This window comes from Heptranchias perlo, chromosome 26 (assembly GCF_035084215.1).
Source record: "Heptranchias perlo isolate sHepPer1 chromosome 26, sHepPer1.hap1, whole genome shotgun sequence".
NCBI lineage: Eukaryota > Metazoa > Chordata > Chondrichthyes > Hexanchiformes > Hexanchidae > Heptranchias > Heptranchias perlo.
The window spans coordinates 3323034-3562754 of record NC_090350.1 but is presented as its reverse complement, the minus strand read 5'-3'; the positions used below and the strand labels follow the sequence as shown (position 1 = coordinate 3562754).

The window sequence follows — 239721 nt, the reverse complement described above, 5'->3', positions numbered from 1 at the left end:
CTTGGGTTTCTAATTTTCAGGAACTTGCTGTGCAAAAGTTCAAAGAAAGTCAATGGGCAAGCGGCAAATCTAACGAATGGCAAACACTGTTCATTCGCTGCTCACTGCAAAATCCGACCCGTTCTCCATGTGAAAATGACATCGGGCGCTAAATTGGGCCGTGTAGCACCCGTTGTTTCGGCGCTACACGGCCCCTCCGACATCCAAGATGGCATCTTGGATGCACACGCCAGACGCCATCTTGGTATAGGAGTTAGCATCCCAAACGCTGGAAACATGTAAAGTAGGGAGAAAATGGATTAAATCAGTGTGCAATGCTGATTTAAAGTGATGGACACCATTTTCAACCTTAACACTCAACTCAACACACAGTCTTATCCCCGACCATCGAAACATTTCATACAGTGCCTGAAGGACCCTCCATCGGTGCTATTTAAAGGGACCATGTGGGTGTTGCAGGTTAGTTGCTGGATTATTGCTTCTGGCTGCTGGAGGAGTAGGAAGTGTTTTTTGAAGCTCCCTATTCTTATTGAGAGTTCCTGCACTACTTTTGAGAGTGCTTTGGCAGGTATTGCCTTACGGGTCAGGAAACTACAACCCTGGTGGAACATTCCTGGCAACCATGGGCGGTCTGCTCGGGCTCCCACAGGGCATTGATCACGACTGGGATCATGCAGAGAGGCCACGCCCAGCAGGTCAAGCTGCGAGGAGAGGGAGGGTGAGGAGGCGCAGGGCACTGAGCAGGAGGCCGTATCCAATGAGGGTCTTCAGGGATCAATTGTCTTACCTCAACATGATCGAGGAGGATTGCATCTGATGCCTGAGGTTCACCAAGGAAGCCGTGACCGAGATCTGTCAACTGGTGCGGCCACAACTGCAGCCTCAGAGCAGGGCGAGGACAACATTGCCTGTGGCTGTGAAGGTCACCGTGGTGCTGAATTTCTACGGCTCAGGAGCATTTCAGGCCTCTGCTGGCGACATGTGCAACATCTCACAGTCTGCAGTGCGCTGCTGCATAAGAGAGGTCACAGACGCACTGTACCACATGAGGAACAGGTTCATCACCTTCCCTCTCCACAGAGACAAGCAGAACGAGCGAGCACGGGGGTTCGCCCGCATTGCTGGCTTCCCCATGATGCAGGGTGCCATGGACTGCCCACATATTGCCCTGCGTGCCCCGCACATCAACTCGGCCGTCTTCATCAACCGAAAGGGCTTCCACTCCTTCAATGTGCAGCTGGTGTGTGACCACATGCATCGAATCATGGAGGTCGATACCCGCTACCCTGGGAGCAGTCATGACACCTTCGTCATGTGGCAGTCCAACGTGCCAGTTATCTTTCACCCGACTCGGCAAGTCAAAGGCTGGCTAGTGAGCGACAAGGGCTATCCCCTCATGACGTGGCTCATGACACCGGTCAGGAACCCACACACACGTGCACAACAGGCCTATAATGAGAGCCATGCTGCCACACGCAACATTGTAGAGCACACCATAGGCCTCCTCAAACAACACTTCCGCTGCCTGGACTGGTCTGGAGGAGCCCTGCAGGACTCCCCTGAGTGGGTGGGCAGATTTGTGGTGGTCTGCTGCATGCTGCACAACCTCGCCATCATGAGGGATCAGCCTTTGCCACCAATGACTGCAGAAGATCCTGAGCCAGAGGTGGAGGAGGAGGGTGAGGAAGAAAAGGCAGAGGAGGTGGAGGAGGAAGAGGCTGAGGAGGAGCAGGAGGAGGGGATGGAGCCGGAAGAGGAGGTGGAAGAGGACGCAAGGGTGCAGCAGGAACCACACGCCTTGTCTGCAAGCGCTCTGTGTGCTCGCCTGATCCATGCCCGGTATCAATAATTGGAACTACATCCCCCAACTCACCAATAGTCCGACATTCCCCACCTTTCCCCTCCCACAAGACAATCAAATCGCCCTCCATCATATTACACATTAGTTTCCCTCTCAGCTCATTGCATGAATAAAAACCACCACCAAATACAAAATCAAAGTCTCATTTATGGATTAATAAATGAAAATATGCAAACATATTCCCCCTTGTGCATTCCCTTAGTGCCTGTTGTCCGTGTGCCTTTACCTATCCTAGTGCTCCGACGAGGTGCTTCCCCAGTGGATGGAGCGTGGGTGGTGGGAGGCTGCTGGCTTTCAATGGAGGAACATCCAGATGGCCTTGGTGGATGACCTCGAGCAGCTCTGGGCCGGGAGGGCCCGGCTTCAGACTGCACCATCTCAGCATGGGCTGCAGCAGTCTGGCCTGGCTGGCCGACAGGCAACAACAGGGGCACTGGCGGAGTGGCAGGGGTGGGAGCTGGATTGCTGTTGTCCTGAGAGAGGACAGCAGGTCCGACTGTCATGGCGCTACTGTCACTCTCCCAGGGCGGGGCCTCAGCAATCCTGGTGATCGGCTGGAGAACGGATTGCTGGAGTGCTGTGACACCCTGGAAGCCCCGTTATGGTCCCCAGAGCCATGATAGCAGCAGTCTGAGCTTCCAAGGCAGCAGTCTGAGCTGCAAATGCAGCAGTCAGACCTTAAGAACATAAGAAATAGGAGCAGGAGTAGGCCAATCGGCCCCTCGAGCCTGCTCACCATTCAATCAGATCATGGCTGATCTGATCCTAACCTCAAATCTAAATTCACGTCCAATTTCCTGCCTGCTCCCCGTAACCCCTAATTCCCTTTACTTCTAGGAAACTGTCTATTTCTGTTTTAAATTTATTTAATGATGTAGCTTCCACAGCTTCCTGGGGCAGCAAATTCCACAGACCTACTACCCTCTGAGTGAAGAAGTTTCTCCTCATCTCAGTTTTGAAAGAGCAGCCCCTTATTCTAAGATTATGCCCCCTAGTTCTAGTTTCACCCATCCTTGGGAACATCCTTACTGCATCCACCCGATCAAGCCCCTTCATAATCTTATATGTTTCAATAAGATCGCCTCTCATTCTTCTGAACTCCAATGAGTGGAGTCCCAATCCACTCAACCTCTCCTCATATGTCCACCCCCTCATCCCCGGGATTAACCGAGTGAACCTTCTTTGTACTGCCTCGAGAGCAAGTATGTCTTTTCTTAAGTACGGACACCAAAACTGTATGCAGTATTCCAGGTGCGGTCTCACCAATACCTTATATAACTGCAGCAATACCTCCCTGTTTTTATATTCTATCCCCCTAGCAATAGATGGCGGATGTTTGTGCTGCAATGGATGTTGTGACATCGGCCATCAGATGCTGCATCATGGTGGGTTCCACAGGTGTGCTGATGGAGGTGACCACCGTTCCATGTTGGAAACGATGGGCTCCAAGCTCTGCGCAAAGCCCTGTGCCAAGTTGGAGCTGGCCTCCTCCATGCCCCTTCTCATTGTGCACAGGCTTTCTGGCAGGTTTTCCAGTGCCCCAAGCATTTGTTGGTGTACGCCCATCAGCCATCTTCTGTAGCCTGGCCCATCGAAGTCCTCATCTGACTCCTCTGCAGCAGAACTAGTGAGCGACCTCGCCCTCCGGCGAATGGCTCCTGTGGTATCCGTTCCCTCCGCCCCGGCTCCTGCTCACTTGTGCTCGGTGTCTCACCACGTGCAGATCCCTCCTCGAAGCTAACCTCTAAAGGACGCGCAGTGTCAGTCTCTGAGCTGGTGGAAGCAAGTGTCAGATCGAGTGACGGTGTGGCTTCAGTGTCCTCCTCCTCCTCCCCCTCCTCCTCCTTCTCCTCCTCGGACGGTGCCGCCACGTGTTCTTGGGTATCTGCAATGACAAAGGGAAACAGGTTGAGATGTGGAGTGGGGAGAGGAGCAAGTAAGAGGTGCGTGCTGGCAGCATGTGCAGCACATGAGTCAGAGAAGATTATGGGAGGAGGGAGATGTGGAAAAGGAGAAGGATCATTAGATATGCAGAGACCCCTTTGACCGGACCTCCAGCACGGCATGTTGTAACGGCTGCAGCGACGGCCCGCCCAATGATCCGCAGCACAGTCTCCTCGAGGGAGGGTGAGGACGTGTAGACGTGCCCGTCCAGCCTCAGGTCCCTCCTGCTGGTGGGTGTAATACGCCACCTTCTCCTGCAAGACAGAGGACAGTGTGTCAGTGAGTGTCCTGCAAGGTGTTTTTTTTTTTATTCGTTCACGGGATGTGGGCGTCGCTGGCGAGGCCAGCATTTATTGCCCATCCCTAATTGCCCTCGAGAAGGTGGTGGTGAGCCGCCTTCTTGAACCGCTGCAGTCCGTGTGGTGACGGTTCTCCCACAGTGCTGTGGGTGATGTGCCAGTCATGGTCGTATAGCTGCCAGTTTGTGTGACTTGAGCGGTGGTTGTGTGGCCTGCTAGTGTGGTACTATGTGCGGATGAGATGCAGCATTGTGTATGGATGGGCAGTGTTTGTTGGTGGGTGGGTGGGTGACGGGAGGTGTCGTGCGTGGAGTATTGGTGCAGTTGGTAGGATGTGCCACTTGACACTTGCATTCACTCACCTTGACCACTCGTGTCAAGTCATTAAAATGCTTGTGGCATTGCACCCACGTGCATGGTGCAATGCTCCTGGCATTCACCTCCTGTGCCACGGCCTGCCAATGCCTACCCAGCAGGTTCCACAGGTGCGCTGATGGAGGTGACCACCCGTTCCATGTTGGAAAGGATGGGCTCCAAGCTCTGCGCAAAGCCCTGTGCCAAGTTGGAGCTGGACTCCTCCACCCTGCGGGTACAATGCTGCCCTCCTCTGGTCCACACCTTCCACCAGGGCCTCCAGAGCATCATCCGAGAATCTTGGTGCCCGCTCTCTTGCTGGTGCAGCTACTTGCAATGCCATTCTCCCTTCTCCTTGGCTGTGTATCCGCCATTAGAAATGTGCCTGCACATTTCCAACTCCCTCATTCTCCATGCAGCCTCTCAGCAGCGAGGGCTGCACTTGCTGTACGGAGATTTCAGGGTAAGTAGCACGAATTTCATGTGCTGCCTGCGGAGGGTCCGTTCGGCGCGGGATGGTAGCGCATTGCTCAGAAGGGACCCTTATCCAATTCCTCCCCCATCATCTTTGTTTATACCCCGATTCCCCTTCCTCATCTGCTGCTACCCACTAAGTCCCACCTGAGGCCCAGGCTGGCAGGAGGTGGGTGGCTGAAGGGCCCTGGTTCCGAGGTGGCCCAGAGCTCATGGCAGTGAGCCGCTGCTGGCTGCGTCTCTAGAGGGAGATCCTGGACAGCCTGGTCTCGCCCGTCCCCTCCTGGGCATTATGGTCCCGCTCCCCACCCTCCCGGGCAGTCTTGTCTCACTCTCCTCCCCCTTCGACAGCCTGGTCTCACCCATCCCTCCTGGGCAGTCATGTCTCACTCTCCACCCTCCCGGGCAGCCTGGTCTCGCCTGACACTCTCCTGGGCAGCCTGGTCTCGCCTGACACCCTCCCGGGCAGCCTGGTCTCGCCTGACACCCTCCCGGGCAGCCTGGTCTCGCCTGACACCCTCCCGGGCAGCCTGGTCTCGCCTGACACCCTCCCGGGCAGCCTGGTCTCGCCTGACACTCTCCCATGCAGCCTGGTCTCGCCTGACACCCTCCCGGGCAGCCTGGTCTCGCCTGACACTCTCCCATGCAGCCTGGTCTCGCCTGACACTCTCCCGGGCAGCCTGGTCTCGCCTGACACTCTCCTGGGCAGCCTGGTCTCGCCTGACACTCTCCCATGCAGCCTGGTCTCGCCTGACACTCTCCCGGGCAGCCTGGTCTTGCCTGACACTCTCCCATGCAGCCTGGTCTCGCCTGACACTCTCCCATGCAGCCTGGTCTCGCCTGACACTCTCCCGGGCAGCCTGGTCTCGCCTGACACTCTCCCGGGCAGCCTGGTCTTGCCTGACACTCTCCCATGCAGCCTGGTCTCGCCTGACACCCTCCCGGGCAGCCTGGTCTCGCCTGACACTCTCCCATGCAGCCTGGTCTCGCCTGACACTCTCCCGGGCAGCCTGGTCTCGCCTGACACTCTCCTGGGCAGCCTGGTCTTGCCTGACACTCTCCTGGGCAGCCTGGTCCCACTCTCCGCTCTCCTGGGAAGCCTTGTCTCGCCGGCCTCCTCCACTGGCAGTGTACTGTGAGGGTGAAGGCCGGAGCCCTGGCACGTGCTGCAGTCCTGAGAGACGGTGGGATCAGGCACAAGGACTTCTGCCGCCGCCATTCCACTGGGCCCTGGACCTGCAGCCCCACTGATCAGTGGGATTGCTGGTCCAATGGCAGCGATTAGATCTGTCCAGCCCTGAGACATGCCAGGAGCCATGGTCTGGAAGCTGCGATCAATGCTGCATTCTAACCCGGCCTCAGAGCTGCATCTGTGCTTCCACACAGGTGGAGTCCCTGACTTGTCCCTGGCTGTCTCTTACCCAGGGCACTGTTCAGATGCCTCTTACCCAGGGCACTGTTCAGATGCCTCTTACCCAGGGCACTGTTCAGATGACTCTTACCCAGGGCTCTGTTCAGATGTCTCTTACCCAGGGCACTGTTCAGATGTCTCTTACCCAGGGCACTGTTCAGATGTCTCTTACCCAGGGCTCTGTTCAGATGACTCTTACCCAGGGCACTGTTCAGATGCCTCTTACCCAGGGCACTGTTCAGATGCCTCTTACCCAGGGCACTGTTCAAATGCCTCTTACCCAGGGCACTGTTCAGATGACTCTTACCCAGGGCACTGTTCAGATGCCTCTTACCCAGGGCACTGTTCAAATGCCTCTTACCCAGGGCACTGTTCAGATGACTCTTACCCAGGGCACTGTTCAGATGCCTCTTACCCAGGGCACTGTTCAGATGCCTCTTACCCAGGGCACTGTTCAGATGACTCTTACCCAGGGCACTGTTCAGATGCCTCTTACCCAGGGCACTGTTCAGATGCCTCTTACCCAGGGCACTGTTCAGATGTCTCTTACCCAGGGCACTGTTCAGATGCCTCTTACCCAGGACTCTGTTCAGATGACTCTTACCCAGGGCTCTGTTCAGATGCCTCTTACCCAGGGCTCTGTTCAGATGCCTCTTACCCAGGGCACTGTTCAGATGTCTCTTACCGAGGGCACTAATGCAGCTGCCACTTGCTGCACTGCTGCCTGCGAGGAAGGCAAGTCTACCTGGATGCAAAGGAGAGCTGCAGACTCGACAGTCACGCCTGCCCATTGCCACTGATCTTAGGAGGTTGTCCTCGGAGCCTGCACCGTACCAACAGCATTCCTCAAACATCCTTTTCCTCAGGCAAGAACTCTGAGTCGCACGACTGATTCAATCAGTAACCTCCGCCGGGCAGAGGGCGTCTCCTCGGCCACCTCTGTGCTGGACAATTCTGTCGCTGAACCTTCCTTAACCTCATTGTGGACCTTTCCCGGGGTGGAGTTCCCTGGGCTGGTGCTTGCAGAAGTCCTTGGACACCCTGGGCATGTGTGGCCCCATCACTGTGGGTGATGCTGAGAATGGTGGGATATTGCTGGTGACAGGTGGGTACATCAACACCCACAGTCTAGCCCCAGACACTCGACCTTCCACCCCCTTGACCATCTCTTCTTCATCCTGACAGAAGCATGTTCATTCCTTCCTTCTGCCATCCTTCCCTGCTGACACATGGGGGCCTGCGATGGCAGAGAGGGTCTCTGAGGAGGGGGAGGTGAACTGGAGCAATGGAGCAGCAAGTGGAAGTTCTGGAGGAGGAGAGGAGACAGGGAGCCATGGCACAGCTGGCAGACTGTTTCCAGAGCGTTAAACTACGTAAACTCCACAACAATGTGTACATCATCTAACATAGTGGTTAAAGTGTAGACCTAATTAAAAACAATAGACATGTAATGTAAAGCAGTATAGGTATACAGCACAGAAATCATTTAAAGCACTATATATATATATATATATATATATATATATATTTAGTTATCACATGTTAGGATTTTGAATATTTTTTCTCATGGACAGGATTTGGGTTTGAGTTATGTTTGTGTTGTGTTTTTAAACAGAGTAAACTCACTGGTTTTTCTTTTAAAAGCCACAGGCTGCAGTCATTGAAGGTGTGTATTAGAGCCAGACAAGCCAGTTTGTGGAATGTCACAGCTCATACTGACACGACGATGGTCGATTCTCTCATCCCAGCCCCAGTAGAGTCAGGAGGGCTCCTATTCATTTTGAGAACAGCAGGAGATCTTTTCTTTTGACCTGCATCCCATGGGGGAGGAGAGGCAGCCGATTTAATGGATAGTCTGCTGGAAAATCACTGCTCCCGGTATTTCTGTGTGTCCAGCCCGTGGGAGGACTATCCCGCTGATTCCTTGCTCAATCAGAGAGACATGGGGCAGTCTGCGGTCAGGTAGGCCTGGGGGGGTGAGGTGGGCCATTGAAAAGAAACTCACTCATCCCAGGTATTTGGAACCCAGCAGCATAAACAGTTTTGCAGCTAATCTGACTTGTTTCTGGAACAATTAAACAGTTGTCCATTATACGTGTTCGACATGTGCCAGTCGGAACCAGATAGGGGAATCACTATAATCAGTGTATCTCAGACATTGGTTGAATAATATTGAAGGAGTTTGCTTTGTGAATCCAGTATATAAAAGATAGTATCCCGATTGTAACTGGGGCCTGATGAGGCCTGTAGGGAATGGGGCAAGCAGCAAGCTCACAGGATGGAGTTGCCTGAGGCCCCGGGGGATTTGAACTCCTTGACCTCGTTTCCACGTTGGAAGTCCGACCATGAACAAAGAATAAATTTTAAAGATCAGAGACGTTTAAGAGCTCCATTAAGCAGAGATAGTTGGATGATTCACGTGTGTGTAGGGATTAAGATCCTGAGAATGAGAGTCAGGCCCATTATACTGAAAGAACTGATGTTGGAGAGAGAGAGGAAAACGCAACAGCCTGAGAGTCGTGGCAATGACATCCCAGAATAAGCCCAAGTATCCCAGAGGGAGGTGAGAGAAGCAACTCTACTGCATTGACTCAGACGGACATGGTCATATAAGCTCCTGAAATCTTTGCCAAAGCTCCAAGTTTATCAACAATAAACTGAATGAACTGGACTTCAATATATCCCATAGACTTGTTATTCAAGGCTGTTAACTTGTTAGCTATACACAGAGTCTAAATTTAACAAACTCTGCTGACTTTATGTCAATCTTGACCATTGAGCATAACTTATAATCAGTAGAGCCCAACGATGCTGCGTTATTGTGATACACCTGAATCTCCTCTGTAACCTCAGATATTGATTTCATCAGCTAATATGTACCTCAGTGCCTTGCCTACATTAACATGCGACTAATTGTATTAATAAAGCTGATTTCATGGTCTAACTTCCTGTTTAATGACTTTAGTCAGAAACGGTGAACTTACTCAGTAGCTCGTTTACACCCTGATAGGGGTTTGGTAGTAAATGTTAACATCATTGAACCAATTGATGTAAGATGGTTTAAGCAAACCATATTCAAGCATCTAGTAATTCCCGAGACAGGGACGGGGAATTTCCAGATGATTCTTGATGAGGAGGTATGGTGAAGGGGTTGGAGATTCATCTGATATCCTCTGATAAAGTTTATTCGAGAACCCATCTCAATGTTCTTACAATGGGCACTTTCTCCTCTTTGCATTGTCACTATGTTGAAACTAATCTTCTTCCAACAGACTTTTGAAACTCAAGGTTGACATCAGCCAATCACTAACGAAAAACAAAAAACACAACTGCCAGGAATCTGAGCCAAAAAGAGAAAATAATGGAAATAGAAGGAAACATAATCTGTAGAGAGAACAGGACAGTTACCCATGATGCAGATTGTCCAATATCATGGTTTGGGCCATTTCAGGGTGTCTCTGCACTGTGGGATCAGGGACCATGTTAGAAGATTATAATCGGCTGTGTGGGACTTGCCTTCACCCCACTAGCCTGCTCTTTGGACAGTTTCCAAACCCAATTAACGCACCCTCGGGCCTCACCTACATATTGGGGGCGGGCGGCTGGCAGTGGACACACCTCCCAGACAGCTTGCTCAATGAGAAAAATTAATTTTGGGCCATTGGCAGCGGTGCTCAGGAGGGGGGGTCGGATTGGGCTACATGTGGGTTCCTGTCACAAGGACTGGAGTCAGGCGAAGCACTCCTGCTCCTCCTGGCTCCACAGAACATTTAATTTTAAAAAACACCCAACACTTACCTTCTGTTGGGGGGCCCTGAAGAATCCTGAGCAGACAGGCCCAACTATCGATACCTCATTTTGTAAAGGGGTCTTTCAACAGGCGTTAGGCCTCTCATTAACATATCTAAGGGGCGTAACGACTGTTTCAGGTGTCTGTCTGGGACGTCTAAAGATGGTCCCCATCAATTTAGCAGTGCGACAGATTGGGTGCAGGCCATCCCACTGCTAAATTGGTGGTGATTGCACATGTTTTACACTGGAAAAATGGGCACAATGCATACCAACTCCTACCCCATTGAGCCTCAGAAGCACCTCAGTAACCCCGGGGTAAAGCAACAGGACCCCTTGTGATCTGAACTGGACATTGTGTCTTTCACACATGCCCTCGTGTATACTTCACCAATCTTTCCAAAGGCGACTGAAACACCAGATGAGGCTGGATGCAAATAATTAAGCTGCTTTATTGCACAGACAGCAAGTGAAGATGCTCAGTAACAGTTATAAATGAACTGAAAGAATCATAGAAAGGTTACGGCACGGAAGGAGGCCATTCGGCCCATCGAGACGTGCCGGCTTTATGCATGAGCAATCCAGCCAGTCCCACTCCCCCACTCTATCCCCGTAGCCCCGCAAATTGTTCCTTTCAAGTACTTATCCAGTTCCCTTTTGAAGGTCATGATTGAATCTGCCTCCACCACCCCCTCGGGCAGTGCATTCCAGATCCTAACCACATGCTGTGTAAAAAAGTTTTTCCTCATGTCACCTTTGATTCTTTTGCCAATCACCTTAAATCTATGTCCTCTGGGTTTTGACCCTTCCGCCAATGGGAGCAGTTTCTCTCTATCTACTTTGTCTCGACCCTTCATGATTTTGAATACCTCGATCAAATCTCCTCGCAACTGTCTCTTTTCCAAGGAGAACAACCCCAGCTTCTCCAGTCTATTCACGTAACTAAATTCCCTCATCCCTGGAATCATTCAAGTAAATCTCTTCTGCACCCTCTCTGAGGCCTTCACATCTTTCCTTAAGTGCGGTGCCCAGAACTGGACACAATACTCCAGTTGTGGCCGAACCAGTGTTTTATAAAGGTTCATCATAACTTCCTTGTTTTTGTACTCTATGCTTCTATTTATAAAGCCCAAGAAGCCGTATGCTTTTTTAACCACTTTCTCAACCTGCCCTGCCACCTTCAATGATTTGTGCACATATACCCCCAGATCTCTCTGTTCCCGTATCCCTTTTAGAATTGTGCCCTTTAGTTCCTATTGCCTCTCCTTGTTCTTTCTACCGAAATGTATCACTTCACATTTTTCTGCATTAAATTTCATCTACCATTCTAAACCCATGTTGTTACTGCCCCCTTTATTCCATGGGCCGCAATCTTGACGATAAACCTACATGTGGCACTTCACCCAACGCCTTTTGAAAGTCCATATACACCACACCAACCGCATTGCCCTCATCTACCCTCTCTGTTACCTCATCAAAGAACTCTATCAGGTTAGTTAAACACCATTTGCCTTTAACAAATCCGTGCTGGCTTTCCCTAATCAATCCACACTCGTCCAAGTGACCGTTAATTCTATCCCGGATTATCGTTTCTAAAAGTTTCCCCACCACTGAGGTTAAACTGATTGGCCTATAGTTGCTGGGTTTATCCTTACATCCTTTTTTGAACAAGGGTGTAACATCTGCAATTTTCCAGTCCTCTGGCACCACCCCCGTATCTACGGATGTTTGGAAGATTATGGCCCAGTACCTCTGCAATTTCCATCCTTACTTCCCTTAGCAACCTAGGATGCATCCCATCCGGACCGAGTGACTTATCTACTTTAAGTACAGCTAGCCTTTCAAGTACCTCCTTTATCAATTTTTAGCCCATCCAGTATCTGAACTATATCTTCCTTTACTGAACAGCGTCCACGACACCACACAACCCTGCCGCGGTAACCTCTGCAAGACATGCCAGATCATCGACACAGATACCACCATAACACGAGAGGACACCACCCACCAGGTGCATGGTTCATACTCCTGTGACTCGGCCAACGTTGTCTACCTCATACGTTGCAGGAAAGGATGCCCCAGAGCATGGTACATTGGCGAGACCATGCAGACACTGCGACAACGGATGAACGGACACCGCGCAACAATCGCCAAACAGGAGGGTTCCCTCCCAGTCGGGGAACACTTCAGCAGTCAAGGACATTCAGCCACCGACCTTCGGGTAAGCATTCTCCAAGGCGGCCTTCGAGACACACGACAACGCAAAATCGTCGAGCAGAAATTGATAGCCAAGTTCCGCACCCATGAGGACGGCCTCAACCGGGATCTTGGGTTCATGTCACGCTACACGTTACCCCACCAGCGAACAAATGTTATCTGTTTTTAATATAACGGGTCAGTTGCTGTCTTTTCTATGTTTCTACCTCTCTATCTCTGTTTTTTCTTTGTTTGTTGTTTTTTTTGGTGATTTGTATATTCTGAGACCTGGCAGGTAACACCTGTCTGTCTGCACACTGATTGCCTTGGCAACGGGCAGTTGAAAAAACTGTCTGTTATCACCAAGCATTGTTCTGTGAATTATAAATGCGACTTCATTTCGAGGACTTCATTTCCACATCGTTCACCTGAGGAAGGAGGTAGCCTCCGAAAGCTTGTGAATTTAAAATAAAATTGCTGGACTATAACTTGGTGTTGTAAAATTGTTTACTACTGAGACTCTGGCAGCATCTTCTTCCTTGGTAAAGACAGATGCAAAGTACTCATTTAATACCTCGGCCATCCCCTCTGCCACCGTGAGTAGACCTCCTTTATGGTCCCTGGCTTCATTCGTTCTGACTTTTCTCCTTGAGGAATTAGAAAAAGCAATAAGCCCTCTGTCCCTTTCAAGGTTCTGGTGTTCCCTTTCTTCCGAGACAACTTCCAACTGCAAGACCTTGAGCACAGAGGTTGTTAAGGACAGAGCGTGAACTTCTAATGTGCAGTGACTCGCTAACAGAGTGAGGACTTTCAACTGGGAATTTGGTGAGTGTGGGAATTAGGTGTGGAGGGGGAAGGAGGTGCTGAGTGTTTTAAACCAAGTGACAATAAACTAATCTATGAACTTTTAAAATTTAAATCAAAAAAATACATAAAATAAAAAAAAGATTAAGTAGTTACTAATTATTTTGAAATCAAACCAAATCCATTTACTAAATATAATCTAGATCTCAAGTTTTTAAAAATTCATTCATGGGATGTGGGCGTCGCTGGCAAGGGCAGTATTTATTGCCCATCCCTAATTGCCCTCGAGAAGGTGGTGTTGAGCCGCCTTCTTGAACCGCTGCAGTCCGTGTGGTGAAGGTTCTCCCACAGTGCTGTGAGGAAGGGAGTTCCAGAATTTTGACCCAGCGATGATGAAGGAACGGCGATATATTTCCAAGTCGGGATGGTGTGTGACTTGGAGGGGAATGTGCAGGTGGTATTGTTCCCATGTACCTGCTGCCCTTGTCCTTCTCGGTGGTAGAGGTCGTGGGTTTGGGAGGTGCTGTTGAAGAAGCCTTGGCGAGTTGCTGCAGTTCATCTTGTAGATGGTACACACTGCAGCCACAGTGCGCCGGGTGCGGGGGAGGTTCTGAGTAGAAAGGTTGTAGTCATAGAGGATTCTATAATTAGGGTGACAGATAGCGTCCTCTGCACTCACGACCGAGAGTCCAGGAAGATGTGCTGCCTACCTGGTGCACAAGTAAAGGACATCTCGGAGCAACTGGAGAGGAACTTGGAAAGGGAGGGGGAGGATCCAGTTGCCATGGTCCATGTCGACATTCTTGACATTGAAGTTGTTGTTAAGCTAGCTTAAGGGTTAAGTTATGGCAGGAGATCCCAGACCCGTGTCATGTTCCTCTTGTGGGATGTGGGAATTCAGGGATCCTTCCTGTGTCCCTGGTTCCTTCACCTGCGGGAAGTGTGTCCAGCTGCAGCTACTGTTTGACCGCTTGACGGCTCTGGAGCTGCGGATGGACTCACTTTGGGGCATCCGCGATGCTGAGGAAGTCGTGGATAGCACGTTCAGTGAGTTGGTCACACCACAGATAAAAATTACTGAGGGAGATAGTGAATGGGTGACCAACAGACAGAGGAAGAGTAGGAAGACAGTGCAGGGGTCCCCTGCGGTCATCTCCCTCCAAAACAGGTATACCGTTTTGGATACTGTTGGGGGAGATGGCTCACCAGGGGAAGGTGACAGCGGCCAGATTCATGGCACCGTGTCTGGCTCTGCTGCACAGGAGGGCAGGAAAAAGAGTGGCAGAGCTATAGTGATAGGGGACTCGATTGTAAGGGGAATAGACAGGCGTTCCTGCGGACGCCACCGAGACTCCAGGATGGTATGTTGCCTCCCTGGTGCAAGGGTCAGGGATGTCTCGGAGCGGCTGCAGGACATTCTGGAGGGGGAGGGTGAACAGCCAGTTGTCGTGGTGCATATAGGTACCAACGATATAGGTAAACAACGGGATGAGGTCCTTCAAGCTGAATTTAGGGAGTTAGGAGTTAAACTAAAAAGTAGGACCTCAAAGGTAGTAATCTCAGGATTGCTACCAGTGCCACGGGCTAGTCAGAGTAGGAATGACAGGATAGCTAGGATGAATACGTGGCTTGAGAGATCGTGCAAGAGGGAGGGATTCAAATTCCTGGGCCATTGGAACCGGTTCTGGGGGAGGTGGGACCAGTACAAATTGGACGGTCTGCATCTGGGCAGGACTGGAACCAATGTCCTAGGGGGAGTGTTTGCTAGTGCTGTTGGGGAGGGTTTAAACTAATGTGGCAGGGGGATGGGAACCGATGCAGGAAGTCAGTGGGAAGTAAAGTGGTGACAGAAACAAAAGGCAGTAAGGGAGAGTGTACAGAACATGACCGGACAGATGGTCTGAGAAAGCAGGGCAAAGACCAAGGGAAGTCTAGATTAAACTGCATTTATTTCAATGCAAGAAGTCTGATGGGCAAGGCAGATGAACTCAGGGCATGGATGGGTACATGGGACTGGGATGTTATAGCTATTACTGAAACATGGATAAGGGAGGGGCAGGACTGGCAGCTCAATGTTCCAGGGTACAGATGCTATAGGAAAGATAGAGCAGGAGGTAAGAGAGGAGGGGGAGTTGCGTTCTTGATTAGGGAGAACATCACGGCAGTAGTGAGAGGGGATATATCCGAGGGTTCGCCCACTGAGTCTATATGGGTAGAACTGAAAAATAAGAAGGGAGAGATCACTTTGATAGGATTGTACAACAGACCCCCAAATAGTCAACGGGAAATTGAGGAGCAAATATGTAAGGAGATTACAGACAGCTGCAAGAAAAATAGGGTGGTAATAGTAGGGGACTTTAACTTTCCCAACATTGACTGGGACAGCCATAGCATTAGGGGCTTGGATGGAGAGAAATTTGTTGAGTGTATTCAGGAGGAATTTCTCATTCAGTATGTGGATGGCCCAACTAGAGAGGGGGCAAAACTTGACCTCCTCTTGGGAAATAAGGAAGGGCAGGTGACAGAAGTGTTAGTGAGGGATCACTTTGGGACCAGTGATCATAATTCCATTAGTTTTAAGATAGCTATGGAGAAGGATAGGTCTGGCCCAAAAGTTAAAATTCTAAATTGGGGAAAGGCCAATTTTGATGGTATTAGACAGGAACTTTCAGAAGTTGATTGGGAGAGTCTGTTGGCAGGCAAAGGGACGTCTGGTAAGTGAGAGGCTTTCAAAAGTGTGTTAACCAGGGTTCAGGGTAAGCACATTCCTTATAAAGTGAAGGGCAAGGCTGGAAGAAGTAGGGAACCTTGGATGACTCGGGAGATTGAGGCCCTAGTCAAAAAGAAGAAGGAGGCATATGACATGCATAGACAGCTGGGATCAAGTGGATCCCTTGAAGAGTATAGAGATTGCCGGAGCAGAGTTAAGAGAGAAATCAGGAGGGCAAAAAGGGGACATGAGATTGCTTTGGCAGATAAGGCAAAAGAGAATCCAAAGAGCTTCTACAAATACATAAAGGGCAAAAGAGTAACTAGGGAGAGAGTAGGGCCTCTTAAGGATCAACAAGGTCATCTATGTGCGGAACCACAAGAGATGGGTGAGATCTTGAATGAATATTTCACATCGGTATTTACGGTTGAGAAAGGCATGGATGTTAGGGAACTTGGGGAAATAAATAGTGATGTCTTGAGGAGTGTACATATTACAGAGAGGGAGGTGCTGGAAGTCTTAACGCGCATCAAGGTAGATAAATCTCCGGGACCTGATGAAATGTATCCCAGGACGTTATGGGAGGTTAGGGAGGAAATTGCGGGTCCCCTAGCAGAGATATTTGAATCATCGACAGCTACGGGTGAGGTGCCTGAGGATTGGAGGGTAGCAAATGTTGTGCCTTTGTTTAAGAAGGGCGGCAGGGAAAAGCCTGGGAACTACAGACCGGTGAGCCTAACATCTGTAGTGGGTAAGTTGTTAGAGGGTATTCTGAGAGACAGGATCTACAGGCATTTGGAGAGGCAGGGACTGATTAGGAACAGTTAGCATGGTTTTGTGAGAGGAAAATCATGTCTCACGAATTTGATTGAGTTTTTTGAAGGGGTAACCAAGAAGATAGATGAGGGCTGTGCAGTAGACGTGGTCTATATGGACTTTAGCAAAGCCTTTGACAAGGTACCACATGGTAGGTTGTTACATAAGGTTAAATCTCACGGGATCCAAGGTGAGGTAGCCAATTGGATACAAAATTGGCTTGACGACAGAAGACAGAGGGTGGTTGTCGAGGGTTGTTTTTCAAACTGGAGGCCTGTGACCAGAGGTGTGCCTCAGGGATCGGTGCTGGGTCCGCTGTTATTTGTTATTTATATTAATGATTTGGATGAGAATTTAGGAGGCATGGTTAGCAAGTTTGCAGATGACACCAAGATTGGTGGCATTGTGGACAGTGAAGAAGGTTATCTAGGATTGCAACGGGATCTTGATAAATTGTGCCAGTGGGCCGATGAATGGCAGATGGAGTTTAATTTAGATAAATATGAGGTGATGCATTTTGGTAGATCGAATCGGGCCAGGACCTACTCCGTTAATGGTAGGGCGTTGGGGAGAGTTATAGAACAAAGAGATCTAGGAGTACAGGTTCATAGCTCCTTGAAAGTGAAGTCACAGGTGGATAGGGTGGTGAAGAAGGCATTCAGCATGCTTGGTTTCATTGGTCAGAACATTGAATACAGGAGTTGGGATGTCTTATTGAAGTTGTATAAGACATTAGTAAGGCCACACTTGGAATACTGTGTACAGTTCTGGTCACCCTATTATAGAAAGGATATTATTAAACTAGAAAGAGTGCAGAAAAGATTTACTAGGATGCTACCGGGACTTGATGGTTTGACTTATAGGGAGAGGTTAGACAGACTGGGACTTTTTTCCCTGGAGAGTAGGAGGTTAAGGGGTGATCTTATAGAAGTCTATAAAATAATGAGGGGCATAGATAAGGTAGATAGTCAAAATCTTTTCCCAAAGGTAGGGGAGTCTATAACGAGGGGGCATAGATTTCAGGTGAGAGGGGAGAGATACAAAAGGGTCCAGAGGGGCAATTTTTTCACTCAAAGGGTGGTGAGTGTCTGGAACGAGCTGCCAGAGGCAGTAGTAGAGGCGGGTACAATTTTGTCTTTTAAAAAGCATTTGGACAGTTACATGGGTAAGATGGGTATAGAGGGATATGGGCCAAGTGCAGGCAATTGGGACTAGCTTAGTGGTATAAACTGGGCGACATGGACATGTTGGGCCGAAGGGCCTGTTTCCATGTTGTAAACATCTATGATTCTATGATTCTATGACACCAATGACATAAGGAAGAACAAGGAGGAAGTCCTGCTAAAGGAATATCAAAAGCTAGGAACTAAATTAAAAAGCAGGACCTCACGGGTGATAATCTCAGGATTACTACCCAAGCCTCGTGCTAATTGGCACTGGGATAGGCAGATCAGGAAGGTGAATGTGTGGCTGAGAGACTGGTGTGGGAAGGAGGGTTCCATTTCATGGTATACTGGCACCAGTACAGGGACAGGAAGGAGCTGTACCACTGGGACAGGATCCACCTGAACCGGAATGGGACATTGTCCGAGTGGAAAGGATAAATAGGGCCGTAGAGAAGGCTTCAAACTAGCAAGATGGGGGGAGGGATCTGGTAGCAACCACAAAAGCCTAAAGATAAAAGAAACAGGAGATGAGTGTAAAGGTCAGACCAGAGTAAAGAATAAAGATAACATAATCGGTCAAGGAACAAATACAGTTATAAAACAGAAATATAAAAGGACTGTTAAAAATAAAGTAATAGGAATAACTATTGAAGAATGAATTAAACTGCCTGGACAGCAATTTACACAGTCCAAAATAAAAGGGGGGAACTAGAGGCAATAATCTGTAGCAAGGAACCAGGTGTAGAAGGAATAACTGAAACATGGCAACATGAAGAACAGGACTGGAAATTAAATATTGCAGGTTATAAAATAATCAGAAAGGACAGGGAAGGAAGAAGGGATGGGGTTTGAGTAGCTGTACTAATCAGAGATAACATAATGGCAGTAGAAAAATGTAAGGAATCTTACAACACCAGGTTATAGTCCAACAATTTTATTTTAAAATCACAAGCTTTTGGAGATTATCCCCTTCATCAGGTGAGTGAGTGAAAAATGGACATTAGTAGAAAAATGGACATTAGTAACAGAAGGAGAGAAACAGAATCTATATGGATTGAGATAAAGGATAAGAAGGGATCGATCATGCTAATAGGGGTTTACTACAGACCACCTAATAGTGCAAAGGAGGTGGAGGAAGAAATATGTAAACAAATATGTGAAATGAGTAAAGGACATAGAATAATAATCATGGGAGATTTTAACTATCCCCCAAATAAACTGGCAAGAAGAGGGAGGTAAAGGGGTAGAGGGAATGGAGTTTTTACAGTGTGTGCAGGAGTCCTTTCTCACCCAGTATGTAAAAAGCCCAACAAGAGAGGAAGCACTGCTGGATCTAGTGATGGGAAATGAACCAGAACAGATAAGAGAAGGAAGCGTAGGGGAACATCCAGGCAATAGCAATCACAACATAGTAAGGTTTAAGATAAAGATTGAGAAGGATATAAGTAAGACAAAGACCAAAGTAATAAATTGAAGGGGATGAGAATGGATCTAGGGAAAATAAACTGGAAAACTTTACTGACAAGGAGACAGAACAGGAGTGGGAAACATTTAAAATGGTGATCAATAGAGTCCAGGAGAAGTTTTTCCCAATAAAATGCAAGAACAAACTAGCCAGTAATGACACACCATGGATGAATAAAGAAATAAGAGCAAAATTGGAACTGAAGAAAAAGGCCTACACGAAGTGCATAGACAATAAAGGAGATGATGACAAAAGGGAATATGAAAAGGTTAGGAAAGAAGTCAAAAAGCAATTAGGAAGGCAAAGAGAAATGATATTAAATTATAAAGGAATAAAAAAATAAACAGTAAAGTCTTCTACAGACATAAATAACAAAAGAAAAATCAGGATAGGGAGAGGGTCACTAAGGGATGCACAAGATAAACTCACAGGTTACGACAGTGAAATGGCAGAAATATTAAATAATTACTTTGTCTCAGTATTTACCAGGGAGACGAACAAGGTGGGCAGAACATTAGGAGCAGAGATCAAAAAGATATAAAGAGATTTCAGATAGAAAGAGGGGAGATAATTGATAAACTAATCAAACTGAGAGAGGATAAAACCCAATCAATCAATCCGGATTGATTGCATCTGTGAATATTAAAAGAAGTTAAGGAGGAGATAGCAGAGGCACTATTACATATATATAAAAATTCATCAGAAAAGGGAATAGTGCCAGAGGACAGTCAGACAGCTAATGTGATTCCTATATTTAAAAAGGGAGATGGAACAAATGCAGAGAACTATAGTCCAATTAGCTTAACATTAGCTAAAGAGTGAAAAATCCCCAGGACCAGATCGTTTCCATCCCAGGGTTTTAAAGGAAGTAGGTGAGCACATTGCAAATGTCCTAACGATAATCTTTCAAAGTTCTCTAGATTCAGGAACTGTCCCTCTGGATTGGAAAATTGCACATGTCACTCCGCTTTTTAAGAAAGGAGAGAGAGGGAAGCCAGGGAATTATAGACCAGTTAGCCTAACATCTGTTGTGGGGGAAATGCTGGAGTCTATAATTAAGGATAGGGTGACTGAACACCTCAAGAATTTTCAGTTAATCAGAGAGAGCCAGCATGGATTTGTGAAAGGTAGGTCGTGCCTGACAAACCTGATTGAATTTTTTGAAGAGGTGACTAAAGTAGTGGACAGGGGAATGTCAATGGATGTTATTTATATGGACTTCCAGAAGGCATTTGATAAGGTCCCACATAAGAGACTGTTAGCTAAGATAGAAGCCCATGGAATTGAGGGAAAAGTACGGACTTGGTTAGGAAGTTGGCTGAGCGAAAGGCGACAGAGAGTAGGGATAATGGGAAGGTATTCACATTGGCAGGATGTGACTAGTGGAGTCCCGCAGGGATCTGTCTTGGGGCCTCAATTATTCACAATATTTATTAACGACGTAGATGAAGGCATAGAAAGTCTCATATCTAAGTTTGCCGATGACACAAAGATTGGTGGCATTGTAAGCAGTGTGGATGAAAACATAAAATTACAAAGCGATATTGATAGATTAGGTGAATGGGCAAAACTGTGGCAAATGGAATTCAATGTAGACAAATGTGAGGTCATCCACTTTGGATCAAAAAAGGATAGAACAGGATACTTTCTAAATGGTAAAAAGTTAAAAACAGTGGATGTCCAAAGGGACTTCGGGCTTCAGGTACATAGATCATTGAAGTGTCATGAACAGGTGCAGAAAATAATCAAGAAGGCTAATGGAATGCTGGCCTTTATATCTAGAGGACAAGAGTACAAGGGGGCAGAAGTTATGCTGCAGCTATACAAAACCCTGGTTAGACCGCACCTGGAGTACTGTGAGCAGTTCTGGGCACCGCACCTTCGGAAGGACATATTGGACTTGGAGGGAGTGCAGCGTAAGTTTACTAGAATGATACCCGGACTTCAAGGGTTAAGTTACGAGGAGAGATTACACAAATTGGGGTTGTATTCTCTGGAGTTTAGACGGTTAAGGGGTGATCTGATCAAAGTTTATAAGATATTAAGGGGAACAGGTAGGGTGGATAGAGAGAAACTATTTCTGCTGGTTGGGGATTTTAGGAGTAGGGGGCACAGTCTAAAAATTAGAGCCAGACCTTTCAGGAGCGAGATTAGAAAACATTTCTACACACAAAGGGTGGTAGAAGTTTGGAACTCTCTTCCGCAAACGGCAATTGATACTAGCTCAATTGCTAAATTTAAATCTGAGATAGATATCTTTTTGGCAACCAAAGGTATTAAGGGATATGAGCCAAAGGCAGGTATATGGAGTTAGATCACAGATCAGCCATGATCTTATCAAATGGCAGAGCAGGCACGAGGGGCTGAATGGCCTACTCCTGTTCTATGTTCCTATGGTAGGGAAGATAATGGAATCTCTACTCAAACATGTGATAGAAAAGCATCTAGAAACCGAAAATATAATAAAGAATAGTCTGCACAGTTTGCAGAAGGGAAAGTCATGATTGACTAACCTTACTGAATTCTTTGAAGAGTTAACAGAAAGAGTAGACAAGGGTAATGTAGTAGATGTAATATATTTGGATTTTCAAAAGGCCTTTGATAAGATACCGCATTGTAGACTCATGACTAAGGTCAGAGCATGTGGAGTCAGGGGACAAGTAGCAGAATGGATAGCAAGCTGGCTACAAAACAGAAAACAGAGTGTAGGGGTTAAAGGTCGTTACTTAGACCGGCAAAAGGTGGGAAGTGATGTTCCACGGGGATCGGTGCTGGGACCACTGTTGTCCACCATTTACATAAACAATTTGGACTCGGGAATCGGAAGTACAATTTCAAAATTTGCAGACGACACCAAATTGAGGGTTATAGTTAATACTGAGGAGGACTGCAATAAAATACAGGAAGACATTAAACTTGCAGAAGGGGCATGTAAATGGCAAATTAATTTTAATATAGATAAGTGTGAGGTGGCACATTTTGGTAGGAAGAATAAGGAGGCCACTTACTCATTGGAAAATAAGAGTCTAAATGGGATGCAGGAGCAGAGGGATCGGGGGGTGCAGATACACAAATCACTAAAAGTAGTGACGCAGGTTAATAATGCCATAAAAAATGCAAATCATGGACTAGGGTTCATTTCTGGAGGGATAGAATTGAAAAGCAGGGAAGTTATATAGAACCTTGGTTGGACCACACTTGGAGTACTGTGAATAGTTCCGGTCTCCATATTATAAAAAGGAGACAGAGGCATTGGAGAAGGTGCAAGAAAGATTTACTAGAACTGAGAGGTTATACTTATCAGAAAGATCGAACAGGCTGGGGCTCGTTTCTCTCGAAAAGAGAAGACTGAGGGGTGACCTGATAGAGGTCTTTAAGATAATGAAAGGGTTTGATAGGTAGACGTAGAGAAAATGTTTCCACTTGTGGGGGAGACCAGAACTCGAGGTCAAAAGTATAATATAGTGACTAATAAATCCAATGGGGAATTCAGGAGAAACTTCTTTACCCAGAGAGTGGCTGGAATGTGGAACTCACTACCACAAGGAGTAGTTGAGGCATTGAAGTGGAAGCTGGATAAACACATGAGGGTGAAAGGAATAGAAGGATGTGTTGATGGGGTTAGATAAAGTACGAATGGAAGAGGCGCGTGTGGAGCATTAACACTGGCATGGACCTGTTGGGCCGAATGGCCTGTTTCTATGCTGTACGTTGTATGCAAGAATGGACCTCCTATGTCCTGGCATCAAGCCTGAGGATAAGACCTGCCCTTCCCTCTCTCCTGTTTCAAACTGCCTGACCGCACATGTGTCTCTTTTCAGCTTTTGTCTCTTTGCAGTTGCAGGAAGCCGACGAATCTGGATACTGATATCAGTGCGTAAGGTGATTTACCCAGAGGACCGAGGGTTCAGGGGAATGGATATCTCGCTACAGAAAGGGACTCATCATCCAGACATCCCAGAAATCAACACCATCATCCCAGGGGAAGGCAAGCAACCAGCTCAAACACGCAGCTCATAAGGACCCGGTCGTATCAATTCTGGAAACATTGCTAACCACCAGCTCACAGACTCAAATCCATACAATAGACCAGCTATCGAATGCTGTAACTTGTCAGCAATCTAAGGAGTCTAATTCTAAATTAATGTCACCAGTTTATATCAATCTCGGACACTGATCTCAACTATAATTTGATAATCGGTGATCCCGTTAATGCGAGTTACTGTGGTACAATTGAACTGCCTCTACAACCTGTTATTCATTTTGTTCGTTAACCCTATCTACTAATTATTTGCATAGTCAGTGATTAAGTTTAGGTATTGCTAATCATAGTGTTGATGTTAAGAAACAATTCTTAGTGCGTGACTTGTCTGATTCTTTGATGATTTTGCAAGTTAATTCCTTCACTCAGAAGCTGGTTAGTTTCTCATTGAGGGTTAGTGAGGTAAATGTGAATTCAGTCCAGATGGGGGTGATGTAAGACAGTTTGATGAGCTATAAGTAGGAATCATTCTGTCCTAGGGGTAGGCTGGCTGGTAACACCCAGACCATTCATTGACAAGGTGTTAAGGTGAGGTGATTAAGAATTATCAGGTTCTTTGATAAATGTTTGTCAGGATACTGATCCCAGTGTTCTTATAGATACTTTTCCATCAACTCCAGACAAAAGGTATCACTGTGGGAATCCGCATGGCTCCCAGCTGCCTCCTCCAGCCCAGTACACTGGATTCGCTGCTCACAGGGCCTTCTCCTCTACATCGGAGAGAACAAATGCAGATTGGGTGATTGCTTTGTTGAACAGCTCCATTCTGTCCACAAGTTTGAACCTGAGCCCTGTTTATTGTCTCTTCAGTTCTTCGTCCCACTCCTGCTGCTACCTCCCCATCTTTGACCTATACTGAGCCAGTGAAGATCAACACAAGATCAACAGCACCTCATCTTTTGGCGAGGCAGTTTGCGCTCCAGCCTTAATATTGACATTAACAACTTCAGACTTTAACTATAGCTCCCACTTTCTCTCTGCCAGGAAGTACTGGCAACGTGGGATGGCTGCCATGGTTTTGGAGGATAGAGCAAGGTCTTCTGTGACCAGAGCACTGCGTCGTTTGATATGGATCTCATCTGACTCCACTGTGTTAACTATAGGTCAGCATTGTATTTTGACTTTGTAGTTCAGTGTTATAATTTGACTATAGTTCTGCATGATATTTTGACTCTATGGGCATGATTTTTACTTCGAAAAACGGGTGGGTTGGGGGCGGGGGGCAGTTAAACTTTTTAAAATCTAACACCCGCTTGCAACCCGCCCATTTCCGGTTTTAACAGGCGGGTCACGGGGCTCTCAGAAGTCGGTCACTATAAGCTTTCAAGGAGGCTGAGGCTATCCATTTTTACAGATGTTTTATTTTTAACCCCTGAGGGCTGGGATTGCCTGGTCTTCTGCTTCACACCACGTGAGAGGAGGCGAGAAGGCCCGAAACTGCAGGTAAGTGCCTTTATAGCACAGCTTGTGGGTCCAGAGGAGCAGGATTGCTTCCCCCAGGCCCAACAAGGCTACCTGCAGCGATGCCCCTCTCATGATTTCTGACCCCCCCCCCAAAATCTCCGACCCCCCCTCACCATCTCCGACCCCCCCTCACCATCTCCGACCCCCCCTCACCATCTCCGACCCCCCCTCACCATCTCCGACCCCCCCTCACCATCTCCGACCCCCCCTCACCATCTCCGACCCCCCCTCACCATCTCCGACCCCCCCTCACCATCTCCGACCCCCCCTCACCATCTCCGACCCCCCCTCACCATCTCCAACCCCCCCCCTCACCATCTCCGACCCCCCCTCACCATCTCCGACCCCCCCTCACCATCTCCGACCCCCCCTCACCATCTCCAACCCCCCCTCACCATCTCCGACCTTTCCTCACGATCTCCGACCTTCCCTCACCATCTCCGACCCCCCCTCACCATCTCCGACCCCCCCTCACCATCTCCGACCTTCCCTCACCATCTCCGACCCCCCCTCACCATCTCCGACCCCCCCTCACCATCTCCAACCCCCCCTCACCATCTCCAACCCCCCCCCTCACCATCTCCGACCCCCCCTCACCATCTCCGACCCCCCCTCACCATCTCCGACCCCCCCTCACCATCTCCGACCCCCCCTCACCATCTCCGACCCCCCCTCACCATCTCCGACCCCCCCTCACCATCTCCAACCCCCCCCCTCACCATCTCCGACCCCCCCTCACCATCTCCGACCCCCCCTCACCATCTCCGAACCTCCCTCACCATCTCCGACCCCCCCCCACCATCTCCGACCTTTCCTCACGATCTCCGACCTTCCCTCACCATCTCCGACCCCCCCTCACCATCTCCGACCCCCCCTCACCATCTCCGACCTTCCCTCACCATCTCCGACCCCCCCTCACCATCTCCGACCCCCCCTCACCATCTCCGACCCCCCCTCACCATCTCCAACCCCCCCCCCTCACCATCTCCGACCCCCCCTCACCATCTCCGACCCCCCCTCACCATCTCCGACCCCCCCTCACCATCTCCGACCCCCCCTCACCATCTCCGACCCCCCCTCACCATCTCCGACCTTTCCTCACGATCTCCGACCTTCCCTCACCATCTCCGACCCCCCCTCACCGTCTCCGACCCCCCCTCACCATCTCCGACCCCCCCTCACCATCTCCGACCCCCCCTCACCATCTCCGACCCCCCCCTCACCATCTCCAACCCCCCCTCACCATCTCCGACCTTCCCTCATGATCTCCGACCTTCCCTCACCATCTCCGACCCCCCCTCACCATCTCCGACCCCCCCTCACCATCTCCGACCCCCCCTCACCATCTCCGACCTTCCCTCACCATCTCCGACCCCCCCTCACCATCTCCGACCCCCCCTCACCATCTCCGACCCCCCATCACCATCTCCGACCCCCCCTCACCATCTCCGACCCCCCCTCACCATCTCCGACCCCCCCTCACCATCTCCGACCCCCCCTCACCATCTCCGACCCCCCCTCACCATCTCCGACCCCCCCTCACCATCTCCGACCCCCCCTCACCATCTCCGACCCCCCCTCACCATCTCCAACCCCCCCTCACCATCTCCAACCCCCCCTCACCATCTCCAACCTTCCCTCATGATCTCTGACCTTCCCTCACCATCTCTGACCTTCCCTCATGATCTCCGACCTCCCTTCACGATCTCTGACACTCCTCATGATCTCTGACCCTGAGTGCAGCAGGCACAGAGTGCAACAGCTTGAGAGTTAGTAAGTGTGGGAGTTTAAGGGTTAATCTCTTTTAAAATCTAGTGTAAATTGCTATCAACTGTTTAAGTTCAATTTTAAATTTTTAAGTTTCTGTCAGGCTTAAGTAGAGACAAACAAGCAAGCTCTCCCACTCCAATCTGCATTTGTTCTCTCCGATGTAGAGGAGAAGGCCCTGTGAGCAGCGAATCCAGTGTACTGGGCTGGAGGAGGCAGCTGGGAGCCATGCGGATTCCCACAGTGATACCTTTTGTCTGGAGTTGATGGAAAAGTATCTATAAGAACACTGGGATCAGTATCCTGACAAACATTTATCAAAGAACCTGATAATTCTTAATCACCTCACCTTAACACCTTGTCAATGAATGGTCTGGGTGTTACCAGCCAGCCTACCCCGAGGACAGAATGATTCCTACTTATAGCTCCAGCTGTAGTTAGTTAATTGGTTATCTAGATTAAACTGGTTCCTGAAACAGTAGTAGAGCAGGGCTGACTCATCTGAGTCACAAACAGTAGAAATACAGGGGCCTGTGAGTGCAACCGGCACTGAGTGCAGTGAGCACAGAGTGATCAACTTGAGAGTTTGGTAAGAGTGGGAGTTCAGTGAAGCGGGGGATGGAGGTGCTGCTTTGCCTTGCTTTTCCTAACTTTTTCCGTAGAGCGGCAGCGGACGTGAGCAGCAGCAGACCGAGAGCGGGGATAAAAGCAGCAGCAGACCGAGAGCGGGGATAAAAGCAGCAGCAGACCGAGAGCGGGGATAAAAGCAGCAGCAGACCGAGAGCGGGGATAAAAGCAGCAGCAGACCGAGAGCGGGGATAAAAGCAGCAGCAGACCGAGAGCGGGGATAAAAGCAGCAGCAGACCGAGAGCGGGGATAAAAGCAGCAGCAGACCGAGAGCGGGGATAAAAGCAGCAGCAGACCGAGAGCGGGGATAAAAGCAGCAGACCGAGAGTGGGGATAAAAGCAGCAGACCGAGAGTGGGGATAAAAGCAGCAGCAGACCGAGAGCGGGGATAAAAGCAGCAGCAGACCGAGAGCGGGGATAAAAGCAGCAGCAGACCGAGAGCGGGGATAAAAGCAGCAGCAGACCGAGAGCGGGGATAAAAGCAGCAGCAGACCGAGAGCGGGGATAAAAGCAGCAGCAGACCGAGAGCGGGGATAAAAGCAGCAGACCGAGAGTGGGGATAAAAGCAGCAGCAGACCGAGAGCGGGGATAAAAGCAGCAGCAGACCGAGAGCGGGGATAAAAGCAGCAGCAGACCGAGAGCGGGGATAAAAGCAGCAGCAGACCGAGAGCGGGGATAAAAGCAGCAGCAGACCGAGAGTGGGGATAAAAGCAGCAGACCGAGAGCGGGGATAAAAGCAGCAGCAGACCGAGAGCGGGGATAAAAGCAGCAGACCGAGAGTGGGGATAAAAGCAGCAGCAGACCTGTAACGAGAAAACTGCAGTGTGACGTCACAGGTGAGGCAGGTAAGTGATTGGTAGTGACTACGGGCTAAGTTTTAGGTTAACAAATAGCATATAACTAAATTTTAAAAACTAAACTTAATTTAATTAATCTAATTAAACGAGGTAAATAATTTGATTTACACTAAATTGATTAATTAAATAAATATAATAATGGGAGAACAGGATGTGTTGCTGCTGCAATATGTGGGAGCTTGTGGACATTTTTGTCTAGGGCGACGACATCTGCAGTAAGTGTCTGCGGCTCGAGGAACTTCGGCTCCAAGTTGAGGAGCTGGAGTCCGAGCTGCGGACATTGTGAGACATCAGGGAGGGAGAAAGTGACCTGGATATTTTGCTCCAGGAGGCAGCCACACCCCTTAGATTAAATACTTTAGAATTGACACGTGGTCAGGGACAGGAGGGTGTGACTGCGAGAGAGGCAGGTTCGGGGATCCAGGAGGGAGAATTGCAGGAGTCTCAGTCCTTACACTTATCCAATAGATTTGAAGTTCTTGCAACCCTTGTGGACAAGTGCGGGGTCTGTGAGAAGGACGAGCAAACTGACCACTGCACCGTGGTACAGGAAGCCGTTCAAGTGGGGGGAGTAAGAAGGAAGGTGGTTGTAGTAGGCGACAATATAATTAGAGGGATAGACACTGTTCTCTGCAGCCAGGAGCATAAGTCCCGAAGGCTGTGTTGCCTACCCGGTGCCAGGGTTAAGGACATCTCCTCCGGGCTGGAGAAGAATTTGGAGTGGGAGGGGGAGGATCCAGTTGTCGTCGTCCACGTAGGTACCAACGACATAGGTAGGACTAAGAAAGAGGTTCTGCTGAGAGAGTTTTAGCAGCTAGGGACTAAATTAAAAAGCAGAACCACAAAGGTGATATTCTCCAGATTATTACCTGAGCCACGAGCAAATTGGCACAGAGTAAATCAGATCAGAGAGATGAATGCGTGGCTCAAAGATTGGTGTGGGAGAAGTGGGTTTCGATTCATGGGGCACTGACACCAGTACTGGGGAAAGAGAGAGCTGTCCTGTTGGGACAGACTACACCTGAACCACGCTGGGACCAGAGTTCCAGCGAATCGAATGACTAGGGAGGTAGAAAGGGCTTTAAACTAAATAAGTGGGGGGTGGGGGGTGGGGGTAAGGTCCCAGTGTAGAGAAATCTAGAATGTTAAAGAGAAAAGACAAGGAAGCTGTGCAGGAAAGTGATTGGGGTCAGGATAACCAGATTGTGTCAGGAAGGGACAGAGCGTACAAACAAAAAACAACAAATAGGGTCTGGGTAAGAAAAAATGGTAATAAAACAAATAGGGCCAAAGTACAAAAAATGTTAAGATGTCTAAAAATGTTAAAAAGACAAATCTAAAGGCACTGTATCTGAATGCACGAAGCATTTGTAATAAGGTAGAGGAATTAACAGCGCAAATAGATGTAAACAGATATAACATAATAGCAATTACAGAGACATGGCTGCAGGTTGACCAAGGCTGGGAGCTGAATATCCAAGGGCATTCGATATTTAGGAAGGACAGGCAAAAAGGAAAAGGAGGTGGGGTGGCGTTGTTAGTAAAGGATGAAATCAGAGCAATAGTGAGAAAGGATATTGGCTCAGAAAATCAAGATGTAGAATCAGTCTGGGTGGAGTTAAGAAGCACCAAGGGGCAGAAAACACTGGCGGGAGTTGCCTATAGGCCTCCAACCAGAAGTGGTAATGTAGGGGATGGGATCAAACAGGAAATTAGAGATGCATGTAACAAGGGTACTGCAGTAATCATGGGTGACTTTAATCTACATAGAGACTGGCCAAACCAAATTAGCAATAATACTGTGGAGCATGAATTCCTGGAGTGTGTATGAGATGGTTTTTTAGACCAGTATGTTGACGAGTCAACCAGGGAACAGGCTATCCTAGATTGGGTATTGTGCAATGAGAAGGGGTTAATTAATAATCTTGTTGTGTGGGGTCCTTTAGGGAAGAGTGACCATAACATGATAGAATTCTTCATTAAGATGGAAAGTGAAGGAGTCCAATTCGAAACTAGGGTCCTAAATCTGAACAGAGGAAACTATGAAGGTATGAGGAGAGAGTTGGCTATGATAGATTGGGAAGCTTCATTAAAAGGCATGAGGGTGGATAGGCAATGGCGAACATTTAAAGAACGAATGCATGAATTGCAACAATTATACATTCCTTTCTGGTGCAAAAACACAAAAGGAAGTGCTGCCCAACCATGGCTAACAAAAGAAATTAAGGATCGTATTAGATCCAAAGAGGAGTCATAAAAAGTTGCCAGAAAAAGCAGCAAGCCTGAGGATTGGGAACATTTTAGATTTCAGCAAAAAAGGACCAAGAGATTGATTAAGAGGGGAAAAATAAAGTATGAGAGTAAACTTGCAAGGAACATAAAAGTGGATTGTAAAAGCTTCTACAATATGTAAAAAGAAAAAGATTAGTGAAGACAAATGTAGGTCCCTTACAGTCAGAAATGGGAGAATTTATAATGGGGAACAGGGAAATGGCAGAGCAATTAAACAAATACTTTGGTTCTGTCTTCACGGAAGAGGACACAAATAACTTCCCAGAAATACTAGGGAACCAAGGGACTAGTGAGAAGGAGGAATTAAAGGAAATTAGTATGAGTAAAAAAATAGTGCTGGAGAAATTAATGGGACTGATAGCTGATAAATCCCCAGGGCCTGATAATCTGCATCCCAGAGTAATAAAAGAGGTAGCCATGGAAATAGTGGATGCATTAGTTGTTATATTTCAAAATTCTATAAATTATGGAACAGTTCCTGCAGATTGGAAGGTGGCAAATGTAACCCCACTATTTCAAAAAGGAGAGAGAGAGAAAACAGGGAACGACAGACCGGTTAGTAGTAGGGAAAATGCTAGAGTCTATTATAAAGGATGTGATAACAGGACATTTAGAAAATATCAATGGGATTAGACAAAGTCAACATGGATTTATGAAAGGGAAATCATGTTTGACAAACCTACTGGAGTTTTTTGAGGATGTAACTGGTAGAATAGATAAGGGAGAACCAGTGGATGTGGTTTATTTGGATTTTCAGAAGGCCTTTGATAAAGTCCCACATAAGAGGTTAGTGTGCAAAATTAAAGCACATGGGATTGGGGGTAATATACTGACATGGATTGAAAATTGGTTAACAGACAGGAAACAGAGAGTAGGAATAAATGAGGTTTTTTTTGGGGTGGCAGGCGGTGACTAATGGGGTACCGCAGGGATCAGTGCTTGGGCCCCAGCTATTCACAATATATATCAATGATTTGGATGAGGGAACCAAATGTAATATTTCCAAGTTTGCTGATGACGCAAAACTAGGTGGGATCCTGAGTTATGAGGAGGATGCAAAGAGACTTCAAGGTGATTTAGACAAGTTGAGTGAGTGGGCAAATACATGGCAGATGCAGTATAATGTGGATAAATGTGAAGTTATCCAGTTCGGAAGGAAAAACGGAAAGGCAGAGTATTATTTAAATGGTGATAGATTGGGGAATGTTGATGTACAAAGGGACCTGGGTGTCCTTGTACACCAGTCACTGAAAGTAAACATGCAGGTGCAGCAAGCAGTTAGGAAGGCAAATGATCCGTTGGCCTTCATTGCAAGAGGATTTGAGTACAGGAGCAAGGATGTCTTACTGCAGTTATACAGGGCTTTGGTGAGTCCACACCTGGAGTATTGTGTGCAGTTTTGGTCTCCTTACCTAAGAAAGGATATACTTGCCATAGAGGGAGTGCAGCGAAGGTTCACCAGACTGATCCCTGGGATGGCAGGACTGTCGTATGAGGAGAGATTGGGTCGACTCGGCCTGTATTCACTTGAGTTTAGAAGAATGAGAGGGGATCTCATTGAAACATATAAAATTCTGACAGGACGAGACAGACTGGATGCAGGGAGGATGTTTCCCCTGGCTGGGGGGTCCAGAACGAGGGGTCACAGTCTCAGGATACGGGGTAGGACATTTCGGACTGAGATGAGGAGAAATTTCTTCACTCAGAGGGTGGTGAACCTGTGGAATTCTCTACCACAGAAGGCTGTGGAGGTCAAGTCACTGAATATATTTAAGAAGGAGCTGGATAGATTTCTAGACACAAAAGGCATCAAGGGGTATGGGGAGAGAGCAGGAATATGGTATTGAGATAGATGTTCAGCCATGATCATATTGAATGGCGGAGCAGGCTCGAAGGGCCGAATGGCCTACTCCTGCTCCTATTTTCTATGTTTCCTCCACGTGATCTCCGACCCCCCTCGCGATCTCCGACCATCTCGCGATCTCTGACACCCCTCGCGATCTGTGACCCCTCCCCACCTCGAAGACCCCCATTGGCTGACCTGACCCCCCGATGACTGGACCTCCCCCCCCCACCCTGCATCTAACCTGTTCACGTCCTCTTCCTTCCTCTTCTCCCGTCCGACTGAGGCCAGCCTGTCAATTTGACTCTCTGGGCATGATTTTAACCCCGAAGAAAGGGTGTGTTGGGGGCGAGGGGCAGTAAGAATTTTTAAAGTTTGGAGCAGGAACGAGTCCCGGCTTCAACACATTGAAAAATGAGTTTCACCCAAAAACACCTGGGTGCACGTGCGCTTCAGAAACCCGGAAGTCCCGCCAGCAATTAAACCCAGCGGGATGACATTTAAAGGGGAATTAAGATAGTTGAAGTACTTAAACTAATTAAATTTTGGGGATTGAGGCAGACAAATGACTTTTACTCTGCCTAAACGCGTCTCCCGTGGCCTCTGAAACACGCCATGGAAACGGAGGTGAGTTGCAGCTGGCAGCAGATTAGACTTTAAACCAGTGTTTGACAGATGGTGATTAAAGGTGAGTTTTTGCAGCAGGGCAATCAGTTCTCTCAGACAAACCTTTGGCTGGGAGTTAGAACCATAGAACCATAGAAAAGATACAACACAGAGGGGGCCATTCGGCCCATCGTGTCCACGCTGGCTTGAAGAACAACCAGGTACCCATTCTAATCCCACCTTCCAGCACCCGGTCCGTAGCCCTGCAGCTTACAGCACCTTAGGTGCAGGTCCAGGTACTTTTTAAAAGAGTTGAGGGTCTCTGCCTCTACCACCAATTTGGGCAGCGAATTCCATACACCCACCACCCTCTGTGTAAAAAGGTTTTTCCTCATGTCCCCTCAAATCCTTCCGCCAATCAGCTTAAATCTGTGTCCTCTAGTTCTTGAACTCTCCGCTAGGGGAAACAGGTACTTCCTGTCTACTCTATCTGGGCCCCTCATAATTTTGTACACCTCAATCAAGTCTCCCCTCAGCCTCCTCTGCTTCAAGGAAAACAATCCCAGCCTATCCAATCTCTCCTCGTAGCTGCAATTTTCAAACCCTGGCAACATTCTTGTAAATCTTCTCTGCACTCTCTCCAGAGCAATTACGTCCTTCCTGTAATGTGGTGACCAGAACTACGCACAATACTCCAACTGTGGCCTTAGCAGCGTTTTATACAGTTCCATCATTACATCCCTGCTTTTGTATTCTATACCTCGGCTAATAACGGAGAGCATTCCGTATGCCTTCTTCGCAACCTTATCTACCGGTACTGCCACCTTCAGGGACTTGTGCACATGCACTCCAAGGTCTCTCACTTCCTCTACCCCTCTCAATATATTCCCGTTTACTGCGTATTCCCTTTTACTGTTTGCCCTCCCTAAGTGCATTACCTCACACTTCTCCGGGTTGAACTCCATTTGCCACTTTTCCACCCACTCCACCAACCCATTGATATCTTCTTGGAGTCTACAGCTATCCTCTTCACTATCAACTACACGGCCAATTTTTGTGACATCTAAAAATTTGCCAATCATGCCCCTTACATTCAAGTCCAAATCATTAATATATACCACAAACAGCAAGGGACCCAACACTGAGCCCTGTGGCACACCACTGGAAACAGATTTCCATTCGCAAAGACATCCATCGACTTTTACCCTTTGTTTCCTGTTACTGAGCCAATTTTGGATCCAATTCGCCACATTTCCCTGTATCCCATGGGCTTTTACCTTTCTGACCAGTCTGCCATTTGGGACCTTGTCAAATGCCTTACTAAAATCCATGTAGACAACATCCACTGAACTACCCTCATCAATCCTCCTTGTCACTTCCTCAAAGAATTCAATCAGATTTGTAAGGCATGACCTTCCCTGAACAAATCCATGCTGACTATCCCTGATTAAACCATGCCTTTCCAAGTGACAGTTTATCCTATCTCTCAGTATTGATTCTAATAGTTTGCCCACCACCGAGGTAAGACTGACTGGCCAATAATTTGGCCTTTCCCTCATACCCTTTTTAAACAATGGTACTACGTTTGCAGTCTTCCAGTCCTCCGGTACCTCCCCTGTATCTAGTGAGGATTGGAAAATGATCCTCAGAGCATCTGCTATTTCCTCCCTGGCTTCCTTCAATAGTCTTGGAAACAATTCATCCGGCCCTGATGACTTATCAACTTTGAAGGATTCCAGTCCCTCTAGTACTTCCTCTCTTGGTATCCAATATTTCACACCTCTCCTCTTTAACTACTATGTCCGGATCATCCCTTTCCTTTGTGAATACGGAGACAAAATATTCATTTAAAACCCTACCCACATCCTCTGCTTCTACACACAAGTTACCCTCATCATCCCTGATAGGTCCCACCTTTACCTTAGCTATCCTCTTGTTCTTAATGTACTGATAAAACATCTTTGGGTTTTTTTTAATCTTACTAGCTAATATTTTTTCATGCCCTCTCTTTGCTTTCCTTATTTCCTTTTTTACGTCATCCCTGTACTTTCTATACTCCTCTAGGCTTTCTGCAGTATTTAGTTTTCTGTGACAGTCATAAGCTTTCTTTTTCCGCTTTATCTTGCCCTGTATACTTTGAGACAACCAGGGGGCTCTAAATTTGGCAGTGCCACCCTTTCTCTTTGAGGGGACGTGTCTGCATTGTACCCGTAGAATTTCACTTTTTAGTGCCTCCCATTGGCTTGCCACTGATTTCTCCTCAAGTTGTTGTGTCCAGTCCACTTCTGCCAAATCACCTCTTAGTTCTGTAAAATTTGCCTTCCCTCAATTTAAAACATTTACTTCTGATTTAACTCTGTCCTTTTCCATAATAATGCTAAAACTAACTGAATTGTGCTCACTATCCCCAATATGGTCACCCACTGTCACTTCACCCACTTGCCCATCTTCATTTCCCAGGACTAAATCTAGAATTGCATCCCCTCTAGTTAAGCTTGTCACATACTGGCTAAAAAGTTCTCCTGGACACCAATCAAGAATTTTGTGCCCTCTGTGCCCCTCACACTGTTTGAACCCCAGCTGATGTTAGGGTAGTTGAAGTCCCCTACTATTCTTGCCCTCTTATTTTTGCACTCAGAAATTTGCCTACATATTTGTTCTTCTATCTCCCTTTTGCCATTCGAGGGTCTATAGTACACTCCTAGTAGTGTGACTGCATCTTTTTTATTTCTTAGCTCAACCCATATGGCCTCGATTGAAGATCCATTTAGCATATCATCGCTTCTCACAACTGTAATTGATTCTTTAACCAATAATGCTACCCCCCTCATTTTTTATCACCCACTCTATCCTGCCTGAAAACTCTATATCCAGGGATATTTAGCTGCCAATTATCTCCCTCTTTAAGCCAGGTTTGCATTATAGCAATGATGTCATGCTGCCATGTGTCTATCTGTGCCCTTAGCTCATCTGCTTTGTTTGTAATATTCCTTGCACTGAAGTATCTACCCTTTAACCCCGTCAAATTCCTGTGCTGAACATTATTTAACCTTTGCTTCTTTTGCCTTTCTGAGTTGCTAACTACGTCACTAACTGCTTTTCTACTTCCTGTTTCCTGGTCTGAATTTGTCCAATCTGTGCCTGCCCTTGGTTCCCATCCCCCTGCCATACTAGTTTAAACCCTCCCCAACAGAACAAGCAAATGCCTCCGCGAGGTTATTGGTCCCGGTTCTGCTTGGGTGCAACCCGTCCGGCGAGTACAGGTCCCGCCTTTCCCAGAATCAGTCCCAATGCCTCAGGAATTTAAACCCCTCCCCACTACACCATCTCTCAAGCCACGCATTCATCTGGTCTATTCTCCTATTTCTGCTCTCGCTAGCACGTAGCACTGGGAGTAATCCTGAGATTACTACCTTAGAGGTCCTGCTTTTTAATTTATTTCCTAACTCCCTATATTCTGCTTGCAGGACCTCATCCCTTTTTTTATCGATGTCGTTGGTACCGATATAGATCACGACCTCTGGCTGTTCACCCTCCCCCTTCAGAATGTCCTGCAGCCGCTCCGTGACATCCTTGACCCTAGCACCAGGGAGGCAACATACCATCCTGTTCTTTGTGTTTAGACTCAGATTTCTTTGTTCACACTCAGAATTCTTGTTTTCAGACGTATTTGCCTGCATCAGGATGGGGTGCAATGGATTTATTCAGCACTACATCTGAGTAGGAGGCACATCAGCACCCGTGCCAGGTACGGCATGCAGTTATGGGAGTTGCAGCTCCACAAGACAGAGGTGTGCCACAGGTACCTGCAGAAGAGCAGAGAGGGGACCAATGGAGTGGCCGAGGTCACAGGAGGCACTACTCTTGTGAGAGGTTCCATGGACCGAGGCTGAGCTTCCTGGACCTCTCTGAGGAGCAGTGCCTACGCAGGCTCAGATTGAGTCGCCAGGTGGTCGCAGACATATGCAGCCTCCTTCATGCAGAGCTGCTCCCAACTGGGCCTGGTGGCCACGCATTTAAAGTTACCACTGCCCTCAACTTCTTCACCTCTTGATCCTTCCAGTGTGCCATCGGTGACAACACCAGGATCTCTCAGTCGTCTGCACATAAGCGTTTACAACAGGTCACAGATGGATTGTTTTGCGGAACATCCCACTACATCAAGTTCCCCATCGACAACATCAGCCAGACTGAGAGAGCAGTCGGTTTCCACTCTCTGCCTGGCTTCCCACGGGTGCAGGGCACAATTGATTGCGCACATGTAGCAATCCGAGGACCTCCACATGATTCAGTACTGTTCATCAACTAAAAGGGATATCATTCCATCAGTGCGCAGCTGGTTTACGACCACCGGATGAGGTTTCTGCAGGTCTGTGCCAGATTCCCTGGCAGCTGCCATGACTCCTTCATTTTTCGTGAATCCAACATCCCGGCCCTCTTCCACTCACAAAACAGACGTAAAGGCTGGTGCAGACGTGGCTCCATGACACCTCTGAGAAACCCCACCAACGAGGCACAGCCACGGTACAATGGGAGTCACATCACCATCAGGTCTGTCATTGAACAAGCCATTGGAATGCTCACAATGCGCTCCAGGTGCCTGGATCGATATGGGGGAACCCTTCAGTACTTACTGGCGAGGTTGTACAGAATAATAGTCGTGTGTTGCGTGCTGCACAGCATCACTCAACAGAGAGGGTTACCAGTGGATGAGGTCCCATGCGTTCATGAAGCATCTTCACCTGCCATCAACACAGAAGAAGACAACGAGGAGGAGGACAATGTGCAAAGCATCAGCAGAGCTGCATCTCACCTGTCTGCTCGTCATGCCAGGGAGTCACTCAAATTTGATAGTTTCTCATAGGGAGATCTACAAAGTGACTACAGCCAAGTACTCAGAACACCTGAAATGACCGCCAAAACCAGCATTCCCCCCACCCCACAGGTTGCGCAAAACATTCCTACAACAGCACATTGGAAATGTACCAAATGGGTGGCATCAAGTCTCACCTTTCATGAACAACTATATGAAAGGACGCTTTCACAAAAGGGACTCAGGAATGGGCATGACGTGGCAGTGGTGGTGATAATCATAACATTTAATGTGATGTTAACATAAACCAAATGTAAATGAAAAACATGACAGTCAGACACCGCTTGGTGATTACAAAACCTTAGCCTTCTTCTTCCTACAGCTTCTGTGTGGTGCATACCCTGTGGCAGAAGTTGTGGCAGGTTGCTCAGATTCATGCCCGGGCTGAAGGGTATTGGATCCCTTGAGGGGCCTCTCCAAAGACTGCTCCCACCTGCACCTGTGCAGGGACAAACTCGATCACCTGGAGAGGAGGCGGCATTGCGGGTACCGGTTGAAGGGGGAGCAACAGGTGAGACGTGGGAGCGCGATGAGTGGAGTTCCCTATTCCATGTTCCCTTTTCCCATCATCCCTCTCCTGGGCCAGGCCTACAACACTCCCACCACTTTGCTGGTCAAGGATAGAATATTAGAGCCTGGTCTACAGTTGCTTCCAAGCCTTTATTGAAAGAGATCTCCCGTACATACACACCACACCCTAGATAAGCTCTCATATAAAAAGGATGGGCGGAGATGTGGCAGATGAAATTTAATGCAAAAAATGTGACGTGGTACATTTCAGTAGGAAGAATGAGGTGAGGTTTGATAAACTAGAGGGCACAACTCTAAAAGGGATACAGGAACAGAGAGATCTGGGGGTATAAGTGCACAAATCGTTAAAAGCGGCAGGGCAGGTTGAGAATGCGGTTAAAAAAGCATATGGGATCCTGGCTTTATAAATAGAGGCTTAGAGTACAAAAGTATGGAAGTTATGGTGAACCTTTATAAAATACTGGTTCGGCTACAACTGGAGCATTGTGTCCAGTTCTGGGCACCACACTCAAGGAAAGATGTGAAGGCCTTAGAGAGGGTGCAGAAGAGACTTACCAGAATGATTCCAGGGATGAGGGACTGCAGTTACGTGGGTAGACTGGAGAAGCTGGGGTTGTTTTCCTCAGAGCAGAGAAGACTGAAAGGAGATTTGATAGAAGTGTTCAAAATCATGAAGGGTCTAGACAGAATAGATAGACAGAAACTGTTCCCATTGGCGGAAGGGTCAAGAGCCAGATGACATAGATTGAAGGTAATTGGCAAAAGAACCAAAGGTGACATGAGGAGAAACTTTTTTACACAGTGAGTGATTAGGATCTGATTAGTTCAGCAGTGTATTTTGACTATAATTCAGCGTTGCAAATTGACGAGAATTCGGCATTGAATTTCCACTATAGTTCAGCATTGTATTTTCATTATAGTTCAGTATGGTATTTTCATTATAATTCTGCATTGTATTTTGACTATAATTCAGCATTGTATTTTGATCATAGTTCAGCATTGTATTTTGACTCTCGTTCAGCATTGTATTTTAACTATAATTCAGCATTGTATTTTGATTATAGTTCAGCATTGTATTTTGATTATAGTTCAGCATTGTATTTTGATTATAGTTCAGCATTGTATTTTGATTATTTTTCAGCATTGTATTTTGATTATAGTTCAGCATTGTATTTTGATTATAGTTCAGCATTGTATTTTGATTATAGTTCAGCATTGTATTTTGATTATTGTTCAGCATTGTATTTTGATTATAGTTCAGCATTGTATTTTGATTATAGTTCAGCATTGTATTTTGATTATATTTCAGCATTATATTTTGATTATATTTCAGCATTGTATTTTGATTATAGTTCAGCATTGTATTTTGATTATAGTTCAGCATTGTATTTTGATTATTGTTCAGCATTGTATTTTGATTATAGTTCAGCATTGTATTTTGATTATAGTTCAGCATTGTATTTTGATTATAGTTCAGCATTGTATTTTGATTATAGTTCAGCATTGTATTTTGATGAGAATTCAGCATTGTATTTTTTCTCTAGTTCAGCATTGTATTTTGATTATAGTTCAGCATTGTATTTTGATTATATTTCAGCATTGTATTTTGATTATAGTTCAGCATTGTATTTTGATGAGAATTCAGCATTGTATTTTTTCTCTAGTTCAGCATTGTATTTTGATTATAGTTCAGCATTGTATTTTGATTATAGTTCAGCATTGTATTTTGATTATATTTCAGCATTATATTTTGATTATATTTCAGCATTGTATTTTGATTATAGTTCAGCATTGTATTTTGATTATATTTCAGCATTATATTTTGATTATATTTCAGCATTGTATTTTGATTATATTTCAGCATTGTATTTTGATTATTGTTCAGCATTGTATTTTGATTATAGTTCAGCATTGTATTTTGATTATTGTTCAGCATTGTATTTTGATTATAGTTCAGCATTGTATTTTGATTATAGTTCAGCATTGTATTTTGATGAGAATTCAGCATTGTATTTTTTCTCTAGTTCAGCATTGTATTTTGATTATATTTCAGCATTGTATTTTGATTATAGTTCAGCATTGTATTTTGATGAGAATTCAGCATTGTATTTTTTCTCTAGTTCAGCATTGTATTTTGATTATAGTTCAGCATTGTATTTTGATTATATTTCAGCATTATATTTTGATTATATTTCAGCATTGTATTTTGATTATAGTTCAGCATTGTATTTTGATTATAGTTCAGCATTGTATTTTGATTATTGTTCAGCATTGTATTTTGATTATAGTTCAGCATTGTATTTTGATTATAGTTCAGCATTGTATTTTGATTATAGTTCAGCATTGTATTTTGATTATAGTTCAGCATTGTATTTTGATGAGAATTCAGCATTGTATTTTTTCTCTAGTTCAGCATTGTATTTTGATTATAGTTCAGCATTGTATTTTGATTATATTTCAGCATTGTATTTTGATGAGAATTCAGCATTGTATTTTTTCTCTAGTTCAGCATTGTATTTTGATTATAGTTCAGCATTGTATTTTGATTATAGTTCAGCATTGTATTTTGATTATATTTCAGCATTGTATTTTGATTATAGTTCAGCATTGTATTTTGATGAGAATTCAGCATTGTATTTTTTCTCTAGTTCAGCATTGTATTTTGATTATAGTTCAGCATTGTATTTTGATTATAGTTCAGCATTGTATTTTGATTATATTTCAGCATTATATTTTGATTATATTTCAGCATTGTATTTTGATTATAGTTCAGCATTGTATTTTGATTATATTTCAGCATTATATTTTGATTATATTTCAGCATTGTATTTTGATTATATTTCAGCATTGTATTTTGATTATTGTTCAGCATTGTATTTTGATTATAGTTCAGCATTGTATTTTGATTATTGTTCAGCATTGTATTTTGATTATAGTTCAGCATTGTATTTTGATTATAGTTCAGCATTGTATTTTGATGAGAATTCAGCATTGTATTTTTTCTCTAGTTCAGCATTGTATTTTGATTATATTTCAGCATTGTATTTTGATTATAGTTCAGCATTGTATTTTGATGAGAATTCAGCATTGTATTTTTTCTCTAGTTCAGCATTGTATTTTGATTATAGTTCAGCATTGTATTTTGATTATAGTTCAGCATTGTATTTTGATTATATTTCAGCATTATATTTTGATTATATTTCAGCATTGTATTTTGATTATAGTTCAGCATTGTATTTTGATTATTGTTCAGCATTGTATTTTGATTATAGTTCAGCATTGTATTTTGATTATTGTTCAGCATTGTATTTTGATTATAGTTCAGCATTGTATTTTGATGAGAATTCAGCATTGTATTTTTTCTCTAGTTCAGCAATGTATTTAGATTATTTTTCAGCATTGAATTTCGATTATTTTTCAGCAATGTATTTAGATTATTTTTCAGCATTGTATTTTGATTATTTTTCAGTATTGTATTTAGATTATTTTTCAGCAATGTATTTAGATTATTTTTCAGCATTGTGTTTTGATTATAGTTCAGCATTGTATTTTGATTATTTTTCAGCAATGTATTTAGATTATTTTTCAGCATTGTGTTTTGATTTTTGTTCAGCATTGTATTTAGATTATTTTTCAGCATTCTATTTTGATTATTGTTCAGCATTGTATTTAGATTATTTTTCAGCATTGTATTTAGATTATTTTTCAGCAATGTATTTAGATTATTTTTCAGCATTCTATTTTGATTGTAGTTGAGCATTGTATTTAGATTATAGTTCTGATGTGGAGATGCCGGTGATGGACTGGGGTGGACAAATGTAAGGAATCTTACAACACCAGGTTATAGTCCAACAATTTTATTTTAAAATCACAAGCTTTCGGAGATTATCTCCTTCGTCAGGTGAGTGAGTGAATGACAGGTTCTCAAATCGCATATCTCATATTAGGCTGGGACACCATCACACCAATCAAAGGTGTGTTTGGTGTTCAGACAGGTTAGCCACGGAAAACAGTAGCTCCCAGTGTGCTGAATACACATTGGGCCCGATTTTAGCAGGCCTGCGGGTTCCCAGCGGGTGGTCCTTCGGGAGTGTGGAAAACGCGAACCGCTAAATGAGTGCGCCCCCCGCGCGATCGCGGGATAATTGATTCCATTAAGCCGTGGTTACGGGTTCTCCGCTCCCCAGCTGCGCGCCGGCGGGCTGCGCATGCGCATTAACGTTATCGCGATGGTGGAGCTCTATTTAAAGGGGCAGTCCCCCAAAGCCCCTCCTGCTGCAAGCAAGAGGCATCACAGCATGGCGCACCCCAGGGGCAAGGCTGCGCCACGGTTCTCCGACTTCGCGCTGCAGCTGCATCTGGAGGGTGTGAGGAGGAGGAGGGACACGCTGTTCCCGACAGACGGACGCAAGTGCCCTGGCTCCGTCACCAGGAAGGCATGGGCAGAGGTGGCGGCGGAGGTCAGCAGCAGGGCCAACACCACCAGGACATGGGAGCAGTGCCGCAAGCGGTTCAATGACCTCACTAGGTCCGGCAAAGTGAGTACACCAACGCACCCTCCCACAACCCGTCCCCACCATCACACCAAACAGATCACAACCCCTCCTGCAGAGCCACCACAGCGCTCCCGCAGCAATCCTCACAGCCACTCACTCACCATCCTCGCCGTGCCCGCAAGTACCCACCGTCCCTGTCCCCACTCGAACACTACCACACACCCCAATCCCCATGCAATGGGATGGGCATGTGGCACACGCATCCTCCCATCCATCTGCCCCACGCTCAACCCACCCACACCGATGCTTGAGGCGTCTCACTATGCAATCTGCACTCACTCACGCATCTGTGTTTTGCCTTGACAGGAGAAGAGATGCAAGAACGCGCGAGAAAGGGCCCGCACCAGAGGGGGCCCGCCGCACGTGCTGGTACTTACGGATGCAGAGGTGGAGGCGCTCGACATCAGCGGAACGCAACATTGCCTCTCCATGGCGGATGGCGAGTCTGGCGCTGCAGAAACGGCCGGTAAGGGAAAGCTGACACTCACCACTCATGATCGCGAATGACCTTAGCATCACCTGGCATCTGCCGCACCGCAACATTTGTGCACATGCCTGATATTGTCCTCTGTTCTCTTGCAGGGCCGTCTGCGAGCGCTGTGTGTGAGGAGGGCGATTCCTCAGAGGACATGCCGGTCTCTGAGGGTGCATCGTCACATATAAGCCAACCATCCACCAGCGCAGAGACACGCACCTCGGTGGATCCCCCTCGCCAACTAGTTGGGGTTGCACATGGTGATTCACCGCGCACGTGTGAGCACGAGCAGACCCTGGTGGCAGGGGCAGCCGCGGAGGGTCCGCGTCGGTGGGAGCACTCATCTCCAGGCTCTGCTCAGCCGGACCCAGATGCTGAACCCAGGGGGCAACCAGTCAAAAGGAGAGTCGTCGAGGGGCACCAGCACATTGCCGAGGTACTGGCAGAGGTGCCACGCGCATTGTCCACGATCGCGCAGGTGATGGAGGAGTCCAACTCCTGCATGTGGGCATTGGTGGCACAGGTACAGGAGGGTATCGGCGACATAGTGTCGCGGGTAGGTGCGGGAACGCCTGCGGTGGAGGACAGGCTGGCCTCCCTCGAGCGTCACGCACAGCTCCACATCGAGTCCATGCAGGCCCTGACAACGGCTGTACGGATTCAGGGTGAGCAACATTCCGCCGCCATAAACAGACTGACGGATACATTGGAGGTGGCCTTGCAAGGCCTCACACATGCCATCCAAACTGTCGTCCAGCAGGGTGGAAGGGGTGATGTGGGCCGAGGCCACGAGAGGGATGATGGTGAACGGGGACATGGAAGCGGGGACGCTACTCAAGGTAACCCCCTCTCAACCAGTACCCGCAATGGTGCCTCCTCTCCAGGTGGCCGAGTCTGCCCCTGCACAGGTGCAGGAGGAGCAGTCTGTGGAGGTGCCCTCCCGGGCACCGAAACCCAGGGGGCGTCGGCTGAAAGCATCTACCAGGTCAGGGCACCAAGACGAGCAACCTGCCACTACCTCTGCTGGAGCCACAGGGGTAGCACTACGTAGGGGTACCCGTAAACGTAACCCAAGGGCGTTATAAGCACAAAGGGAATGCACCAGGGTGTCTGTTAATTTGTAATCTTTTTGTTTATAGTCGTTCACTATGTACATATTAAACGCAATCGTTCTCACCACTCCTGCCACCTCTCGTCCATTCTTCTGCGGCCTGTGCAATAGGTGGATGAACTGAAGGTGTTGATAAACACATGGGAGTATGATATTGTTGCTGTCACAGAGACATGGTTGAGGGAGGGGCAAGACTGGCAGCTCAATATTCCAGGGTACAGAATCTTCAGGCGAGACAGAGGGGGAGGTATAAGAGGAGGGGGGGTCGCAATATTAATTAAAGAATCAATTACTGCCATAAGGAGGGATGATATATTAGCAGGTTCCTCTAATGAGGCCATATGGGTGGAGCTTAAAAACAAAAAGGGGGCAAGCACTTTGATGGGAGTGTACTATAGACCCCCAAACAGTCAGGGGGAGATAGAGGAACAGATATGTAGGCAAATCTCAGAAAATTGTGCAAATAATAGGGTAATAATAGTGGGGGATTTCAACTTCCCCAATATTAACTGGGATACTCAGAGTGTAAAAGGCTTAGAGGGTACAAAATTCTTAACGTGCATCCAGGAGAGCTTTTTGAGCCAGCATGTAGAAAGTCCTACAAGAGAGGGGGCGGTACTGGACCTAATTCTAGGGAATGTGGCCGGCCAAGTGGAAGAAGCGCTAGTAGGTGAGCACTTTGGTGACAGTGACCATAATTCAGTGAGATTTAAGGTTGTCATGGAAAAGGACAGGGAGGGGCCGGAAATAAAGGTTCTAAATATTGGGGGAAGGCCGATTTTAATAGGATAAGGCAGGATCTGGCCAAAATGGACTGGGATCAGCTGCTTGTAGGAAAATCCGCATCGGAGCAATGGGAGTCTTTCAGAAGGGAGACTGAGACCATACAATGGCAACATGTTCCCGTAAAGGTCAAGGGTGGTTCCAAGAACTCCAGGGAACCTTGGATGTCAGGGGATATACGAGAATGGATTAGGAAAAAAAGGAGGGCTTTTGGCAGATACAAAAGGCTAAAGACGGAGGAAGCCCTAGAGGAGTACAAAAAGTGCAGGGGGATACTTAAAAAAGAAATTAGGAGATCAAGGAGGGGCCATGAAATAACACTGGCGAGCAAAATAAAGGAAAATCCTAAGATGTTTTATAAGTATATTAAGGGTAAGAGGATGACTAGGGAAAAAATAGGGCCCATTAGGGACAAAAATGGCAATCTGTGTGTGGAGCCGGCAGATGTAGGAGGGGTTCTAAATGAATTTTTTGCATCTGTTTTCACTATGGAGAAGGACGATGTAGACATAGAAATACGGCAGGGGGACTGTGATATACTCGAACATATTAACATCGAGCGGGAGGAGGTATTGGCGGTTTTAGCAGGCCTAAAAATGGATAAATCCCAAGGCCCGGACGAAATGTATCCCAGGCTACTGTGTGAGGCAAAGGAGGAGATTGCGGGGGTTCTGACACATATATTCAGAACCTCTCTGGCCACAGGGGGTGTGCCAGAGGACTGGAGAACCGCTAATGTAATACCATTATTAAAGAAGGGGAGTAGGGAAAAACCGGGGAACTACAGGCCAGTGAGCCTAACATCAGTGGTAGGAAAATTATTGGAAAAAATTCTGAAGGACAAAATTAGTCTCCACTTGGAGAAGCAAGGATTAATCAGGGATAGTCAACATGGCTTTGTCAAGGGAAGATCATGTCCGACTAATTTGATTGAATTTTTTGAGGGGGTGACTAGGCGTGTGGATGAGGGTAACGCAGTGGATGTGGTATACATGGATTTCAGTAAGGCCTTCGATAAAGTCCCCCACAGGAGACTGGTCAAGAAGGTACGAGCCCATGGAATCCAGGGTGCCTTGGCACTTTGGATACAAAACTGGCTTAGTGGCAGAAGGCAGAGGGTGATGGTCGAAGGTTGTTTTTGTGACTGGAAGCCTGTGGCCAGTGGGGTACCACAGGGATCGGTGCTGGGTCCCTTGCTGTTTGTGGTCTACATTAACGACTTGGATATGAATGTAAAAGGTATGATCAGTAAGTTCGCTGATGATACAAAAATTGGTAGGGTGGTAAATAGCGAGGAGGATAGCCTCAGTCTGCAGGACGATATAGATGGGTTGGTCAGATGGGCGGAACAGTGGCAAATGGAATTTAACCCGGAAAAGTGCAAGGTGATGCACTTTGGAGGGACTAACAAGGCAAGGGAATACACAATGAATGGGAGGACCCTAGGCAAGACAGAGGGTCAGAGGGATCTTGGTGTGCAAGTTCACAGATCCCTGAAGGCGGCGGAACAGGTAGATAAGGTGGTAAAGAAGGCATATGGGATACTTGCCTTTATTAGCCGAGGCATAGAATATAAGAGCAAGGAGGTTATGATGGAGCTGTATAAAACACTGGTTTGGCCACAGCTGGAGTACTGTGTGCAGTTCTGGTCGCCACACTACAGGAAGGATGTGATCGCTTTGGAGAGGGTGAGAAGTGTTCCTGGTTCAACTGGTCCGTGGGTGGCACTCTACACCAGTATCCCCCACAATGATGGCATCGCTGTATTTTGATTATAGTTCAGCATTGTATTTTGATTATAATTCAGCATTGTATTTTGATTATAGTTCAGCATTGTATTTTGATTATAATTCAGCATTATAATTTGACTGTAATTCAGCATTGTATTTTGACTATAATTCAGCATTGTATTTTGATCAAAGTTCAGTGTGGTACTTTGACAAAAGTTTAGCATTGTATTTTGACGAGAGACCGATATTGTATTTTGACTGTTGTTCAACATTGTAATTTGTTCAGCTTTGTCTTTTGACCTCAGTTCAAGGTACCCATCGTTCCTTCCTTATGAGCAGTAATCCCCACTGTCTCATCCTCCTCTCTCTCTGGCCTTGCTGCTCAGAGTGCACTCCATGGGCTAATCTCACCAACCTCCTTCCCGTCTCACTCAGCCCTACCATCGCTGCCCCCTTGGACTCTTCTCATCTCTGCATTTCCCTCCAGAATATCCATTCACTCATAAACAAGGCCCTTGCCATCCATGGCCTTATTGTGGATGATTGCATTGACATCATGGCTTTGACTGAACTTGGCTTATGGGTGGCGACACCTTGCCCCTTACATAGGAACATAGGAACAGGAGTAGGCCATTCAGCCGACTGAAGCCTCTCCGCCTGGCTATACCTTCCACCACCTGCCCTGCCCAAATAGTCGAGGTGGAGGTGTGGCCCTTATCACCAAATCGCCTAGGTCTGTCCCCCAACTCCTCTGGTACCTTCTCCTCCTTCGAGTACCTCACCTTGTTCCACCCCTCTCACCTCTCCTTTAAGGTCCTTGTTCTTTACCGGCCCCCAAGCCCCACCCCATGGTTCTCACTGAGATATCCTCACTGAGCGACTCATCCGTGGTATGATTTCAACCTCCATCTCAGCTCCCCTTCCTCTCCTCTTAATTCACTGCCTTCCTGTCCTCCCTAAACATCTTCCTTCATATAAACTCTCCTACCCATATTCACAGCCACCCCCTCAACCTTGCCATCTCTCGGAGCCTCTCTATTGCCATCGTCTCAATCACAGACAAGGCCACCTCTGATTACTTCCTTGTATCCCTCACCACCCGCATCCCCCTTCCAACCCCACTTCCTTCTGTGTCCGCCCCTGAAAAAAACTCTCCCCAAGTCATTTACGATGGCACTTTCAAACTCCCAACTATCTAGCCTTTGGTCCTGCATTTTCCACTGGATTTCTGCACTGTCGATCTGCTCAATCAGTCCCTTTGATGCCTTTGTCCTCAGTAAATCCCATACTTTCTTCCATTCTGGTCGTTCCTCTTGGTATGACCCCGATCTTTGCTCCCTCAAGTCCAAGGGGTGCCAACATGAGCGTATCTGGTGCACAAATGGTTTAGCCACCCATCACCGTCAATAGATAAGTGGAGCGAGGGAGTGTACTGTTCCGTGAATAAAGGGAAACAGGAAGAGTCCGGCTACACTGTTTGTATTTAGATCACCGCCTGACACATCAATATGAAAAGTGCTACCATCCAACTGAGCTTACAAAGCATCTGATTGATAAGCATTTTTACAACTTATTTCTGAATGGCAAAACCTCTCAGACTTACGAATGCTCTTACTATCTTTTTTGTCTTCCTTTGCTGATCTTAATATCTCTCCCAGTCCCCTGGATCTGCACTATTCTTTGCACTTTTGTATGCTGTTTCCTTTAGTTTTATGTTACTGCTTATGTCTTCTGTTGACTGTGGATGTTTTATTTGGTAAGTAGAGTTCTTGCCCCTCGGGGGTATATATCCATTGTTTCCTGCCCATCAGCCAATTTCTAATCTTTACCCAAGATTTACCCTGAATCCCCAAATCTTTGAGCTTAACTTTTGCCCTTTCGTGACAAACTTTGTCAAAGGCCTTCTATAAGTCCAAGTACAACATGTCATAGGTCAACATTACCACAGTCCACTTGGAATGTCATTTCCTCAAAGAATTTAAGGAGGTTGGTTATGCAGAATCTTCCCCTTCTGAAACCAGTTATTATTGTACAGATAATTTTCAAGTTTACACTGATAATCGTTCCATTGCTTAACATGGGATTGAAGTATAACTAATGGGTCTGCAGTTGTTTGTGTCCGTTTTGTCCCCTTTTTGAACATGGGCACCACATCAGCCTGTTTCCAATGTACGGGTACCTCCCCAGCGACCAGTGACTCCGGCATAATGATTGTCAGTGCCTCACAAATCTCCACCCTAGTCTCTCAGCACTCTGGGATAAGTACTGCCTGTTTGTGAGGGTTTATTGTTTTTGAGTCCTTGTCAGACACGTGGCTGACCAAAAACAAAAAATAACCTGACCTGGGAGTGCCTGATGGTGACATTGTGCAGGGAAATGTTATCCTCTATCAAACCAGTTATATGTCTGACCTGGGAGTGCCTGATGGTGACATTAGGAGCCAATATATAATCAGGTAGTTCCGTTCTGAGCAGTGACATCCCTCACCCCATTGAACAGAAAGTAAAATCACCAAAATAATAACTAATAATATTAGTCGGAAGTGCTTTGAAACTCAAATGGTTCCAAAAATGATGATCTTACATAGAATTACATAGAATGTACAAAACAGAAACAGGCCATTTGGCCCAACAGGCCCATATTGGTGTTTATGCTCCACACGAGCCTCCTCCCACCCTTCTTCATCTAACCCCATCAAAATATCCTTTTCCTTTCTCCCTTGTGTTTATCGAACTTCTCCTTAAATGCATCACCTTGGTAGCAACCCCATTCCAGGAATCCAACCTGAATGAAAATCCCAGCCAGACGATGACATGAGGTCCACACCTCAACTTTGGTTCAATTTTCTCCCCCTCGCCCTCCTGAAACCTCATCCTTCATCAGTAAGTGCATTTGGTCCAGTGGTACAAAGTACACGGGAGCTTCCAGACACAAATGCAATACATTTTCCACAAATTAACAATATGATTAATGATCTGAACTCTTTCTCGACAATTCAAAGGATGTTATTTTTAAAATTCGTAACAAAATATTATAATTCATTTAAATTAGGTACACTGCACATGCTCAGACTGCACGGTCCAAATTCAGCTCCCACCATTGGCCAAAATATCAAGGCCAAGTCCTGGATTTTGGGAAAAGCTGAAGCCTTCAAGTAAAAACTTTATTGAACGCATTAAGAGACAATTCAATGGACAAATGTATCCATTGAACCTTCCTAACCCGAATGTTATTGTGAATTACAGAATTTTAATTTACATTTGTTTAAATCCTTGTTTGGCTCATTAGAAAAAAATGGCAGATGGAAAAATGATCAAAGCATTTGGGAATTGAGCGACCAGATGCCCATTCAGAGTTAGGAGTTTACACGGGGAAATGCCATTATAAATGTGGACATAGGAATTTATAAAGGGAAAAAGTTCACACAAAAATGTGACAAAACGTAAATCCATGGGAAGAGTTTTTAATGATTATGGATATGTCGCTCCAAATAATTCATTCCATTCTCTTCAAACTCCATTAATTTATTTCATGCTCTTCTTCCAACTCCATCATTTATCGAATTCTCCCCGAAGCCTCAGTGATTGATCTTATTGAAGATCTTTCCTCCTTTTCATCGCAAAACTCAAAAGTCTTTTCCCCATCAACCGACCCCACGCTCCGATTAACCTGGAGCACGGCACGGGGCTGGGAGCAGTGCCGGTGCAACACAGCGGGAGCTGGCGGGACCGGGAGTCCCCGAGTCCGGATCGAGCCGGCGGGACCGGGAGTCCCCGAGTCCGGATCGAGCCGGCGGGACCGGGAGTCCCCGAGTCCGGATCGAGCCGGCGGGACCGGGAGTCCCCGAGTCCGGATCGAGCCGGCGGGACCGGGAGTCCCCGAGTCCGGATCGAGCCGGCGGGACCGGGAGTCCCCGAGTCCGGATCGAGCCGGCGGGACCGGGAGTCCCCGAGTCCGGATCGAGCCGGCGGGACCGGGAGTCCCCGAGTCCGGATCGAGCCGGCGGGACCGGGAGTCCCCGAGTCCGGATCGAGCCGGCGGGACCGGGAGTCCCCGAGTCCGGATCGAGCCGGCGGGACCGGGAGTCCCCGAGTCCGGATCGAGCCGGCGGGACCGGGAGTCCCCGAGTCCGGATCGAGCCGGCGGGACCGGGAGTCCCCGAGTCCGGATCGAGCCGGCTGATGTGCCCGTTCACTGTGTCCCGGAGCCGGAGTTACTGAGCAAGACTGAGCCCGGAAACATTTGTAATTCTCAGCGAGCGATTGGCCGCGGTTTTGATCGACTTGTGACACATCATTGGGAAACGAAAGTGGAACCTCGGGCGGGAGAGATCAGAAAGCCCAGCAACAGGAGCTCGAACCTCCATCCCGGTAAGTGTGAGAATTAGTGTAACTGTACAATCAGTGAGTGAGAATTAGTGTAACTGTACAATCAGTGAGTGAGAATTAGTGTAACTGTACAATCAGTGAGTGAGAATTAGTGTAACTGCACAATTAGTGAGTGAGAATTAGTGTAACTGTACAATCAGTGAGTGAGAATTAGTGTAACTGTACAATCAGTGAGTGAGAATTAGTGTAACTGCACAATTAGTGAGTGAGAATTAGTGTAACTGTACAATCAGTGAGTGAGAATTAGTGTAACTGTACAATCAGTGAGTGAGAATTAGTGTAACTGTACAATCAGTGAGTGAGAATTAGTGTAACTGTACAATCAGTGAGTGAGAATTAGTGTAACTGTACACTTAGTGAGTGAGAATTAGTGTAACTGTACAATCAGTGAGTGTGAGAATTAGTGTAACTGTACAATCAGTGAGTGAGAATTAGTGTAACTGCACAATTAGTGAGTGAGAATTAGTGTAACTGTACACTTAGTGAGTGAGAATTAGTGTAACTGTACAATTAGTGAGTGAGAATTAGTGTAACTGTACAATCAGTGAGTGAGAATTAGTGTAACTGTACAATCAGTGAGTGAGAATTAGTGTAACTGTACAATCAGTGAGTGAGAATTAGTGTAACTGTACACTTAGTGAGTGAGAATTAGTGTAACTGTACAATCAGTGAGTGAGAATTAGTGTAACTGTACAATCAGTGAGTGAGAATTAGTGTAACTGCACAATTAGTGAGTGAGAATTAGTGTAACTGTACACTTAGTGAGTGAGAATTAGTGTAACTGTACAATCAGTGAGTGAGAATTAGTGTAACTGTACAATCAGTGAGTGAGAATTAGTGTAACTGCACAATTAGTGAGTGAGAATTAGTGTAACTGTACAATCAGTGAGTGAGAATTAGTGTAACTGCACAATTAGTGAGTGAGAATTAGTGTAACTGTACAATTAGTGAGTGAGAATTAGTGTAACTGTACAATCAGTGAGTGAGAATTAGTGTAACTGTACAATTAGTGAGTGAGAATTAGTGTAACTGTACAATTAGTGAGTGAGAATTAGTGTAACTGTACAATCAGTGAGTGAGAATTAGTGTAACTGTACAATCAGTGAGTGAGAATTAGTGTAACTGCACAATTAGTGAGTGAGAATTAGTGTAACTGTACAATTAGTGAGTGAGAATTAGTGTAACTGTACAATTAGTGAGTGTGAGAATTAGTGTAACTGTACAATCAGTGAGTGAGAATTAGTGTAACTGTACAATTAGTGAGTGTGAGAATTAGTGTAACTGTACAATTAGTGAGTGAGAATTAGTGTGACTACAATTAGCGAGTGTGAGAATTGGTGTAACTACAATTGGTGAGTGTGAGAATTGGTGTAAACTACAATGAGCGAGTGTGAGAATTGGTGTAACTGTGTCAGTGCTCACTTGTTTGCTCACAGCTCCCCTCTCTATCTCTATGGTTTCACCCCCAGTCTCTGGTATGAAAGTGTGTCCCGGGAGTAACCAGGGCCATTCATTCTGTGCCAGTCCCCGATGTGCTGCTTGGGGCCAGTTTTTAAGAACGTGCTTTGTATTAAGATCGATACATGAGCCTGTGCTCGGTTTAAATGCACGAAGTGCACTCCTCGCAGACTGAGGAAGCGGTGGATGCTTCTTAGAGCAGCAGAGAGGGTTTGGGCGTGAAATGTGCAGATCTCCCTCCATCTCTCACACACCAGACGTGGGAGGAACTAACCGCCAGAGCAGGGGCTGAGAATCGCAGAAATCAAATCAAAACGGCAACTGCAAGAATTTACAGCAGATCTACTGCACTTGAAAGAACCATAGTCGCAGGCAATTCGGCCCATCATATCTGTGCCAACCCTTTGCCAGAGGAATCCAGAACTAATCTCACCGCTCCGCTCTCCCCATAGCCCTGGATCAATCCCAAACTAATCCCACTGCCCCACTCTCTCCCCATAGCCCTGGATCAATCCCAAACTAATCCCACTGCCCCACTCTCTCCCCATAGCCCTGGATCAATCCCAAACTAATCCCACTGCCCCACACTCTCCCCATAGCCCTGCATCACCCTAAACTAATCCCACTGCCCCACTCTCTCCCCATAGCCCTGGATCAATCCCAAACTAATCCCACTGCCCCACTCTCTCCCCATAGCCCTGGATCAATCCCAAACTAATCCCACTGCCCCACACTCTCCCCATAGCCCTGCATCACCCTAAACTAATCCCACTGCCCCACTCTCTCCCCATAGCCCTGGATCAATCCCAAACTAATCACACTGCCCCACTCTCTCCCCATAGCCCTGGATCAATCCCAAACTAATCCCACTGCCCCACTCTCTCCCCATAGCCCTGGATCAATCCCAAACTAATCCCACTGCCCCACTCTCTCCCCATAGCCCTGGATCAATCCCAAACTAATCCCACTCCCTCCCCATAGCCCTGGATCAATCCCAAACTAATCCCACTGCCCCACTCTCTCCCCATAGCCCTGTATCACCCTAAACTAATCCCACTGCCCCACTCTCTCCCCATAGCCCTGTATCAATCCCAAACTAATCCCACTCCCTCCCCATAGCCCTGGATCAATCCTAAACTAATCCCACTGCCCCACTCTCTCCCCATAGCCCTGCATCAATCCCAAACTAATCCCACTGCCCCACTCTCTCCCCATAGTCCTGGAACAATCCCAAACTAATCCCACTGCCCCACTCCCTCCCCATAGCCCTGGATCAATCCCAAACTAACCCCACTGCCCCACTCCCTCCCCATAGCCCTGGATCAATCCCAAACTAATCCCACTGCCCCACTCTCTCCCCATAGCCCTGTATCAATCCCAAACTAATCCCACTGCCCCACTCTCTCCCCATAGTCCTGGATCAATCCCAAACTAATCCCACTGCCCCACTCCCTCCCCATAGCCCTGAATCAATCCCAAACTAACCCCACTGCCCCACTCCCTCCCCATAGCCCTGGATCAATCCCAAACTAATCCCACTGCCCCACTCTCTCCCCATAGCCCTGTATCAATCCCAAACTAATCCCACTGCCCCACTCTCTCCCCATAGTCCTGGATCAATCCCAAACTAATCCCACTGCCCCACTCCCTCCCCATAGCCCTGGATCAATCCCAAACTAACCCCACTGCCCCACTCCCTCCCCATAGCCCTGGATCAATCCCAAACTAATCCCACTGCCCCACTCTCTCCCCATAGCCCTGTATCAATCCCAAACTAATCCCACTGCCCCACTCTCTCCCCATAGTCCTGGATCAATCCCAAACTAATCCCACTGCCCCACTCCCTCCCCATAGCCCTGGATCAATCCCAAACTAACCCCACTGCCCCACTCCCTCCCCATAGCCCTGGATCAATCCCAAACTAATCCCACTGCCCCACTCTCTCCCCATAGCCCTGGATCAATCCCAAACTAATCCCACTGCCCCACTCTCTCCCCATAGTCCTGGATTAATCCCACTGCCCCACTCCCTCACCATAGCCCTGGATCAATCCCAAACTAATCCCACTGCCCCACACTCTCCCCATAGTCCTATATTAATCCCAATCTAATCCCACTGCCCCACTCTCTCCCCACAACCCTGGATCAAGCCCAAACTAATCCCACTGCCTTGCTCTGGCTCTATCCCTGTATCATCCACGGTTCTGTTAGTTGCAGTTGGTAGAGACTCTTTTTAAGCAGACTGTAAATAGACCTTGTTTGCTTTGCTGTTTGCTGAGTAAATAAACTTTGCTTTGTTTGCTGTAAAACACACTGGCCGCAAATCCTGCCTGTCTTAAGTCCCGATCCGCCTCCAACTGATTGGCTGACACAGTGGTGTCAATAGACTCTCCGATCTTCCTCTGCTTCAAGCATTTATCCAATTTTCCCTTAAACATGTGATGGTCTCTGCACATCCTCTCCCAGTGTCCTGACCAATATTTATCCCTCAACCAACACGAAAAAACAGATTGGGGCAGAAATTGCGTGGAGCGGTGAAGTCATGGTTACCACCGCTCTATAGTTTTAAATTAACGAGCTTGCTTACTGCAGTCTTTATTTTGGGCACTTCCTCAGATAGGAAGTGGAGAAGAGCTCAGCGTCAGTTCAAGTGAAGAGGAACATGCTTTCCCCTCGAACAATCAGATTGCAGCTCCCAAACTGTTTCTGCAGGAACTGAATTAAAACCAATTTAAAAACAGTTATAGACCGCAAATAAAAAGTCCAGGCCAGAAATAATTGAAGTAAAGACCGCAGTAAGCAAGCTTGTTAATTTAAATAAGAGACAGAAGGGAAAAGTTTAAAACAAAAAGTAAAATTTTTTAATTTAAATTTTTTTTAATGACCAAAAACTACTAAAATAAGGAGTAATGAGATCCACATTTTTAAAAGTTAATTTTCAGTTGTTTGGCAGTCATTAAGACTTACCGCGCTGTTAAAACTTAGATTAGACCTGGTATTTTTAAGCATACCTCTTTTATGGCGATATTACTTACTTTCCAACTGGGCAGATGAGCATGTTGGCCTTTTCAATGATTTCACAGATTGCAGCGTGCAAGATCCCTTTAATTAGAAGCTGTCGTATCGCTGGCGAACCAGGAGGAGCAAGTTCCGGATTTCCACGTTTCACTGCGCATGTGCGAATGCCGGAAACTTGCTCCTCCATTTCGCCACGATCAAAGGTGAACGCTGTTGAGCTCAGCATTCTTTTCCAAGCAATTTCTGGCCCATTATCTCACCATTTCTTATTGCTGTTTGTGGGACCTTGCTGTGCACAATTTGTCCATGTTGCCCTATATTACACCAGTGACTACACTTCAAAAACACTTCATTGGCTGTGCAGCAATTTGGAATGTCCTGAGGTTGTGAAGGATGCTATACACATGCAAGTTCTTTTTTAAACCCTTCCACCTGTCCACTTCCCTCTCCTCTTTTAAGATCCTCCTCAGAACACATCTCTTTGACCAAGCTTGGTGAACCTCAACTTCTAAAGGGCACTTTACAAAGTCCCTCATGAAAGGCTATTAATTAAACTTAAAAGTTAGGGGATACAAGGTAAAGTCTAGGAATAGACAAAGAACTGGTTGAAGGGTAGAAAGCAATGAGTATTTGGCAGAGGAGTTTGGTTTTGTGGGGTGAAGTACTGACGGGAGTGCCCCAGGGCTCGGTGTTCTCATTTACGTAAATGACTTGGACTCAGAAACCCAATACAACGTGGTCAAACTTACTGATACAAAACTGGCTTAGTGGCAGAAGGCAGAGGGTGATGGTCGAAGGTTGTTTTTGTGACTGGAAGCCTGTGGCCAGTGGGGTACCACAGGGATCGGTGCTGGGTCCCTTGCTGTTTGTGGTCTACATTAATGACTTGGATATGAATGTAAAAGGTATGATCAGTAAGTTCGCTGATGATACAAAAATTGGTAGGGTGGTAAATAGCGAGGAGGATAGCCTTAGTCTGCAGGACGATATAGATGGGTTGGTCAGATGGGCGGAACAGTGGCAGATGGAATTTAACCCGGAAAAGTGCGAGGTGATGCACTTTGGAGGGACTAACAAGGCAAGGGAATACACAATGAATGGGAGGACCCTAGGCAAGACAGAGGGTCAGAGGGATCTTGGTGTGCAAGTTCACAGATCCCTGAAGGCGGCGGAACAGGTAGATAAGGTGGTAAAGAAGGCATATGGGATACTTGCCTTTATTAGCCGAGGCATAGAATATAAGAGCAAGGAGGTTATGATGGAGCTGTATAAAACACTGGTTAGGCCACAGCTGGAGTACTGTGTGCAGTTCTGGTCGCCACACTACAGGAAGGATGTGATCGCTTTGGAGAGGGTGCAGAGGAGATTCACCAGGATGTTACCAGGGCTGGAGCGCTTCAGCTATGAAGAGAGACTGGGAAGATTGGGTTTGTTTTCCTTGGAGCAGAGGAGGCTGAAGGGGGACATGATTGAGGTGTACAAAATTATGAGGGGCACAGATAGGATGGATACTAAGGAGCTTTTTCCCTTCGTTGAGGGTACTATAACAAGGGGACATAGATTCAAGGTAAAAGGCGGGAGGTTTAGAGGGGATTTGAGAAAGAACTTTTTCACCCAGAGGGTGGTTGGAGTCTGGAACTCACTGCCTGAGAGGGTTGTGGAGGCAGGAACCCTCACAACATTCAAGAAGCATTTGGATGAGCACTTGAAATGCCATAGCATACAAGGCTACGGACCAAATGCTGGAATATGGGATTAGAGTAGACAGGGCTGATGGCCGGCGCGGACACGATGGACCGAAGGGCCTCTATCCGTGCTGTATGACTCTATGACTCTATGATGATTCAAAACACGGAAGGGCAGTGGGATTGGAGGAAACAGCTCAAAAATTACAGAGTGAGTTCAACAAAATAAACATGTGAACAGAGTGATGGCAAATAAAACTTAAAGCAGACAAGTGTAAAGTACTGCATGTAGGACGGAAAAGTAAACCATACACGTACTCCACGAATGGTGCGGAAATAGCTAAGGATGAAGTGGAAAGAGACCTAGGAGTCACAGTAAATTCAACACTGTAGAGCAGCAGTCAACAAAACCAATAGAATGTTGAATTACAGAGCCAAAACAGTGAATACAAGTCCGAGAAAGTCATGATCGTACTGTACAGGGTTCTTGCCAGACTCCACCTTGACTATTGAGTCCAGTATTGGTCACAGAGACACAAGAGAGACATTCAAGTGCTGTAGGCAATGTAGAGAAGAGCCACAAGGCTGATCTCCAGTCCCCAGGGTCGGGTCTGGGATGTGAGGAAAGACTGGAGAAACTTGGAATTTTCAGCCTGAAAAGAAGGCATCTGAGAGGTGATCTTATCGAGGGATATAAGATTGGGAGTAAGACAAGGAAACAAAGGTTCAACTCGTGAAAGGCAACTTCAAGACTAATATCAAGGAGTTCTTCTCAAAGAGTAATTAAACATGGGATGGACTTTAGTTACATTTCCCCTTCACCCCTGAGTGATTGTACTCCCTCTGATTCTTTTACTGTTAGAACTGGTTAGAATGTGTAACTTAGAAGGAGGAGTTGAGGTGACGAGCATAGATGCTGGTAAGGAGGGGGGAGCAGGGGGAGGCTCGTGTGGAGCATAAGCACCGACATAGACCTGTTCAGCCGAATGGCCAGTTTCTGTGCTGTACGTTCTTTTGAATTCTATGTAAGCCTGAAGCTGTGATGTTGTATCGTTCATCGAAGAATGGAAGGAGCTGCAATGGAGACTTTCGGTTAATTCCAACAGCTAACGCAATGCTCATTCATTGGACCTGTCATTGAAAGCTTACCAAGATACCAAGTCTGATAGAGACGTTTGTGAAAGATTCACCAGAATGTTACCAGGGCTCCAAAGATTTAATTATGAGGAGAGATTACATAAACTAAGCTTTTATTCCCTGGAATTTAGAAGGATAAGGGGTGATTTGATTGAGGTTTTTAGGATTTTGAAAGGGTAGATAGAGAGAAACTTTTTCTGCTGGTGGGGGAGTCCAGGACAAGGGGATATAACCTTAAAAATCAGAGCCAGGCCATTCAGGAGAGAAGTTAGGAAACACTTCTTCACACAAAGGGTGGGAGAAGTGTGGAACTCTCTCCCACAAAAAGCAGTAGATGCTAGCTCAATTCATAATTTTAAATCTGAGATCGATAGGTTTTTTGCTAGCCGAGGGTATTAAGAGTGACGGAGCCAAGGCGGGGACTCACAAATGAAACTAACCTAAGAGGCAAAAAATCTAGAGTAAGAAGGAAAGAAAAGGCCAAAAATATATCACCATCCATTGTTTCTGATCAAACTTTTCTCCAGTTTAGTGCTTGGACTTTCTGTCTGTACTTAACAACAGCACTGGTCAAATCAAAAATTGGAAAACCGTTTCAAAGCAAGATTACGTCCATGCTCGTAACAATGCGAGCCCATGCTTGTAATGATACCAGGCCAAGTTTGTAATAATGCAGGCCACACATAGGAGTGGGAGTAGGCCATTCAGCCCCTCGAGCCTGTTCCACCATCCAATGAGATCATGGCTGATCTGAATCTTAATCCATTTACCCGCCTTGGCTCCGTCACTCTTAATACCCTCGGCTAGCAAAAAACCTATCGATCTCAGATTTAAAATTATGAATTGAGCTAGCATCTACTGCTCTCTGTGGGAGAGAGTTCCACACTTCTCCCACCCTTTGTGTGAAGAAGTGTTTCCTAACTTCTCTCCTGAATGGCCTGGCTCTGATTTTTAAGGTTATATCCCCTTGTCCTAGACTCCCCCACCAGCAGAAAAAGTTTCTCTCTATCTACCCTTTCAAAATCCTAAAAACCTCAATCAAATCACCCCTTATCCTTCTATATTCCAGGGAATAAAAGCTTAGTTTATGTAATCTCTCCTCATAATTAAATCTTTGGAGCCCTGGTAACATTCTGGTGAATCTGCGCTGCTCTCCTTCCAAGACCAATATATCCTTTCTGAGGTGCGGTGCCCAGAACTGTACCCAGTATTCCAGATGTGGTCTAACCAGGTCATTGTATAGATGTAGCAAAACTTCCCTTTATATTCTAGTCCTTTAAATATAAAGGCTAACATTCCATTAGCCTCTTTGATTATTTTTTGTACCTGACCACTACATTTTAGTGATCTGTGTACATGGACTCCTCAATCTCTTTGGACCGCCACTGTTCCGAGCTTTTCACCATTTAAACAATACTCGGATCGATCCTTCCCTGGTCCAAAATGGATGACCTCACACTTACCTGCGTTGAAATCCATCTGCCACAGTTTTGGCCACTCTGTCAATGTCTCTTTGAATTTTATGCTCCCGTCTACACTACTTACCATGTCACCAATCTTTCTGTTGTTGGCAAACTTGGATATATGGCTCTCTATTGTGTGATCAAAATCAATAATAAATATAGTGAATAGTTGAGGCCCCAGCACAGATCCTTGTGGGACACCTCTAGTCACTTCCTTCCATTTCGAGTATATACCCATTGTCCCTACTCTATCTTTTACTGCTTAGGCAATCTCCTAACCAGGTCAATAATTTGCCTTCAATTCCATGAGCTTTAATCTCAGCTAACAGTCTCTTATGTGGAAACTTATCAAATGTCCTGTGGAAGTCCATAGAAACGACATCCTTTTTTTAAATATTCGTTCATGGGACGTGGGCATCGCTGGCAAGGCCAGTATTTATTGCCCATCCCTAATTGCCCTTGAGAAGGTGGTGGTCAGCCACTTTCTTGAACCGCAGTCCATGTGGTGAAGGTTCTCCCACAGTGCTGTTAGGTAGGCTGTTTCAGGATTTTGACCCAGTGATGATGAAGGAATGGTGATATATTTCCAAGTTGGGATGGTGTGTGACTTGGAGGGGAACGTGCAGGTGGTGGTGTTCCCATGTACCTGCTGCTCTTGTCCTTCGAGGTGTTAGAGGTCGCGGGTTTGGGAGGTGCTGTTGAAGAAGCCTTGGCGAGTTGCTGCAGTGCATCCTGTGGATGGTACACACTGCAGCCACAGTGCGCCGGTGGTGAAGGGAGTGAATGTTTAGGGTGGTGGATGAGGTGCCAATCAAGCAGGCTGCTTTTTCCTGGATGGTGTCAAGCTTCTTGAGTGTTATTGGAGTTGCACTCATCCAGGCAAGTGGAGAGTATTCCATCACACTCCTGACTTGTGCCTTGAAGATGGTGGAAAGGCTTTGGGGAGTCAGGAGGTGAGTCACTCGCCGCAGAATACCCAGCCTCTGACCTGTAGCCACTGTATTTATGTGGCTGGTCCAGTTAAGTTTCTGGCCAATGGTGACCCCCAGGATGTTGATGGTGGGGGATTCGGCGATGGTAACGTCGTTGAATGTCAAGGGGAGGTGGTTGGACTCTCTCTTGTTGGAGATGGTCATTGCCTGGCACTTGTCTGGTGCAAATGTTACTTGCCACTTATCAGCCCAAGCCTGGATGTTATCCAGGTCTTGCTGCCTGCATCCATAGACATTCCCCTGTCTATTTGTAATGATGCCAGCCCACAGCATGAAAGTTTATTGAAAAGTATGCACTCTCTCTTTTCTAGAGGATTGGATTGAGGAACTGAGAAAGGTTCACATCTTAGAAAGTAGATGAGTTGCACCGAGAGTCAACGATCAGGATCACTCTGTAAACTGTTAAAACTACGGTCATCTTCATGTTGGACTATACTATTGACAATTAATAGAAATGGTTTTCTTTCAGATCAGTTCAGCACAATGGAGCCGGCTGATTCAGAGGGAGCCCCCAACACTTCCTTTCCCTACACTTCCGCAGGTACAGCTCATTGTGTAACAATGTGGAGCCTTTTATTATTCAATTGAGAAAATGATTGAGTCTCAGGTTCACTCCTGAAATGCCACCTTCCTCAATACACTGGGGCGCTGAGTGGGAAAGCTCGCTGGAGAGGCTGGTGGAAGGGTAGATATCATGTTGGTGGTGTGGCCCCAATTATCACAGCTTCAGACTTGTACAGAACCAAGATCTGTCCAGTATAGAAAACTGCTCCGTCATCTTACTCCTGGGCTCAGTATAGTCCAAGCCAGGGGTGCCAAACTCATGTTGTATGTTGGGCCTGATCCGATATCCTGCCACATTCAGCAAAAATATTAAAATAAGATAAACTATATTGGTACTTACATTTAGATTTTATTTTCTGCTACTGTTGCTCCCAATACCTGGCACTTCTTAGCTTGAACCTTTGCATCAACATTTGGAGCAACTGACTGGGCTGAAGCCTGTCTTGGATAAAAACATGAGAACCACTTATCACTACAGAACTTTCTGCCCCAAACACCAACCCAGGAAGTGAATTCCACAGCCTCAATTCTTCTGTGTAAAGAAGTTTCTCCTGCCCTTTGTTCTAAATCTCATACATTTAATCTTATATCTATGACTCCTTGTCTTGACCCCTCAATAACTGAAAACAGTTGGTTTCTATCTCCCCATCCCATCTTTCATCAGTTTAAACATTTCAATCACATCGCCCAGGATATGTGTTGAATATGAGAAGGAGGAATCCTAACACAAAGGGCACAAAGTCAGAATGGGCCAGAGCCGGAGACACCTACCTTTCTTGTCAGGAATGCTCCTGTCTTGTTTGACTTCCTGTACTCCTAATCTGTTCTCCAACTGTAACTGGCTGCCTCAGTGATTATTAGCTATAAAGCACAAGCCCCTAACACTCTGCTGCACACACCTTATAAGCATCATTCACGATGCAGGCTGTTCCAGTTTCTGAGATATTTATGGACCTATTCTGTTTGATTCTGAGAGTCAATTTGAATATTTCTGAGAAAAGGAAGTTTGAAACTCCTGACAGAGAAAACAAAGCGTTTGAAGCTTCCGAGAGATTATTTAAATGAGTAAAGGTTCCTGCAGACATGAAAATACAAGAAAAGAAACACTCTAATGTAAAAGTTATTTACAAAGTGTTAGCTTATACTTTGAGATAAAATCCAATTATTATTTTCCTGCTGAGGAATTCAGTGGTAAATAGATAACTATATATTACAACTGTTAGTTTATTCACTTCTTGTAAAAATAAACTTGCTCAATAATTTTAAAGATTAAAAGGAAGTGGTTAGAATGAGTAACACACTACCACAAGGAGTAGTCGAGGCGACGAGCAAAGGTGCAGTTAAGGGGGGAGGAGGCTCGTGTGGAGCATAAACACCAGCCAAATGGCCTGTTTCTGTTCTGTACATTCTATGTAAGCCTGAAGCTTACAAAAGGGTGGTGGGTGTATGGAATTCGCTGCCTGAATTGGTGGTAGAGGCAGGGACCTTCAACTCTTTTAAAAAGTACCTGGACCTGCACCTAAAGTGCTGTAAGCTGCAGGGCTACGGACCGGGTGCTGGAAGGTGGGATTAGAATGGGCACCTGGTTGTTCTTCGAGCCAGCGCGGACACAATGGGCCGAATGGCCCCCTTCTGTGCTGCATCTATGGTTTCTATGGTATCGTTCATCGAAAATTGGAGGGAGCTGCAATGGAGACTTGAGATTAATTCCAACAGCTAAAGCAATGCTCATTCATTGGCCCTGTCATTGAAAGCTAACCAAGCTCCTTCTGTACTGTAACCATTCTATGATTCTATAAAAAATTTGTCGGGCTATGGGGAAAGGGCAGGGGAGTAGGACTAGCTGGATTGCTCTTGCAGAGAGGTGGCATGGACTCGATGGGCCGAATAGCCTCCTTCTGTAACCAGTCTATGATTCCATCTCTGGGTCCTTCACAATGGGGAGGAAAACTGCAAGAAGAGTGAAAAGAGGAGCCCTTCCTTCCCATGGCAACCTACGTACTTTACTCTGTAACCTTTACTCTTTAAATGAAGTATCTCCCGACCAGCTTTTTTGGATGCCTTTTCCCCCATTCTGAGTAACACAACACCGCCCCACATCGTGCTATTGACACTGCACGATTTAGGGATAGCGGCTAGGGGCTGGGCTTAAAGTGTCGGGGGCTCGGATTGGGGTCGGTGTCGGGGGCTCGGATTGGGGTCGGTGTCGGGGGCTCGGATTAGGGTCGGTGTCGGGGGCTCGGATTAGGGTCGGTGTCGGGGGCTCGGATTAGGGTCGGTGTCGGGGGCTCGGATTAGGGTCGGTGTCGGGGGCTCGGATTAGGGTCGGTGTCGGGGGCTCGGATTAGGGTCGGTGTCGGGGGCTCGGATTAGGGTCGGTGTCGGGGGCTCGGATTAGGGTCGGTGTCGGGGGCTCGGATTAGGGTCGGTGTCGGGGGCTCGGATTGGGGTCGGTGTCGGGGGCTCGGATTAGGGTCGGTGTCGGGGGCTCGGATTAGGGTCGGTGTCGGGGGCTCGGATTGGGGTCGGTGTCGGGGGCTCGGATTAGGGTCGGTGTCGGGGGCTCGGATTAGGGTCAGTGTCAGGAGCTCGGATTGGGGTCGGTGTCGGGGGCTCGGATTGGGGTCGGTGTCAGGGGGCTCGGATTGGGGTCGGTGTCGGGGGCTCGGATTAGGGTCGGTGTCGGGGGCTCGGATTGGGGTCGGTGTCGGGGGCTCGGATTAGGGTCGGTGTCGGGGGCTCGGATTGGGGTCGGTGTCGGGGGCTCGGATTAGGGTCGGTGTCGGGGGCTCGGATTGGGGTCGGTGTCGGGGGCTCGGATTAGGGTCGGTGTCGGGGGCTCGGATTGGGGTCGGGGGCTCGGATTGGGGTCGGTGTCGGGAGCTCGGATTAGGGTCGGTGTCGGGGGCTCGGATTAGGGTCGGTGTCGGGGGCTCGGATTAGGGTCGGTGTCGGGGGCTCGGATTAGGGTCGGTGTCGGGGGCTCGGATTAGGGTCGGTGTCGGGGGCTCGGATTAGGGTCGGTGTCGGGGGCTCGGATTGGGGTCGGTGTCGGGGGCTCGGATTGGGGTCGGTGTCGGGGGCTCGGATTGGGGTCGGTGTCGGAGGCTCGGATTGGGGTCGGTGTCGGGGGCTCGGATTAGGGTCGGTGTCGGGGGCTCGGATTAGGGTCGGTGTCGGAGGCTCGGATTAGGGTCGGTGTCGGGGGCTCGGATTAGGGTCGGTGTCGGGGGCTCGGATTAGGGTCGGTGTCGGGGGCTCGGATTAGGGTCGGTGTCGGGGGCTCGGATTAGGGTCGGTGTCGGGGGCTCGGATTAGGGTCGGTGTCGGGGGCTCGGATTAGGGTCGGTGTCGGCTCGGATTGGGGTCGGTGTCGGGGGCTCGGATTGGGGTCGGTGTCGGGGGCTCGGATTGGGGTCGGTGTCGGGGGCTCGGATTGGGGTCGGGGGCTCGGATTGGGGTCGGTGTCGGGGGCTCGGATTAGGGTCGGTGTCGGGAGCTCGGATTAGGGTCGGTGTCGGGGGCTCGGATTGGGGTCGGTGTCGGGGGCTCGGATTAGGGTCGGTGTCGGGGGCTCGGATTAGGGTCGGTGTCGGGGGCTCGGATTAGGGTCGGTGTCGGGGGCTCGGATTGGGGTCGGTGTCGGGGGCTCGGATTGGGGTCGGTGTCGGGAGCTCGGATTGGGGTCGGTGTCGGGGGCTCGGATTAGGGTCGGTGTCGGGGGCTCGGATTAGGGTCGGTGTCGGAGGCTCGGATTAGGGTCGGTGTCGGGGGCTCGGATTAGGGTCGGTGTCGGGGGCTCGGATTAGGGTCGGTGTCGGGGGCTCGGATTGGGGTCGGTGTCGGGGGCTCGGATTGGGGTCGGTGTCGGGGGCTCGGATTGGGGTCGGTGTCGGGGGCTCGGATTAGGGTCGGTGTCGGGGGCTCGGATTAGGGTCGGTGTCGGGGGCTCGGATTAGGGTCGGTGTCGGGGGCTCGGATTAGGGTCGGTGTCGGGGGCTCGGATTGGGGTCGGTGTCGGGGGCTCGGATTGGGGTCGGTGTCGGGGGCTCGGATTGGGGTCGGTGTCGGGGGCTCGGATTAGGGTCGGTGTCGGGGGCTCGGATTGGGGTCGGTGTCAGGAGCTCGGATTAGGGTCGGTGTTGGAAAATGCTATTGTCAATGCCATTGTCACGAGACACGTCGATTTTCATTTTATGTTTTTTTTATACCTCAAACTTACGAGTCACAGTACAGGCTCATGAATTGTTCATTCAAGGAACCTTCTTCCTGTCCTGAGCCCGATTTCCTCCCTTCTTTCACTTCTATACATTTCTCACAGAAAAAGACATCAGGGTCATGTGACTTTGGGATTTTGACACAAGAGCAGGTGATCCAGGCGTTGCGCTGGTTACATCCAATCATTGGACTGCCTGCAAAGGGCTTCTGACAGTAACATGTCACCAGGCTCCAGCAGCCGCCATCTGATTCCACCGTCAGTTCTTCATCCATTACCCGCCTTTGGCCCTCACTAAAGCTGGTTTCACCCCCATGTCTATTCCCCTCACTGAGGCTCTCTGATTCCTATTTTATAGTCTCAGTATAATGGTCACTGGATTTAGTCTCCTCTTTAAATAAACCAGTAAGTGAGAAACTGTTGCCCCAGTGTCATCAACTATAATCAAATAAAAGTGCCCCTTAACGGTCACAGAAGGCCTCATGCGTACCAGCGGACACCGCTTGGTCCTTTTCCAGGGCCAACCGGGCACCCCCCCCTACAATGGGCTGCATCCAGTCTGGACCAGTGGATGGCCACCTTGGCCAGGTCCAGGAGGAGACCCACCAGGAGATTTGGTGTCTCGGTGTAAGGGGTCTCTAGCTTTGGTCTCACTACCTCTCCTCCCACTCCACTTCACTCACCAACTTTTGACCTTTTTCTCAGCTCTTTTTTCCCTCAGCCTTTCAGCCTTCGCATTTTGCTCCTCTTTCTAATGTGGGTGAAACGAGACCTCTCCCCTTCGAGCCCCCTCTGCTGTTCCATTTCCTTGCTCAACTGATTGCTCTATTATATAACTTAAAGCGGTGTTTAACTGCAGGACAGAGGAGCACGAGGCCCCGCTGCAGGGTGAGTGAAGGTGACTGAAGGATGGGCATGAGCTGAGCATCAAACCAAGCCACCGAGAGTGGTGGCACTCAGTGCCAGTCATGTTGGTGAGAGTGGGCAAAGTGCCAGTACTGGGGTTTAGCACGATCATAGATCGATCGACTTTTGTTAGTTATGGGTATGAAGGAATATAGATCAAAGGCGAATAAATGGAGTCAAGGTGCAGATCAGCATAATTTAATGAAATGGCGGAACAGGCTCGAGGAGCTGAATGGCCTCCTCCAGTTCCTATGTTACATGGGATTATCGCTCAGCCAATGTCAAGCGATTACTGTGAGTTATGGCAGAGCAGCGTTGGAAAGGATCTTTGTGTCGCCTCCAGGGCACAGTATCTGGAAACGGTCCCCTGGATTTTTGTCAACAGTTATGTTTTCTCAAGCAGTTGAACAAACAAGATGTTTTTCCTACCAGTCACTGCATTTCTAGCTGCAGAAGGGGCAGGAACGTCATTCATAACATGTAAAGTTAACAGAGCCGCAGAAATTCCATAAAGCCCACTCGACTGCCACAAATGGAAATTAAGTGGTGTGCAACTGACGAAAGAAAGCAGAACAAGCCTGAGCGTGTGCTGTCATCATCGACCTATTGAGTGAGACCGCTCCTCTCTCAGGGAGAACAATGCAACACATGTATTTCCAACAACTCTAAACTGGAGTTTGCAATTGGGAAATTTACCCTCTTTGCTATAATAGCTCTGCTCATAAGTGTTTAACCTGTTTCCTGAAAGTATTTAGTGATAACAGACACAGAATGTCCGATGTACATTTGAATAGCATTAATTACATTGTGTCAGCCAGCAACCCAATTGGGAAAAGTAATTGATCCCCTCTAGTGACGGTTTGTGGCCTTCCTGAGGACCTGAGTAGAACTCACTCTAGTTTCCACATCGTTCACCTGAGGAAGGAGGTAGCCTCCGAAAGCTTGTGAATTTAAAATAAAATTGCTGGACTATAACTTGGTGTTGTAAAATTGTTTACAATTAGTTTCCCTGAGGCCTTGTAAGGGCAGAATGGGCAGACACAGCTCTTGGTGTAAAAGCTCCACACATGTCCTGACACCCCGCCAACATTTATAGAGACACTTTGGTGAATCCTGCCAAGACTGGATTCGGCCCCAAACTCCTGCCCCCCCCGCCCCCCCCACCCCATCTCAGAAACCTTCTTTTCCACCTCCCCTGAACCTGGGAGTGTTGAGGCCTTTTTGTGTTTTGGGTCCTTCGCTCCATTTACTGTGACTGGAACTTTTGTCTACTCTTCCTTTCTGAAAGCTGGTGAAAAATCTGATCACCTGCTACAGTTTTACCCTGAGAACAGAATGTACAGAGCAAAGTGCTCCTAGATCTATCTGATAAGGAAGGACAGGCTGGGCAGGCACCACAGGAGACTGATAGCCCCCACACACCATTCCCAAACATACAGACCAAGGTGCTCCGAGCTCAACCTGACCCCGAACCAGTGCTTGAAGAGGTCGCATTTCACAAGGGAAGCCATCACTGAGTTGTGCCACAAGCTGGAAGCTGACCTCAAGCCTCCAGTGCAGGCCCTGCACTGCCAGTAACCCGCAATCCTGTTTCTTCCAACAATCTCAGAGTGGGTACAGGAAAGATTTACGAGAATGATTCCAGGGATGAGGGACTTTAGTTATGTGAACAGACTGGAGAAGCTGGGGTTGTTCCCCTTGGAACAGAGAAGGTTGCGAGGAGATTTGATAGAGGTGTTCAAAATCATGAGGGATGTAAATTGTAAACAATTTTACAACACCAAGTTATAGTCCAACAATTTTATTTGAAATTCACAAGCTTTCGGAGGCTTCCTCCTTCCTCAGGTGAATGTTGTGGAAATGAAATCCTCAAACCCTTCGCATTTATAAATCACAGAACAATACCTGTGATTACAGACAGTCTTTCCAACTGCCCGTTGCCACGGCAATCACAGTGTGCAGACAGAGAGGTGTTACCTAAAAGGCCACCGAATATACAAACCACCAAAAAAAAACAGAGAGAGAGGCAGAAACATAGAAAAGACAGCAAATGACCCGTTATATTAAAAACAGATAACATTTGTTCGCTGGTGGGGTTACGTGTAGCGTGACATGAACCCAAGATCCCGGTTGAGGCCGTCCTCATGGGTGCGGAACTTGGCTATCAATTTCTGCTCGACGATTTTGCGTTGTCGTGTGTCTCGAAGGCCGCCTTGGAGTACGCTTACCCGAAGGTCGGTGGCTGAATGTCCATGACTGCTGAAGTGTTCCCCAACTGGGAGGGAACCCTCCTGTCTGGCGATTGTTGCGCGGTGTCCGTTCATCCGTTGTCGCAGCGTCTGCATGGTCTCGCCAATGTACCATGCTCTGGTGCATCCTTTCCTGCAACGTATGAGGTAGACAACGTTGGCCGAGTCACAGGAGTATGAACCATGTACCTGGTGGGTGGTGTCCTGTCGTGTGATGGTGGTATCTGTGTCGATGATCTGGCATGTCTTGCAGAGGTTACCGTGGCAGGGTTGTGTGGTGTCGTGGACGCTGTTCTCCTGAAAGCTGGGTAATTTGCTGCGAACGATGGTCTGTTTGAGGTTGGGTGGCTGTTTGAAGGCGAGTAGTGGAGGTGTGGGGATGGCCATAGCGAGGTGTTCGTCGTCATTGATGACATGTTGAAGGCTGCGGAGAACATGGCGTAGTTTCTCCGCTCCGGGGAAGTGCTGGACGACGAAGGGTACTCTGTTGGTTGCGTCCCGTGTTAGTCTTCTGAGGAGGTCTATGCGATTTTTCGCTGTGGCCCGTCGGAACTGTCGATCGATGAGTCGAGCGTCATATCCCGTTCTTACTAGGGCGTCTTTCAGCGTCTGTAGGTGTCCATCATGTTCCTCCTCGTCTGAGCAGACCCTGTGTATTCGCAGGGCCTGTCCATAGGGGATGGCCTCTTTGACGTGGTTAGGGTGGAAGCTGGAAAAGTGGAGCATCGTGAGGTTGTCCGTGGGCTTGCGGTAGAGTGAGGTGCTGAGGTGCCCGTCTTTGATGGAGATTTGTGTGTCCAAGAAAGAAACTGATTCTGAGGAGTAGTCCATGGTGAGCTTGATGGTGGGATGGAACTTGTTGATGTTATCGTGTAGTCTCTTTAGTGATTCCTCGCCGTGGGTCCATAGAAAGAAAATGTCGTCGATGTATCTGGTGTATAGTGTTGGTTGGAGGTCCTGTGCAGTGAAGAAGTCCTGCTCGAACTTGTGCATGAAAATGTTGGCGTATTGGGGTGCGAATTTTGTCCCCATAGCTGTTCCGTGTGTTTGGGTAAAGAACTGGTTATCGAAGGTGAAGACATTGTGATCCAGGATGAAGCGGATGAGTTGTCGGATGGCGTCTGGAGATTGGCTGTTGTTGGTGTTGAGTATTGATGCTGTCGCAGCGATGCCGTCATCGTGGGGGATACTGGTGTAGAGTGCCGAGACGTCCATCGTGGTGAGAAGTGTTCCTGGTTCAACTGGTCCGTGGGTACTGAGTTTTTGTAGGAAGTCTGTAGTGTCGCGACAGAAGCTGGGTGTTCCCTGTACGATGGGCTTCAGGATGCCCTCGATGTATCCAGAGAGGTTCTCACACAGGGTTCCGTTGCCTGATACGATGGGACGTCCGGGTGTGTTGGCTTTGTGTATCTTTGGGAGGCAGTAGAAGTCTCCCACGCGGGGAGTACGTGGGATGAGAGCGCGTAGGATGCTTTGAAGGTCTGGATCGAAGGTCTTGATCAGTTTGTTGAGCTGGTGGGTGTGTTCTTTGGTCGGATCTGCGGGTAACCGTCTGTAGTGTTCCTGGTTGTCCAGTTGTCGGTATGCTTCTTTGCAATAGTCCGTTCTGTTCTGTATGACTATGGCTCCTCCTTTGTCCGCTGGTTTGATGACGATGTTGCGGTTGGTCTTGAGAGCGTTGATGGCGTTGCGTTGTGCTCGGGTGACATTCTGGACTGTCTTCTGAGTGCGGCTGATGAATCTGGCATTGACACATTTCCTGACAGCTTGAGCATACATGTCAAGCTGAGGGCAGCGACCCTCCGGAGGAGTCCAGTGTGACTCTTTCCTCTTCGGTTGCTGTACTGCGGATCCCTCTGTCTGCTGTTCCAGATCGTTGATTGTCTCATTGGGTTCGCTGCTGAAATCTTGGGGTTTGTGGAGGTATTCCCGGAGCCTCATTTGGACACAGAGGAATTAATCAGGAGAATGAGGCTCCGGGAATACTTCCACAAACCCCAAGATTTCAGCAGCGAACCCAATGAGACAATCGACGATCTGGAACAGCAGACAGAGGGATCCGCAGTACAGCAACCGAAGAGGAAAGAGTCACACTGGACTCCTCCGGAGGGTCGCTGCCCTCAGCTGGACATGTATGCTCAAGCTGTCAGGAAATGTGTCAATGCCAGATTCATCAGCCGCACTCGGAAGACAGTCCAGAATGTCACCCGAGCACAACGCAACGCCATCAACGCTCTCAAGACCAACCGCAACATCGTCATCAAACCAGCGGACAAAGGAGGAGCCATCGTCATGCAGAACAGAACGGACTATTGCAAAGAAGCATACCGACAACTGGACAACCAGGAACACTACAGACGGTTACCTGCAGATCCGACCAAAGAACACACCCACCAGCTCAACAAACTGATCAAGACCTTCGATCCAGACCTTCAAAGCATCCTACGCACTCTCATCCCACGTACTCCCCGCGTGGGAGACTTCTACTGCCTCCCAAAGATACACAAAGCCAACACACCCGGACGTCCTATCGTATCAGGCAACGGAACCCTGTGTGAGAACCTCTCTGGATACATCGAGGGCATCCTGAAGCCCATCGTACAGGGAACACCCAGCTTCTGTCGCGACACTACAGACTTCCTACAAAAACTCAGTACCCACGAACCAGTTGAACCAGGAACACTTCTCACCACGATGGACGTCTCGGCACTCTACACCAGTATCCCCCACGATGACGGCATCGCTGCGACAGCATCAATACTCAACACCAACAACAGCCAATCTCCAGACGCCATCCTACAACTCATCCGCTTCATCCTGGATCACAATGTCTTCACCTTCGATAAGCAGTTCTTTACCCAAACACACGGAACAGCCATGGGGACAAAATTCGCACCCCAATACGCCAACATTTTCATGCACAAGTTCGAGCAGGACTTCTTCACTGCACAAGACCTCCAACCAACACTATACACCAGATACATCGACGACATTTTCTTTCTATGGACCCACGGCGAGGAATCACTAAAGAGACTACACGATAACATCAACAAGTTCCATCCCACCATCAAGCTCACCATGGACTACTCCTCAGAATCAGTTTCTTTCTTGGACACACGAATCTCCATCAAAGACGGGCACCTCAGCACCTCACTCTACCGCAAGCCCACGGACAACCTCACGATGCTCCACTTTTCCAGCTTCCACCCTAACCACGTCAAAGAGGCCATCCCCTATGGACAGGCCCTGCGAATACACAGGGTCTGCTCAGATGAGGAGGAACGCAATGGACACCTACAGACGCTGAAAGACGCCCTAGTAAGAACGGGATATGACGCTCGACTCATCGATCGACAGTTCCGACGGGCCACAGCGAAAAATCGCATAGACCTCCTCAGAAAACTAACACGGGACACAACCAACAGAGTACCCTTCGTCGTCCAGCACTTCCCCGGAGCGGAGAAACTACGCCATGTTCTCCGCAGCCTTCAGCATGTCATCAATGACGACGAACACCTCGTTATGGCCATCCCCACACCTCCACTACTCGCCTTTAAACAGCCACCCAACCTCAAACAGACCATCGTTCACAGCAAATTACCCAGCCTTCAGGAGAACAGCGTCCACGACACCACACAACCCTGCCACGGTAACCTCTGCAAGACATGCCAGATCATCGACACAGACACCACCATCACACGAGAGGACACCACCCACCAGGTGCATGGTTCATACTCCTGTGACTCGGCCAACGTTGTCTACCTCATACGTTGCAGGAAAGGATGCCCCAGAGCATGGTACATTGGCGAGACCATGCAGACGCAGCGACAACGGATGAACGGACACCGCGCAACAATCGCCAAACAGGAGGGTTCCCTCCCAGTCGGGGAACACTTCAGCAGTCAAGGACGTTCAGCCACCGACCTTCGGGTAAGCATACTCCAAGGCGGCCTTCGAGACACACGACAACGCAAAATCGTCGAGCAGAAATTGATAGCCAAGTTCCGCACCCATGAGGACGGCCTCAAGCGGGATCTTGGGTTCATGTCACGCTACACGTAACCCCACCAGCGAACAAATGTTATCTGTTTTTAATATAACGGGTCATTTGCTGTCTTTTCTATGTTCCTGCCTCTCTCTCTCTGTTTTTTTTTGGTGGTTTGTATATTCGGTGGCCCTGTCGGTAACACCTCTCTGTCTGCACACTGTGATTGCCGTGGCAACGGGCAGTTGGAAAGACTATCTGTAATCACCAGGTATTGTTCTGTGATTTATAAATGCGAAGGGTTCGAGGATTTCATTTCCACAACATTCACCTGAGGAAGGAGGAAGCCTCCGAAAGCTTGTGAATTTCAAATAAAATTGTTGGACTATAACTTGGTGTTGTAAAATTGTTTACAATTGTCAACCCCAGTCCATCACCGGCATCTCCACATCATGAGGGATGTAGACAGAGTAGATAGAGAGAAACTGTTCCCATTGGCAGATGGGTCGAGAACCAGAGGGCATAGATTTAAGATGATTGGCAAAACAACCAAAGGCGACATGAGGAAAAACTTTTAGGATCTGGAATGCACTGCCCGAGGGGATGGAGGAGGCAGCTTCAATCATGGCCTTCAAAAGAGAACTGTATCAGTACTTGAAGGGAAAAAATTTGCAGGGTTACAGGGAAAGGGCAGGGGAGTGGGACTAGTTGGATTGCTCTTGCAGAGAGCCGGCACGGGCTCGACGGACCGAATGGTCTCCTTCAGTGCTGTAACCATTCTATGATTCTATGATTCTATCAGATTTCTAAGGCCCTTTTTTTAAATTACGGAATTTATGAGCCGCACAAAAAGAATCTTCATTACTATTGATTCAGTGAACGTTTGTGTTTATCGAAGTGAAGGTTGTTCGTGCTGGGCAATGAAAACAATTTACAATTGGTACCTAGTCTTGGCATCAAGTGTCCCCTGGTCAGGGACAGCACGGGTTAGATAGAGGGTGAAACTGCCCTCATATTCTCAGTGTCCCCTGGTCAGGTACAGCACGGGTTAGATAGAGGGTGAAACTGCCCTCATATTCTCAGTGTCCCCTGGTCAGGTACAGCACGGGTTAGACAGAGGGTGAAACTGCCCTCATACTCTCAGTGTCCCCTGGTCAGGTCACATGGAGTTTGGATGTTGTTGGAGCAGGGTTGTTGGGAGCTCTGGGGATGTTTCTTTCACCTCCTGGCTGTACTCTCGTGTTTATCCAACACTCTGGGGACGTTTCTTGTCTCCTTATCACCTGTAAGATGCTGAAATCAGGGCGGTAGTGAGATGAAAATGTAAAAAGAAACTTATTGCTCACTTGCCACTCGAAGCCCACCCAAAGGGATTTTCGAGCGGGCCTCGATTTCGGCGGCCAAAGCAGGCAGGAGCCTCATCACAATATTTAAATCAGGACCCCCGAGGCGATTCTGGTGGGAGAGCGAGTGGCGTGCGCTGTACCTGCTCCTTAAAGGGACTACAGGAGGCCACTCCGCAAACAGCATGGGAAAGGATTTGAAATGATTTCTGTGAATGCTCCTCCTGGCCTCACAAAAATCGTCCCACCCTCTGCCGGTCCCTCTGCAGCCCCCTCACCCTACAGGATTGCATGATCCCATCCCCCTTTGAAGAGATCCCCCCCCTGTCATTGCTCGCTCAGCGCTGGCAACTTGCTGATTTTATTTTAATGAGGCTCGACCGCAAGAATGGATCGGGCCTCCTGCACGTGACATTGGGCGGGCGGTGTGATTTCTCTGCCCAACCTCTGACCCGTCTCTGACCTTCGCCCGACCTCTGCCCTTTTCTACCCGATTCTCGAAATACTTTTGATTTATTGTTTTAGCCGATCAAACCTCAGGCCTGTGGAGGGTGTAGTGGAATCCTCCGTAAATTGCAATATGCAGTTTGCTGCGGATGGGATTGTTCTCAATGCTGATCCACACACTCAGCAGGGGCAGAAACAAGACGATGTAGAGTTTGGACTGTGAGGGGCGGCTACACTTCGAATAACTCTCAGGCTGCTGAACATGAAAATGATGTGGAACAGCTGAAGGCGGAACATATACACGGTCAACACTTGGGAGGGGACACTTTGGACCTATGGTTCCCAAAGCTCTCCTCCACTGCGGTTTTCCTCGTGTTATTTCTGGGTCTGTAGACTAACCGATTTAACATGACCGGACAGATGGTCTGAGAAAGCAGGGCAAAGACCAAGGGAAGTCTAGATTAAACTGCATTTATTTCAATACAAGAAGTCTGATGGGCAAGGCAGATGAACTCAGGGCATGGATGGGTACATGGGACTGGGATGTTATAGCTATTACTGAAACATGGCTAAGGGAGGGGCAGGACTGGCAGCTCAATGTTCCAGGGTACAGATGCTTTTGGAAAGATAGAGCAGGAGGTAAGAGAGGAGGGGGAGTTGCGTTCTTAATTAGGGAGAACATCACGGCAGTAGTGAGAGGGGATATATCCGAGGGTTCACCCACTGAGTCTATATGGGTAGAACTGAAAAATAAGAAGGAAGAGATCACTTTGATAGGATTGTACTACAGACCCCCAAATAGTCAACGGGAAATTGAGGAGCAAATATGTAAGGAGATTACAGACAGCTGCAAGAAAAATAGGGTGGTAATGGTAGGGGACTTTAACTTTCCCAACATTGACTGGGACAGCCATAGCATTAGGGGCTTGGATGGAGAGAAATTTGTTGAGTGTATTCAGGAGGAATTTCTCATTCAGTATGTGGATGGCCCGACTAGAGAGGGGGCAAAACTTGACCTCCTCTTGGGAAATAAGGAAGGGCAGGTGACAGAAGTGTTAGTGAGGGATCACTTTGGGACCAGTGATCATAATTCCATTAGTTTTAAGATAGCTATGGAGAAGGATAGGTCTGGCCCAAAAGTTAAAATTCTAAATTGGGGAAAGGCCAATTTTGATGGTATTAGACAGGAACTTTCAGAAGTTGATTGGGAGAGTCTGTTGGCAGGCAAAGGGACATCTGGTAAGTGGGAGGCTTTCAAAAGTGTGTTAACCAGGGTTCAGGGTAAGCACATTCCCTATAAAGTGAAGGGCAAGGCTGGTAGAAGTAGGGAACCTTGGATGACTCGGGAGATTGAGGCCCGAGTCAAAAAGAAGAAGGAGGCATATGACATGCATAGGCAGCTGGGATCAAGTGGATCCCTTGAAGAGTATAGAGATTGCCGGAGTCGAGTTAAGAGAGAAATCAGGAGGGCATAAAGGGGACATGAGATTGCTTTGGCAGATAAGGCAAAGGAGAATCCAAAGAGCTTCTACAAATACATAAAGGGCAAAAGAGTAACTAGGGAGAGAGTAGGGCCTCTTAAGGATCAACAAGGTCATCTATGTGCGGAACCACAAGAGATGGGTGAGATCCTGAATGAATATTTCACATCGGTATTTACGGTTGGGAAAGGCATGGATGTTAGGGAACTTGGTGAAATAAATAGTGATGTCTTGAGGAGTGTACATATTACAGAGAGGGAGGTGCTGGAAGTCTTAACGCGCATCAAGGTAGATAAATCTCCAGGACCTGATGGAATGTATCCCAGGACGTTATGGGAGGTTAGGGAGGAAATTGCGGGTCCCCTAGCAGAGATATTTGAATCATCCACCGCTACAGGTGAGGTGCCTGAAGATTGGAGGGTAGCAAATGTTGTGCCTTTGTTTAAGAAGGGTGGCAGGGAAAAGCCTGGGAACCAGAGACCGGTGAGCCTGACATCTGTGGTGGGTAAGTTGTTAGAGGGTATTCTGAGAGACAGGATCTACAGGCATTTGGAGAGGCAGGGACTGATTAGGAACAGTCAGCATGGTTTTGTGAGAGGAAAATCATGTCTCACGAATTTGATTGAGTTTTTTGAAGGGGTAACCAAGAAGATAGATGAGGGCTGTGCAGTAGACGTGGTCTATATGGACTTTAGCAAAGCCTTTGACAAGGTACCGCATGATAGGTTGTTACATAAGGTTAAATCTCATGGGATCCAAGGTGAGGTAGCCAATTACGACAGAAGACAGAGGGTGGTTGTAGAGGGTTGTTTTTCAAACTGGAGGCCTGTGACCAGCGGTGTGCCTCAGGGATCGGTGCTGGGTCCGCTGTTATTTATTATTTATATTAATGATTTGGATGAGAAGTTAGTAAGTTTGCAGATGACACCAAGATTGGTGGCATTGTGGACAGTGAAGAAGGTTATCGAGGATTGCAACGGGATCTTGATAAATTGTGCCAGTGGGCCGATGAATGGCAGATGGAGTTTAATTTAGATAAATGTGAGGTGATGCATTTTGTTAGATCGAATCGGGCCAGGACCTACTCCGTTAATGGTAGGGCTTTGGGGAGAGTTATAGAACAAAGAGATCTGGGAGTACAGGTTCATAGCTCCTTGAAAGTGGAGTCACAGGTGGATAGGGTGGTGAAGAAGGCATTCAGCATGCTTGGTTTCATTGGTCAGAACATTGAATACAGGAGTTGGGATGTCTTGTTGAAGTTGTACAAGACATTAGTAAGGCCACACTTGGAATACTGTGTACAGTTCTGGTCACCCTATTATAGAAAGGATATTATTAAACTAGAAAGAGTGCAGAAAAGATTTACTAGGATGCTACCGGGACTTGATGGTTTGACTTACAGGGAGAGGTTAGACAGACTGGGACTTTTTTCCCTGGAGAGTAGGAGGTTTCGGGGTGATCTTATAGAAGTCTATAAAATAATGAGGGGCATAGATAAGGTAGATAGTCAAAATCTTTTCCCAAAGTAGGGGAGTCTGTAACGAGGGGGCATAGATTTAAGGTGAGAGGGGAGAGATACAAAAGGGTCCAGAGGGGCAATTTTTTCACTCAAAGGGTGGTGAGTGTCTGGAACGAGCTGCCAGAGGCAGTAGTAGAGGCGGGTACAATTTTGTCTTTTAAAAAGCATTTGGACAGTTACATGGGTAAGATGGGTATAGAGGGATATGGGCCAAGTGCAGGCAATTGGGACTAGCTTAGTGGTATAAACTGGGCGACATGGACATGTTGGGCCGAAGGGCCTGTTTCCATGTTGTAAACTTCTATGATTCTAACTCACTCGTCTGGTGGAAACCGGGTCGGGGAGCAGTTAAAATGAGTGGAACAACTTGCCCTCTCCGATCACACTGCCTTCCTGCTGTGTCCCGATCTTAACCTACTCTTTTGAGCAGACGAGGAGGACACCCGTCCCAAGCTGTGGGGTCCTTTGCAGATTGGGGCCTGACCTGATATTTTAGTCGGATGCCTGAGCGGTGGAGCAGTGACGGCTTCCCCCCCACCCCGGCCAGACCTGTCGGGAGAGGGATTGTAGACCAGGAGTGTTCCTCCGGGTCAAACAAGGAAACCTTGGGCCTCCCTTGTCCCGGGCTTACTCCCCACTCCCCCAATCGCTTTTGTCACCCGACCCCCCCATCTTACCACTTACCTAACTGCCGGAGACCAATCCCGTGGGTCCCCGTCTGTGACCTCCTGCTTCAGGGCTCGTGCAAACCGTACCTGCCCCCATTTAAAATCGGGGCTAATGATTGCTATCATTGGTCAACAGCTCCATCATTGTTGTATCATGTGACTATCAGCATGGTAGAAGGAGAACTAGAGGAACATTGGTCTTTTATCGTCTCGCAGTTCCGACTTGAAGAAATTCTGCAGGGAAAGCTGTCACAACGGGCCCTTCTTTGAGTACTCGGGCAAAAAATACATTTCTTGCATTTTTGAAAACTTGAGATAGACATTCAGCTAATTTCTTGTTTAAATTCAGCCTGTGGATTCTGTCCTGCCAGGGGCCGCCATCTTTGGCGTGTTTTTGACATTAGACTTGGTTTTACGACAGGCCTCGGCTCCCAGCAGCCTCTCTGTTGTTTGCCGGAGATGTTTATGAAAGAAATGGTCTTGTCCTCTCCATTTATGAATTCAAACTGTTGTCTTTCAGCTTCGGCCTGCAGAGGGGAGTCCGATAACTGTGGGGCAACCAGCCGCAGTGGTACACCCAAAGGTCGGTCTCAAACACTTTTATCAACGTTTCTGTTTCATTTTTTGTATGAACAATATGCAAACATGATAATGAAATGAGACGGTCTACAGACAGGCCAGGAAAGTACGCAGTCATGTGATGCTCATTAAAGGGGAGGAGCAGAACTGGTAACAGCAGATTGGGGGAGTGATGAGCCAGTGTCCCAGAATGCTGGAGCCGTCCTCTGCCCCTGTCCTGTGTACTCACAGCAGCAGTAAGCTCGAATCCACAGTTTTCACCAAGGTTCCCTCAAATTTTTTTCGGCCATGTGTGGAGTGAATTTGGGTTTGTGAACAGATATAAAGGGTGTGTGCCACCGTAAAAAATCACAACTTTAAACAGACATCTTAGAAAACATTATTCAGGGTAAATAACAAACAGAAGAAATGTACAAAATAATGGATAATTGTAACAATTTAATGTTATATTGGCTGATAAATTAATATAGTTTATGAAATGGGTTTCTTAAATTGCACCAGGATTGAGCAGACCAGTCTCGTTATATTTTATTAAAAATTACCTGATGGGAACGATTCCAGTCAGCTTTTGGCTGAATCAGCTTAATGATTCAAACAGAAATAAACCGTGTGCAATCAGAATTTTTAAATTGAGTCAGAAATACAAAACAGCTGTCAAATCAGTCCGTGTGAATTTGGGAATCGGGAACAGTTTAATTAAAACTCTCCCCTTCCCACGCCCTCCATTGACTCCTCAGCGAGGTTTAACAAATTATTGCATTCCAATTGTACAGGTTACAGGTCTCATTAGTTCTGGCTGCTTCCATGTATGGGCTGCTGGTCTCTGATTGGGCGGAGGTGCCTGGTCTCTGATTGGGCGGAGGTGCCTGGTCTCTGATTGGCCGCTGACAAACACATCTGTTTCATTTCACTTCCTGGTCTGGTTTCCACACAGCCAATCAGCTGCTCGCTGACTGCATTTCCTAACAACGCGATAAACTATTCGGCGGCTGGGGCCCGAGCCGCGGGATTGGACACTCAGACACTCCTGAGCACCAGAGGCAGAGCAGCCTACCTGGGGCTGGAGCACTGGGGACAAGGGAGGCAGAGCTGGAGGAGGGCCTGTGGCCTGGGGTCCGGCTGGCGCGTGGGAGAGGGGCCTGGGGTCCAGCCAGCGTGTGGGAGAGGGGCCCGGGGTCCGGCCAGTGTGTGGGAGAGGGGCCCGGGGTCCGGCCAGTGTGTGGGAGAGGGGCCCGGGGTCCGGCCAGTGTGTGGGAGAGGGGCCCGGGGTCCAGCCAGTGTGTGGGAAGGGGGCCCGGGGAAAAGCCAGCAGGTGGGAGAGGGGCCCGGGGTCCGGCCAGTGTGTGGGAGAGGAGCCCGGGGTCCGGCCAGCGTGTGGGAGAGGGGCCCGGGGTCCGGCCAGCGCGTGGGAGAGTGGCCCGGGGTCCAGCCAGCGTGTGGGAGAGGAGCCCGGGGTCCGACCAGTGTGTGGGAAGGGGGCCCGGGGTCCGGCCAGTGTGTGGGAGGGGGGCCCGGCGTCCGGCCAGTGTGTGGGAAGGGGGCCCGGGGTCCGGCCAGTGTGTGGGAGAGGGGCCCGGGGTCCGGCCAGTATGTGGGAGAGGGGCCCGGGGTCCGGCCAGTGTGTGGGAAGGGGGCCCGGGGTCCGGCCAGTGTGTGGGAGGGGGGCCCGGCGTCCGGCCAGTGTGTGGGAAGGGGGCCCGGGGTCCGGCCAGTGTGTGGGAGGGGGGCCCGGGGTCCAGCCAGCGTGAGGGAGAGGGGCCCGGGGTCCGGCCCGCGCGTGGGAGAGGGGCCCGGGGTCCAGCCAGTGTGTGGGAGGGGGGCCCGGGGTCCAGCCAGCGTGAGGGAGGGGGGCCCGGGGTCCAGCCAGTGTGTGGGAGGGGGGCCCGGGGTCCAGCCAGCGTGAGGGAGAGGGGCCCGGGGTCCAGCCAGCGTGAGGGAGAGGGGCCGGGGTCCGGCCAGTGTGTGGGAGGGGGGCCGGGGTCCGGCCAGTGTGCGGGAGGGGGGCTGAAAGCACTTTCTTGGTGCACGGACGGAATGTTTAAGTGCGTGGCCCACAACAGACTGCTGCGCAGTCACGCATGCTTGCAGCTTAGAGGGAACAATGGTTTCCATCCACACGTTCTGTACAATATTCATTAACCAGCAATAAAGGATTGCACAGGTCACCGGGTAAAGTACATACTTATTACCGCAATACTGAACAAACTCTTTACTGCCCTATATCTAGTCAGACGATAGCATGACCCAGGGCCGTAATCATAAAGCCCCATGTTAAAGGAACTGGACGCTGTCATTTCACATGTTCCCTCGTGTCTGCTTCTCATGACTTCCAAAAGGCAGACTGATTAATACTTTCGTGAGATCGGACCAATGAATAATCAAGAGGCTGCTTAATTTTACAGATTACTCGTGACTGAACAGAGTAGCAAATCCTCAATTTTGACTTATTTCGTAACACTTCCAGCAACATATGAAAGAACAATGCACTCCACACTGTCCCTGTTAGTGGACTAACACACACACTTTGAACTCGATTGGCCCTATCCTTTATCCCTGGTGCTCCCTGCCTGCACAGGAAACCAGCTGCCTGACCTCTGACCCTCCCCCTGTCTGGGAATGGACCAGTCGCTACTGCCCACCCCCCCACCGCACACACCATTTAGGGGCCCCTGAGAAACTATCTCCTGCTGTTCACAAATGAATGGGACCATCTCAACACAGTGGCCTAGAAATTGCTCCGTCTGAATGGAGAGGCCCGAGGAGCACCTAATATTGGGCCTGGAGCCTCATGTTCACCGAGCCAGCGAGCTACGGCCATCAGTCAGATCACTGGGCGTGAGGCCTCGAAGATCATGCTGCTACATCGCCAGCAGTGACACTGGGGCAAGTCCTTAAAGGGGGCGACCGGGAAGGGGTGGGTCAATTGTACAGGATGGGCAATCAGCTAGAGGGGATCGATTGGCTAGAGGGGGTGATCGGGAAGGAGAGCAAAGAAGGAACACAGGAACAGCAGGAGGCCATTTAGCCCCTCGAGCCTGTTCCGCCATTCAATTAGATCATGGCTGATCTGTATCTTAACTCCATTTACCCACCTTGATTCCATAACCCTTAATACCTTTACCCTACAAAAATCTACCAATCTCAATTTTGAAATTTTCAATTGACCCCCGGCCTCAACGGCTTTTTGGGGGAGAGCGTTCCAGATTTCCACTCCCCTTGATGTAAAGAAATGCTTCTTGACATCACCCCTAAATGGTCGAGCTCTAATATTAAGGTTATGCCCCCTTGTTCTGGACTCTCCCACCAGGGGAAATAATTTCTCTCTATCTACACTATCAAATTGTTTAATCATCTTAAACACCTCAATTAGATCACCCCATGATCTTCTATATTTAAAGGAATACAAGCCAAGTCGATGCAACCTATCCTCATAATTTAATCCCAGTATCATCAGTCCCAGTGAATCTGCGCTGCACCCCTCCAAGGCGAATATATCCTTCCTGAGGTGCGGTGCCCAGAACTGAACGCAGCATCTCCAGATGGGGTTTAAATAGAGCTTTGCACATTCCATAGCCTTTTTAATGATTTTCTGTACCTGTCCACAAGTTTTGAGTGATTTCTGTACTTGGACCCCTAAATTTCTCTGCTCCTCCACAGTTCCGAGCTTCTCCCCATTTAGAAAATACCCTGATTTATCTTTCTTCGGTCCAAAGTGGATGACCTCACACTTCCCCATGTTGAACTCCATCTGCTGCAGTTTTGCCCACTCACTGAATCTATCAATGTCCCTTTGCAACTTTCTGCTCCCATCTACACTATTTACTTTGCCTCCTAACTCAGAGTCGGCTGCAAATTTGGTTATACGTCTCTTGATTCCTTCATCCAAGTTATTTATAAATATAGTGAAACGGTGAGGCCCCAGGACAGATCCCTGGGGGTCACCACTAGTCACATCCTGCCTATTTGAATACATACCCGTTATCCCCACTCTCTGTCTCCTGCCTCCTAACCAATTCCCTACCCAAGCCAATAGGTTGCCTCCAATTCAATGTGTTCCCATTTTTGTTAACAGTTTCTTATGTGGAACCTTATTGAATGCCTTCTGGAAGTCCATATAACTAACATCCATAGACACTCCCTTATCTACCATGTTGCATCCTTTAAAAATTCAACTAGGTTCGTTAGACATGATTTACCCTTTACAATCGGGTGGATGTTGGCGGTGGGCGGAGGGAGGGAGGGTGGAGGTAGGAGGGAGGGAGTGTGATGGAGGGAGGGTGGCAGTGGACGGTGGGAGGGAGGAATGGGGTGGGGGAGGGATTGTGGGTGGCGGTGGGAGGAGTGGGGAGGGTGGGAAGGTGGCAGTGGGCGGAGGGAGGAAGGGTGGAGGGAGGGAGTGTGATGGAGGGAGGGAGTGTGATGGAGGGAGGGAGGAATGGGGTGGGGGATGGATTGTGGGTGGCGGTGGGTGGAGTGGGGAGGGTGGGAAGGTGGCAGTGGGTGGAGGGAGGAAGGGTGGAGGGAGGGAGTGTGATGGAGGGAGGGTGGCGGTGGATGGTGGGAGGGAGGAATGGGGTGGGGGAGGGATTGTGGGTGGCGGTGGGTGGAGTGGGGAGGGTGGGAAGGTGGCAGTGGGCGGAGGGAGGAAGGGTGGGGGTAGGAGGGAGGGAGTGTGATGGAGGGAGGGTGGCAGTGGACGGTGGGAGGGAGGAATGGGGTGGGGGAGGGATTGTGGGTGGCGGTGGGTGGAGTGGGGAGGGTGGGAAGGTGGCAGTGGGCGGAGGGAGGAAGGGTGGGGGTAGGAGGGAGGGAGTGTGATGGAGGGAGGGTGGCAGTGGACGGTGGGAGGGAGGAATGGGGTGGGGGAGGGATTGTGGGTGGCGGTGGGTGGAGTGGGGAGGGTGGGAAGGTGGCAGTGGGCGGAGGGAGGAAGGGTGGGGGTAGGAGGGAGGGAGTGTGATGGAGGGAGGGTGGCAGTGGACGGTGGGAGGGAGGAATGGGGTGGGGGAGGGATTGTGGGTGGCGGTGGGTGGAGTGGGGAGGGTGGGAAGGTGGCAGTGGGCGGAGGGAGGAAGGGTGGAGGTCGGAGGGAGGGAGTGTGATGGAGGGAGGGTGGCAGTGGACGGTGGGAGGGAGGAATGGGGTGGGGGAGGGATTGTGGGTGGCGGTGGGTGGAGTGGGGAGGGTGGGAAGGTGGCAGTGGGCGGAGGGAGGAAGGGTGGAGGTCGGAGGGAGGGAGTGTGATGGAGGGAGGGTGGCGGTGGACGGTGGGAGGGAGGAATGGGGTGGGGGAGGGATTGTGGGTGGCGGTGGGTGGAGTGGGGAGGGTGGGAAGGTGGCAGTGGGCGGAGGGAGGAAGGGTGGAGGGAGGGAGTGTGATGGAGGGAGGGTGGCGGTGGACGGTGGGAGGGAGGAATGGGGTGGGGGAGGGATTGTGGGTGGCGGTGGGTGGAGTGGGGAGGGTGGGAAGGTGGCAGTGGGCGGAGGGAGGAAGGGTGGCAGTGGGCGGCACCGATCGTAAAGGGTGTTGAGGTCCTGATTGGAGTGGGGAGGAGAGAGCAATGGCCTGCAGCGGCCTGTGGTTTTAACGTGGGGTCAGGAGGAGTACTCCTGCACATCTCGATTTCACAGTCAGTTATGTTTATTTGAAACACTTACCTTGTTGATGGCGGCCTGCAGCTTGTTAGGCCACATGTCGACCTGGTTTTCCTGAGTGCAGCCGTGCTGGCTTCTTCAGGGCAAACCAAACCTGGAGTGGGGGCCTCAAACTGGCGTTAGGCCCCTTATTTGCATATGCAAAGGGCCTAACACCTGTTTCAGGCACAGGCCCTGGACGACGATATTTTTGCCCTCACCAATTTGACGGGCAGTGCATTTCCGGCTCGTAATGAGCGTGCGTTTCCTGCCTGCCATATTGGAGACTTAGGCACCAATTTAGTGCCTGAAAAACGGGTGTGGCACCATTGAGTTTCGAGGCCAGTTTGTCCAGTTGGCTCATTGGGAGGAAGCCACATCAGTATAATCACCCAATCTCCTGTTCAGGCTGAATTAATGAATCTGATTGTATCAAGTTGGAATCGTATGTGGGAAGCAACATGGCATAAAATGGCCCATCCAGCTTTGATACACAATCTCCCCCATGACTGTGGGCTGCTGTGGAACATTTTACTCCCCTGTGAGCTAAATTTAACTTAATAGTAAGGTTTTAATAAAAATCAAACCAAGATCCTTGCATAGTGAAACAGTGAGAAACCCATTTTTTTGGCCCTCAAGAAAGGAGTCCCAGAAAAGGCAGCGAGAAGCATCTCCAGCCGTCCCTGCACAGCTTCTCTGCGCATCGTCGGTCTGCGTCTCATCAGTCTGTTTTATAACTTCTCGTGTATTCTCTGTCTGTATTATGAGTTATGCATATTATTGTTTGATAAATTTGATACCATTTGATGATATAGGATAATGATAATGGATGATGATAATATTGGATGATGAAGACAATGGATGACAATGAAATCGTAAATTTTGTCAACATTAACTTTCCAAGGAACCAAGAGAAACTTGTCAGCTGAATTTACAGGGCGGAAGAAGCGCAAAGAACCAGCCTTTAGCCCTGATATGCCAGAAGAAGATTATAAATTGTGGCAAAACTGTGAGTATAATATTTTGGGCACTTTAACTACCACAAGCGGGGGAGGAGGCTGGGATAGTGGACTTCTCATCGTTATGAAACGGGGAGTTCCAGTTAGTCGTAAAACTATCCAATCACAATGATTAATACACTTCTTCATCAGTGGTTGGTGTGTTACCGAGATACTGATTGGTGTGTTACGGAGATATTGATTGGAGTGTTACTGGGATATTGATTGGAGTGTTACTGGGATATTGATTGGTGTGTTACTGGGATATTGATTGGAGTGTTACTGGGATATTGATTGGAGTGTTACTGGGATATTGATTGGAGTGTTACTGGGATACTGATTGGTGTGTTACGGAGATATTGATTGGAGTGTTACTGGGATATTGATTGGAGTGTTACTGGGATATTGATTGGAGTGTTACTGGGATATTGATTGGTGTGTTACTGGGATATTGATTGGAGTGTTACTGGGATATTGATTGGAGTGTTACTGGGATATTGATTGGTGTGTTACTGGGATATTGATTGGTGTGTTACTGGGATATTGATTGGAGTGTTACTGGGATATTGATTGGAGTGTTACTGGGATATTGATTGGAGTGTTACTGGGATATTGATTGGAGTGTTACTGGGATATTGATTTGTGTGTTACTGGGATATTGATTGGTGTGTTACTGGGATATTGATTGGAGTGTTACTGGGATATTGATTGGAGTGTTACTGGGATATTGATTGGAGTGTTACTGGGATATTGATTGGTGTGTTACTGGGATAGTGATTGGTGTGTTACTGGGATAGTGATTGGTGTGTAACTGGGATAGTGATTGGAGTGTTACTGGGATATTGATTGGAGTGTTACTGGGATATTGATTGGTGTGTTATGGAGATATTGATTGGTGTGTTACGGAGATACAGATTGATGCGATGCTGGGATACAGATTGGTGTGTTACTGGGGTATTGATTGGTGTAAAATTTCATGATCGATTGGTGTGTTATTGGGATCTTGATTGATGTGTTGGTGGATCTTGATTGATGTGTTTCTTGGCATTGTAAGCAGTGTAGATGAAAACATAAAATTACAAAGGGATATTGATAGATTAAGTGAATGGGCAAAACTGTGGCAAATGGAATTCAATGTAAACAAATGTGAGGTCATCCACTTTGGATCAAAAAAGGATAGAACTTTCTAAATGGTAAAAAGTTAAAAAACAGTGGATGTCCAAAGGGACTTCGGGGTTCAGGTACATCGATCATTGAAGTGTCATGAACAGGTGCAGAAAATAATCAATAAGGCTAATGGAATGCTGGCCTTTATATCCAGAGGACTGGAGTACAAGGGGGCAGAAGTTATGCTGCAGCTGTACAAAACCCTGGTTAGACCGCACCTGGAGTACTGTGAGCAGTTCTGGGCACCGCACCTTCGGAAGGACATATTGGCCTTGGAGGGAGTGCAGCGTAGGTTTACTAGAATGATACCTGGACTTCAAGGGTTATGTTAGGAGGAGAGATTACACAAATTGGGGTTGTATTCTCTGGAGTTTCGAAGGTTAAGGGGTGATCTGATCGAAGTTTATAAGATATTAAGGGGAACGGATAGGGTGGATAGAGAGAAACTATTTCCGCTGGTTGGGGATTTTAGGAGTAGGGGGCACAGTCTAAAAATTAGAGCCAGACCTTTCAGGAGTGAGATTAGAAAACATTTCTACACACAAAGGGTGGTAGAAGTTTGGAACTCTCTTCCACAAACGGCAATTGATACTAGCTCAATTGCTAAATTTAAATCTGAGATAGATAGCTTTTTGGCAACCAAAGGTATTAAGGGATATGGGCCAAAGGCAGGTATATGGAGTTAGATCACAGATCAGCCATGATCTTATCAAATGGCGGAGCAGGCACGAGGGGCTGAATGGCCTACTCCTGTTCCTATGTTCCTATGTTCCCATATTGATTGATGTGTTTCTTGGATATTGATTGGTGTGTTACCGGGACATTGATTGGTGTGTTACTGGGATATTGATTGGTGTGTTGCTGGGATATTGATTGGTGTGTTTCTGGGTCATTGATTGGTGTGTTTCTGGGTCATTGATTGGTGTGTTACTGGGACATTGATTGGTGTGTTAGTGGGTCATTGATTGGTGTGTTAGTGGGATATTGATTGGTGTGTTAGTGGGACATTGATTGGTGTGTTACTGGGACATTGATTGGTGTGTTACTGGGATATTGATTGGTGTGTTGCTGGGATATTGATTGGTGCGTTACTGGGACATTGATTGGTGTGTTGCTGGGATATTGATTGGTGTGTTTCTGGGTCATTGATTGGTGTGTTTCTGGGTCATTGATTGGTGTGTTTCTGGGTCATTAATTGGTGTGTTACTGGGACATTGATTCGTGTGTTACCGAGATATTGATTGGTGTGTACGGAGATATTGATTGGTGCGTTGTTGGCGTATTGATTGGTGTGCTACTGGGGTAGTGATTGGTGTGTTACTGGGGTATTGATTCGTGTGTTACTGGGACATTGTTGTTTTACGGAGATATTCATTGTTGTGTTATTGGCATATTGATTAGTGTGTTACTGGAATATTGATTGGTGTGTTTCTGGGTCATTGATTGGTGTGTTACTGGGCTATTGTTTGGTGTGTTATCCGGGTATTGGTTGGCGTGTTACTGGGATATTGATTGGTGTGTACGGAGATATTGATTGGTGTGTACGGAGATATTGATTGGTGCGTTGTTGGCGTATTGATTGGTGTGTTACTGGGGTATTGATTGGTGTGTTACTGGGATAGTGATTGGTGTGTTACTGGGGTATTGATTCGTGTGTTACTGGGACGTTGATTGTTGTTATACGGAGATATTCATTGTTGTGTTATTGGCATGTTGATTAGTGTGTTACTGGGATATTGATTGGTGTATTTCCGGGTCATTGATTGGTGTGTTTCTGGGTCATTGATTGGTGTGTTTCTGGGTCATTGATTGGTGTGTTTCTGGGATATTGATTGGTGTGTTACCGGGACATTGATCGGTGTGTTTCTGGGTCATTGATTGGTGTGTTTCTGGGTCATTGATTGGTGTGTTTCTGGGATATTGATTGGTGTGTTACCGGGACATTGATCGGTGTGTTTCTGGGTCATTGATTGGTGTGTTGCTGGGTCATTGATTGGTGTGTTGCTGGGATATTGATTGGTGTGTTTCTGGGTCATTGATTGGTGTGTTGCTGGGTCATTGATTGGTGTGTTGCTGGGATATTGATTGGTGTGTTGCTGGGTCATTGGTGTGTTTCTGGGTCATTGATTGGTGTGTTTCTGGGTCATTGATTGGTGTGTTTCTGGGTCATTGATTGGTGTGTTTCTGGGTCATTGATTGGTGTGTTACTGGGATATTGATTGGTGTGTTTCTGGGTCATTGATTGGTGTGTTACTGGGATATTGATTGGTGTGTTTCTGGGTCATTGATTGGTGTGTTTCTGGGTCATTGATTGGTGTGTTACTGGGATATTGATTGGTGTGTTACCGGGACATTGATTGGTGTGTTACCGGGACATTGATTGGTGTGATACCGGGACATTGATCGGTGTGTTACCGGGACATTGATCGGTGTGTTACCGGGATATTGATCGGTGTGTTACGGAGATATTGACAGGTGTGTTACTGGGATATTGATTGGTGTGTTACTGGGATATTGATTGGTGTGTTACGGAGAATATAGATTGGTGTGTTACGGAGATATTGATTGGTGTGTTACCGAGATATTGATTGGTGTGTTACGGAGAATATAGATTGGTGTGTTACGGAGATATTGATTGGTGTGTTACCGAGATATTGATTGGTGTGTTACCGGGACATTGATTGGTGTGTTACCGGGACATTGATTGGTGTGTTACGGAGATATTGACTGGTGTGTTCCTGGGATATTGATTGGTGTGTTACTGGGATATTGACTGGTGTGTTACTGGGATATTGATTGGTGTGTTACTGGGATATTGATTGGTGTGTTACTGGGATATTGATTTGTGTGTTACTGGGATATTGATTGGTGTGTTACTGGGATATTGACTGGTGTGTTACTGGGATATTGACTGGTGTGTTACTGGGATATTGATTGGTGTGTTACTGGGATATTGATTTGTGTGTTACTGGGATATTGATTGGTGTGTTACTGGGATATTGACTGGTGTGTTACTGGGATATTGATTGGTGTGTTACTGGGATATTGATTGGTGTGTTACTGGATATTGATTGGAGCGTTACTGAGATATTGATTGATGCATTACCGGGACATTGATTGGTGCGTTACCGGGACACTGATTGGTGCGTTACCGGGACACTGATTGGTGCGTTACAGGGACACTGATTGGTGCGTTACAGGGACACTGATTGGTGCGTTACCGGGACACTGATTGGTGCCATACTGGGGTATTCGTTGGTATGTTACTGGGGTATTACTGATGTGTTACTGGGGTATTGGTTGGAGTGTGGCAGTGATATTGATTGGTGTGTTACTGGAATAATGATTGGTGTGTCACGGAGATATTGATTGGTGCTTTACGGAGATATTGATTGGTTTGTAACTGGGATATTGATTGGTGTGTTACTGGTATATTGATTGGTGTGTTTCTGGGTCATTAATTGGTGTGTTACTGGGACATTGATTGGTGTATTACTTAGATATTGATTGGTGTGTACGGAGATATTGATTGGTGCGTTGTTGGCGTATTGATTGGTGTGTTACTGGGATAGTGATTGGTGTGTTACTGGGGTATTGATTCGTGTGTTACTGGGACATTGATTGCTGTTATACGGAGATATTCATTGGTGTGTTATTGGCATATTGATTAGTGTGTTACTGGAATATTGATTGGTGTGTTTCTGGGTCATTGATTGGTGTGTTACTGGGCTATTGTTTGGTGTGTTATCGGGATTGTGGTTGGCGTGTTACTGGGATATTGATTGGTGTGTACGGAGATATTGATTGGTGCGTTATTGGCGTATTGATTGTTGTGCTACTGGGGTATTGATTAGTGTGTTACTGGGATATTGATTGCTGTGTTTCTGGGTCATTGATTGGTTTGTTTCTGGGTCATTGATTGGTGTGTTTCTGGGTCATTGATTGGTGTGTTTCTGGGATATTGATTGGTGTGTTTCTGGGTCATTGATTGGTGTGTTTCTGGGTCATTGATTGGTGTGTTTCTGGGTCATTGATTGGTGTGTTTCTGGGTCATTGATTGGTGTGTTTCTGGGTCATTGATTGGTGTGTTTCTGGGTCATTGATTGGTGTGTTTCTGGGTCATTGATTGCTGTGTTTCTGGGTCATTGATTGGTTTGTTTCTGGGTCATTGATTGGTGTGTTTCTGGGTCATTGATTGGTGTGTTTCTGGGTCATTGATTGGTGTGTTTCTGGGTCATTGATTGCTGTGTTTCTGGGTCATTGATTGGTTTGTTTCTGGGTCATTGATTGGTGTGTTTCTGGGTCATTGATTGGTGTGTTTCTGGGTCATTGATTGGTGTGTTTCTGGGTCATTGATTGGTGTGATTCTGGGTCATTGATTGGTGTGTTTCTGGGTCATTGATTGGTGTGTTTCTGGGTCATTGATTGGTGTGTTACTGGGATATTGATTGGTGTGTTTCTGGGTCATTGATTGGTGTGTTACTGGGATATTGACTGGTGCATTACCGGGACACTGATTGGTGCGTTACCGGGACACTGATTGGTGCGTTACCGGGACACTGATTGGTGCGTTACCGGGACACTGATTGGTGCGTTACAGGGACACTGATTGGTGCGTTACCGGGACACTGATTGGTGCCATACTTGGGTATTCGTTTGTATGTTACTGGGGTATTACTGATGTGTTACTGGGGTATTGGTTGGGGTGTGGCAGCGATATTGATTGGTGTGTTACTGGGATATTGATTGGTGTGTCACGGAGATATTGATTGGTGCTTTACGGAGATATTGATTGGTTTGTAACTGGGATATTGATTGGTGTGTTTCTGGGTCATTGATTGGTGTGTTTCTGGGTCATTGATTGGTGTGTTTCTGGGATATTGATTGGTGTGTTTCTGGGTCATTGATTGGTGTGTTTCTGGGTCATTGATTGGTGTGTTTCTGGGTCATTGATTGGTGTGTTTCTGGGTCATTGATTGGTTTGTTTCTGGGTCATTGATTGGTGTGTTTCTGGGTCATTGATTGGTGTGTTTCTGGGTCATTGATTGGTGTGTTTCTGGGTCATTGACTGGTGTGTTTCTGGGTCATTGATTGGTGTGTTTCTGGGTCATTGATTGGTGTGTTTCTGGGATATTGATTGGTGTGCGACTGGGATATTGATTGGTGTGCGACTGGGATATTGATTGGTGTGTTACTGGGATATTGATTGGTGTGTTACTGGATATTGATTGGTGTGTTTCTGGGTCATTGATTGGTGTGTTTCTGGGATATTGTTTGGTGTGTACGGAGATATTGATTGGTGCGTTATTGGCGTATTGATTGGTGTGTTACTGGGATATTGATTGGTGTGCGACTCGGATATTGATTGGTGTGCGACTGGGATATTGATTGTTGTTATACGGAGATATTCATTGGTGTGTTACTGGGATATTGATTGGTGTGTTACTGGGATATTGATTGGTGTGTTACTGGGATATTGATTGGTGTGTTACTGGATATTGATTGGTGTGTTTCTGGGTCATTGATTGGTGTGTTTCTGGGATATTGTTTGGTGTGTACGGAGATATTGATTGGTGCGTTATTGGCGTATTGATTGGTGTGTTACTGGGATATTGATTGGTGTGCGACTCGGATATTGATTGGTGTGCGACTGGGATATTGATTGTTGTTATACGGAGATATTGATTGGTGTGTTACTGGGATATTGATTGGTGTGTTACTGGGATATTGATTGGTGTGTTACTGGGATATTGATTGGTGTGTTACTGGATATTGATTGGTGTGTTTCTGGGTCATTGATTGGTGTGTTTCTGGGTCATTGATTGGTTTGTTTCTGGGTCAGTGATTGGTGTGTTTCTGGATCATTGATTGTTGTGTTACCGGGATATTGATTGGCGTGTTACTGGGGTATTGGTTGGCGTGTTCCCGGGATATTTATTGGCGTGTTACGGAGATATTGATTGGTGTATTACCGGGATATTAAGAGGCGCATTACGGGGATATTGCTTGGTGTGTTTCTGGGTCATTGATTGGTGTGTTTCTGGGTCATTGATTGGTGTGTTTCTGGGTCATTGATTGGTGTGTTTCTGGGTCATTGATTGGTGTGTTTCTGGAATATTGTTTCGTGTGTTATCGGGATAGTGGTTGGTGTGTTACTGGGGTATTAATTGGTGTATTACTGGGGTATTGGTTGATGCGTTATTTTGGTATTGATTGGTGTGTTACTGGGATATTGATTGGTGTGTTTCTGGGTCATTGATTGGTGTGTTACTGGGTCATTGATTGGTGTGTTTCTGGGACATTGATTGGTGTGTTACTGGGTCATTGATTGGTGTGTTACTGGGTCATTGATTGGTGTGTTTCTGGGTCATTGATTGGTGTGTTTCTGGGACATTGATTGGTGTGTTATGGGGACATTGATTGGTGTGTTTCTGGGTCATTGATTGGTGTGTTTCTGGGACATTGATTGGTGTGTTACGGGGACATTGATTGGTGTGTTACTGGGTCATTGATTGGTGTGTTTCTGGGTCATTGATTGGTGTGTTTCTGGGACATTGATTGGTCTGTTACTGGGACATTGATTGGTGTGTTTCTGGGTCATTGATTGGTGTGTTTCTGGGTCATTGATTGGTGTGTTACTGGGATATTGATTGGTGTGTTTCTGGGTCATTGATTGGTGTGTTACTGGGTCATTGATTGGTGTGTTTCTGGGACATTGATTGGTGTGTTTCTGGGTCATTGATTGGTGTGTTTCTGGGACATTGATTGGTGTGTTACTGGGACATTGATTGGTGTGTTTCTGGGACATTGATTGGTGTGTTTCTGGGACATTGATTGGTGTGTTACTGGGACATTGATTGGTGTCTTTCTGGGTCATTGATTGGTGTGTTTCTGGGTCATTGACTGGTGTGTTTCTGGGTCATTGATTGGTGTGTTTCTGGGTCATTGGTGTGTTTCTGGGTCGTTGATTGGTCTGTTTCTGGGTCGTTGATTGGTGAGTTTCTGGGATATTGATTGGGGTGTTACCGGGGTATTGGTTGGCGTGTTACGGAGATATTGATTGTTGTGTTACCGGGTTATTGATTGGCGCGTTACAGGGGTATTGCTTGGTGCGTTTCTGGGTCATTGATTGGTGTGTTTCTGGGTCATTGATTGTTGTGTTTCTGGGTCATTGATTGGTGTGTTTCTGGGTCATTGATTGGTGTGTTTCTGGGTCATTGATTGGTGTGTTTCTGGGTCATTGATTGGTGTGTTTCTGGGTCATTGATTGGTGTGTTTCTGGGTCATTGATTGGTGTGTTTCTGGGTCATTGATTGGTGTGTTTCTGGGTCATTGATTGGTGTGTTTCTGGGTCATTGATTGGTTTGTTTCTGGAATATTGTTTGGTGAGTTATCGGGATAGTGGTTGGCGTGTTACCGGGATATTGATTGGTGTGTACGGAGATATTGATTGGTGCCTTATTGGCGTATTGATTGGCGTGTTACTGGGATAGTGATTGGTGTGTTACTGAGATAGTGATTGGTCTGTTACTGGGGTATTGATTGGTGTGTTACTGGGACGTTGATTGGTGTGTTTCTGGTTCATTGATTGGTGTGTTACTGGGTCATTGATTGGTGTGTTTCTGGGTCATTGATTGGTGTGTCTCTGGGTCGTTGATTGGTGTGTTACTGGGTCATTGATTGGTGTGTTTCTGGGTCATTGATTGGTGTGTTACTGGGTCGTTGATTGGTGTGTTTCTGGGTCATTGATTGGTGTGTTTCTGGGATATTGTTTGGTCTGTTTCTGGGTCATTGATTGGTGTGTTTCTGGGTCATTGATTGGTGTGTTTCTGGGTCATTGATTGGTGTGTTTCTGGGTCATTGATTGGTGTGTTACTGGGTCGTTGATTGGTGTGTTTCTGGGTCATTGATTGGTGTGTTACTGGGTCGTTGATTGGTGTGTTTCTGGGTCATTGATTGGTGTGTTTCTGGGATATTGTTTGGTGTGTTTCTGGGATATTGTTTGGTCTGTTTCTGGGTCATTGATTGGTGTGTTTCTGGGTCATTGATTGGTGCGTTTCTGGGTCATTGATTGGTGTGTTTCTGGGTCATTGATTGGTGTGTTTCTGGGATATTGATTGGTGTGTTTCTGGGTCATTGATTGGTGTGTTTCTGGGTCATTGATTGGTGTGTTTCTGGGTCATTGATTGGTGTGTTTCTGGGATATTGATTGGTGTGTTTCTGGGATATTGATTGGTGTGTTTCTGGGTCATTGATTGGTGTGTTTCTGGGTCATTGATTGGTGTGTTTCTGGGTCATTGATTGGTGTGTTTCTGGGATATTGATTGGTGTGTTTCTGGGATATTGATTGGTGTGTTTCTGGGTCATTGATTGGTGTGTTTCTGGGATATTGATTGGTGTGTTTCTGGGATATTGTTTGGTCTGTTTCTGGGTCATTGATTGGTGTGTTTCTGGGTCATTGGTTGGTGTGTTTCTGGGTCATTGATTGGTTTGTTTCTGGGTCATTGATTGGTGTGTTATCGGGATTGTGGTTGGCGTGTTACCGGGATATTGATTGGTGTGTACGGAGATATTGATTGGTGCCTTATTGGCGTATTGATTGGTGTGTTACTGGGATAGTGATTGGTGTGTTACTGGGGTATTAATTGGTGTGTTACTGGGGTATTCGTTGATGCGTTATTTTGGTATTGATTGGTGTGTTTCTGGGTCATTGATTGGTGTGTTACTGGGATATTGATTGGTGTGTTTCTGGGTCATTGAATGGTGTGTTTCTGGATCATTGATTGGTGTGTTTCTGGGTCATTGATTGGTGTGTTTCTGGGTCATTGATTGGTGTGTTTCTGGGTCATTGATTGGTGTGTTTCTGGGTCATTGATTGGTGTGTTTCTGGGTCATTGATTGGTTTGTTTCTGGGTCATTGATTGGTGTGTTTCTGGGTCATTGATTGGTGTGTTTCTGGGTCATTGATTGGTGTTTTTCTGGGTCATTGATTGGTGTGTTTCTGGGTCATTGATTGGTGTGTTTCTGGGTCATTGATTGGTGTGTTTCTGGGTCATTGGTGTTTTTCTGGGTCATTGATTGGTGTTTTTCTGGGTCATTGATTGGTGTGTTTCTGGGTCATTGATTGGTGTGTTTCTGGGTCATTGATTGGTGTGTTTCTGGGTCATTGGTGTTTTTCTGGGTCATTGATTGGTGTTTTTCTGGGTCATTGATTGGTGTGTTTCTGGGTCATTGATTGGTGTGTTTCTGGGTCATTGATTGGTGTGTTTCTGGGTCATTGATTGGTGTGTTTCTGGGTCATTGATTGGTGTGTTTCTGGGATATTGTTTGGTGTGTTATTGGGATATTTGTTGGTATGTACAGAGATATTGATGTGATTGCCGTGTTACTTGGGTATTGATTGATGTGTTCCTGGGACATTGATTGTTGTTATACGGAGATATTCATTGGTGTGTTATTGGCATATTGATTAGTGTGTTTCTGGTTCATTGATTGGTGTGTTTCTGGGTCATTGGTTGGCGTGTTACCGGGATATTGATTGGTGTGTACGGAGATATTGATTGGTGCGTTATTGGCGTATTGATGGGTGTGTTACTGGGCTAGTGATTGGTGTGTTACTGGGGTATTAATTGGTGTGTTACTGGAGTATTGGTTGGTGCGTTATTTTGGTATTGATTGGTGTGTTATTGGGGTATTGATTGGTCTGTTACTGGGATATTGATTGTTGTTATCGGGACATATTCATTGGTGTGTTATTGGCATATTGATTCGTGTGTTTCTGGGTCATTGATTGGCGTGTTTCTGGGTCATTGATTGGCGTGTTTCTGGGTCATTGATTCGTGTGTTTCTGGGTCATTGATTGGTGTGTTTCTGGGTCATTGATTCGTGTGTTTCTGGGTCATTGATTGGTGTGTTTCTGTGTCATTGATTGGCGTGTTTCTGGGTCATTGATTGGTGTGTTTCTGGGTCATTGATTGGCGTGTTTCTGGGTCATTGATTGGTGTGTTTCTGGGTCATTGATTGGCGTGTTTCTGGGTCATTGATTGGTGTGTTTCTGTGTCATTGATTGGCGTGTTTCTGGGTCATTGATTGGTGTGTTTCTGGGTCATTGATTGTTGTGTTTCTGGGTCATTGATTGGTGTGTTTCTGGGTCATTGATTGGTGTGTTTCGGGGTCATTGATTGGTGTGTTTCTGGGTCATTGGTGTGTTTCTGGGTCGTTGATTGGTGTGTTTCTGGGTCGTTGATTGGTGTGTTTCTGGGTCGTTGATTGGTGTGTTTCTGGGTCGTTGATTGGTGTGTTTCTGGGTCGTTGATTGGTGTTATACGGAGATATTCATTGGTGTGTTATTGGCATATTGATTAGTGTGTTCCTGGGATATTGATTGGTGTGTTACTGGGATATTGATTGCTGTCTTTCTGGGTGATTGATTGGTGTGTTTCTGGGTCATTGATTGGTGTGTTTCTGGGTCATTGATTGGTGTGTTTCTGGGTCATTGATTGGTGTGTTTCTGGGTCATTGATTGGTGTGTTTCTGGGACATGGATTGGTGTGTTTCTGGGTCATTGATTGGTGTTTTTCTGGGTCATTGATTGGTGTGTTTCTGGGTCATTGGTGTGTTTCTGGGTCATTGATTGGTGTTTTTCTGGGTCATTGATTGGTGTGTTTCTGGGTCATTGATTGGTGTGTTTCTGGGTCATTGATTGGTGTGTTTCTGGGTCATTGATTGGTGTGTTTCTGGGTCATTGATTGGTGTGTTTCTGGGATATTGTTTGGTGTGTTATTGGGATAGTGATTGCTGTGTTACTTGGGTATTGATTGATGTGTTCCTGGGACATTGATTGTTGTTATACGGAGATATTCATTGGTGTGTTATTGGCATATTGATTAGTGTGTTTCTGGTTCATTGATTGGTGTGTTTCTGGGTCATTGGTTGGCGTGTTACCGGGATATTGATTGGTGTGTACGGAGATATTGATTGGTGCGTTATTGGCGTATTGATGGGTGTGTTACTGGGCTAGTGATTGGTGTGTTACTGGGGTATTAATTGGTGTGTTACTGGGGTATTGGTTGGTGCGTTATTTTGGTATTGATTGGTGTGTTATTGGGGTATTGATTGGTGTGTTACTGGGACATTGATTGTTGTTATCGGGACATATTCATTGGTGTGTTATTGGCATATTGATTCGTGTGTTTCTGGGTCATTGATTGGTGTGTTTCTGGGTCATTGATTGGTGTGTTTCTGGGTCATTGATTGGTGTGTTTCTGGGTCATTGGTGTGTTTCTGGGTCGTTGATTGGTGTGTTTCTGGGTCGTTGATTGGTGTGTTTCTGGGTCGTTGATTGGTGTTTTTCGGAGATATTCATTGGTGTGTTATTGGCATATTGATTAGTGTGTTCCTGGGATATTGATTGCTGTCTTTCTGGGTGATTGATTGGTGTGTTTCTGGGTCATTGATTGGTGAGTTTCTGGGTCATTTATTTTTGTGTTACCGGGATATTGATTGGCTTGTTACCGGGATATTGATTGGCGTGTTCAGATATTGATTGGCGTGTTACCGGGATATTGATTGGCGCGTTACGGGGATATTGTTTGGCGCGTTACGGGGATATTGTTTGGCGCGTTACGGGGATATTGATTGGTCTGTTACGTGGATATTGCTTGGAGCGTTTCTGGGTCATTGGTGTGTTTCTGGGTCATTGATTGGTGTGTTTCTGGGTCATTGATTGGTGTGTTTCTGGGATATTGTTTGGTGTGTTATTGGGATTGTGGTTGGCGTGTGCAGAGATATTGATTGGTGCGTCATTGGCGTATTGATTGGTGTGTTACTGGGGTATTGATTGTTGTTATACGGAGATATTCATTGGTGTGTTATTGGCATATTGATTAGTTTTTTATTGGGATATTGATTGGTGTGTTTCTGGTCATTGATTGGTGTGTTTCTGGTCATTGATTGGTGTGTTTCTGGGTCATTGATTCGTGTGTTACTGGGATAGTGATAGGTGTAATACAGAGATATTGATTGATGTGTTATTGGGACATTGATTGGTGTGTTACTGGGATATTGATTGGTGCCATACTGGGGTATTACTCATGTGTTACTGGGGTCATGGTTGGAGTGTGGCTCCGATATTGATTGATGTGTTGTTGGGATATTGATTGGTGTGTAACTGGAATATTGATTTGCGTGTTGCTGTGATATTGATTCCTATGTTAATGGTTAATGATTGGTGTGGTAGTGGATATCTGTTGCTGTTTTACTAAGATATTGATTGGTGTGTTGCTGGGATATTAATTGTTGTGATACTGGGATATTGATTGGTGTGTTACGGAGATATTGATTGGTGCGTTTCAGAGATATTGATTGGTGCTTTACGGAGATATTGATTGGTGTGTTTTTGCGTCATTGATTGGTGTGTTTCTGGGTCATTGATTGGTGTGTTTCTGGGTCATTGATTGGTGTGTTTCTGGGTCATTGATTGGTGTGTTTCTGGGTCATTGATTGGTGTGTTTCTGGGTCATTGATTGGTGTGTTTCTGGGTCATTGATTGGTGTGTTTCTGTGTTGGTGATTGGTGTGTTTCTGGGTCATTGATTGGTGTGTTTCTGGGTCATTGATTGGTGTGTTTCTGGGTCATTGATTGGTGTGTTTCTGGGATATTGATTGGTGTGTTACTGGGGTATTGGTTGATGTGTTACTGGGTCATTGATTGGTGCGTTATGGAGCTATTGATTGGTGCGTTACGGAGATATTGAATTGGTGCGTTACGGAGACATTGATTGGTGTGTTACGGAGACATTGATTGGTGTGTTTTTGGGATATTGATTGGTGACTTACGCAGATATTGATTGGTATGTTATGGAGATATTGATTGGTGTGTTATGGAGATATTGATTGGTGTGTTATGGAGATATTGATTGGTGTGTTATTGGGATATTGATTGGTGTGTTACTAGGATATTGATTGGTGTGTTGCTGGGATTGTGATTGGTGTGCTATGGAGATATTGATTGGTGTGCTATGGAGATATTGATTGGTGTGCTATGGAGATATTGATTGGTGTGTTACGGAGATATTGATTGGTGCTTTACGGAGATATTGATTGGTGTGTCATGGAAATATTGATTGGTGTGTCACGGAAATATTGATTGGTGTGTTCCTGGGACATTGATTGGTGTGTTACTGGGATATTGATTGGTGCAATACTGGGATATTGATTGGTGTGTTACTGGAATATTGATCGGTATGTTACTGGAATATTGATCGGTGTGTTGCTGGGATATTGATCGTGTGTTGCTGGGATATTGATCGGTGTGTTACGGGGATATTGACTGGTGTGTTACGGGGATATTGATTGGTGTGTTACGGGGATATTGATTGGTGTGTTACTGGCATATTGATTGGTGTGTTACTGGGATATTTATTGGTGTGTAACTGGGATATTGATCGTGTTGTCAAATTCATTACTTTATCAGTAAACGAATGGGAAGAAAGAACAAAGAAAGTTGTAGAAGAGATTTGCGAGAATCTGGAGAATGTGAACTACGTTGACTCCGATGAAAAGGAACTGCTCGACTCTCTGAAGTATGTACGGTACAAAATGAGGTGTCAACAGAAAACACCAGAGTATTGAGAACTCCCCAATCCGTTTTCATGTGTCCAACTCAATTAATTTCATATTTTTATATCATTTTTCTTTGTTTTTATTTGGTCAGGTTCCAGTTGTGTGATCCAGTTAGGTGCAATATTGGATAACCTTGGTGCCTGCTCGCTGCCTCCTTCAGTCACTTGTTCAGCCAGTTGTTCCTGAGTGTCTGCAGCCAGAACGCACCTCCCCTTTAAAAAGGTGCTGGCTGCCTTTAAGTAGTGCCATGGACCACCGATATTGTATCCCTCCCCCCCCCCCCATATAGGCGTACAACCAGCACGAATATTACTTGCTGCCTGCATTGACTATGTGGGGGGCAGTACGCTGCCCGCCCTCTGCACACCTATTTGAGCTCGATCGAATTTCTCGGCCTCTTTCTCTGAATATATTTACATCCTGTGAAAGGTTTTTTTTCACATTTCCTTTATTACTTTCTTTAGATCCCTTTATGGTTTTTTAAAGCTCTCCTCGTCTGCGTGATTTCCACTTTTCCTTGCATTTGTGTAAACCTTTTCTTTTAGCTTAATTCTGTCTCTTACCTCGTTTGTCGACCATGGTTCATGATCTGCACAAGTGGAGCCTTTGCCTTTTCGGGGTAAGTACTGGTTTTGTATCACACTAAATACTTCCCACTGTTTGTCTGTACATTTACCCGTTAACAGCTCAGCCCAGTTTACTGCGGTCAGTTTATTTCTCATCCCTTTGAAGTTTGCCTCACTTAAATTTAATACCAAGGTTTGTGAATCTCTTCTCCCTCTCAAACCTGATCTCAAATTCAATCACATTGTGGTCAATATTCGCAACATGTTCCCTTTCCATCAGATTGTTCACTAAATCTGGTTCGTTACTCATCACTAAATCCAGTATCGCCTGTTCCCTTGTCAGTTCTAAATCATATTGTTCTAGAAAACTGTCCTGAATTCATTCTAGAAATGTATTGCCTTTACTACTTGAGCTGTTCTGCTTCTCCCAGTCCAAATGAAAATTAAAATCTCCCATTATACCCACTTTGTTTCTCCAACATGCCTCCCTGATCTCTGTATTTATAAATCCCCCCACTACATCACTACTTTCAGAAGGTCTGTAGACAACTCCCACCAGAGTCTTGCATCCTTTGCTGTTCCTTAGTTCTACCCACTGTCTGATCACCCTCACTAATGTCCTTTCTTTCTACTGCTGTATCAATATTGCTCCTCCTCCTTTCCCAACTTCCCAGTCCTTTCCATAGTTCCCATAGCCTGGAATATTTAGCTTCCAGTCTTGCCCATAAGAACATAAGAAATAGGAGCAGGAGTGCCTGCTCCGCTGTCCAATAAGATCATGGCTGACCTTCGACCTCAACTCAACTTTCCCGCCCAATCCCCAGATCCCTTGATTTCCCCGAGAGACCAAAAATCTATCGATCTCAGCCTTGAATATACTCAATGACTGAGCATCCACAGCCCTCTGGGGTAGAGAATTCCAAACATTCACCACCCTCTGAGTGAAGAAATTCCTCCTCATCTCAGTCCTAAATGGCCGACCCCTTATCCTGAGACTATGCCCCCTATTTCTAGACTCTCCAGCCAGGGGAAACAGCTTCTCAGCATCTACCCTATCAAGCCCTCTAAGAATTTTATACGTTTCAGTGAGATCATCTCTCATTCTTCTAAACTCCAGAGAGTATAGGCCCATTCTACTCAATCTCTCCTCATCCCGGGAAACAATCCAGTGAGCCTTTGTTACACTGCCTCTAAGACAAAGCCCTGTACAATTGTAGCAAGACTTCCTTACTCTTGTACTCCAACCCCCTTGCAACAAAGGCCAACATACCATTTGCCTTCCTATTTGCTTGCTGTACCTGCATGTTAACTTCCTGTGCTTTGTGTACAAGGAAACCTGAAACTCTCTGAACACCAACATTTAATAGTTTCTCACCATTTAAAGAATATTCTGTTTTTCTATTCTTCCTACCAAAGTGGTACCTACCTACGTCATATTTCCCCACATTATGATCCATCTGCCACCTTCTCGCCCACTCACTTAACCTGTCTATATCCCTTTGCAGACTCTTTGTGTCCTCCTCACAGCTTACTTTCCCACCTAGCTTTGTATCATCAGCAAACTTGGATACATGACACTCGGTCCCTTCATCTAAGTCATTCATGTAGATTGTAAATAGCTGAGGCCCGAGCACTGATCTTTGCGGCACCCCACTAGTTACAGCCTGCCAACCTGAAAATGACCCTTTTATTCCTACTCTCTGTTTTCTGTCCATTAACCAATCCTCTATCCATGCTAATATATTATACCATGAGCCCTTATCATGTGTAATAACCTTTTGTGTTGCACCTTATCGAATACCTTTTGAAAATCCAACTTTATTACATCTACTGGCTCCCCTTTATCTACCCTGCCAGTTACATCCTCATAAAACTCTAATAAATTTGTCAAACACGATTTCACTTTCATAAAACCATGTTGACTCTGCCTCATCATATTATGATTTTCTAAGTGCCCTGTTCCTTAATAATGGATTCCAGCATTTTCCTGACAACTGATGTTAGGCTAACTGGGCTGTACTTCCCTGTTTTCTCTCTCCCTCCTTTCATAGAATCATAGAAAACTTACGGCACAGAAGGAGGCCATTTGGCCCATCGTGTCCGTGCCGGCCGAAATGAGCCACCCAGCCGAATCCCACTTTCCAGCCCTTGGTCCGTAGCCCTGTAGGTCACGGCACTTCAGGTGCACATCCAGGTACATTTTAAATGAGTTGAGGGTTTCTGCCTCCTCCACCCTTTCAGGCAGTGAGTTCCAGACCCCCACCACCCTCTGGGTGAAAACATTCTCCTCAGCTCCTCCCTTATCCTTCCACCAATCACATTAAATCTATGCCCCCTGGTTATTGACCTCTCTGCTAAAGGAAATAGGTCCTCCCTATCCACTCTATCTCGTCCCCTCATAATTTTATACACCTCAATTAAATCTCCCCTCAGCCTCCTCTGTTCCAAAGAGATCAAACCCAGCCAATCCAATCTTTCCTCATTGCAAAAAATTTCCAGTCCTGACAACATCCTTGTAAATCTCCTCTGCACCCCCTCTAGTGCAATCACATCTTTCCTGTAATGTGGTGACCAGAACTGTACACAGTACTCAAGCTGTGGCCTAACCAGTGTTTTATACAGTTCCAGTATAACCTCCCTGCTCTTATATTCTATGCCTCGGCTAATAAAGGAAAGTATTCCATCTGCCTTCTTAACCACCTTATCTACCTGTCCTGCTACCTTTTAGGGTCTGTGGACCTGAACTTCAAGGTCCTTCACTTCCTCTGCACCTCTCAGTATCCTCCCATTTATTGTGTATTCCCTTGCCTTGTTTGCCCTCCCCAAATGCATTACCTCACACTTCTCTGGATTAAATTCCATTTGCCACTTTTCTGCCCACCTGACTAGTTCATTGATATCTTCCTGAAGTCTACAGCTTTCCTCCTCACTATCAACCACACAGCCAATTTTTGTATCATCTACAAACTTCTTAATCATGCTCCCTACATTTAAGTCCAAATCATTAATATATATCACAAAAAGCAAAGGACCTCGTACTGAGCCCTGCGGAACCCTTCTGGAAACATCCGTCGACCATTACCCTTTGCTTCCTGCCACTGGGCCAATTTTGGATCCAACTTGCCACATTCCCTTAGATCCCATGAGCTTGTACCCACATCATGGGTACTTTTTTGACCAGTCTGCCATGTGGGACCTTGTCAAAAGCCTTGCTAAAATCCATGTAGACTACATCAAATGCACTACTCCCATCGACCCTCCTTGTTACCTCCTCAAAAAATTCAATCAAGTTAGTCAGATACGACCTTTCCTTAACAAATCCATGCTGACTGTCCTTGATTAATCAGTGCCTTTCTACGTGACGGTTTATCCTGACTCTCAGAATTGATTCCAATAATTTGCCCACCACCGAGGTTAGACTGACTGGCCTGTAATTACTCGGTCTATCCCTTGCTTCCTTTTTAAACAACGGCACAATGTTAGCAGTCCTCCAATCCTCCGGCACAACGCCTGTATCAAGTGAGGATTGGAACCCTAAGATGTAGGCCAACGGGTCCATGGGATTTATCGGCCTTTAGTCCTGTTAATTTCTCCGGTACTTTTTCTTTACGGATATTAATTACTAATATTAAGTTCCTCACTCTCATTAGCCCTTTGGTTCCCCACTATTTCTGGTATTGTAGCTTGTAGCCGGGTCTCTGTAATGGCCACTACATTATATCCTGTAAGTTGAGTTTGTGCTTCTAACTCACTTGTTTTATTTCTTATGCTATGTACATTCATGTACAGAATTTTTCTCTGGGTAACTGTCCCCACCCTGCCCTTATGTCCTGATGGTCTTTTTTTCATTCTTTTTGACTTAACAGTGTGGATTTTCCCCTCCCAGCCCCATTAACTCGTTTAAATCTTTCCCCACTGCCCTATTTACCCTGGCCCTAAAGACACGGGTGCCATCCCTGGCCCCAAAAGTGGGACAAGGAAGGAGAGCCAGCATGACCTGGTTGTGTGGGAGATGGAGAGAATGTGTCGATGCACAGGGGTTGGAGAGGGGTGCAGTGAGCCCAGAGGGGCAGTGTGCCACTGTGAGCTGGGTCTGGTGTGAGGGGGTGGAACAGTGACTATTGAGGTAACGTCACCGTGGGCCATAATTTGCTGTCAAAATAACAGTGAGGTTAATGGCGCTCATCGTTAATTGTGCGCAAATACCACAGCGATTTCAGGCGAGGGACAGATGCGCGGTTAATCACGGAAATCCAAAAGTTTCTGCCAACAGCTGTGGGAAAACGGTATCTCGCTGTCTGCCTCACCATTGAAATACATTGAACGGCGAGAAGTTCCTGTATTTTCACGGTAGATACGAAGCAAACTCACCACAGAAAGTTAAGTCTTGTCCATTTCAGTCTAAGGACCCTTTTGATGACATAATAAATGTTAATTACTGCCAGTCAACCTCTCTGGCACTGAAAATTAACTATTACACGTGTGGAGTCTCATTCCTTCAACTTTTAATTGTTGTTGGAGATTTAAAAAATAAAATTTAAAAGTTTTAAATTTGTTTTCACTTTTTCCATCTCTTTTTTTTTCTCTCCCTTAATCCAATCTTTCTTTCCCTCTCTTTATTTCTCTTTCTGTACCTGATTTGACATTGAATTCACCCACTCTGACTTACACTTCCTTCTCAGTCCTTGTGCTGTTAATTTCACAATCCTTCAATCTGATTGGTTAAGGAGATACCCAGTTGCTTGCCCTGTTCACTCAGGTCCCAGATGCCCTGTTTCCCTCACTGTCCCATTATCACCACACACTTCCAGCAATTTGCTGCGCAAAATATCATGGAGATTAAATGTGTAAAGGCAAGTCTAACTAACGGCAGGCACTGTTAGATGTCCTGCTACAGCAAATTATGGCCCAATATTTTTCTGTTAATTGTGAAGTAGGAAAGTGTTTAAAATTAATGCCTTTCCAGGTGAGCCCCCGACCCACTCACCCTGAATGCAGCCCTAATTGGCAAACACACGGGGCAGGAACATCTGGACCGAGTATGAATTATTCTACAATGGAACCAACGGTCAGCAACTGAGTTCAATTAGGGATTAGGCATTTTTTTAAAACAAAGAAAATGGATATAAATGTTTGTCTCCCAATTATGGATTGTTGGCTGATCAATTTTAAAATACAAATGGAAATAATAATTCCGAAATGGCAAGTGGAGCTTTCCAAAAATTGCAACGGGCCATGTTAATTTCAGATTCCAAATTACTGGAAAATGCACCAACGTGAAGTGTCAAGATGTAAAATGGCCTCCCATTAACCTGACAGATAAACTGTATGAATTCAACATTTGCATTTCACCCTCAGCCTTTCACGTACCGTTCGCCAGGAATTTCCTCAGCACTGCTCCTCCTCCACCGCTGTGTTTCTGCTGCGCGTCCGGCAGTTAAGGCAGGGAGAACGCGGCTCTGAGGGAATTTCGGCTGTGTGTCCTTTTCTCGAGTGAAGGGACATCGAGAGTACTCAGTTTAAGTTACAGACCCCTACAACGACTTGTTTTAATATGTCGGAGGCTGATAATCAGGGGTGTTCTTGAGTTGTCAGCTTCATTTTACTTGTTTCCCGGAAACATTGATTTTACTGGTAGCTAATGGGAGTATCTGCATGTTAGATGGGAACCCCCCCACCCCACAAAAACACTTTGAAACCCAAATCACCAACTCACCAATGAGTGAATCCAGTCCTGTTCTTCACAGGTTCTCTTAGATTCCACAATATTACCAGTTGGAACACAAAACCTCTGTCACAGCGAGAACCCAGCTGTGGTGACGATAAGAAGCCAGCAAGTTCCTCCTACCTGGGATGGCTCCCCCCCTCCCTCCCCCACCCACAGTTCTTCATCAGTTGATGCTCTTGACCTCACTGAGGTAGATCGTGACTTTGTGCGACGGTGTGAAACGGGCGACAGTGAGTCAGCAGCCCGTTTCCTTTACATCGCTCACCATTTTGATTTCCATTGACTTCAAACGGAGCTCCCGGATCCCAGATCCCAGATCTATCTCCTTCATTGCTGAACCTGCCTCCAAGAAGCTCAATTTCTTTTCATTCCAGCCAGCTCTTCTCCATTGAACAACTCTATAAAACCCAAGCCCATCCTTCTCTTCTAATGCCTCACTCACACTCCTCAACAGGATACAAAAAGCTTGTTGTCTGTAAGTAGCCTCATTTTCTCCTCTGTTGCAACTTTTCTTCTCTATTTAGCAATATAACACTCATCGTTGCTCCTCTGAATTTTCCTCTTGTTTCTGTCACAGGCCCATCCTCCTCTCTGTGATGAACATAAGAAATAGGAGCAGGAGTAGGCCATACAGACCCTCGAGCCTGCTCCGCCATTCAATCAGATCATGGCTGATCTTCGACCTCAACTCCATTTTCCCACCCGATCCCCATATCCCTTGATTCCCCTAGAGTCCAAAAACCTATCGATCCCAGCCTTGAATATACTCAACGACTGAGCATCTACAGCCCTCTGGGGTAGAGAATTCCAAAGATTCACAACCCTCTGAGTGAAGAAATTCCTCCTCATCTCAGTCCTAAATGTCTGACCCCTTATCCTGAGACTAGTTCTCGACTCTCGAGCCAGGGGAAACAGCCTCTCAGCATTGACCCTGTCAAGCCCACTCAGAATTTTATACGTTTCAATGAGATCACCTCTCATTCTTATGTTCATCCCCCACTCAACACAAAAATGCGGAACTACTCACCTGTCTCAGACATCCTTTCCTCCTAAACTCTTCTTCAAAACCCAATCTCGGTTTTAAATCATCACCAAGCCTGGATTCTCGCTGTGACAGAGGCTCCCTGATTATGTGGACTTCTCATTTTCTCTCATTTTCAGCCTTTTCAGCTTTCTAGTGTCCGTCGGCCACGGCTTCACAATTAAAAATATTTTTTTAGCAGCCCGAGCAGGCAGACTGTTTGGACAAATGTGAGTCCCTTATTCAGAGCACAGTTGGGACGTATGAGGTGGGCCGGGGTTTCGTTAAATAACTGCTTTGTACAGATTCTAGCAAATCCACCAATCACTGCTCCTTTGTGTTTTCTTTGTCTCAGAAGAAAGACCCTGAAATTAAAGGACAAATGTCTCCGGGAGAACATGTACATCGGGGCGTTTGGACAGACGGGCGCTGGAAAAAGTTCACTAGTGAACGCAGTTTTACACGAGAGGGGTTTGCTGCCCACGTCATCGTCAGGAGCCTGCACATCAGCCGTGGTAAAAGTGCAGTCTGCCGGAGGACGCAAGTTTAAAGCAGAGATTGAATTCCTCACTGAGGAGGTAACGATCGTCACACGGCCTCATCCTGCTGCTCTCTGTTCACCATCTCTTCCTTTTCAGACTCGTGTAATAATCTCCAGTCACCGTCCAGTGACTCCCCTCCCCCCTCACACCGTCCAGTGACTCCCCTCCCCCTCACACCGTCCAGTGACTCCCCTCCCCCCTCACACCGTCCAGTGACTCCCCTCCCCCACCCCACGCACTGTCCAGTGACTCCCCTCCCCCACCCCATGCACTGTCCAGTGACTCCCCTCCCCCACCCCACGCACCGTCCAGTGACTCCCCTCCCCCCTCACACCGTCCAGTGACTCCCCTCCCCCTCACACCGTCCAGTGACTCCCCTCCCCCCTCACACCGTCCAGTGACTCCCCTCCCCCTCACACCGTCCAGTGACTCCCCTCCCCCCTCACACCGTCCAGTGACTCCCCTCCCCCTCACACCGTCCAGTGACTCCCCTCCCCCCTCACACCGTCCAGTGACTCCCCTCCCCCTCACACCGTCCAGTGACTCCCCTCCCCCCTCACACCGTCCAGTGACTCCCCTCCCCCTCACACCGTCCAGTGACTCCCCTCCCCCCTCACACCGTCCAGTGACTCCCCTCCCCCCTCACACCGTCCAGTGACTCCCCTCCCCCACCCCACGCACTGTCCAGTGACTCCCCTCCCCCCCACGCACTGTCCAGTGACTCCCCTCCCCCCCCCACGCACCGTCCAGTGACTCCCCTCCCCCACCACGCACTGTCCAGTGACTCCCCTCCCCCCCCCACGCACTGTCCAGTGACTCCCCTCCCCCCCCCACGCACCGCCCAGTGACTCCCCTCCCCCCCCCACGCACTGTCCAGTGACTCCCCTCCCCCCCCACGCACTGTCCAGTGACTCCCCTCCCCCCCCCACGCACCGCCCAGTGACTCCCCTCCCCCCCCCACGCACTGTCCAGTGACTCCCCTCCCCCCCCACGCACTGTCCAGTGACTCCCCTCCCCCCCCACGCACCATCCAGTGACTCCCCTCCCCCCACCACGCACCATCCACTGACTCCCCTCCCCTCCCCCACCACGCACCGTCCAGTGACTCCCCTCCCCCCACCACGCACCGTCCAGTGACTCCCCTCCCCCCCCACGCACCGTCCAGTGACTCCCCTCCCCCCCCACGCACCGTCCAGTGACTCCCCTCCCCCCCCCCCCCCAAGCACCGTCCAGTGACTCCCCTCCCCCCCCCACGCACCGTCCAGTGACTCCCCTCCCCCCCCACGCACTGTCCAGTGACTCCCCCCCCCTCCCCCCCCCAAGCACCGTCCAGTGACTCCCCTCCCCCCCCACGCACCGTCCAGTGACTCCCCTCCCCCCCCCACGCACCGTCCAGTGACTCCCCCCCCCTCCCCCCCAAGCACCGTCCAGTGACTCCCCTCCCCCCCCACGCACCGTCCAGTGACTCCCCTCCCCCCCCCACGCACCGTCCACTGACTCCCCTCCCCCCACCACACGCCGTCCACTGACTCCCCTCCCCTCCCCCCCCCCACGCACCGTCCAGTGACTCCCCCCCCCTCCCCCCCCCAAGCACCGTCCAGTGACTCCCCTCCCCCCCCCACGCACCGTCCAGTGACTCCCCTCCCCCCCCCACGCACCGTCCAGTGACTCCCCTCCCCCCCCCACGCACCGTCCACTGACTCCCCTCCCCCCCCCACGCACCGTCCACTGACTCCCCTCCCCTCCCCCACCACACGCCGTCCAGTGACTCCCCTCCCCCCCCACGCACCGTCCAGTGACTCCCCTCCCCCCCCACGCACCGTCCAGTGACTCCCCTCCCCCCCCACGCACCGTCCAGTGACTCCCCTCCCCCCCCACGCACCGTCCAGTGACTCCCCTCCCCCCCCACGCACCGTCCACTGACTCCCCTCCCCCCCCACCACACGCCGTCCAGTGACTCCCCTCCCCCCCCACGCACCGTCCAGTGACTCCCCTCCCCCCCCACGCACCGTCCAGTGACTCCCCTCCCCCCCCCCACGCACCGTCCAGTGACTCCCCTCCCCCCCCCACGCACTGTCCAGTGACTCCCCTCCCCCCCCCACGCACCGTCCAGTGACTCCCCTCCCCCCCCCACGCACCGTCCAGTGACTCCCCTCCCCCACCACACGCCGTCCAGTGACTCCCCTCCCCCCCCACGCACCGTCCAGTGACTCCCCTCCCCCCCCCACACACCGTCCACTGACTCCCCTCCCCCCCCCCACACGCCGTCCAGTGACTCCCCTCCCCCCCCACGCACCGTCCGGTGACTCCCCTCCCCCCCCACGCACCGTCCAGCGATTCCCCTCCTCCCTCACACCGTCCAGCGATTCCCCTCCCCCACCACGCACCGTCCAGCGATTCCCCTCCCCCCTCACACCGTCCAGTGACTCCCCTCCTCCCTCACACCGTCCAGTGATTCCCCTCCTCCCTCACACCGTCCAATGATTCCCCTCCTCCCTCACACCGTCCAGCGATTCCCCTCCCCCACCACGCACCGTCCAGTGGCTCCCCTCCCCCACCACGCGCCGTGCAGCGATTTTCCCCCTCCCACGCTATCCAGGGTGGGGTTAGGCAGTGTTTGGAATGTGAATTTTGAATTATAGACAGAAGTGACAGTTCTGTCTGTGTGCCAAGAATACAGTCAAACACTTAGAGGTTTACTCAGTGTTAAATGAACAGACATACTCACAATCAACATTGAGATTACATGAACTGCGGTTGCAGTGGAACAGGTTACAGCCTGCTGAGCTCAACTCTCTCTCTCTACTTCTGTCTCTATCTCTCCCTCTCTTTCTGTGTCTCCTTCCAATTTCAAGGTGCATCGAGGACTTGGATAGACAAATATCATTAGAGTAAAGAATGGTTCAGAAATAGGGGAGATCGGACAGTGGGTAAATGCGAGGCAATCTAAGATGGGTTTGGAATGCAGGTGCGCAAATGCAGGTAGCGTGGAAAATAAGATTGGTGAGCTGCAGTCACAAGTGGGCACATGGGAATATGATATAGTGGCAACATCAGAGACCCGGCTCAAAGAAGGGGAGGATTGGGTACTTAATATTCCCGGCTACAAAGTGTTCAGGAAAGCTCGGGAAGGATAGAAAGTTGGGGGTTGTGGCGGGGGCGCTGGTGGGGTCGGGTGCCAGTATTGATCAAAGAAACTATTTTGCGCTGGAAAGGGATGATATAGTTGAGGGTCAAAGACAGAATCTATTTGGTTAGAATTAACGAACATTGATAAAGTGCCACAGAATAGGCTTGTTAGCAAAATTAAAGCCCATGGGATTAAAGGGACAGTGGCAGCATGGATACAAAATTGAATAAGGGACAGAAAGCAGAGAGTAAGTGGTGAACGGTTATTTTTCAGACTGGAGGGAAGTATACAGTGGTGTTCCCCAGGGGTCAGTATTGGGATCACTGCTCTTTTTGAGATATGATGTGGAGATGCCGGTGATGGACTGGGGTTGACAATTGTAAACAATTTTACAACACCAAGTTATAGTCCAGCAATTTTATTTTAAATTCACTTTTTGAGATATATTAATACTTTTTGAGATATATTAATGATCTGGACTTGGGTATAAATTCATACTTTTTGAGATATATTAATGACCTGGACTTGGGTATAAAGTGTATAATTTGAAAGTTTGCAGATGACATGAAACTCGGGAATGTAGTGAACAATGTGGAGGATAGTAACAGACTTCAGGAGGACAGAGACAGACTGGTGAAATGGGCAGACACATGGCAGATGAAATTTAACGCAGAGAAGTGTGAAGTGATGTATTTTGGGATGATGAATGAGGAGAGGCAATATAAACTAAATGGTGTAATTTTAAAGGAGGTGCAGGAACAGAGACCTGGGGGTGAATGTACACAAATCTTTGAAGGTCGCAGGACAAGTTGAGAAGGCTGTTTAAAAAAATAGCATATGGGATGCTGGGCTTTATTAATAGAGGCATAGAGTACAAAAACAAGGCAGTTATGCTAAACCTTTATAAACACTGATTAGGCCTCAGCTGGAGTATTGTGTCCAGTTCTGGGCATCGCACTTTTGGAAGGATGTGAAGGCCTTAGAGAGGGTGCAGAGGAGATTTACTAGAATGGTTCCAGGGATGAGGGACTTCAGTTATGTGGAGAGACTGGAGAAACTGGGGTTGTTCTCTTTAGAACAGAGAAGGTTGAGGGGAGATTTGATAGAGGTGTTTAAAATCATGAATGGTTTTGACAGAGTAAATGAGGAGAAACTGTTTCCAATGGCAGAAAGGTCGGTAACCAGAGGCTCTATTTAAAGTGATTGGCAAAAGAACCAGAGGCGACATAAGAAAGAAAATTTTTATGCAGCGAGTTGTTATGATCTGGAATGCGCTGCCTGAAAGGGTGGTGGAAGCAGATTCAATAATAACTTTCAAAAGGGAATTGGATAAATACTTGAAGGGGAAAAAATTGCAGGGCTGTGGGGAAAGAGCAGGGAATGGGACTAACTGGATTGCTCTTTCAAAGAGCCGGCATGGGCTTGATGGGCCGAATGGTCTCCTTCGTGCTGATTCTATGACTTTTCCCCTTTGAGTTCTTCCCACCCGTGCTCATGATCTCACCTCATTTCTGCTGTTTCTAGGCTGCACCAATCTATAGGCCTTTGGAGCCATAACCCATCACCCATATTTCCTGCACTGAGTCTCTATCAAAGTGATCCAGGCCTGCTGAATATTATGTTCCCAAAGTCACACAGCCAGAAAGCATCAATGCTTGGGCTAGCAAGGCATAAAAAGAGAACTGAATCTCCAGTTGGGGTTGATAAAGTGAATCTAAGTGTAAACATGTGCCAGCTGGTCTTGGAGAATGCTGTGGTTAATCTGTGTACAGACACTGTCAGCCTTTTTTGCAGTCTATCAATTAGTATAATAGTAGGTACAGCACAGGTTTAGGCCATTCGGCCCATTGTGGCTGTGCTGGCTCTTTGACGATTTTCCTTTCACAAATCCGTGCTGACTTTCATTTATTGGCCCAGACTTTTCCAAGTGCCAATTAATTTTGTCCCGGATTATTGTCTAAAACTTTCCCCACCACTGACGATAGGCTGACTGGTCTGTAATTACCAGGTTTATCCCTCTCCCCTTTTTTGAACAGGGATGTAATATTTGCAATCCTCCAGTCCTCTGGCACCGCTCCCATATCTAAGGAGGATTGGAAGGCCAGAGCCTCAACAATTTCCCCCCCTTACTTCCCTCAGTAACCCAGGATGCATCCCATCCGGACCGGGTGACTTTTCTACTTTGAGCACTGCCAATCTTTTAAGTACCTCCTCTTTATCTATTTTTATCCTATCCAATATCGCTACCTCCTCCTCCTTTACTATTCCAATGGCAGCATCCTCTTCTCTAGTGAAGACCGATATGAAGTATTCATTTAGTGTCTCTAAGATTTAATTACAGAACATAATATAAATTAATTAAATAAATTATTTTCATACAAGATAGATTCCTTTACCAATTCTTGATCTTGATCTCTAACAGTAGAGTGATTTAGATAGGATGGGGTTGGGTAGAGTTTGGTTCGATAGTCCTGTTTGATGTTCTGAGTGGGCTGTGAAGGTGAGGCATGTTTTGGCGCTGATTACTGTGTTTATGGTCCTGTCTCGAAGGACATTGATTTTGATATGATGTAATTGGGAAACTTTCTGTACATGAAGATTAAGTAAAAGTAAACACAGAAATCTGAAATGGAAATGACTCTTATTGCAGGAGTGGAATGAAGAACTGAAAGTTCTGGTCAAGTTGTGTGAGAAGGAGGAGAATAGTGACACTGATGATGATGAAGATGGAGATACAAAAGAATTTGAAATGGCAGAGAAAAAACTGAAAACTGTTTATGGAGATTGCGGTCTGGGGAAGAGCCATGAGGAACTGTTAAAAATGAAGATTTATCGAGAAATCCCCAAAAACAACAAGAAATCTTTATCTGAAGACACTGTGAGTACTTAATTGAGCAATGACGTTCAAAAGGGAACTGGAAGAGTTTCAGAATTTACTTTCACTGCTGTCCTGTTGGTATTTTTTGAACAAGACTGAAGAATCAGAGTTAGTGTGTTGTATCCCTGTCTTCTACTGGTTGTGAGCACAGTAAACAGTAGTAAAAAGAGGGGTGGGGCCGATTAGGGACCATCAAGGAGATCTACTCATGGAGGCAGAGGGGATGGCTGAGGTATTAAATGAGTACTTTACCAAGGAAGAAGATGGTGCAAGAGTCTCGGTAAAAGAAGATGTAGTTGGGATACTGGATGGGCTAAAAATTGATAAAGAAGAGGTACTTGAAAGGCTGGCTATACTTAAAGTAGATAAATCACCCAGTCCAGATGGGATGCATCTTAGGTTGCTGAGGGAAGTAAGGGTGGAAATTGCGGAGATACTGGCCATAATCTTCCAAACATCCGTAGATACGGGGGTGGTGCCAGAGGACTAGAGAATTGCAGATGTTACACCCTTGTTCAAAAAAGGGTGTAAGGATAAACCCAGCAACTATAGGCCAGTCAGTTTAACCTCAGTGGTGGGGAAACTTTTAGAAATGATAATCTGGGACAGAATTAACAGTCACTTGGACGAGTGTGGATTGATCAGGGAAAGCCAGCATGGATTTGTTGAAGGCAAATTGTGTTTAACTAACCTGATATAGTTTTTTGATGAGGTAATAGAGAGGGTAGATGGGGGCAGTGCAGTTGATGTGATGTATATGGACTTTCATAAAGTGCTCCATGGTAGGCTTATCATCAAGATTGCGGCCCATGGAATAACGGGGGCAGTAGCAACATGGATACAGAATTGGCTAAGGGACAGGAAACAGAGAGTAGTGGTGAATGGTTGTTTTTCGAACTAGAGGGAGGTGTACAGTGGTGTTCCCCAGGGGTTAGTGCTGGGACCACTGCTTTTCTTGATATATATTAACGACTTGGACTTGGGTGGACAGGGCACAATTTCAAAATTTGCAGATGACACAAAACTTGGAAGTGTAGTGAACAGTGAGGAGGATAGTGATAGACTTCAAGAGGATATAGACAGGCTGGTGGAATGGGCGGACACGTGGCAGATGAAATTTAACGCAGAACGAGGAGAGGCAATATAAACTAGAGGGCACAATTCTAAAAGGGATACAGGAACAGAGAGATCTGGGGGTGTATGTGCACAAATCATTGAAAGTGGCAGGGCAGGTTGAGAAAGCGGTTAAAAAAGCATTCGGGATTCTGGGCTTTATAAATAGAGGCATAGAGTACAAAAGTATGGAAGTCATGATGAACCTTTTTTAAAACACTGGTTCGGCCACAACTGGAGTATTGTGTCCAGTTCTGGGCACCGCACTTTAGGAAAGATGTGAAGGCCTTAGAGAGGGTGCAGAAGAGATTTACTAGAATGATTCCAGGGATAAGGGACTTCAGTTACGTGGATAGACTGGAGAAGCTGGGATTGTTCTCCTTGGAACAGAGAAGGTTGAGTGGAGATTTGATCGAGGTATTCAAAATCATGAAGAGTCGAGACAGAGTAGATAGAGAGAAACTGCTCCCATTGGTGGAAGGGTCAAGGACCAGAGGACATAGATTTAAGGTGATTGGTAAAAGAACCAAAGGTGACATGAGGAAAAACTTTTTTACACAGCGAGTGGTTGGGATCTGGAATGCACTGCCCGAGGGAGTGGTGGAGGCAGATTCAATCATGGCCTTCAAAGGGAACTTGAAAGGAAAAAAATTGCAGGGCTATGGGGATAGGTCGAGGGAGTGGGACTAGCTGGATTGTTCGTGCATGGAGCCGGCGTGGACTCAATGGGCCGAATGGCCTCCTTCCGTGCTGCATCCTTTCTACGATCACAGAAATTACCCCAAACTTGAGGTTACCCGTGGAACTGTCTGCTTTTGTCTGTTCTTGTCTGTAAGTTTGACTGTCTGTCAGCCTCTGTCATCTCTTTGTCCGCCTTTGTTGATCAAATGTCAGCTTCTGTAATTAATCTCTCTTTCTTCGATCGTTCTATATCTCTCTCCAATCTTTCTTTACTCTCTCCCTGTTTCTCTCTAACCCCTCTCCAGTCTGTCTTGCTAGTCTCTGTCTCTCTCTCACTTATCTCTGCCCCTTCCTCTCCAATCTATTTTTCTGTGACCCTGTGACTGTGTCTTGTTTTTCTGTCTGTGGTTCTCTAAGCTCTCTTTCCCTCTGGATATATTATGGTAAACCTTTATAAATCAGGTTTTATAAAGGAGGCAACAAGGAGGGTCGATGAGGGTAGCGCATTTGATGTAGTCTACATGGATTTTAGCAAGGCTTTTGACAAGGTCCCACATGGCAGACTGGTCAGAAAAGTAAAATCCCATGGGATCCAAGGGAAAGTGGCAAGTTGGAACCAAAATTTGCTCAGTGCCAGGAAGAAAAGGTAATGGTCGACGAGTGTTTTTGTGACTGGAAGGCTGTTTCCAGTGGGGTTCCGCACGGCTCAGTACGAGATCCCTTGCTTTTTGTGGTATGTATCAATGATTTAGATCTAAATGTGGGGGCATGATTAAGAAGTTTGCAGATGATACAAAAATTGGCCGTGTGGTTGATAGTGAGGAGGAAAGCTGTAGGCTGCAGGAAGATATCAATGGACTGGTCAGGTGGGCAGAAAAGTGGCAAATGGAATTTAATCCACAGAAGTGTGAGGTAATGCATTTGGGGAGGGCAAACAAGGCAAGGAAATACACAATAAATGAGAAGTGTAGAGGAAGGGAGGGACCTTGGAGTGCATGTCCACAGATCCCTGATGGTAGCAGGACAGTTAGATAAGGTGGTTAAGAAGGCATATGGGATACTTTCCTTTATTAGCCAAGGCATAGAATATAAGAGCAGGGAGGTTTTGCTGGAACTGTATAAAACACTAGTTAGGCCACAGCTAGAGTACTGTGTACAGTTCTGGTCACCACATTACAGGAAAGATGTGATTGCACTAGAGAGGGTGCAGAGGATGTTGCTAGGGCTGGAGAATTTTAGCTATGAGGAAAGATTGGATTGGCTGGGGTTGTTTTCCTTGAATCAGAGGAGGCTGAGGGGAGATTTAATTGAGGTGTATAAAATTATGAGGGGCCTATTTCCCTTAGCAGAGAGGTCAATAACCAGAGGGCATAGATTTAAAGTAATTGGTAGAAAGATTAGAGGGGAGTTGAGGAGAAATTTTTTTACTCAGAGGGTGGTGGGGGTCTGGAACTCACTGCCTGAGAGGGTGGGAGAGGCAGAAACCCTCAACTCATTTAAAAAGAGCTGGAAAGTGGGATTAGGCTGGGTAGCTCTTTTTTGGCTGGCGCAGACACGATGGGCCGAATGGCCTCCTTCGATGCTGTAAAATTCTCTGATCCTATGATCACTGGTTAGGCCTCAGCTGCAGTATTGTGTCCAATTCTGGGCACCACACGTTAGGAAGGATGTCAAGGCCTTAGAGAGGGTGCAGAGGAGATTTACCAGATTGGTACCATGGATGAGGGACTTCAGTTATGTGCAGAGACTTGACAAGCTGGGATTGTTCTCCTTGGAACAGAGAAGGTTATGGGGAGATTTAATAGAAGTGTTCAAAATTATGAGGGCTTTTGAGAGTGTAGATCGGGAGAAACTGTTTCCACCGGCAGGAGGGTCAGTAACCAGAGGACACAGATTTAAGGTGATTGGCAAAAGAACCAAGTGGGAGATGAGGAGAATTTTCTTATGCAGCGAGTTGTTATGATCTGGAATGCGCTGCATGAAAGGGCGGTGGAAGCAGATTCAATAATATATTTCAAAAAGAAATTGGATGAATACTTGAAGGGGAAAAATTTGTAGGGCTGTGAGGAAAGAGCAGGGGACTGGGACTAATTGGATAGCTCTTTCAAAGAGCCAGCACAGGCACGATGGGCTGAATGGCCTCCTGTGCTTTGAGATTCTATGATTCTGTCCTTGTGGCTACATGTTTCTGTGTCCGTATAGTCTCACTAATGGTTAGGCTTTCTCTTGGTGTCAGCTGTGGCTCAGTGGGTCAGAAGGTCATGGGTTCAAGTCCCACTCCAGACACTTGAGCACAAAATCTAGGCTGATACTCCAGTGCAGTACTGAAGAAGAGTTGTGTTGTTGGAGGTGCTGTCTTTTGGATGAGACGTTAAACCACGTCTGCCCTCTCAGGTGGACGTAAAAGATCCCACGGCATTATTCCCCGGTGTCCTGGCCAATATTTATCCCTCAACCAACATCACTAAAACAGATTATTTGCTCATTATCACATTGTTGTTTGTGGGATCTTGCTGTGCCCAAATTGGCTGCCGCGTTTCCTACATTACAACAGTGACGACACTTCAAAAATACTTCATTGGCTGTGAAGCGCTTGGGACATCCTGAGGTCATGAAAAGCGCTGTATAAATGCAAGTCTTTCTTCTCTTTCTCTCTCTCTGTCACTGCAGCTATGTATTTCTGTGCCTGTGTTATAGGCCAAGGTCGGAGCTGAAAGGATAAATAGGGCTGTAGAAAGTGGAGGAGGGAGGTGGGGGGTGAGGGCTCAGGCAGAAATAATATGAAAATAGCCTAAAGATAAGAGAAAAGGATGAGAGCGAAGTCCAGATCATAAATCGTGTTAGAGATAAAATAAATACTTCAGGTTCAGAAAAAAATATCGGAAATGATAGCAAAATAACTGCTAAAAATACATCAGGAGTGATGAAAAACAGTGACCCCAATATTTGCGGGGAAGGAGCGTGTTTGCGGGGGAAACCCCGGGAACATGAAAGTCCTGCCGAATTTAACAGCAGGAACTCCTGATAATTTTTTAATTTGGTTTCCCGCCCGGCAGCCAGAGAGATTGAGAGGCGAACCGGCTGCTGTGCAGGAAAGTCTGCGTTAGAAGGTCGCATCCGGGAACCCTTGGGGACGGCCCCCGGCAATCGGGAAAGATCGCGGGGCGGAGGGGGAGGGGTCGGCAGATCGCGGGGCGGAGGGGGAGGGGTCGGCAGATCGCGGGGCGGAGGGGGAGGGGTCGGCAGATCGCGGGGCGGAGGGGGAGGGGTCGGCGGATCGCGGGGCGGAGGGGGAGGGGTCAGCAGATCGCGGGGCGGAGGGGGAGGGGTCAGCAGATCGCGGGGCGGAGGGGGAGGGGTCGGCGGATCGCGGGGCGGAGGGGGAGGGGTCGGCAGATCGCAGGGCGGAGGGGGAGGGGTCGGCAGATCGCGGGGCGGAGGGAGAGGGGTCGGCAGATCGCGGGGCGGAGGGGGAGGGGTCGGCAGATCGCGGGGCGGAGGGGGAGGGGTCGGTAGATCGCGGGGCGGAGGGGGAGGGGTCGGCAGATCGCGGGGCGGAGGGGGAGGGGTCGGTAGATCGCGGGGCGGAGGGGGAGGGGTCGGCGGATCGCGGGGCGGAGGGGGAGGGGTCGGCGGATCGTGGGGCGGAGGGGGAGGGGTCGGCAGATCGCGGGGCGGAGGGGGAGGGGTCGGCAGATCGCGGGGCGGAGGGGGAGGGGTCAGCAGATCGCGGGGCGGAGGGGGAGGGGTCGGCGGATCGCGGGGCGGAGGGGGAGGGGTCAGCAGATCGCGGGGCGGAGTGGGAGGGGTCGGCAGATCGCGGGGCGGAGGGAGAGGGGTCGGCAGATCGCGGGGCGGAGGGGGAGGGGTCAGCAGATCGCGGGGCGGAGGGGGAGGGGTCAGCAGATCGCGGGGCGGAGGGGGAGGGGTCGGCGGATCGCGGGGCGGAGGGGGAGGGGTCGGCGGATCGCGGGGCGGAGGGGGAGGGGTCAGCAGATCGCGGGGCGGAGGGGGAGGGGTCGGCAGATCGCGGGGCGGAGGGGGAGGGGTCAGCAGATCGCGGGGCGGAGGGGGAGGGGTCGGCAGATCGCGGGGCGGAGGGGGAGGGGTCGGCGAATCGCGGGGCGGAGGGGGAGGGGTCGGCGGATCGCGGGGCGGAGTGGGAGGGGTCGGCGGATCGCGGGGCGGAGGGGGAGGGGTCGGCGGATCGCGGGGCGGAGGGGGAGGGGTCGGCAGATCGCGGGGCAGAGTGGGAGGGGTCAGCAGATCGCGGGGCGGAGGGGGAGGGGTCGGCAGATCGCGGGGCGGAGTGGGAGGGGTCAGCAGATCGCGGGGCGGAGGGGGAGGGGTCGGCAGATCGCGGGGCGGAGGGGGAGGGGTCGGCAGATCGCGGCAGCGAGGAGAGGCCACGATCACGGCAGAAGATTTGCTTGAGGGGCCGGGCGATGAGGCCCTGCTCCTCCTGGCAGTGCTATAAAAAGCATTTACGTTCTTGATCTGGCTGCTCCCATCTCCGTTTCACTGCCGGGTTTTCCGAGCTCTGGGAAACCCGGCCAGCCAGCGTTAAATTTAAATCAGGCACCCAACTGCACTGTGGGAGCCTGATTTAAATATTATAATGAACCGTCCCACCTCTCGAGCGCGGGTCACAGGCACATCTCAGAACCCACCGCCATAAAAATGGCAGCAGTTGGAGTCAGCTTACGCGATTTTATATTTTTAACCTTCTCCCTCGACCCTTTCCCACCCTTCAGGGGGAGGTTAATATCGACCTCAAGAAGTGTGATAAATTAAAAATGTGAGAAAAACAGCATCAGGGCAAAAGGGCAGGGCAGGGTCTGCTGCCCAATTAAGAGTTCTATACACAAATGCACGTAGCATAAGGAATAAAACAAGTGAATTAGAAACACACATTCAGCTTAAAGGGTATGATGTCGTGACCATCACTGAAACCTGGCTACAAGCTGGGCATGACTGGGAGATAAATATTCCAGGTTATAAGGTCTTTAGAAAGGACTACGGGGAGGTTCACGAGTGCTGTGGAGGAGGGATTAAACTAATTTGGCAGGGGGATGGGCACCAGGATGTAGCATTAGAGAGAAGAGACAAGTTGCACAAAGGATTGGGAGAGATAGATAGCACTAGAGTCAGAAATAGTACAGTATTAGGTGGGATCAGACTATGAGAGAATACAAGGTCTAAGATAGGTTTACAGTGCATGTGTGTCAACGCACAAAGTGTGATAAACAAGGTTGGTGAGCTGCAGGTGCAAATAGCCACATGGGAATATGATGTAGTGGCGATAACAGAGACCTGATTCAAAAAAGGGCAGGATTGGGTACTAAATATTCCTGGATACAAGGTGTTCAGGAAAGACAGGGAAGGAAAGAAAGGAGTGGGAGGGGGGGTTGGAAGTATTGATTAAGGAGAATATTGCAGTGCTGGAGAGAGAGGATGTCCTGGAGGGGTCAAAGACAGAATCTATTTGGTTAGAATTAAGAAACAATAGAGGTGCCATTACATTACTGGGTATATTCTATAGGCCACCAACTAGTGGGAAGGAGATAGAGGAGCAAATTTTCAGGGAAATTACAAAGAGGTGCAAGAACTGCAGAGTAATGATAATGGGGGACTTCAACTATCCTAATTTAGACTGGGATAGTTGAAGTCCCCCATTATCATTATTGAAGTGTGTTCAGGAGAACTTTCTTGATCAATATGTTTCCGGCCCAATGAGGAAGGAGGCATTGCTGGATCTCGTTCTGGGGAATAAGGTGGGTTAAGTGGAGCAAGTGTCAGTGGGGGAACATTTAGAGAACAGTGATCATAGTATCATTAGGTTTAGATTAGTTATGGAAAAGGATAAGGAGCAATCTGGAGTAAAAATACTTAATTGGAGGAGGGCTAATTTCAGTGGGTTGAGAATGGATCTGGCCCGGGTAAATTGGAATCCAAGATTGGCAGGCAAAACTTTAAAGAGGAGACAGTTAGGGTACAGTCTAGGTATATTCCCATTGGAGGAGGGCCAATTTGAATCAAAGATTGAGAATAGACTGGCGGCTAACATTAAAGGGAATCCAAAAGTCTTCTATAGGTGTATAAATATGATGGTATGAGAGCGGAATTGATTAAAGGGGACTGGGAAAATAGATTTAAGGGTAAGACAGTCCATGAGCAGTGGTGTTCATAAGAACATAAGAACATAAGAAATTGGAGCAGGAGTAGGCCAATCGGCCCCTCGAGCCTGCTCCGCCATTCAATAAGATTATGGCTGATCTGATCCCAACCACAAATCTAAAGAACACAAGAAGTCGGAGCAGGACCCGGCCACATAGCCCCTGGGCCCTCTCCGCCACCCACAGGGCATTGACCGATCCGAACTCAGCTTCATGTCCAATTTCCTGCCCGCTCCCCATAACCCCTAATTCCCTTTACTTCTAGGAAACTGTCTATTTCTGTTTTAAATTTATCTAATGATGTAGCTTCCACAGCTTCCTGGGGCAGCAAATTCCACAGACCTACCACCCTCTGAGTGAAGAAGTTTCTCCTCATCTCAGTTTTGAAAGAGCAGCCCCTTATTCTAAGATTATGCCCCCTAGTTCTAGTTTCACCCATCTTTGGGAACATCCTTACTGCATCCACCCGATCAAGACCCTTCACAATCTTATATGTTTCAATAAGATCGCCTCTCATTCTTCTGAACTCCAATGAGTAGAGTCCCAATCTACTCAACCTCTCCTCATATGTCCGCCCCCTCATCCCCGGGATTAACCGAGTGAACCTTCTTTGTACTGCCTCGAGAGCAAGTATGTCTTTTCTTAAGTATGGAGACCAAAACTGTATGCAGTATTCCAGGTGCGGTCTCACCAATACCTTATATAACTGCAGCAATACCTCCTTGTTTTTATATTCTATCCCCCTAGCAATAAAAGCCAACATTCCGTTGGCTTTCTTGATCACCTGCTGCACCTGCATACCAACTTTTTGATTTTCTTGCACTAGGACCCCCAGATCCCTTTGTACTGCAGTACTTTCCAGTCTCTCGCCATTAAGAAAATAACTTGCTCTCTGATTTTTCCTGCCAAAGTGCATAACCTCAAATTTTCCAATATTATATTGCATCTGCCAAATCTCCGCCCACTCACCCAGCCTGTCTATATCCCCTTGCAGGTTTTTTATGTCCTCCTCACTCTCTACTTTCCCTCCCATCTTTGTATCATCTGCAAATTTTGATATGTTGCACTCGGTCCCCTCCTCCAAATCGTTAATATAGATTGTAAAGAGTTGGGGACCCAGCACCGACCCCTGTGGAACACCACTGGTTACTGGTTGCCAGTCTGAAAATGAACCATTTATCCCAACTCTCTGCTTCCTGTTCGATAACCAATCCTCCACCCATGCCAGAATATTACCCCCAATCCCGTGATTTTTTATCTTAAGTAATAATCTTTTATGTGGCACCTTGTCGAATGCCTTCTGGAAGTCTAAATACACTATGTCCACTGGTTCCCCTTTATCCACCCTATACGTTATATCCTCGAAGAACTCAAGCAAATTTGTCAGACATGACTTCCCCTTCATAAAGCCATGCTGACTTTGTCCTATTAAATTATGCTTATCTAAATGTTCCGTTACTGTCTCCTTAATAATAGACTCCAAAATTTTACCCACCACAGATGTTAAGCTAACTGGCCTATAATTTCCAGCCTTCTGCCTACTACCCTTTTTAAATAACGGTGTTACATTAGCAGTTTTCCAATCTGCCGGGACCTCTCCTGAGTCCAGGGAATTTTGGAAAACTATCACCAAAGCATCCACAATCCCTACTGCCACTTCCCTCAAGACCCTAGGATGGAAGCCATCAGGTCCAGGGGATTTATCCGCCTTGAGTCCCATTATTTTACTGAGTACCATCTCCTGAGTGATTTTAATCGTATTTAGCTCCTCCCCCCCGAGAGTCCCCTGTTTGTCCAGTGTTGGGATATTCTTAGTGTCCTCTACTGTAAAGACTGAAACAAAATATTTGTTCAGCATTTTTGCCATCTCCATGTTTCCCACCATTAATTTCCCGGTCTCATCCTCTAAGGGACCTATGTTTGCCTTAGCCACCCTTTTTCTTTTTATATAACTATAGAAACTCTTGCTATCTGTTTTTATATTTTTTGCTAATTTCTTTTCATAATCTAACTTCCCTTTCTTAATCAATCCTTTAGTTACTTTTTGCTGTCTTTTGAAGACTTCCCAATCTTCTATCCTCCCACTAAGTTTGGCTACCTTATATGTCCTTGTTTTTAGTCGGATACTATCCTTGATTTCTTTACTTAGCCACGGATGGCTGTCATTTCTTTTACACCCTTTTTTCCTCAGTGGAATATATTTATTTTGAAAGTTGTAAAATAACTCCCTAAATGAACACCACTGCTCATGTACCGTCTTACCCTTTAATCTATTTTCCCAGTCCACTTTAATCAATTCCGCTCTCATACCATCATAGTCTCCTTTATTCAAGCTCAGTACGCTTGTTTGAGAATCAACCTTCTCACCCTCTAATTGGATATGGAATTCAACCATGTTGTGGTCGCTCGTTCCAAGGGGATCCTTAACTAGGACATTATTAATTAATCCTGACTCATTACACAGGACCAGGTCCAAGGTTGCCTGCCCCCTTGTAGGATCAGTTACATACTGCTCAAGAAATCCATCCCTGATGCACTCAATGAACTCGTCCTCAAGGCTGCTCTGCCCAATTTGATTTGTCCAGTTAATATGATAATTAAAATCCCCCATAATTATGGCTGTTCCCTTATTACATGCCCCGACTATCTCCTGATTAATACTTCTTCCAGCAGAGTTGCAACTATTAGGAGGCCTATATACTACGCCCACTAATGTTTTTTTTCCCTTATTATTCCTTATCTCCACCCAAACTGTTTCATTATCTTGATGCTTTGTCCCAATATCATTTCTCTGTATTACAGTGATTCCTTCCTTTATTAACATAGCCACCCCACCTCCCCTTCCTTCCTGCCTGTCCTTCCTGATTGTTAAATACCCTGGCATATTTAATTCCCAGTCGTTGTCACCCTGCAGCCATGTTTCTGTAATGGCCACAAGATCATACCCATACGTAGTTATTTGTGCCGTTAACTCGTCCATTTTATTATGAATGCTACGTGCATTCAGATAAAGAACTTTCAAATCTGTTTTGTGACGCTTAGTTCCTGCTTTTTCCTTTTTTAACACTTTACCTATTACTCCATACCTTCTGTCCCTTCCTGTTACGCTTTCCTCTCTCTCCCTGCTCAGGTTCCCAACCCCCTGCCACTTTAGTTTAAACCCTCCCCAACAGCACTAGCAAACACTCCTCCTAGGACAGCGGTCCCGGCCCTGCCCAGGTGCAGACCGTCCGGTTTGTACTGGTCCCACCTCCCCCAGAACCGTTTCCAGTGTCCCAGGAATTTGAATCCCTCCCCCTTGCACCATTCCTCTAGCCACGTATTCATTTGAAATATCCTCCTATTTCTACTCTGACTAGCACGTGGCACTGGCAGCAATCCTGAGATTACTACCTTTGAGGTCCTATTTTTTAATTTACCTCCTAACTCCCTATATTCTGCTTTTAGGACCTCATCCCCTTTTTTACCTATATCGTTGGTGCCTATGTGCACCACGACAGCTGGCTGTTCGCCCTCCCCCTCCAAAATGTTCTGTAGCCGCTCCGAGACATCCTTGATCCTTGCACCAGGGAGGCAACACACCATCCTGGAGTCTCGGTTGCGGCCGCAGAAACACCTGTCTATTCCCCTTACAATTGAGTCCCCTATCACTATAGCTCTGCCACTCTTTTTCCTCCCAGCCTGTGCAGCAGAGCTACCCGTGGTGCCAGGAAGTTGGCTGCTGCTGCCTTCCCCTGATAAGTCATCCCCCCCAACAGCATCCAAAGTGGCATATCTGTTTGAGAGGGGGATGGCCACAGGGGACCCCTGCACTACCTGCCTGCATCTCTTACTCTTCCTGGTGGTCACCCATTCACTTCCTGCCTGTATACCCTTTACCTGCGGTGTGACCAACTCGCTAAACGTGCTATCCACGAGTTTCTCTGCATCGCGGATGCTCCACAGTGAGTCCACCCGCAGCTCCAGCTCCGAGATACGATCGGTCAGTAGCTGCAGGTGGACACACTTCCCGCACACATGGTCGGCAGGGACACTGGTAGTGTCCATGACTTCCCACATCTTGCAGGAGGAGCATATCACGGGTGCGAGGTCTGCTGCCATGACTTGCCTTAGCTTAGTTACCCCTTTTAAATTACGTTGAAATTAGAAAATGTTAACTATACTCGGGACCTAGGTTCACTAAAAAAAAAACACTATCTGCTATAAAACCTGCAGATCTTCCCTTTCTTATTACTTTACTTACAGTAAAATGGTAGAAATACTCACCTGAACCTACTCACCAATCAGCTGCCTCCCCTGTGCCGCGTCACTTTCTGACTGGTGACGTCACCCCGAACTCTGCCGCTGGTCTCAGAGTCTCGCTCTCAGAGTAAGCTCTGGTCTCGCTCTCTCCGCGCTGTTTATATCCCCGCTCTGGTCTCGCTCTCTCCGCGCTGTTTATATCCCCGCTCTGGTCTCGCTCTCTCCCGCCGCTCACCGACTGGACTCTCGCTCTCTCCACGCTGTTTATATCTCCGCTCTGGTCTCGCTCTTTACCGCCGCTCACCGACTGGACTCTCGCTCTCTCCGCGCTGTTTTTATCCCCGCTCTGGTCTCGCTCTCTCCCGCCGCTCACCGACTGGACTCTCGCTCTCTCCGCGCTGTTTATATCTCCGCTCTGGTCTCGCTCTTTACCGCCGCTCAAAAAAAATATATTCCACTGAGGAAAAAAGGGTGTAAAAGAAATGACAGCCATCCGTGGCTAAGTAAAGAAATTAAGGATAGTATCCGACTAAAAACAAGGACATATAAGGTAGCCAAACTTAGTGGGAGGATAGAAGATTGGGAAGTCTTCAAAAGACAGCAAAAAGTAACTAAAGGATTGATTAAGAAAGGGAAGATAGATTATGAAAATAAATTAGCAAAAAATATCAAAACAGATAGCAAGAGTTTCGATAGTAATATAAAACGAAAAAGGGTGGCTAAGGCAAACGTAGGTCCCTCAGAGGATGAGACCGGGAAATTAATGGTGGGAAACATGGAAATGGCAAAAATGCTGAACAAATATTTTGTTTCAGTCTTTACGGTAGAGGACACTAAGAATATCCCAACACTGGACAAACAGGGGGCTCTAGGGGGGGAGGAACTAAATACGATTAAAATCACTGAGGAATTGGTACTCAGTAAATTAATGGGACTCAAGGCGGATAAATCCCCTGGACCTGATGGCTTACGTCCTAGAGTCTTGAGGGAAGTGGCAGTAGGGATTGTGGATGCTTTGGTCATAGTTTTCCAAACTTCTCTGGACTCGGCAAAGGTCCCGGCAGATTGGAAAACTGCTAACGTAACACCCTTATTTAAAAAGGGTAGTAGGCAGAAGGCTGGAAATTATAGACGAGTTAGCCTAACATCTGTGGTGGGTAAAATTTTGGAGTCTATTATTAAGGAGACAGTAGCGGAACATTTGGATAAACATAATTTAATAGGACAAAGTCAGCATGGCTTTAGGAAGGGGAAGTCATGTCTGACAAATTTGCTTGAGTTCTTTGAGGACATAACATACAGGGTGGATAAAGGGGAACCAGTGGACGTAGTGTATTTGGACTTCCAGAAGGCATTCGACAAGGTGCCACATAAAAGATTATTGCTCAAGATAAAGAATCACTGGATTGGGGGTAATATTCTGGCATGGGTGGAGGATTGGTTATCGAACAGGAAGCAGAGAGTTGGGATAAATGGTTCATTCTCGGACTGGCAACCAGTAGCCAGTGATGTTCCGCAGGGGTCGGTGCTGGGTCCCCAACTCTTTACAATCTAAATTAATGATTTGGAGGAGGGGACCGAGTGTAACATATCAAAGTTTGCAGATGATACAAAGATGGGAGGGAAAGTAGAGAGTGAGGAGGACATAAAAAACCTACAAGGGGATATAGACAGGCTGGGTGAGTGGGCGGAGATTTGGCAGATGCAATACAATATTGGAAAATGTGAGGTTATGCACTTTGGCAGGAAAAATCGGAGAGCAAGTTATTATCTTAATGGCGAGAAACTGGAAAGTACTGCAGTACAAAGGGATCTGGGGGTCCCAGTGCAAGAAAATCAAAAAGTTAGTATGCAGGTGCAGCAGGTGATCAAGAAGGCCAACGGAATGTTGGCTTTTATTGCTAGGGGGATAGAATATAAAAACAGGGAGGTATTGCTGCAGTTATATAAGGTATTGGTGAGACCGCACCTGGAATACTGCATACAGTTTTGGTGTCCAAACTTAAGAAAAGACATACTTGCTCTCGAGGCAGTACAAAGAAGGTTCACTTGGTTAATCTCGGGGATGAGGGGGTGGACATATGAGGAGAGGTTGAATAGATTGGGGCTCTACTCATTGGAGTTCAGAAGAATGAGAGGCGATCTTATTGAAACATATAAGATTGTGAAGGGGCTTGATTGGGTGGATGCGGTAAGGATGTTCCCAAGGATGGGTGAAACTAGAACTGGGGGGCATAATCTTAGAACAAGGGGCTGCTCTTTCAAAACTGAGATGAGGAGAAACTTCTTCACTCAGAGGGTGGTAGGTCTGTGGAATTTGCTGCCCCAGGAAGCTGTGGAAGCTACATCATTAAATAAATTTAAAACAGAAATAGACAGTTTCCTAGAAGTAAAGGGAATTAGGGGTTACGGGGAGCGGGCAGGAAATTGGACATGAATTTAAATTTGAGGTTAGGATCAGATCAGCCATGATCTTATTGAATGGCGGAGCAGGCTCGAGGGGCCGATTGGCCTCCTCCTGCTCCTATTTCTTATGTTCTTATGTAAACGGGTGGTAAGAGGGGGGGTGGGGCCGATTAGGGACCAAAAAGGAGATCAACTCATGGAGGCAGAGGGCATAGCTGAGGTACTAAATGAGTACTTTGCATCTGTCTTTACCAAGGAAGAAGATGCTGCCAAAATCACAGTAGAAGAGGAGGTAGTTGAGCTACTGGATGGGCTAAAAATTGATATGAAAGAGGTACTAGAAAGGCTGGCTGTGCTTAAAGTAGATAAGTCACCCAGTCCGGATGGGTTGCTGAGGGAAGTAAGGGTGGAAATTGCAGAGGTGTTGGCCATAATCTTCCAAACATCCGTAGATACAGGGGTGGGGCCAGAGGACTGGAGAATTGCAAATGTTCCACCCTTGTTCAACAAAGGGTGTAAGGATAAACCCAGCAACTACAGGCCAATCAGTTTAACCTCCGTGGTGGGGAAGCTTTTAGAAACGATAATCCGGGACAAAATCAATACTCACTTGGACAAGTGTGGATTGATTTGGGAAAGCCAGCACGGATTTGTTAAATTCAAATCGTGTTTAACTAACTTGAGATTTTTTGATGAAGTAACAGAGAGTGTTGATGAGGGCAATGCAGTTGATGTGGTGTATATGGACTTTCAAAAGGCGTTTGATGAAGTGCCACGTAATGGGCTTGTCAGCAAAGTTCAAGCCCATGGAATAAAAGGGACAGTGACAGCATGGATATGAAATGAGCCAAGTGACAGGAAACAGAGAGTAGTGGTGAACGGTTGTTTTTCGGACTGGAGGGAGGTGTACAGTGGTGTTCCCCAGGGGTCGGTGCTGGGACCACTGCTTTTTTTGATATATATTAATGACTTGGACTTGGGTGTACAGGGCAGATTTTCAAAATTTGCAGATGAAATAAAACTTGGAAGTGTAATAAACAGTGAGGAGGATAGTGATAGACTTCAAGAGGAGAAAGACAGGCTGGTGGAATGGGCGGATGAAATTTAATGCAGAGAAGTGTGAAGTGATATATTTTGGCAGAAAGAATAAGGCTGGGGGTCAATTGAAAATTTCAAAATTGAGATTGATGTATTTTTGTTGGGTATTAAGGGTTACGGAACCAAGGCGGGTAAATGGAGTTAAGATACAGATCAGCCAGGATCTAATTGAATGGCAGAACAGGCTCGAGGTGCTGAATGGCCTCTTCCTGTTCCTGTGTTTATATTATGTCTTTCACTCTGTGTCTCTTTGTCTCTTTTCCTGTGCCTGGCCTGTTTCCATATGTGTCTGTCTTTCTATCTTACACTCTCTCGCACTGTTCCTTTCTGTCCACCTGCCTCTCTTTCTCTCTCAGCCGCTCCCTATCCTTCTGTCTCTCTCTCTTTCTGTCCTTCTCTCTGCCTCTCATTTCTCTCCCTCTCTCTGTCTATCTCTGTCTGTCTCTTTGGTCCTGATATTTAAGGGGAGACGGGGAGGGTGGAGGTCCTGCCTAATTTAACGCCAGGACCCCATTTGAATTTTTTTACTCAGTTTCCCACCCAGGAGCCAGTTTGAGAGGCTGACCACTGCCGGGCGAGAAAGCCTGCTGTACAAGGCCGCAGCTGGGGGACGGAGAGTAGGGGGGAGGGAGGGAGGGATCGTGGGAGGGGGAGAGATCGTGGGAGGGAGAGAGATCGCGGTGGGGAGGGGGGAAGGAAATCGCGTTGGGGGAGATCGCGGCGGGGGTAGAGAGATCGCGGGAGGGAGAGATATCGCGGTGGGGAGGGGGGAAGGAAATCGCGTGGGGGGAAATCGCGGCGGGGGGGAGAGAGATCGTGGGAGGGAGAGAGATCGCGGTGGGGAGGGGGGAAGGAAATCGCGTGGGGGGAAATCGCGGCGGGGGGGAGAGAGATCGTGGGAGGGAGAGAGATCGCGGTGGGGAGGGGGGAAGGAAATCGTTTGGGGGGCGGAGATCGCGGCGGGTGGGGGAGAGAGTTCGTTTTGAGGGAGAGAGATCGCAGGACGGAGAAGATTGCCAGGGGAAGATCGTGGGCTCCTCCTGGCCCATAAGCAGTGTTATAAAAAGCATTTACCTGCTGGATCTGGCCGTTCTCACCTCCCTTCAGCTGCCGGGTTTCCCGAGCCCTGGGAAGCGCAGCTGTTAAATCTAAATGCCTGCTAAAATCTGAGGCTCGCAGCTTCATTAACATATTATAATTACTGACCCGCCTCTCGAGAGCAGGTTACTCACCCGCCCCGGCTAAAGCAGAAGTAGGCATGTTCTCGCGGGTTGGAGTCAGGTTTCAGATTTTTTACAATTTAACCTCCCCTGACCCTCTCCCGTCTATCCTGGCTGTTTAAAATTCCCCCCCTCTCTCGCTATGTCTCTCTCCCTCTCTCGTTTTTTCTATCTGTCTCTGATCGGGCGTGGGGAGAGAGAGAGGGAGAGACTGTGATCAGGTGGGGGAGAGAGAGAGAGACTGTGATACAGAGGGGGAGAGAGAGAGAGACTGTGGATCGGGTTGGGGGAGAGAGAGAGAGAGACTGTGGATCGGGCGGGGGAGAGAGAGAGAGACTGTGATCAGGTGGGGGGAGAGAGAGAGACTGTGATACAGAGGGGGAGAGAGAGACTGGATCAGGCAGGGGGAGAGAGAGATAGAGAGAGAGAGACTGTGATCAGGCAGGGGGAGAGAGAGACTGTGATCAGGTGGGGGGAGAGAGAGAGACTGTGATACAGAGGGGGAGAGAGAGAGACTGTGGATCGGGTTGGGGGAGAGAGACTGTGGATCGGGCGGGGGAGAGAGAGAGAGACTGTGGATCGGGCTGGGGGGAGAGAGAGAGAGACTGTGATACAGAGGGGGAGAGAGCGACTGGATCAGGCAGGGGGAGAGAGAGATAGAGAGAGAGAGACTGTGATCAGGCGGGGGGAGAGAGAGAGACTGTGGATCAGGTGGGGGGAGAGAGAGAGAGACTGTGATACAGAGGTGGAGAGAGAGACTGCGGATCGGGCGGAGGGAGAGAGAGATAGAGAGAGAGACTATGATACGGGGAGGAGAGAGAGACTGTGGATCGGGCGGGGGGAGAGAGAGAGACTGTGATCAGGCGGGGGAAGAGAGAGAGAGACTGTGATACAGAGGGGGAGAGAGAGAGAGAGACTGTGATCAGGCGGGGGGAGAGAGAGAGACTGTGATCGGGAGGGGGAGAGAGAGAGACTGTGATCGGGAGGGGGGAGAGAGACTCTGATACGGAGGGGGGAGAGAGAGAGACTGTGATCGGGAGGGGGAGAGAGAGAGACTGTGATTGGGAGGGGGAGAGAGACTGTGATTGGGAGGGGGGAGAGAGAGAGACTGTGATCGGGAGGGGGAGAGAGAGAGACTGTGATCGGGAGGAGGGAGAGACTGTGATCGGGAGGGGGAGAGAGACTGTGATCGGGAGGGGGAGAGAGAGACTGTGATCGGGAGGGGGAGAGAGAGAGAGACTGTGATTGGGAGGGGGAGAGAGAGAGACTGTGATCGGGAGGGGGGAGAGAGAGACTGTGATCGGGAGGGGGAGAGAGAGACTGTGATTGGGAGGGGGAGAGAGAGACTGTGATTGGGAGGGGGGAGAGAGACTGTGATCGGGAGGGGGAGAGAGAGACTGTGATTGGGAGGGGGGAGAGAGACTGTGATTGGGAGGGGGGAGAGAGACTGTGATTGGGAGGGGGAGAGAGAGAGAGACTGTGATTGGGAGGGGGAGAGAGAGAGACTGTGATTGGGAGGGGGAGAGAGAGAGAGACTGTGATTGGGAGGGGGAGAGAGAGAGGCTGTGATTGGGAGGGGGAGAGAGAGACTGTGATTGGGAGGGGGGAGAGAGAGAGACTGTGATTGGGAGGGGGAGAGAGAGACTGTGATTGGGAGGGGGGAGAGAGAGAGACTGTGATTGGGAGGGGGAGAGAGAGAGACTGTGATTGGGAGGGGGAGAGAGAGAGACTGTGATTGGGAGGGGGGAGAGAGAGAGGCTGTGATTGGGAGGGGGAGAGAGAGACTGTGATTGGGAGGGGGGAGAGAGACTGTGATACGGAGGGGGAGAGGGAGACTGTGATTGGGAGGGGGGAGAGTGTCTGTGATCGGGAGGGCTGTGGGGGGTGGGGAGCAGGTTGGAGATCAGGGCTTGGGGGGGGCGGAGGATGGAGATCGGGTCTGGGGGAAGTACTCCTGCTCCTCCTGGCCCACAAGGAGTGCTGGAAAGGGCACTTCCCTTCTGGAGCCGGCAGCTCCCGTCTCCCTTTCACTGCCGGGTTCCCGACCCCTGGGAAATCGGTGCATCAACAGTCAATTTTAAACCAGGCTCCCAATTGCACCGTGGGAGCCTTATTTTAATATGTTAATGAGGTGTCCTGTCTCCACAGCGGGACACTCGGACGCCACAATATCCGCTCCTGTAAAAAAGGCTGTTGGGCACGTGCCCGATTGGGGTCAGGTTCCCTGTGTTTAACACTTTAGCCCGAGCCTCTCCCGCCCATCGCGGGCCGGCGGGGGGGTTCACATCAAGGCCAATGTTTCAGATTGATGACCTTTCATCAGAACTGGGAGATGTTAGAGATATTATTTAACGTCATTGTAGACCACAATGAGGATAGTTTGCTCATCACTACATCAAACCCTCCACTGCCTCATTGGCTGTTTAAACCTGTGCAAATTCACTTTGTTTAAAGGCACAAATCTTCAACATAACTCAATCCCAAATCCTTTCCGTGAAGAAAAAAAAAGGATCAAAAATCCCAAAACGTGACACAGTCCTTACAACTCCTTTTATTTTCACATTTAATGTACCTCTCGCCCTTCAGGAATTTACTTTTGGTTTGAACGGCAAAATTACAGCAGTGCCGAAATGTTGAAAAATACACAAAATAAAGTAATGCAATTTTTTAGGGAGCCATAGCCTCATTCCTGCTGGAAGATAAATCTCAGGCCTCCAGCACTCACATCCCCTCCACCACATCTTAAATCCATCACTGCTCTAAACTGTACTTTCGGTTTTACCCCTACAACAAAAGTGATAAACTTTTGGGTATGCCTGCAACATAAATGACCACAGACCCTGTCCTGCTGCACTTTCAGGCTAACTCCTTGTCTTCATGTGTCATCAGGTTTATATTCACAATTGTTTTTGAGCTGTCACCTTTTGTTAGTTGGGAGGATTACTGTGCCATTCTCTGTCTGACAGGTTCCTTTCAGTTTTTTTTGTGAGCCAAGTGTCTGACGTGTTCGGAGATCTATCACATGTTTAAGAGTCTCCAAACTTTCTCCAAAATCTCCAAAACTCACCTCCTGACTCCCAAAAGCCTTCCCACCATCTACAAGGCCCAAGTTAGGAGTGTAATGCAATACTCTCCACTTGCCTGGATGAGTGCAGCTCCAACAACACTCAAGAAGCTCGACACCATCCAGAACCACAAAGGTTGATATTCTCCAGACTATTACCTGAGCCACGAGCAAATTGGCACAGAGTAAATCAGATCAGAGAGATGAATGCGTGGCTCAAAGATTGGTGTGGGAGAAGTGGGTTTCGATTCATGGGGCACTGACACCAGTACTGGGGAAAGAGGGAGCTGTTCCGTTGGGACGGGCTTCACCTGAACCATGCTGGGACCTCGAGAGCGGTAGAGAAGGCTTTAAACTAAATAGAGGGGTGGAGGGCTCAGGTGGGGCGAAGTTTAGATTGATAAAGAGAAAAGACAAGGAAGTAGTACAGGAAAGTGATGGGGGTAATGATAAACAGAGTGTGTCAGGAAGGGACAGAGCGTACAAACATAAGAGTGCACGAGCAAATGGGGCCGGGGTCGGAAAGAATGGTAAAAAGACAAAATTAAAGGTTCTTTATCTGAATGAGCGCAGCATTCGTAATAAGATAGATGAATTGACGGCACAAATAGAAACAAATGGGTCTGATCTCGTGGCCATTACAGAGATGTGGTTGCAAGGTGACCAAGGTTGGGAGCTAAATATTCAGGGTTATTGAACATTTCGGAAGGATAGGAAAAAAGGTAAAGGTGGTGGGGGAGCTCTGTTAATAAAGGATGAAATTGGTATAATAGTGAGAAATGATCTTGGCTCAGAAGATCAAGATGTTGAATCAATTTGGGTGGAGGTAAGAAATAGCAAGGGAAAGAAATCACTGGTGGGAGTAGTATATAGGACCCCTAACAGTAGCTACACTGTAGGGCAAAATATTAATCAGGAAATAAGGAGGGCTTGTAAAAAAGGAAATGCAATAATCATGGGCGATTTTAACTTTCACACAGACTGGACAAATCAAATTGGCAAAAATAGCCCTGAGTAGGAGTTCATAGAGTGTATCAGGGACTGTTTCTTAGACCAATACGTCGGGGAACCAACCAGGGAACAGGCCATTTTGGATCTGGTAATGGGTAACGAAACAGGATTAATTAATGATCTCAAAGTAAAGGATCCCTTGGGAAGCAGTGATCATAACATGATAGAATTTCACATCCAGTTTGAGAGCGAGGATCTTGGGTCTGAAACTACTGTATTAAACTTAAATAAGGGCAATTATAAAGGAATGAGGGCGGAATTGTCTAAAGTGGACTGGGTAAACAGATTAGATGGTATGATGGTGGATAAGCAGTGGCAAACATTTAAAAAGATATTTTATGACTCGCAACAAAAATATATCCCTGTGAGGAGGAAAGACTCCACAAAAAGGGTGAACCAACCATGGCTAACGAAGGAAGTCAAGGATGGTATCAGGTTAAAAGAAAAAGCAAACAACATGGCAAAGATTACTGGTAAGCCCGAAGATTGGGAAAACTTTAAAAACCAGCAAAGGATGACAAAAAGAATAATAAAGAGGGAGAAAATAAATGATGAGAGTAAACTAGCAAGAAATATAAAAACTGACAGTAAAAGCTTCTACAAGTATATAAAAAGGAAGAGGGTAGCTAAAGTAAACATTGGTCCCTCAGAGGATGAGATTGGGGAAATAATAATGGAAAACAAGGAAATGGCAGAGGAATTGAACAGATATTTTGTATCTGTCTTCACAGTAGAAGACACTAATAACATACCAATAATAGTAGAAAATCAAGGGGCAAAGGGAGGGAGGAACTAAAAACAATCACTATCACTAGAGAAAAAGTACGAGGTAAACTAATGGGTCTAAAGGCTGACAAGTCCCCTGGACCTGATGGCTTGCATCCGAGAGTCTTAAAGGAAGTAGCCACAGAGATAGTGGATGCATTGGTTGTAATCTTCCAGAATTCACTAGATTCTGGAAAGGTCCCAGCGGATTGGAAAACCGCAAACATAATACCCCTATTCAAGAAGGGAGTGAGACAGAAAGCAGGTAACTGTAGACCAGTGAGACTAACATCCGTCTTTGGGAAAATGCTGGAATCCATTATTAAGGAAGTCGCAGCAAGACATTTGGAGACTCATAATACAATCAAGGAGGGTCAACATGGTTTTATGAAGGGGAAATCGTGTCTGACAAATTTATTAGAGTTCTTTGAGGAAGTAACGGGCAGGGTGGATAAAGGGGAACCAATGGATGCAGTATATTTGGATTTCCAAAAGGCATTCGATAAGGTGCCACATAAAAGATTACTGCACAAGATAAGAGCTCATGGTGTTGGGGGTAATATACTGGCATGGATAGAGGATTGGCTAACTAACAGAAAACAAAGAGTCGGGATAAAAGGGTCATTTTCAAAATGGCAATCTGTAACTAGTGGGGTGCCGCAGGGCTCAGTGCTGGGGCCTGAACTAATTACAATATATATCAATGACTTGGATGAAGGAACAGAGTGTCCTGTGGCCAAATTTGCTGATGATACAAAGATAGGTGGAAAAGCAAATTGTGATGAGGACACAAAGTGTCTGCAAAGGGATATTGACAGGTTGAGCGAATGGGCAAAAATTTGGCCGATGGAATATAATGTGGGAAAATGTGAAGTTATCCACTTTGGGAGGAAAAATAAAAAAGCAAAATATTATTTGAATGGAGAAATACTACAAAATGCTGCGGTACAGAGGGATCTGGGTGTCCTCGTACATGAAACATAAAAAGTCAACATACAGATGCAGCAGGTAATCCGAAGGCAAACGGAATATTGGCCTTTATTTCTAGGGGGATGGAGTGTAAAAGCAGGGAAGTCATGCTACAACTGTACAGGGTGCTGGTGAGACCACACCTGGAGTACTGCATACAGTTCTGGTGCCCTTATTTAAGGAAGGACATACTTGCATTGGAGGCAGTTCAAAGAAGGTTCACTAGGTTGATTTCGGGTATGGAAGGGTTACCCTATGAGGAAAGATTGAACAGGTTGGGTCTATACTCATTGGAGTTTAGAAGAATGAGAGGAGATCTTATTGAAACATACAAGATTCTGAGGGGACTCGATAGGGTAGATGCTGAGAGGATGTTACTCCTCATGGGGGAATCTAAAACTGGGGGGCATAGTCTCAGAATAAGGGGTCGCCCGTTTAAGACGGAAATGAGGAGGAATTTCTTCTCCCATAGGGTCGTGAATCTTTGGAATTCTTTACCCCAAAAAGCTGTGGAGGCTGAGTCATTGAATACACTCAAGGCTGAGTTGGACACATTTTTGATCAGCAAAGGAGTCAAAAGATATGGGTAAAAGGCGGGAAAGTGGAGTTGAGGTAAAAATCAGATCAGCCATGATCTCATTGAATGGCGGAGCAGGCTCGAGGGGCCAAATGGCCTACTCCTGCTCCGATCTCTTATGGTCTTATGGACAAAGCACCCCCCTGGATTGGCACCCCATCCACCACTTTAATCATTCACTCCCTCCACCACCGGCGCACCGTGGCTGCAGTGTGTACCATCCACAGGATGCCTTGCAGCAACTCGCCAAGGCTTCTTCAACAGCACCTCCCAATCCGTGACCTCTACCACCTAGAAGGACAAGGGCAGCAGGCGCATGGGAACAACACCACCTGCACGTTCCCCTCCAAGTCACACACCATCCCGACTTGGAAATATATCGCCGTTCCTTCATCGTTGCTGGGTCAAAATCCTGGAACTCCCTTCCTAACTGCACTGTGGGAGAACCTTCACCACACGGACTGCAGCGGTTCAAGAAGGCAGCTCACTACCACCTTCTCAAGGGCAATAAGGGATGGGCAATAAATGCCGGCCTTGCCAGCGATGCCCACACCCCAAGATTGAATAAAGAAAAATTATTGAGCAGTCCATGTAGGAGTATCTCTGTGCCTGATATGGATTGCACATTCTCTGCTCCATAGAGCTTTGGTACAGTTGGTAGGAGCCAAGGCTAAGGGACCCCTGAGTGTGTGCGGGGTACCACTGAGGATGAACTATCTATATCTGCATAGCTTACCCGCACAGAATGCCGGTATACCTCTCTACCCAATAGGGCACTGACTGGCAGGGATACCTGCAGCCATGTGGGGAGAATCCCCTCCCCAGTTCCATTCTCTCAGGTCCCATCAATGAGTCAGGCTGGCTGGTCAGTTATGAGCAGTGCCCTGCCTGGCTCAATTATTGAAATAACTCACTTCTGACCTTCCACTGTCAGACATTGTCAACGACATCCAAAGAAACCCCACTTCCACCTCCCCTTCCCCAGGAGGGAGTCAGTATTTGGTCATTTGGTCGCTGACAGGCATGGATTTGAGACCTCACTGGGCAGATGTAAACACCAAGCTGCCCTCTCTGTGAAATGTGTGAGTGCAGTGTCCCCATTCACCGATCACAGTGTGGACTTACACCATATCCCAGGGACCGATATCCCAGTACGGAGTGCAGGGCTTCCGCAGCAACTACTTGCCTTTCTGCAGCCTAATCATGAGAAGATCGAAACTTGGATATATGAGCCTGTGTTCACATGTCCAGCCTCCAGGGAACGCGTTCCTGCACCTGTCGTCTCGTGCCTCAAAGCTGCGTTGTCTGTTTCTCTTGCTATCCTTTGTTAGGAAAGGTTCAAAATGGTTATATTGCCTTAAATAATCCATGCAATACATCCAGGACACTGGCTGGTTACACTACATGTAAAGGATACCTGTGTTCCGGAATCACAGTGTCGAAAACTTAATTACCTATTATACACAATGCATTAACTCCAAACACTTATTTTCAGACAAGTAAGAATTTTAATTAAAAGAAACTTGAGCTCAAGGGAAGGGTGTCTAAACAATGGTTAGAACAACCTCTTCACTGTACATAGGAAGACAGTGAATATTTATACAGTTTAATTAGTAATGTCTGTCTATCATAGAATATGGGCGTACATGTACATTCTTTAATGGTTCAAGTGGTTAGTCAATCAAAATAGGGAACCCACCCTCTGGTTCCTCATGACTGCCTCGTGATTCTTTAAACAAAGTCTGGGAAAGCACGTTTCCTTAGTAACAGTTTTTCTTATCAGTGGGTCTGTACCTAGTCTCAAGGCTATATGGTCATTCATTTCTGTTAGTCAGACAGTTATCTCATAAGCAGACAATAGCTCTTCTGTGTGTCTTTGGTGGGAACTAAGACATAAGCTTTCTATTATATTCAGCTGATCAGCTGATGGCCAACTTATCCATCATGCTTTTCAGCTTTATGGTTTAGGTGTATTAGAAAGTTAATTTGGTCAGGCATTTCTTTATGGTCTTCCACATTCCCCCCCTTTGTCCTATATATATATATATAAAAGGACAATACTCTAATAGAGCATTATTCCACCCAGACGTTCAAACTCCTCCTGCACCTCATCCTGTGTCACCCCTACTTGCACCATCAAATTTGTGGGCGCTATATGTGTACCCAGATTGGACATCATAACACAGCAGCATTTGACAAAGCAATAGGCTATAAGAATTATAACAACAAATATGACTAGTCCCTTAACTAGAGAAGTCCCAATAGAACCCAGCCATCCTGTTGCCCAGCCCCAAAGAGTGAATGAAGGGGGCTGCTTGAATTTCTCAACTTCCCTTTGAATGTGATCGGCCAAATCAGTAATATTCTCTGAACTATCAGGTATGTAGGTACAATATTCAGATCCAATTAGTGCGCATGTTCCTCCTTTCTCTGCCAACAGGTAATCAAGGGCCATACGGTTTTGTAAGGTGACCGTACGAATGGATATCATTTCTGCGCTTATTTCCTTTAAGGCTTCTGCCGTATCATTAGCAACTATTTCCCAGATTTTGGCTAATTTAATAATTTCTCTGGTGGCCATGCTCACTAGGGAAAGCAATGGCCCAGAATCGGTCGGCCTCAGTAATTACCCTCTTTACTCGTTGCCCAGCAGGATATTGAGGCAGGGATGATGAGTGTCGGACATATGGGATCACATATCCCAAGTAACATGATCCGGTCCATTTTCTAGGCAACCATGGGTCTGCCTTGTGGCCACAAATAAAGTAGGTTTCATTATACGCAGTAACTGCAGGGGAATTCTTTACGTTTATTCCATCTATGTAAATTTGGCTACCTGTGCAAGGCTTCCATCTGATGGCACTACTGATGCTGGTTTCTGTCATATTTATATACTGAGTGCAATTACTCCATCCCATTACATCACCCCCTACTGAATTCTTATTCACACATACTGCTCCATTAGTTCTTGGTGTATTTGTAAGGATTAGAAAAGGAGGTTTATGGGTCCAATCGTAATTAGGTTGGTACCACCCCCGAAATTTGGTTTCACATTTTGTTGTGATTGTGTACTCCTTCCATTGCTTTCTCACAAACATTGTCTTATTTGTCCTCGCACTCATCCAGCCACTATCTCGCATTCTGTTCCCATTAATTTCAATTTGATTTATTACCCACTCTGCTATTTCTTGGGAAGTTAGGGGGAATGGTCTGAGTGGAATGCCTCCCTTGGATTGAATTGGGATATGTGAGCACACCCAGCAACTAGAGATACCTTGACGCTTTGCATACATATATGACATGTATAAAAAATATTGACATGCAGTTCCCTTGAAACACGATTGAGTCTACTTGCAGCAGGGATTGTAGCAGGTTTTATGCCAGTTCCCACCCACACGATCAGGCATGCCGAGCCAATTATTCTCATATGATTTAAAAGTTTAGGACATGCCATGCTGCAACAGTCTCTTATAACAGTTTAATTAATCAGTCAGTTTTTTTTCTGGTACGCCACGGCCGGGGTCCTTGTATGGGGATTTATGGGTTAATTAATCAACTACTACGCCTGACCTTTGAACTCGAGATTGGGACCCACCCCTTTTTTTCCCTTAATCCAAATTTTTATCCCTATAATATCCTGTTAGATGCTGTACCTCATCTTAACCAGGTTCCCTTCGTGTTGGCCACCAGTCCGGGTGGAAGAGAGGCAGAGCATCTGATAATCTTATCAAACTATGATTGTCTTCCCTTTTACATGCACCTTACCCCAGCGGGTGCTGCTTCCGGTACCATTAAGATGTGTTCTTAGTTGAAATCACAGAGACAATGGGGACATTCTCACCCAGGCTCTGTTTTACTATCTTTGCCAAACCCTTCATCCTCTGCTTACATTTATTACATGCCATGAAAACCAAGAATCATATTGCAACAAACTGCACTACGACTAATACATATGAAATTAATCTAATCTGAGGATGGATCTGTATATTCAGTCCCAAATTCATCTCACCAAGTGGTGACTTTAATTTGGTCAATGTCATGCTTAATATTTTTATTGTCCTGTTGTAGGTTATAATAAACCTTCTGGGAGAGGCGTATCTCCATTCGCAATGCTTTCAAGTATTCAGGCAACAGGGGTGTCAGATACCCAAATGAGTAGTGATATTCTTTTAAGTCCTTTTTGACATCCTCAGAAACTTGTACGGTGGTGAGGTTATGCCGGTGTATCTCTACCAGTTCCTCAGGTCCAATCCGAACCGGGACTTCAGGAATGAAGCAGAGCTCTGGACTTAAAATATCACAAGTTAGATTGGCATATTTAAACGTTTTCAAATTAGTTGTAACACAGTATTCGCCCTCTCCGGCATATGCCACTTGAGTGGGTTTTAGATCCGCCCCTAGGGCCTCCATGGTACAGTTAATATCCTGATTGGTACCGGTATTGTTAAACCCACACTGTGCTTCTGGGCTGTGTCCAACACTATGTGGACATACAGTGACAGCATGTCAGGTAACACATCCCTTTAATTTTGTTCCAGCCAAATTCCCTTTAATTTTTTTTCAGCATATGGTAACATATTGTGATGGGATTTGTGCATTCCGTCCTTCACTACCCCAATATTCTGTACTTGGTACACCTCTCGTCCCTGGGTTTCGGGCGCCATCACCAGTATTACTAGTACCAATCCTAGGAGCCCTCCTCCGTCAGGTTTACACTCCACTTGAGTGGGGTACACCCGCACCATTGCCCTGAATTGGCAAGGGGTGATGTTCTTGTTTGCTAACAGCCGCTTGGAGGTACCACCTCCATCATGCCCACAGGTCAGCTTCACCCTCGGTTTGTTGATTCATTATTCATAAGGGCACTTCCCCTGCCTGTATCTGGGCTAGGTTCTCTTGTGTCTGTTCCACAATCCAGTTACCATATGTACTGCAGATGTCATTAGCAGCCGCCTGCTAAGATACGTTATATTCCTCTTTTATTAATTTATTAATGGTTTGGGCATGTGTTTCTAGCACTGTAGCTATCCTTTGCAAATGTATGGTCAGCATTTGATCCTCAGACAATTCCTTATCTGTATTTTCATTTATTTTTAAATATATCCTTAATGCGAGACCCTAAATCTCTGACCCTCTGATCTAATGTTGCCAAATCAATGGTGTTAACAACTGAGGCACCCGTATTAAAGGCAGTTGCTATATCACTTATCACAGATCTTTACGTTTCCATATTTGTCTATCTCTTTTACGATGTCCACCTCCATTCCATGTCGCGCTTTGTTTTAACACTTGAGTTAGGAGGTGTTGATATAATTGTTGAGTTTTCTTAGCATTCTCAATGCGAGTTATATAATTTGTCAGGGCAGGTCTTCCCCTCTTTGGTCAGATCATGTATTGGAACTAGTTTCGTGAATAGTTTCAAATAAAATTGAATAGCCCCAGAACTTGTCGAACTTCCTTATCATACTGTGGCGGGGTAAAACTGATAGGCGTTTAGTACCCTGTGTCAGTACATAGCTCAAGTAATGGACTTCCAATTGTCCAACCTATGCTTTCTCTTCATACGATTTGTTTTACATTCCTTTCTTATCAATTTTTTTTTTCACTGTAGCATTGTCTGTGTGGAAACTTATATCTCAGTCAATTGTAGCCTTTGGCATTTCCGAGTAATTGGGTCAATTTTAATAATATAACCTATACCAATTGTTACCTCACGTTCACCTGTGTTCTGGGCAAGCCTCAGACAGTTCTCAACCGACTGGATCATTTCTATCTGTTTGAACTGCTCTTGGCATGACAGTCTGGCTTCTTGGGATGGAAGGGGTTAACATTAACTGGCTCTCGTGGTAGCAGTAATTTGATACTTCTCCCTCTGAGATTAAGTTTCCACATTCCACCTTCAAAATTTCTCTTCACACAGGTTTGACTGATTTTTTGTTCTCACATTTGTGGATTGCTTTACACTTTATAATTTGCACACTATTTTTGAGATTTATTTTAATCATAGTGTTTTCTCCAATGTTTCTTATTAACCAACTTGTTTGCTTGCAGCTTCTTTACTTTCTTTTCAGACTCTGCTTTAGCTTTGCAAACAGCCTTTTCCCTAATCTTATCCTTCAGACGACAATTAAAATCCAATATGATCATTATCGCCGTCCTTTTTTTAAAAAACCTTAAGGGGTAGAGGAAGAATCAATCACAATAGCTCAAAAATGCTTTGAAGATCAAATTAATTTATAACCAGAGATCATCCTGCAACTGTAACTTGTAATTCTTTAAATCTGCACTTTATCTTTTCATTTACAATTAAACCTCATTTTGTCTCGGTGAATTGAAATCAGATGTCGGTATCCTTGGAAGGGGTTAACTTTTTTTGTTCAGTAACAAAACGACGGAGCCAGATATCAGATTCACGCAGCGTTCTCAGCATACGTCAACGTAATTTTCACATAAATTCTTTTTTTAAAAAAAATTCATACCGGGAAACAACATCTCAGCCACTTCAGCCCACAGCCAGTCCAGCACCTCCAGACTGCTGTGGCCAACTCCTGTCCAGGCTCCCCCAACCCTCACACCGCTCCGCAAGCTCCACAACTTGCTGTCCAATTCACTCTTTTTTTCACATACTTTTAGGGGGTATGATTTTAACCAACTCTCCGAGCTGTTCCAGCTTTCCGACTTTTCCTATCACGGCGATACCAGATCGCTTTTTTTTATATCTGTCCCGTTATTTTTTAACCCTTTTTTTTTAACCACAGCCAATCATAAGATAAAAATTCAAAATGCCAATTCTTTTTTTGTGTGAAGATCCCATGTCTGGAATTTGACATGCTCACATTTTATAAGAACCAGAATTTAATAGGTCACTTAACCTCAATAACTCCAATTTTAATTCAGCAATATCAGAATTAATCACAATACAAAACAGATACATTACACAAAAGAAGAAAACACGTAAGACGCAGTAAGAAGGGGGCATGGCCCACAACACCGATAGAAAACACTCACAATAAGGACAGGCTTTTTAAAGAGACAGTACACTGAAACAAAAGAACCTTTCTTTTTCGGGTCTCTGTCTTTCAAACATTTTTCTAATCACTTAGCTCTATCCATATTAAATGTACCGTCTTCAGGAAAGGGATATTTCTTAGTCCTGGTCCATTTGGACCAAACTATCAACTCGTCAGTTGTTTCTTTCCCAAAGTTTCTGTACATGTAAGCAGCAGGTGTTCCCTTTGGAGGGATTCTATTTACAATCGCTACAATGTACTACACAACGATATAACGGTCTCCCATCCGCACTTGATAATTCAGCTGATCAGACAAGACGTCATGTGTTCTCTACACCTACTTTAGGGTCCTGGCCTTAATAACCAGCTCAGGCTAGGTGCGTGAGAGAAACGTCTGCACTTAGTTGAATCAGCTGACTTACGCAAGATGTTTTTTTTCAAAAGTGCTTCTCCCCTTGAGCAGGGTGAACACTGTTTCCTATCAGTGCTTCTCCTTTTGAGAAGGGGGAACACTGCTTCTTTTAAGTGCTTCTCCTTTTGAGAAGGGGGAACACTACTTTTTTTTTAAGTGCTTCTCCTTTTGAGAAGGGGAACACTATTAGTGTTTCTATCTAAACACTTAATTTAGGTAAACCAGAATTTCACACTTTTCCGAATCCGCGACATCCACACCAGTCTGCGTTTGTCGCCACTACAGACTTGTAATTTCACACTTTTCCGAATTACGCAACATCTAGTCTGCGCTTGTCCAAATTACAACTTCACACTAAGAATTTTTTAAACAAGTCTGTAACCTGGTTACCTTTTTTTTTCTCTTTTCCTGGCACCTCTTTGTCTTTTTTTTCACTAGCAGCTGACTGTCTGTTGGTCCTTACAGCAACCTCAACGTCACTCTAGTATCACCGGTATCACAGATCTACTCCGTTATTGCTCTCTCTCAGCCCGTTACTACAACACCGCAGCTGACAATATCGAGTAATCTGTCGCGCGTCTCTCTCTTTTTCTTTTCTTTCCCCTTTTTTTTCTCCTTGTCTACACGAAACACATTTCCTATGATCGCCTTCCAATTCCAAAAGGCAAACAGAAGAATTAGTCACGTCAGTTAATGCATATACTTATCAATCGCTGTGTGTCTGGGTTCGTACAGACAACTTGTGTCCGTACTTACCGGGGATCATAAGCGATCTCGGTGGGACCTCCAAGAAACTGTCGAAGACTTAATTACCTATTATACACAATGCACTAACTCCAAACACTTATTTTCAGACAAGTAAGAATTTTAATTAAAAGAAACTTGAGCTCAAGGGAAGGGTGTCTAAACAATGGTTAGAACAACCTCTTCACTGTACATAGGAAGACAGTGAATATTTATACAGTTTAATTAGTAATGTCTGTCTATCATAGAATATGGGCGTACATGTACATTCTTTATTGGTTCAAGTGGTTAGTCAATCAAAATAGGGAACCCACCCTCTGGTTCCTCATGACTGCCTCGTGATTCTTTAAACAAAGTCTGGGAAAGCACGTTTCCTTAGTAACAGTTTTTCTTATCAGTGGGTCTGTACCTAGTCTCAAGGCTATATGGTCATTCATTTCTGTTAGTCAGACAGTTATCTCATAAGCAGACAATAGCTCTTCTGTGTGTCTTTGGTGGGAACTAAGACATAAGCTTTCCATTATATTCAGCTGGTCAGCTAACATGGCCAACTTATCCATCATGCTTTTCAGCTTTATGGTTTAGGTGTATTAGAAAGTTAATTTGGTCAGGCATTTCTTTATGGTCTTCCACAACAGGTACCAGTACAGGAGGCTCCTCTTCTGCTCTCTTCTTTCCCAGAATGTTCACAAAATGCCCATCCGTCATTAAAATGTATCTCTGGGATGCTGAAAGGTCAATCAAGGACCCGACATTTGCTCAATGCTGGAGGGCTGTATGATTTTCCTGTAATTGAGAAATGCTGTTTCGGTGTGTGACTCTTTGTATGGTTCTTCGATAGGCACAAGCACTGACAGAGAAATTGGAACCCTACATTCGGAGCAAGTCCTCTCAATCAAAGAACATTTTCTGGCCATTGGTGAAATCAGTTACAGTTTACGTCCCCAATTCTAAAATACTACCAGAAGGAGTAGTACTTATCGACTTTCCAGGATCAGGAGACTCCAACAAAGCAAGGGATCAAATGTGGAAAGAGGTATGATGGATTTGCATTTAGTATCACCGACAGTGTTCCTGACACTGTGAGCACAGTACGACAAAATTCACTTGCAGCACAGTGATACAGATATCACGAGACCCATCACAGTGATACAGATATCACGAGACCCATCACAGTGATACAGGGACCGCGAGACCCATCACAGTGATACTGGGACCGCGAGACCCATCTCAGTGATACGGGGACTGCGAGACCCATCACAGTGATACGGGGACCGCGAGACCCATCACAGTGATACGGGGACCGCGAGACCCATCACAGTGATACAGGGACCGTGAGACCCATCACAGTGATACAGGGACCGCGAGACCCATCACAGTGATACAGAGACCGTGAGACCCATCACAGTGATACAGGGACCGTGAGACCCATCACAGTGATACAGGGACCGCGAGACCCATCACAGTGATACAGGGACCGCGAGACCCATCACAGTGATACGGGGACCATGAGACCCATCACAGTGATACAGATTGGAATTGGAATCAAAAATTGGTGGGAAAACAGTAATTGAACAATGGGAGGCCTTCAAGGAGGAGATGGTTCGGGTACAGAGTAGACACATCCCTACAAGGGGGAAAGGAGGGGCATCCAAAGCTAGAGCTCCCTGGATGACTAAAGATAGAGAGATTAAAATGAAACAGAAAAAGGAGACTTATGACAAGTGTAAGGTTCATCATTCAGTAGAGAATCAGGCTGAATACAGAAAATACAGAGGAGATCTGAAAAAGGGAATAAGAGGGGCAAAGAGAGAGTCTGAGAATAGATTAGCGGTTAACATAAAAGGGAACCCAGAAGTCTTATATAAACATATAAATAGTAAAAGGATAGTCAAAGGAAGGGTGGGACCGATTAGGGACAAAAAGTGAGATCTTCTTGTGGAGGCACAGGGCCTGACTGAGATACTAAATGAACACTTCACATCGGTCTTCACTGGAAAAGAGGATGCTGCCATTGGAGCAGTAAAGGAGGAGCTAGGAGTGATATTGGATAGAATAAAAATAGATAAAGAGGAGGTCCTTAAAAGATTGGCAGTAGAAAAGTCACCTGGTCCAGATGGGACGCATCCTGGGTTACTGAGGGAAGTGAGGGGGGAGGTTTACAGTAGTGTCCCCCAGGGGTCAGTATTAGGACCACTGCTCTTTTTGATGTATATTAATGACCTGGACTTGGGTACAGAGGGCATAATTTCTAAGTTTGCAGATGACACGAAACTCGGAAATGTAGTAAACAATGTGGAGGATAGTAACAGACTGCAGGAGGACAGAGACAGACTGGTGAAATGGGCAGACACATGGCAGATGAAATTTAACACAGCGAAGTGTAAATTGATGCATTTTGGGATGAAGAATGAGGAGGGGCAATATAAACTAAATTGTACAATTTTAAAGGGGGTTCCGGAAGGGACAGTCCTGGGGGTGCACATACACAAATCTTTGAAGGTGGCAGGACAAGTTGAGAAGACTGTTAAAAAAGCATACGGGATCCTGGGCTTCATTAATATAAAAGCAAGGAAGTTATGTTAAACCTTTATAAAACACTGGTTAGGCCTCAGTTGGAGTATTGTGTTCAATTCTGGGCACTGCATTTTAAGAAAGATGTCAAGGCCTTAGAGAGGGTGCAGAAAAGATTTACTAGAATGGTACCAGGGATGAGGTACTTCAGTTAGGTGGAGAGACTAGAGAATCTGGGGTTGTTCTCCTTAGAACAGAGAAGGTTAAGGGGAGATTTGATAGAGGTGTTCAAAATCATGAAGGGTTTTGATAGAGTAAATAAGGAGAAACTGTTTCCAGTGGCAGAAGGGTCGGTAACCAGAGGACACAGATTTAAGGTGATCGGCAAAAGAACCAGAGGCGACATGAGGAAATATTTTTTACACAGCGAGTTGTTCTGATCTGGAATTCACTGCCTGAAAGGGCGGTGGAAGCAGATTCAATAATAACTTTCAAAAGCGAATTGGATAAATACTTGAAGGGAAAAAATTTGCAGGGCTGTGGGGAAAGAGCTGGGGAATGGGACTAATTGGATTGCTCTTTCAAAGAGCCGGCACAGGCACGATGGGCCGAATGGCCTCCTCCTGCACTATGATACTATGATAGATGCTGTGCGACCCATCACGTTGATAGATGCTGTGGTGATTCTGTATCCCTCTGATCCAATGCTGTACCATTGACACCATTTATTTTGACAGTTGATCTTGTTTCACCCGTTCTTGTTTTTGTTTTGCAGCATCTGGGAAATTGCAAATCTGTCTGGATTGTGTCGAAGATTTCAAGGGCTATTGATGAAAAAATTGCAGATGAGATTTTTGGTGAAACTATAAAGGCTGCCACTAATGGAGGAAGATGCCAGGACATTGCTTTTATCTGCACACAGACAGATGATCTGCAGCCGGGTGAATACATAAGGTCTGTTTGATTTAGTGACTGTGGACTGAAATTCCTGTTACATTTATCGTCTAACTTGGAGCCCCCGCCTCCCCCCCTGTGGTGCTGCTCATAGTAGGTCAGAGGATACCCCGTTTAATAAGGTCAGAAACTGTGGCCTCGATTTTAACCCCCCACCACCCCCCATGGCCGGGAGAGGGTCGGGGGGGGGGGTTAAAATATCAGGATCGAGCAACCCAACCCCATTCCTGCCCCTTTAAATGTTAACATACAGAAATCAGGCCAATGACGAGGCTCCCACGAAAGGCAGGCGGGGATCTCATTAACATTCCAAAGTCACGGCCCGATGACATCGTTGCCGTCGTGATTTAAATTTAACGGGATGTGTCGGGGAGGCGGGAGCTGCCGGCTCCTGTAGGTAACAGCTGAAGATCTGCTCTTTCAGCAGGAGCGCTCCCCACAGGCCTCACCAGGAAGCCTGCGGCCTCCCTCAGCCCGATCTCTGTCCAGAGCCCCCCACCCCCCACCCTGCCCAGTCTGACCTCTCCCCCCGCCCCCCCCCCCCCCGGCCCTGAACACTCCCCCCGCCCCCCCCCCGCAGCTCCCGGATCTCCCGCCTCCCTCTCACTGCTGGGTTTCCCCACCCCGGGAATCCAGGCCAGCATCTGTTACATTTAAATCCAGCTCCCAATTGCACGGTGGGAGCTTGAATCAAATATTTTAATGAAGTATCTGACTCTCCAGGGCGGGACACTCACACGACATGAGACCTGCCGCTGTGAAAATAGCAACGGGTGTGAACACAGCGGTCGTGGACGCGTTCGCTGTTCTTTAATTTTTAACCCTCCCAGTGACCCTCTCCCGCCTGTTGTGGGGGGGGGGTTAATGTCGAGGCCATTGTATCAGTACACATTTTCTCTTTAAAGGCAAAAACTGGAGGGAATTTTAACACTTTCCCCCCCTCCCCCCAATGACTAACTGGAGAGGGTCAGGGGGCGGGGGTTAGTTAAATGGGTAAATATGTGAAACGTCACCCCAACCCGCCACGATCGCGTCTCCCTCCGGTTTAACCACAGCGTCCGAGCAACTCGCTCTGGAGAGGTGGGTCAGTGATTGTAATATGTAAATGAGGCTCCGTTCCTCAGATTTTGGGAGCCATTTAAATTTAACAGCTGTGGGCCGGGTTTCCCAGCCACTAAAGGGAGGTGGGAGATGCCGGATCCAGAAGGTCAGTGTTTCTCCAGCACTGCTTGTGGGCCAGGAGAAGCAGGAGAGCTTCCCCCCGACCCCTCAAGCTAACCTGCCGCGATCGGCCTTTCCTCCCCCGATCTCTCCCTCCCCACGATCTACCCCACCCTCACAATCTCTCCCTCCCCACGATCTACCCCACCCTCACAATCTCTCCCTCCCTCCCCGTGATCTCTCCCTCCCTCCCCGTGATCTCTCCCTCCCTCCCCGTGATCCCTCCCTCCCTCCCCGTGATCTCTCCCTCCCTCCCCGTGATCTCTCCCTCCCTCTCCGTGATCTCTCCCTCCCTCCCCGTGATCCCTCCCTCCCTCCCCGTGATCTCTCCCTCCCTCCCCGTGATCCCTCCCTCCCTCCCCGTGATCTCTCCCTCCCTCCCCGTGATCCCTCCCTCCCTCCCCGTGATCTCTCCCTCCCTCCCCGTGATCTCTCCCTCCCTCCCCGTGATCCCTCCCTCCCTCCCCGTGATCCCTCCCTCCCTCCCCGTGATCTCTCCCTCCCTCCCCGTGATCTCTCCCTCCCTCCCCGTGATCTCTCCCTCCCTCCCCGTGATCTCTCCCTCCCTCCCCGTGATCTCTCCCTCCCTCCCCGTGATCTCTCCCTCCCTCCCCGTGATCTCTCTCTCCCTCCCCGTGATCTCTCCCTCCCTCCCCGTGATCTCTCTCTCCCTCCCCGTGATCTCTCTCTCCCTCCCCGTGATCCCTCCCTCCCTCCCCGTGATCTCTCCCTCCCTCCCCGTGATCCCTCCCTCCCTCCCCGTGATCCCTCCCTCCCTCCCCGTGATCCCTCCCTCCCTCCCTCCCCGTGATCTCTCCCTCCCTCCCCGTGATCTCTCCCTCCCTCCCCGTGATCTCTCCCTCCCTCCCCGTGATCTCTCTCTCCCTCCCCGTGATCTCTCCCTCCCTCCCCGTGATCTCTCTCTCCCTCTCCGTGATCTCTCCCTCCCTCCCCGTGATCGCTCCCTCCCTCCCCGTGATCGCTCCCTCCCTCCCCGTGATCTCTCCCTCCCTCTCTGTGATCTCTCTTCCCCCCCCCCCCACCATCGGGGGACATGGACAATATCAGAGGGTCCAGGTGACAACAGAGATTGGAAGGGGCGGTCCAGCATCCGGGGTAGTCCACCATCGGCAGTTGGGGGGGGGGTGGGCGCCGTAAGAGGTCGTCCGATCGCGGGGGTCCTGTCAGCCAGGTGAGCTTGTTGGGTCTGCTCCTCCGGGCCCACAAGCAGTACAATAAAGGCCCTCACCCACCTCATGGATCCGGCCCTCCCCACCTCCTTTCACCCGACGTCAATCGGCAGTGATGAGAAACCGAACAGGTACGGTTGAATTTGTTTTAATTGTTCAGTATACTTCTGTCTTTATTGAACAGATACGTTTAATTGTCCAGTACGCAAAATATCAAGTACCTGAAGCATCAACCTGCTGGTGTTCAATGGGAGAGGGACTTGCTGGTGTCTGTTCTCCACAGACATACAAACCTGCCTGGGTTAAACCCAGAAGTAGGCATGTTGGAGCCGGGATGCGGTCCCGCTCTGAAAACAGAGTCTTTTTACTCCCCACCAGCCCCCGTCCCACCCATTCTTGGGGGTTAAAATTTATCCCAATGTATCTGTTTAATAAGGACAGGAATGGTGTATCAGTACACAATGGGCTCAAATTTAACATTGAAAAACGGGTGGGTTGGGGGCATTGAAAATTGCCACCATTTCAGACCTGCCTCCAACCCACCCATTTCCAGTTTTCACCAGGGCGGGAAGAGGGGCGGGCAGCCAACCCACTCCCAGTAGGCGGGTCGGGCCTTGAAACCTTTCAAGGAGGCTTCGGGTGTCCATTTTTCTGGACATCCCGATTTGAACCCCGGGATTCCAAGGCCTTCTGTTTTACGCCTCGTGAAAGGAGGCGAGAAGGCCCGAGACTGCAGGTAGGTGCCTAGAGAGGCACAGCTTGTGGGCCCAGAGGAGCAGGAGTGCTTCCCCCAGGCCCAACAAGCCGACCTGCACCAACCCCACAACAATCACGGACACCTCCCCACCACCCCCCCCCGATCTTGGACCCCCCAACCCTGATCCTCCCCCCAACTCCAATCCCCAACCCCGATCCTCCCCCCCACTCCGATCCCCCGACCCCCAATTCTCCCCCTCAACAATCGTGGAACTCCGCGATGACCCCCAACCCCCCCCCGCCCCGCCGTGACTGACCCTCGATCCCACCCATGACCCCCGTGCCCACCCGGCCTCCCCCCATTCATACAAGCAAGGACTTACCTGAAGACGTCCTCTCCCTGACTGGTCTCCCGTCCGACTGAGGCCAGCCTGTCAATCAGGCCGGTCAGTCGGACAGGAAACTGAGAAAAAAAATATAAGACATCTTACATCAAATTGTTAAGGACATCCGGAAAACCCACACTAATGGGTTTCCCAACCTCAATTTGACCCCCGCCCCCTTCCCGGCTCCATTTTAAAATTGAGCCCAATGTATCTGTTTAATGAGGACAGGAATGGTGTATCAGGACACGATGTTATGATTTGGGGTTTTTACTGCAGTTAATTTCTTCAGATTCAGTGTCTCAAACCACCCCACAGCTGGGGTCTCGCTCTCTACAAATCAGCATCTGCCCTCCCCTAATAATATCCAGGTAATTTGTAGTGAGCCCAAGGGTCCAACGGAAAACCCTTACCCTGTATTTCTGCTAGTGGCTCTATCACGTGCCCTCACGTAATCCTCAACTCCAGGAGGGGATAGAATAAACACTTCACTGTACCGTGGCTTAAAATCACTAAACAGCTTTAATACCAGCAAATGAATAGGTGAGTGGAAACAGTGACACCCAGCCGATTTACTGTAGTCACAGACTCAATTGTTGCCTAATTAGAAGGTAGAAAATAACCAATAGTTGCATCTGCTGTGTTAAACTCACCCATGGCTCTGTCGCTATGGTGCTCTCGCCTCTGAGTCAGGAGTTTGTGGGTTCAAGGCCCAGGACATAAGCACAGAGGGCCAGAAATTGCTGGGATGGCGCGTCTCACCATGAGACATGAGAGCGAGGTGATTTGGACTTTTTTCCTCAACCCTTCAGAGCGCTCTAAAATTGTGCAGCAAATTGCTGGAAATGCTAATTGATAACGGAGCAGCGATATCAACTGGAACCTCGTGACTGACTCGCCCAACGGTCTGTCTCCTTAAGCAATGAAAGAAACAACAACAGAGAAGGAAATAGGGTGAATTAGAGTCAAGTTAGATACAGGAAGAAAGGGAAAGAAAGAGAGTGGATTAAGAGAGAGAGAGAGGGGAGAAAAAAGACAGAAAGGAAAAGTAAGAAAAATAAATTAAGAAGAGGACCTTGTTTCCCAGCTGTGTTTGGGAATTGTTGCATTGGTCCTTGAGGAGTTAATAATGAGTGAATGGCAGGGTAGGTGTGTGAAATGTACAAACATTCTTACTCGTGTACTGTATCCCAAAATTATTTTCTGAAAAGACAGATTTTTTAAAAAGTCTGAAACCTCTAGGAACAATTCACTATCTGCTGGAGTGAAACTCCATTTGTTCCCTTTCTGGGCCTCGAAGGTTGAGTTTCATGTCAGGACCATAAATCAGGTCATTAACAGGGTCCTTCGACATGAATGACCAGCCCTAAATGGCTGCAGCGAGATTAATTTGCACTAACGGCGCAAATCAGCAACTTCTTGATTTCAACGGAGAGGCTCACGGCGAGGGTGCAATTTTTTTATTTTTTGCAGGGTAACGGCGGAGAAATCGTCGAGAAATTTGTGGTGAATCGGAAATCACGGCCGACCTCTTCTTCACTACAAATTGCTGTTTTTTTACGAATTAATAATGACGAGCGCCATGAACACACCATTATTGTTCCAACAATTTCTTGCCCATAACCTAGGCTGACACAGTACTGAGGGAGTGTTGCACTGTTTGAGGTACCATCTTTCAAATGAAATGTTAAACCAGGATCCCAGGGCACTTTTTCAGAGAAGAGCAGGGAATTCTCCAGGTGTCCTGGCTAAAATTCCTCCCTCAACCAATACCACCAAAACCATTTATTTCATTGCTGGGCCCCTGCTGTGCACAAATCGACTGTCCTTTGCCTTCAAAATAACAGTGACGACATTTCAAAAAGAGTAGTTCATTGGCTGTGAAGCACTTTGGGATGTTTGAAGGCTATGACGGCACCAGATAAATTTAAGACTTCCTTCCTTCCTTCCTTTCTCTCTCTCCACTATGAACTGGACCTGGCACAAATTGTTCATTGTTGACTTTGCATGGACATCTCACTGGCTGAAGTATCTCGCTGCAATGGCTCCAAACAAACTGTTCAATTGGAGCAAGACGGGCTGAGATATTCTTCTCAAAATGAACTGAAACAAAGCAAATTTGTCCCTTAAATTCAAATAGAGCTGCCAATCAAACACATATTCAACCAAAACTCATAGGATGCTTGTATTTGAATGGTCGGGTCCCTCCCTCGGATTCCAATTGCAGACAAAATAGGGGAGGACTTCCTTCTCATGCCTTTGTCCCCTCCCAACTCCATTACTGCAACACTCTTCTGGCCAATTTTCCTTCCTCCACTCTGCATTAACTACTCATCCAAAACTCTGCTGCCCATATTTTGTCCTGAACCAGGTCCCGATCAAGCTAAAATTCTCAACCTTCTGTTTAAATCTCTCCAAGGCCTTATCTCCTCCCTATCTCTGCAACCTTCTCGAGTTCTAGAACCCCCTCCTCCCCCGAACTCTCCTTTCTTCCAACTCTGGTCTCTTATGCACACCCCCCACCTCCCCTTTGCCCCACCATTGGCAGCTGTGACTTAAGCAGCCTAGGGCTCACTCTCTGGAATTCCCTCCTTAAACCTCTCTGCCTCTCCACCTCCCTCACATCCATTAGGGACCTGATCAGGAACCCACCTCTTTCACCAAGCTTTTGGTCACTCCTCCCAATCTTTTTCCTTACGCCTTTGTGAACCACCTTTGGACATTTTTCTATATGCAAGTTGCTGTTGTTGTGGACATCAAACATCCAGCTTTTGCCATGACCGACTGCGCCTTTTTAAAAATGAGAGGATCCACCCCAGGGAGCTGCCCAAGCATCTGTTTTTCACCAAAGCACCAGCCTGTTAAACGCCTTTGCTCCATACCCCTTGTTACCCCGACCCAACACACATCTATCCATCTCAGTCTTGGAAATTTCAGTTGGCTGAATGCCTGCTGGCACCTGGGTAACATTCATTCATTTTCATGGCGGTTCAAGGCCTTTCACACTCTGAACTCTCATTGTAAAGGATAAAGTTACCCATAACCAACGCAGATATTTGTTAGGTAAGGGAATCAAGGGATGTGGAACAGAGGCGGGTCAATGGAATTGGGGTAGCCATGATCTAAATGAATGGCGGAACAGGCTCGAAGGGCAGAATGGTCTCCTCCTGTTCCTATGTTCCAGAGACCAGCCACTAGGAGAGAAATCATCTGTCTTCACCCCAAACAAGGAGGAACCCCTGGAACTCCTGGGGAGGCAAACAGGAGAAGCAGAGTGAGACAGGGAATTAGGAGGAGAGGAGCCAGCTGCAGGCTGGTCACAACATTCATCTTCTTGTATGCCTTGACCTGTCTGATTGCACCAAAATCTGACACTAACACGCTGTGAATGTCAGCTCAGACCTTATAGTTCAGTGACAGAAGATATTAACCAAATCATACACTCTGACTTACAGCACTTCCTGTTCTATTATATCGAACTATGTGGAAATTACAGCACAGAAGCAGTCCATGTAGGTGTTTATCCTCCACAGGAGCAGGATCCTAATCTCGTGTCTGCTCTGTTCCCATATTCCTTCATTCCGATTATTCCCGTTCTTTCAACTCCACCCTCGTAGTGGTGTCACAGTTACAAACTGGAAGTGCAGCAAGAGGAACCTGACTCCATCAACCATGTGCTCATCCTGCTCACCAGCCCCGTCCTGGCATCTCACTTTTATAAGCACCAGCCTGGATACGCCCCACCCCAGGGACAGGGGGATGTGTTTAGCTCACATGAAGGGCGCTTACAGTGTGGCACACAGAGCGTGGCTGACCAGGAGGGTGATTACAGTGTGGCACACAGAGCGTGGCTGACCAGGAGGGTGATTACAGTGTGGCACACAGAGCGTGACTGACCAGGAGGGCGATTACAGTGTGGCACACAGAGCATGACTGACCAGGAGGGCGATTACAGTGTGGCACACAGAGCGTGACTGACCAGGAGGGTGATTCCAGTGTGGCACACAGAGCGTGACTGACCAGGAGGGCGATTACAGTGTGGCACACAGAGCATGGCTGACCAGGAGGGCGATTACAGTGTGGCACACAGAGCGTGACTGACCAGGAGGAGCTGGGAGTGGAGGGTAAGCAGGCAGTTGTCGCTGGCCAGTATCCAGAAACGGCAGCTCTTGGCTGACGAGCCTTGGGCCTCAGCTCTCAGGATTGCTTGTTGAGCATCAAATACAAGTGCGGGCAGTGGACATGGTGTCCTAGCATGTGCTGCAGACGGTGGATCTTGTCCACCACCCACATCTGCAACATCACGAAGAACTGTGTGAAGCCAGACAGTCAACTCTCAAGCATGACGGTTCACGAAGGATACGTGGACCACAGGCCCAAGCCAAGGATCTATGGGTAGCTGGAGTTGTGGACTGCCAGCTGTGAGCACGTCCCTCGATGCCTGAGGTGCCAGCTGTGAGCACGTCCATCGATGCCTGAGGTGCCAGCTGTGAGCATGTCCCTCGATGCCTGAGGTGCCAGCTGTGAGCACGTCCGTCGATGCCTGAGGTGCCAGCTGTGAGCACTTCCCTCGATGCCTGAGGTGCCAGCTGTGAGCACATCCCTCGATGCCTGAGGTGCCAGCTGTGAGCACGTCCCTCGATGCCTGAGGTGCCAGCTGTGAGCACGTCCCTCGATGCCTGAGGTGCCAGCTGTGAGCACTTCCCTCGATGCCTGAGGTGCCAGCTGTGAGCACTTCCCTCGATGCCTGAGGTGCCAGCTGTGAGCACTTCCCTCGATGCCTGAGGTGCCAGCTGTGAGCACTTCCCTCGATGCCTAAGGTGCCAGCTGTGAGCACATCCATCAATGCCTGAGGTGCCAGCTGTGAGCACGTCCCTCGATGCCTGAGGTGCCAGCTGTGAGCATGTCCCTCGATGCCTGAGGTGCCAGCTGTGAGCACGTCCATCGATGCGGGTTATTGGTGAGTAAGTGCCGCTTGATAGCACTGTCGACGACACCTTCCATCACTTTGCTGATGATTGAGAGTGGACCGATGGGACTGTAGTTGGCCGGATTGGATTTGTCTTGCTTTTTGTGGACAGGACATACCTGGGCAATTTTCCACATTGTCGGGTAGATGCCAGTGTTGTAGCTGTACTAGAACAGCTTGGCTAGAGGCGTGGCTAGTTCTGGAACATACGTCTTCAGCATTATAGCCGGGATGTTGTCGGGGCCCATAGCCTTTGTTGTATCCAGTGCACTCAGCTGTTTCTTGATATCACGTGGAGTGAATCGAATTGGCTGAAGATTGGCTTCTGTGATGGTGGGGATATCGGGAGGAGGCCGAGATGTATCATCCACTCGGCTTTTCTGGCTGAAGATGGTTGCAAACGCTTCAGCCTTGTCTTTTGCACTCACGTGCTGGACTCTTCCATTATTGAGGATGGGGACGTTCACAGAGCTTCCACCTCCTGTTAGTTGTTTAATTGTCCACCACCATTCACAACTGGATGTGGCAGGACTGCAGAGCTTTGATCTGATCCGTTGGTTGTGGAATCGCTTAGCTCTGTCTGTAGCATGCTGCTTCCACTGTTTAGCATGCATGTAGTCCTGAGTTGTAGCTTCACCTCATTTTTAGGTACGCCTGGTGCTGCTCCTGGCATGCTCTTCTGCACTCCTCGTTGAACCAGGGTTGATCCCCTGGCTTTTTGGTAATGGTAGAGTGAGGAATATGCCGGGCCATGAGGTTACAGATTGTGCTGGAATACAATTCTGCTGCTGCTGATGGCCCACAGTGCCTCATGGATGCCCAGCTTTGAGCTGCTAGATCTGTTCCGAATCTATCCCTTTTAGCATGATTGGTCGTGCCACACAACACGTTGGATAGTGTCCTCAGTGCCAAGACGGGACTTCGTCTCCACGAGGACTGTGCGGTGGTCACTCCGACCAATACTGTCATGGACAGATGCCTCTGCGACAGGTGGATTGGCGAGGATGAAGTCGAGTAGGTTTTTCGCTCATATTGGTTTGACTCACCACCTGCCGCAGGCCCAGTCTGGCAGCTATGTCCTTCAGGACTCAGCCAGCTCGGTCAGTAGTGGTGCTACCGAGCCACTCTTAGTGATAGACATTGAAGTCCCCCACTCAGAGTACATTTTGTGCCCTTGCTACCCTCATTGCTTCCTCCAAGTGGTGCTCAACATGGAGGAGGACTGATTCATTCAAGTGAGGGAGGGCAGTAGGTGGTAATCAGCAGGAGGTTTCCTTGCCCATGTTTGACCTGATGTCATGAGATTTTATGGGATCCGGAGTCAATGTTGAGGACTCCCAGTGCCACTCCCTCCTGACTGTATATCACTGTACCGCCACCTCTGGTGGGTCTGTCCTGCCGTTGGCACTGGACATACCCAGGGATGGTGATGGAAGAGTTTGGGACGTTGGCTGAAAGATATGATTCTGTGAGTATGACTATGTCATGCTGTTAGTTGACTAGTCTGTGGGACAGCTCCCCCAATTTTGGCACAAGTCCCCAGATGTTAGTGAGGAGGACTTTGCAGGGTCGACTGGGCTTGGTTTGCCTTTGTCGTGTCCGGTACCTCGTGGTTTGTCTGGTTTTATTCTTATTGTGACTTTTTTTTAAGTGAGATTGTACATTTCAGAGGGCAATTAAGAATCAACCACATTGCTGTGGGTCTGGAATCACATTTAGGCCAGACCGGGTAAGGACGGCAGGTTTCCTTCCTCTCAAGGGCATTAGTGAACCAGATGGGTTTTTACCACAATCTGGTAGCTTCATGACCACCATTACTGATACTAGTTCTTTTTTTAATTCCAGATTTATTTAATTAATGGAATTTAAATTCCCCAGCTGCCGTGGCGGGATTTGAATTCATGACTCTGGATTATTAGTCCAGGCCTCTGGATTACTCGTCCAGTAACATAACCACTATGCTACCATACCCGTGTCAATTGGCCTTCAGAGGGGGCCTTGAAGGAATGACAGTAGCCCTGTAGCGATTGAAGTGAAGCTGTCTCTGAGTGATTGTGACCTCAATTGCCTTGTGGCTGCAAAAAGGGATGTACTGAATGACCTTCTCCTCAGTCAGGGACTCATCTTGATATCGAGCCGTTCGGGCTTGCCCACCCTTCCTCTTCCTCAATCAGAGCAGGAAGGATCAATCCTTTTCAGTTCTAGAGTTTGCGACATACTGTAACGATGTGGGAGACTCTTGCAGGACTGTATTGAAGTTCCACCCTGGCCTGCTCACACATCTGGGGCAGAGTTTCAGTATCCCAATTGTCTGTTCTCGATAGTCCAGGTGCACCTTGGGGTTCATTCTACATAGAATGTACAGCGCAGGAACAGGCTTTTAGCCCAACGGGTCTATGCCGGTGTTTATGCTCCACACAAACCTCCTCCTTCTCTGCTTCATCATCATATCCTTCTATTCCTTTCTCCCTCATGTGTTTATCTCGCTTCCCCTTCAATGTATCTCCGCTATTCGCCTTAACCGCTCCATGTGGGAGTGAGTTCCACATTCTCACCACTCTCTCGTTGAAGAAATTTCTCCTGATTTCCCCATTGGATTTATTAGTGACTATCTTATATTTATGGCCCCTAGTTCTGGTCTCCCCCACAAGTGGAAACATCTTCTCTACGTTTACCCTATCAAACCCTTTCATTATCTTAAAGACTTCCATCAGATCACCCCTCAGTCTTCTCTTTTCGAGAGAAAAGAGCCCCAACCTGCTCAATTTTTCCGGATAGGCATAACCTCTCAGTTCTGGTATCATCCTAGTAAATCTTTTATGCACCTTCTCCAGTGCCTCTATATCCTTTTTATAAGATGGAGACCAGAACTGTTCACAATACTCCAAGTGTGGACTAACTAAGGTTCTATACAAGTTTATCATAACTTCTCTGCTTTTCAATTCTATTCCACTAGAAATGAACCCCAGCGCTTGGTTTGCTTTTTTATGGCCTTATTAACCTGCGTCGCTACTTTGAGTGATTTATATATCTCTACCCCTAGTTTCTCCTGATTTACTCTATCAAAACCCTTCATGATTTTGAACACGTCTATTAAATCTCTCCATAATCTTCTCTGCTCTAAGGAGAACAATCCCAGCTTCTCCGGTCTCTCCACGTAACTGAAATCCCTCATCCCTGGTACCATTCTAGTAAATCTCCTCTGCACCCTTTCCAAGGCCTTGACATCCTTCCTAAAGTGCGGTGCCCAGAATCAGACACACTACTCCAGTGATTTATAAAGGTTTAGCATAACTTCCTTGCTTTTGTACTCTGCCTCTTATGAAGCCAAGGACCTCATATGCTTTTTTAACAGCCTTCTCAACTTGTTCTGCCATTTTCAAAGTATTCTGAATGTGCACTCCAGGCCTCTCTGTTCCTGCACCCCCTTTAAAATTGTACCATTTAGTTTATATTGCCTCTCCTCATTCTTCCTTCCAAAATGTAGCACTTCACACTTCTCTGCGTTAAATTTCATCTGCCATGTGTCTGCCCATTTCATCAGTCTGCCTCTGTCCTCCTGAAGTCTGTTACTATCCTCCTCATTGTTTACTACATTTCCCAGCTTTGTGTCACCTGCAAACTTTTAAATTAAGCCCCAAGTCTAGGTCATCAATATCAAAAAGAGCAGTGGTCCTAATACTGACCCCTGACCACTGTACACTTCCCTCCAGTCTGAAAAATAACCGTTCACCACTACTCTCTGCTTTCTGTCCCTTAGTTAATTTTGTATCCATGCTACCACTGTCCCTTTAATCCCTTGGGCTTCAATTTTGCTGACAAGTCTATTATGTGGTTCTTTACAAAAAGCCTTTTGAGAGTCCATATACAAAACATCAACCACACTTCCCTCATCAACCTTCTCTGTTACTTCATCAAAGAACTCAATCAAGTTAGTCAAACACGATTTGCCTTTAACAAATCTGTGCTGACTCTCATTAATTCACCCATGTTTTTCCAAGTGACAATTAATTTTGTCCCGGATTATTGTCTCTCAAAGTTTCCCCACCACCGAGATTATGCTGACTGGCCTGTAATTGGCTGGTTTATCCCCCTCCCTTTTTTTGAACAGGGGTGCAACATTTGTAATCCTCCAGTCCTCCGGCACCGCCCTCATATCGCAGGACAATTGGATGAAAGAAAAAATAACTTACATTTATGTTGCACCATTTACAACCTCAGGACGCCCCAAAGCACTTTACAGCCAATGAAGTACTTTAAAAGTGTAGTCACTGATGTAAGGTAGGAAATGCAGCAGCCAATTTGCACACAGCAAGATCCCACAAACAGCGATGTGATAATGACCAGATAATCTGTTTTCGTGACGATGGTTGAGGATAAATATTGACCAGGACACGGGGAGAACTCCACTGCTCTTCTTGGAAATGGGATGGGATCTTTTATATCCATCTGAGAGGCAAATGGGGCTCAGTTTTACATCTCGTCTGAAAGAAGGCACCTCCAACACTCCCTCAGTACTGCAGTATTAGCCAGGATTTTGTCCTTAAATCTCTGGAGTGGGATTTGAACCCACAACTTTCTGACTTAGAGGCGAGAGTGCTACCCATTGAGCCAAAACAGACAAAATGTCAGACATATGATTAATGTCCTGTTACTGACACATTCTGATTTGCTGTTTCAGGGAGCATGGTATCACTGCTGAAGAAATGAACAAATCTGTAAGTGAATATTAGACAAACTTTTAGAATGATTCATACCCTGAGCACGGAGAGCAGTGTCAGATTGTTTCTTTTCTTTCCATGATCCACCTCTTCGTACAGATTGAGGACGATTCGTCATATCGCAATAAACAGGTGAAACGATATTGCGTGCTGCATCGAAATGATAAAGTGAAGACAGCTATGATAATACAATATGAAAATAAGTGGAAAAGAATTAGGGTAAGTGTAATCCCTCAGGCGTTTCCGCCCAGTGCTAACCCTGCCGATCTGATCAGCTCACAACCTAAGGAAAGAAATCACAAACAGAGAAACGAGAGAGGCATCTCACAGTTACTGCAGAAACTCCTCCACCACAATGAACTTCATAGCAACACACAGGGTATGATACACTGCACACGGTATATACAGGCAGTGTGTGATACCCTGAGTGCTGTATATACAGGCAGTGTGTGATACCCTGAGTGCTGTATATACGGGCAGTGTGTGATACCCTGAGTGCTGTATATACAGGCAGTGTGTGATACCCTGAGTGCTGTATATACAGGCAGTGTGTGATACCCTGAGTGCTGTATATACAGGACAGAGTGTGATACCCTGAGTGCTGTATATACAGGACAGAGTGTGATACCCTGAGTGCTGTATATACAGGACAGGGTGTGATACCCTGAGTGCTGTATATACAGGCAGTGTGTGATACCCTGAGTGCTGTATATACAGGACAGAGTGTGATACCCTGAGTGCTGTATATACAGGACAGGGTGTGATACCCTGAGTGCTGTATATACAGGACAGGGTGTGATACCCTGAGTGCTGTATATACAGGACAGAGTGTGATACCCTGAGTGCTGTATATACAGGACAGAGTGTGATACCCTGAGTGCTGTATATACAGGACAGGGTGTGATACCCTGAGTGCTGAATATACAGGACAGGGTGTGATACCCTGAGTGCTGAATATACAGGACAGGGTGTGATACCCTGAGTGCTGTATATACAGGACATAGTGTGATACCCTGAGTGCTGTATATACAGGACAGAGTGTGATACCCTGAGTGCTGTATATACAGGACAGAGTGTGATACCCTGAGTGCTGTATCTACAGGACAGGGTGTGATACCCTGAGTGCTGAATATACAGGACAGGGTGTGATACCCTGAGTGCTATATATACAGGACATTGTGATACCTTGTGTGCTTTATGTACAGCACAGGATGTGATATGCTGAGTGCTGTATCTACAGGTCAGAGAGTGAAACCCTGGGTATTGTATATACAGGACAGAGTAGCATACCTTTTGCGCTATATAGACAGGGCAGAGTGTGATACCCAAAGTATTGAATATTACAGGGCAGAGTGTGATACCCTGAGCGCTGAATATACAGGCAGAGTGTGATACCCTGAGTGCTGGAAATACAGGCAGAGTGTGATACCCTGAATGCTGTATATACAGAGCAGAGTGTGGTACCCTGAGTGCTGTATATACAGGACAGAGTGTGATACCTTTTGCATTATATATACAGGGCAAAGTGTGTTACCTTTTGCGCTATATATACAGGGAAGAGTGTGATACCTTTTGCATTATATATACAGGGCAGAGTGTGATACCTTTTGCATTATATATGCAGGGCAGAGTGCGATACCTTTTGCATTATATATACAGGGCAGAGTGTGATACCTTTTGCATTATATATACAGGGCAGAGTGTGATACATTTTGCATTATATATACAGGGCAGAGTGCGATACCTTTTGCATTATATATACAGGGCAGAGTGCGATACCTTTTGCATTATATATACAGGGCAGAGTGCGATACCTTTTGCATTATATATACAGGGCAGAGTGCGATACCTTTTGCATTATATATACAGGGCAGAGTGCGATACCTTTTGCATTATATATACAGGGCAGAGTGTGATACCTTTTGTGCTATATATACAGGGCAGAGTGTAGTTCCCTGTACTGCACCTCCTTGATGTGTGGTCCAGAAAACTGTTGAGTTGTGATCCCAGCTGTTACTCCGGGATCGTTCCCACCCTGCAGAACTCTGCTGCTGACCCCACTGAGGTTTGTGGGGTCCGGGGATGAGCCTCCAGGAGTTGGACTCCGATGCTGTGTGGCTGCATCGGCAGCGTCCACTGCCAAGGACCCCAAAAACGTGGGTCAACGATGGCCAGACCATGGCAATGTCGGATCTCCTCCTGGGAAGTGGCAGATTGTGGCTCCAGTGGGCCTGTGTGTCAGTGAACCACTTTAAAAATGTTCAAACAAAATTTCCTTCCCATTTTTCAGGGGTCCAGCCCCTGACCCCTGCCGGGATTCCTTCCCCAATGGGGCCCACTTGCACTTTTCAGGAGGCTGATATCCCTCATCTCACTGGACATACCAGATTCCAAACTTACACTGGATCCCACTGAGGTCAAGGAAATGGGGGCTCCAGGTGGAGGGTGTTGACGCTCCCTCCATGTCAGTGTCTGTGTTTGGGCAGCAGAAGTTCCAGTATAAGGTCCGAGCCCCCCCAGCATACACAGGCCCAGCAGAGTTTGTGACTATTCCCGTGGAGTCCTGCTGGAGTTATGGCGGCAATGTGCCAGAACGGCCGAGCCATTTGAGGGCAATTAAATTGGAAGAAAATCAATAAAGTTTCACAAAGAGAAATTGAACTTCCAACTTAAAGTCGGCATGAGATTCCTGACCATTGCGTCCATCCCTAATTATTGAACATGGGAGGGGCTTAAACTGAAAACACTTTCATCTCAAATGTTTATTTTTCAGAGAAAGCAGTCTGCAGAATTAGAATTTTCAAAAGATGATCTCTACGTCTTCACCGTGAGCTCTGCACAATATTGGAAGTCACCTTCCAGTGATTCAGAAACAGGTTTGTGTGGGCTCCCTGTGTAGATTACTACAGGTTTAGGAGGCACATGGTGGCTGGGCATCCATGTAACCGTTAGCAACAGAGTATTCATCAAACAGCACTAGATGGACATTCACAGTAATTATATGGACAGTGGTTGGACGTTCACCAGTTATATGGACAATGGTTGGACGTTCACCAGTTATATGGACAGTGGTTGGACGTTCACCAGTTATATGGACAGTGGTTGGACTTTCACCAGTTATATGGACAGTGGTTGGACTTTCACCAGTTATATGGACAATGGTTGGACGTTCACCAGTTATATGGACAGTGGTTGGACTTTCACCAGTTATATGGACAGTGGTTGGACGTTCACCAGTTATATGGACAGTGGTTGGACGTTCACCAGTTATATGGACAGTGGTTGGACGTTCACTAGTTATATAGACAGTGGTTGGACGTTCACTAGTTATATGGACAGTGGTTGGACGTTCACCAGTTATATGGACAATGGTTGGACGTTCACCAATTATATGGACAGTGGTTGGACTTTCACCAGTTATATGGACAGTGGTTGGACTTTCACCAGTTATATGGACAGTGGTTGGACGTTCACCAGTTATATGGACAGTGGTTGGACTTTCACTAGTTATATGGACAGTGGTTGGACTTTCACCAGTTATATGGACAGTGGTTGGACGTTCACCAGTTATATGGACAGTGGTTGGACGTTCACCAGTTATATGGACAATGGTTGGACGTTCACCAGTTATATGGACAATGGTTGGACGTTCACCAGTTATATGGACAGTGGTTGGACGTTCACCAGTTATATGGACAGTGGTTGGATATTCACCAGTTATATGGACAGTGGTTGGACTTTCACCAGTTATATGGACAGTGGTTGGACGTTCACCAGTTATATGGACAATGGTTGGACTTTCACCAGTTATATGAACAATGGTTGGACGTTCACCAGTTATATGGACAGTGGTTGGACGTTCACCAGTTATATGGACAGTGGTTGGACGTTCACCAGTTATATGGACAGTGGTTGGACGTTCACCAGTTATATGGACAGTGGTTGGACGTTCACCAGTTATATGGACAGTGGTTGGACTTTCACTAGTTATATGGACAATGGTTGGACGTTCACCAGTTATATGGACAGTGGTTGGACTTTCACCAGTTATATGGACAGTGGTTGGACGTTCACCAGTTATATGGACAGTGGTTGGACTTTCACCAGTTATATGGACAGTGGTTGGACGTTCACCAGTTATATGGACAGTGGTTGGACGTTCACCAGTTATATGGACAGTGGTTGGACTTTCACCAGTTATATGGACAGTGGTTGGACTTTCACCAGTTATATGGACAGTGGTTGGACGTTCACCAGTTATATGGACAGTGGTTGGACGTTCACCAGTTATATGGACAGTGGTTGGACTTTCACCAGTTATATGGACAGTGGTTGGACTTTCACCAGTTATATGGACAATGGTTGGACGTTCACCAGTTATATGGACAGTGGTTGGACGTTCACCAGTTATATGGACAATGGTTGGACGTTCACCAGTTATATGGACAGTGGTTGGACGTTCACCAGTTATATGGACAGTGGTTGGACGTTCACCAGTTATATGGACAATGGTTGGACGTTCACCAGTTATATGGACAGTGGTTGGACGTTCACCAGTTATATGGACAGTGGTTGGACTTTCACTAGTTATATGGACAATGGTTGGACGTTCACCAGTTATATGGACAGTGGTTGGACTTTCACCAGTTATATGGACAGTGGTTGGACGTTCACCAGTTATATGGACAGTGGTTGGACTTTCACCAGTTATATGGACAATGGTTGGACGTTCACCAGTTATATGGACAGTGGTTGGACTTTCACCAGTTATATGGACAATGGTTGGATATTCACCAGTTATATGGACAATGGTTGGATATTCACCAGTTATATGGACAGTGGTTGGACGTTCACCAGTTATATGGACAATGGTTGGATATTCACCAGTTATATGGACAATGGTTGGATATTCACCAGTTATATGGACAGTGGTTGGACGTTCACCAGTTATATGGACAATGGTTGGATATTCACCAGTTATATGGACAATGGTTGGATATTCACCAGTTATATGGACAGTGGTTGGACGTTCACCAGTTATATGGACAATGGTTGGACGTTCACCAGTTATATGGACAATGGTTGGACGTTCACCAGTTATATGGACAGTGGTTGGACGTTCACCAGTTATGTGGACAGTGGTTGGACTTTCACCAGTTATATGGACAATGGTTGGATATTCACCAGTTATATGGACAGTGGTTGGATATTCACCGTGCTTATATCGGGTTTTAAATGAAATTGCAGATGTTTTAGCCACAATCATACAAAGCTCTCTCAATTCAGGAATTGTCCCTTTAGATTGTAAAATTGCAGATGTAACTCCATTATTTAAGAAAGGAGAGAAACCAGAAAATGATAGACCTGTTCGTCTAACATCTGTTATGGGGAAGTTATTGAAATCTATAATTAAGGACAGGGTGACTGAGCACTTAGAGAAATTTAAGCTGGTTAGAGAGAGCCTAAATGGATTTGTAAAGGGTCGGTCATGTCTAATGAACCTAATTGAATTTTTTGAGGAAGTAACTAAATTAATAGACAGGAATAGTTATGGATGTAGTTTATATGGATTTCCATTTGATAAGGTTCCATATAAAAGACTGTTAGCTAAGATTAAAGCTCATGGAATTAAAAGCAATACTGACCTGATTAGGCGATTGGTAGGCGGTAAAAGACGAGAGTAGAGATAATGACTCGAATTGGAAGGAAGTGACGAGTGGTGCCCCACAAGGATCTGCGCTGGGGCCTCAACTACTCTCCATTTTTATTAAGGACTTAGATAACACAATAGAGAGCCATACATCTAAGTTTGTCTATGACACAAAGATTGGTGACACAGTAAGTAGTGTAGATGGAAGCATAAAATTCAAAGAGACTTTGACAGATTAAGTGAGTGGACAAAACTGTGGCAGATGGATTTTCAATGCAGGTAAGTGTGAGGTCATCCATTTTGGACCAGGGAAGGATCGATCCGAGTATTGTTTAAATGGTGAAAAGCTCAGAACAGTGGCGGTCCAAAGAGATTGAGGAGTCCACGTACACAGCTCACTAAAATGTAGTGGTCAGGTACGAAAAATAATCAAAGAAGCTAATGGAATGATAGCCTTTATAACTGGAGGACTAGAATATAAAGGGGAGGAAGTTTTGCTACAACTATACAATGACCTGGTTAGATCACATCTGGAATACTGGGTACAGTTCTGGGCACCGCACCTCAGAAAGGATATATTGGTCTTGGAAGGAGTGCAGCACAGATTCACCAGAATGTTACCAGGGCTCCAAGGGTTAGATTATGAGGAGAGATTACATAAACTAGGCTTGTATTCCCTGGAATATAGAAGGATAAGGGGTGATTTGATTGAGGTTTTTAGGAGTTGAAAGCAATTGATCGGGTGGATAGAGAGAAACTTTTTCCACTGGTGGGTGAGTATAGGACAAGGGGACGTAACCTTAAAATCAGAGCCAGGCCATTCAGGAGAGAAGTTAGGAAACACTTCTTCACACAAAGGGTGGGAGAACTCTCCCACAAAAAGCAGTAGATGCTAGCTTAATTAATAATTTTAAATCTGAGATGGATAGATTTTTGCTAGCCGAGGGTATTAAGGGATATGGAGCCAAGGCAGGTGGATGGGGTTAGGATACAGATCAGCCATGATCTCATTGAGTGGTGGAACAGGCTTGAGGGGCTGAATGGCCTACTCCATTCCCTGTGTTCCTAATAGATGGACATTCACAACAATTACGTGGACAATAGATAGAAATTCACAGCATTTATATGGACAATCGATGCTGCAGTTAATATGTACTGCAGTGTTTCCTTAGTGCAGTGAGATACATGTAGTTTTTGTGACTGTCACACTGTTATCACCCTTTCCAACCTATCCCATAGTAAGGAGCTGAAAGTTTCCTTTAGCAATTATTGAATCATATCTCAAATCACCTCAATCCATTTCTGATGATCCAGTTGCAGTGATGGGAAAAAGCAGCTGCCAGTGCAGTCCCCATTCAAAACCTGACACTGGTGCAGAACGGGAGCAGCGATTGAAACCCTGGGCCTGCGAGTCCTCAGTTCCGTGCTTGTCCCTGCGCTAACGGCACACGTGAAGGCTCTCTGCAGGCTTCTCACCATCTCTGTGGTGTCATTTTTAGAAATCCCGAGACTGAGAAAACACATCATCAACATGTATTTAAAAGAAAGAAAGAAAGTGGTGACTGACTACGTGTCTGAGGTGTGGGGGTTGCTGCTCCTTCTCACATCACTCAACAACAGCCTGAATAAACAGGTAATTATAATTACACAGACTCTTCTGACTGGGCCCCGCCCCGAACCGTCCTGGCTCCGGGCCCCGCCCCGAACCGCCCTGGCTCCGGGCCCCGCCCCGAACCGTCCTTTCTCCGGGCCCCGCCCCGAACCGCCCTGGCTCCGGTCCCCGCCCCGAACCGCCCTGACTCCGGGCCCCGCCCCGAACCGCCCTGGCTCCGGGCCCCGCCCCGAACCGCCCTGGCTCCGGGCCCCGCCCCGAACCGCCCTGGCTCCGGGCCCCGCCCCGAACCGCCCTGGCTCCGGGCCCCGCCCCGAACCGCCCTGGCTCCGGGCCCCGCCCCGAACCGCCCTGGCTCCGGGCCCCGCCCCGAACCGTCCTGGCTCCGGGCCCCGCCCCGAACCGCCCTGGCTCCGGGCCCCGCCCCGAACCGCCCTGACTCCGGGCACCGCCCCGAACCGCCCTGGCTCCGGGCCCCGCCCCGAACCGTCCTGGCTCCGGGCCCCGCCCCGAACCGCCCTGGCTCCGGGCCCCGCCCCGAACCGCCCTGGCTCCGGGCCCCGCCCCGAACCGCCCTGGCTCCGGGCCCCGCCCCGAACCGCCCTGGCTCCGGGCCCCGCCCCGAACCGCCCTGGCTCCGGGCCCCGCCCCGAACCGCCCTGGCTCCGGGCCCCGCCCCGAACCGCCCTGGCTCCAGTCCCCGCCCCGAACCGCCCTGACTCCGGGCCCCGCCCTGAACCGCCCTGACTCCGGGCCCCGCCCCGAACCGCCCTGACTCCGGGCCCCGCCCCGAACCGCCCTGGCTCCGGGCCCCGCCCCGAACCGCCCTGGCTCCGGGCCCCGCCCCGAACCGCCCTGGCTCCGGGCCCCGCCCCGAACCGCCCTGACTCCGGGCCCCGCCCTGAACCGTCTTGACTCTCTGTCTTGCCCGGAATCTTTCTTAAACCGCTCAATCTTGAATTCTGGGAATACCTTTTGAGCCAATTTTGTGAATTGTTATTGAGCAAAATTTACAAAAACTGACTGGTTTCTTTAAACACTGTAAATCTTTGCAGAATAACATCCTCAGCACGAGATTTAAGACCATGTCTGAGAGTTTCGAGGAACAATTGGGAAGCCTTACTGATCATATGGAACGTTTTGCCAGAAATCTGCAGGATCAACTCAAACGAGGAGTTGACAAAGATGAGAAAAAGTGCCTTGAAGTCATTAAAAGGCACACAGAGCGGGTAGGTACAGTGAGTGAGGTGAAATGGAGGATGGGAGCAGTATTCACAGCTCGCAGTGATAATGGCGCGGAGCCCTCTACAGGGCATCTGGGACCTGAGTGAACGGGGCAAGCAACTGGGTATCTCCTTAACCAATCAGATTGAAGGATTGTGAAATTAACAGTGCGAGGACTGAACCAGGAAGTGTAAGTCAGAGTGGGTGAATTCAATGTCAAATCAGGTACAGAAAGAGAAATAAAGAGAGGGAAAGAAAGATTGGATTAAGGGAGAGAAAAAAAAGAGATGGAAAAAGTGAAAACAAAATTAAAACTTTTAAATTTCCAACAACAGTTGAAAGCTGAAGGAATGAGACTCCACACGTGTAATAGTTAATTTTCAGTGCCTGAGAGGTTGACTGGCAGTAATTAAGATTTATCACGCCATTAAAAGTTTACTTAGACTTGAAATTGACAAGACCTAACTTTCTGTGGTGAGTTTAGTTGGTAACTAGCACGCAAATACAGCATCTTCACGCCATTTGATGCATTTCAATGGTGAGGCAGACGATGATTTCGATGCTGTTTTCGCAAAGCTAACATTGGAACAGCACATATCCGACAGCAACTTTTCAATTTCTGCCTTTAATCGCTCGTCTGCCCTCGCCTGAAGTTGCTGTGGTATTTGAGCATAAATAACGGAGAGTGCCATTAACCTCACCGTTATTTTGACAGCAGTTTTTGAGCCATTGGGTTTTATAGCCCCCTCGCTTGTTTACTTAATGAGGGAAACCTTTGACCACTTATTGGGAGCCAAGCTGGCTTCCCCCATCTACTCTAGATGGTCCTAATGGCCTGAAATAACGGAAGTCAAAGAAAGAAAGACTTGCATTTATATCGAGCCTTTCATGACCTCAGGACGTCGCAAAGAGCTTTACAGCCAATGAAGTGCTTTTGAAGTGTTGTCACCGTTGGAATGTAGGAAACGTGGCTGCCAATTTTTACACAGTGAGGTCCCACAAACAGCAAGGTGATAATGGCCAGATAATCTGTTCTTAGGTTCTGGTTAAGGGATAAATACTGGCCAGGATATCGAGGAGAACTCCCCAGCTCTTTGAATAATGGAATCTTTTACATCCATTTGAGAGGGCAGCCTCTGGAGTGGGACTTGAACCCATGACCTTCTGACTCAGAGGTGAGAGTACTACGACCAAGACATGGCTAACAATGAGTGAATGTACACTTCATCGCAAATGGCAATAGAATCATACAATGAAAGAATCTTACACCACAGCAGTAGGTCAATCTGTGCCGGCTCTTTGAAAGTTTATTAGAACGCTGGTCGCTTTGTACATTGGCAGTGGTAGAACGCTGGTCCCTTTGTAGATGGGCAATACTAGAACACTGGCCAGCATTTATTGTCACAGCAAAAGAAGAGGTGGTTGAGATACTGGATGGGCTAAAAAGGCTGGCTGTACTTAAAGTAGATAAATCACCCGGTCCGGATGGGATGCATCCGAGGTTGCTGAGGGAAGTAAGGGTGGAAATTGCAGAGGTACTGACCATGATCTTCCAAACATCCTTAGATACGGGGGTGGTGCCAGAGGACTGGAGAATTGCAAATGTTACATCCTTGTTCAACAAGGTGTGTAAGGATAAACCCAGCAACTACAGGCCAGTCAGTTTAACCTCGGTGATGGGGAAGCTTTTAGAAACGATAATCCGGGACAAAATTGATAGTCACTTGGACAAGTGTGGATTAATAAAGGAAAGCCAGCACGGGTTTGTTAAAGGCAAATCGTATTTATCTAACCTGCTTGAGTTTTTTGATGAGGTAACAGAGAGGGTTGATGAGGGCAGTGCAGTTGATGTGGTGTCTATGGACTTTCAAATGGCGTTTAATGAAGTGCCTCATAATAGGCTTGTCAGCAAAATTGATGCCCATGGAATAAAAGGGGCAGTGGCAGCATGGATATAGAATTGACTAAGTGACAGGAAACCGAGAGTAGTGGTGAATGGTTGTTTTTCGGACTGGAGGGAGGTATTCAGTGGTGTTCCCCAGGGGTCGGAGCTGGGACCACTGCTTTTCTTGATATATATTAATGACTTGGACTTGGGTGTACAGGGCACAATTTCAAAATTTGCAGATGACACAAAATTTGAAAAGGTAGCAACCAGTGAGGAGGATAGTGATAGACTTCAAGAGGATATAGACAGGCTGGTGGCATGGGCAGATATATGGCAGATGAAATTCAACGCAGAAAAGTACAAAGTGATACATTTTGACAGGAAGAATGAGGAGAGGCAATATAAACGAAAGGGCACAATTCCAAAAGGGGTGCAGGAACAGAGAGAACTGGGGGTATATGTGCACAAATTGTTGAAGATGGCAGGGCAGGTTGAGAAAGCGGTTGAAAAAGCAAATGGGATCCTTGGCTTTATAAATAGAGGCAAAGAGTACAAAAGCAAGGAAGTTATATTGAACTTTTATAAAACACTGGTTCGGCCACAACTGGAGTATTGTGTCTAGTTCTGGGCACCGCACTTTAGGAAAGAGGTGAAGGCCTTAGAGAGGGTGCAGAAGAGATTTACTAGAACGGTTCCAGGGATGAGGGACTTTAGTTACGTGGATAGACTGGAGAAGTTGGGACAGAGAAGATTGAGAAGAGATTTAATAGAAATATTCAAAATCATGAAGGGTTTAGATAAAGTAAATATAGAGAAACTGTCCCCCTTGGCAGAAGGGTCAAGAACCAGAGGACACAGATTTAAGGTGATTGGCAAAAGAACCAAAGGTGACATGAGGAAAAGCGTTTTTACACAGCGAGTGCTTATGATCTGGAATGCGCTGCCTGAAAGGGCGGTGGAAGCAGATTCAATCATGGCTTTCAAAAAGGAACTGGATAAATACTTGAAGGAAAAAAATTTGCAGGGATACGGAGAAAGAGCAGGGGATTGGGACTAACTGGATTGCTCTTCCAAAAAGCCAGCATTGGCTCGATGGGCCAAATGGCCTCTTTCTGTGCTGTAACTATTCTATGATTCCATGATTCTATGATTGGGCAGTGCATGCACACCAGCACAGATCAGTTGGGCCAAATGGCCTGTTTGTGTGCTGTATATTTTATGTAATTGTACATTGGCAGTAGATGAACGATGGTGTTTATTGTCCAGATTTGATGAGGTTCCTTATATGCTGTAGAGCCGCTTCTGGGCACAAGTTCCCTTCTGCTGCTGCAACAGCTGGAGCTTCCACACATCCCTTTTGGGACTTGATAAGCTCCGATCTTTTATTGTGCCTTGTTTTGCTTTCAGTTAGAACAGACCTAGGTCTTGAAGCCACTCCTGATATGTCACTAATTTACATCTGTAACCATTGAATAAAAGAACTGTATAACATAAAATAATCATTATTTAAAATAGTAAACACAAATAACGTGCATATCTGTGTCCTTGTTTTTGTAGCCAGGGACTAATTCTTACCAAGGTTACCACAGGACACTGAAAGCGATATGTAACTACGATGGGGTTTACAACTCACCCACGTTTGGGCCAATCGATGTTAACCGCGATCTGTCACAGAGTCTCCACAGTGAAATTGATCCTTTTTTTGAAAGTACATTTCAGTAAGTACCCTAGTAATACACACAACACTTACACACCAATCGATGAGTTAGGGAGTAACCGACCAGGGATCATTAAACATCAGGCAAAGTCGAGCTTCACATCCCCTCGGTTTAGTAAATGTAGATAGAAGCCCAATTTTCTGATCATACTTAGAATGCAGTTTATTTTCACTAATTCCGAGATTTAATGTGTTTTACTGCTTGTGATCGCCTGCCCTTGAACAGAGCAGTGTCGTTTGCTCCAACATTTTACTTTGGTTCTTAGCCAAACAAAGCTTTCCTTTATCGTTATCTGATTTATTGTAAGTGTTTTACCATTTGAATAATGGACTCCTGAATGTTCCTTTATGACTGATGCTGTGCTTCCTTAGAAGCCGTGACTACCTCAGTGCTCACCTTGCACTGTATGGCCTGTGCCCTGGAGCAGGGTTGAGTCATAGATGTTGTTGAATCTGACTCCCCTTTGAGGGCTGATCATGCAAACACCTTCCACAGTCAGCAAACCTTTGTTCCATTCAACCCTTGAATGGAGCCAGGAGTTCTGAAGCTTTCTAATCTCTTGTTAGTCTGAATAGCACTGCTCTGGTAGGCTTTCCACAGAATCAGTCTTGCCATTGCACTTTGAAAACTTTGAAGCCCCCACAGGGATAGTTTAGGGCTGACTTTGGTGTGTAGTTTGAAATGCCACCCCACGAGTATTTCTGATGCTACCTGGTCCAAACCTGTCTGAAGAAAGAAAGAACTTGCATTTATATAGTACCTTTCACATCCTCAGGATGTCCCGAAGCGTTACCCAGCCAATTAAGTACTTTTAAAAAGTAGTCACCGTTGTAACGCAGGGAAATGCAGCAGTCAGTTTGCGTACAGCAAGATCCCTCAAACAGCAATAAAATGAGTAACCAGTTAATCTGTTTTGACGGTGTTGGTGCAGGGAGGAATGTTGGCCCAGCACACTGGAAGAACACCCTTGCTTTTCTTCAGAAAAATGCAAGGGATCTTTTACGTCCACCTGAACAGTCAGGGCATCGGTTTGAAGCCTCAACTGAAAGACAAATGAATCCCTAAGTGAGGGAAACGAGTTTGAGCTGCAGAAGATTTAAAAATGAGAGGATGCAGATTCTAACACAAAGAGCCATACTCTGCTGGGATGCACGTTTTGTTTCATGAGTTTAATGTTAACTTCTGAGTTTAATGAAATCCTGAGTCTATCATCTAGTTATTGAAATCCTTCTCGACCTGTCTGCCATCTTTGACATGGGTGACCACACCAACCTCCTCCAATGCCTTTCCTCCACTGTCTGGCTGGGTGAGACTGCGCTCACCTGGTTCCATTCTTACCTGTCCAGCCGTAGCCAGAGAATCTCCTGCAATGGCTTCTCTTCCTGCTCAGGCACCGTAACCACTGAAGTCCCTCAAGGGTCTATCCTTGGCCCCCTCCTATTTCTGATCTACATGCTGCCACTCGGTGACATCATCCGAAAACACAATGTCTGAGGCTGAACCAGACCATTCGCAATCTTGGCGTCCAATTGGACCCTGAGCTGAGCTTCCAACCCCATATCCTCTCCATCATCCAGACCGCCTACTTCCATCTCCTTAACATCACCTGTCTCCGCCCCTGCCTCAGCTCATCTGCTGCTGAAAACCTTATCCATGCCTTTGTTACCTCCAGACTCCACTATTCCAATGCTCTCCTGGCCGGCCTCTCACCCTTCACCCTCCTCACCCAAACCTCAGCTGCCCGTTTCCTAACTCGCACCAAGTCCCGTTCATCCATCATCCCTGAGCTCGCTGACCTGCATTGGCTCCCAGTCCGGCAATACCTCGGATTTTAAATTCTCATCCTTGTGTTGAAATCCCTCCATGGCCTCGCCCCTCCCTATCTCTGTAACCTCCTCCAGCCCTACAACACCCAAGACCTCTGCATTCCTCCAGAGTTTTTTGATGAGGTAACCCTCTGGTCGATGAGGGCAATGCAGTTGATGTGGTGTATATGGACTTTCAAAAGGCGTTTAATGACGTGCCGCATGGTCGGCTTAAGATTGCGGCCCATGGAATAAAGGGGGCAGTAGCAACATGGATTGGCTAAGGGAAAGGAAACAGAGAGTAGTGGAGAACGGTTGTTTCTCGGACTGGAGGGAGGTGTACAGTGCTGTTCTCCAGGGGTTGGTGCTGGGACTACTGCTTTTCTTGATCTATATTAATGACTTGGACTTGGGTGTACAGGGCACAATTTCAAAATTTGCAGATGACACAAAGCTTGGAAGGGTAGTAAACAGTGAGGAGGATAGTGATAGACTTCAAGAGGATATAGACAGGCTGGTGGCATAGGTGGATACGTGGCAGATGAAATTTAACGCAGAAAAATGCGAAGTGATACATTTTGGTGGGAAGAATGAGGAGAGGCAATATAAACTAGAGGGCACAACTCTAAAAGGGGTACAGGAACAGGGAGATCTGGGGGTATATGTGCACAAATCATTGACGTTGGCAGGGCAGGTTGAGAAAGTGGTTAAAAAAGCATACGGGATCCTGGGCTTCATAAATAGATGTAAGGACTTGCACAACACCAGGTTATTGTCCAACAGTTTTATGTTAAATCACAAGCTTTCGGAGCTTTCAATGCCTGACTATTTCTGCGATGCGTTTTTAGAATCCCTTCGCTCACCTGACGAAGGAGGAAAGCTCCGAAAGCTTGTGATTTAAAATAAAACTGTTGGACTATAAGCTGGTGTTGTGCAAGTCCTTACATTTGTCCACCCCAGTCCATCACCGGCATCTCCACTTCATAAATAGAGGCATCGAGTACAAAAAAGCTTACCCAAGCATTGCCCAATCACAATGAGAGGCAAATTGTCCAATTGCATTGAAAAGTGAATTGTCCAATCACAATGACAGGTTGATTGTCCAATCACAATGATAGGCGAATGGTCCAATTACGATGATAGGCGAATGGTCCAATCACGATGATAGGCGAATTGTCCAATCACACTGATTGTGAATTGTCCATTTACAATGTCCTTTCACAATGATAGGTGAATTGGCTCTTCGCAACGAAAGGCCATTCATCCCTTCACAACTCTAGGTGAATAGAAACATAGAAAATAGGAGCAGGAGTAGGCCATTCGGCCCTTCGATCCTGCTCCGCCATTCAATACGATCATGGCTGATCCTCTATCTCGATACCATATTCCTGCTCTCTCCCCATACCCCTTGATGCCTTTTCTGTCTAGAAATCTATCTAGCTCCTTCTTAAATATATTCAGTGACTTGGCCTCCACAGCCTTCTGTGGTAGAGAATTCCACAGATTCACCACCCTCTGAGTGAAGAAATTTCTCCTCATCTCAGTCCTGAATGTCCTACCCCATATCCTGAAACTTTGACCCCTCGTTCTGGACCCCCCAGCCAGGGGAAACATCCTCCCTGCACCAGTGTCTAGACCTGTCAGAATTTTATATGTTTCAATGAGATCCCCTCTCATTCTTCTAAACTGTAGTGAATACAGGCCGAGTCGATCCAATCTCTCCTCATACGACAGTCCTGCCATCCCAGGGATCAGTCTGGTGAACCTTCGCTGCGCTCCCTCCATGGCAAGTATGTCCTTTCTGAGTCCATTCACGATGATCGGTGAATTATCCAATCACAATGAAAGATGATGGATGAATTGTCCATTCACAATGATAAGCAAATTGTCCAATCACAACGATAGGTGAATAGTCCAGTCACAATGATAGGTGAATAGTCCAATCACAATGAAAGATGAATTGTCCCTTCAAAATGATAAATGAATTGTCCAATCATGTTGAGAGGCCAATTGTCCAATCACAATGATAAGTAAATTGTCCAATTGCAATGATTGGTTAACTGTCCATTTTCAATGATAAACGAAGTGTCCAATCACAATGAAAGGTGAATTGCCCAGTCATAATGATAGACGAATTGTCCAATCACAATGATAGACGAATTGCCCAATCATAATGATAGACGAATTGTCCAATCACAATAGGCCAATTGTCCAATCACCATGAAAGGTCAATTGTCCAGTCACAATTATAAGTGAATTGCAGCTTTGTAATGTTAGGTGAATTCTCCAATCACAATGATAGGCCATTTGTCCAATCAAAATGCCGGGTGAATTGTCCAATCACAATGATAGGTGAATTGTCCAATCACAATGATTACATCGAATTGCATCGAAACTGCAGCACAGAAACGGGACATTCGGCCCAACAGGTCCATGCCGGTGTCCATCGAGCCTCCTCCCTCCTTACTTCATCTAACATTATCAGCATATCCTTTCTCCTTTATGTATTTATCTAGGTTCCCCTTGAATGTATCTATGCTAGTCGCCTCAACTACTCCTTGTGGTAGTGAGTTCCACGTTCTCACCACTCTCTGGGTAAAGAAGTTTCTCCTGAATTCCCTATTAGATTTATTAGTGACTATCTTATATTTATGGCCCCTAGTTCTTGTCTCCTCTGCAAGTGGAAATGTCTTCTCCATGTCTACCTTATCAAAATATTTCATAATCTTAAAGACCTCTACAGGTCACCCCTCAGCCTTCTCTTTTCTAGAGAAAAGAGCTCCATCCTGCGCAATCTTTCCTGATAGGTCTAACCTCTCAGTTCTGGTGTCATCCTAGTAAATCTTTTTTGCACGTTCTCCAGTGCCTTTATATCCCTTTTATTATATGGAGACCAGATTTGTTCACAATACTCTAAGTGAGGTCTAACCAAGGTTCTATACAAGTTTAACATAACCTCTCTGCTTTTCAATTCTATCCCTCTCGAAATGAACCCCATTGCTTGATTTCCCTTTTTTTATGGCCTTATTAACCTGCATCGCAACTTTCAATGATTTGTGTATCTGTACCACCCGATCCCTCTGCTCCTCTCCCCCATTTAAACTGTTATTTTCCAAGCAGTATGTGGCCCCCTTATTCTTCCTACCAAAATGTAATCTCTCACACTTATTTATATTGAAATTCATTTGCCAATTGCACGACCATTCTGCAAATTTATTAATGTCTTCCTGTATTTTGTCGCTGTCCTCCTCAGTATTAACTATACTTCTCAATTTGGTGTCGTCCGCAAATTTTGAAATTGTGCTTAAGATTTCCGAGTCCAAATCATTTGTGTAAATGGTAAACAACAGTGGTCCCAGCACCGATCCTATGGAACACCACTTCCCACCTTTTGCCAGTCTGAGTAACTACTTTTAACCCCCTACTCTCTGTTTTCTGTTTTGTAGCCAGCTTGCTATCCATTCTGTTACCTGTCCCCTGACTCCACATGCTCTGACCTTAGTCATGAGTCTACAATGCGGTACCTTATCAAAAGCCTTTTGAAAATCCAAATATATTACATCTATTGAATTACCTTTGCCTACCGTTTCTGTCACTTCATCAAAGAATTCAATAATGTTGGTCAACCTTGACCTTCCCTTTTAAAAATCCGTGCTGACTATTCTTTATTATATTTTCATTCTCTAGATGTTTTTCTATTACATGTTTGAGTAAAGATTCCATTATCTTTCCTACCACCGACGTTAAGCTAACAGGTCTATAGTTCCCTGGACTTGTTCCATCTCCCTTTTTAAATATAGGAATCACATTAGCTGTCTGACTGTCCTCTGGCACTATTCCCTTTTCTAATGAATTTTTATATATATGTAACAGTGCCTCTGCTATCTCCTCCCTAACTTCTTTTAATATTCACAGATGCAATCAATCTGGACCAGGAGTTTTATTCTCTCAGTTTGATTAGTTTATCAATTATCTCCCCCCTTTCTATCTTAAATCTCTTTATATCTTTTTTGATCTCTGCTTCTAATGTTCTGCCCACCTTGTTAGTCTCCCTGGTAAATACTGAGACAAAGTAATTATTTAATATTTCTGCCATTTCGCTGTCATAACCTGTGAGTTTATCTTATGCATCCCTTAGTAGCCCTCTCCCTATCCTGATTTTTCTTTTGTTATTTATGTGTCTGTGGAATACTTTTCTATTTCTTTTTATATTCCTTGATGATTTAATTTTGTAGTTTCTCTTTGCTTTCCTAATTGTTTTTTTAAACTTCTTTCCTAACCTCTTCGTATTCCCTTTTGTCATCCTCTCCTTTGTTTTCTAGTAACTGAGAGGGTTGATGAGGGTAGTGTGGTTGATGTGTACATGGACTTTCAAAAGGCATTTCATACAGTAGCACATAATAGGCTTGTTAGCAAAATTAAAGTCCATGGGATTAAAGGGACAGTGGCAACGTGGATATAAAGTTAGCCAAGGGACAGAAATCAGAGAGTAGTGGTTTTTCAGACTGGAGGGAAGTATACAGTGGTGTTCCCCAGGGGTCAGTATTAGGACCACTGCTCTTTTTGATATATATTAATGACCCGGACTTGGGTATAGAGGGTATAATTTCAAAGTTTGCAGATGACACAAAACTCAGAAATGTAGTAAACAATGTGGAGGATAGTAACAGACTTCAGGAGGATATAGACAGACTGGTGAAATGGGCAGACACATGGCAACTGAAATTTAATGCAGAGAAGTGTAAAGTGATGCATTTTGGTAGGAAGAATGAGGAGAGGCAATATAAACTAAATGGTACAATTTTAAAGGGAGTGCAGGAGCAGAGAGACCTGGGGGTGCACCTACACAAATTTTTGAAGGTGGCAGGACAACCTGAGAAGGCTTTTAAAAAAGCATATGGGATGCTGGGCTTTATTAATAGAGGCATAGAGTACAAAAGCAAGGAAGTTATGCAAAACCTTAATAAACAATGGTTAGGCCTCAGCTGCAATATTGGGTTCAATTCTGGGCACCTCACTTTAGGAAGGATGTCAAAGCCTGAGAGAGGGTGCAGAAGAGATTTACTAGAATGGTTCCAGGGATGAGGGACTTCAGTTATGTGGAGAGACTGGAGAAGCTGAGGTTGTTCTCCTTAGATCAGGGAGGATGTTCCCGATGGCTGAGGAGTCCAGAACCAGGGATCACAGTCTCAGGATACGGGGAATGCCATTTAGAACCGAGATGAGGAGAAATTTCTTCACTCAGAGGGTGGTGAACTTGTGGAATTCTCTACCACAGAAGGCAGTGGAGGCCAAGTCAATAAATATATTCAAGAAGGAGATAGATATATTCCTTAATGCTAAAGGGATCAAGGGATATGGGGAAAAAGTGGGAACAGGGTACTGAGTTAGATGATCAGCCATGATCATTCTGAATGGCAGAGCAGGCCCGAAGGGCTGAATGGCCTACTCTTGCTCCTATTTTCTATATTTCTATATTTCCATGAAGGTTAAGAGGAGTTTTAATAGAGGTGTTCAAAATTATGAACGGTTTTGATAGAGTAAATAAGGAGGAACTGTTTCACTGGCAGACAGGTCGGTAACCAGAGGACACAGATTTAAGATGATAGGCAAAGGAGTCAGAGGTGACATGAGGAAACATTATTTTACACAGCGAGTTGTGATGATCTGGAATGCACTGCCTGAAAGGGCGGTGGAAACAGATTCAGTAGTAACTTTCAAAAGGGAATTAGATAAAACTTGAATAGAAAAAATTTAGAGGGCTATGGGGAAAGAGCAGGGGAATGGGACTAATTGCATTGATCTTTCAAAGAGCCGATGGGGCAAATGGCCTCCTCCTGTGCTGTACGTACTATGATATGATACTTAGTGTATTCCTTTCTCTTTAGTTTCAATTTTGCCCTTATTTCTTTATTCATCCATGGTGTATCATTACTGGCTAGTTTGTTCTTGCTTTTTAGTGGGATATATTTCTCCTGGACTCTATTGATCACCATTTTAAATGTTTCCCACTCCTGTTCCATTTCTTTATCAGTAAATTTTTCCAGTTTATCTTTCCTAGTTCCATTTTCATCCCCTGAAAATCAGCTTTTTCCCAATTTATTACTTTGGTTCTTGTCTTATGTCCTTCTCAGTCTTTAGCTTAAATCTTAATATGTTGTGATTGCTATTGCCTAGATGTTCCCCTACACTTACTTCTCTTATCTGTTCTGGTTCATTTCCCATCACTAGATCCAGCAGTGTTTCCTCTCTTGTTGGGCTTTTTACATACTGGGTGAGAAAGGACTCCTGCACACACTGTAAAAACTCCATTCCCTCTACCCCTTTACCTCTCTCCTCTTGCCAGTTTATTTGGGGGTAGTTAAAATCTCCCCTGATTATTATCCTATGTCCTTTACTCATTTCACATATTTGCTTATATATTTCTTCCTCCACCTCCTTTCCACTATTAGGTGGTCTGTAGTAAACCCCTATTAGTGGGATCGATCCCTTCTTATCATTTATTTCAATCCATACGGATTCTGTTTCTCTCCTATTAGTTATGTTACTTTTTTCTACTGCTATTATATTACCTCCAATCAGTACATCTACTCCACCCCACTCCTTCCCTGTCCTTTCCGATTATTTTATAACCTCCAATATTTAATTGCCAGTCCTGTTCTTTATATTGCCATGTTTCAGTTATTCCTTCTACATTAGGTTTCTCACTGGATTATTGCCTCCAGTTCCCCCGTTTTATTTTGGACTGTGTAAATTGCTGTCCAGGCAGTTGAATTCATCTTCAATAGTTGTTCCTTTCACTTTATTTTTAACAGTCCTTTTATATTTCTGTTTTATAAATGTATTTGTTCCTTGACCGTTTATGTTATCTTTATTCTTTACTCTGGTCTGACCTTTACACTCATCTCCTGTTTCTTTCATCTTTAATCTTTTATTATTGCTCCAAGATCCCTCCCCCCATCTTGCTAGTTTGAAGCCTTCTCCACGGCCCTATTTATCCTTTCCACTCGGACAATGTCCCATTCCGGTTCAGGTGGATCCTGTCCCAGTGGTACAGCTCCTTCCTGTCCCAGTACTGGTGCCAGTGTCCCATGAAATGGAACCCTCCTTCCCACACCAGTCTCTCAGCCACTCATTCACTCTCCTGATCTGCCTATCCCAGTGCCAATTAACACGAGGCTTGGGTAGTAATCCTGAGATTATCACCCGTGAGGTCCTGCTTTTTAATTTCGTTCCTAACTTATGATATCCCCTTTGCAGAACCTCCTCCTTGTTCTTCCTTATGTCATTGGTCCCGACAGGGACCGTGGAAACTGGATCCTCCCCCTCCCTTTCCAAGTTCCTCTCCAGTTGCTCCGAGATGTCCTTTACTTGTGCACCAGGTAGGCAGTACACCCTCCTGGACTCTCGGTCGTGACTGCAGAGGACGCTATCTGTCACCCTAATTATAGAATCCTTTATGACTACGACCTTTCTATTCTGATCCTTCCCCCCCCCTTGGACTGCCTCATGCTCCACGGTGCCATGGTTAACATTCTGGGCATCCTCCCTGCAGCCTTCACCCTTATCCTCACAGGTATCAAGTACCTTGTGCCTGTTGGACAGGACCAGTGTCTGCAGGACCTCCTTCTCTACCTCCCCCTCCCTTATGTGTCGGAGTGTCTCGAACTCGCTCTCCAGCTCAAAGACTCTGAGCCGGAGTGTCTCAAGGCAGAGACATTTCCTGCAGATGTGGCAATCGGGACAGACTCACTGTCCACAAATCCCACATATTACAGTCCCAACACACAGCCTGTGCTGCCATTTCTAGTTTGTATTTATTTAATCAGTAGTTTATTTCTAAGACTAATAGAATCACTTCAGAACATCCCCTCCAGCTTCCCCTTATCTATGATGTGGAGATGCCGGTGATGGACTGGGGTGGACAAATGTAAGGAATCTTACAACACCAGGTTATAGTCCAACAATTTTATTTTAAAATCACAAGCTTTCGGAGATTATCCCCTTCGTCAGGTGAGTGAGTGAATAAGAGGTTCTCAAATCACATATCTTATATTAGGCTGGGACACCATCACACCAATCAAAAGGTGTTGTTGGTGTTCAGACAGGTTAGCCATGGAAAACAGTAGGTCCCAGTATGCTGAATACACATTGTGTCAAATTATACAGACAGAGAGAAAGAGACCCAAAAGACAATCTTCTTATTGGAGAGCAACCCTACCTTTCACATGGAATTGATGAAGTATTTGAGAACTGGGGGAATCTGCAAGTAACTTGCTTTGCCTCAGTCTGACCTGCGTTTGTCCACGATGCAGGACCACAGGCACTAGCCGCAAATAAGGTCTCCCTTCCCCTCCCTCGATCCCTTCAACCCTCTCTTCTACATAAGAAACAAATCGGAGCAGGAGTAGGCCATACGGCCCCTCGAGCCTGCTCCGCCATTCAATAAGATCATGGCTCACCTTCGAGCTCAACTCCACTTTACTGCCCAATCCCCATATCCCTTGATTGCCCTCGAGTCCAAAAATCTATCTATCTCAGCCTTGAATATGTTCAATGACTGAGCAACCACAGCACTCTCGGGTAGAGAATTCCAAAGATTCACAATCCTTTGAGTGAAGAAATTCCTTCTCATCTCAGTCTTAAATGGCCGACCCCTTATCCTGAGACTATGCCCCCATGTTCTAGACTCTCCAGCCAGAGGAAACATCCTCTTAGCATCTACCCTGTCAAGCCCCCTCTGAATTTTATACGGTTTAATTAGATCACCTCTCATTCTTCTAAACTCCAGAGAGTATAGGCCCATTCTACTCAATCTCTCCTCATAGGACAACCCTCTCATCCCAAGAATCAATCTAGTGAACCTTCGTTCCACCGCCTCCAAGGCAAGTATATCCTTCCTGAGACAAGGAGACCAAAATTGTACACAGTACTCCAGGTGAGGTCTCAACAAAACCCTGTAGAATTGTAGCAAGACTTCCTTACTCTTGTATTCCAACCCCCTTGCAATAAAGGCCAACATACCATTTGCCTTCCTAATTGCTTGCTGTACCTGCATGCTAACTTTTTGTGTTTCTTGTACGAGGACACCCAACTCTCTCTGAACCAACATTTAATAGTTTCTCACCATTTAAAATATATTCTGCTTTTCTATTCTTCCTACCAAGTGAATAACCTCACATTTCCCCACATTATACTGCATCTGCCACCTTCTTGCCCACTCACTTAACCTGTCTATATCCCTTTGCAGATGCTGTGTCCTCCTCGCAGCTTACTTTCCCACCTAGCTTTGTATCGTCAGCAAACTTGGATACATTACACTTGGTCCCTTCTTCTAAGACACTAATATAGATTGTAAATAGCTGAGGTCCAAGCACTGATCCTTGCGGTACCCCACAAGTTACAACCTGCCAACCCGAAAATCACCCGTTTATCCCGACTCTCTGTTTTCTGTCTGTTAACCAATCCTCTATCCGTGCTAATATATTACCCCCAACCCCATGGGCCCTTATCTTGCGTAACAACCTTTAATGTGGCACCTTATCGAATGCCTTTTGGAAATCCAAATATACTATATCCACTGGTTCCCCTTTATCTACCCTGCTAGTTACATCCTCAAAGAGCTCCAATAGATTTGTCAAACATGGTTTCCCTATCATAAAACCATGTTAACTCTGCCTAATCATATTGAGATTTACAAAGTGCCCTCTTACCACTTCCTTAATTATGGATTCCAGCACTTTCCCGACAACTGATGTCAGGCTAACTGGCCTGTAGTCCCTTGTGGAGACCAAGTCCCGTCTTCACATTGAGGACACCGTCCATTGTATTGTGTGGCACTACCACCGTGCTACATGGGATAGATTCAGAACAGATCTAGCAGCTCAAAACTGAGCATCTATGAGGCGCTGTGGGCCGTCAGCAGCAGAATTGTATTCCACCACAATCTGTAACCTCATGGCCCGGCATATTCCTCACTCTACCATTACCAAGAAGCCAGGGGATCAACCCTGGTTCAATGAGAAGTGTGGAAGATCATGCCAGGAGCAGCACCAGGCGTACCTAAAAATGAGGTGCCAACCTGATGAAGCGACAACTCAGGACTACATACGTGCTAAACAGCAGAAGCAGCATGCTATAGACAGAGCTAAGCGATTCCACAACCAACGAATCAGATCAAAGCTCTGCAGTCCTGTCACATCCAGTCGTGAATGGTGGTGGCCAATTAAACAACTAACGGGAGGAGGAGGCTCTGCAAACATCCCCATCCTCAATGATGGCAGAGTCCAGCACGTGAGTGCAAAAGACAAGGCTGAAGCGTTTGCAACCATCTTCAGCCAGAAGTGCCGAGTGGATAATCCATCTCAGCCTCCTCCCGATATCCCCACCATCACAGAAGCCAGTCTTCAGCCAATTCGATTCACGCCACGTGATATCAAGACACATCTGAATGCACTGGATACAACAAAGGCTATGGGCCCCGACAACATCCCGGCTGTAGTGCTGAAGACTAGTGCTCCAGAACTAGCCATGCCTCTAGCCAAGCTGTTCCAGTACAGCTACAACACTGGCATCTACCCGACAATGTGGAAAATTGCCCAGGTATGTCCTGTCCACAAACAGCAGGACAAATCCAATCCGGCCAATCAGTCTACTCTCAATCATCAGCAAAGTGATGGAAGGTGTCGTCGACAGTGCTATCAAGCGGCACTTACTCACCAATAATCTGCTCACTAATGCTCAGTTTGGGTTCTGCCAGGACCACTCGGCTCCAGACCTCATTACAGCCTTGGTCCAAACATGGACAAAAGAGCTAAATTCCAGAGGTGAGGTGAGGGTGACTGCCCTTGACATCAAAGCAGCCATTGACCGAGTGTGGCATCATGGAGCCCTAGTAAAATTGAAGTCAATGAAGATCACAACCAATGCATCCACTATCTCTGTAGCCACCTCTTTTAGAACCCTAGGGTGTAGGCCATCAGGTCCGAGGATTTGTCGGCTTTTAGTCCCATTAATTTCTCCAGTACTTTTTCTCGACTGATATTAATTGCTTTAAGTTCCTCACTCTCATGATACCCTTGGTTCCCCATTATTTCTGGTAAGCTTTATGTGTCTTCCATGAAGACAGATACAAAATACTTGTTTAACGTCTCTGCCATTTCCTTATTGCCCATTATAATTTCTCCTGTCTCAGCCTCTAAAGGACCCACGTTTACTTTTGCTGATCTCTTCCTTTTTACATACTTGTAGAAGCTCTTACAATCTGTTCTTATATTTCTTGCCAGTTTACTCTCATTCTATTTTCTCCCTTTTTTGGCCATTCTTTGCTGGCTTCTAAAACTCTCCCAATCCTCAGCTCACCACTATTCTTGGCAATATTATAAGCCTCTTCTAATCTAATACTATCCTTAATTTCTTTAGTTAGCCACAGGTGGATCACTTTTCCGCTGGAGTTTTCATTTCTCAATGGAATGTATATTCGTTGAGAATTTTGAAATATTTCTTTAAATGTCTGCCACTGTATATCTCCCGTCATACGCTTTAATCTAGTTTCCCAATCTACCTTAGCCAACTCGCCCCTCATACCCATGTAATTGGCTTTATATAAGTTTAAGACTCTAGTTTCGGACTTAAGTACGTCACTCTCGAACACAGTGTGAAATTCTCTCTCCCTCCCCCACTCGTTCCCTTCCACACCTCTCTTCTCTCCCTCTCTCTTTCCATCTCTCTGTCCCGGCCCCCCCGCCCCTTCCCTCTTCTGATTTAGGACTAGTGCAAAGGTCCAGGTGTTTCTGACCTGTTTGTTTGAAGGTGCAAGGAACGAGGAAGTTGCAAATTATAAATTTAGCGTAGGGATAAGGATTAGTCCTTCTGATGATTTAATGTATCCTGCTTGGTTCAATAGGTTTAACAAAGCCACAAGGAGTTCAATGAAAGGACATTTGGATGTTTTTAAAACCTCACTAAACACGGTGATAGATGAGGCTCAACCAACCAAATGTATGGGAGATAATGCATGGGTTTGGCAATGCCGGCAGAAGTTCATGAAAACTGAGGTAAGTGGAAAGTTGCTGTTGGTGTGATTGTTCAAGTGGTCTTGTGTCTCCTCGGGTGTACTGGATGTTTGGTGGTGACTGTGGAGTGTCCCACCATGGTTACCCACCAGCCATTGCTAAACTGGCTCCACAGTTTCTCTGGTAACTTGTCACAGACGTAAGGTATCCCGTCCAATCAAATCTAACCGGTGATCATTCCAATTAAATGGGTTTGTAACTGGAAATAATCATTGGCCCTCTATTGGTGAAGCTCAGCTTCCGGTGACAGGAGGGACAATGGCAGCAAAACTGCATGAACCATAAGTGCCACATTTCAGGGGCAAGAACTTCTCAGGATAGATTTCCCTCTCTGTTGCACCAGAAGAACATTCAGTTCCCAGTTGCAGCAAAGAAGACACGGGGGCAGAGACACGTAACATCAGGTGTGTGCCCCCCTGCGCTGCCCCCGGATTTCCTGGGGTTCCCTCAGTGGGCGGTACTGCATTAGCATGGAAATGAGGCTGGGGTGTCCAGGCTTCCCATCTCACTTTCCTCTTCAGCTGCCCATGGGCTGCTCAATCAGAGGGGCAGTGCCCCTAAAAGCTGGCCGTGGAGCTTGTATCAGGAGCCTCTGCAGGGGAGGGTGTACAGGAGTCATGGGAGCACCCCAAAGATGTGAGGTGGCAGTGGTTATCGAGTCCCCCTCTACACCCAGCAGAATCTACGGGGCTTGGACCCTCCTGGCCGATGTTCCCCGGCAAGCTCTAGTGCCAGAGGCCAGAAGTGCAGCTGCATGCTCCAGGCGTTCCTGTTTCTATCCCCCTCCACACCCGTTCCCTGTGAAAGGCCCTACCAGGGGTGGGGGCGGGTCTGCACCAACAGGCTAGAAGATTAGAATGCACAGTGGGGAGTGGGGGGCCGTGAGTGGAAAGTTGGCCTCATACTGTAGTGATATAATCTACCCAAATGAAGTTGTTGCCAACAGTGAGCTGAAGTGGGACAAACCATTTAAGTTCAGCAATGAACTGTGATACAGAGGATTGCAGAATACCAGCTCTGTGGCCACACAGCGATGGCAAGAGTTCAGGTGGCTCACACATAGGAACAGAGAATCATAGAAAGGTTACAGCATGGAAGGAGGCCATTCAGCCCATTGAATCCGTGCCGGCTCTATGCAAGATCAATCCAGCTAGTCCCACTCCCCCGCCCTATCCCCGTAGCCCTGCAATTTTTTTCCTTTCAAGTACTTAACCAGTTCCTTTTTGAAGGCCATGATTGAATCTGCCTCCACCACCCCCTCGGGCAGTGCATTCCAGATCCTAACCACTCACTGTGTAAAAACGTTTTTCCTCATGTCACCTTTGGTTCTTTTGCCAATCACCTTGAAAACATAGGAGCAGGAACAGTCGGCCCATCTAGCCTGCTCCACCATTAAATTGGATCATGGCTGGTCTGCATCTTAACTCCATGTCCCTTGACACCCTTGCCTAACAAGTATCTATCAGTCTCACTCTTGAAAGCTTCAATTGACCTCCAGAATCCACAGCCTTTGGGGGAGAGAGTTCCAGATTTCTACAACCCTTTGTGTGAAGATGTGCTTCCTGACAGCAGAACTAATTTTAAGATTATGCCCCCTTGTTCTGGATTCCCCCACCAGAGGAAATAGTTTCTCTCTATCTACCCAAACAAATCATTTTAAACGCCTCGACTAGATCACCCCTCAACCTTCTAAACTCATAAGACCAGAAACCAAGTTTGTGCAACCTGACCTTGTAATTTAACCATTTTAGCCCCGGTATCATTCTGGTGAATCTGTGCTGTACTCTCTCCAAGACCAATATATCCTTCCTGAGGTGCGGAGTCCAGAACTGAATGCATTCTCCAGATGGGGTCTAACCAGAATTCTGTACGACCGTAACATAACTTCCACCCCTTTGAGATAAAGGCTAACATTCCATTACCCACTCTGACCTCTCTGTCCTCGGCCTCTTACACTGTTCCAATGAAGCTCAACATAAGCTCGAGGAACAGCCCCTCATCTTTCGATTGGACACTTTACAACCTTCCGGACTCAACATTGATTTCAATAACTTCTAGAGTAGCTGTTGCCATTTACAGCTACTCTAGACCCATCTTTTGTTTCTTACCCTGTCCCATTCCCACCCTCCTTACCTTGCACCATCATCCCTTTTATTATTTAATCACTCGTGCCCTCCACCCTATCACAGACCTTCCCTTTTGTTCTTTCCTCCCCTCCCCTCCCCCATTTCCCTGGCTCTGTACTTGCTTAACAACTGTTAACTCTTTAATGTCTTCCAGTTCTGACGAGAGGCCTTTGACCTGAAACATTAACTCTGTTTCTTTCTCCACAGACGCTGCCTCACTTGCTGAGCTTCTCCAGCATTTTCTGTTTTTATTTCAGATTTCCAGCATCTGCAGTATTTTGTGTTTGATTCCATGAGCCATTTTGATTACTTTTTGTACCTGTCCACCAGCCTTCAGTGATGTGTGCACAAATGAATGACTTTGAGAAACCAGATGATCTCCTGTGAATTTGCTCATGGTGAATCAGATGATGCATTGATTTATAAGGAGAGGACCATGTGATGCACAAAGTATTATTCTGCTGTTAAAGTGAAGTGGCGTTCCTTAAAGTCCACAAAGTCCACGGGTTGTGAAGTCAACATGGGCTGAAGCGAGCCAGAGTTTAATTATTGTTTGGTCATTGAACTTTGCAAACGAGAGTGTACATGTCAGTTTCTGGCTATGGGTCCAAAGAACCCAGTTGTTCTGCATCTGTAACAATGTGATGCCCACAGTGTTGTAGCTGTGTAGATATTTTGAATGCATCACCAGTGTAACACGGTGTGATGCACTGTTCTCAATGTATTATAAGTGTGACATCACTTCCCAGCTCATGTTAATACTATCGCTGGCACCGCCCCTTCACAGCTCATGTTAATACCATCGCTGGCACCGCCCCATCCCAACTCATGTTAATACTATCGCTGGCACCGCCCCTTCCCAGCTCATGTTAATACTATCGCTGGCACCGCCCTTCCCAACTGATGTTAATACTATCGCTGGCACCGCCCCTTCCCAACTCATGTTAATACGATCGCTGGCACCGCCCCATCCCAACTCATGTTAATACTATCGCTGGCACCGCCCCTTCACAACTCATGTTAATACTATCGCTGGCACCGCCCATTCCCAGCTCATGTTAATACTATCGCTGGCACCGCCCCATCCCAACTCATGTTAATACTATCGCTGGCAACGCCCCTTCACAACTCATGTTAATACTATCGCTGGCACCGCCCATTCCCAGCTCATGTTAATACTATCGCTGGCACCACCCCTTCACAGCTCATGTTAATACTATCGCTGGCACCGCCCCTTCACAGCTCATGTTAATACCATCGCTGGCACCGCCCCTTCACAGCTCATGTTAATACTATCGCTGGCACCGCCCCTTCACAGCTCATGTTAATACCATCGCTGGCACCGCCCCTTCACAGCTCATGTTAATACTATCGCTGGCACCGCCCCTTCACAGCTCATGTTAATACTATCGCTGGCACCGCCCCTTCCCAGCTCATGTTAATACCATCGCTGGCACCGCCCCTTCCCAGCTCATGTTAACACCATCGCTGGCACCGCCCCTTCACAGCTCATGTTAATACTATCGCTGGCATCGCCCCGACACAGCTCATGTTAATACTATCGCTGGCACCGCCCCTTCACAGCTCATGTTAATACTATCGCTGGCAACGCCCCTTCACAGCTCATGTTAATACCATCGCTGGCACCGCCCCTTCACAGCTCATGTTAACACCATCACTGGCACCGCCCCTTCCCAGCTCATGTTAATACTATCGCTGGCACCGCCCCTTCCCAGCTCATGTTAATACCATCGCTGGCACCGCCCCTACACAGCTCATGTTAATACTATCGCTGGCACCGCCCCTTCCCAACTGATGTTAATACTATAGCTGGCACCGCCCCTTCACAGCTCATGTTAATACTATCGCTGGCACCGCCCCTTCACAGCTCATGTTAATACTATCGCTGGCACCGCCCCTTCCCAACTGATGTTAATACTATAGCTGGCACCGCCCCTTCACAGCTCATGTTAATACTATCGCTGGCACCGCCCCTTCACAGCTCATGTTAATACTATCGCTGGCACCGCCCCTTCCCAACTGATGTTAATACTATAGCTGGCACCGCCCCTTCACAGCTCATGTTAATACCATCGCTGGCACCGCCCCTACACAGCTCATGTTAATACTATCGCTGGCACCGCCCCTTCCCAACTGATGTTAATACTATCGCTGGCACCGCCCCATCCCAACTCATGTTAATACTATCGCTGGCACCGCCCCTTCACAACTCATGTTAATACTATCGCTGGCACCGCCCCTTCCCAGCTCATGTTAATACTATCGCTGGCACCACCCCTTCACAGCTCATGTTAATACTATCGCTGGCACCGCCCCTTCACAGCTCATGTTAACACCATCGCTGGCACCGCCCCATCCCAACTCATGTTAATACTATCGCTGGCACCGCCCCTTCCCAGCTCATGTTAATACTATCGCTGGCACCGCCCCTTCACAGCTCATGTTAATACCATCGCTGGCACCGCCCCTTCACAGCTCATGTTAATACTATCGCTGGCATCGCCGCTTCACAGCTCATGTTAATACCATCGCTGGCACCGCCCCTTCACAGCTCATGTTAATACTATCGCTGGCACCGCCCCTTCACAGCTCATGTTAATACCATCGCTGGCACCGCCCCTTCCCAGCTCATGTTAATACCATCGCTGGCACCGCCCCTTCCCAGCTCATGTTAACACCATCGCTGGCACCGCCCCTTCACAGCTCATGTTAATACTATCGCTGGCACCGCCCCTTCACAGCTCATGTTAATACTATCGCTGGCACCGCCCCTTCACAGCTCATGTTAATACTATCGCTGGCACCGCCCCTTCACAGCTCATGTTAATACCATCGCTGGCACCGCCCCTTCACAGCTCATGTTAACACCATCACTGGCACCGCCCCTTCCCAGCTCATGTTAATACTATCGCTGGCACCGCCCCTTCCCAGCTCATGTTAATACCATCGCTGGCACCGCCCCTACACAGCTCATGTTAATACTATCGCTGGCACCGCCCCTTCACAGCTCATGTTAATACTATCGCTGGCACCGCCCCTTCACAGCTCATGTTAATACTATCGCTGGCACCGCCCCTTCACAGCTCATGTTAATACTATCGCTGGCACCGCCCCTTCACAGCTCATGTTAATACTATCGCTGGCACCGCCCCTTCCCAGCTCATGTTAATACCATCGCTGGCACCGCCCCAGCCCAACTCATGTTAATACTATCGCTGGCACCGCCCCTTCACAGCTCATGTTAATACTATCGCTGGCACCGCCCCTTCACAGCTCATGTTAATACCATCGCTGGCACCGCCCCTTCACAGCTCATGTTAATACTATCGCTGGCACCGCCCCATCCCAACTCATGTTAATACTATCGCTGGCACCACCCCATCCCAACTCGTGTTAATACTATCGCTGGCACCGCCCCATCCCAACTCGTGTTAATACTATCGCTGGCACCGCCCCTTCACAGCTCATGTTAATACTATCGCTGGCACCGCCCCTTCACAGCTCATGTTAATACTATCGCTGGCACCGCCCCATCCCAACTCATGTTAATACTATCGCTGGCACCGCCCCTTCACAGCTCATGTTAATACTATCGCTGGCACCGCCCCTTCACAGCTCATGTTAATACCATCGCTGGCACCGCCCCTTCACAGCTCATGTTAATACTATCGCTGGCACCGCCCCTTCACGGCTCATGTTAATACTATCGCTGGCACCGCCCCATCCCAACTCATGTTAATACTATCGCTGGCACCACCCCATCCGAACTCGTGTTAATACTATCGCTGGCACCGCCCCTTCACAGCTCATGTTAATACTATTGCTGGCACCGCCCCTTCACAGCTCATGTTAATACTATCGCTGGCACCGCCCCATCCCAACTCATGTTAATACTATCGCTGGCACCGCCCCATCCCAACTCATGTTAATACTATCGCTGGCACCGCCCCATCCCAACTCGTGTTAATACTATCGCTGGCACCGCCCCTTCACAGCTCATGTTGATACTATCGCTGGCACCGCCCCTTCACAGCTCATGTTAATACTATCGCTGGCACCGCCCCATCCCAACTCATGTTAATACTATCGCTGGCACCGCCCCTTCCCAGCTCATGTTAATACTATCGCTGGCACCGCCCCATCCCAACTCATGTTAATACTATCGCTGGCACCGCCCCTTCACAGCTCATGTTAATACCATCGCTGGCACCACCCCTTCCCAGCTCATGTTAATGCTATCGCTGGCACCGCCCCTTCACAGCTCATGTTAATACTATCGCTGGCACCGCCCCATCCCAACTCATGTTAATACTATCGCTGGCACCGCCCCTTCACAGCTCATGTTAATACTATCGCTGGCACCGCCCCTTCACAGCTCATGTTAATACCATCGCTGGCACCGCCCCTTCCCAGCTCATGTTAATACTATCGCTGGCACCACCCCTTCCCAGCTCATGTTAATACCATCGCTGGCACCGCCCCGTCCCAGCTCATGTTAATACTATCGCTGGCACCGCCCCTTCACAGCTCATGTTAATACCATCGCTGGCACCACCCCTTCCCAGCTCATGTTAATACTATCGCTGGCACCGCCCCTTCACAGCTCATGTTAAGACCATCGCTGGCACCACCCCTTCCCAGCTCATGTTAATACTATCGCTGGCACCCCCCTTCACAGCTCATGTTAATACTATCGCTGACACCGCCCCTTTCCAGCTCATGTTAACACCATCGCTGGCACCGCCCCTTCACAGCTCATGTTAATACTATCGCTGGCACCGCCCCTTCACAGCTCATGTTAATACTATCGCTGGCACCGCCCGTTCACAGCTCATGTTAATACTATCGCTGGCACCGCCCCTTCACAGCTCATGTTAATACTATCGCTGGCACCGCCCCTTCACAGCTCATGTTAATACCATCGCTGGCACCGCCCCTTCACAGCTCATGTTAATACCATCGCTGGCACCGCCCCTTCCCAGCTCATGTTAATACTATCGCTGGCACCGCCCCTTCACAGCTCATGTTAATACCATCGCTGGCACCGCCCCTTCCCAGCTCATGTTAATACTATCGCTGGCACCGCCCCTTCACAGCTCATGTTAATACCATCGCTGGCACCGCCCCTTCACAGCTCATGTTAATACCATCGCTGGCACCGCCCCTTCACAGCTCATGTTAATACTGTCGCTGGCACCGCCCCTTCCCAGCTCATGTTAACACCATCGCTGGCACCGCCCCTTCACAGCTCATGTTAATACCATCGCTGGCACCGCCCCTTCCCAGCTCATGTTAATACCATCGCTGGCACCGCCCCTTCACAGCTCATGTTAATACTGTCGCTGGCACCGCCCCTTCCCAGCTCATGTTAACACCATCGCTGGCACCGCCCCTTCACAGCTCATGTTAATACTATCGCTGGCACCGCCCCATCCCAACTCATGTTAATACTATCGCTGGCACCGCCCCTTCCCAGCTCATGTTAATACTATCGCTGGCACCGCCCCATCCCAACTCATGTTAATACTATCGCTGGCACCGCCCCTTCACAGCATATGTTAATACCATCGCTGGCACCGCCCCTTCCCAGCTCACATTAATACCATCGCTGGCACCGCCCCTTCCCAGCTCATGTTAATACTATCGCTGGCACCGCCCCTTCCCAGCTCATGTTAATACCATCGCTGGCACCGCCCCTTCCCAGCTCATGTTAATACCATCGCTGGCACCGCCCCTTCCCAGCTCATGTTAATACTATCGCTGGCACCGCCCCTTCACAGCTCATGTTAACACCATCACTGGCACCGCCCCTTCACAGCTCATGTTAATACCATCGCTGGCACCGCCCCTTCACAGCTCATGTTAATACTATCGCTGGCACCGCCCCTTCACAGCTCATGTTAATACTATCGCTGGAACCGCCCCTTCGCAGCTCATGTTAACACCATCGCTGGCACCACCCCTTCACAGCTCATGTTAATACTATCGCTGGCACCGCCCCTTCACAGCCCATGTTAATACTATCGCTGGCACCGCCCCTTCCCAGCTCATGTTAATACCATCGCTGGCACCGCCCCTTCACAGCTCATGTTAATACTATCGCTGCCACCGCCCCTTCCCAGCTCATGTTAATACCATCGCTGGCACCACCCCTTCCCAGCTCATGTTAATACCATCGCTGGCACCGCCCCTTCACAGCTCATGTTAATACTATCGCTGGCACCGCCCCTTCACAGCTCATGTTAATACTATCGCTGGCACCGCCCCTTCCCAGCTCATGTTAATACTATCGCTGGCACCGCCCCTTCACAGCTCATGTTAATACTATCGCTGGCACCGCCCCTTCCCAGCTCATGTTAATACCATCGCTGGCACCGCCCCTTCCCAGCTCATGTTAATACCATCGCTGGCACCGCCCCTTCCCAGCTCATGTTAATACTATCGCTGGCACCGCCCCTTCACAGCTCATGTTAACACCATCACTGGCACCGCCCCTTCACAGCTCATGTTAATACCATCGCTGGCACCGCCCCTTCACAGCTCATGTTAATACTATCGCTGGCACCGCCCCTTCACAGCTCATGTTAATACTATCGCTGGAACCGCCCCTTCGCAGCTCATGTTAACACCATCGCTGGCACCACCCCTTCACAGCTCATGTTAATACTATCGCTGGCACCGCCCCTTCACAGCCCATGTTAATACTATCGCTGGCACCGCCCCTTCCCAGCTCATGTTAATACCATCGCTGGCACCGCCCCTTCACAGCTCATGTTAATACTATCGCTGCCACCGCCCCTTCCCAGCTCATGTTAATACTATCGCTGGCACCGCCCCTTCCCAGCTCATGTTAATACCATCGCTGGCACCGCCCCTTCCCAGCTCATGTTAATACCATCGCTGGCACCGCCCCTTCCCAGCTCATGTTAATACTATCGCTGGCACCGCCCCTTCACAGCTCATGTTAACACCATCACTGGCACCGCCCCTTCACAGCTCATGTTAATACCATCGCTGGCACCGCCCCTTCACAGCTCATGTTAATACTATCGCTGGCACCGCCCCTTCACAGCTCATGTTAATACTATCGCTGGAACCGCCCCTTCGCAGCTCATGTTAACACCATCGCTGGCACCACCCCTTCACAGCTCATGTTAATACTATCGCTGGCACCGCCCCTTCACAGCCCATGTTAATACTATCGCTGGCACCGCCCCTTCCCAGCTCATGTTAATACCATCGCTGGCACCGCCCCTTCACAGCTCATGTTAATACTATCGCTGCCACCGCCCCTTCCCAGCTCATGTTAATACCATCGCTGGCACCACCCCTTCCCAGCTCATGTTAATACCATCGCTGGCACCGCCCCTTCACAGCTCATGTTAATACTATCGCTGGCACCGCCCCTTCACAGCTCATGTTAATACTATCGCTGGCACCGCCCCTTCCCAGCTCATGTTAATACTATCGCTGGCACCGCCCCTTCACAGCTCATGTTAATACTATCGCTGGCACCGCCCCTTCCCAGCTCATGTTAATACCATCGCTGGCACCGCCCCTTCCCAGCTCATGTTAATACCATCGCTGGCACCGCCCCTTCCCAGCTCATGTTAATACTATCGCTGGCACCGCCCCTTCACAGCTCATGTTAACACCATCACTGGCACCGCCCCTTCACAGCTCATGTTAATACCATCGCTGGCACCGCCCCTTCACAGCTCATGTTAATACTATCGCTGGCACCGCCCCTTCACAGCTCATGTTAATACTATCGCTGGAACCGCCCCTTCGCAGCTCATGTTAACACCATCGCTGGCACCACCCCTTCACAGCTCATGTTAATACTATCGCTGGCACCGCCCCTTCACAGCCCATGTTAATACTATCGCTGGCACCGCCCCTTCCCAGCTCATGTTAATACCATCGCTGGCACCGCCCCTTCACAGCTCATGTTAATACTATCGCTGCCACCGCCCCTTCCCAGCTCATGTTAATACCATCGCTGGCACCACCCCTTCCCAGCTCATGTTAATACCATCGCTGGCACCGCCCCTTCACAGCTCATGTTAATACTATCGCTGGCACCGCCCCTTCACAGCTCATGTTAATACTATCGCTGGCACCGCCCCTTCCCAGCTCATGTTAATACTATCGCTGGCACCGCCCCTTCACAGCTCATGTTAATACTATCGCTGGCACCGCGCCTTCCCAGCTCATGTTAATACCATCGCTGGCACCGCCCCTTCACAGCTCATGTTAATACCATCGCTGGCACCGCCCCATCACAGCTCATGTTAACACCATCGCTGGCACCGCCCCTTCACAGCTCATGTTAACACCATCGCTGGCACCGCCCCTTCCCAGCTCATGTTAATACCATCGCTGGCACCACCCCTTCCCAGCTCATGTTAATACTATCGCTGGCACCACCCCTTCCCAGCTCATGTTAATACCATCGCTGGCACCGCCCCTTCCCAGCTCATGTTAATACTATCGCTGGCACCGCCCCTTCACAGCTCATGTTAATACCATCGCCGGCACCGCCCCTTCCCAGCTCATGTTAATACCATCGCTGGCACCGCCCCTTCACAGCTCATGTTAATACTATCGCTGGCACCGCCCCTTCACAGCTCATGTTAATACTATCGCTGGCACCGCCCCTTCCCAGCTCATGTTAATACTTTCGCTGGCACCGCCCCTTCCCAGCTCATGTTAATACTATCGCTGGCACCGCCCCTTCACAGCTCATGTTAATACTATCGCTGGCACCACCCCTTCACAGCTCATGTTAATTCTATCGCTGGCACCGCCCCTTCACAGCTCATGTTAATACTATCGCTGGCACCGCCCCTTCACAGCTCATGTTAATACCATCGCTGGCACCGCCCCTTCCCAGCTCATGTTAATACTATAGCTGGCACCGCCCCTTCCCAGCTCATGTTAATACCATCGCTGGCACCGCCCCTTCCCAGCTCATGTTAATACTATCGCTGGCACCGCCCCCTTCACAGCTCATGTTAACACCATCGCTGGCACCGCCCCTTCACAGCTCATGTTAATACTATCGCTGGCACCGCCCCTTCCCAGCTCATGTTAACACCATCGCTGGCACCGCCCCTTCACAGCTCATGTTAATACTATCGCTGGCACTGCCCCTTCACAGCTCATGTTAATACCATCGCTGGCACCGCCCCTTCCCAGCTCATGTTAATACTATCGCTGGCACCGCCCCTTCACAGCTCATGTTAATACTATCGCTGGCACCGCCCCTTCACAGCTCATGTTAATACCATCGCTGGCACCGCCCCTTCACAGCTCATGTTAATACTATCGCTGGCACCGCCCCTTCACAGCTCATGTTAATACTATCGCTGGCACCGCCCCTTCACAGCTCATGTTAATACTATCGCTGGCACCGCCCCTTCCCAGCTCATGTTAATACCATCACTGGCACCGCCCCTTCCCAGCTCATGTTTATACTATCGCTGGCACCGACCCTTCACAGCTCATGTTAATACTATCGCTGGCACCGCCCCTTCACAGCTCATGTTAATACCATCGCTGGCACCGCCCCTTCACAGCTCATGTTAATACTATCGCTGGCACCGCCCCTTCACAGCTCATGTTAATACTATCGCTGGCACCGCCCCTTCCCAGCTCATGTTATTACTATCGCTGGCACCGCCCCTTCACAGCTCATGTTAATACTATCGCTGGCACCGCCCCTTCACAGCTCGTGTTAATACTATCGCTGGCACCGCCCCGTCACAGCTCATGTTAATACTATCGCTGGCACCGCCCCTTCACAGCTCATGTTAATACTATCGCTGGCACCGCCCCTTCACAGCTCATGTTAATACTATCGCTGGCACCGCCCCTTCACAGCTCGTGTTAATACTATCGCTGGCACCGCCCCGTCACAGCTCATGTTAATACTATCGCTGGCACCGCCCCGTCACAGCTCATGTTAATACTATCGCTGGCACCGCCCCTTCACAGCTCATGTTAATACTATCGCTGGCACCGCCCCTTCACAGCTCATGTTAATACTATCGCTGGCACCGCCCCTTCACAGCTCATGTTAATACTATCGCTGGCACCGCCCCTTCACAGCTCATGTTAATACTATCGCTGGCACCGCCCCTTCACAGCTCATGTTAATACTATCGCTGGCACCGCCCCGTCACAGCTCATGTTAATACTATCGCTGGCACCGCCCCTTCACAGCTCATGTTAATACTATCGCTGGCACCGCCCCTTCACAGCTCATGTTAATACTATCGCTGGCACCGCCCCTTCACAGCTCATGTTAATACTATCGCTGGCACCGCCCCTTCACAGCTCATGTTAATACTATCGCTGGCACCGCCCCTTCACAGCTCATGTTGATACCATCGCTGGCACCGCCCCTTCACAGCTCATGTTAATACTATCGCTGGCACCGCCCATTCACAGCTCATGTTGATACCATCGCTTCAGACCCAGCGAGATCCCTGACGGTGCAGCACTCTGCCTCCTATCCTGTGCCCTGTGACCCAGCAGAAATACAATGCCGGTATAACACAGAGACTGTCGGACAGGAAATGCACAGTCTCAGCGATTAAATAAAAAATAGAGACACATATAGATGGTGCAATTGCTAATGCAATATCAGAAAAATAAAAGCAGCCACACATTGAATGGAACGCACAGTGTCGCTGACAAAATCAAAGAGGAACTTTGGACTATTTGCGTACTTACAAACTACGGGTGCATTGCTTTACACACTGCAGGACGTACAATGTGATTTTAATGAGTTTAAATCCTGTTACAGCTCAATGCATTATTAAGCGACCTGGAAAGGCTGATAATTAAAAGGAAGATGGACATTTATAAAGCAGCTGCTTTGTCTGTTCAATGTACAATGAAACCAGCATACAAAGGTACTGTCTGTTATAGACAATAATAATCAGCATTATAGTTCTGCTGTTGCCATTTTACAGCTACTCTAGACCCATCTTTTGTTTCTTACCCTGTCCCATTCCCACCCTCCTCACCTTGCACCACCATCCCTTTTATCATTTAATCACTCCTGCCCTCCACCCTATCACAGACCTTCCCTTTTGTTCTTCCCTCTCCTCCCCCCTTTCCCTCGCTCTGTACTTGCTTAAAAACCGTTAACCCTTCAACATCTTCTAGTTCTGACAAAATGTCTTCGACCTAAACATTAACTCTGTTTCTTTCTTCACAGACGCTGCTTCACTTGCTGAGCTTCTCCAGCATTTTCTGTTTTTATTTCAGATTTCCAGCATCCGCAGTATTTTGCTTTTGGTCTGTTATAGATAGCTGGGCACTGAAACAACGGCACATTGGTACAGGTGTACAGTCCGTTATAGATAGCTGGGCACACAAACACTGAAAGATTGTTATAGGTGTACAGTCCGTCACAGACAGCTGGGCACACAAACACTGAAAGATTGTTATAGGTGTACAGTCCGTCACAGACAGCTGGGCACACAAACACTGAAAGATTGTTATAGGTGTACAGTCCGTCACAGACAGCTGGGCACACAAACACTGAAAGATTGTTGTGGGTGTACAGTCTGTTACAGACAGCTGGGCACACAAACACTGAAAGATTGTTATAGGGGTACAGTGCGTTACAGACAGCTGGGCACTGAAAGGCTGATACAATGGTACGAGTGTGCAGTGTATTCTCGAGAGTTGGGCACTGAAGTACTGACACATTTGCAAGATTTCTTCCCAGACAACATTTGTTTCTTTTTTCAGAAGCTGCACAGAAAAAGGGCGCAAAAATCTTGACTTCCATTCAGAACATATTGAAAGAGCATGTAGAACAACAGAAGGCGAAGATTTTCAAAGATGCAGCAGACAGCGTGTTGCAGGAATTCAGCAGCATGAAGGTTTCTGTTACATTAATAGTATTTTCTGACTGAAAATTCTGAAATAGACACAGCGTTCCATATCAGATAGTGAACAGGTACTGAAATACACACAGCGTTCCATATCAGATAATAAACAGGTACTGAAATACACACAGCGTTCCATATCAGGTAATAAACAGGTGCTGAAATACACACAGCGTTCCATATCAGGTAATAAACAGGTACTGAAATACACACAGTGTTCCATATCAGGTAATAAACAGGTACTGAAATACACACAGCGTTCCATATCAGGTGGTGAACAGGTACTGAAATACACACAGCGTTCCATATCAGGTAATAAACAGGGACTGAAATACACACAGCGTTCCATATCAGGTAATAAACAGGTGCTGAAATACACACAGCGTTCCATATCAGGTAATAAACAGGTACTGAAATACACACAGCGTTCCATATCAGGTAATAAACAGGTACTGAAATACACACAGCGTTCCATATCAGGTGGTGAACAGGTACTGAAATACACACAGCGTTCCATATCAGGTAATAAACAGGGACTGAAATACACACAGCGTTCCATATCAGGTAATAAACAGCTACTGAAATACACACAGCGTTCCATATCAGGTGGTGAACAGGTACTGAAATACACACAGCGTTCCATATCAGGTAATAAACAGGGACTGAAATACACACAGCGTTCCATATCAGGTAATAAACAGCTACTGAAATACACACAGCGTTCCATATCAGGTAATAAACAGCTACTGAAATACACACAGCGTTCCATATCAGGTAATAAACAGGTACTGAAATACACACAGCGTTCCATATCAGGTGGTGAACAGGTACTGAAATACACACAGCGTTCCATATCAGGTAATAAACAGGGACTGAAATACACACAGCGTTCCATATCAGGTGGTGAACAGGTACTGAAATACACACAGCGTTCCATATCAGATAATAAACAGGTACTGAAATACACACAGCGTTCCATATCAGGTAATAAACAGGTACTGAAACACACACAGCGTTCCATATCAGGTGGTGAACAGGTACTGAAATACACACAGCGTTCCATATCAGGTGGTGAACAGGTACTGAAATACACACAGCGTTCCATATCAGGTAATAAACAGGTACTGAAATAGACACAGCGTTCCATATCAGGTAATAAACAGGTACTGAAATACACACAGCGTTCCATATCAGGTGGTGAACAGGTACTGAAATACACACAGCGTTCCATATCAGGTGGTGAACAGGTACTGAAATACACACAGCGTTCCATATCAGGTAATAAACAGGTACTGAAACACACACAGCGTTCCATATCAGGTAATAAACAGGTACTGAAACACACACAGCGTTCCATATCAGGTAATAAACAGGTACTGAAATACACACAGCGTTCCATATCAGGTAATAAACAGGTACTGAAACACACACAGCGTTCCATATCAGGTAATAAACAGGTACTGAAACACACACAGCGTTCCATATCAGGTAATAAACAGGTACTGAAACACACACAGCGTTCCATATCAGGTAATAAACAGGTACTGAAACACACACAGCGTTCCATATCAGATAATAAACATGTACTGAAATACACACAGCGTTCCATATCAGGTAATAAACAGGTTCTGAAACACACACAGCGTTCCATATCAGGTGGTGAACAGGTACTGAAATACACACAGCGTTCCATATCAGGTGGTGAACAGGTACTGAAATACACACAGCGTTCCATATCAGGTAATAAACAGGTACTGAAACACACACAGCGTTCCATATCAGGTGGTGAACAGGTACTGAAATACACACAGCGCTCCATATCAGGTAATAAACAGGTACTGAAATACACACAGCGTTCCATATCAGGTAATAGACAGGGACTGAAATACACACAGCGTTCCATATCAGGTAATAAACAGGTACTGAAATACACACAGCGTTCCATATCAGGTAATAAACAGGTACTGAAATACACACAGCGTTCCATATCAGGTGGTGAACAGGTGCTGAAATACACACAGCGTTCCATATCAGGTAATAAACAGGTACTGAAATACACACAGCATTCCATATCAGGTAATAAACAGGTACTGAAATACACAGCGTTCCATGTCAGGTAATAAACAGGTACTGAAATACACACAGCGTTCCATATCAGGTGGTGAACAGGTACTGAAATACACACAGCATTCCATATCAGGTAATAAACAGGTACTGAAATACAGCATTCCATGTCAGGTAATAAACAGGTACTGAAATACACACAGCGTTCCATATCAGGTAATAAACAGGTACTGAAATACACACAGCGTTCCATATCAGGTAATAAACAGGTACTGAAACACACACAGCGTTCCATATCAGGTAATAAACAGGTACTGAAATACACACAGCGTTCCATATCAGGTAATAGACAGGGACTGAAATACACACAGCGTTCCATATCAGGTAATAGACAGGTACTGAAATACACACAGCGTTCCATATCAGGTAATAGACAGGTACTGAAATACACACAGCGTTCCATATCAGGTAATAAACAGGTACTGAAACACACACAGCGTTCCATATCAGGTAATAAACAGGTACTGAAATACACACAGCGTTCCATATCAGGTAATAAACAGGTACTGAAATACACACAGCGTTCCATATCAGGTAATAGACAGGTACTGAAATACGCACAGCGTTCCATATCAGGTAATAAACAGGTACTGAAACACACACAGCGTTCCATATCAGGTAATAAACAGGTACTGAAATACACACAGCGTTCCATATCAGGTAATAAACAGGTACTGAAACACAGAGTAAAAAACAGAAACTACATCTCACTATTTTTATCGTTAAAAGGTCCATTTGGAGGATGAAATGAAAATCAACGTGAAAATTTTCATGAAGCTGGGCTTGTCTCAGTGGCAGGGACGGGATCCTTTACCAGGTAACTGAACACCAGCTGCTCGTCACACACAAGTTCATTTCACCCAATTTATAGAACTGACACTTTTTTATTTCATTTATTGCAGATTTTAAGAACGAGTTTAAACAGGTGGATCAAATCTGGAATGAAGTGAAGGAGATTTCATCAAAAACAAACTAAATACCTTGGATCTGTTTTGTTTCTGAACATCCAGACTGGGATTGAAATCCACAGAAGCAGATTTACGAGGTCCACCAGTCCCTGCTGATATTATTGCTAATAAGATAAATAATCGTGAGATAGATTACTGGTGTAAGGGCCGTGCTTTTAGTGTGAGATAGATTACTGGTGTAAGGGCCGTGCTTTTAGTGTGAGATAGATTACTGGTGTAAGTGCTGTGCTTTTAGTGTGAGATAGATTACTGGTGTAAGGGCCGTGGTTTTAGTGTGAGATAGATTACTGGTGTAAGGGCCGTGCTTTTAGTGTGAGATAGATTACTGGTGTAAGGGCCGTGCTTTTAGTGTGAGATAGATTACTGGTGTAAGGGCCGTGGTTTTAGTGTGAGATAGATTACTGGTGTAAGGGCTGTGCTTTTAGTGCAAGATAGATTTCTGGTGTAAGTGCTGTGGTTTTAGTGTGAGATAGATTACTGGTGTAAGGGCTGTGGTTTTTGTGTGAGATAGATTACTGGTGTAAGGGGTGTGGTTTTAGTGTGAGATAGATTACTGGTGTAAGGGGTGTGGTTTTAGTGTGAGAAAGATTACTGGTGTCAGGGGTGTGCTTTTAGTGTGAGATAGATTACTGGTGTAAGGGCGTGCTTTTAGTGTGAGATAGATTACTGGTGTGAGGGGTGTGGTTTTAGTGTGAGATAGATTACTGGTGTAAGGGGTGTGGTTTTAGTGTGAGATAGATTACTGGTGTAAGGGCGTGCTTTTAGTGTGAGATAGATTACTGGTGTAAGGGGTGTGGTTTTAGTGTGAGATAGATTACTGGTGTAAGGGCTGTGGTTTTGGTGTGAGATAGATTACTGGTGTAAGTGCTGTGGTTTTAGTGTGAGATAGATTACTGGTGTGAGGGGTGTGGTTTTAGTGTGAGATAGATTACTGGTGTAAGGGCCGTGCTTTTAGTGTGAGATAGATTACTGGTGTAAGTGCTGTGGTTTTAGTGTGAGATAGATTACTGGTGTAAGGGCTGTGGTTTTAGTGTGAGAAAGATTACTGGTGTAAGGGCTGTGGTTTTAGTGTGAGAGATTACTGGTGTAAGGGCTGTGGTTTTAGTGTGAGATAGATTACTGGTGTCAGGGCTGTGGTTTTAGTGTGAGATAGATTACTGGTGTAAGGGCTGTGGTTTTAGTGTGAGACAGATTACTGGTGTAAGGACCAGTGAGATTACTGCAGTGATTTGAATTGAACGAGTGATCTGTGAATTCACTGTGATACCAATCCTGATGCTTTTATGTTAAACAATTAATTGCTTTTTGTATCACTTTTATTTTTGTATCGTTTAAATTTCGGGCTTTTAAACTTTCAGTCCCTTTTATCATAAGGTGTGAACAACTTAAATGTACGGAATGTAGTGATAGGCTTTTTTTTATTACTTTAATGTCCATGAACAACACAATACAAGATCAGTGTGAAATGTACAGTCCTCAACAATCATGTTGGGCTGGATTTTGCTGTAAAAATAACGATGAGGCTCACCGCGCTCGTGTGCAAATCGGACAGTAACTTCCAGCGAGTGCACACGCGTCGTTAAACGCCAAAGCCCAGACATTGCTGTCCGAGATGCACTGCCTCTCCGTAAGCTCTGTGGGAACAACGTCTCACGGGCTGACTCCCCGTTCAAATGTATTGAACAGTGTGAAGTCCCTGCACTGACGTCGTAGATACGGACCAAACTCCCCAACAAAAGTCAAGTCAAGTCATTTCAAGTCTAAGTACCATTTTAACAGTGTGGTAAGTCTTAATTAATGCCAAACAACCTCTCTGGCATGAAAATTAACTTTTACAAGTGTGAAGTCTCATTAATTCAGATTTTAATTATTGTTGGACATTTTATAAAAATTTGAATAAAATTTTTTTCTTACGTTTTCTCACTCTCTGAATCCAATCTTTCTTTCCCGCTCTTCATTTCTCTTTCTGTACCTGATCTGATGTTGAATTCACTATTCGAACTTACACTTCCTGGTTCAGACTCTGCCTTACTCATTAACGATTCTTCGATCTGATTGATTAAGGAGATACCCAGTTGCTGGTCCCGTTCACACGGGTCCCAGATGCCCTGTAGGGGGGGCCGCGCCACTTGGGTTTCTAATTTTCAGGAACTTGCTGTGCAAAAGTTCAAAGAAAGTCAATGGGCAAACGGCAAATCTAACGAATGGCAAACACTGTTCATTCGCTGCTCACTGCAAAATCCGACCCGTTCTCCATGTGAAAATGACATCGGGCGCTAAATTGGGCCGTGTAGCGCCCGTTGTTTCGGCGCTACACGGCCCCTCCGACATCCAAGATGGTGTCTTGGATGCGCACGCCAGACGCCATCTTGGTATCGGAGTTAGCATCCCAAACGCTGGAAACATGTAAAGTAGGGAGAAAATGGATTCAATCAGTGTGCAACGCTGATTTAAAGTGATGGACACCATTTTGGGACTTAACACTCAACTCAACACACAGTCTTATCCCCGACCATCGAAACATTTCATACAGTGCCTGAAGGACCCTCCATCGGTGCTATTTAAAGGGACCATGTGGGTGTTGCAGGTTAGTTGCTGGATTATTGCTTCTGGCTGCTGGAGGAGTAGGAAGTGTTTTTTGAAGCTCCCTATTCTTATTGAGAGTTCCTACACTACTTTTGAGAGTGCTTTGGCAGGTATTGCCTTACGGGTCAGGAAACTACAACCCTGGTGGAACATTCCTGGCAACCATGGGCGGTCTGCTTGGGCTCCCGCTGGGCATTGATCACGACTGGGATCATGCAGAGAGGCCACGCCCAGCAGGTCAAGCTGCGAGGAGAGGGAGGGTGAGGAGGCGCAGGGCACTGAGCAGGAGGCCGTATCCAATGAGGGTCTTCAGGGATCAATTGTCTTACCTCAACATGATCGAGGAGGATTGCATCCGACGCCTGAGGTTCACCAAGGAAGCCGTGACCGAGATCTGTCAACTGGTGCGGCCACAACTGCAGCCTCAGAGCAGGGCGAGGACAACATTGCCTGTGGCTGTGAAGGTCACCGTGGTGCTGAATTTCTACGGCTCAGGAGCATTTCAGGCCTCCGCTGGCGACATGTGCAACATCCCACAGTCTGCAGTGCACTGCTGCATAAGGGAGGTCACAGACGCACTGTACCACATGAGGAACAGGTTCATCACCTTCCCTCTCCACAGAGACAAGCAGAACGAGCGAGCACGGGGGTTCGCCCACATTGCTGGCTTCCCCATGATGCAGGGTGCCATGGACTGCCCACATATTGCCCTGCGTGCCCCGCACATCAACTCAGCCGTCTTCATCAACCGAAAGGGCTTCCACTCCTTCAACGTGCAGCTGGTGTGTGACCACACGCATCGAATCATGGAGGTCGATACCCGCTACCCTGGGAGCAGTCATGACACCTTCGTCATGTGGCAGTCCAACGTGCCAGTTATCTTTCACCCGACTCGGCAAGTCAAAGGCTGACTAGTGAGCGACAAGGGCTATCCCCTCATGACGTGGCTCATGACACCGGTCAGGAACCCACACACACGTGCACAACAGGCCTATAATGAGAGCCATGCTGCCACACGCAACATTGTAGAGCACACCATAGGCCTCCTCAAACAACACTTCCGCTGCCTCGACCGGTCTGGAGGAGCCCTGCAGGACTCCCCTGAGTGGGTGGGCAGATTTGTGGTGGTCTGCTGCATGCTGCACAACCTTGCCTCATGAGGGATCAGCCTTTGCCACCAATGACTGCAGAAGATCCTGAGCCAGAGGTGGAGGAGGAGGGTGAGGAAGAAAAGGCAGAGGAGGTGGAGGAGGAAGAGGCTGAGGAGGAGCAGGAGGAGGGGATGGAGCCGGAAGAGGAGGTGGAAGAGGACGCAAGGGTGCAGCAGGAACCACAAGCCTTGTCTGCAAGCGCTCTGTGTGCTCGCCTGATCCATGCCCGGTATCAATAATTGGAACTACATCCCCCAACTCACCAATAGTCCGACATTCCCCACCTTTCCCCTCCCACAAGACAATCAAATCGCCCTCCATCATATTACACATTAGTTTCCCTCTCAGCTCATTGCATGAATAAAAACCACCACCAAATACAAAATCAAAGTCTCATTTATAGATTAATAAATGAAAATATGCAAACATAACAGAACTATTCCCCCTTGTGCATTCCCTTAGTGCCTGTTGTCCGTGTGCCTTTACCTATCCTAGTGCTCCAACGAGGTGCTTCCCCAGTGGCTGGAGCATGGGTGGTGGGAGGCTGCTGGCTTTCAATGGAGGAACGTGCAGATGGCCTTGGTGGATGACCTCGAGCAGCTCTGGGCCGGGAGGGCCCGGCTTCAGACTGCACCATCTCAGCATGGGCTGCAGCAGTCTGGCCTGGCTGGCCGACAGGCAACAACAGGGGCACTGGCGGAGCGGCAGGGGTGGGAGCTGGATTGCTGTTGTCCTGAGAGAGGACAGCAGGTCCGACTGTCATGGCGCTACTGTCACTCTCCCAGGGCGGCGCCTCAGCAATCCTGGTGATCGGCTGGAGAACGGATTGCTGGAGTGCTGTGACGCCCTGGAAGCCCCGTTATGGTCCCCAGAGCCAATGGAGCAGCAGTATGAGCTTCCAAGGCAGCAGTCTGAGCTGCAAATGCAGCAGTCAGACCTTAAGAACATAAGAAATAGGAGCAGGAGTAGGCCAATCGGCCCCTCGAGCCTGCTCCGCCATTCAATAAGATCATGGCTGATCTGATCCTAACCTCAAATCTAAATTCATGTCCAATTTCCTGCCCGCTCCCCGTAACCCCTAATTCCCTTTACTTCGAGGAAACTGTCTATTTCTGTTTTAAATTTATTTAATGATGTAGCTTCCACAGCTTCCTGGGGCAGCAAATTCCACAGACCGACTACCCTCTGAGTGAAGAAGTTTCTCCTCATCTCAGTTTTGAAAGAGCAGCCCCTTATTCTAAGATTATGCCCCCTAGTTCTAGTTTCACCCATCCTTGGGAACATCCTTACCGCATCCACCCGATCAAGCCCCTTCATAATCTTAAATGTTTCAATAAGATCGCCTCTCATTCTTCTGAACTCCAATGAGTAGAGTCCCAATCCACTCAACCTCTCCTCATATGTCCACCCCCTCATCCCCGGGATTAACCGAGTGAACCTTCTTTGTACTGCCTCGAGAGCAAGTATGTCTTTTCTTAAGTATGGACACCAAAACTGTATGCAGTATTCCAGGTGCGGTCTCACCAATACCTTATATAACTGCAGCAATACCTCCTTGTTTTTATATTCTATCCCCCTAGCAATAGATGGCGGATGTTTGTGCTGCAATGGATGTTGTGACATCGGCCATCAGACGCTGCATCATGGTGGGTTCCACAGGTGCGCTGATGGAGGTGACCACCGTTCCATGTTGGAAAGGATGGGCTCCAAGCTCTGCGCAAAGCCCTGTGCCAAGTTGGAGCTGGCCTCCTCCATGCCCCTTCTCATTGTGCACAGGCTTTCTGGCAGGTTTTCCAGTGCCCCAAGCATTTGTTGGTGTTCGCCCATCAGCCATCTTCTGTAGCCTGGCCCATCGAAGTCCTCATCTGACTCCTCTGCAGCAGAACTAGTGAGCGACCTCGCCCTCCGGCGAATGGCTCCTGTGGTATCCGTTCCCTCCGCCCCGGCTCCTGCTCACTTGTGCTCGGTGTCTCACCACGTGCAGATCCCTCCTCGAAGCTAACCTCTAAAGGACGCGCAGTGTCAGTCTCTGAGCTGGTGGAAGCAAGTGTCAGATCAAGTGACGGTGTGGCTTCTTTGACCGGACCTCCAGCACGGCACGTTGTAACGGCTGCAGCGACGGCCCGCCCAATGATCCGCAGCACAGTCTCCTCGAGGGAGGGTGAGGACGTGTAGACGTGCCCGTCCAGCCTCAGGTCCCTCCTGCTGGTGGGTGTAATACGCCACCTTCTCCTGCAAGACAGAGGACAGTGTGTCAGTGAGTGTCCTGCAAGGTGTTTTTTTTTATTCGTTCACGGGATGTGGGCGTCGCTGGCAAGGCCGGCATTTATTGCCCATCCCTAATTGCCCTCGAGAAGGTGGTGGTGAGCCGCCTTCCTGAACCGCTGCAGTCCGTGTGGTGACGGTTCTCCCACAATGCTGTGCGTGATGTGCCAGTCATGGTCGTATAGCTGCCAGTTTGTGTGACTTGAGCGGTGGTTGTGTGGCCTGCTAGTGTGGTACTATGTGCGGATGAGCTGCAGCATTGCGTATGGATGGGCAGTGTTTGTTGGTGGGTGGGTGGGTGACGGGAGGTGTCGTGCGTGGAGTATTGGTGCAGTTGGTAGGATGTGCCACTTGACACTTGCATTCACTCACCTTGACCACTCGTGTCAAGTCATTAAAATGCTTGCGGCATTGCACCCACGTGCATGGTGCAATGCTCCTGGCATTCACCTCCTGTGCCACGGCCTGCCAATGCCTACCCAGCAGGTTCCACAGGTGCGCTGATGGAGGTGACCACCCGTTCCATGTTGGAAAGGATGGGCTCCAAGCTCTGCGCAAAGCCCTGTGCCAAGTTGGAGCTGGACTCCTCCACCCTGCGGGTACGATGCTGCCCTCCTCTGGTCCACCCCTTCCACCAGGGCCTCCAGAGCATCATCCGAGAATCGTGGTGCCCGCTCTCTTGCTGGTGCAGCTACTTGCAATGCCATTCTCCCTTCTCCTTGGCTGTGTATCCGCCATTAGAAATGTGCCTGCACATTTCCAACTCCCTCATTCTCCATGCAGCCTCTCAGCAGCGAGGGCTGCACTTGCTGTACGGAGATTTCAGGGTAAGTAGCACGAATTTCATGTGCTGCCTGCGGAGGGTCCGTTCGGCGCGGGATGGTAGCGCATTGCTCAGAAGGGACCCTTATCCAATTCCTCCCCCATCATCTTTGTTTATACCCCGATTCCCCTTCCTCATCTGCTGCTACCCACTAAGTCCCACCTGAGGCCCAGGCTGGCAGGAGGTGGGTGGCTGAAGGGCCCTGGTTCCGAGGTGGCCCAGAGCTCATGGCAGTGAGCCACTGCTGGCTGCGTCTCTGGAGGGAGATCCTGGACAGCCTGGTCTCACCCGTCCCCTCCTGGGCATTATGGTCCCGCTCCCCACCCTCCCGGGCAGTCTTGTCTCACTCTCCTCCCCCTTCGACAGCCTGGTCTCACCCATCCCTCCTGGGCAGTCATGTCTCACTCTCCACCCTCCCGGGCAGCCTGGTCTCGCCTGACACTCTCCTGGGCAGCCTGGTCTCGCCTGACACTCTCCCGGGCAGCCTGGTCTCGCCTGACACCCTCCCGGGCAGCCTGGTCTCGCCTGACACCCTCCCGGGCAGCCTGGTCTCGCCTGACACTCTCCCATGCAGCCTGGTCTCGCCTGACACCCTCCCGGGCAGCCTGGTCTCGCCTGACACTCTCCCATGCAGCCTGGTCTCGCCTGACACTCTCCTGGGCAGCCTGGTCTCGCCTGACACCCTCCCGGGCAGCCTGGTCTCGCCTGACACTCTCCTGGGCAGCCTGGTCTCGCCTGACACTCTCCCATGCAGCCTGGTCTCGCCTGACACTCTCCTGGGCAGCCTGGTCTTGCCTGACACTCTCCTGGGCAGCCTGGTCCCACTCTCCGCTCTCCTGGGAAGCCTTGTCTCGCCGGCCTCCTCCACTGGCAGTGTACTGTGAGGGTGAAGGCCGGAGCCCTGGCACGTGCTGCAGTCCTGAGAGACGGTGGGATCAGGCACAAGGACTTCTGCCGCCGCCATTCCACTGGGCCCTGGACCTGCAGCCCCACTGATCAGTGGGATTGCTGGTCTAATGGCAGCGATTAGATCTGTCCAGCCCTGAGACATGCCAGGAGCCATGGTCTGGAAGCTGCGATCAATGCTGCATTCTAACCCGGCCTCAGAGCTGCATCTGTGCTTCCACACAGGTGGAGTCCCTGACTTGTCCCTGGCTGTCTCTTACCCAGGGCACTGTTCAGATGCCTCTTACCCAGGGCACTGTTCAGATGTCTCTTACCCAGGGCACTGTTCAGATGACTCTTACCCAGGGCACTGTTCAGATGTCTCTTACCCAGGGCACTGTTCAGATGACTCTTACCCAGGGCACTGTTCAGATGCCTCTTACCCAGGGCACTGTTCAGATGACTCTTACCCAGGGCACTGTTCAGATGCCTCTTACCCAGGGCACTGTTCAGATGCCTCTTACCCAGGGCTCTGTTCAGATGACTCTTACCCAGGGCACTGTTCAGATGCCTCTTACCCAGGGCACTGTTCAGATGCCTCTTACCCAGGGCTCTGTTCAGATGTCTCTTACCCAGGGCACTGTTCAGATGTCTCTTACCCAGGGCTCTGTTCAGATGCCTCTTACCCAGGGCACTGTTCAGATGCCTCTTACCCAGGGCTCTGTTCAGATGCCTCTTACCCAGGGCTCTGTTCAGATGCCTCTTACCCAGGGCTCTGTTCAGATGCCTCTTACCCAGGGCTCTGTTCAGATGCCTCTTACCCAGGGCTCTGTTCAGATGACTCTTACCCAGGGCTCTGTTCAGATGTCTCTTACCCAGGGCTCTGTTCAGATGTCTCTTACCCAGGGCACTGTTCAGATGCCTCTTACCCAGGGCTCTGTTCAGATGCCTCTTACCCAGGACTCTGTTCAGATGCCTCTTACCGAGGGCACTAATGCAGCTGCCACTTGCTGCACTGCTGCCTGCGAGGAAGGCAAGTCTACCTGGATGCAAAGGAGAGCTGCAGACTCGACAGTCACGCCTGCCCATTGCCACTGATCTTAGGAGGTTGTCCTCGGAGCCTGCACCGTACCAACAGCATTCCTCAAACATCCTTTTCCTCAGGCAAGAACTCTGAGTCGCACGACTGATTCAATCAGTAACCTCCGCCGGGCAGAGGCCGTCTCCTCGGCCACCTCTGTGCTGGACAATTCTGTCGCTGAACCTTCCTTAACCTCACTGTGGACCTTTCCCTGGGTGGAGTTCCCTGGGCTGGTGCTTGCAGAAGTCCTTGGACACCCTGGGCATGTGTGGCCCCATCACTGTGGGTGATGCTGAGAATGGTGGGATATTGCTGGTGACAGGTGGGTACATCAACACCCACAGTCTAGCCCCAGACACTCGACCTTCCACCCCCTTGACCATCTCTTCTTCATCCTGACAGAAGCATGTTCATTCCTTCCTTCTGCTATCCTTCCCTGCTGACACAAGGGGGCCTGCGATGGCAGAGAGGGTCTCTGAGGAGGGGGAGGTGAACTGGAGCAATGGAGCAGCAAGTGGAAGTTCTGGAGGAGGAGAGGAGACAGGGAGCCATGGCACAGCTGGCAGACTCTTTCCAGAGCGTTAAACTACGTAAACTCCACAACAATGTGTACATCATCTAACATAGTGGTTAAAGTGTAGACCTAATTAAAAACAATAGACATGTAATGTAAAGCAGTATAGGTATACAGCACAGAAATCATTTAAAGCACGATATATATATATATATATATATATATATATTTAGTTATCACATGTTAGGATTTTGAATATTTTTTCTCATGGACAGGATTTGGGTTTGAGTTATGTTTGTGTTGTGATTTTAAACAGAGTAAACTCACACAGGTTTTTCTTTAAAAAGCCACAGGCTGCAGTCATTGAAGGTGTGTATTAGAGCCAGACAAGCCAGTTTGTGGAATGTCACAGCTCATACTGACACGACGATGGTCGATTCTCTCATCCCAGCCCCAGTAGAGTCAGGAGGGCTCCTATTCATTTTGAGAACAGCAGGAGATCTTTTCTTTTGACCTGCACCCCATGGGGGAGGAGAGGCAGCCGATTTAATGGATAGTCTGCTGGAAAATCACTGCTCCCGGTATTTCTGTGTGTCCAGCCCGTGGGAGGACTATCCCGCTGATTCCTTGCTCAATCAGAGAGACATGGGGCAGTCTGCGGTCAGGTAGGCCTGGGGGGGGGGTGAGGTGGGCCATTGAAGAGAAACTCACTCATCCCAGGTATTTGGAACCCAGCAGCATAAACAGTTTTGCAGCTAATCTGACTTGTTTCTGGAACAATTAAACAGTTGTCCATTATACGTGTTCGACATGTGCCAGTCGGAACCAGATAGGGGAATCACTATAATCAGTGTATCTCAGACATTGGTTGAATAATATTGAAGGAGTTTGCTTTGTGAATCCAGTATATAAAAGATAGTATCCCGATTGTAACTGGGGCCTGATGAGGCCTGTAGGGAATGGGGCAAGCAGCAAGCTCACAGGATGGAGTTGCCTGAGGCCCCGGGGGATTTGAACTCCTTGACCTCGTTTCCACGTTGGAAGTCCGACCATGAACAAAGAATAAATTTTAAAGATCAGAGACGTTTAAGAGCTCCATTAAGCAGAGATAGTTGGATGATTCACGTGTGTGTAGGGATTAAGATCCTGAGAATGAGAGTCAGGCCCATTATACTGAAAGAACTGATGTGGGAGAAAGAGAGGAAAACGCAACAGCCTGAGAGTCGTGGCAGTGACATCCCAGAATAAGCCCAAGTATCCCAGAGGGAGGTGAGAGAAGCAACTCTACTGCATTGACTCAGACGGACATGGTCATATAAGCTCCTGAAATCTTTGCCAAAGCTCCAAGTTTATCAACAATAAACTGAATGAACTGGACTTCAATATATCCCATAGACTTGTTATTCAAGGCTGTTAACTTGTTAGCTATACACAGAGTCTAAATTTAACAAACTCTGCTGACTTTATGTCAATCTTGACCATTGAGCATAACTTATAATCAGTAGAGCCCAACGATGCTGCGTTATTGTGATACACCTGAATCTCCTCTGTAACCTCAGATATTGATTTCATCAGCTAATATGTACCTCAGTGCCTTGCCTACATTAACATGCGACTAATTGTATTAATAAAGCTGATTTCATGGTCTAACTTCCTGTTTAATGACTTTAGTCAGAAACGGTGAACTTACTCAGTAGCTCGTTTACACCCTGATAGGGGTTTGGTAGTAAATGTTAACATCATTGAACCAATTGATGTAAGATGGTTTAAGCAAACCATATTCAAGCATCTAGTAATTCCCGAGACAGGGACGGGGAATTTCCAGATGATTCTTGATGAGGAGGTATGGTGAAGGGGTTGGAGATTCATCTGATATCCTCTGATAAAGTTTATTCGAGAACCCATCTCAATGTTCTTACAATGGGCACTTTCTCCTCTTTGCATTGTCACTATGTTGAAACTAATCTTCTTCCAACAGACTTTTGAAACTCAAGGTTGACATCAGCCAATCACTAACGAAAAACAAAAAACACAACTGCCAGGAATCTGAGCCAAAAAGAGAAAATAATGGAAATAGAAGGAAACATAATCTGTAGAGAGAACAGGACAGTTACCCATGATGCAGATTGTCCAATATCATGGTTTGGGCCATTTCAGGGTGTCTCTGCACTGTGGGATCAGGGACCATGTTAGAAGATTATAATCGGCTGTGTGGGACTTGCCTTCACCCCACTAGCCTGCTCTTTGGACAGTTTCCAAACCCAATTAACGCACCCTCGGGCCTCACCTACATATTGGGGGCGGGCGGCTGGCAGTGGACACACCTCCCAGACAGCTTGCTCAATGAGAAAAATTAATTTTGGGCCATTGGCAGCGGTGCTCAGGAGGGGGGGTCGGATTGGGCTACATGTGGGTTCCTGTCACAAGGACTGGAGTCAGGCGAAGCACTCCTGCTCCTCCTGGCTCCACAGAACATTTAATTTTAAAAAACACCCAACACTTACCTTCTGTTGGGGGGCCCTGAAGAATCCTGAGCAGACAGGCCCAACTATCGATACCTCATTTTGTAAAGGGGTCTTTCAACAGGCGTTAGGCCTCTCATTAACATATCTAAGGGGCGTAACGACTGTTTCAGGTGTCTGTCTGGGACGTCTAAAGATGGTCCCCATCAATTTAGCAGTGCGACAGATTGGGTGCAGGCCATCCCACTGCTAAATTGGTGGTGATTGCACATGTTTTACACTGGAAAAATGGGCACAATGCATACCAACTCCTACCCCATTGAGCCTCAGAAGCACCTCGTGACACCTTGGGCTAGATTTTCCTGTTTTAGAGCCATTTTTGGTGGTGTAACCAATGCAACTGTTACAAATTTCAGATCCGCCATTAGATATTCTCTCGGGTACAGCAGTGCTGGTGATTCATGTAAATGGTTTGAGCTCCTTAGGTTCAGGAGTGTGCCCGTACTGCCCCATTTCTAACAATATGCTGCTGTAACCCCGGGGTAAAGCAACAGGACCCCTTGTGATCTGAACTGGACATTGTGTCTTTCACACATGCCCTCGTGTATACTTCACCAATCTTTCCAAAGGCGACTGAAACACCAGATGAGGCTGGATGCAAATAATTAAGCTGCTTTATTGCACAGACAGCAAGTGAAGATGCTCAGTAACAGTTATAAATGAACTGAAAGAATCATAGAAAGGTTACGGCACGGAAGGAGGCCATTCGGCCCATCGAGACGTGCCGGCTTTATGCATGAGCAATCCAGCCAGTCCCACTCCCCCACTCTATCCCCGTAGCCCCGCAAATTGTTCCTTTCAAGTACTTATCCAGTTCCCTTTTGAAGGTCATGATTGAATCTGCCTCCACCACCCCCTCGGGCAGTGCATTCCAGATCCTAACCACATGCTGTGTAAAAAAGTTTTTCCTCATGTCACCTTTGATTCTTTTGCCAATCACCTTAAATCTATGTCCTCTGGGTTTTGACCCTTCCGCCAATGGGAGCAGTTTCTCTCTATCTACTTTGTCTCGACCCTTCATGATTTTGAATACCTCGATCAAATCTCCTCGCAACTGTCTCTTTTCCAAGGAGAACAACCCCAGCTTCTCCAGTCTATTCACGTAACTAAATTCCCTCATCCCTGGAATCATTCAAGTAAATCTCTTCTGCACCCTCTCTGAGGCCTTCACATCTTTCCTTAAGTGCGGTGCCCAGAACTGGACACAATACTCCAGTTGTGGCCGAACCAGTGTTTTATAAAGGTTCATCATAACTTCCTTGTTTTTGTACTCTATGCTTCTATTTATAAAGCCCAAGAAGCCGTATGCTTTTTTAACCACTTTCTCAACCTGCCCTGCCACCTTCAATGATTTGTGCACATATACCCCCAGATCTCTCTGTTCCTGTATCCCTTTTAGAATTGTGCCCTTTAGTTCCTATTGCCTCTCCTTGTTCTTTCTACCGAAATGTATCACTTCACATTTTTCTGCATTAAATTTCATCTACCATTCTAAACCCATGTTGTTACTGCCCCCTTTATTCCATGGGCCGCAATCTTGACGATAAACCTACATGTGGCACTTCACCCAACGCCTTTTGAAAGTCCATATACACCACACCAACCGCATTGCCCTCATCTACCCTCTCTGTTACCTCATCAAAGAACTCTATCAGGTTAGTTAAACACCATTTGCCTTTAACAAATCCGTGCTGGCTTTCCCTAATCAATCCACACTCGTCCAAGTGACCGTTAATTCTATCCCGGATTATCGTTTCTAAAAGTTTCCCCACCACTGAGGTTAAACTGATTGGCCTATAGTTGCTGGGTTTATCCTTACATCCTTTTTTGAACAAGGGTGTAACATCTGCAATTTTCCAGTCCTCTGGCACCACCCCCGTATCTACGGATGTTTGGAAGATTATGGCCCAGTACCTCTGCAATTTCCATCCTTACTTCCCTTAGCAACCTAGGATGCATCCCATCCGGACCGAGTGACTTATCTACTTTAAGTACAGCTAGCCTTTCAAGTACCTCCTTTATCAATTTTTAGCCCATCCAGTATCTGAACTATATCTTCCTTTACTGAACAGCGTCCACGACACCACACAACCCTGCCGCGGTAACCTCTGCAAGACATGCCAGATCATCGACACAGATACCACCATAACACGAGAGGACACCACCCACCAGGTGCATGGTTCATACTCCTGTGACTCGGCCAACGTTGTCTACCTCATACGTTGCAGGAAAGGATGCCCCAGAGCATGGTACATTGGCGAGACCATGCAGACACTGCGACAACGGATGAACGGACACCGCGCAACAATCGCCAAACAGGAGGGTTCCCTCCCAGTCGGGGAACACTTCAGCAGTCAAGGACATTCAGCCACCGACCTTCGGGTAAGCATTCTCCAAGGCGGCCTTCGAGACACACGACAACGCAAAATCGTCGAGCAGAAATTGATAGCCAAGTTCCGCACCCATGAGGACGGCCTCAACCGGGATCTTGGGTTCATGTCACGCTACACGTTACCCCACCAGCGAACAAATGTTATCTGTTTTTAATATAACGGGTCAGTTGCTGTCTTTTCTATGTTTCTACCTCTCTATCTCTGTTTTTTCTTTGTTTGTTGTTTTTTTTGGTGATTTGTATATTCTGAGACCTGGCAGGTAACACCTGTCTGTCTGCACACTGATTGCCTTGGCAACGGGCAGTTGAAAAAACTGTCTGTTATCACCAAGCATTGTTCTGTGAATTATAAATGCGACTTCATTTCGAGGACTTCATTTCCACATCGTTCACCTGAGGAAGGAGGTAGCCTCCGAAAGCTTGTGAATTTAAAATAAAATTGCTGGACTATAACTTGGTGTTGTAAAATTGTTTACTACTGAGACTCTGGCAGCATCTTCTTCCTTGGTAAAGACAGATGCAAAGTACTCATTTAATACCTCGGCCATCCCCTCTGCCACCGTGAGTAGACCTCCTTTATGGTCCCTGGCTTCATTCGTTCTGACTTTTCTCCTTGAGGAATTAGAAAAAGCAATAAGCCCTCTGTCCCTTTCAAGGTTCTGGTGTTCCCTTTCTTCCGAGACAACTTCCAACTGCAAGACCTTGAGCACAGAGGTTGTTAAGGACAGAGCGTGAACTTCTAATGTGCAGTGACTCGCTAACAGAGTGAGGACTTTCAACTGGGAATTTGGTGAGTGTGGGAATTAGGTGTGGAGGGGGAAGGAGGTGCTGAGTGTTTTAAACCAAGTGACAATAAACTAATCTATGAACTTTTAAAATTTAAATCAAAAAAATACATAAAATAAAAAAAAGATTAAGTAGTTACTAATTATTTTGAAATCAAACCAAATCCATTTACTAAATATAATCTAGATCTCAAGTTTTTAAAAATTCATTCATGGGATGTGGGCGTCGCTGGCAAGGGCAGTATTTATTGCCCATCCCTAATTGCCCTCGAGAAGGTGGTGTTGAGCCGCCTTCTTGAACCGCTGCAGTCCGTGTGGTGAAGGTTCTCCCACAGTGCTGTGAGGAAGGGAGTTCCAGAATTTTGACCCAGCGATGATGAAGGAACGGCGATATATTTCCAAGTCGGGATGGTGTGTGACTTGGAGGGGAATGTGCAGGTGGTATTGTTCCCATGTACCTGCTGCCCTTGTCCTTCTCGGTGGTAGAGGTCGTGGGTTTGGGAGGTGCTGTTGAAGAAGCCTTGGCGAGTTGCTGCAGTTCATCTTGTAGATGGTACACACTGCAGCCACAGTGCGCCGGGTGCGGGGGAGGTTCTGAGTAGAAAGGTTGTAGTCATAGAGGATTCTATAATTAGGGTGACAGATAGCGTCCTCTGCACTCACGACCGAGAGTCCAGGAAGATGTGCTGCCTACCTGGTGCACAAGTAAAGGACATCTCGGAGCAACTGGAGAGGAACTTGGAAAGGGAGGGGGAGGATCCAGTTGCCATGGTCCATGTCGACATTCTTGACATTGAAGTTGTTGTTAAGCTAGCTTAAGGGTTAAGTTATGGCAGGAGATCCCAGACCCGTGTCATGTTCCTCTTGTGGGATGTGGGAATTCAGGGATCCTTCCTGTGTCCCTGGTTCCTTCACCTGCGGGAAGTGTGTCCAGCTGCAGCTACTGTTTGACCGCTTGACGGCTCTGGAGCTGCGGATGGACTCACTTTGGGGCATCCGCGATGCTGAGGAAGTCGTGGATAGCACGTTCAGTGAGTTGGTCACACCACAGATAAAAATTACTGAGGGAGATAGTGAATGGGTGACCAACAGACAGAGGAAGAGTAGGAAGACAGTGCAGGGGTCCCCTGCGGTCATCTCCCTCCAAAACAGGTATACCGTTTTGGATACTGTTGGGGGAGATGGCTCACCAGGGGAAGGTGACAGCGGCCAGATTCATGGCACCGTGTCTGGCTCTGCTGCACAGGAGGGCAGGAAAAAGAGTGGCAGAGCTATAGTGATAGGGGACTCGATTGTAAGGGGAATAGACAGGCGTTCCTGCGGACGCCACCGAGACTCCAGGATGGTATGTTGCCTCCCTGGTGCAAGGGTCAGGGATGTCTCGGAGCGGCTGCAGGACATTCTGGAGGGGGAGGGTGAACAGCCAGTTGTCGTGGTGCATATAGGTACCAACGATATAGGTAAACAACGGGATGAGGTCCTTCAAGCTGAATTTAGGGAGTTAGGAGTTAAACTAAAAAGTAGGACCTCAAAGGTAGTAATCTCAGGATTGCTACCAGTGCCACGGGCTAGTCAGAGTAGGAATGACAGGATAGCTAGGATGAATACGTGGCTTGAGAGATCGTGCAAGAGGGAGGGATTCAAATTCCTGGGCCATTGGAACCGGTTCTGGGGGAGGTGGGACCAGTACAAATTGGACGGTCTGCATCTGGGCAGGACTGGAACCAATGTCCTAGGGGGAGTGTTTGCTAGTGCTGTTGGGGAGGGTTTAAACTAATGTGGCAGGGGGATGGGAACCGATGCAGGAAGTCAGTGGGAAGTAAAGTGGTGACAGAAACAAAAGGCAGTAAGGGAGAGTGTACAGAACATGACCGGACAGATGGTCTGAGAAAGCAGGGCAAAGACCAAGGGAAGTCTAGATTAAACTGCATTTATTTCAATGCAAGAAGTCTGATGGGCAAGGCAGATGAACTCAGGGCATGGATGGGTACATGGGACTGGGATGTTATAGCTATTACTGAAACATGGATAAGGGAGGGGCAGGACTGGCAGCTCAATGTTCCAGGGTACAGATGCTATAGGAAAGATAGAGCAGGAGGTAAGAGAGGAGGGGGAGTTGCGTTCTTGATTAGGGAGAACATCACGGCAGTAGTGAGAGGGGATATATCCGAGGGTTCGCCCACTGAGTCTATATGGGTAGAACTGAAAAATAAGAAGGGAGAGATCACTTTGATAGGATTGTACAACAGACCCCCAAATAGTCAACGGGAAATTGAGGAGCAAATATGTAAGGAGATTACAGACAGCTGCAAGAAAAATAGGGTGGTAATAGTAGGGGACTTTAACTTTCCCAACATTGACTGGGACAGCCATAGCATTAGGGGCTTGGATGGAGAGAAATTTGTTGAGTGTATTCAGGAGGAATTTCTCATTCAGTATGTGGATGGCCCAACTAGAGAGGGGGCAAAACTTGACCTCCTCTTGGGAAATAAGGAAGGGCAGGTGACAGAAGTGTTAGTGAGGGATCACTTTGGGACCAGTGATCATAATTCCATTAGTTTTAAGATAGCTATGGAGAAGGATAGGTCTGGCCCAAAAGTTAAAATTCTAAATTGGGGAAAGGCCAATTTTGATGGTATTAGACAGGAACTTTCAGAAGTTGATTGGGAGAGTCTGTTGGCAGGCAAAGGGACGTCTGGTAAGTGAGAGGCTTTCAAAAGTGTGTTAACCAGGGTTCAGGGTAAGCACATTCCTTATAAAGTGAAGGGCAAGGCTGGAAGAAGTAGGGAACCTTGGATGACTCGGGAGATTGAGGCCCTAGTCAAAAAGAAGAAGGAGGCATATGACATGCATAGACAGCTGGGATCAAGTGGATCCCTTGAAGAGTATAGAGATTGCCGGAGCAGAGTTAAGAGAGAAATCAGGAGGGCAAAAAGGGGACATGAGATTGCTTTGGCAGATAAGGCAAAAGAGAATCCAAAGAGCTTCTACAAATACATAAAGGGCAAAAGAGTAACTAGGGAGAGAGTAGGGCCTCTTAAGGATCAACAAGGTCATCTATGTGCGGAACCACAAGAGATGGGTGAGATCTTGAATGAATATTTCACATCGGTATTTACGGTTGAGAAAGGCATGGATGTTAGGGAACTTGGGGAAATAAATAGTGATGTCTTGAGGAGTGTACATATTACAGAGAGGGAGGTGCTGGAAGTCTTAACGCGCATCAAGGTAGATAAATCTCCGGGACCTGATGAAATGTATCCCAGGACGTTATGGGAGGTTAGGGAGGAAATTGCGGGTCCCCTAGCAGAGATATTTGAATCATCGACAGCTACGGGTGAGGTGCCTGAGGATTGGAGGGTAGCAAATGTTGTGCCTTTGTTTAAGAAGGGCGGCAGGGAAAAGCCTGGGAACTACAGACCGGTGAGCCTAACATCTGTAGTGGGTAAGTTGTTAGAGGGTATTCTGAGAGACAGGATCTACAGGCATTTGGAGAGGCAGGGACTGATTAGGAACAGTTAGCATGGTTTTGTGAGAGGAAAATCATGTCTCACGAATTTGATTGAGTTTTTTGAAGGGGTAACCAAGAAGATAGATGAGGGCTGTGCAGTAGACGTGGTCTATATGGACTTTAGCAAAGCCTTTGACAAGGTACCACATGGTAGGTTGTTACATAAGGTTAAATCTCACGGGATCCAAGGTGAGGTAGCCAATTGGATACAAAATTGGCTTGACGACAGAAGACAGAGGGTGGTTGTCGAGGGTTGTTTTTCAAACTGGAGGCCTGTGACCAGAGGTGTGCCTCAGGGATCGGTGCTGGGTCCGCTGTTATTTGTTATTTATATTAATGATTTGGATGAGAATTTAGGAGGCATGGTTAGCAAGTTTGCAGATGACACCAAGATTGGTGGCATTGTGGACAGTGAAGAAGGTTATCTAGGATTGCAACGGGATCTTGATAAATTGTGCCAGTGGGCCGATGAATGGCAGATGGAGTTTAATTTAGATAAATATGAGGTGATGCATTTTGGTAGATCGAATCGGGCCAGGACCTACTCCGTTAATGGTAGGGCGTTGGGGAGAGTTATAGAACAAAGAGATCTAGGAGTACAGGTTCATAGCTCCTTGAAAGTGAAGTCACAGGTGGATAGGGTGGTGAAGAAGGCATTCAGCATGCTTGGTTTCATTGGTCAGAACATTGAATACAGGAGTTGGGATGTCTTATTGAAGTTGTATAAGACATTAGTAAGGCCACACTTGGAATACTGTGTACAGTTCTGGTCACCCTATTATAGAAAGGATATTATTAAACTAGAAAGAGTGCAGAAAAGATTTACTAGGATGCTACCGGGACTTGATGGTTTGACTTATAGGGAGAGGTTAGACAGACTGGGACTTTTTTCCCTGGAGAGTAGGAGGTTAAGGGGTGATCTTATAGAAGTCTATAAAATAATGAGGGGCATAGATAAGGTAGATAGTCAAAATCTTTTCCCAAAGGTAGGGGAGTCTATAACGAGGGGGCATAGATTTCAGGTGAGAGGGGAGAGATACAAAAGGGTCCAGAGGGGCAATTTTTTCACTCAAAGGGTGGTGAGTGTCTGGAACGAGCTGCCAGAGGCAGTAGTAGAGGCGGGTACAATTTTGTCTTTTAAAAAGCATTTGGACAGTTACATGGGTAAGATGGGTATAGAGGGATATGGGCCAAGTGCAGGCAATTGGGACTAGCTTAGTGGTATAAACTGGGCGACATGGACATGTTGGGCCGAAGGGCCTGTTTCCATGTTGTAAACATCTATGATTCTATGATTCTATGACACCAATGACATAAGGAAGAACAAGGAGGAAGTCCTGCTAAAGGAATATCAAAAGCTAGGAACTAAATTAAAAAGCAGGACCTCACGGGTGATAATCTCAGGATTACTACCCAAGCCTCGTGCTAATTGGCACTGGGATAGGCAGATCAGGAAGGTGAATGTGTGGCTGAGAGACTGGTGTGGGAAGGAGGGTTCCATTTCATGGTATACTGGCACCAGTACAGGGACAGGAAGGAGCTGTACCACTGGGACAGGATCCACCTGAACCGGAATGGGACATTGTCCGAGTGGAAAGGATAAATAGGGCCGTAGAGAAGGCTTCAAACTAGCAAGATGGGGGGAGGGATCTGGTAGCAACCACAAAAGCCTAAAGATAAAAGAAACAGGAGATGAGTGTAAAGGTCAGACCAGAGTAAAGAATAAAGATAACATAATCGGTCAAGGAACAAATACAGTTATAAAACAGAAATATAAAAGGACTGTTAAAAATAAAGTAATAGGAATAACTATTGAAGAATGAATTAAACTGCCTGGACAGCAATTTACACAGTCCAAAATAAAAGGGGGGAACTAGAGGCAATAATCTGTAGCAAGGAACCAGGTGTAGAAGGAATAACTGAAACATGGCAACATGAAGAACAGGACTGGAAATTAAATATTGCAGGTTATAAAATAATCAGAAAGGACAGGGAAGGAAGAAGGGATGGGGTTTGAGTAGCTGTACTAATCAGAGATAACATAATGGCAGTAGAAAAATGTAAGGAATCTTACAACACCAGGTTATAGTCCAACAATTTTATTTTAAAATCACAAGCTTTCGGAGATTATCCCCTTCATCAGGTGAGTGAGTGAAAAATGGACATTAGTAGAAAAATGGACATTAGTAACAGAAGGAGAGAAACAGAATCTATATGGATTGAGATAAAGGATAAGAAGGGATCGATCATGCTAATAGGGGTTTACTACAGACCACCTAATAGTGCAAAGGAGGTGGAGGAAGAAATATGTAAACAAATATGTGAAATGAGTAAAGGACATAGAATAATAATCATGGGAGATTTTAACTATCCCCCAAATAAACTGGCAAGAAGAGGGAGGTAAAGGGGTAGAGGGAATGGAGTTTTTACAGTGTGTGCAGGAGTCCTTTCTCACCCAGTATGTAAAAAGCCCAACAAGAGAGGAAGCACTGCTGGATCTAGTGATGGGAAATGAACCAGAACAGATAAGAGAAGGAAGCGTAGGGGAACATCCAGGCAATAGCAATCACAACATAGTAAGGTTTAAGATAAAGATTGAGAAGGATATAAGTAAGACAAAGACCAAAGTAATAAATTGAAGGGGATGAGAATGGATCTAGGGAAAATAAACTGGAAAACTTTACTGACAAGGAGACAGAACAGGAGTGGGAAACATTTAAAATGGTGATCAATAGAGTCCAGGAGAAGTTTTTCCCAATAAAATGCAAGAACAAACTAGCCAGTAATGACACACCATGGATGAATAAAGAAATAAGAGCAAAATTGGAACTGAAGAAAAAGGCCTACACGAAGTGCATAGACAATAAAGGAGATGATGACAAAAGGGAATATGAAAAGGTTAGGAAAGAAGTCAAAAAGCAATTAGGAAGGCAAAGAGAAATGATATTAAATTATAAAGGAATAAAAAAATAAACAGTAAAGTCTTCTACAGACATAAATAACAAAAGAAAAATCAGGATAGGGAGAGGGTCACTAAGGGATGCACAAGATAAACTCACAGGTTACGACAGTGAAATGGCAGAAATATTAAATAATTACTTTGTCTCAGTATTTACCAGGGAGACGAACAAGGTGGGCAGAACATTAGGAGCAGAGATCAAAAAGATATAAAGAGATTTCAGATAGAAAGAGGGGAGATAATTGATAAACTAATCAAACTGAGAGAGGATAAAACCCAATCAATCAATCCGGATTGATTGCATCTGTGAATATTAAAAGAAGTTAAGGAGGAGATAGCAGAGGCACTATTACATATATATAAAAATTCATCAGAAAAGGGAATAGTGCCAGAGGACAGTCAGACAGCTAATGTGATTCCTATATTTAAAAAGGGAGATGGAACAAATGCAGAGAACTATAGTCCAATTAGCTTAACATTAGCTAAAGAGTGAAAAATCCCCAGGACCAGATCGTTTCCATCCCAGGGTTTTAAAGGAAGTAGGTGAGCACATTGCAAATGTCCTAACGATAATCTTTCAAAGTTCTCTAGATTCAGGAACTGTCCCTCTGGATTGGAAAATTGCACATGTCACTCCGCTTTTTAAGAAAGGAGAGAGAGGGAAGCCAGGGAATTATAGACCAGTTAGCCTAACATCTGTTGTGGGGGAAATGCTGGAGTCTATAATTAAGGATAGGGTGACTGAACACCTCAAGAATTTTCAGTTAATCAGAGAGAGCCAGCATGGATTTGTGAAAGGTAGGTCGTGCCTGACAAACCTGATTGAATTTTTTGAAGAGGTGACTAAAGTAGTGGACAGGGGAATGTCAATGGATGTTATTTATATGGACTTCCAGAAGGCATTTGATAAGGTCCCACATAAGAGACTGTTAGCTAAGATAGAAGCCCATGGAATTGAGGGAAAAGTACGGACTTGGTTAGGAAGTTGGCTGAGCGAAAGGCGACAGAGAGTAGGGATAATGGGAAGGTATTCACATTGGCAGGATGTGACTAGTGGAGTCCCGCAGGGATCTGTCTTGGGGCCTCAATTATTCACAATATTTATTAACGACGTAGATGAAGGCATAGAAAGTCTCATATCTAAGTTTGCCGATGACACAAAGATTGGTGGCATTGTAAGCAGTGTGGATGAAAACATAAAATTACAAAGCGATATTGATAGATTAGGTGAATGGGCAAAACTGTGGCAAATGGAATTCAATGTAGACAAATGTGAGGTCATCCACTTTGGATCAAAAAAGGATAGAACAGGATACTTTCTAAATGGTAAAAAGTTAAAAACAGTGGATGTCCAAAGGGACTTCGGGCTTCAGGTACATAGATCATTGAAGTGTCATGAACAGGTGCAGAAAATAATCAAGAAGGCTAATGGAATGCTGGCCTTTATATCTAGAGGACAAGAGTACAAGGGGGCAGAAGTTATGCTGCAGCTATACAAAACCCTGGTTAGACCGCACCTGGAGTACTGTGAGCAGTTCTGGGCACCGCACCTTCGGAAGGACATATTGGACTTGGAGGGAGTGCAGCGTAAGTTTACTAGAATGATACCCGGACTTCAAGGGTTAAGTTACGAGGAGAGATTACACAAATTGGGGTTGTATTCTCTGGAGTTTAGACGGTTAAGGGGTGATCTGATCAAAGTTTATAAGATATTAAGGGGAACAGGTAGGGTGGATAGAGAGAAACTATTTCTGCTGGTTGGGGATTTTAGGAGTAGGGGGCACAGTCTAAAAATTAGAGCCAGACCTTTCAGGAGCGAGATTAGAAAACATTTCTACACACAAAGGGTGGTAGAAGTTTGGAACTCTCTTCCGCAAACGGCAATTGATACTAGCTCAATTGCTAAATTTAAATCTGAGATAGATATCTTTTTGGCAACCAAAGGTATTAAGGGATATGAGCCAAAGGCAGGTATATGGAGTTAGATCACAGATCAGCCATGATCTTATCAAATGGCAGAGCAGGCACGAGGGGCTGAATGGCCTACTCCTGTTCTATGTTCCTATGGTAGGGAAGATAATGGAATCTCTACTCAAACATGTGATAGAAAAGCATCTAGAAACCGAAAATATAATAAAGAATAGTCTGCACAGTTTGCAGAAGGGAAAGTCATGATTGACTAACCTTACTGAATTCTTTGAAGAGTTAACAGAAAGAGTAGACAAGGGTAATGTAGTAGATGTAATATATTTGGATTTTCAAAAGGCCTTTGATAAGATACCGCATTGTAGACTCATGACTAAGGTCAGAGCATGTGGAGTCAGGGGACAAGTAGCAGAATGGATAGCAAGCTGGCTACAAAACAGAAAACAGAGTGTAGGGGTTAAAGGTCGTTACTTAGACCGGCAAAAGGTGGGAAGTGATGTTCCACGGGGATCGGTGCTGGGACCACTGTTGTCCACCATTTACATAAACAATTTGGACTCGGGAATCGGAAGTACAATTTCAAAATTTGCAGACGACACCAAATTGAGGGTTATAGTTAATACTGAGGAGGACTGCAATAAAATACAGGAAGACATTAAACTTGCAGAAGGGGCATGTAAATGGCAAATTAATTTTAATATAGATAAGTGTGAGGTGGCACATTTTGGTAGGAAGAATAAGGAGGCCACTTACTCATTGGAAAATAAGAGTCTAAATGGGATGCAGGAGCAGAGGGATCGGGGGGTGCAGATACACAAATCACTAAAAGTAGTGACGCAGGTTAATAATGCCATAAAAAATGCAAATCATGGACTAGGGTTCATTTCTGGAGGGATAGAATTGAAAAGCAGGGAAGTTATATAGAACCTTGGTTGGACCACACTTGGAGTACTGTGAATAGTTCCGGTCTCCATATTATAAAAAGGAGACAGAGGCATTGGAGAAGGTGCAAGAAAGATTTACTAGAACTGAGAGGTTATACTTATCAGAAAGATCGAACAGGCTGGGGCTCGTTTCTCTCGAAAAGAGAAGACTGAGGGGTGACCTGATAGAGGTCTTTAAGATAATGAAAGGGTTTGATAGGTAGACGTAGAGAAAATGTTTCCACTTGTGGGGGAGACCAGAACTCGAGGTCAAAAGTATAATATAGTGACTAATAAATCCAATGGGGAATTCAGGAGAAACTTCTTTACCCAGAGAGTGGCTGGAATGTGGAACTCACTACCACAAGGAGTAGTTGAGGCATTGAAGTGGAAGCTGGATAAACACATGAGGGTGAAAGGAATAGAAGGATGTGTTGATGGGGTTAGATAAAGTACGAATGGAAGAGGCGCGTGTGGAGCATTAACACTGGCATGGACCTGTTGGGCCGAATGGCCTGTTTCTATGCTGTACGTTGTATGCAAGAATGGACCTCCTATGTCCTGGCATCAAGCCTGAGGATAAGACCTGCCCTTCCCTCTCTCCTGTTTCAAACTGCCTGACCGCACATGTGTCTCTTTTCAGCTTTTGTCTCTTTGCAGTTGCAGGAAGCCGACGAATCTGGATACTGATATCAGTGCGTAAGGTGATTTACCCAGAGGACCGAGGGTTCAGGGGAATGGATATCTCGCTACAGAAAGGGACTCATCATCCAGACATCCCAGAAATCAACACCATCATCCCAGGGGAAGGCAAGCAACCAGCTCAAACACGCAGCTCATAAGGACCCGGTCGTATCAATTCTGGAAACATTGCTAACCACCAGCTCACAGACTCAAATCCATACAATAGACCAGCTATCGAATGCTGTAACTTGTCAGCAATCTAAGGAGTCTAATTCTAAATTAATGTCACCAGTTTATATCAATCTCGGACACTGATCTCAACTATAATTTGATAATCGGTGATCCCGTTAATGCGAGTTACTGTGGTACAATTGAACTGCCTCTACAACCTGTTATTCATTTTGTTCGTTAACCCTATCTACTAATTATTTGCATAGTCAGTGATTAAGTTTAGGTATTGCTAATCATAGTGTTGATGTTAAGAAACAATTCTTAGTGCGTGACTTGTCTGATTCTTTGATGATTTTGCAAGTTAATTCCTTCACTCAGAAGCTGGTTAGTTTCTCATTGAGGGTTAGTGAGGTAAATGTGAATTCAGTCCAGATGGGGGTGATGTAAGACAGTTTGATGAGCTATAAGTAGGAATCATTCTGTCCTAGGGGTAGGCTGGCTGGTAACACCCAGACCATTCATTGACAAGGTGTTAAGGTGAGGTGATTAAGAATTATCAGGTTCTTTGATAAATGTTTGTCAGGATACTGATCCCAGTGTTCTTATAGATACTTTTCCATCAACTCCAGACAAAAGGTATCACTGTGGGAATCCGCATGGCTCCCAGCTGCCTCCTCCAGCCCAGTACACTGGATTCGCTGCTCACAGGGCCTTCTCCTCTACATCGGAGAGAACAAATGCAGATTGGGTGATTGCTTTGTTGAACAGCTCCATTCTGTCCACAAGTTTGAACCTGAGCCCTGTTTATTGTCTCTTCAGTTCTTCGTCCCACTCCTGCTGCTACCTCCCCATCTTTGACCTATACTGAGCCAGTGAAGATCAACACAAGATCAACAGCACCTCATCTTTTGGCGAGGCAGTTTGCGCTCCAGCCTTAATATTGACATTAACAACTTCAGACTTTAACTATAGCTCCCACTTTCTCTCTGCCAGGAAGTACTGGCAACGTGGGATGGCTGCCATGGTTTTGGAGGATAGAGCAAGGTCTTCTGTGACCAGAGCACTGCGTCGTTTGATATGGATCTCATCTGACTCCACTGTGTTAACTATAGGTCAGCATTGTATTTTGACTTTGTAGTTCAGTGTTATAATTTGACTATAGTTCTGCATGATATTTTGACTCTATGGGCATGATTTTTACTTCGAAAAACGGGTGGGTTGGGGGCGGGGGGCAGTTAAACTTTTTAAAATCTAACACCCGCTTGCAACCCGCCCATTTCCGGTTTTAACAGGCGGGTCACGGGGCTCTCAGAAGTCGGTCACTATAAGCTTTCAAGGAGGCTGAGGCTATCCATTTTTACAGATGTTTTATTTTTAACCCCTGAGGGCTGGGATTGCCTGGTCTTCTGCTTCACACCACGTGAGAGGAGGCGAGAAGGCCCGAAACTGCAGGTAAGTGCCTTAATAGCACAGCTTGTGGGTCCAGAGGAGCAGGATTGCTTCCCCCAGGCCCAACAAGGCTACCTGCAGCGATGCCCCTCTCATGATTTCTGACCCCCCCCCCAAAATCTCCGACCCCCCCTCACCATCTCCGACCCCCCCTCACCATCTCCGACCCCCCCTCACCATCTCCGACCCCCCCTCACCATCTCCGACCCCCCCCTCACCATCTCCGACCCCCCCTCACCATCTCCGACCCCCCCTCACCATCTCCGACCCCCCCTCACCATCTCCGACCCCCCCTCACCATCTCCGACCCCCCCTCACCATCTCCAACCCCCCCCCTCACCATCTCCGACCCCCCCTCACCATCTCCGACCCCCCCTCACCATCTCCGACCCCCCCTCACCATCTCCAACCCCCCCTCACCATCTCCGACCTTTCCTCACGATCTCCGACCTTCCCTCACCATCTCCGACCCCCCCTCACCATCTCCGACCCCCCCTCACCATCTCCGACCTTCCCTCACCATCTCCGACCCCCCCTCACCATCTCCGACCCCCCCTCACCATCTCCAACCCCCCCTCACCATCTCCAACCCCCCCCCTCACCATCTCCGACCCCCCCTCACCATCTCCGACCCCCCCTCACCATCTCCGACCCCCCCTCACCATCTCCGACCCCCCCTCACCATCTCCGACCCCCCCTCACCATCTCCGACCCCCCCTCACCATCTCCAACCTTTCCTCACGATCTCCGACCTTCCCTCACCATCTCCGACCCCCCCTCACCATCTCCGACCCCCCCTCACCATCTCCGACCCCCCCTCACCATCTCCGACCCCCCCTCACCATCTCCGACCCCCCCCTCACCATCTCCAACCCCCCCTCACCATCTCCAACCTTCCCTCATGATCTCCGACCTTCCCTCACCATCTCCGACCCCCCCTCACCATCTCCGACCCCCCCTCACCATCTCCGACCTTCCCTCACCATCTCCGACCCCCCCTCACCATCTCCGACCCCCCCTCACCATCTCCGACCCCCCCTCACCATCTCCGACCCCCCCTCACCATCTCCGACCCCCCCTCACCATCTCCGACCCCCCCTCACCATCTCCGACCCCCCCTCACCATCTCCGACCCCCCCTCACCATCTCCAACCCCCCCCCTCACCATCTCCGACCCCCCCTCACCATCTCCGACCCCCCCTCACCATCTCCGAACCTCCCTCACCATCTCCGACCCCCCCCCACCATCTCCGACCTTTCCTCACGATCTCCGACCTTCCCTCACCATCTCCGACCCCCCCTCACCATCTCCGACCCCCCCTCACCATCTCCGACCTTCCCTCACCATCTCCGACCCCCCCTCACCATCTCCGACCCCCCCTCACCATCTCCAACCCCCCCTCACCATCTCCAACCCCCCCCCTCACCATCTCCGACCCCCCCTCACCATCTCCGACCCCCCCTCACCATCTCCGACCCCCCCTCACCATCTCCGACCCCCCCTCACCATCTCCGACCCCCCCTCACCATCTCCGACCCCCCCTCACCATCTCCGACCTTTCCTCACGATCTCCGACCTTCCCTCACCATCTCCGACCCCCCCTCACCGTCTCCGACCCCCCCTCACCATCTCCGACCCCCCCTCACCATCTCCGACCCCCCCTCACCATCTCCGACCCCCCCCTCACCATCTCCAACCCCCCCTCACCATCTCCGACCTTCCCTCATGATCTCCGACCTTCCCTCACCATCTCCGACCCCCCCTCACCATCTCCGACCCCCCCTCACCATCTCCGACCCCCCCTCACCATCTCCGACCTTCCCTCACCATCTCCGACCCCCCCTCACCATCTCCGACCCCCCCTCACCATCTCCGACCCCCCATCACCATCTCCGACCCCCCCTCACCATCTCCGACCCCCCCTCACCATCTCCGACCCCCCCTCACCATCTCCGACCCCCCCTCACCATCTCCGACCCCCCCTCACCATCTCCGACCCCCCCTCACCATCTCCGACCCCCCCTCACCATCTCCGACCCCCCCTCACCATCTCCGACCCCCCCTCACCATCTCCGACCCCCCCTCACCATCTCCAACCCCCCCTCACCATCTCCAACCCCCCCTCACCATCTCCAACCCCCCCTCACCATCTCCAACCTTCCCTCATGATCTCCGACCTTCCCTCACCATCTCTGACCTTCCCTCATGATCTCCGACCTCCCTTCACGATCTCTGACACTCCTCATGATCTCTGACCCTGAGTGCAGCAGGCACAGAGTGCAACAGCTTGAGAGTTAGTAAGTGTGGGAGTTTAAGGGTTAATCTCTTTTAAAATCTAGTGTAAATTGCTATCAACTGTTTAAGTTCAATTTTAAATTTTTAAGTTTCTGTCAGGCTTAAGTAGAGACAAACAAGCAAGCTCTCCCACTCCAATCTGCATTTGTTCTCTCCGATGTAGAGGAGAAGGCCCTGTGAGCAGCGAATCCAGTGTACTGGGCTGGAGGAGGCAGCTGGGAGCCATGCGGATTCCCACAGTGATACCTTTTGTCTGGAGTTGATGGAAAAGTATCTATAAGAACACTGGGATCAGTATCCTGACAAACATTTATCAAAGAACCTGATAATTCTTAATCACCTCACCTTAACACCTTGTCAATGAATGGTCTGGGTGTTACCAGCCAGCCTACCCCGAGGACAGAATGATTCCTACTTATAGCTCCAGCTGTAGTTAGTTAATTGGTTATCTAGATTAAACTGGTTCCTGAAACAGTAGTAGAGCAGGGCTGACTCATCTGAGTCACAAACAGTAGAAATACAGGGGCCTGTGAGTGCAACCGGCACTGAGTGCAGTGAGCACAGAGTGATCAACTTGAGAGTTTGGTAAGAGTGGGAGTTCAGTGAAGCGGGGGATGGAGGTGCTGCTTTGCCTTGCTTTTCCTAACTTTTTCCGTAGAGCGGCAGCGGACGTGAGCAGCAGCAGACCGAGAGCGGGGATAAAAGCAGCAGCAGACCGAGAGCGGGGATAAAAGCAGCAGCAGACCGAGAGCGGGGATAAAAGCAGCAGCAGACCGAGAGCGGGGATAAAAGCAGCAGCAGACCGAGAGCGGGGATAAAAGCAGCAGCAGACCGAGAGCGGGGATAAAAGCAGCAGCAGACCGAGAGCGGGGATAAAAGCAGCAGCAGACCGAGAGCGGGGATAAAAGCAGCAGCAGACCGAGAGCGGGGATAAAAGCAGCAGACCGAGAGTGGGGATAAAAGCAGCAGACCGAGAGTGGGGATAAAAGCAGCAGCAGACCGAGAGCGGGGATAAAAGCAGCAGCAGACCGAGAGCGGGGATAAAAGCAGCAGCAGACCGAGAGCGGGGATAAAAGCAGCAGCAGACCGAGAGCGGGGATAAAAGCAGCAGCAGACCGAGAGCGGGGATAAAAGCAGCAGCAGACCGAGAGCGGGGATAAAAGCAGCAGACCGAGAGTGGGGATAAAAGCAGCAGCAGACCGAGAGCGGGGATAAAAGCAGCAGCAGACCGAGAGCGGGGATAAAAGCAGCAGCAGACCGAGAGCGGGGATAAAAGCAGCAGCAGACCGAGAGCGGGGATAAAAGCAGCAGCAGACCGAGAGTGGGGATAAAAGCAGCAGACCGAGAGCGGGGATAAAAGCAGCAGCAGACCGAGAGCGGGGATAAAAGCAGCAGACCGAGAGTGGGGATAAAAGCAGCAGCAGACCTGTAACGAGAAAACTGCAGTGTGACGTCACAGGTGAGGCAGGTAAGTGATTGGTAGTGACTACGGGCTAAGTTTTAGGTTAACAAATAGCATATAACTAAATTTTAAAAACTAAACTTAATTTAATTAATCTAATTAAACGAGGTAAATAATTTGATTTACACTAAATTGATTAATTAAATAAATATAATAATGGGAGAACAGGATGTGTTGCTGCTGCAATATGTGGGAGCTTGTGGACATTTTTGTCTAGGGCGACGACATCTGCAGTAAGTGTCTGCGGCTCGAGGAACTTCGGCGCCAAGTTGAGGAGCTGGAGTCCGAGCTGCGGACATTGTGAGACATCAGGGAGGGAGAAAGTGACCTGGATATTTTGCTCCAGGAGGCAGCCACACCCCTTAGATTAAATACTTTAGAATTGACACGTGGTCAGGGACAGGAGGGTGTGACTGCGAGAGAGGCAGGTTCGGGGATCCAGGAGGGAGAATTGCAGGAGTCTCAGTCCTTACACTTATCCAATAGATTTGAAGTTCTTGCAACCCTTGTGGACAAGTGCGGGGTCTGTGAGAAGGACGAGCAAACTGACCACTGCAGCGTGGTACAGGAAGCCGTTCAAGTGGGGGGAGTAAGAAGGAAGGTGGTTGTAGTAGGCGACAATATAATTAGAGGGATAGACACTGTTCTCTGCAGCCAGGAGCATAAGTCCCGAAGGCTGTGTTGCCTACCCGGTGCCAGGGTTAAGGACATCTCCTCCGGGCTGGAGAAGAATTTGGAGTGGGAGGGGGAGGATCCAGTTGTCGTCGTCCACGTAGGTACCAACGACATAGGTAGGACTAAGAAAGAGGTTCTGCTGAGAGAGTTTTAGCAGCTAGGGACTAAATTAAAAAGCAGAACCACAAAGGTGATATTCTCCAGATTATTACCTGAGCCACGAGCAAATTGGCACAGAGTAAATCAGATCAGAGAGATGAATGCGTGGCTCAAAGATTGGTGTGGGAGAAGTGGGTTTCGATTCATGGGGCACTGACACCAGTACTGGGGAAAGAGAGAGCTGTCCTGTTGGGACAGACTACACCTGAACCACGCTGGGACCAGAGTTCCAGCGAATCGAATGACTAGGGAGGTAGAAAGGGCTTTAAACTAAATAAGTGGGGGGTGGGGGGTGGGGGTAAGGTCCCAGTGTAGAGAAATCTAGAATGTTAAAGAGAAAAGACAAGGAAGCTGTGCAGGAAAGTGATTGGGGTCAGGATAACCAGATTGTGTCAGGAAGGGACAGAGCGTACAAACAAAAAACAACAAATAGGGTCTGGGTAAGAAAAAATGGTAATAAAACAAATAGGGCCAAAGTACAAAAAATGTTAAGATGTCTAAAAATGTTAAAAAGACAAATCTAAAGGCACTGTATCTGAATGCACGAAGCATTTGTAATAAGGTAGAGGAATTAACAGCGCAAATAGATGTAAACAGATATAACATAATAGCAATTACAGAGACATGGCTGCAGGTTGACCAAGGCTGGGAGCTGAATATCCAAGGGCATTCGATATTTAGGAAGGACAGGCAAAAAGGAAAAGGAGGTGGGGTGGCGTTGTTAGTAAAGGATGAAATCAGAGCAATAGTGAGAAAGGATATTGGCTCAGAAAATCAAGATGTAGAATCAGTCTGGGTGGAGTTAAGAAGCACCAAGGGGCAGAAAACACTGGCGGGAGTTGCCTATAGGCCTCCAACCAGAAGTGGTAATGTAGGGGATGGGATCAAACAGGAAATTAGAGATGCATGTAACAAGGGTACTGCAGTAATCATGGGTGACTTTAATCTACATAGAGACTGGCCAAACCAAATTAGCAATAATACTGTGGAGCATGAATTCCTGGAGTGTGTATGAGATGGTTTTTTAGACCAGTATGTTGACGAGTCAACCAGGGAACAGGCTATCCTAGATTGGGTATTGTGCAATGAGAAGGGGTTAATTAATAATCTTGTTGTGTGGGGTCCTTTAGGGAAGAGTGACCATAACATGATAGAATTCTTCATTAAGATGGAAAGTGAAGGAGTCCAATTCGAAACTAGGGTCCTAAATCTGAACAGAGGAAACTATGAAGGTATGAGGAGAGAGTTGGCTATGATAGATTGGGAAGCTTCATTAAAAGGCATGAGGGTGGATAGGCAATGGCGAACATTTAAAGAACGAATGCATGAATTGCAACAATTATACATTCCTTTCTGGTGCAAAAACACAAAAGGAAGTGCTGCCCAACCATGGCTAACAAAAGAAATTAAGGATCGTATTAGATCCAAAGAGGAGTCATAAAAAGTTGCCAGAAAAAGCAGCAAGCCTGAGGATTGGGAACATTTTAGATTTCAGCAAAAAAGGACCAAGAGATTGATTAAGAGGGGAAAAATAAAGTATGAGAGTAAACTTGCAAGGAACATAAAAGTGGATTGTAAAAGCTTCTACAATATGTAAAAAGAAAAAGATTAGTGAAGACAAATGTAGGTCCCTTACAGTCAGAAATGGGAGAATTTATAATGGGGAACAGGGAAATGGCAGAGCAATTAAACAAATACTTTGGTTCTGTCTTCACGGAAGAGGACACAAATAACTTCCCAGAAATACTAGGGAACCAAGGGACTAGTGAGAAGGAGGAATTAAAGGAAATTAGTATGAGTAAAAAAATAGTGCTGGAGAAATTAATGGGACTGATAGCTGATAAATCCCCAGGGCCTGATAATCTGCATCCCAGAGTAATAAAAGAGGTAGCCATGGAAATAGTGGATGCATTAGTTGTTATATTTCAAAATTCTATAAATTATGGAACAGTTCCTGCAGATTGGAAGGTGGCAAATGTAACCCCACTATTTCAAAAAGGAGAGAGAGAGAAAACAGGGAACGACAGACCGGTTAGTAGTAGGGAAAATGCTAGAGTCTATTATAAAGGATGTGATAACAGGACATTTAGAAAATATCAATGGGATTAGACAAAGTCAACATGGATTTATGAAAGGGAAATCATGTTTGACAAACCTACTGGAGTTTTTTGAGGATGTAACTGGTAGAATAGATAAGGGAGAACCAGTGGATGTGGTTTATTTGGATTTTCAGAAGGCCTTTGATAAAGTCCCACATAAGAGGTTAGTGTGCAAAATTAAAGCACATGGGATTGGGGGTAATATACTGACATGGATTGAAAATTGGTTAACAGACAGGAAACAGAGAGTAGGAATAAATGAGGTTTTTTTTGGGGTGGCAGGCGGTGACTAATGGGGTACCGCAGGGATCAGTGCTTGGGCCCCAGCTATTCACAATATATATCAATGATTTGGATGAGGGAACCAAATGTAATATTTCCAAGTTTGCTGATGACGCAAAACTAGGTGGGATCCTGAGTTATGAGGAGGATGCAAAGAGACTTCAAGGTGATTTAGACAAGTTGAGTGAGTGGGCAAATACATGGCAGATGCAGTATAATGTGGATAAATGTGAAGTTATCCAGTTCGGAAGGAAAAACGGAAAGGCAGAGTATTATTTAAATGGTGATAGATTGGGGAATGTTGATGTACAAAGGGACCTGGGTGTCCTTGTACACCAGTCACTGAAAGTAAACATGCAGGTGCAGCAAGCAGTTAGGAAGGCAAATGATCCGTTGGCCTTCATTGCAAGAGGATTTGAGTACAGGAGCAAGGATGTCTTACTGCAGTTATACAGGGCTTTGGTGAGTCCACACCTGGAGTATTGTGTGCAGTTTTGGTCTCCTTACCTAAGAAAGGATATACTTGCCATAGAGGGAGTGCAGCGAAGGTTCACCAGACTGATCCCTGGGATGGCAGGACTGTCGTATGAGGAGAGATTGGGTCGACTCGGCCTGTATTCACTTGAGTTTAGAAGAATGA

At 47.3% G+C, this 239721-nt stretch overlaps 1 protein-coding gene and 1 long non-coding RNA gene across 4 annotated transcripts; one reads left to right on the top strand and one right to left on the bottom strand.

Moving 5' to 3' along the window:
* Positions 1-3950: 3950 nt before the first annotated feature.
* Positions 3951-62481, bottom strand: LOC137342484 (uncharacterized). The gene is made up of 3 exons (XR_010967274.1): positions 62319-62481; positions 61888-61989; positions 3951-4059 (listed from the first exon to the last, which is right to left on the bottom strand). It is a non-coding gene; the product is annotated as an uncharacterized lncRNA (long non-coding RNA).
* Positions 50956-207399, top strand: LOC137342483 (nuclear GTPase SLIP-GC-like). Of its 3 annotated transcripts, XM_068006372.1 has the most exons (20): positions 50956-51213; positions 61453-61524; positions 78882-78944; positions 85479-85583; positions 100213-100321; positions 108032-108254; positions 113999-114226; positions 146556-146750; positions 149004-149182; positions 162323-162359; positions 162462-162581; positions 165136-165238; positions 169512-169645; positions 170680-170853; positions 174294-174454; positions 188165-188315; positions 201294-201402; positions 202250-202383; positions 205243-205330; positions 205416-207399. In XM_068006372.1, the coding sequence occupies exons 2-20, from the start codon at positions 61467-61469 to the stop codon at positions 205487-205489; spliced, it is 2445 nt and encodes an 814-aa protein (XP_067862473.1). In that variant the 5' UTR covers positions 50956-51213; positions 61453-61466; the 3' UTR covers positions 205490-207399. The 3 variants fall into 3 exon arrangements, with proteins under 3 accessions (XP_067862473.1, XP_067862475.1, XP_067862474.1); XM_068006374.1 differs by lacking the exons at positions 201294-201402; positions 205243-205330; positions 205416-207399 and having other exon boundaries at positions 202250-202373; XM_068006373.1 differs by lacking the exons at positions 201294-201402; positions 202250-202383; positions 205243-205330; positions 205416-207399 and adding an exon at positions 190667-190802.
* The last annotated feature ends 32322 nt before the right edge of the window (positions 207400-239721 follow it).

What these genes read in the sequence shown, in the direction of transcription:
- LOC137342483 (XM_068006372.1), top strand. Translation starts at nt 61,467, where the DNA reads ATGGAGCCGGCTGATTCAGAGGGAGCCCCCAACACTTCCTTTCCCTAC. An exon ending in TTATAAATTGTGGCAAAACT is followed by an intron (nt 85,584 to 100,212) that starts GTGAGTATAATA and finishes TTACTTTATCAG; the next exon opens with TAAACGAATGGGAAGAAAGA. An exon ending in AATGAAACCAGCATACAAAG is followed by an intron (nt 201,403 to 202,249) that starts GTACTGTCTGTT and finishes TTCTTTTTTCAG; the next exon opens with AAGCTGCACAGAAAAAGGGC.